Source organism: Falco rusticolus, chromosome 9, assembly GCF_015220075.1.
Source record: "Falco rusticolus isolate bFalRus1 chromosome 9, bFalRus1.pri, whole genome shotgun sequence".
NCBI classification, from domain to species: Eukaryota; Metazoa; Chordata; class Aves; order Falconiformes; family Falconidae; genus Falco; species Falco rusticolus.
Window position 1 is genome coordinate 49,662,975 of NC_051195.1, and position 265,575 is coordinate 49,928,549.

Genomic DNA, 265,575 nt, shown 5'->3' on the forward strand with positions numbered 1-265,575 from the left:
CCGTGCCGGGCCGGACCGGTCTCCCTCTAGCGCGCACCGCTCGCCCTGCACAGCGGCTGCGGCTCCGGGGCACGCTCGGGCTCCGCTCCACTGCCACCCCGGGGCGGGTGCGCCCTCGGCATCCCCTGCGCTGCCCCCCCGGGCACTGCCGTGGGCAGTGATGAAGCACAAGCGCTTGCCAGTCGGTGTCGGCTGAGCACGAACCGCCGGCAAAAGGGACAGGCGTGACCGGTGCTTGTCCTGGCCAGGATCTCGTGTGGGCGGTTGCACTCAGCTCCCTCCAACCCCCTTGCAAGCTCAGCTAGACACCTTTTTTAAAAAGCCTGAACTAAAGCGGGTTTTAGCAGAGTTGTCAGGCGGTTTCCCCACACCACCCCAGAGCCAGCTGCCCTTAACCGCGGGTGCAGCTGCCTCTGATCTTTGAGAAAGCAGGAAGCGCAGCCACAGCGTGTGCCCCTCCTGCTGCCGCACACTCGGGCGGATGGGCAGCTAGGTATTGTATTAAGAATTTTTAATGGATACAGCTCTAGGCAGGTGTCACCAGCTAAAAAAACACAGAGCTCCAGGGAGAGCAGGGAGGAGGATGAACCACATCTTCAGCAGCAAGCACAGGGCAGAGGCTTGACATTTCTGGAACAACAGCAAATTTGTGTGTTGATTGGAGACATGTAATTGTCTTCCCAGGGAGACTTTAAGTGGCTGTGGCTCCCTGCCTCTTGGCCCAGCCAAATCACTCTGTGCTTTCACTGCTACATGGTTTTGCTTTTGAAGTGTCCTCGGGCAGTGAGAGGGGAGCCCCTGCCATCACCCTCCTGCAGCACGGCAGCTCTGGAACCCCACTCCTTCGGCAGCTTTTGTGCAGAATTAGGAGGGAGATGGGTTTGTTCACAGTAGGAAAATCCTGTGTCCCTTCCAGACCCCTGGACCCACCAGAGGCAACGTTGGGGGAATCCGATGTCTATGGCAGCAGTTTTACATACAGCATTACAAAAGACTTCGGCAAACCTGACTTCCAGCACTGTGAGCAGAACACCACAGATAAAACAGGTTAAAAAATGAAGTGGGCACCAGCCTGGGGACTTGTTCCTGGTCTTCTGGGAATGACTTCAACCGCTACCTGGCATCACGTACAGCCAGTACAGGGTGGCCTGAGCAAGGATGTGGCTCTGCTGCCTGCATGGCCCCATGGAGCAGCCCAGCCGTATGGGAGCGCGGGGTGAATGCACATGCCTTTCCTTTAAAGGCGATACAGCCGCTGACCTCTGCCACCCACTGGGAGTGACACTGGCAGGAGCTGGCCCTGTCCAGCTGCTCCCTGTCCAGCCCTGGTGCCACCAGCCAGCTCCTCTCCAGTGGGGAGGGTGTGTGGGTGCTGATGCGGGGCTGTGGGTGATGCAGCTGCAAGTGTCAGCTCTCCCACCTCCCTGCCCGCTGCAGTGCTATGCCACCCAGCCCCTAGGTCTGCTGGCAATTGGGCTGGTTTATAGCCAGACCTGGTGACATCCAGTGAGCCAAGCAGAGCTGGGACAGGACACAAAGGCCAGAGCTGTGGGCAGGAGCAACCTTGCGCTACCCTGGAGCAGGCTCTTACCCTGCAGCAGGCAGAGGGTGCCCCCACCTGCGTGCCAGCAGCTGATTAAAGGTACAGCTTTGCTCTTGCTTGGCCCCAAATTTAGCCCTCTCTGCTACAAACTCCCTTCCCCTGGGAAGCAGGCAAGCTCCATGCCCTCCAGTGAGCAGCTCTGTGCCTGGCTTCACCAGGATTCATCTCTGCACCTCTGTAACCACAGCACATGAGCATCACACTGCAGGGCACTGTGCAGCAGGACCACCTTCCAGCATGTGTGCAACAACCCCTCTCATCTCCTGGGGCAGGAGGGACTGCTGGGTGTCACAGCTTTGGGACGCTACATGATAAGCTGTCCCTCCCCGGCATGCTGTGCTGTGGTGGGGAAGGAGGGATGGAGGGATGTGTCTAGCATGGAGGAAATCTGTGATGGTTCTTCATTCACTCCATGGTGAGAGACCAACCCTGTGACGGCTCCATATCCTGCACAGAAACATCGGTGGTCCCTTGTAGCTGGTTGTCCCATCACCATGAGGACAGAGCTGGTGGCTGAAGTCATGCCGCAGAGTGCTCGGGACACTGAGCCTGAATCGGTGCAGATGCAGACCTGGGGTGTGATACTGTGTGGAACGCAGCGTGAAGAGCAATGAGGGGGATTGATGCTGGTGAATGCAGGGTGTCCTTCGCTCTGCTGTCCCATGTGCAGGGAGGCACAGAGGTGATGGAGCAGCGGCCAGGGACTTATCACTGCCACTTTGAGCAGCCCTCAGGGAGGCTCCGCAAAATGTCCTCCAGGTTCTGCTTGTCGGCCCGGATCTCAGCCAAGTCACTCTCAAATGCCTGGATCTTCTCCTGCTGCTGTGCTGCTGCCTGCTGCAGCAGGCTGAGCTGGCTGCCCAAGGCACCCGGCGTGGCCAGGCGCGACCACAGCCGCTCCAGCTGCAGCCGCCCGGCGCTCAGCACCGCTTCCACCTGCATGGCCTGCTCCAGGTTGCCTGGGCAAGGGGAGAGAACATGGATGAGAGGCTGAAAGCCAGGCAGGAGGGGTTCTGGACATGCTCCAGGGGCTCAGCCCTTCAGTGCCAGGCAAAGTACAGGGAGTGGGTGCAGTGGGGCATGGAGGCATTGCAGCTTCCCAGTGATCACGGATAAGAGAATAGGACTGTGGCTCCAGGCAGGGCCTGGGCACATCTCTCTCTTACAGATGGGTAATGATTTCCACCCCTTTGCAAAATTTCTCAGATACAAGAGTTCTGGAGCACTCAGAGATGTACCCAGATGATCAAAGCAGAGGAGCTGGAGCAAAACCAATCATCAACAAGGAACGAACCCAGCCCAGAACACCCCTCAGCTCCAAAGCGACTGAACCCCTGGCCCAGCCCTGCTCCTCCTGGAGATGCCAAGGGAGATCAGTGTCCTCACACCGGGCATGAACACATGCATTCAGCAAGCCCCAGTTCATTCTGTACAAGAGCTTTCCTCTAGACATGAGCCCTCAAGAAGCTTTGCTAAGACCCTGAGCAGTCTCAGCCGAAGGGCACCCAGCTCAGCCTAGATGGCCAGCAAGCAGGAGACCCAGCACCAGTGAGCAGAAGAGCCCTGGGTCCCGACATCCTGGTCCTTCCCCAAGAGCCTGCACCCAACTCCCACCCAGGTCTCACCTAGGCTGCTTAACAGGTTGTTCAGGGTCTCGATGTCCGAGATGAGTGAGCCCCGGGCTTCCTGGAGACTTTTTGCCATCTCACTCACTTCTTTTTGAACCTTCCAACACAAACAGACACCCAGATCAGGGACACTGTTGACCCTCGGCTGGATGGGAGAGGGGAGGGGATCCCAGGAACATCCCCAAGGCATTCCCTGTATGGTGGAGCCCAAAAGTCAGGTTCTTCTCTATGCTTTGGGCTATGGGCAAAGCCCCTTCCAGGCTCTAGAGGAGACCCAACACACCTGATGTGCTTCCTCCAGGTCCCCCCTGAGCTTCTCAGCCATATGCTTCTGCCGGGAGAGCTCCTGCTGGGTCTCATTGGCACGTGTGGCGAGCTGGCTGGCATGCTTGCGGGCCTGCTTGCTCTCCTGCAGCATAGCCTGCGCCCTCTGCAAAGGGACAGAGATGGGGACAGTCACTCAGGGACATGCAGAGGCACTGTGACTGGCTCCTAGTTGGGTGCATCCCCCTGGTCTGCAAGCAGACAAGGCTGTGCTGTGCTGGATGGGCAGCAGAAGCTGTATTTGGGAGCTCTGCAGCCCTGCGTGCAACAGGCTGGGCTCTGCCTGTGATGGCTGCAAGCCTGGCTGTGCCCTGCAGCCTGGTGCAGGCTCCCTGCACCCCACAGCCCTCTCCTCAGACCTTGGTGCTCTCCCCAGAGACTTGCTCAGCCTCCCCAGCTGTCCTCTGGGCTGTGGTAGAGATGGACAAGGAGTTTCTCAGTGTCTTCTCTGCCTGTTGAATCTTCCTCTGGGCCTCCATCATTGCCCTGTTGCGCACAAGTGCCATCCTCCTGCTCAGGGCAGCCTGGCCCTTCCGATGCCCAAGCACCTTCTTCATGCCTGTGGGGACACCCCAGCCATCACCGAACTGTCCCTTTCTTCCCTTGGCACCCAGAGCCAGCGTGGTGAGAGCCAAGCTGTGGCTGGAGATGCTCAGGCTGGTGCCTTTTACCTTCCAAGCTGGCCAGGAGGGACTTCGCATCAGAGAGCACAGCTTTTCCATGTGAGACGGCCGAGGTGGCCATGCCGTGGGCAGAACCAGCCCGGTGCCGCAGCTGGGGAGAGGAGAGGAAGAGTGAGGCTGGGGAGGGAGTGAAGAGCTGCACCCAGCTGAGAAATGTGGGTCCCAGCTCTCTCCTGCTTGGCAGGCAAGCTCCTTGGGAGATCCAGGAGATCTGGAAACCCATGTGGAGATGCCTTCCAAAATATCCACTCCCAACCTCCTGGATGCAGGCACGGTCCCTCCGGTCAGTGGAGCAGCAGGGATGGGGCTCACCTACCCTCCCTGTGCCCCGGGTAGGAGGCAGGAAAGGGATGCAGTTGGCATGCCCACAGCTCCAGCTGGAACAGTGTGTCCCCATCACTTACTTTGCAGGGACACCTGGTGCAAGTGAGCTGCAATTACCTGCTCAAAGCCATGGGTCTTTTGCAGCTCCCGGCGCAATCTGGCTGCCAGGGCACGGGATGCTTCAATGGCCTGCTGAGCTGATGGCTCCTGTGCCTCCACTGCCTGCTCCAGCGCTGCCAGGTCCTGTGCCAGGGCTCCAGCCTGCACCGGCAGTGCCTGTTGTGGGGTCAGGGATGGCAAAGGCTCCAAGAGAGCATCTCCCAGCCCGGGAGGTGCTGCTGCCTAACGGGTGAAGCAGGGGGCAGGGATACAAGCAGGAGCCTTAGCTTGGACACTGCTCACCTGCCTCAGTGCAGCCACCTGCGGAAGTTTTTTGGCCATGTCTGCATTTGCCTGCTGCACAGCTGCAAAAGCTCTCCTGGCCTCCACTGCCACCTCTGCCACGCCAGCACCCAGCTCCTCCCGCACCCTCTGGATTTCCTCGTACCTATGTGGACAGGACTCTGCTGTCACCTGGGGTCCTCCGGCCCCTTGAAGGGTGTAGGTGACAGTATACTGAGTCCTGGCTCCAGACATGGATGTAGGGGGAAATACTGGGGGCTTTCCCTGAAACACCCCCAGCATGGAGCACCCTGGCTTTCTGCTTTGCAACACTGTGGTGTAATGAGTTTGACAGGACTCAGCACATTCTTGTTGGGCAGGTGACAAATCACCGTGATAGAGTCCTGTAACAGGGACCTGGCCAGAGGCAAGGGGCTGTGGTGCCCTGCCAGCCCCTCCTTGCTGCCAGCCCCTCACCCGGCCTCCAGCTCACGCTGCACATCTGGCATCGCGTTCCCCTCCAGCAGGCTCTGCAGGAGCTTGGAGCTGGCGTTGGAGGCACGTAGTGCTCTCCTGACCACCGCCTCCACCTGTGCCACGGTGTCCTCATGGCTGCAGGGACAAAAGCACCCGGAGAGATGATATTAGGATTGGTCTCTTGGGAAAGGAGCTGCCATCCCGCACCCCCAGCTGGGCAGGCAGCCTCCTCTGCCCGTGCATGCCGGGATCAGACTTGCAGGTGTACCTCTTGGCCAGCGCCCGCACCTTCAGCGCCCAGTGGCTCCAGTTTGTGGGCTGCTGAGGGATTTCCTGGGGAATCTCCTTGAAATGCAAACAGCAGCAGTGAGACCCTGGTGGGGAGCAGGACCCCCGGACTCCACCAGCCAAGCACAAACAAGAACCCCCCAAAGGGCAGGAGGATGTTTGCAAACAAGAGCGAGCAAGGGAAATAGCTCCTCTTGACTCAGCTGCAAGGTGGGCTATACCCACATGGATCCCAGGCTTCCCCACTCACCCAGTGTGTGTCACATCACACCCCACCAGTCCTGCACATCCCATTGCTCCCCAGGATAGCCACCAGCCCCCCCAGGAGCCCGGGGCCGATGGGAGCCCGCACCATGGCAGCCAGGGTGTCCGCAGTGTGTAGCATCTCCTGCTGCGCTGACTGCAGCACGTCCCCAATCTCTGACAGCAGGATGCAGGTCTTGGGGGGTCCATGGCCGGAGCAGCCAGTGGTGCGGCTGGCATTGCTGAGACGGCCCCGCGCAGTGCCCAGTGTCCCTGCCAGCTGCCCCATCTGCACTAAGAGGGTGGCCCAGGCACCTGCGGGCAGCACAAGCAGCTGCTTGTTGCTCACAGCAGTGCTCGGGGCTCCCCAGTTGCCTATGGGGCTGCCCCATGCCTGAGACCCTCCCCTCCACCTTCTGATGAAAGGGGAAGACAGTCCCTCCTGGGTGCTCAGCACCCAAAGGGCACCCCATGTGCCGATGTTCAGCCCCTGGTAATGCCCATCACCGGCTGCTCCAAACCCTCATGGGTGCAAGCATCCCTGCAGTGCTCTGTCCCACACGAAAAGGCATGGCCCCCCCCGGCTGCCCTCCCATCTCAGTCACCCCATCACCCATCCTGAGCCCAGTGCTGACCTGGGACCTCCTTGCACCCACCAGCATGTCACAGCACCCTGTGGGAGCAGAGAGCTCACAGAGGGGGGCTCCCTCTATGGTGAAGGGGTGTCCCTGGTACCTTGCAGGAGGTGAGGGCTGGGCAGCCCATCTCCACGGGGCGCATCTCCCAGCATGGGGGACTGGCCCAGGCGGATGTCGCAGCCTGGTTTTTGCAGCCATTCCTCCATCTCCTGCAGCCTGGCCTTCAGCCGGTCAGCCTGCGGGCAAGACGTGGGGGGACATGGTGGGACAGTGAGGCAGAGCAGGGGCTGGGGTGCTGCACCTCCCTCGGCAGGGCATGGGCAGTACCTCGTCCTTCACCAGCCCGTAGCAGGCAGGACACTGCTGGCAGCGGGAGCTCGGCGGGTCAGGGAAGAAGTTGGCCTGGCACCGGTCACACTTGTAGCCCACGAAGCCGGGGTGGCAGAGGCAGGTGCTGTTCTCGTGGCACTGCGGGGTGATGGAGCCCAGTGGCGAGCAGTTGCAGGCTGCAACGGCAGCAGAAAGGCATCATGCCGTGGCTGCCCACCCGAGTTTAGGGACAAAGGCGCAGTCCCTGTCCCCATTACCTCGGCAGCCCCTGGCAGAGAAGCCGAAGAAACCGTGGTGGCATCGGTCGCATTGCTTCCCCGTGACACCCGGCTGGCAGGTGCACTGCCCCGTCAGCGTGTGGCACCCGCTGTCCCGTGACCCCATGGGGTGGCACTGGCAGCTGGCACAGAGAGGCAGAGGGTGATGAGTGAGCAACGGGTGCAAAGAGCAGAGACCAGAGCTGGGGACACAGAGCCACTGCTGTCCCTTTGCAGCCCCACATGTGCCCCACATACCTCTTACACCCCACAGCAGGCTGCAGGCCATAGTAGCCGGGCTGGCAGAGCCCACAGGCTCTGCCTGTCACATGAGGGAGGCAGTGACACTGGCCTGTGCTGGGATCGCAGCCCTCCAGCCCTAGGGCTGAGCCGTCAGGGTGGCAATCACAAGCTATGGGAGACAAAACACTGCTCACATGCCAGCATGGGGCTGGCGGATGGGACTGCAGGAATGAGGCACCAGGGCTGCTCTCCCCGCAGCGTGTAGACCCACATCCTCCCCATCAAACAGGGCTCCAGGAGGCTGAGACCCTGCAGACCGGAGTATCTCCAGGCAAGGACAGCAGTGGAGGAAGGGGGCAAAGGACATTCCTGAGCATTTAGGGCCAGCCCAAACCATCCATCAGCCCCTAAACCTTCTGGGCATCCTCCTTCCACCCTCTGCCTCCACTGCTGGGAGAATTTTGGCTGCAGCGGGGCCCCTGGGGCCATACGTACGTGCGCACTTCCCGGCAGGGTCGGGGGCCAGTGCATCTCCATAGAAGCCCAGCAGACACCTCTCGCAGTGGTCACCGGTCGTGTTGTACAGGCAGCGCAGGCACCGGCCAGATACAGGGTCACAGTTCCCCACAGCATTGGGATCCACGTTCCCATGACACTGGCAGGGGACACAGGGATGCACGGGGCCCCTCTGCCCTAGGGGGTCCCCAAAAAACCCGTCGTCGCAGAGCTCACAGCGTTTTCCTGGGGAAGGCAAAAAGGTGGGGAGGGTCCAAGAACACCAGTGCTGCCGGTGGCCCCCTTGCCCACACCTGCCCCCAGGCTCACCTCTCTGCCCCGGGGGGCAGTGGGTGCAGACCACCTCCCCACTGCTGGGCACCTTGCTGCAGGGCGAGTGACCGGGGCAGGGGCATGGCTTGCAGTCATCAAAACGCCCCATGAAGGGGTTGCCATAAAAGCCAGGGCTGCAGCGCTCACAGGAGGGACCTTCTGTATTGTGCAAACACCGGCAGTGCCCTGCAAGGAGGAAAATAGAGCTGAGGGTCTGCAAAAAACCAGCCCCAAATCACAGTGGGGACAGCGGGAGGGGTGGAGAGCCCAGCGCTGAGTGTGGCACGCCACCGGTGCTGAGAGGGTTGCACAGCTCCAGCCAAGTGATCACACCGGGATTGCATGCCCCCAACAAGGACTTGGAAGATTTTCCCTCCCTGCCCCATCATTTCTCCAGGGAGAAAGTTTTGGAGAGGATGCCAGGGCCACAGCAGCAGTCCCGTGGTCCCTGCGCCGGCGCTGGCTCACGCATGCAGCCCCGTCAACGTGCACCCAGTCTGTCGGCGCCTGTGATAATCGACAACACATTTCTCGGTGATGAGGCGCGTAGTTCCCAGCCTGTCATGGAAAACACAAGCAACCAGCCAGCACCCACCAGGAGTGAGTGGCGAGCCGAGCCGGTGAGTCACGGCCTTCTGAAATTGGGAGGAGGAGGAGGATGAAGGATGATCAAGGAACCCCCCCATCTCCAGGCAGATGCTCTGCTTGACTGGAGAGGGAGAAGAAGCCAGGGAGAGGATTTTTCTCCATGGTTTGTGGGGTCGGGTCATACCAGGCAGGTTGTGCAGGAGGGAATGGGTATTTTTCCATTTTCTTCACATCCAGGCAGAGCCGGACGATGGAAAAGAAAGGAAAAGCGGGTGACAGGAAGGGGTGGAAAAATAAACGAAAGGAAGCATGTGGGCTGGCTTGGGCTGGCAGCGCCTGGGCCAAGACATCAAAAGCCTGGCCCTGGGGATCGTGCAGGCAGCGGCGCCAGCCCTGGCTCTGCAAGACGAGGGGCGAGTTTGCAGAGCTGCTGCCACGTTTCCGCTGGCAGGGCAGGGGCACTTGCTGAGCACAGTGCCTCTTCCAGCCCTTTCCATCCTGGTCATAAACTGTTGTTGCTCCTCACTGAGGAGAGCCAGCCAGCGAGGAGCCCCAGGGGCTCTGTCTGGGTACCAAATGCATCATCTTATTTCCAAGCTCTTTTCGGTGCCAATCAGAGCTGTTGCTTTCTGCATGGGTGGATGGGGAGGAAGGCATCATCTCATGAGCCGCTCATGGCTCCGATCTCCCTTTCCCCAGGGCTGAAAGCAGCGAGGCTGGGGCTGGATTCATGCAGCCACCCCAAGGTCCAAGGCAGTGGTTTGCAATCCTACCCCTCTTCCCCAACCAAAGCCATCCAGACGCTTTGCCTGGCAAGAGAGGGGAAAACCAACACGCTGCAAACCACCCCAGACACAGCCACACCTCCCTGAAGACTTTGCTTCTATTTTTTCCTCCCTTCAAGCCACAGTCCCTGCTGCAGTCACGCACCTCTGAGCTGGATCTAGAGGCAGAGCAGAGCTTGGGCTGGCAGCATGAGAGCTGGCTTCTCTGGTGTCTTCCCGCAAGCCTGGCACCACTGTATTTTCCTGCTCTTTTACTTGCTTCTCTGCTCAGGTTCACCCTCAGTTTGCAGGCACCAGGGCTCTGCCCAGTCCTGCTCTGCTCCTTGGGCAGTGATGCTGCCTGCGAGAGTTGTCTTGGCAAAACCCTTTGCCTCCCTCCTGCCCTGACCCCCACCTCCCACTCCTCTGGGGACCAGCACCCTTCCTTTCTTCTCCTTTAAGGCCATGAAGGACCATGAAAGATGCCCCTCTTACAAATTACCCCTGTTACTGCACTTCAGTAATTACCTCTGACTTTGCAGTTATGAACCCCGTCCCTACAACCAGCCAAGCAATTCAACTTGCAAGTTTTGGCTAGTGCAACCTCACAGATGGTTTCCAGCATCCCTCAGAAACAAGAAAAGACAGGGATTTGTCACCTGTGCACGTAGCGATGGGACGAGCAGAGGGGGTGGGGGTGCGCACCTGTGAGGGGGTGACAGTCCCCGTGCTGGTTGCAGGCGCAGGGCACGCAGCTGACAAAGGGGCCACCAAAAGGGTTCTCCCGCTTGAAGCCGGGTGCGCAGGACTGGCAGAACTGCCCCGCATAGCCCAGGGGACATGTGCACTCCTCCACCCAGCCCGCCCGTGCCCCCGGCCCAGGGCGAGCGGAGGTGAGCTGGACATCGCTCAGGTACAGCCTGCCTGCGAGAGGGGAGAGCAGCGTGAGAATGGGTGGCATGTCCTGCAGCCCTGCTCTCCCCATCCTGCCTGGAAATGCTCCAGACAGGCACAGGAGACCCCAGAATCCCTCCTGGAGAGCTCAGCAGTGTTCACAGGGAGGAGCCAGCCCCTGCACCAACACATCCCCTGCAATGCCTCTCGTCCCCAAGAGCCTGATGCTGCTTCAGTGTCCCCAGCCCCATCCCAGCTTGGTGCCTGTGGGGACTTGCATGGAGCCACCCACCTCGCATGGGGCTGCGGCTCACATGGAGGCGAAGGGTGGTCAGGTTGGAGAGCAGGCGCTGGAAGCTGAAGGCTGACAGTGAAGGCTCCACACCCTCCTCTGCCTCATGCAACCTGTTAGAGAAAGAGTGCGGGAGGAAGGACAGGACCAGCCTGACAGCCATGTGCCGCCAGACCGGGGCCGGGCACAGTGATGGGGGCACAGTTGAATGCCCAGGCGGGGCAGTGAGTGGGGCTGAACCCCACAGCATGGGGCAGCCCAGACAAGATCAGACGTGCTGTGTCCCAAACCCAGCCGAGGCTCCCCAAAGCACCATGAGGGGTACCTGAAGGTGACAGCCTGCTTCCCATGCTGGGGCTCGCTCTTGCTGCTGGACATGGTGATCTGCATCCCCTCACCCTCCAGCACCAGCTGGACCTGGAGCAGGGGCACCCCAGTTTCTGTCCCCATCCCATTCCCCTCCACTCCAAGCAGCAGGGACAGGAGCTGCCCGTAACTGAGATGCTGGTTCTGCAGAAACTTCTCTGTGAGGGAAGAGAGGAGCAAAGTCTGTAGGACATGGAGATACCAACTCTTGCCAGGGCTGCCAGTGCAGTCCTGCTCCCACCAGCATCACCAGGAGCCACGGTCACCCTCCTAGAGCAGGGCCAGCTCCAACCTGCCCTCCCAGGGTCCTGATCCACCTCTCCAATCCCCCACACTGCCTTGTATTATTGACACACTCAGCTCTGGGACGGAGCCCAGCGCCTCACACACCAGCACAGCAGTGGAATGTCCCATGAGAGCACCGTGGTGTCCCCACGGCAGAGCAGGACCCCAAGGACCCAGCATACACAATACCTGGTGCAAGAAAATCCACTGGCTCCTCTCCATCCCAGTCGATGACGATGTCCCCATCAGCCCAGCGCAGAGGCCAGTCTGCATTGCCTGGAGCCGCAGCAGCCCAGCCCTCCAGCCCTGCATGACGGCACAGAGCAGCAGTGCATGGGCAAAAGGAGCAGCGAGTCCCCCCCAGCCCAGCACCAGCAAGGTGCTGCTTTCGGGGCCCTGTCCCTCTTCCCAACTCTCCAGGGTCTTGTAAGGGGCCAGTGCTTTGTAACATCCTGCTCCGCTTGGGCTCTGTGCTCTCATGCGCTGGAGAGTGGCCCTAGCCATCCCCCACCATCTGTTTATTTTCTTAGATTTGGAGGAAATTATTATCTTTAAACTTTTGCCCCTCTGCTGTGGTTCCAATGTTACTGTGGGCTGGAGAGCGCAGGAAGGCCAGGGAGAAATGGAGAGTCATTGCATTAAGTTGGTTTCCTTTGGAAACCAGCTAAAGTTGTTGTGGGTTCCCCGACCCCCCCTGGTTAGTTATTTCTTCCAGCCCCCGGTGCCTACAGGACAAACACCAGGAAATCCCTCCCTGGCTCTTGGGTGGGCTGTGCTTGATTATCAAATCATCCTGAATTTGGACCCTTTCACCCAGCACAGGGAATGTCCAGCTGATCCGGTTCAGCTGTGGATTCGGGAGCGCTTTGGGGAGCAGGGCTTGAGGAGGGCAGGTGGCTGCGTCCTCCCTGCACTGCCCGGCCATGCTGAGCCTCTTGCAACCCAGCCCAGGGCTCTGCCAAACCTGTCCCTAAAGGAGCAGCCCCAAACTGGCTGCATGAAGAGTGGAAAAAAGACTCGGTTTAAAGCCTGGCTCTGGTTCAAGGCCATGGAAGACATTACAGCGGTACAGAACTGGCGGCATGGTTTAAAGGCAAGCGGGATAAATCTGCGCCTGGTGTGCTGGCACCCGTGTGCTCGCTGGCGCGCACACCCCATCGGGACACAGGCGAAGCACAGAGCCAGGCTGCCTGAGATGGGTGCCTGTACCTTGCAGGGCGCAGGCAGGGGTCCCAGTGAGCGGGGGCTGCGGTGGGGGCCACGGGGTGGCCGCTGCACGCGTCGAGCTGTGCGGCAGATGGCAGGGTTTCCCCGAGCATCCCGCATGCATCCACCTCAGCCACGCACAGCTCTGCAGCTGGGCAAGAGCACCCCATCCCATTCCTCTGCCTGCCCTGCCACATCCCAGCCAAGGATGTGGAAAAGAGGGAATAAGGGGGAAAGTTCCCACCAAGCTCCGTCCTTCTAGTTTTTATCTTTCTGAACTGATTTTTAGTGCTCCTGCAGCACTTGGTGTAGTGGGATGGCTGTGCCTGGCCCCGCAGCCCACCCTGAGCCGTGCACAGCCCCTGGAGCAGGTTGGCATGGAGGGATGCCATGGGGAGCCAGGGACAGCCTGTGCCCATGGAGCTGGGGGCAAAAGCAGAGGTTTAACAGCAAAAGAGCAGTAAGCCAGAGAAAACCACCTCCAGCCGTCACCACCAGTTAGCCCCAAAGGGGGATGCTCAGCCCCAGCCTTCCGAAACTGCTGGAGTTTTTTGGCTGGAGTTGGTGTAGCTGTGCCCTCTGTTTTGCCTGGGGCTGGGGGGCCGGTACCTTGGCTGAAGTCAGAGTGGACGTGAGTCACCTCGTAGCCATCTGCTGCCGTGCAGACGGTGGAGTGGCCATAGCAGAAGCAGCTGGTGCAGCCAACGGGGTTGTGGGGCTGCAGGTTAAACCAGCCTGGCTGGCATCTGGGCATGGGGAGGAAACAAGAGCAGGTGGCATGGGGCAGGCAGAGCAGCAGGGGACCACAGCAGCATCCTGGGGAGGGACACTGGTGGCGGCTCTGAGTGAGCCCGTGCCAGTGGTGCAGAGGGATGCAGCCCCATTGCCTTGCCAGCCAGCCAGCACCTCTGCAGGGAGTGACCCTGCAGGGTTCCCACCACAAAGCCCCTGTGAGGGCTTGTGTGTAGGGGCTGGGGGAGCAGCAGTGCCCCACGGAGGTGAAGATGCCTGCCCTGCACCAACCACCGAGCTGTGGCACTGATCCCAGCCTAGAAAGGGGCAGCGGTCCCCATCCTGGGGCCACAGTGCTTACCTGTTGCACAAGTGCCCCTCCACCCTCTCTTTGCAGGTGCAATGCCCTGTGTTGGGGTCGCAGGTGCCCACACTGCCTGCTGGGTCGCAGGTGCAGGGTCTGGATGGGGCGAGATGAAGGCAGGAGGTGAGCCCTGGTCCTGTCCTGCTGCTCCTGCCCAGGGCTGCGCTCCTCCTCACCTGCAGCCGCCTTCGCTGAGGCTGTGGTAGCCATTCTTGCAGCGTTCACACTTCCAGCCCGTCACATTGGCTTTGCAGAGACAGGTCCCTGAGCTATCACACTGGGGCTGCAGGGAGCCTGCGGAGACCCCGGCCAGCCCTGAGGCTCAACCCCAGCTGGGGAGAGACACGGGGCAGGGAGAGATGGGGAGACCCCAGGCGAGGCACAGCCCACCAAACCCACCCCTCCCAGCCAACTCCCAGCTAGGGCAGGGGCTTGCAGCCCGAGCCCAGCTTGGCACAGCCCCACGCACCTGCGGGGTGGCAGTGGCAGGGCTGGCAGGCTGCCTGGGGCTCCCAGCGGTAGTGGTTCTGCCGGCAGCGCTCGCAGTGGGGCCCGGCCGTGTTATCACGGCAGTTGCGGCAGTGGCCCCCGTGCCCGCTGCGGCGGTACAGCTCTCGGTCATAGAAGCACTCGTCCGAGCGGCCGCTGCAGTTGCAGGCTGGGGGGGGGAGACAGGAGGTTGGCACCTGCGGGGCACAGGGCTCACCCAGGGGTTAAGGCAACCTCCTGTGGGGCTGGAGGAGCCAGAGGGGCTGCTCGGCTCAGTGGGGCAAGCTTTTGGCAACGCCTCTGGATTGGAAGCAGAGGTGGGGCGGCACCATGCAGACGGCTGCACTCATGGGATAAGGAAATGTCGAGGAATCCTCAGGGTGATGCTGTGAAGGGGGACTCTGGGTTGCAAATCCTCCCTCCCTGCACAGAGCAGCCTTACAAAATGCAGCAGGCGCTTTCTTCCCATGCAGTAAGGGCAGGAGCTGCCAGACTAGCCGATGCAGCACCAGCGCAGCCCCTCAGGGCTGGCCACACACGGTGACCACCGAGCCAGCCCAGGGGATACTCACGGAGACACTCGTTGGCAGCCTCGGCCGTGCCGCGAGCCCAGGGCCGGTCCTGGTAGAAGGGCTGGCAGCTCTCGCAGTCGGTGCCGGCCGTGTTGTGCTGGCACACGCAGACCAGCTGCCCAGCCTCGTCCGGCGCGCACTCGCTGGCGTGGCCATTGCATTTGCACCTGCAGCAAGACCCCAGCGCACAGACAAGCCGCTCTGAGCACTGGCACGGGCAGCAGCCAGCAGTGGATGGCGCTCAGGCTGTGCGGCATGCGGCCCTGCTGCTGAGCTGGCCAGCCGGGGGTGGCCATGGGGTGAGGAGCAGGGCAGAAAGCAGCTCTGGCTGTGCTGGTGTTGAGGCTGCCCGTCATGTCCCCGAGGCAATCCCAGCCCAGCCAGCTGGGAGGCCACAGACTGAGGGTGGCCTGTGCAAGATGCTAACTAGCTCCGGCTGCTGGGGCCGGGGGTGAGAAGACAGTGACAGGGGCTGCCCCAGGGCAGGCAGCTCACACCAGGCTGGAGAGATTTCCCACTCCTCCCAGCCAGGGAAGGGCATGGGCAGCACAGCCCATGGGCAGCACCAAGTGGGTGCCACGGCATCTCCGTCCCACATCATCTCCCTAATCCCACTGGCAGCTGCTCCGGCTCCTCAGACCATGTCTGTACCAATTCCAACCTCCTCCAGCAGCCTTAGGGCATCTCTCTACCAGCACCCCAGGACCTCTCTTTTGCTGTGCCCAGGGACCAAGCAGGGCCACAGGAGGGGCAACACAAGCCCCCATGCCATTAAAAGCCATGGGCTGGGAGGGGGCAAAGAGTTCCAGGTTTCATCATCCATCTCTGCACTGCCAGCTCCTTTTACACATGGAGGAAGTTTACACATGGAGGAAGCCCCATCGGAGCAGTTTGTCCCAAAAAAGCAATTCAAACAAGGCTGAGGTGGGGATCAGCTGCCCCAGCCCCACAGCCCTGGGAAGGTCGCCCCACTCCTGCCCTCACCCCCGCCTGGCTGCCTCTCACCTGCCACCGACAGAGAAGTCAGAGATGGCATAGTAGTATGACTGCAGCACCTTGGGGTCCTTGAAGATGTCATCTCCAAATGTGTTGAGCCGGTTCAAGGAGATGAGCAGGTCGGTGACAGTCACCCACTCCTGCAGGGGACGTGAGGAAGGCACCTTGGTGAGGGGTCTGGGTCCCCAACTCCCCACCCCAACGAAGATGCATCCTGCACCCTTTCTTACAGGGATGCAGGGCATCACAGGTGCTTTTACCCTGAGAGGCTGCATTAATGCACTTGGTCCTGGGGCACCATGCACCCCACCCCCCTCTTGCCCCAGCAGCACCTGCAGTGCCGGGCTTCCATCAAAATTATAGGCGCTGGGCCGTCCCTCGAGGGTGGAGAAGGCTACGTTGCCCCCGCTGAGCGGGGAGATGTCACTGAATTCGTCGGTGCAGAAGGCCACCTGCTCGTCCTCCCCTGGCCGCAGGTACTGCCGCTGCCGCTTCCCGTAGGTCTTCTCGCAAGATGCACTGTAGTACTGGAAGGGTACCCAGGGCCCCTTGGCGTGGCTGCGCTTGTAGATGGCGAAGCTCTCGGGGCGGCTGGTGTGAAACTTCAGCCGCACGTAGGTGATCTCATAGGCTTTGCCTGGGGACAGACCCACCACGCTGTCACCCTCTCCCATCACCCAACAGGCACCACAGCCTGTGCCAGGACTGAAAATATCCCAGTACCCCATCCTGCACAGCTGCCTGCATCCCCCTGCTCCCACCGTGGGCACTGTTTTCCTCTCCTGGCCACAGCTAAAAGAGGAGAATTCACTATCCAGCTCCCCTTAACCAGCTCCTCCTCGCTGCAGCCCAAACTTCATCCAGCTCCAATTCTTGCCCCAGTGCAGCCGCCCACCCATTGAATGGATGCACCGGGCGGGTTGTAGCTGCAAAGCCAGGCTCTAACCAGCAGCCAGAAGGAAGAGTCAGGCCCATGGCGCTGAGCAGCATCTCTGGGGCAGCAGTGCCACAGGGATGGGGAGATGGAAAGGTTCAAGGCCAGTCCCTTTGCAGGGAGCTGCGTGCCGGGACCTGGCATCATTGCTGTCTTTGCTGGGATGAAGGCAAAGAGAAGCCACCAATGCCCAGGGCAGCCAGCGCAGCTCTGGAAGCGCTTGAAAGAATTAGCAAAAAGGGGAAAAGAAAACACCAAAGTGAACATCAGAACCGCTTAATTGCCAGAGATGAAGGACCAGCTCAAAGACTGGATTGCTCCATAGCAGCACCACTCCTGACAGCGCAAAACAATTAGCTGCAAGGTTTTGGCTTTATTTGAAAAGATAATGAGTTGGGAATGTTAGAGGGGTTATTCCGGGACTAGGAAAACAAGCCTTTAATTGGGCCCATATGAATACTGTCGCATATGTGCTGCGACTTTGCTGCGGGGGAGCCAAGGCAGCCCGGCTACCAGAGCTGGGAAAAGCAGCTGCCTCCCATCAGGGACACAGGGAGCACCCGACTGAGCGCCCGGGGGGGTCAGACCCACTCGCAGCCCACCGGGAGGTGACAAGGACCAAGAAGGGACTGCAACTGGGCTGTTCCACCACTGCCATGCTCCCCTGTGCCTCTCCCCAAATTCACCTCCCTTTGGGACCCTTCCAGACTGGCAACAGTGGGGGTGCCCCTGCCTTACACCCCGCACTGGGGGGGACATGCGGTGGGCGCCAGTTCCCAGACAGCACAGTCCCGCGGGGGATGTCTGCTAAAACAGTGAGGTCGGGGCCATCACCTCCCGGAGCAGTTTCCTCTGGGAGAGGAAGGGAGCTCAGCGCTGTGTCAATAAACAGCCCCTGCCCCAAGCAGCCCCACACGAGGGGAGGGGGCGGCTGGGCTGGGGCAGCTCAATTTCAGTGCCTCCAGCTGGGATGGAGGAGACTTGCTGCGCTGGGGAATCATCCCGAGGGAGCGCGTGCTTTTCTCAGACAGGCATTTTAATCAGCCAAATTCTGCTTAGAAAAGGAAAAGAAAAACAAAACAAAACAAAACCAAAAAACACCCCAGAAATTAGCCCAGGCTGATTGTCCCCCCTTTGCTGCTTGGGAAGGTGTGACATGTCCCAACGCCAGGCGTGCTGCAGGGCAGGGATGCTGGGAGGGTGCACAGGCAGCTAAGGGTGACAGCACCGGGACCCCTGGATGCCTTCCCAGCTGTGCTGTCCTCCAAAGTGCTCACCTGCCTCTCGCAGAGCCCAAACTGCAGCTCCTACCGTGCCAGGGGCCCCAGGCCTGAGAGGAGAGGAGCATGCAGGACAGCTGTGTCACCTATGTGTCCCCAGCTACCTCCAGTGCCCTCAGCCTTAGCTCTGGAAGCCCACCACAGGCTCGCATCCCACAGGAAAATCAGTCACAAATGCAGATACCATCATATCAAGACACTCTGAAACAAGCCATTGGCATGCAGAGAGCTACCCAGGGACCCCCGGTGCCTGTTGCCTTTGCAAGCCTGTGGGTATTTTGGGTTCCTCCCTGACGTCTGACAGGGTAAACGCAACAGCCACGGGCGCTCAGTATTATTGATCTGCTCTGAGTCCAATGCACTGTAACAGCGTGGCTGAAACCTCGCAGAGAAGAGAGATTTAAAGCAGAGAAGAGAGATTTAAAGGAGGATAATCTAATTAACTCCAATCAACAGCATGCAGGTAAACACAGGTCTTGTCCAACTCATTCATTATCTTATTTAATAAGCTCCCCAGGTAACCACACTGGAGAACCTACAAGACATCTGACTCAGGACTGAGCCAGACGAGCAGGCTGGCAGGGACACGCTATGTGGGTTAAAAAACTCAGTTACTCAGTGGAGCTCATGAGCAAGGACTCGTCCTGGGTCGCATCCCCAGGGGCTGGTTCTGCTTTTCCTCCCTAACCCAAGTGAAAGCATTAAGGTAGCAATAAAGGTCTGCAGCTGGGACAAGAATGGGTCCCTGTGGCTATGGGAAAGGTCAGACAGCAGTGAGCCAGGCACCAAAATGGCACTTTTTAGCATGGTAAGATATACAAGCCATGCAGGAAAAAGGGATGCTCTGGCTCAGGAAAGGGTGTAGGGACCGAGGCTGAAGATGAGCTCAGTGCAACTTTGTGGCTTTGGATGTGTTAATGGGAGACAGACACAGCAGGGCGGTCACAGGGACTGGACAACTGGAAAGCCAAGTGCAGGGTCCGAGAGGGCGTGCAGAGGAGCCAAGGAAGAGCCAGAGGAAAGCCTGAGAATGGGAAGCAAGCCCCGCGGTTTGGGCAGCTCGGGCTGGAACAAGGGGCTGCTGCATCGGTCGGTGTGCTGGCGCCCGCACGTGTCCCTGTGCTGAGCTGGCACTGGTGCCACGACCGTGTCTTGCCCAGCCATGCAGGTTGCATTTGGGTTGCCTGTGCCCCGGGTCAAACACAACCGGAGCTGGGGCAATCTGACAGCCTGCGTTAGATGGGCAAGAGGCTGGCAGATCCCCTCAAGCGGGGCTGGCAGGAGCAGGAGCAGGGAGTGGGGATGGTACACTCCTCTGGCATCGCTTCTCATGCCTGGTGGGGAGCTCAGCCATGGCCCGAGGACAAGGACCAGATGTCCGCCCGCTCATGGGGGGCTGGGAAAGCGACGACCTCTGCCCAGCCAGGCAGCTCCCGCATCACTGCCGGGGCAGGCACAGGCCCTCCACCATCACCCTGACCCCAGCCGCCGGGTCCCACCAGCACCGCGCTGTGCCACACTGACTGTCCCGTGACTGGCTCTGACCACAGCCCCTCCACTATCCCTTCAGCATGCAGGTGGTAGGAGACTGCAGGGAATGAAGATTTTACAGTGCTGGCCAATAGCCAGGATAGTTTAGATGGCAGGAAAATGTTAAAAAAAAAAATCTTTTTAAAATGCCAGGCATGCCCGTGGGTTTAAGTAGCCTCCAAGCAGGCAGCTTGCACAGTATTTAAAACAGAGGATCGGATCCCAGCTGGGGAAACTTGCTGGGGCTGGACAGTGTGCGCAGAGCTCTGCGCTCCTGGGGCATACTGGGCATCCTCAGCAGCGCACAGGGCGAGATGGCACAGGCTTGTCACCCACAGTGCTCACCCCCAGCAGGCACATCTCCGCTGGTGGGTGGCCAGGGGTAGGGACCCGCCTGCCTCCTGCTCTGCAGACTTGCATAATTGTCAAAAAACCAGCTTCAGGAGGGCAGACACCGCGGGCACGGCAGGCTGGGAAGCAGCACAGGCAGGCACGGCTGCTGGCATCCTCACCCCACAAAGAACCAGGGTTTGGCTGATGGACAGGGCAGACCTTGCCCGGGTCCTTTCAGTGATCTACCCACAGCACTTCACAAAGGGCACCTCCTTCCTTGCACCCCCTAAAAGCCCTGGAGAGGGTCCTCTCTAATGCAAAACCGGCACCAAGAGCTACAGGGTGCAGAGCACCCACCCCCCCAGGCCCTGCACCCAGCTCTCCATGCAGTTTCCCCCACTGGCACCACAGCAGCTCCTTACCCAGGTGGAGGGTGATGTTGACAGAGTTGGGGTGCTGGATGCCGAAGGCCATGGACTGGCTCTGCCACCAGGTGCTCTCCTCCTGGCTGTGGAAGTCGGTGAGGAAGGAGGCGTTGTGGTGGAGCCGGGGGTCAGTGGCATCGCAGCGGTGGCACAGGGCGCTGGCGTGGCGGGCACCCATCTGCAGGCAGTAATCCTCAGGGGGTGAACCGCACGTGTTGGTGGCCTGGGCAGCCCGGCCAAAGGCAGCGTTCTCGAAGACGGGCATGCAGCGGCGAGGCTGGCCCTGGGGGTCCTGGCAGGCGGGCGAGCCCTCTGCCCCCAGCCCCAGCCCCAGCAGGACCAGCAAGCAGAGCTCGGGAGGCCGTGCCATGCTGGGGCTTGCCTGGCCGGACTCTGAGCCTCCTCGGGATGGCATGGCGGGAGCAGGCGGGACGGGATGGGATGGGATGGGACGGGTCCCCCTGCCCGGCACCTCCTCTCGCTCCGAGGTCCATCTTGTGGAAGCTGCTGGGAATGTCGAAAGCTTTGTCTGTGAGCCCGGGTTGTGGAGTTTGGGCTTCCCCCAGGCCACCCTGGTCCCCAGGCCGTGGGGCTGGGCAGGATGGGACCCCTCCAGTGGGATGCACCCTGGCCCTGTTGCTTCTGGGATGGGGGAGTCTGCACCTCTGGCTGCACGAAGGGAGCTGAGCTCCTCCATTTCTCAGCCCTAGGGATGAGCTTGTGGTGATACATGCCCCACCTGAGTTTTTCCTTAAACTGGTGGGGGCCACCGCTTTTCTCATAGCCCCAAAATCATGAGGGGGTGGGAGAAAGGCTTTGGAGCAGAGCCAGCACGCTCTTCTCCCCCCACACTGATTTATGGATACCCCACTGCTCCCCCACTCACATCAGCCTAGCTGGGTCATGGGTCTGTGACACACACCCAAAGCCTCCACACCAACACCCACGAGTGGGGGTCCCATCCCCGCCTGCTGCCGTGGGGCAGCCCAGTCCCCTGGCCCAGCATGAGGGCACATGCCCGTGGAGGCAACTCCTTGGGGCAGCAAAACCAGATTGTCACCAGACCTCATTAGCAGCTTCTCAGGTAATGCTAATTGCAGTTCGTGCCAGAGAGGATCTGTCTTGGGACTGTGGCACCCTCCGGATTTGACCCACAGGGACAGGAGGGTGACAGCAAAGGGGAAGAGAGGTAGGCTGGCACAATGCCATGGGCAGAGCCTGACCCCCACTTGCAGGGGGTATGTTTGCAAAATTGGGGTGCACAGGGGAATGCTGCCTCTGCCCCCTGCCCTGGCTCGCAGGAGCCCTGGAAACTTAGCCCTCATTTATAATTTAAGCTCCCTTCCTCCCCTTCCCTTCTACTCTTATTTATTTTATTCTCCTTCTCCATTCACACTGCAGGGAGAAAGCACTGGAGGGAAGCTGTGAATCAGAGTCTTCGGCAGCGACTCCCGCAGCAGCACCGTTTCAAAGCCCCATTACCATATATTGACCCAGGCTCTGACAGCCGGAGCCAGCTCCACTGGGAAGGGTGAATTTCCCAGCACCGAGGAGCTGTGCGTCAGCTGCCTGGAAGCGGGTGGCTGGTGGCGAACCCAGTCAGCCTCTGGGGAGAAAGAGAAGGGGCTTTCAGCTAAATAATTGCCCCACATATCCCTGCCACCAGTTTCAAGGGATTTGCATCCTGCAGGGATGACGTTTTCCAGGTGTTTTGCTTTCCCCTTGCTACTGAGGCTGCAAGCTCTGAGCAGGAGAGGCGCTCTCGTCATGGGTTTGCCACCTCCTCCTTGGGACCTTACACACACCCAGGAGCTGATTTCCCTACCTGGCCCATCCCTTCCTGCAGAGGGGTCCACATTAAAGAGCGATGAGACCACGCAACCAGGGCTTGATGGCTGCTCGTGGGGTACACAGTGGATTTGAGCAAAGCTGATGAGTATCCTGACCCCCACCTCCTCCTGCAGCACAGCCCACTCAGCGTGAGGGGATGGCCCACGGGGCCAGAGCTTGATGGGAATCAGCAGTGACACCACTGTGCACAGCAGTGGGGATGCTGCAGCTGGTGTGGGAGCTGCACATCCCCAGACTGGTCCAGCTGTGCCCCAGGCTGGCTGAGCCCCTTGCCAGGCACTGGGCACAAACCCTTGACTGCCCAAGGAGATGCCCTACACTTGCTGTGCATGGGCTGGGTGCTTTGGGCAGGATCCAGCCCCAGCTCGTGGTCTGGCACTGCTCTGGGCCTGGCTGCTGGTGGTGGCCCAGACTGAAAAACCCAGCTCAGCAATTCCTTCCAGTCATGCCTCCTTGTGTCATCTCTGAGGGCAAAGTGGGGAGGTGGGAGAGCCCATCCCTGCACAGACCCCTCCAGTCCTGTGACTGGCAGCCACCCTGATATGGCCTGAGGAGGAGTAAGGTCAGCCAGTGGCTTTGGTCCAACCCTGTCCCCTGTGAGTGTCCAGCAAGGGCAAGGGAAAAGCCCACCGCATCTTTCCTGCACTGTGATGCCTACCAGGTTTGCACAGTGGCTTCTCGCAGTGAACCCTTTGTGCACAGACACGTTACCTTACCATGGATGCGCTTCACTCCTGAACAGGATGAAGAACTAAAGCTGGTTACAGGAAACCCCTGTCTCCCAGGGGCATGGACGAGCTTGAAGAAGGGTGTCCATAAGAGGATCAGAGCTGGGATTTTCCCCCAGCCCCACTGGTATAATGGGGCCCAACCTCAGCTGAAGCCCTCTGCACCTGGAGAGACTTCTCCCACTGCCCCAGGACTGTGGTCCAAGCATGTAGAGATGTGGTGACCAAGGCTGTGATGACACCCCCACCTGCTGTCACAGCTTAGGAGCCTTCTCCTGCCCTGGCATAACCTGCAAGGGTTAAGAGCCATGGAGGTGGTGAGGAAAAAAGGTTCTTCTGATTCGCTTAATGAACGTTAATTAAGAAGACAGAAGATAGCAGATTCCTTCAGGGTAGAGATGAAAGGCCTGTTAATTAAATCTAGAGAGAAAGCCAGGGCCGACTGATCCTCCTCCTGATCAGAGCTGACAAGGCAGGCACTGGGGGGGAGCGAGGTGTGCCAGAGCCCACCGCCTGTCTCCCACAGCGTGGCTCAAAGCCGGCAACACCGCCAGCTTTCAACAGGGTGCCTAGGCATGGGGCTGGGTGTCACCACCTGCTTACCTGCCTCCACTGCTCATGAGGTTGAGGGTGCCCCCATCCTGTGGGGCTGGAGTGGTACCCAGTGCTTTACCCCTGACTCCAGCTGCACGGTGGGCTGGTACAGTGAGATGGGCACACGCTTGGTTTCTAGTGAAACCTTCCCTAGAAGGGGTGAGCTGCCCCTGCTGTAGTGCTGGGTAAGACAAGCCTTCCCTCAGCCAGCTCCATCCTGAGGAAGAGGAGAAGGAGGTCTGGTCACCCAGCTTGGCAGTTTGCCCCAGTCCTACTGCCAAAGCCCACAGGAGCTGGGCATGGGTTAAGCGGGAGCAGGTCAGAAAGGCACCAGGTACCACTTTGTGCCAGTGCATCTCCATGCCAGGAGGGGCAAGTCTCCGGAGCCAGCTGCATCCCACCAGGACAGACCCCTCCGTCCTGCTCCCTGGGTTTTGGCACACATGCAAGCCCTCCCAGAGCTTGCAACTCCTGCCACCAGTGATTTGCCAAAAGGGGCTTTTCTGCCTGTAGCCAAGACCCTGGGAGGCTGTTGCATGCCAACAGGATTCTACAAGCAGCCTGCTGCCTCTGCACCCACGTTCCCCACCAGCTTTTAGCCCAGGCTTATTTTTAAAAGCAGAGCAGCTGAGCATCCCAAATTACCCCCTTGAAACCGCAGCAGCCCTACCATCCTGCCCTGCCTGGCCCCTCTGAGGCAGTGGCTGTCCCTGCTCCCACCCCATCCCTCACCCCAGGGCTGGAGCAGGGATTAGAGGCAGGTTCAGCCACACAATGCCAGGAGCATTTCAGTCAGCACAGCCACAGCGCTCTGACGCTCTCCCGGCACGCAGAGGCGTGTGAGAAGCAGACATCTCCAGCACTGAGGGTGATGCGGTGCTCCTCACCTGAGGGAGCAGCCCCTTGGGTGAAGGGGAGCAGCCCAGGAGTTGGCAGCTCCCACTTCAGTTCTGCTCACCACAGGGTGAAGACCCCGTCGAGTGGGAAATGGCACGTGCGGTGTAAATAACGCCTGGAGCATCTCTTCTGTGTGCTGGCTTATTTTGTAAACCTGAACTTTGCAAAATGTCATGAAACAGAGAAATGGGAGGCCTGGGATGAGTAAATCTCTATTAGAAATTCCCCAGGACAGCAGCAGTCATGTTCTCGCTCAGTGATGGCACATTACAGCCCAACCCCGGCTCAGGGAATTGGGTCACGCGTGGCACTGATTGCAGAAAGTATTTAATTAACACTGCTGTAAATACGGCAGTAGCTATGCCAGCCAGACCACGACGGGGCAGGATGCTGCTCAGCTGAGTGAAGTTTTGCCAAGGCAGACAGGAGATGAGGGAGGGCAGAGAAAATCCAGCAGATTTTGCTCCCTGCCTTGCCCTAGCCCATGAGGGCCTTAGTGGGGGGCAAGATGAGGATGGGAACAGGGACATTCCCCCGTGTGAAAACATCCACTGAGCAAGAAGGCTTCACCATCAGCACCTGGACAAGCAGAAAAATCCCATAACTGGGAAACAAGCTCTCTGAGGCCAAGATACTCCCAAAGCAATTGCCAGGACAGCCATCACCATCCTCTTCCCTGACCAACAAATAGCCCGGAAATCACCTTTTCAGAACTAACCATCCCCAAATTTTCTCAGTACCTGGCAGACAGTGAAAATAGGGACATCCCAGCTTTGCTCATGCATGACCACCACCAGCTCATCATCTCAAAGATGAGCTGAAGTACACCAGATGTGACCCAGCCCAAGGACAGGGTGGCAGCCAGGCTATCACTGTCACCAGGACACATACCTCACCCATCCCATCAGGGCTGAGGACATCAAGTGCCACAATAGGAGGAAGAGCCAGGTCAGCGTAGGACCAGCCAGTTCCAAGCACAGCCAAAAAAGCCCTTTCCCCACCTGAGCTCATCAAGTAGCTTAATGATACCCACTAAAAAGCTGCAGAGTCCCTAATTGCTCATCAAATTACGGCTGCCCACAAGCGAGGCCAACCAGTACAAACCTCCTTGAAGCCTTTCTAACTAACAAGCAGGAGCTTAGGCTCTCCCAGCCCAAAAGCAGCATCTCAGACAAAGCCAACAGCCTTCCTGCCAGCCCACAGCCTCCCTTGATAAACCCCTTTAATGGGCTTGTTAGCATCACCTGAGGCCACCTCCATGGCTAAGGAGGCACATCTGTCTGTCTGTCCTCCCCTGCCTCCCTGCTGTGGGTGGGGAGAAGGTGCTTTTGCCAGTGCATCTGTCCATCTGTCCCCACTGTGGCAGGAGCCATGGGATGTGCCTAGCATGCTGCCCCTAACCCTGTGCTGGGTCCCTGGACATGTCCCCTGGGTACCCCATCCACAAGGTCACCTGAGCATCCCCTTCACCAAGAGGGTGGGTGACAGCTGAGCAGCAGCAGATGCCACCAGATGGTCGCTGCAACCAGAGACCTGGCTAAACCAATAACTGGGAGGGTGCTGGAGCCCCCTCATCTGCTAAGTGACCCCCTGTAGTGGTCCCACAGGGAGACAGGAGCGAGCTCAGCATGGTGGCATTGAACTCCTGCCCACAAAGCCCCCAGGACCTTTGTAACACTTGGGCACCTGCATTGTCACTGCCACCGTGGCTCGGTGGTTGCAGTCACTCCCTGGGCTCTCCCCTGAGAGGTGCTGACCACTCGCAACTCATCACAGTGATGGTTTCTTAGGGGGCTTTGGAAAAGCGGGCTCAGAAAGCACTTAACTGTTTAAGTCACCCTGAGAGCCTCTCACGAGCGCTTTCTGAGCCCACTTTTTTTTTCAAAGCCCCACCGAGAGCCCATCCCTGTGATGAGTTGTGAGCATTCAGCCCCTCTGCCGGGTGCTGGCTCTCCACAGCAACAGCCTCCCCCCGCCCTCCTCTCCCTCCCATCAATAAGAGATGGTCCAATATACTCTGTGACAAATAAGACGTTGTTGTGATACCTTTGACTTTAAAGCAGGAGAAATACCCACGCACACCCACCCAATGTGATCTACCATGTCACTATATTCCCAAGCGTGTCACCCCGGATCGGGGCTGGGGCTCTGATTTAATATCCTCATGGAAACCGCTGCCCTCATCCAATTACCACGGGGATTTTGGTGCAGTCAGCAGCTGAGCCGCCAGCAGCCCCCGGCACGGGAGAGAGCCCCACAGGGGACTGGACCCACACTGGTCTGCCCAGCCACCCCCAGAAGTGCTGGCGGGGGTGTCCTAAGTTAATTTGCCACCCTCAGATAGGGGCTGTGCCAAGGACTGGGTTAGACTGGGAAGCACTGGTGGGAACTGGGAGAGCAGCAAAGGCAAAGCATCGCTCCAGGCGGCGGCAGAGAGCTCTGTGGGTAGCATCCCCGGAGATTTCCACTTACAGCAAGACTAAAATCCCTCTGTTTCATACTCAAATGCCTGCTGCTCCGAATCCCCCTCCAGCCACGGAGCCTGGATGCTCGCTGGTAATCCTGCATCATTTATTTTCATTGGCTGACAGAAAGAAGTGCTGTCAGAAAACCAATGTTAGCTATGCTGGCTGGCATATAAAATGTTGCCTTAATTGTATTTTATTTGGCAACAAGAAAATAGAAGCAGAAAAAACCCTCCAGATATTGCCCCCCTCCCCCCCTTTTAAAATTTCAGGGTTTTAATTTTATGACTATATTTATAATAAAGCCCAACAAAGCACATTGAAGTAAGAGAAATGATATATCCTTTTCAGTGGCACATGATCTTTGGATATACTTCCCAGCCTATAAATATTAAGACAATTTAAAAAAAAAAAGGAAAAGACTGGGGGTTTTTTGTTCATGTCAACTGTGATTTTTCAACAAACAAAACCACTGTTTTTTCCAGCCCTTGTTTCCAGCCTTCTGATCTTTAAAAGTGAAAACAGGGAAGTATCATACATCCAAACCAAAATAACAAGCATCACAGAAGAGCTCCACTCCCTCCAGCCCAGGCCCGGGTACCACACCGTGTCCTGCTGGGATTTTACACTTTCAAGGACATTTTCCATTGCAGGGAAGTTAGAAGAGCAACTTCAGCATCTTCATCTGCTTCCCAAAAACCGCTATAATTGATTTAGTATTGAAATTGGAGGAAGAGGCTGGCTTGTGCTCTGCCTCTCCTGACACCAACGGCTGGCCACCGTTTGGGGTTTCCCTGACCTTTTCCCAGCATCTCCACAAGTCAGGAGGATGAAACCTTCCAAACTACCATGACGTTTAGAAACCACATCTCTGCCATCAACACATAAACCTGAGGATTTCTCTGTACCACCTGGAATAAAAAAATCTCGAGTCTTGCCTAACCAGCCTGGCTCAGCTCAGCCACCCAGCCGAGCATCACGAGCATCCTTCAGGTACCACTGCAGATGCATTTGCTGCACAAAGCCACTGCTCACGCCCAGCGTGGCAGCGCTGCCTTCGAAGCGCAGGGTGCTGCGTGTGGCACGGGGGGGGGGGGGCTCCAGGGAAGGGGTTAACGGGTGGGCAGAGGCAGCACTGGGGGGTTGCTAGGAGACTTGGGGCTTTAGGATGCTGGATGTGATGCTCAGCCAACCGAGGAGTCCTCTGAGGAGTAAATCTGCTAATTTGGGCTTCATTGATTGCTGGGGGTTAGGGGTGGATGTGGGTACAGCTGAGCAGGGCTGACCCTCCTCCTCCAGCCCCGGACCGATGTTTTCCCGTCCTGCTCCTGCAGTTTCAATTAAACCGATGAATTAATCTCTCGCAATAAACTCGGCTGCTATTGCTGTTTGTGTTGGGAATTGTAATCATTTTTCTGGCAAACGTAACAATTAAACAAAGAGGTCTTGGTAGCTCAGCAGGGAAAGCTGGGGCTCCCCCAGACTGCCGGCTGGGATCGGGGTTCCCCCCCCCCCCAGTTAGCTTTTACCAGCCAAAAGCCTTTTGCGGGGGGGCTGCTGGTAGCGAGGGAGCTGGGGGAGGCACCGCTGCCTCCCGCTCACCTGCATATGCTCCTCCAGATGGCCTGGGCTGCTACTTTTCATGTGGGAAAAGGTTTTAAATTAAAACCTTGCCTGTGTTTTCTGGAGGTTTTTTGGCTATTTCCCCCCCCCCCCTCCCCTCCCTTTCCAGAGCTCCGGCCCATTTGCCATCATTAAGTATAGATGGAGTGGCAGTGCAGCGGAGGGGGGCTGTGTGGCACAGCAGGGGGCTGCAAGCATAGAGCAGGGCTCGGTGGGGGTCTCTGGCCAGGGCTCTGCCCCACAGAGGCAGCTGTGCACCCCACAAGGAGCCCCTTTCAGGCCCAGGTCAGCACTGACTCTCTGCAGCCCTCCTCTCTGTCGAGCCCCCCACGGACCCCCTCTGCCAGCCCCTCTCATCAGCTCCAATGCCCCCTGTACCACCGTCCCCTGCACCACTGGAGGGGCAGGAGGGCTCCCTTGGATGCCTGGCACTCTGGATATCCATCCCAGCAGGATCAGACCTGGCTCTGCTCCATACCAGAGTCGTCTCCCACCTGGCAGCTGCTCACTCTGTCCCCCCTCACCAAGTGTTTAGCCCCCGGCTTTGCAGGGATGGGGTGGGGGGGACACAACCTTCCCGCTCATCTCCAAGCCCAGCAGAGGAGCAAGACCCACACAGGGGCAGGATCCTGCCCCTCCAGGGACTCCAGGATGCCAACTTTTCACAGAAACAGTGGATTACAGCGCATCAGCTCCAATCAATAGTCTGCCGCGGCAGAAAGCAAAGAGAAAACAGGAACAAAAAGAGGTTTCGCAGTAGCGGAGGATGTGGGGGTTTTGTTGTGTTTGGAAGGGAGGGGGGGGAAAGCCTGAGAAAGGGCTGGGCAGGGGGGGCGGGGGGACACAGCGGGGCTCCCCACTCACTAGGGCACCGCTGCGGGGTGGGACCCTCCAAAACACGCATGGTGCCAGGGAGAGCCCATGGGCATGGATGGGCGCAGGGTGGGCATGGGGTGCTCCAGCTCCATCCAGCACAGCGGGTTTGACTCCTTCTTCCCCAGGTTCAGGCATCCACAGCAAAACGCTCCTGGCTCCAGCCACCCGAGTGGGGTGAAGGGTGAAGAAGGGAGTTTGGCAGAGAGAAGAGAGGTGGAGAGATGCTCAGCTCCTCGTCTGGTCCTGCTGAGACCCTCTCAAAGGGTGACCAGGCTTGGAGATGCTCTGGACGAAAGGAGGACATTAAAAACGTTTTTTTTGGAAACCCAAAGATTTTGCACAGGGATGAGCAGAAGAGACTCCCCGGGAGCTGCTGCCACCAACCCACTTTTGGCTGCAGCCCAAGACCTCTTTGCAGGTAGTTTGTCTCATTGTCTGAGCTATCGATTCCTCCCGGGGAAAAAAGGGGCCCTGGCACAGCGAGCAGTGTCACTAAATGAGGGACAGAGCGCTCTGCCCTTGCAAGAGAGGCTCTTTCCCTGGCAGCCGAAATGGCCTTTCCCCACCGGACCAGGGTGATGGGGAGCCTGCACAGGGGCTGGAGGCACCCAGTGATGCTCCTGTCCCATGCAGGGCCCCCCCGGCAGCCAGACTCACAGCAGGGAGAGCACCCAGCGGGGAGATGGCAGGTTTTGTCACCCCAGGGTGGGCAGCCTGGCAGAGGACCATCCGGGCATCACAGCGCTCTCCCCGTGGCTGCTTGGGATGAGGCTCACGCACCTCCTCTGCATTCTGCGCTCTCGCCGGCGCAGGGGCGAAGAGCTTTGAAGGAGCTGCCCTTTCATTATTAATATGATGATGATGTCTGACACTGTGTGCGCAGAGACGGCTCTCTGCCTCCGGTGGCACCATGCCAAGAAAAGCGCATGCTGTTCCTTGGGGAAGGGTCGGTCCCCCCATCAGCCTTTCCCCGATCCCCATCCCCACTCCACGGCTCAAAAAGTAAATAATGGAGTGGTTCTGGCCTGCACAGCCCCTTGCTGGATTGGACCCATGGGACACCAGTCCTCTCACCAGGTCTGACCCCGTGATATCCTGGGGATGCCAACCAAGCGCTGGCTGAGCACAATGAGGGGGAAAAGGTGCCACCAAGCCTTGTCTGGCGGTGTCCCACTCTGGAGGGACCTGAGCCCAGCCCCTGCCTGTCACCACCACTGCAACTCTGCTCACTGTCTTGGACCACAAAATAGAAGATAGTGTCTGAAATTTTTTTAAAAAGATTCATTTTAGTGCACAGGTCTGATCCCATGTTTCTTCAGTCATTTTCTGCCCCCAGGCCAAGCTGGGACCCCCAGGCAGCGTGGGCAGAGCCGGCTCAGGCAGGGAAAACGCTGCCAGGAGCCGCAGCTCCCAGCAGGGCCCACAGCCGTAGCAGCCTGCCAGCATCCTCACATCAGACCTCGCATCAAACCTCGTGCCCGTTTTTGCCCTCGGGCCGCATGAATCATCCCCTCCCTCTGCCTATCGATCTGGGATGGGCTGCTGGCAGAAACCCCCTCCCCACCCACTGCCAGCCTCCAGGGGGGCCTGTGCCCAGCCCTGCCTGGCCACCGTGTGTGCCCACCTCCTCAAGTGCATGGCTGCACCCTGAGCACCCCATCGCACAGCCCACGCGGCTGGATCTGGGGCTGTGGGGCCACCAGGCGTGGCAGGGCTGGAGCTATGTGGCTTGGCTGGCCTGGGATGCCTCTTCCCGGGTCCCCAGCACCACAACTACAGCCAGACCCCATGACGGGTGACACGGCTCGGTGTGAGTCAGTGCTGAGCCAGGCCAGTGTCCCCTCTGGCCCCTGGCCTGCCTCAGCAGCGAGCACAGGCAGGGCTCACCCTGAGCATCCATCGTGCAGAGCCCCAGCAGCATGGCCCCCTCGGTGACACAGGACCCCCAGTCCCGCTCACTGCTGCAGCCCGGGGAGCTGCGCACCAACCTGGCAACCGGGACCAGCACCAGGACCCACCAAGCCGGACCCTGCACCCGGGTCAGGGTGCAGCGGGGGCACCGCACGCACGGCGGGGGCTGCGAGGGGCCAGCCCCCTTGCACAACCCCACTGGCTGGCTCCCACGCATCCCGTCCCGCACCAGCCTCCACCATTCAGCTGCGGGTTATGTCAAGGTATGTTGGATTGCAAATTAAACGTCAGCTCGCTGCACGGGCCTGACTCCATCTGCAGAAAATGAGTTGCTGGACTTGGAGAGTGTCCAGTTGTGCAGCTCGGCATGCCTAACACCCAGGGCTGACAAGCCACTGAATCACTCCTCCCCATGCTGCCAGGCCACATGAAGCCAAGATACATTTCTTTTTAATGATAAGTTTTTATTGTTTGGAATTCAGCTAAAACAGCCTCCAGGGCACCCACGGCCTCCTGCTTCCAGAACGGCCGTGCGGCATGGGGGATGAGCCCGGCCAGAGCAGGCACACCAAACACCCCACCAGTGAAACCAGCTGGATGGTCTCAGCTCTAAAGGGAAGTCCTTGAAAACTGTTTGCGGGGAAGGAGCTGGGCTGCTGCCATGAGCAGTGCCCGGTAAATCCACACAACATCGCTGCAGCCAAAGGCAGGATTTGCACCTGGCTGGGAGACAACATACACACACGGGTGCCCGGCTGCTGGAGCCAGGGCTGTGCTTCCCTCCCCACCCCAGAGAGCCCTTTGGCTGTTTGCTGGCCTGGCACGCACCCAGCTCTTCCCAAAATGGGGTGTGTGTCCTGGAGGGAAGCTGCTTGGACCCCCGGCCCCCAGCACACACAACCTGCCGCAGGGAGGCAGCCCCCACCCCAGTGAACCACATGGGAGCTGCTGGGGGGTCCCAAATGAGGCTGAGCTGCGGGAACAGAGACCCAGGCGGCTTCAGAGCAACCCCCAGCTATGATGTGCTGCCTGCCCAGGGGGACAGCCCCACGCTGCAGGAGTGTGAGTGTGCAGGGGGGCTGCAGGCCCCCCCCCCCCCAGGAGGTTTCCCAGGGGCTTTTCAGCATTGAGACAGAACCCAGCCCCCCCCCAGCTGGATTAACACAGGGCTGAGCCACCACTGCTTTCACGATGCTCCTCTGAACCTCTTAGCAGCGCTCCTGTCCACAGGTCAGACAAGCAGCCAATACAAGATTTAAGGGGCAGTGCTGCGAAGGCACGGTAAAGAAAACCACATCCACAGCCGGGGGGGGGGGGGGGCGGGATGGGGGGTGGTCAGGCTGGGGAGGGACCACTGCACAGGAGCTGGTGGCACACAGGGCCAGCACCATTGCTTTGGGCTGGCAACGCCAAGCTTTGGGCAAGTGATGCTCCAGCAGGCATCCATGTGAGCCCATGTGCTGGGGGTCCCAGCCGCTGCCTCCCCCCCAGCCAGCACCTGCTTTCCACCAAAGCAGGCATGGCCGGGGCAGGCCGGGCAGTGCGGGCAGTGCAGGGTTTTGCTAAGAGGCCCCTAGCACTTTGGCTACCCTTGGGCACAAAGGTTTTGGGGGGGCAATTCCCCCCCTCTCTCTGCCCAGCACCCTGCCCATCCCTGCCCACTGGTGGGACCCCATCAGCATGGGGTGCTGAACTGGGGACCATGGCTTTGGAAAGGGGGTGAGTGGGTCCCCGGGGTACCCCCTGCCCTTACCTGACCCTGGCCCCCTGTGACACCCCTGGCACCACTGGCACCAACCCCTGCCTTACCTGCTGCCACTCGTCCAGCTGTGCTGCCACATCTGGGCAACTGCGGAGACCCAGGACAGGGTGACAGGGTGGGGGGCTTGGATCCAGGATGGCTCCAGAGCTATGGGGGGCGGGGGGGGGTGGGGGTGGTGGCACACAGGGCAGTGCTGGGGGGCCGGGGGGATCCAGGGCAGTGCTGGGGGGCGGGGGGGATGCAGGGCAGTGCTGAGGGTCGCGGGGCTGTGCTGGGGAGCCGGGGCGAGTCGCCGGGGCATCACCGGGCGCTATCCCCGCGGCGGGGCCGGGGGAGCCCCGGGGGGAGCGGGGCGGGTGGGGAGGGAAGATCCACCCCCGTGTCCGTGCCCGTGTCCTCCCTCCCTCCCTCCCTCCCTCCCTCTCCTCCTCCTCCTCCTCCTCCTCCTCCCTCTCCTCCTCCTCCTCCTCCGCCGCCGCCGCCGCCGCCCGTCCTCCCGCCGCGGCCAGCCGGGCAGCGCGGGCGGGCCGGGGGCTGCGCTGCCACCGAGGGGTCCTGAGGGGGGGTCTGGGCACTTGGGCTGGAAGTTGGTGACACGATGGGGAACGAGCGCTGGAAAACCATGGGAGGAGCCTCGCAACTTGAGGACGGGCAGCAGGAGAAATCGCAGGTACCGGGCGGGGGGCTGCGGGGCAGGGGCCGGCCCGGGGGTCCCACAGACACCGCCACCACCACCCCCGGTCCCTCAGCGAGTTTTTTATCCCCGTGCACCTCGGCTGGGTGGGCTGGTCCCCGGACACCCCCGTGCCGACATCCCCGGACTGCCTCCCCCCGCCCCGATTTATGGACTGTATTTATTCGCAGCCGGTGTCCGCCCCCCCCCCCCCTCCCGAATTAGGGAGTTAATTTCTTTGCAGCCGGAGCCCCCGGCCCGCAGCGGCGGGCAGCCCCCGGCCCGGCAGCAGGCGATGCTCGGGGCTGCCCCCGGCCCTGGACAACCGCTGGAAATAACCCCTGGAAAGGGCTGGGGCACCTCGGCTCCCTGCTGCGGCCAGCGCCGTCCCGCGTGCTTCAGGGACCCCCGGCTGCCCGCCCCCCCCGGACCCCTCCCCCGGGTGCGTTTGGGGGGATGCCGGCGGTGCGGGGTGCGGCGGAGGGGGCAGAGCTGCGGCGGGGGCGGGGGAGCCTGTTCGCACAGCGCCGGGGACCGCTCCGGGGGGCGCGTACGGCCCCCCCAGCACGGCACGGCACGGCACGGCACGGCACGGCACGGCAGCGCGGGCAGGGCAGTGAGGGCAGCGCGGGCAGGGCACGGCAGGGCAGTGTGGGCAGGGCTGCATGGCCGGGGCAGGCAGGGCAGTGCGGGCAGGCAGGGCAGTGCGGGCAGGGCTGCATGGCCGGGGCAGGGCAGGGCAGTGCGGGCAGGGCAGGGCAGGGCAGCACGGTGCAGGCAGGGCAGCACGGTGCAGGCAGGGCAGTGCGGGCAGGGCTGCATGGCCGGAGCAGGCAGGGCAGTGCAGGACGGTGCGGGCAGGCATGGCCGGTGCAGGCAGGGCAGCACGGTGCAGGCAGGGCAGTGCGGGCAGGGCTGCATGGCCGGAGCAGGCAGGGCAGGGCAGGACGGTGCGGGCAGGCATGGCCGGGGCAGGCAGGGCAGTGCGGGCAGTGCAGGACGGTGCGGGCAGGTATGGCAGCCGCCCTGCCCGCCCTCTGGACGGGAAGGGAAGGGGTGCGGAGCGTGGGCAGGCGCGCCTGGGGAGAGCTGGGGCAAGGCGGGTCCTGCTGGAGCCTGTGAGCCCAGGGAAGGAGCCCAGAGCCGGCGGTACCTGCCCTTGCTCCGCGCCCCGGTGCTGGGCGCGGGGGGGGAACAGCAGCCGTGAGACACACTCGCCCCCGGGTCTGCCACCTGCCCCCCCACCTCCCACCCCGGCCGTGCAGGAGAGCACTGCTGCCTGCCCCCCTTCTGCACAGCCCTCCCCCGCCCGAGCAGCCCACCCGCGCCGAGCGGCTCCCTCGCCTCGCTGGAGAGGGGCTGCCCACCCCCAGGGCCACGGGAGACCCTCCGGGTGAGAAACCTCGCTCTCCCCGCAGCCCCCCCCCCCGGCGGCAGGCCCCCGAGCAGGACTCCGAGCGGTGCCGTTCGGCTGGAGCTCCCGGCTGTGGCCCCCCGGCCCCGGGGGGCGCTGGGCAGGATGGACCCAGCCCCACCACGGCCCCGAGCCGGTGGCTCATGCAGGGGGATGCGAAGGAGGCACCGAGTGTGCTGTGCAGCCGGTGCTGGGCTTCCCCCCAGTAAGCTCCAGTGGGACCCATCCCAGCCCGCCTGCGTGTCACCCACGGAGCCGGCTCCGGTTCCCCCGCTCGCCCTCCCCATTCCTCTCCTCGCTCCTCTCCTCGCCCTTCTCCCTCTTCCCCCTCCTCCCTCCCTCCGCAAAGCGCACCGTGCCTAGGAGCAGGAGCAGGCAGGCTTTGGATGACGGAGGAGAGCAGGTAACAGGAGCGGGATTCGGTTCCTCTGCCTCCATCCACGGCGTTGGGCTCTAGGAGGGCGCGGGTAGCAGCAGGGGGGCAGCTGGGGTACAGCCCCTGCCCCAGCCTGAGCAGGGCTGGGGGCTGCAGCCCTGCACAGAGCCGAGCGGCAGCAGAGTGGGCAGGGAGGGTGGCGAGGCTCGGGGGCAGCGGAGCAGCGCAGGGCAAGCAGCTGGGATGCCAAACGTGCTGCCGGAGCCGCTCTGGAGTGAGCAGTGGGCTGGGGAATGGGGGCCTGGCCCTTGCTGCCCTGGGGCTCCTTCGGAGCTGGGTGGACTGTGGCAGTGAGGTGCGAGCACCTGGGCTAAAGTTTGCCCCAGCAGCTGAGCCTGGGCAATGCAAACCAGTGCCCACCTGCCTCAGAAGCAGAGCCGGGGTCCTGGTTTGTGCCTGGCTGAGGGCACAGCTCAGGCGGAGAGCGCCAGGGCTGCCCACCATCGCTGCCTCCCACCCCGCAGCGCAGCAGGCAAGCTGGCAAAGGGCAGCGGTTTTGCCAGGAGCAAAGGGCTCCTCCTCATCAAAGAGTATCTCCCATGGCAGAGCTCAGCCTCTTGCCACCACCGCCCGTCCACGCTCCCCAGGGGCCAGCCCACTGCCAAGCTCTGCGCCAGCTGCCCCAGGGACAAGGCAGCCCGTGTCCTTCCCTCCTTGCAGGCTGCATGTGGTGGAGCTGCTGTCTCCCATCCCCAGCACAGCCGCTTGCCTGTCTGCCTGGCTGGGGAGGCTGGGGGATGCTTGGGAGAGGTGATGGGTGATGGGACTGCGGGAACCTACAGCCCCAGGGTGCAGGGCAGCCTGCAGGGTGCTGATGCGGTGTGGCTGGGACACCAAGGACTTGGCCCCCATGGGTGGCCAAGCACAGAGCTCCTGGCTGAGCCAGCACAGGGCATGGAGAGCCTGGCTCAGCTTTGTACCAGGGGAACCACAGTGCCTTGGTTCCTGCCTTGGGCTCTCTACCAAGCTCCAGCCCCAGCTCCTGAGCAGGTTTGCAAGTGAAGCTCTGCTCATCCCGAGCACCTCCTAGTCTCGCAGCTTCTGCTTTCCTTAGGAAGGAATGATTTGGAGACATTGGGATCTCTAGCCCAATGGATGTTCCCAGGGGACATCAGTAACCGGGGCAGGGGGATGTCCTGCAGCTGCCTGAAAGTCTTGTTGAGAAGATCCAGGAACCAGAGGCCGTGCAACGTGCAGCAGAAACCCCTGGGGTCATGAGGGCTGTGGCCGTGGTGGGGCTGGAGCGTGCAGGAGAGGGGGCTCAGGGCCCTGTGCCGGGAGCTGGGCACGCAGCTGCGGTGCTGAGGTGCTGCGGAGGTTTAGGGGGACCCACACCCCAGTCTGGAGCATTACTGGTGGCGCTAGCTGAGCATTTCCCTCCTCTCCCCAGTGCAGGTTGCCAGGTAACACAACCTGCCAGCATCACACTGTGGGACTCACCAAGCTGCCACTGGCGTGGGTCTGTCGGTCACTTGCAAAGGGGGTTGGCCCCTGGTTCCTGCCCCAGTTCCCAGTGGGAGGGCAGTGATGCTGGGGCTCCAAGGCTGGAAAACAGCTGGATACAGCTGCTGGCCAGAGCTGCAGGATTTTGGTGTGTTAAAGCCCGGTTGGGATTTGTGTGGCTGTGGGAAAGGGAGTGTGGGCCGTGCACGGCTCTGCTCCTGAGACCCTTAATGCTCAGACGGGTCTCTCGGCCATCATTAGCCCATCTGTGTGTCCTGGCAAGCACATTTCGAATTGGGGACATCAGTGTGGTGGGGAGCAGCAGCATGCAGGGTGGGGGGGTGCAGAGCTGTAGAGCTGGAGGTGCTGTGATAGCCAAGATAGCCACAGGGACATGGTCACTGCTCACCCCACAGATCCCAAACCACCTGACGTTGCCCTCCAGTCAGCAGCCATCCCTCCTGTCACTTCTGTGCTTGAAGGGTGCTGAGGGGCTGGGTCGAGCCCTGGTCCCAGGTATTCACTTGAGGGTATCAGGGCTGGGCATCTCTCACCTCCGTCTGCCACCATCCTGCTGCTCCTGGGTGCCCCTCATGCCCCAAGCCAGGGCTCCATGTCTACAAACCCAGGGCAAACTCCTTGACCCTCTGCCTGCCAAAACTCCACTTATTGCCTTTGACATCTCCTTTTAATGCACGCCAAGGGGCTGAGCCTGGGGCTGCTGCTTTACAGAGGTCCCTGCAGGGTGGCTTTCCATTCAGCCCAGAGCTGTCTGCATCTCCAGCTTCACTCCCTGGGCTGGGGGCGGGGGGGAACCCAGAGCATCCCCTGAGGCTGGTGGGGCATCACGGCCACCCAGACCCTGGCTGGCCAGCCCCACCGCAGCCGGGGTCACCTTAATGCAAACGGTTGCAGGAGTGGGAATGAAGCGAAGGGTGGCTTGAAGGAAGGTGTCACTCCAGATAGATGTGCACAGGAGGGGACAGGGCCTGGGAAATCTTTGCAGATGCAGCAATTTTCCCCACGTTTCTGGGGAAAGTAGTCTTTGTCTCTCCGGATCTGCAGTTTTCTGGCAGCCCTGCAATTCCTTATGACAGCCATGGCTGGGGTCAGGGGAAAATCACAGCCTCTGTCCTGCAGGTGTAATGAGAAGGGGAGGTGGCAGGGGGACCAGGGGGCTGATGTGACTGGGTGGCAGCTCACTCCCTCTGCGCTGGCGGCGTGGGCACTGCCCACTTTGCAAGGAGAAAAGGCCCCTGGTGTGCATGGGGCAGCTCCCACGTGCTGGGCCAATGGGCCCCTGCAGCAGCAGAGCTGCGAAGGGGCTCGGGGCGGGTCAGAGACCTTTCCCACAGCAGGTCCCCCTCGCTGGGAGGCTCTGGGACAGGTCCCAGGGCTCTGGAAGCAGCTCTGCTCCCCTCCGGCAGGCAGCGAGCATGCAAGGGTATGCATGCCTTGCCGCAGCTGGGAGATGCCCCATGCAGAGAGGGTCCCTGTGATTCTCAGGGTGACCTGGCCCCAGCATGAACCCACAGCCTCCCCTTGCTGCTGGGCACAGCCCCTGCCTTCCCTCGCCTCCTTGCTTTCCCTGCAGTCCCTGCTCTGGAGGACACAGGTGGCGTTTTCCCTTTTTCTCCCCCTCTCTGTGCCCAGGGCAGCAGGGAGCCCCGCACGCACCTCCCAGGGAGCTGGGGTTGCTCCAGCTGAGTATCGCCACCTTAAATAAAACATGCCAGTGGGAGCCGGTGGCTGCCGTGCATTCACCTTCTTTATTATTTCATACCTCTGGCTCCCAGGTGGGTTTAGCCGCTTTGCTTGATGAGCACTCGCCCGTGACCTGTGCATCCTTGGCAGAACCGCAGGGCTCCCTGGGGTCCCCGTGTTCCCTCCTCTACCACCCCCCCCATTTCCAACGTCACCTCCCTCGTTGCTGGACCCCCCAAACACCCCTGTGAACGCACCTCTTGGATGAAAGCAAGCAGGATGGGTCTGCCTGGGTGGGTCCCGATGGTGTCCGTCTCTCTGTCCACAGAGGATGAGCTGCGGGTATATCCTGTGCACCGTCCTGCTCTCGGTGGCCGTCCTCCTGGCAGTGACAGTCACGGGGGCCATCCTCTTCATGAACCACTACCACACGCCCGTCACCGAGTCACCCCCTGTCATCAGCACCAACCCTGAGGAAGCCAATGCACTGGTCACCATCGAGAAAGCCGACAGCTCCCGCATCAACATCTTCATTGACCCCAACTGCCCTGATGCGGCGGGCACCTTCGGGCGCCTGGAGGGGCTGCAGACCTCCCTGCTGCGCGCCGTCACTGACCACGATGCTGAGGTGAAAGCCACCAAGAGCCAGCAGAAAGCCCTGCTGGTCACGGTGGCGGACGAGGTGGCCAAGCTGCTGACACATGCTGTGCAGCTGCGTGCCGACTGCGATGGCCTCAAGAAGGGGCACAGTGCCATGGGGCAGGAGCTCAGCGCCCTGCAGGGAGAGCAGGGCAGGCTCATCCAGGTGAGCCAGGGCTGGCAGTGCTGCGCGGTGCTCCTCGGGGACAGACCCCCTGTCCCGATGCCCCTGGCGGGATGGCTGCTTGCAGGGGAGACTTCCAGCAGAAGGAGCTGAGGTTTAAGGCGAGTGCTTGGGAACTGCGAGTTAGGAAGCACAGCTCCAGCTCCAGCTCATCAGCTGCCTGCGTCTCACTGCCAAACCACCCCGGTGCCAGCAAGCTGGGTGTGCAGCCTCCCACGTTGCGGGTCTCCCGGCTCTAGGTCCAGTTTGGGGGTTCTGAGCGGAGCTGAGCACAGCACAGGATCATCCCAAGAGCGGTTCATGCAGCAGTCAGCCCCTGCCCCTTATTTATGTCCCCAAAATTTCCCAGCTAAAGAGCTGTGTTGAAATGCTTACCTGGGTATGCCAGGGGTCTGCCGGGTATCATAGCAAGACCCAGGGTGCGGCTGGATGCTCAGCTCGGTGCCTGTCACTCCTGGTGGTCATCTCCCTCTGGCCGGAGCTGCTCCATCCCCGCTGTTTCACTCCCCATCCTGCCGTTCTGCCATGGCCACCCCATGTCACTCGCCTGGCCTGGGTCACCTCAGGGGACGGCAGAGAGCTGGCGGCTGTCTCAGGACACAGCTATTCCTGCCGCCTACGCGATCCTGTCCCGTGCCCAGAGATGCCCTTTATCCCACAGGCTGGTGGCACCAACGCACACCAGTTTGGGGATTTCTCAGCCCTGCTGGCAATAGGCTCTATCTGGACCCTGACACCCAGCCAAAAAGCACCAGAGAAGCTATATGGGATCTGCTGTGGCTTTTATGTCCCCACCAGCCTGTACCCTGGCAGGGAGCATCGCTGCCTGCAGGCACTCAGGGAGCCGTGGGAGCGAGCAGAGCATCCTCATGGCAGGGTGGTCAAGGGGCTGGGGAGTGGAAAGGGTTTAACAACATTTAACCACAATTCCTTGTCTGCCCGTGTGTTGCCTGCCCACAGCTACTCTCGGAGAGCCAGACCAACATGGCTCGGCTGGTGAGCTCCGTCAGTGACATCCTTGACATGCTGCAAAAGGAGCGTGGCAGTGCCCGGCCCCGGCTCAAGGCTGACCTGCAGCGAGCACCAGCCAGGGGAGCGCGGCCCCGGGGCTGCTCCAATGGTGAGGTGGCATCCCCATCGGTCCCCGGGGAGAGGGATGCGCTTGGGGCTGCTCCTGGCAGGCAGAGGGGAGGGAGACAACCACCTGAGATGGGGAAAACCAGGCTGGAGAAGGGGTTTTATACAGCAGTAGGGCTGGCAAGGAGGTGGGGGAAATAAAGCAGGAGGGAGATGGAAAGCTGTGTCCTAGGAGGGGTGTTTCTCACCGCGCAGCCCCCAGCTGCCCATTAACTAGCCTGCAAAGCCATCACAAAAGCCACCTCATGCCCCTGCACACCCCCACGTTCCCCAGGAAGACATAGCTGGGGTGAAAGCGAAGCAAGAAGCAACCATTTGCCTTCATTTGGGTGCAGGGGGCTCACAACAAAGAGTCACATTCATCACAATTTGCTTAAGATGAAGCTGAGTAAGTTTGTCCCAGGGCTGGGAGCGTGTGCCCGCACAGCCTGCAGCTACCTCTGGGCCTCGGCTCCCTCCTCCCCAACTGGGTCCCAGACAGCCCTTGCCGTCACATGGGGACATGGGGTCAGTCCCAGCTGGCTGCTGGGGTCAGGGGGTGCCGTGGTGGCTGTGTCCCCCCGGGCACTGCTCACCCTGAGCATCAGAGGAGAAACAAGGGAAAGAGCAAGGCAGCACCGAGCCGCCAACTAGAGCTGGCAGCAAGGTTAAGAGCCTGAAAGAAATGGCAAGACATTAAATTAGATCATTAATTAACCAGCTTTCCCCTCATCCCACCCCATCCCAACGCCACGCTGCAGGCTCCCGGCCCCGAGACTGCTTTGACATCTATGCGAGTGGACAGCAAGAGGATGGGATTTACTCCATCTTCCCCACGCACTACCCCTCCGGCTTCCAGGTCTACTGCGACATGACGACTGATGGGGGCGGCTGGACGGTGAGCTGCCACCGTGCTGGGGGCCACTGGGTGATGCCACCGCCAGCCACGGGCTGTCCCTGCATCGGGATGCTGGGGGTGGGAGATGTCGCTCTCAGCACTTGGATGTGTCATCGGGGTGGGGACAGCTAACAGGGTCTGGCTGTGCACAGGGTGCCTGGTCCCACGGGCAAGCAGGCTTCGGGCTTGTCCGTGTCACCTCGGCAGAGCCACCTGGTGCCACTGGCTGGAGGCTTGGGGAGCTTGGCTGGGGCTGGCGGGTGGTGTCAGGCAGGGAGCTGGATGCCATGACCGGCGCTCGCTCTTCTCGGCAGCCTGCTGGGGCATGGCGTAGCTGCAGTTGTGCCATGGGGCGAATGGCTGTGCTTTGCCCCATCCTCGTGGTCCTGGGGAGCTCAGGACAGACCTCAAACCCAGCACATTTTGCCTTGCCTAACGCAGGGGTGCCTCTGGTGCCACGCTGATTCACTCGCTCCCCAGCTGCCCTGTAATCACAGTAACGGGGGCAGGGAGCGGGGGGGATGCTCTGGTAGCCCCAAGCCTGGAGACCCCCTTGCCCTACCCAGGAGGGCATCGCCCCAGGTGCTGGCAGGGCAGCAAAGGGGTCCCAGGGAAGGGGCGGTGGGCTCATGGGGAGGGGTGGGCAGGCAGCCTCTCCCCTGAGGACATGGTGGGTGAGCCAAGCCAGCCAGCACCCCTCCAGCTGGGCGTTCTAGGAAACAAATCCCCCACGATCTGATTCCCCTAAGCAGCTTTATGCAGTGCCAGGAGGGAGCTTAGCCCCCCTGCCCTTGGGGGGCCGACGAGCCTTTGACCTCGGTCTGCCAGGAGCCCACCCCAGGCAGGAGCAACCTGTCATGCACAGGCTGGTACCAGCAGCTCTAGGGGGGAAACTGAGGCACAGCACAGCCCTGGGGATGCCAGCTCCCAGGGGGCTCACAGAGGGAAAAGGAGGGGACCCCACCGGCTCCCCAGGGTGGGGAGGGTCCTTGCAAACCCTGTGCACAGTCTGCTGAGCCCAAGCACTGCCTGAAGAGCAGCCCAAGGTGATTAGCGAGATACTCAGAGGCTTATTTAAAGCTGCTGCAGCTCGGAGGGCTCTGGCTGGGCTGGGGAGGGGGTGAAGCAAATGATTTTACACCCAGCAGCACCGTGGGAGCTGGCAGAAGGGCCAGCCTGGCACTGCCGGCAGCATCGCAGCCAGGTAGCACCACCGCTTTGCCCTGCCTTGACCAGGGCTGAAGACCCCAACCCGGTGCCGAATCCTGGCGTTCCCGAGACAGGCGCATCCAGAGTGGGGCCGAGGGTGCTCACCCCAGGCTCCCATTTCTGAGGGCTGCTCTGCAGCAGAGGCTCCCAGACATTCCTCTGGTCCCTTAGGGTGCAGGGGGTATCTCAGCCGTCCCCCATGGGGCTGGAGATGTGGGGGTGTCCTTGGGGCACTGGATCACCCAGGCTCCAGGAAAGCCGTGGCACAGCTGAGCACCATGGTGCAGAGCCTGGGAAATTTCCTTCCCCTCCTCCTCCTCCAAAGCGATTACTCCTGACATTTGGGCTTATTTGCATGTGGGTGGGTGGGTGGAAGCAATGGCAGCAGCTGAATCAATTTTGACTCAGAAACTTGGGAGTTGCTGAGCTAAGCTTTAGCCTGCATGGACGGCTTAGAGACCACATGGAGCGGGGTAGGGGGAAGAGCCATCACTGGGGAGAAACCTGGCCAGGGTCACTCACTGGATGCTGCTCAGCACCTCCCCGTCCCCACAGCGTGATCTGCAGTGTCACCCTGTCCCCTTGCCAGAGGCAGGGTCCCCGGTGGTTACCCATCCCCTTTGTCGGGAAGGCTGAGCGAGGCACAGCCCTTGCCGGACCAACACCTCCCTGCGAGCCTGGGCAGCAGGAGCCCCCGCGCAGCTCTGGGGCTGTTTGCTGCCTGGTTTGCTTAGTAGGAAAGCAGAAATCTGTCAGGGAGGGCAGCCAGCATCAGTGTCCGTGCAGGGCAGGATGACATGAAGGCAAAGAGATGTGGGAGGGAAGAGCCAGGGAGCCACCAGCACAACCCCCCAGTCCGTTTTGTCCCCCCTTCAGTCCTGCCTACCAGCAGCAGGGCCACATTTGCAGCCAGCTGGGGCATGGGTCCAGGTCCGTGCCCACCAGCACCCACGGGAGCATCCGTGTCCCGCACTCAGCACCGACTTTAATTGCAGCAACTCCCCCGGGCTGACCTAAGCTGCATGGCAGCTCCAGGCTGCAGCCAAGTAATTGCCCAGCCCGACCCCAGCTCCCCCCTTTGACACTCACCTCTGGCACTTTATTAAAGCAATAATGGGGTGACAGAGGGCAGAGGAGGCTTAGCATCCCGGGCAGCCTGAAAAGGTTGCTTCTTCACACACTTCTTGTCTTTGGAAGTTTTTGCAAATGCCCCACACTGCTCCCAGTGCCCCTGTGCCTCCATCACTGCCCGGCCGGGGCAAAGCCCCTGGGATCAGCATCTTGTCCCTGTAAGCAACAGTGCTGTGATGGCTCTGGCCGCCTCAGCATCATTGTCCATGTATGGCACGTATTGGGAAGTGGTGGGAAAGCTGAAGGATGCGGGAGAAAAGGTTGTGCCAGCAGGATGAGGGCTGTGGTAATGTTAAGTGACAGCTTCCAGCTTCACAGGCACCGGCTGTGCCAGGGATGCTCACGGGCACGGCTTCGCCCAGCCTGCTCATCACTTGCCAGAGGGGTCCTGGAGCGGGCTGGGGGATCTGAGCAGACACTGATGCATTTACACATGGGCTGGGGGCAGCCGAAGGCAGTGGGTGAGACGAGCCTGGGGAAATGGGTGCTGCTTCCAAAAGATGTGATTTATGTGTCGCCATGCAGGGCAATGAGACACTTGTGCTGGCAGGGACAGGCAGGAGCAGCCGTGTCCCCGGCACGGGCAGCGCTGCCAGCCGTGGTGGCCGCAGGCTGTCACACAGCGTCGGCACTTCCCGGACACTGGCTCCCACTATGCTCCCAGTTTGTCTTCTCCACGGCTGAACCTGCAGCCGGTCTCCCCGTCTCCCCGCTGTGACAGGGGCCAGAGGAACGCCGTGGGGCTGGGGCTGGGGTCTGCGCCGCAGCTGCCAAAAACCTGGCCAGGAGCTTGAGCACTGTGGTGGCAGAAGGGGATGGCCAGGCGCCTGCCCCGGCTGTGGCTGGCTTTTGAGCCTGCTCAGGATTTGGTGGGGGCTGCAGGGAGAGGGAGCACAACACACCTCGCACCAGTGCCATGGCAGGCACAGGCTGGCGCTCCCGCTTTTCTCTGGTTTTAACCCATTTTCCTGGGTTGGTGATTTGCAGGAGCCCAGCCTTGCCCTGCAAGCTCAGCGCGACTGGGGGAGGTAGAGAGCGGGGGAGATAAATATTTCAGCTTTGCCTTTAAAGAAGGGAAGGAAATCCTTTTTGCTTAAGAGGGGGTGATGCATATTTGATGAGGAGGAAAAGAGCAGCCAGGCAGGGCTGGGAGCGTGTGGCGAGCCTGCAGGTCACCGGTACACGCAGCATGCTGGTGCACGCAGCGTCCTGCACAGGGGTGGAGGAGGCTCCCACGTCCCTGTGCACAAGAGATGATGAGGATGGAGCAGGAGGCTCAGGAGGACACAGGACCTTCAGCACCCACTAGCCCTGCCAACCCGGTCTCAAGCCCCCTGGGGCTGAGCCTGGTAGGCAGCAGGGCACCGAGGGCCCCTGCGGTGCCCAGGGCGATTGCCAAGAGGTGCTGAGGCTCAGCCAGCGGCGATGTGCCCTACATGGCTCCCTGGGCACCACTCAGGCAATTGGCCTATTTACAGCCGGGGGTCAAAGCCGATTAAGAGGGGGCATCGGTGCCGCTTCAGCCGCCTTCCCCACGCAGCAGCACTGGAGCCAGTGCCGGCCGGGGAAAATCAGCTTTGGGCCCCCGTCCAGCCGTGCCATCCCCCTTTCCCAGCAAGCCTGAAGAAAGCCCCTTTAAACAGGCTTAACCACAGCTTCTCAAGTGCTCAATGCAGGGATAAAAATTAAGGCTCTAATTCTAGAAGGTAAGTACAGCAGGATCAGAGCTGTGCCATGCCGAGGAGTGTGCCGGAGCTTGCACCGGGCACCCATGGCTCCAGAAATGCCTGTCTGGTGAAGGGCAAACCAGCGTGAAGCTCACAGGCTGGGTCTGCTCCATGTGCCGGGATGAAACCCTGCGTTGGCAGGAGGGCAGGAGCGGCTCGGGGAAGGCAGCAAAGGAGCATCCCTGTGGGGGAGCAAACACGGCAGCTTCCCGGCTGGTGGGGGGCTTGGTGGCAGCTGGGTGGGATGCTGGGAGCAGGAACGGGCTTGGCGGCACAGCCCCCCCCCCCGAAGACGGGGTGCTCTGGCCCCTCGGCTGCCAGGGCATGGGATGGCTCTTCCTAAATCGCCAGGTGCCCTGGCCGCCCCCTCTGCAGCCACGGGAGTGTGGCACTTGGTGGGAATCGGGCAGGCTGGCTCAGCCAATTTTAATGCAATTAATCTAGGGCTGGAGGCTTAATTAAGTTCAAATGGTTAGACACGGAGCAGCATTTTCTGGATCACTGTCAATAAATCAAACCCGAAACTATGGATAAAAGGGGATGAAACACACAAGGCACAACATGTCGATAAGCAGACGGGAGAGAAAAAAGGAAAGGCTCCGAGGAGAAAAGCCTCACTGAGCCCCAGGGATCTGGCTGGGATTTGGGGGCTCTGCAGGAGCCAGGGCAGTCAGTGCCCCACAGTTAATTTCTCTGGGAGACTAACGAGGCTACCACAGGAACGATGCCCGATGATGGGGCGGCTGCCCAGGAGAGCGCGGAGACCCAGGAGGGGGAAATCAGCTGTTCAGTTTTACGCGGTACCGAGCGTCCTGCTCCTCGCGGGATGGCTCGGACTGACCTGGGCAGCACATGCTGCGGGGACAGATCTCAACTCCTGCCATCCATCCATCCGTCCGTCCATCCGTCCGTCTGTCCGTACCCCTGCTCACACAGGCAGCGGCAGAGCCCAGGCTGTTTCTAGCCAGGTGCCCACCCGTCCCGGGGGCACCGGCCACCTTCCCGCAGGGACACACCGCGGGTTTCCCAAGCTCTGCTCCTGCTTCCAGGCGGAGGGAGGATCCAGTGAAGAGTTCTGTCTGAACCGATTCACTCATCCCTGGGAGCCGGCGGATAATGATCCGGCATTTCCCTGGGGACCTGCTCGCCATCATCCCCCGGGTAATTACTGAGTTGAAAGGGTTTAATTTGTGCCCATGTCTAATAAGGTAGCGGTGGGGAGGGCTGGGCAGCATGGTGGGGAGCTGGGGGGCTGCTCGGGGTGCCCGGGCTCAGAGCAGCCCCATGACTGATGCCCCGCGTGTCTCCCCAGGTGTTTCAGCGGCGGGAGGACGGCTCTGTGAACTTCTTCCGTGGCTGGGAAGCTTACCGGGATGGCTTTGGGAAGCTGACGGGAGAGCACTGGTTAGGTGCGTGGGGCTGGCAGCGCTCACTCCTGGGCAGGCTGGCAAAGCCTGTCCACCCTCCCAGCCCCCCTGGGAGGTCCCAGGTTTCTGAAGGGACACCGAGACCCCCCTGGGCAGCACTCATGTCCTCTGTCCCCTGGGCAGGCGGGGAGGGGACCGGGTGGCTGCGCAGAGCCAGGGAAAGCGATGGGGCTGCTTGCCTAGCAAGGGCTGGAGGGTGGGAACCGCTCCCTGTCCCACCCGATGCCCCCTCCCCAGGGACCCCTGGCCACCCCAACCCCACCAGGGTCCCCACACTCACCTCCTCCCTCTGCCACAGGGTTGAAGCGGATCCATGTGCTGACAGTGCAGGGCAGCTACGAGCTCCGCATTGACCTGGAAGACTTTGACAACGGCACCGCCTTTGCCCACTACGGCAGCTTTGGCGTGGGGCTCTTCTCTGTTGACCCCGAGGAGGATGGGTACCCTGTCTCCGTCGCCGACTACTCGGGGACGGCAGGTAGGGTGGTGGGGCGCACTGGTCCCATGGGGCAGGGGGAACCCACAGCCACCAAACCCCCTCGCTAGGGTGTTAGCAGTCTCCTCTGGCACTGGTGCGGGTACCAGCTGCATCCCTGGAGCCAGAGGTGTCACCAGACATCCCTGGAGCCAGGGAGCTGGAGGCAGGAGAGGGGCTGCAGCTGGGCGTTTGCAGGGTGGGTGACCCGCAGTGCCCTGTACCTCACCAAAGGAGCCCCATGGGGGTGCCCAGGGGAGCCCCATGGGGCAGGAGCCAGCCCAAGGGCAGAGTGAGGGGCAGGAAGGGCCCATCACGGCTCCTCTCCCCCGGGGCAGGTGACTCCTTCCTGAAGCACAATGGGATGAAGTTCACCACCAAGGACCTGGACAACGACCACTCGGAGAACAACTGTGCAGCTTTCTACCACGGTGCCTGGTGGTACCGCAACTGCCACACCTCCAACCTCAACGGTCAGTACCTCAAGGGCCACCACAGCTCCTATGCCGACGGCATCGAGTGGTCTTCCTGGACCGGCTGGCAGTACTCCCTCAAGTTCACCGAGATGAAGATCCGGCCTGTCCGGGAGGAGAATTAGCTGGATGTCATGAGCTCCCCCACCCTGTGCCCAGCCCCCTGCCCTTCCCCACCACCCTGCAGCCCCATCCCCCCAGCTGCCATCCTCCCCAAGGGCTGGCCCATCTTCGAGGGGCCCCTGGGGAGCACCTGCCCTCGGTGAGGGTGGCTTTAGCTCCCGAGCACCCGTGGACATCACTGGACCTTTGCTTCCTACTGTCGTGGCTCCCCTGCAGCCAAAACAGGTCTCCCGGCCAGAGCATGACCCACGGCCGGTGCTCACGGCTGGGGCAGAGAGGGCAGTGGGATGCGGGGATTTGGGGAGCGGTGCCCAGTGGGGTCCAGCAGGGATGAGAAAGGGTTACCTGGAGGGAGAGAAGGGAGGGATGGATACAGCAGCCTGGGCAGGCTGGACACCTCTGCTTATCCCTGCTTTGGGCACCTGGCAGTGGCCTCATCAAGCTGGCAAGGGGCTGGGAGACACTGGCTGTGGCGAGCCCTGAGCTCCACAGAGCCCCCAGAACTGGGACAAGGCTGCTGCTCTGTGGTTCCAGCTCACCCCGTGGTGCCACTGGGGACAGGGAGGGCTCGGCTGGGCTGCAGCCCCTGCGGGTGCCTGAGTGTGCCAGTGATTCCTTCTCTGGTCTGCAAAACGCTCACCTCTCCCCCTGCAAGAGCAATGCAGCTGGAAAGGGACAACTACAAACTCCTTAGTCCCCGTTGTCCCTGGCCTGGCTCCTGGAGCCTCCCGGTGGGTCAGGTCACCCTACAGCAAGGCAGCGCGGTGCTGCAAGGATGCACACCCGGAACCGAGCATGGCACGGAGCTGTTTTGGCAGCGCTGGAGAGATGGGGAGCACAGCAAGGAGGAGAAGGAAAGGAAGGCTGGCTTCCCAGCATGGCTCTGCCTGCATTTTGCAGCTTCTCCCTCCCAACCAGACCCACTCAGATTCACATCAGACTTTTGCTATCCAAAAGCCCTGACCTTTTCTGAAACCCTTGGCTTTGGACAGCACAGCCGCCTGCCCCGCGCAAGCCCCCTCTGCTCGCTCCCAGCCGGAGGATCCGCATTCATTTTCACCCAGGATGAGCCGCGCTCTGGCTCGGCACCTGCAGATATTCAAAGCCTTTCATTTCTTCAAATCCCATTAAGGTTTTGCAAAAAGAAGCCCCAAGTGGGGCTTAGCATCTGCAGGGCTCTGATAACCAGGCGGCAGGCGACGCCTCGCACCGGCTGACCCAAGGAGGAGCTGCCATGGGGTGTGGGGCTGACTTCCCCCTCTGGCTCCCTGCAAGGACTCAAATGGGGGATTCTGCCCCCCCCTGCAAAAAAAAACCACAAAACCCCCTGAGTGGGCTGTGTAGGAACAGGCAGGGGAGGGGGACAGCTGGGACCCTGCCACCCTTTACATGATTTTCTGCCTGTGCTACAGCAGCAACGGGGAGCAGAGTCCCCATGCCGGGCCCTGGCCCCGAGAGAGTCAGCCGGACAGGCTGCCCCGGGGGGGAGCACCTGCCACCCCCGTTAAAGGAGGCTTAAGGGGCAGGGAGATCAAAGGCTCATTTTCCCAACTGTGGCAGGTTTGTTCTTCCCTGCGTGCTTCTTAAGTCTTTCCCACCTGGGATCCTGTGCTAGACAAGCCCTTTCGCCTGCCAGGCGGGTCCTGTCTGTCCTGCCAGGGGAGAGGGACAGTGATGTGCTGGGGGTCACTGCACGTTTCCCCCCTGCCAGGGATGTTCATCAGAGCCCTCGGGCGAGGATGAGCTCTGAGCGCAGGCACCAGCTCTGCCCACTCCATCCCTGCCCAGAGCAGCTGGCCAGGCTGGCTTTCTGGGACGGTGGGATCTGGGGGAGCTCAGTGTGGCATTTCCCAGCCAGCACAAGAGCAGATGCCCCCGGCAGATTCCATGGGGCTTCCCGCACCCTGCCAGACCCCTCCAGAAAGGGTTCTGTGCAGGTGGGGAGCACAGCACCCATCTTTACTTTTTGTTCATTCATTTCAGTGGATTAGCTGTAGCTGGGTTTTCTAGTGCTTGCCTTCAGGACAAGAAGGCACAGAGCCACGTGCCCGGGTGGAAAGGCTCGTCCCCTCCCTGGACCCCTCCACCGGTGTTTTTCTGTGCCGGGGAGGGGACGTTGTATGTGCAGTTTGTCATAGCACACCCTTGAGTAACTGCCTGTGTCACCCAGGACTCCCTAACGACTTTGTTTTGACTTGCACGAGAGGTATTTAATCCATGCCGAGACGCAGGATTTCCCAGGATTATTCCCGAGAGCGCACGCATCACTCCGTGGCCCCGGATTAGGCTAAACCCGTCCGTGGTGACACCTCCCTGGAGAGGGGTGGGCAAGGGTGGCTGGGGGGGTCTGGGACCTGGCCACGGACCTTCCCAGCGAAGCTCTGGGCCAGGTCATGGTGTGTAGCAGTGCTGTCAAGTCTAGGTTGTGTGTGAGTGGTGTCCAACGCTGTACATGTGGACTTTCTAAACTCCTTAATAAAAGGAACTCATCGTTAGCTGGCGTGTCGGCAGCCATGCTCACAGCGCAGCGCAGGGACATCGCTGGAGGAACCCACCACAGTGATGGCAAAGGGAGCGGCAGCAATGGCCACGGCTCCTGCCGTGCTGCAGGTGACAGCTGCTTCCCCGTGCTGGGCTTGTGGCATGGCGTTCCTGGGAACCGGCCCATGGCGGGCTTGGCCTGCCAAAACTGCCCTGCAAAACTGCTGGGGAGACCTGGTGGGGCAGGGCTGGGGCAGCGGAGGCTTCCCGGGGCTCCAGGGGCTGCAGCCCAAACCCAGCACTGCGGGACCTCGGGGTGGCCCTGGGGCTGGGGCAGGGGGGGGTGGCAGGGCTTGGCACCAAGGGGACCCGGTCCCCCCCATCTGCACTGATGGGCAGAGCACCGAGCGATGCTCCCGGCCCTTTCCCACTGCCCACCCCGCACCCTGCTCTGCCCCAGGCCAGGCCAGAGCCGGGAGGGGACGGCTGAGTGCCAGGCGTTGGGGACCACACGTTAGCACTGGTGGCTGCCCGCACTGGCCAGTGAGGGTGGGAGCACCTGGTCTTGCCCATGTGCGCCCAGTCCCTCTGCAGGTTTGGGGGTGCGGGGATCTCCACTGGTGCCTGTGCACCCACCACACTTGCACGCGTGGCTGGGACCCCCAACAGCCACACATGAATATGTACCAGCCGAGGGGGCTGGGGACACTCATGCCCCCAGACAAGACCCTCCCTCCCACCAGCATCCCCACCAGCTGCCGGTGACTCAAGGCCAGCTTCAGCCCAGGGTGCACCCAGCCGCTCCTCTAAATGAGGCGGCAAACGAAGGAGGCGCGTTAATCAGCAGTGGTGCCGTGCTCCCATTGTGGTGGCTCGGCCAGCCCCCGTCCCCCCCCGCCAGCCCCCTCCCCGCCAGGATCCCAGGCTGTGCTCTGTGCAGCCACAGCCCTGCGAGCCGGCCACGCGCTCAAGGGGTGACACGGCAATTAGTGCCGGTGGGTATTTAACGGCAGGCAAGGCGGGCTGGCCAGCTCAGTCTGGACACAGGGTGGCACAGAGCCGGGCCAGGGCGGGCAGCGCCGGGGCATCGCCTGAGGCAGAGAGGTGAGTGACTGGCAGCTGTCTGTCTGTCTGTCTTGTCTTCCCCCACGTGCCCACTTTGCACCTTTGCCTCGATGGGCAGCGCAGCCAGCGAGAAGGCAAAGGCGGGTGGGAGGCAGCTGGGGGCAACGGGCAGGGCTGGGCAGGGCACCCCCCGGCACCCCCAGGATGGGACTCGGTGACGATTGCTTGGGCTGGGAAGGTGCTCCCTGCTCTGGTTGCACCCAGCAATTTGTCTCCACGACGGGCAACCAGGTGCAAAAAGGGGGAGCACAGGACAGTGGCAAGGTGCGAATGAGGCAGGGAGCACCCCAAAGTGAAGCCCGTGGGCAGAGGGGCGCTGCGGGGGGCAGGCAAGGGCTTGGGCTCAGCTGGGTCCAGCACAGGAGCGAGGACCACCCACAGCAGCCCACCGCCCTGCAAGCACAGGACAGACAGCCTGGCCCCCATCACCCACAGCGACTTTTAAGGCAACACCTCCAGCAAAAAATAATAATAAAGAAATCCATTCCTCCGTTCTGAGCCTTTGCAGGAGGTGCGAGGGGAGGCAGAGCAGCCCTGCCCGTGCTCAGGGGCACCCCGGCTGCCTGCAGCATCGCTGCATGAGGCCAGGGCTGTGCTCCCTCCTGCCCTGCTGCCAGTGGGGCACCTCTGAGCCCCATAAAGCAGAGGGACGCCGAGTACCTTCCGCTGCTCTCGCATTAGCCAGGCGCTGCAGGTCACAAGCCCACCAGCCTGCCTGGCTAATAGCCCACTCAGCCCCCAGCAGAGCCCAGCTCTCAGCTGGGAACAGGGGAGTAGCTGTAAGGCTCTCACCTGTGAGCAGGAGTTGCTGAAGAGGCAGGGGAGCAGGTCTGAAGGAGGCAGGGGAGAGGCAGAGTGAGCTCAGGCACCTCCCTCAGCACCCCTGCTGCAGCTGGGTGCTGGTGTGGGGGCTGCAGGAGGAGTGGTGGGTGCTGGAGGGGTTTTCTTGCAGGGCGTAGGGATGGCAGGGCTGGTTTGTGGATGCTGCAGCGGGGATGGGGAACTCACGCCAGCCACATACTGCCCTTGCTGCTGCTTCAAGCCGCTGCCTGAGGATGCTCTGTGGTTTGCCGACATGTCTTTCCCTTCCTGTGCCTCCCCCAGATGAGAGCCCCCTACTCACTGTCCTGCCTCTTCCTCCTGAGCCTGGGGGCCTGCTTCCCCCCCAGCGAGCGGCGGGAGCCGGGAGACCCCGGGGAAGGGACCCTGCTCAGCCCCAGCTGGCAGGTGGCAGCAGCCAAGGACGTGGGTGCCGGCCGGAGGGCAGGAGCGAAGCAGAGGCGAAGCGAGGAGCTGAGCGCGCTGCTGGGCATCATCCGGGAGCTGCGGGGCTACGGCAAGGAGGGGGCCAGGCAGCGGCCGGGCAGGCAGGGGGGCTCCGAGCTGCTGCCGGTGGGAGGGGAGAAGCGCAGTGGCACCCTGGGGAACCTGGCCGAGGAGCTCAACGGCTACAACAGGAAAAAAGGGGGCTTCACCTTCCGCTTCGGGAGATGAGGACCCTGAGTCAACCCCCCACCTCCTGTGGGTCACCTCGTCCTGTCCTTCCCTTCCATCTCACCTAGGTTTGCTTGGACAAAAGGATATTATGGGGGTTTGCTGCCGGGATCACCTTGGGGAGGGGGGACAACGCGTTTGCTCCACTTTTAGCCCTGCTCCAGCTCTCAAGTCCCTGTTCCCAGCCGGTGCAATGGAAGAAGAGGAGGGTGCCTTAAAGAGAAGCTACCGCATCGCTTTCCCGCTCACACGCGGCCTTTGCTGGGGCACAGGGAACGGGATCCGCGCTGGCTCTCCAGCCCTGCAGCGCAGGCAGAGCGGGGATGCTGCTCCAGAACAGGCAGAGCTGGCAGGGCCAGGCGGCGGCTGGGGGCAGGTGGGCTGAAGGCTTACAGCGGGATCGTCCTGGTGGCGGACAGTCCCCTGGGGACCTGCCTGTAGCTGCTGTCCAAGGCAGGGCGTCAGGGAGGAGCAGGTCCTTCAGAGCTCTCCACAGAGCTGCAGAGTTGCCACTCTCCTGCCTATTAAGAAAAGTCCCTCCGGCAACAAATTCTGCTTAGTGTCAAGATGCCACTTACAAGAGCCAGCTCCTGTGTGCAAACCAGGGCAGAGCAGCGGAGTTCAAGAAAATCTTGTCCTTAGAAATCCCTGGCATGAGCATAAAAACCTGCCCTGGCATCACCAGCCCTGCTGCAGTCCCACCACCCCGCTCATGCCTTGACACCGAGACCCATCCTGAGGTGCTGTCAGAGTCCTCACCAGGGTGAGATGGTGATGACTGACCTTCAGTGTCCTTGTCACATCGCGCTGGCACTTGCCTGAAACCCTGGCCCTTCCTAACACCTTCCTGGCCTCATCCCCACCTATTCCCAGCTACAGCAGAAACTTGGGTGCAGAGGGGCCGAAACAAGGACCCTGACACCTACCCAGGGCCACCAACGGGTACTCGGTGTCTTCCCACTCTCCAGTCCCCTCCGCTGCCAGTGGGGTAGCTTGGGGAATTGCTGGTCCCCAAAGCCAGCACAGCCACGGCTGCGACGGACAAACCCCACTCCCCAGCACCTGCCTCCTCCTCTGGACAGATTTAGCTCTGCCAATGCCAACGCTGACACTTGCTTTTGTGCCTGCCACTGCAGGCAGAGATATTAGCAATCAGAGGTCTAAGTACCTGGCTTGCAGGCGCTAAGGGCAAGTTAGATGCCCAACGACTGCTAATATTTCATTGCAGGCACAAAAATGAAGCAGGGCAATGATTTGCAAGCACTAAATTGCACCCTCAAAATCAAAGACCGTAGCAGGACTTGGTTAAAAAAAAAAAAAAAAAAAAAATCAGGCTCCTAGAGGTGCATTGTAATACCCATCATGCAGACAGACCACTTAATACAGCGCTGCCAGGGCCGGCACAAGCTGCTCTCGCAGCAGGAGCGGCGTGTAACTGGAGGCTGAACGGAGGCAAGCTGGAACCCGCCAGAACACAGCAGCTCCGGGGCGGCAGGGCTAGGGAGGAGCGATGGAGGCACAGGAGCAGGCTCGCCCAGGGAGCTGTGTGGGGGTCACAGCCCCACGGGTGCAGAACGGGAAGGACCCCAGACTTGCAGGGATACAGATGACGCCAGGATTTGGCCCTCGCGTGAGGACGGCACCGGCTGTGAGGGCAAAGCTGAGGAAGGGCATTTTTCTTCCCTTGCATCTCTGCTGCAGCAACCATCTCGCACTGCTGGGACCAACAAAGCCGGTGGCGCTTGGGGTGGCTGAGCCCGTGCAGCCCCCAACCCTGGGCACCCCCAGACCCACCTCTGATCCCTCTCAACTCCCACCCCACCACAGGCTGCCAGTTTGGGGGACGCAGGCACAGCACTTGCATCACGCAGTGGAGACAGGAGCTTTATCGATGTTTCTATGGCAACAATTTTTTTCTTTCTTTCTTTTCAGTGTTCAAACCATCAATAAATATGCACTGATCAATTTTACCCTGCTCTGGAGTGGAGGGGGAGGGATGGGAGGGAGGAAGGGCAAGGAGTTTTGGAACAACACCGGGTTAAGCGAAGGCTGGTAAATCCTTGGCTTTGCCGTGATGGATCGTTGCAGGGGAAAGCGGCCCTGTCTGCTGTGGGAAGGGAAAGGAAACCTGCTGAGGGAAGCTGAAGCCAGGGGGGGATGCCTGGGCTCCTGCTCTCAAGTCCAGGAGAGGAACAAGGTCAGAGCAGCATGATAAACCCACACATATAACAAGGCTTTGATTGAAGTGCAATAACCCTCTGCAGAACTTATTTAAAAGTAAAAGCCAGTGCTTCCCACAGTGCTTACCTGGCAGGTGGGACGGAGCTGGGCTCAGCCCGCAGGCCCAGGGTCTCCTTGATGGGCAGCTCCGTGCCACAGGGGTGATACCATCACCCTCCTCCCCCGCCGGGAGGGATGGGGCTGCCGGCAGGCTGCAGTGTGGGGCAGATGGGGGGATGTGGGGCAGACGGGGGCCATGACACCCCTGGGCACGCATCAGGATGGCCAACGTGCCTGGGAAGGGGCAGCGCTCCAGGCTCTTCACTATTGCTCCTTTGAGGCTGGAGAGGGGGAAGAGGTAAAAGTGAATGGAAAATAACTGCCTGGAGTCCGGGAGTTGGGAGGAAGGAGGGGGGGAACATGCCAGGAGTGACCCCCAGGAGGCCGGAAAGCCCATCCCTGCGTGCTGGACATGGTGTATCCCATCCAGCTCCCCCGGGAACCTACGTCCCCCTCCCAGTTCCTCCCCTCCCAGGTCCATTTGTGGGGCAGCTCCTAAGGGGATACCCAGATGCCCAACAGTTTGGAGAGCCGGAGAGCTCAGCACCCACCTGCACACCGAGCTGTAAGGAGCGGGATTCATTGCGGCACGGCCATGCAGGCGGCAGGGTGGAGCGTAGACATGGCAGAAGGACTTGCCTGGGGCAAGTTCACCACCACCTGTGGTGCCAGCCAGCCCACAAAGGGACAGCATCAAATAGGTGTTGGATCCTTCTACCTGTGGGCCAGGGGACCCAGCCAGCAAGGACCGACGCAGATGCTTGCTGCCGACATCACCGCTGCTGGGACCCTCTATAAAATACCCCGTTATCCTTCCCTGACCAGAATATAACCCTGGCCCTATCTCTGCCCATCTGCCCCATTCCCATGGGCTGCTCCTCACCTTCCCTCTACCCCAAGCAGACCTGCAGCACTACAAACACACACAACAAAAGCGGCAGATCTCAGAAACCCAAGTGGACCCTTTGTAGAGAAAGAGCCCAATTTAACCACATCCAAGAGACTCATCCATCATAACTGGGTCATTCAGCACTGCGGCTTCAGGAGCACAGGACCTTTATCAGCAGACAGGATGTCAGGACAAACACATAACCTTCAACAGGGGGGCAATTGCTGGGAAAACAGTTCAGCATAGCGCGGTTTGTAAGTAAACTTTCTGCTGAGCTGGATCTACCGTCGAAAAAACACTGAGCAGCATGCTGCTCCCAGGACGGAGAGTTTTGAACCTAGCCTAAACAGTCAAATGACTTGCAGGGCTGTCCCTAAACCAGAGTAAATCTGGTTTAGGGACACCGAGGGCACTGCCAAGGTACCAGGACTGCCTGGAGAAGCAGGTCGATCTGGGAGCATCGTTCCCAGCAACCCGCCCAGGCTGGGCTCCCCTCGGACCAGGAGCCCATCCCATGCTGCTGCCAGCCTGCTCTTAGATGCACATGTGACGGTAGGAACACTCTCTCCAGAGGTGACACGGTGCTTAGGTGTATTTTCCTCTTTTCAATTGTGAAAGGATTAATGCCAAACACAGAAGAGGCTGTCAGCTGGCCCCTGACCATCCCTGCGGGCAGGCAGCACTCCTGCACACCTGAGTGCCACTGCTCCAGCAGCATCTCTGCAAGACAGGCTGCCATGCTATCCTCGCTTTAATACCTTTTTTTTTTTCTTTTTAAGAAAAGGGAGCATAAAATACTGACCACATTTTACATCTTGTGACAAACAACTTCTCAACAAAAGGCAGGATGACATTAAAGGAAAACTTAAAATGAGTGCACATTGTAATTTCAAAGACACAAAAAACAAAACAAAAACACAAACACAGCTATTTCTCCCCCAGAGTGCTCTCAGTTTCAAGCTCAATAGCCTTGAAAATTGGAGCAATCAAACTGTTAAATGCATCGATCTGTTAAATCAACTCCTACTGTACTCAGCTAAATTCAGCCTTTAATCCCCTCTCTCTCACTCCAACACCGCGGCATTCCCCAGCCAGGTCAACCAGCCCCTGCCCTCCTGTGACACCAGGGACTGGTCCCTACACAAGCAGAGATGGAGATCACCAGGACTGACTGTATTTAGGGGCAGGTTAGGCTTCTCCGTCTTCTCTCAGCCCACAGCTATTCACTGTAGTTAAGTCTATGCTAGAGATGTGCACAAAGAGCAGCCTGGACACTGACCTTTGCCAGGCCAAAAACCCACCAGGAACCCCTCGTAGTGCTGCGTGTACATTCACTGGACACCACCGCTTTGATGAAAAGTAGCCTGAGCCTTGCCAAGTAGAGGCCACTAATTGCATTTATACTTGCCAACAGCATCCTGCTGCTCCTCTTTTTACCTTCTTCAGGCTCATTTAGAAGCAGTCCAATGCAACTGCTGTCACAGCAAGACAAGGTTTCCAATGGGCCACATTCCCACGGCCCACGAGCGAGCAGTTCCCTGCGCCAGCACCAGCAGATTTCACCAGGGACTTGTCAAGGGGATTAAAAATTGGGTGAGCTGGGTTATAACCCTAAAACATCACTGAGCAACTGCAGGACCTCGAGCACACCACTCGCTGTCATCCAACCTTGTTTCCTGCTCATCCTTAAAAGACTAAAAAAGTATTTCGCATCTTCATTAATCAAGGCAGCATCTCATTTTAAAGGCTGCTTATTACCTGGATACATCCGTCCCTCAAGATTTGCTGGAAAGGCTGAAGGTAGTCTGAAAACAGGGAAGAAAAAAAAAAAAAAAGGATGGACAATGAGAATTGAGAGAGGAAGCAACTAGAACCACCCTAGGAGGGAAACTCACAGGTCATTTCATAGCACAGGAGGAGGGAAAACCAGCAGCAACTGATTTACAGAATACAAACAATTAACAGGAAGAAAAGGTTAAAGTCAAATCTCTGATTTAAATCTCATTGGAGACAACAGCAAAGTTTTTTATTCAAAAGAGGTGATGACAGTCTTTATGCTGAGCATCTTTTCTTCTCTCCCAACTTTTCAAGAGCCAGATCAAAAGGACACGGAAAGGTGCTGCTACCTAGCCCTGACCTGCCTGCTGTGACCAGGGCCCCGGTGAACCACCCAAACAGGGAACCCCTGGGTTTGGGCATGGAGTCTAGGGGGAGGTAACTGGCTTTGAAAAGCCTTGCTAACAGACAAACACGAGTTTTCCTCAACATTGATTTATTTTTAAATATACTACGCAAGAGACTGGAATAAAAAATAAATCAAGAAAAAAAAAAGGAAAAGAGAGACAGAGAGGAGGAAGAATTGAAAGTCATGTACAGAAACAATCTGTACTGGACCAAATTAAAGGGGAAAAAAACCCCTTAAGTATCACAGAAATGAAGGACAGAGCTATTTACACACTGTAAAAAAGACAAGTCTACAAAAGTGTGTAATAACGAGATACAAATGTATAATATAGTGGCACAATATGTTATCAAAGTAAAAACAGTACCTCCAGGAAAGAGACAGTCCAAGGGTTGGTTGTTTTTGTTGGTTTTTTTTTTTTTCTTACATTTTTAAAGGCAGCCTGTGGCAGAAGTGCGTACTTTCTTTTGAACATTTGTCATGTGTTAAGTCATGGCTGTTTGTGAGGGCGAGAAGTGGCATGAACACACACAAGTAAACTACTAGAAATCATATACAAAACGAACAGTTCCAAAGAGAACAGCGTAAAATACAATTGAAGGCAATTAGTGTTTAAGATACACAAGAGGGGTCACAAGAGTTACAGGGGAACAGGACATGGAAAATGCCTTTTTCTCATGTTTGGAACTGTTAAGAGGAGTTAAATTGCACTGTTAATAGCCCTAAACCCTTGTTCTTTCACTATTGTCACAAGTCACAGTTAGTTCCCAGCCATGTTGCATTAGTTGGGAAGGTCACAGGACCTTGGAAAGGAAGCCCAGGAGTCCTGCTGTCAGCATTTTGTGGCAGTTTCCTCGGGAGATGCACCCAAGAGTCTTCACAGATCCTTGTTTGATGCTGGATGGAATCACACTGGCATGAAGGTAGTGACGGTTTGAACCCCAAAGTACTGGCAGCTGAGCTCTTCATGGGGAGTCAGCACTGGCACGGAAAGGGAGGCGCCGCAGCCCCTCAAAGCACAGGTCTCTATGGGGGGGCAGAAGCCAGGTCCCACCCCCTCTCAGAGAACAAAAAACTGGAAATTCAGTGAGAGAAACGGCAGTTCTTGCCCATCTGCAATGCGCAAGCTCAGCTGAAACAACTGCTGGAGGCACAGTGGTATCTCTGAACTCATCCTAAGCTACCTGGCCCTGCTGCAGCCCTCCTGTCTTGCAGGGAGCGGTGCCTTGCTCAGCACCAGCCTGCTGCTCCCCGGCCTCTGCAGCCCTCCGCCCCAAACGCCAGCCCGATTCACGTTAGATAGCACGAGAGTGTGACAGCGTGTCCTTCTTCAGACCTCCTCCAGTCCTTTTTCCGCACCAAGGGAGATCGCAAACAGGCTCCTGTGCCACTACACTAGCAGGTGCTGTCTGCAGTGTTTTGAACCCAATTTGTTTGAGCTCAACAACATTAAGAAATTACTGGAAACACAGAAATGAAGGGCAGCAGCTGGAACCATAGGAAGAATTTGGGCAAACATCACTTGTAGCATTCTGTCATGAAAAAAAACAACTTACATTAACAATTTTTCCCCCTTCTCTCCCAAGCGCCAAATCTGTTACATTAATGTCAGGTAAATGTCAGACTCAGGCTAGGGACACGTGCTGCAACTCTCCCAAGAAATGCAGTGGGTATATTGCTATTCACTCATCCTTGTGTACAGAGGGAGGAGACAAAAAAGGAGTAGAAAGTCCTCCTGAGGAGGATGGCATCTTAGTGTCCATCAGTCTGGGTTCAGTCTTCATAGTCTGTCCAGAACAATAAAATATCAATAAAAAGGCATAGTGTGACATCAGCATTTAGACTTGTAGTCCACAAGGCAAGAACTCCACAGATAAGACGATTACGAGTATATGAAACACAGGGAATCTGAGTTAAGAGGGTGGAAAGTGCCCCTTGAACACAGCCCTGTCCTTTGGAGCTGGGGCATCCATTCACAGTCTGTGTCTTCTGCACAGCCCTAACCTAAATGCCCCGGTTCTTTGTCAGTCCACACGTTATTCTCTCCACAGTCGGCTTTGGCCCATTGTGATTATTTTTCTTTATTTTTTTTTTTAACCTGGCTTCTGCTACCTCTGAACAATGTCGCTGATTTCTTTCACTGAACTGAGAAGTTTGCTAAAGTCCTGGGTGGCTGCAGGACCGCTGCCAGCTGTTGCGGGGCAGATCTGAAGCTCCCGTAGGTTATTCTCCAGCTTATTGATGGCCTCCCGAAAGGCAAATTTGTTCCTCATCTGCTGAATGGAGTCCACGTAGCTCACACAGAAGGTGTAGAGGTTCTTGCCAGCCTCCAAGACAGCACTGTGGCTTGCCATTTGTTCAGAGTTCTTGCTGATGGCGAGCCGTAGAGCCTCAGTGCTCTCCAACACCACCCCTTTAGTGATGGTGCCACTGGCAATCCTCTCTGGGGGCTGCCGGGTCTTCCGCAGTGAGACCCTGGTAGATATGAGGGGGATGAAGGCTGTAGATGATGGCTGGTCCCCACCTGGGGCAGAGGGTACAGAGGAGGAAGAGGCAGCTGGGGGTGCTGTGCTCATCAGCAGCTTTGTAGAGGACTGTGGCTTTGGTACAGAGGGGATCCCCAGCTTTTTCACACCTTCTCCTGACTGGTTTGGCTTGACAGCATCACTGCTTGCAGCCTCTCCAACCTGAGTCAACTGTTTGGATTTCGGCCCAGACACCACATCTGCTGCTGCTTCGTGGCTGGGACTGTGAGACACCTTCCCAGGCTTGCCAATGGAGGATGAAGACAGTGGAAGCGGAGGGGCTGGTTTCAGCTTTGATAACTTCCCTTTGTCCTTCCCTGCCGACTCGGAGGTCTGCTTGAGCCTCCTTAGTCGTGGCTCCTCAGAGGAAGCCTTGCTGGCACCCACAAACCCAGCAGGGTTAGGTTTGGCAGCAGAACCTTGGTCCATCGTCACAGTGGTACCTAAGGCACTGGATTTGACTCCATCGTCCTTGTGGAGCACACTGGAGGAAGGAGGGGCAGCAGGTTGCCTACGGCCAAGTTTTGGCGTCAGAGTGGGAGGGCTGGAGCCAGGGCTCGACTCTGCATCTTTGAACACATCATCAGTGGTCTCTTCATTTTTCTTAAGCAGCCGTGGAGGAGGGGTCACTGTCCCCCTGACAGCAATGTCAGCCTTGGCCTCGTTTGCCCGCTTCCGAGGCAGTGCTGGCTTTTCACTTTTGTGCCCCCCAAAAGTGGAGGAATCAAACTGGCGTCCCGTGGACTGCAAATCTCGAGGCAGAGTCACAGATTTCCACTCCGTATCCTTTGCTCCGTGGGGCACACAGGAGGCTGAGCAGGACCTTAAGAAACGCTTGCTGGAGTTGGAACTACTCTCCTCCTCACCAGCCACCCCTCGACTGCTGCTCATCGTGCTGGACTTCTTCCGTAGATGGGGAGATAAAAACCCAGAGTTCCCAGAGACAACCCCATTAGTGACACCAGCCCCGTTGCTTGGGCTCTGAAACTTGGAGGGGTCAGCTGCATCTGCGGGGGGGGCAACGAAAGCTCCATTGCCAACATCCCTGCACTCCTCCTCCCCACCCACCCTGCGGTCCGAGTGGCCGTCCATCTCTCTGAAGGAACTGCTCCGTTTCGGAGGGGTAGGGGCAGTCTTCTTCTTCTTCTTGATAAGGGCACTGAAGAGGTTGTGCTTTTTGTCTTTTGGAAGCAGCCTTTCATCTTCATTCAAACTGCTCTCCAGGGCCACCCTTTCCTTCCGTGGGAGCAAGGGAGAAATTGGAGGTTCATGATCCAGAGGGTCTGCAAGGGAAAGAAGAGAGTCTACTAAGCATTGCTTCAACAGCCAGAATAACCTGTTTTCTTTTAGGATCAAACCACTGCAGCACCTCCAAAAGGTGCAGGTTCTGTGAAGAGAGACAGCTTCAGACCAGAAGTAAAGCAAGTACGGCCAAGCCTGGACTGCACGTGGTCCCTAGTCCCGCATACATTCATTTCTGAGGTGGCCTCTACGGGACTCAGCTGCCAAACTGCTTTCCCTGCGGGCTTCTGATTTCAACAGCGACATACAAACACAACATGTTTATGTTCAGATTCCCACCCTCACATCTGCAGACTTGTCTCAACTTCACATTGTGAAGAAGATAAATATTGAGGCCTTTGCTTTAGTCCCTGTGCTGTTGCTGTCTTTTGAATAGCTGACCCCTGAATTAATAAAACATCTCTATAACCCACCTCCACCCCCAGTCTCCTTGTTCATTTAGATTCTGATACTCTTAACCTCTTTTCCTGATGTCATCCTTTGTGGGGAATGGATGTAACTTTTTCACAAGCAGGAATCAAGAAGCCCTTCGACAGCTGAACACTTTGGGTTGTACCACCCAGCTTTGTACAATAATGGAGGGAAGTGGTAGCAACAGCCTCCTTCCACAGCACTGCTCCAGAAGGAAACGATGGGGTCACCCTTTCGCCACTTACAAGAGGTATTTAAAAATGAACAGTGGTTTATTATAAATTTATACGTGACTCCTGAAAGGCCTCTGCATTTGACTGACAGGGGGCCTCATTCCCAGGCCAGGCACTCAGACGACATTCTAATTCAAAGGAGGAATGCCTTCAGGGCAGCATACACATCTACAGCTCGACTAGGCACTAAGAAGAAGCAGAGTCACGAGGAAAAGGAGGATGCTTCTTAGTCACATACTGGTGATCATCATGCTATGGGTAGGATTTTGGTTGAGGAGAGAGAATTTGAAGAAAAATAGTTGTGTACTTTGAGCAGACAGCACGCTTCCACAGGACCACGTGCAATCAAACCATTCCCACACAACAGTTTATGGGGACCTGGACCACCAGAAGAGCTCTCACAGCACTTCGGGAGGCCATGGCCTTGCTGTGCCTAGGCACAGTGGAGCTGTGGAGATCCAGAGAACACCAGCACCTTGCACTGAGGATCAGCTTCCAGCTGCTGGACTTGCTATGGAAACACTGACAATTGAAGGGGAAACTGCAATAAAACTTTTATGTGAAATATTTTATTTCACAATAAAGAGTGAAACAATTCCCAGCCTAATGTTAAAATCATATTATGCCTGCTGCACTTGAATCTCGCAAAGCCCTTAAGTATTTAAATGAAGTTATTTTACTTCAAAGCTTGTAATACTAGGCAATTATATTTCCTATATATGGTAAATAACCTTCCTTCCTAAGTCACTGATACTTCTTTCTTCCAATATTTCACATCCCCTCTTTTTTTCCCCTCTTTGTCTAGATGTACATCTGCTACTGAAACATGTACTACTAGGTGAATTTGACATTATGTCAGTCACATAAAAAAAGGTCAGTCACAAGAATGGTCACAGAAGGCAGCCTCAACAGGAGCTGGAAAAAAACATTCTATTTTCTTTCATCTTATTATTTTTTGAATGAGCTAAATACAAATCTACTGTATACATTCAGCATTTTACCACTGCTTTCATTACCTCAGAATGGAAGATAAGTTCTTGAAGAAACTGATTGAAAAAGCGTTTAATTTCATGGAAGATTCTGTAAATACCTCTTTGTCCCTTGCTGAAATTATATTTGGTACCTGCCAAGAGTAATACTCTTCAGTGCTGCAAGCATAAATCTGGTAGGATGCAACAGGGAAGAAACCTCCCTTACGGGGCTTGCTAAACCTGAGCAATCGTCCTGCTTTAAATTATGCAGTGTGGTAGTGTAAAGTGGCTCGAACACAGCAGATTAGCCAGCACTTAGATGCAGTGGGAGATCCCACTGATAGCTCCTACCAGGGAACGGGAAGAGAATGTGATTAGAGAGCTCCATGCTCAGGCTCTGATCTAAAGGGAGCTGCAGGCAACGGCCATTAAGTTAAAAGAACTCCTAGGGCTTCTCTAAGCAATGGCAGGTATAGTGCCGATCCCTCAGCCAGTTAAGGATTCACACTCCCAGATGCTGTGTGCATCTGGTCCCACGATTAACCACCTACCTTTGCAAAAAATAGTAAAAGGAGTTCTGAAGCCAGGAAAGCACACTCAGCAGCCTGTCACCCAGAAACACAATACTGGTACAGAAAGATGACACCTGTTATTAGACACAGCTTTGCCTAGGTGAAGACCTGGAGCTGGACATGCATTTTGTTTTCCTCTGTTTCCTGAAGGAATAATGACTTTAATTAAAACCTACCGCAATCCCCCTGGCCTCGAGCATGTGCAGTCTCCAAGCCCTCATTGGCATCTTTGCTTTCAGCAGCTCTCCTCGATGTTCGTGTTTTGGTTGGTAACTCTGGGGCTTGGAGGAAATTGCTCACTACGCTCCTCATGCCCTTCTTTCCCAACTCCTTTTCCACCTCTGCAATGCACAGAAGAAAAAAAACAATCACTACAACCAACAGATGATAAAAAACTATTGTACTGTTCAGAGTTAATAGCACAAAAGAAATTCCAACATGACAAAGCAGAAGTTCCTTGAGGTAGTTCAGCCATCTGGCCCTTTAAAATCAGACATATGCCCAGCAAAAAGCCCCTGTGTAAACACAGCTCTGCTTTCTATGCCTTTTATACCAGGCATTATAACATAGGACTGTGTTTCACTGCAAAGCAGCCTGTGAACAACGTGCAGAGTTAAGGATGCAGCTGGCCCTTTTCCCACCCCTGGAACTGCTGGTCCAAGAGGGACCCACACCTACCATCTGATATGCTGGACTCCTGAAACATCGTTTCAAAGGCCTGATGGATCTCAGCAAAAGAGGGTCTATCAGAAGGGCTCCACTGCCAGCCTGAAAAAAACCAACCAACACTCAGAGCTTCCCACCAGCATCAGACATTCAGTACACTGCACCAGAGGAGTAGCTATCACAGTTCCCTTTTTATAAAATGAGTGAAATAAAATACTGACACGGAAATCTGATTTATAGAGTGCTGGGTGTCTACAACTACTTTGGCTTGGTGATGGTTGCAGATACCCAGCACTCTTTAAATCACGTTTCTATGTCAGTATGTAACGGTATGTGCTGAGCATCGCTGAAAAAACCCAAATGTGTCACACTAAGTCACATACCAAAAGGCCACAGTGAAAGAGTAACACTCAGTCCCGTAAGAACCTAATAAAGCTCCTGCTTCATCCTTAGCAGACAAGCTTTTCTTGAAGTTGTCAGGAAAAAGGAGACAAAGAAAACATTGAGCTGAACAACAAATTTCTGCCCCAGGCCTGTGTGCTCCCAGTAGAGAAGAGCAGCTGGTTTCACAGCATGCTCACCCTCTGGGGAAAACATTTTAACCAAACACTTCTACACAGCATTGCACCTCCGCTGGAACTGGCAGGGGGTTTCTCATGCCTGGCTGTGTGGGGCCAGATCCTGACACTTTCACTGCACCTCTGCAGAGCTAAAAAGCAGCATTTTCAGGGCTGAGGAATACTTACATGCTCTCATGAGCTCATAAACTTTCTCAGGACAGCCTTCGGGTCGCTCCATACGGTAGTCTTTCTCCAACAGCTCATAGACTTGAGACAGGTCAATCCCAGGGTAAGGGGACATACCGTAGGTTGCAATTTCCCACAGCAGAACACCAAAGGCTGCAGTGGAGAAAGAAAGGAAAAAAGAAAAAGAGGATAAAACCAATAAGCTTTGTTTTCATCTTAAATTTAAATTTGAGAGGATGTTTAGTGGGAGTAGTCACTAAACAGTGCTGCACACTTAAACCAGCTCTGAGTGGCTCAGATCCCATGTTCAGCAGCAGCTTAAACGTTAAAGAAGCGTAACGAGCCCCTTCGTCAGCACAGACAAGTCTCCTGCAATATGACAGGGCAGAATTAGACAAATTTTTAATGTCTCAGTTGTCTCAAACCTGAACGCCTTGAGATCCTTCAAGTCCTATTAAAGGCACAATTAAGAGACTTCACAGCGGATTAGCTGAAACTGTCTCACTGCTGCACTGCAGTGTCTTCCTCAATTTGACAGATCCTCTCATCTGCAACCTCTCCCTAGAGGACTCGCACATTTTAATAGCTCAGTGGTTTTGGGTGCCCTTGCTTAGCTGTAGCATGGTCTAGAGGGGAAACCTGGGATGCAGCAGTGAGAGGTAGATTTCAGCAGTTGCTACCAACAAGACAGGGTGAGGGTGAGACAATTTGGTTGCAGGGAAAGCTGAACAAGAAAAGGAAGAGCACAAAAAAGGTCTTGAAACAGGTGAGGCATTCAAGTCCCAGAAGTCAGTGGGGATGCAGGTCAGCACCAGGGTCAGGCAGCTAACCCAGGAGTGCGGCACACAGAATCCACTCAACACCAGATCAACAACCTGCATGTAATTAGTTCAGTCACCCTATTCTGTTCTTAACCTGAAGAGAAAGCGATTACAATTCTGCATAAGTAAGGAAATCACATCACATTACATGGTAACACCACCAAGGGCAATTTACATTAGACATTTCTGTGCACAATTTTCTTTTGATTGCTGTTTTGAGGCAGTGAGGTGAAAGCACCTAAACTCTGGCATGCCCAGCAGCAACCGTGGCCTCTGGGGACAGCTGGCTTGCTCTAATCAGATCCCAAAGTCCACTGCCCTGGCCCTCGCTATGCAAGGTTGTGCTAGCCCTAATTAAAGACACCCAATGATCCTTCTGGATCTTTCCTCCCCAAGTACTCTACTATTTAAATGCAACAGGGATCCTGCAGCCACCGAAGTGATAGAGCAGCATCCTCGAGACTGTGGCAGACACCTGGCAGCAGCCAACACCCGCCACATGCAAGTCCAAAGCAGAAGAAACACCTTGGTCAGCCATCACCTACATCTTGGGAGGCAGTTCTGGGTTTTCCTCCCCCGTATATAAAACATTTTGCATCAGCCATCTACCTAAGTTTCTTCAAAATAAAGCCTTTCTCTGCACAGTTTCCCCAGAAGTCCAGAAAACCTCATCGCTGCTTCAATACTATTATTTTATATATAAAAGATGCTCAGGATAAGATTTTTCCAAGTGCCTTTGGGACCACGTCCCATGAACTTCTATCTCATGTCACCGGGCGCTTTTGAGAATTTGACCAGCAGCTACAGCAGAGACATAAAACCCAAAGAAAGACTGATAAAAAAGTACAATGAGATTTTCTGTGGTCAGATTTGATAGAATGTAGCTCCATTTAGCTAAGCTTACTCTTATCGCCAGCACCTCGGGGCTCTTCAATAACCATTTGTCATCAAATTTTCCCTCTGTTTCTCCTCATCTCATTCCAAGGATTATTCTTTTAAAATGCAGAAAGATGAGCTTGGAGCTATCACTAGACAGATACACACATAATTATTTTTTTTAACATAAAATGAACCAGATTCTCACTTTCCTCCTTGAAGTAGTTAGAAAGTTCCCGACTATGTAAAATATATCGCTTCATAGTATTGTGCCAGAACTCTATCAAGGCAGTAGTACCAGTGCCCTCCAGCCCCATTTCATACATTTCTATAAACACTACAGTATCCTTTATTTTCATACTTGCTAACAATACAGACATATATAGAGGCAGTTCGGCATCCTCAATGCTTCGATCAAAGACTGACTTAGCAGAGATTAGTTCCTGCACTCTGACAAGCTCATAGAACAATATGGCTCAAACCAGGGAATGCTCTCCCTCCTGAAATGTTTCACAATGTTCTCATTTCACAGCCCTAGAAAAGACGACTATAATCTGCATTAATTCATACATGCAAATTCTTACCCCAGACGTCAGATTTAATGGAGAACTTGTTGTAGGCCAGGCTTTCTGGTGCGGTCCACTTGATGGGGAATTTTGCTCCAGCGTGGGCAGTGTATGTGTCACCTGTCATTAGCCTGCTCAGGCCAAAGTCTGCCACCTTCACCAAGTGGTTCTCCCCTACAAGGCAGTTTCTGGCAGCAAGGTCCCTAAAAACAAGAACAAAAATGGGCAATGAGAAGTCTTTACCATCTCACTTTTAGCAATAGCAAGGAAACCTGCCGTTCCCAAAGAAATCTGGGCCTGCACGTGATTATTTTGACCAGAGTATTACACAGAAATTATGTAGTTATACGCACACACGTAAGGGGGAAAGTTATTTTCCATTCCAGCTTTGTAAGACTGTCATCCAAACTACTTTTTTTTTTTTCTTTTTAAACTTGAAGTGAAAGCTTCAAGAAGCCCCCTCACTTTCAATAAAAGCTGCCACCCTCAGGATAAAAATAATTTAAAGAAATGTCAGTACTCAAGTTATCGATAGCTGAGGATGAGCACCGAATAAATGAAGTCTCAATGCCTCACTTCTTGCCCACCTCCCTAGCACTTCAGTCACCCCAGCCAACACCAGTCACTCTCCAGAACTCCTTTTTCAGTCCTTGCTGAAGCACCAGGTTTAGATCCCAGCTATTTCCTCCCAAGTGTACCACATTTTGCAACACAACTTTTTCATACCACGTTTTGGCCTTTTCAGACCTGGTGTAGCCTCTGCTACCAGTAGTTACATTTTTAAAGGACTGGGCAATAAGTAAATTAAGCTTTTCCTCCATTTTTTCACCTGCCTCCACCCTGGCAGGTGAGAGATGTGTATGCTGCATTTGCCACTTGCCTGGCTCATACACACCGTTCAGCACCCTCAGAAATGCTTCATGAGTATAAAAATGTAAAAACACGGAAGTGCATTTCTCCTAATATTATGTTTTATTAAAAACCACTTTTCTAAATTATGTCATGTTGAACTACAAATTGATTCTACCAGAAAGCTCAAGTGAGATCTTTGGATACAAGGCAGACACTACTGTTTCTTTTGCTTTTTCTGCTCAATCAAATAAATAATAATAAAAAAAAGTACATCTTACCGGATGTCCATTAAATTTTCACAGTGTTTTTTAATATACCTGCTTATCAATACTGATTACTATAATGTGTGTCTAAATAAGAGCTCCTCTTCATAATCAAATTCCTCCTCCTTCCTGATTCATTAAATGAGGTCACAGCCCAGCATTTGAATCTATGGATGTGAATTGTGACAACACTCTTAAAGTAATTGGGTAGGTGGGTATGGGGGTGGCTGATAAGGAAAAACGCTACGATTTATTTTAGATAAATGGGTCATCAGAAATAAGAGGAAATTAAATGAACGGGCGAGCAGACAAATGGGATTCATACAAAGCAGCATTTAAAGTTGACTTCCTACAGGCTGAAGGAATGAAACACTTTCAACAGAGCAAATCAAAGGCTGGAAATTTTAATTTGCAGCATCACCGTTCACTTTATTGATTGACAGAAGCAGTTAAACAGGCCTTCGAGGCAGCAAAGGCAATGCATGACTTAGAGGAGCACCTAGAACTTTACACATAATCTTCGTATTTGTCTCTATGAAAAAACATGTGCTAATTTCATATTCCAGTTAATTGGGCAAGAAAGGTCACGCTGTGGCACTGACAGCATCTTGTATAAAGCTCAGCGACTCTCAAACCTTCGCACAGGATGTGTCATTATATTGCTAGGAGGCCATTTCTACAGATGAGGAACGCAAAGCTCTAGCCATAATTGCAGCACACTTAAAGGTCAGAGTCTCTGAGACTTCTAAGACTGCAGAGATGCTTATTAAAGTGAATACGCAATCTGGACAATAGTGGGAAACAATCCCTACAGAGGACATAAAAAAAGTGAAACAAACAAGAAAGAACATGGAGTAAGACAGCTCTAAGAAGGTGGCTTTGCTGTGAGCACTTGTACCCAACATCATCACCTTCAGCAGTTTTTAATGGCTGTTAGAATCAAGGAAGAGCAGTAGCTTATCTGGTCCATTAAAAGCCCATTACTTTGGGATTCTTTTACATTTAAGGCCCTTGCCCAAAACATAAAAGTCCTGATACGTCTTTCACCTGCATCCACTTCAAAGGTAAGAGAAAAACACCGAGAGAAAAACAATTAGGAGACCATCCTACAAACAGGTTAATGTACTGTATCAGAACACAACGCGCTAGTGTGTTAAATATAGGACACCAACTGCATCTAAGTCAACACCATGATAATCTGAAAGGCAGGAAGATAAATCAAGGGGTGTTTTGTGCTCAAGGTTCAGAAGTGCTCACTGTCCTTCCTACCTGTGAATGAAGTTTTTCTTCTCCAGGTACTCCATGGCTGAGGAGATCTGAGTTGCCATGTACAGCAGCACCACAGCATTCACCTCCTGCCGGTTACACTCACGCAGATAATCCAACAGATTCCCATATGTCATGAACTCCGTAATGATGTAGAAAGGAGGTTCCCGTGTGCATACCCCTAAGGACCAACATAAAGTGTACAATGAATGTTTGAGAATATCAGGGAATCTTCAGGTTTTGTCCTTTAGGGCAATTTATACCTCTAGAAGGTAGGAACGTGGGGCTCACAGAAAGAATGAGTTCTGCTTGGAATTGGTTAATTGCAGGGTTTAATTTCCTGCTTCAGGCTCTGGCAACTTAAACATCAGGGAGAAGAGATCATTAAAAATCATGTATTAGTGGTACAAATTGTGAATTCTGCCAGACAATAAGTGTCTGTATTCAAAGCCTTGGTATGGTAAGCAGCTTATCTGCTCCTTAACATCCATATCACTGCACAAGGGTTTAGTTCAAATCCCTCTGCTTGGTATTTATCACTTACCTAATAACTGCACCAAGTTCGGATGCTTGATCTCCTTCATTACTGCAGCTTCTTTCAAGAACTCTTCCACCTCCATGGTATCCTCCTGCAGAACAATGGTAAAAAGCTTTGGCAAGGACAGCATGCACAAAGGGGGAACAGATTTTTGTATGAAGACACAAAAAGAACTGCAAACTGACAACATAAGCCACAGTTCGTTCAAGGTAATTTTTCCCTGTGGCTACATCACAATGCCAGAGTGTTAGGAACATTGGGGGGTTTTTTTGTAGAATTTTAAAAATATATATTTTTATCATTCCTATTCTAACAGAGCTTTTGGGGGCAAGAAAATCCATATCCCTTTTGTGAAGGGCCTCTCAGAGGACTGCTCCGAAGCTGAAAAGGAAAATATGCTTGTTCCTAACAGAAAAAAAAGATAACATGAAATAAAAAGTACAGAAAAGAAAAGAAACAAGAATGAACGTAAAAGGAAGGGTATGCCACAATCAAATGCTCGAGATGCTGCTGAAATGCGGGCCCCCAGTTTCACTGGGCAGGAGCAAGAGAATCCTGCTTTCAGACAGGGAGGCATGATCAACGGCAGCCACCCCATAATTGAAAGCCCGAGGTTTCACAGATTTCATTTCTGGCATTTAGAGCCTGACCCGTGACGTAACTGTTCTGGGCAGACATGTCACTACCTATTTGTTGAATGCCATAAAGTTACTTGGCACAACACAAAACCGAGGAAGATACAATCTTGCTCGAAAGACAAATTTTCTGAAGCAAATATGCCCCAAATGGCCAGAAGGTCATTTCAAAGCAGTGCAAAAATACAGATCTATTCCTAAAGCAATGTTTCTTTCTATATCCATATTTTTTTCTCATTGATGGATTAATGTAGACAGGCTACACGGACAAAGTGTTTTAAGGAAGGACTGGAAAGGATTTACTACTGCTGGTGAGAATGATAACAGTGGGCTGCCGCTGTTAAGATCCAGCCAGCTCTCTGCTTCACAGTCAGCAATGAGAACATTTTTCCAGCAGTTTCATTCAATCATTTACTACTCGTTGCCAGTTAGCTTGATTGGCAGCTGTGATGTGCTGAACACACTCTGTCAAAACTAATAGCCCAAAGGTCCTTGTGAGCAGAACCTTAAACTGTTCTCTTTGGCAAGGAAAATGGGTTAATAATCCAGGTTGCAAAATTACCCTAAATACAGATTTATCTTATGCATGCTATACAAATCTGAAAGGTTGCTCCTCTACATAGCTGTTCCAGTGTGTTAAATCTCTTACCTCTCAGTGACCAAATTAATAGGAAGGACATATACAGAGAACTACTGTAACAATGATCTCTCTGAAAACCTGACCTCATGCAAAGGACCGAGCTTAACCAGCTTCCACCCTCCACTGTACAAAACCACAGAAGAAATAATCCAGTTCTGGCTACACGGTACTTTTCCTAGCAGAGCACAGGACCATGCCCCGGCATTAAGGGACACCAGGGTTGCACACTGGCTGATTTAAAACACTGGCCTCTCTGCTGGGGAAAAAATGAAAAAAAAGTGAGGGGGAGCAGGGGGGGAAGAGGCAGCAGCTCTAACGGATGCAGACTCGAGGTGTGCAGTAAGAAATGTGCTGAGATGACCAGCTCGCAACAGTTCAGCCATTAAATGGCCCTCAGGAGGAACAAGCTTTGGCCCCAGTCACAGCAGGCAGTGTTTGGTCCAGTGCTATGCAGGTCACAAATCCCCACCCCCAGTTACAGCAGCCTCTCTGCCTCTCTCGTGCCCCCTCCCATCAACATCAGGTGTAAAAACACGAATTCAGAGCACGTCATGTTATAAAATACCCTTATAAATACTGATGCGTCCTGCGTAACTCACTGAGCTTCCAGTGATGTATTTTAATAGGAAACATCTAAGCACCAAAACGTTGTCTAGCACTTCCCAGTTAAATGCAACCAAGGAACAGCGTGTGCTGCTTTGATTGCCTTCTTGCATGATCTTTTTGTGCCAGCTATGAGCTACCTTTAGACACCCGATAGAAAACTGAACAACAAACGGGTGTTCATAAGCATCGCTATTCAAAAAGATGCTGGAACAATTTTTTTCCCCTTCTTTTAGTTTTCTTTTCCCTTTATCTTTTTTATAGAAGTATCTGGAGTAAATGGGGAAGGAACAAGAAGAGTCATACAAAGTTTTGAAAAACATTCTTTCAGAGGAAAATAAAGTGAGTCATTTGAACATTTGCGCAGAAGCTGCAAAGGGCTTGTTTCCCCCAGTAGAAATAGCATAGAAATGTGATTTTAAAATGTTTCCCAAAACTTTGAAGAAAGCTATAATCCCACCTGTCAGGCAGTAGATGGATAAATTTAAGGAAGGTGGACTATAAATTTGCTTTTAAGGATGGTTTTAGTGTGCATAATTGCAGGTTGAAGTGTTTCTCAGCTCTCCTCTTGGTTATTCTTACAGTCCCCAGTGAATGTGGTGCTCCACACTACATTATGAATCACTTTTAGTCATGTTTCATTAAATATTTATTTGATATATTTGAAACAGCCATGGTCTGTATTAAGGTTTCTCCTTATGCACAAACAGATTTTATGGGATAACACGCTATTTGCCTTTGTTGATGGGGTTTAGAGAGAAGAGAATAAAAGCAACAACTACAGTTTGGAGCAAAATGAGAAATCTGAAGACGCTGGGTATCCTCACGCTGCAACCAGAAGCAGGAAAAGAGATTTTAGAGCAAATCATATCCCAGGAAAGAACTGGTCTCTCCTTCTCACTGCAAACAGGCATTTTGTTCAACCGGTCACATCCCATCTCCACCTGCACTGCAACCCTCCCGAGGCAGCCCTGCGGTCCCCAGCGCGCTGGATCCGAGCAGGGTAACACTAGGTGTCCCTCGCTCCCCGTGCAAGCAGGCACTTGCACTCTCCTCCACTGGGGAGCAGCAACAGGAATCTCCAGAGTACAAAAAAGGCCAAAATGAAAATACTTTCTGCAACCATAGCAACCCAGAAATACTGAGGTAGCCGCTGCTCAGAGTAAGGAAGAAATATTTCCTTCAAATCAAGGAAACGTTCTTCCCCTGACACTAAAGCATCTACGCAGTTCTCTCCACTTCAAAATTTCCATTGCAAAAAACAAAAAGAAACAAACAAAAATCCCTGTTCTGTTTGTTTCTGCAAGTCCAAACCAACCCCATCCCCATTCAAGGAGAGAAAACATGGTGTCAGGTTAGCATAAACTCTTATTAAGCAATCAAATGCAATGTGTGTGGATGGTGCCAGAAGATCTCAAGATATTTTTTATAAACATAAATGAATTAAGCAATGACCTTATGAACTAACAGCATTATTTGCATTTCAAGAGACAAGGAAACCAAGACACAAAAATCAGGGAGCAGAGCCAGAAACAGAACTGATTAAAGTTTATAAGTGCCTTTAATGAAGAACTGGATAATGTATTTTAGCTTGAATACACTTCTTTTCTCCTCTTGTCTCTTTCATAGGAAGCAGCTGTGAACAATTGCTTAAGACTACCAGGTACGCAGGGAGCTTGTCTTTTGGGAAAGATTCCACAGAAGACAGAAGATCAAAAACGTGGTAAAGCGTCCCTGAAGCACAGCCTGTGATAGTTATGTTGACTGATTCACAATCCACAATTTTCCTTAATACACTAGTTGTGTTAGTGTGATCGTCTGTGAACAGCTCACCTTTGCCACACCCTGAATGCGAGACATCACAGCACTATTCACTTTTCTAAGGTTTCATCTGTTCTAAAGTAAAAAACGCTGTTAACATCCTCCTTTGCTTAGATACAAGTGTTTCAGGTATCACCAAAAAAAAGTAAAAGGATTCAAGCTCTTTCAAAAATGCTCTACTCCAAGCCTACAGCACACAAAGGAAGGACCATCACCACCCCAAACTGTCCAACCAGGGCTGCGGGCTGGCAGCCAGCCTGAACGCGCTTCCTGCTGAATGGAGCTAAATGGGAATGCCCAGAGATTTGAGTCCTACCTTGAGAGTCTTCACAGCCACTGTGAGGTTGTACTTCTTCCAGACTCCTTCGTACACTTCTCCATACTGCCCTCCACCAAGCTTGTGTTTCATCGTGATGTCAGTTCGCTCTATCTCCCATTTGTCGTAGTTTGGAGACACGCCGTAAATCGTGGGCTTATTGCGTTTGGGCGCTGGGTAGTGCAAAGTGGTGATGAGCCCATCTGCGACAGTTGAATGATGATGGACCAACTCTGCCAAGGTGTTGAAGCGGCTCTCTGAAGAGACATACAGCTAGGAACCAAAGAGAAAGAGAAAGCTCATTCATGTAACACACATCGGAGCATTCACTGGTAGAAACTGGATTATAAAAACTGTGAAAGCAAAGTGTTGCATTGATTCTACTCGAGCTGCAGTACTATGAGCTCCACAAGCTCTGTAACCATTTCTCAGAGCTCAGAGCTGAGAACATGGGATGTTCTTACAATGTTTACATGAGTAACACATGGATTTAGGAGAAAAAACATGCACTTCACTGAAACAATACGGATATTGTTTGCAATGAATGACTGGAAATAGCATTAGATTGGCATGCTGTTGCTTGAAATGTCTTTTTTCAAAAGGCTTGTCAGCAAAGATTGTGGAACGTGTCCTGCAGAGTAGGGGGTTGTCAACCTCAGTGTCTTGATTCCATTATTACTGCTTGGGTTATGACATTTTCACCTGCCTAAATTCTCCTTGAAGTGTCACTAGCAAACCAGTGGCTTCCCTGCTTTCGGCCTAAGCTTCTGCAGAGTATTTTGCATGAAGTTAGGCAGCTGGTCTGCTCCACTCTTGTGATGGGCACCAATCAATAACACAGAAGTAAAACCATTACCCTTGAACGAAAACCTGCTGTGATGTATGACAACCCATATTTGTTACCTTTTTAACATTTATACAAAAGATCCATTTTAAGCCAAAAAGCCTACCAAAGGTAATAGACAAGTGACTCTCCACCACCAGAGCTCTGTATTTTCAGTTTTCACACTCAAACCCAGCCTCCTGCTAGGCAAGGTGACAAAAGTTAGAAATTTAATTTAAAAAAAAGTGATGCTGGTAACACCTGAAGGAGAGGGAGAAATCTTTGTATCAAAGTGCACTCTGTATCATAGTCCAGCCTATGATGGATGCCGCACACAGAAGATGGAAGAGCTCAGTTTCCCACAAAGGACCAAGGTCTGGCAGGGCACAGCCTCGCAGGAAGAACAGCACCATGTTAGCCACCCAGATTTCTGCCCAGTCCATGCACTGTGAAATGAGTGCAATGCACCGGTCCTACTGTTCGCATTACAATGCCAACAGCTATGATCAAACTTCCCAAATGCTTCTGACTTGCTGGATAGGTACTCAACAGTTTGTACATGTGCACTGGCCATCTGCCTGGGATTTTGGGAGGCCAGGAAGTTGACAGGGCTGCCAGACACCCAAAAATGATGATGGACCAACTCTGCCAAGGTGTTGAAGCGGCTCTCTGAAGAAACATACAGCTAGGAATCAAAGAGAAAGAGAAAGCTCATTCATGTAACACACATCGGAGCATTCACAGGTAGAAACCAGGTATTCTGCTTCTTCCACCTAGACGGAATTTTTGGATGGAAAAAGAAAATGCAACTGTGAAGCTCCAGCAAGTAGCACATATATGTCCAACAGAAAAGGAAGATGCATTTGCAAGAGGAAAAAAGAAAACACATACATATGTTTGCAGGGAGGGACAAAACCACTCTCAAACTTGAGTAAAGTCTTTGGAGGCTGGCAGCTCCCATATGGATGCCCCTCCTTTGCAGTCATCTGTTTACGATACAAACTCAAAATGAGAACAAAAGGCATTGGAGAAGACCAAATATTCTGAAGCATATGACAGTACAAACACTACATATAAGAAAAGGTGAGTGAAAAGGGCAGCCATATCATCCAAGGAAGTCAGAGTGATAGACAAAAGTGCCTCTACCCCTTGGCATCCTGCTTGTCCAAATTCCTACTTAAGTTTATGAGAATAAGCCGCATGCTTACGTACGTACGGTAACTATTGTGGTCAGAGTTGGCAAAATACACCAATTTCTGTATGTCATGGACTTATTTGAAAGAGCTGCAGAAAGGTAAAATGCTCAGCTCAGGCTCACAGAGTAACCCAGAAAGGGGAAAACCCACGGAGATGTGAATAACCCCACAGAGCAGTCACAGACAGGTTAGACTACTGCAAGGTCAGGGTGGCCGCTGGCTTTCAAGCTATGGACATGGTGACAGAATGATGCCCCCTGTCAGGTTTCTGGGAAGCGAACGTAATATAGCCTTTGTCATCCAAAAAAGGCAACTATGCTGCAGAACCTTCCCTTGCAGTGCTGGGAAATCATAACCCCTGGTTAAAATGGCATTTCCTCTGGTGGCAATAGCACCTGGCCTTGGGGGAGTGAGAGAAGATGCACAGTGGCCAACCTATCTGTAAGCCACTTGAGCTAAAAATACACCATAAACTACCCTGGTGACAACATACACACTTTTGGATGCTCAAGGGCGTTCTCACTCATTCATTGCTCACTCATTCAGAGTGGCAGATTTTACACCCTGGACTGCAGAAATCTAATTTCCCTTCACTCTGTTTTTTCTTTTGCTACAGTTGCTGATTAGAAAAACTCTTGTGGAAACTTAATTGGTAGAAAATGAAGGCATCCTCCCAGAGAGGATGTTCTCAACCCTCTACCAAAACGACTCAGATATTCCTTTGGTAAAGTAACTGGACCAAATCTCATTTCAACACTATGATTTAAAAAAAAGAAGAAAAAAAACGAAACCCAACCAAAACCCAAACCACCTTTCATGGTCAAAGAGGTGAAATCACCTTAAAAACAGATGTTCTAAGAACAGAAAAGTGACAACCTAAAAGTGGCTTTTACAGCTGCATGGCTTGGACCACCAAGCATTAGCCAGTACAACTACAATTTAAAACAGGCCATACCTGTTCGGGAACAACTTGTATGAGCAGTGGTACAAGCAGTTCACATGCTACACTGAGGGCCAAAACACAACAGTATGGGTGAAGAAAATTATGCTAAACTCCAGGATCACTTGGAAGGATGGGAAAAGTATGGAGGAGGGAAGCTGCCCATGCTTTTATGATGGCTTATATCTCACACGCTCAAAATTTTGTGGGAATTAGAAATATCTGTATTTTGCGTGACGGATTAAATGATCTTGTTACAGATGGAGAAAGAAGTTAAATAAATGGCCAAATGTTTCACAGCAAACTCACAGCAGGATGGGGAACAGAACAGGATTGCCCCGTCCAGGCCACAAGACAACACTCCATGCCTTAAGAGACATGAAGTTTTCCATTTACATTAAAAACCCACATCCACCCACTGTGTGCTCATTCTGTAGGCAAAGTTTTTCTAACTTCTCACGGATTACAGCTCAGCGCTGACTCCTGAAGGCCTTACTTCCCATCAGCACTACTGGAAATCAGAGTTATGCTGTGTTTAAATCTCCATCTGGAATTTGAAGCATGTATCACAAGAAGATGAAGCAAGGAGCAGCTATGAACGGCATGCTGCTGATGCAGCCCCAGTGAGCCTGACTATTCAGTGCAACCTCTCTTCTCCGCTGACCCCGATTACCAAGCTTTAACTCAAGCTGCTTGCTGCATGATTTCCCCCAAGAAAACCATCTGGTGCTGCTAACCGTACTCATGCAGAGGTAACAGACTCAGCGTTTCTGCAGCGCCTGAGGTTACATAGGGACTCACACAGTTTGCTTCCTGGCTCGCTGTTGACACTTTATTCGGGCAATTTTTGTGCCTCATCAAACCATAGTATTGGTCCTGTTCCAAGGGGCTCTGCTTGTACAAATGGGCTGCTCATCTGCAGCTTCTGCCACCAGACCACATTTCTTTTGCTGGCTGGTGTATTTTACAAGGGTGGTTAAACTGGCCCATTCTAACCTCCAGTGCACCCTTAACACAATGGGACTCCCCCTCCCCAGTCAGCAGACAAAACTGAACATCCACATAAAATATCCATGAAGGTCCATGATAAAGGAGCGAGTCTGCATCCAGTTCAGCCACTGGAGGCTCCAAAAGACTCAAGCAGGACATGCATCCTGCACCCTTAATGCTGAGGATAGCAAGATTTGAAGAACTGGCTGGACAACACTGTTTATTCAGTTGGGTTACTCAATAGGAGGCTTTGCCTCAAGTACTATCAAGTCAGGAAAACCGAGTCCTCTCTACCACGGAAATGGTTTACCAGATGACTAGCTGCACTGTGCCAGCCAAATGAGGAAAGGTCACTTTTAATGCCCACTAAAACCCAAACCAAAACAAATGAACAACAAAGCAAAACATTAAAAGGTGGTCCGGAAGAATATGACACATTTAACTGGGAAATAAAGTAAAAATACCCTGAGGATTTATTGTTTTTTAAAGAAGTTTTTGAACCCCAATGCATTCAAGTATGAATAGTACTAAAATCAAGACAGACATACACACCTCTGATCTCTTCCTAGTCCCTCCAGGAAAAAGCCTGGGTAAGGCTGTGCGATGTACAGCACACCGCTGTGCTGAGCAGCAGCTGCTCCACACATTCCTCTAATACCTCTTTCTCCTGAGAGTACATTCTCTCAGTCGCAGGATACGATCCCACCAAAGCCATTCATCCTTACTGCAGATATTAAATTCCCCGGACAGGCTGACTAATGATACAGCAGGCTGGGAAGGCCCCAGGTGCTCAGAGAGTTGAAGGTAAGAGCTTTCCCTTGGCAAAGCAATGCTCTCTCGACGTGGGTAATAGAGTGCGACACGAGCAGCTCAGAGCAGGCAACCCGCTCCAGCAGTCTCCATTTCACAGAGGGAAAAGCAGGGATGTTAGCCGTTTCTCTTCCTAGCTCCTCAGCTTTGACAGCTGGGGACAGGGTGCTGGAAGGGCACAGTGCCCCCCAGCCCAGCAGCAGAGCAGGCAGCACGTCTGCTGCTAGTGGCCTGCTAAGCTGTTGCAATTTGCTGCCTGGCTCGTTAACACAAATTGAAACTGATGGGGTTTAACACACCAGGCTGCAAACTGCAGCCTGAACACAGCAAACCACCCCTCTGCTAGGATGCTGGCCCTTGGCACGGCAACTGGGAGGACTGTGGCTACCCCTTTGCTCACCCCTGCATGGAAAGCCAAAGCCCCGGAGCCACAGCCCTGTCACTGCTGCTTCTTGAGTTTGTATTTTCAACCACCATCAGTTACAGATCTGTTTTAGTGAACTGTGCTGACCTGCACCTTTTCTCAAAAACACCAATTCAAGCAACTTTGTGGAAAATGAACAGTTAACCTGCCTAATACAGACCTGAACGGATTATTGTAGCTCTGCAGAACTGTTTTTGGGGATAAAACCAGCTCTGCTGGGACGAAAGCCTTCATATGCCAAACGTCTTTACAGCTAAAATGGACAACATGTGCTATCACCTCACAGACATGTGCTTATTTACATCAACTGAAGGGGGCCAGGGTTCAAAATGTTCACATGTGAACGCTGCTCATCTACCAGGATCAATGTAAATAGAAGGCATATCAACTACAGAGACAGAAGGAGGAATAACACTGCAGATTGCCATGTAGTCCTTCAAGTATGCTGCACGTCAGCACTTCGCAGCACCGATTTTGACCACAGAGTGTGTCTACATGGGAGGAAAAGGGAAGAATCAAAGTGCCATAACTTGGAAATATGTTGCCTTAAATAACATGGTCACAATTGTCTCAATTACAATCTGTTTGCTAAAGCAGACAAAAAGCATTTCATTACTGAATAAAATCTGTTTATCTTATTAAAGGTTTCAAAGTGATGAGTCCAATAAGTAGGAAACACTATGTAGCAGTTCCCTATGTTTTCATACTAAAGATTTTGCTGTCAACATTGCTGTAAGGAAAATAAAGCTCTCATAGGATAAAGGAAAATTGGCCATGGTATGCCACTACTATACTTGATTTTTCTTATTTTTTAATTTTTAAGTACTTTAATGGCATAGAATCTGTCATCTACTAGATGCTGGCAAGAAGAGCCTCAGCAGCCATGCTCCAGACCCACACTTCAACTTCTGCACAGGATCTAAAGAGACACTGCTTAAAATGGATTCATTAAAAACCAAGATTTTCCAAAATCCAATGACAGTAGAAATGTTTCCATGAAAGTCAAACAAAAAACTGTGGAAAACTACACTTTTATGCTGATATTTCTCTGCAGCATCCACAAAGCACGGCAATGCAACACTGCTACAGCACACAACGATCTAGGGAAAAAAAAAAACAACCAACCAAAATAGAGACAGGGCCCATATAAAAGTGAAAGTGCCTACCCGTCTCCAATGATCGTGGTGAAATACTGTAGAGAAATCAAAACAGTAGTTAAAAATACTGCAGAACAGCTCAAAAAGCATTCTGTCCCTAATATTTACAGGATTATTAGCAACAGGCACTGACTTTTCTGATGCAGCAAAGAGATTATCTTCTGAACATATGGGATAAGAATTCATCTTCAGAATCTCTTATTAATGACATTATTACATTCAGCTCTGCTGTAACTCTTACTATCTCCCACCTTAAAGTGTTTTGCTGCTGAGCTGTAGTATACCTCACCAGCAGTTTGCTAAAGGAGTAAAAGTGTTTTGTCATAGCCGTGTTGGAATCTCACAGTTTGTTGTAACCACAGATGATGAACATTGTGAGCAGGGTTCAGAACTGCTCGGTTCAATTGTAACTACCTGGCCTTGTGCAGTCAGTGAACAAAGTACACTGGCAAGGTTTTCTTTCATGGTTTGGATAGCCTGCAGCCTACCTTTCCATCAGATGCAGTGTTTATTCTGTAGTGGTACACCCTTCCTTCATACCGCAGTGAAATAGATCTCTGTCCTGGACTGCTCTCACTCTCTCGCACCAGAAAGCTGCCGTTGATACCGCTACTCAGAAGGTACTCAGCAGCGTTACGTGACACTGGTCCATGATACCAGGAATGTTTCTCCAAACTATTCACTGGGGTGATGTAGTTGCTGGGTACCCAGCCTTGTCCATTCTTCGTTTGGGCCTCGCACCATTCCCCATTATGATTGTAGCCCAGGACACGGAGCTTTTCACCTTAACACAAGAAGAAAACACATTTAGACATGGCAAACCTGTGAGTTGAGAGCAAAGATAGGTTCTTTCTGGCTAACAGATCATTAAACAATCTCCTATAAGAATAGGTATCTGACTAAGCAGGGGGCGTATGTGTTTCTTTAAGCTTGAGTGGAACCCTCAAAGCCAAATTGTCAGATGTTTTGCTTCAGGAGTTTGTTAGGCTCTCGTGCAGTTCTGTACCAGCTCTGATACTGCTTGAGCTTAAAAAGTGAATCCAGCAATTTTATTTGAACTGAGTTGGCTTGATGGGGATAGGACAGAACATGAATGGATAAACAATTAAAAAAATCATTTCAATTAGCAAGATAAGCAGCTGTGACTTGGAGTACACATGAGGAACAGAAGGACTAAGTAAGAAAACATCATATCTGTGCAGTCATTTTTCATACAGGGACTGTGTTTTGGAGGCCTATGAAAATGACAGAGGCCAGCCTCTAAAATCAGCTTAGTTTAATTTCTCAGTTCAAATTCTTGCTCCTAATGGAGACCTTAGCTTTAGCAAACAGTTTCTTGCCCAATGCAAAAGCTTCAGACAGTTTTAACCTTTTAAAAGGTTATGACTCTGTGAAATATTTGTATTTGTTTAAGAAGAATTCCCACAGTAAAAAAAAATTCCATAGGGTTTAGTGTATAATTCAGTTATTCCACAGTGACTTTTCTTCCTACGGCTTCTCACACACTCCCAGTACCATTCTGCCCAGCTACCTTACCTTTAGTTATGCTGAGGGTGTTGTCCCCACTTGCCACAAAATCATACAGTGCAACAAAAAGATGGGGATCATTTTCACTAGGACAGGACAGAAGGTTTTCCTTGGAGTTCCAGCGAGCTGCTTCACTCAGACCCTGGGGCTCAAAGTCTGACACTACCGGTCTCTGAAGGGCTTCTGGGGAAGGAAGAGAGAGAGAGAGGAAAAAGCAGGTTCATTTTTGCTGATAAAAGCCATCTGGTTAACCCACGCACTCTGATTTTCTAATTTGCATCGTTGCTTGACACGTGTGCTCCTCATGCATCAGAGGACAGATATGCACAATTCTTTAATGCAGACCTCCTGCCGCATAGGCAGAACACCCTTGCTCCAGAGCTGTCCCCAGCCTGCCCTGAGCCCCCAGCTCCTGAGCCCCCAGCTCCTGCCTCCCATGGCATGCAGGAGAGAGAAAAGCCCCTTTCCCTCCCTCCAGTAAATGCTGCTCACGTAGGCTGTTTGCTGCTTGTAAATCCTTTGGCTCATACCTAACTGCTGGAATGGTTAGATTTGAAAACAAACTCAAGACCTTTAAAGACCTTTAAAAGGTAAATCCCTTAATTATCCTATAAATGAAATCACCAGAACGTGCAGCACAGCCAGCTAGGCAGGGCAAGACTTATAAGACATGATATTTACCAACAAGGGATGCACTTCCATTTTTCACAGCGTTTTTAATAATTTCTCTTCTTATCTGAATACGAGACTATGCCTTTTTTGTTGCCCTCTCTCCTGCCTGTTGCTCTTGAAACCAGAGCACAGTGGCGAGCATACTATGCACAATAACCTTTCTACGTTTTTAGGAACCCTGAGATACCTCCAGGAAAAAACAGATTCCTAAAAATTGAGCTTCACAGGTGAGTAAAAACCAGCCGCCCAAGTTTTCTGTATACTGCAGCACATTAGGCATGTAATATTCACTAAGCATCAGGCAAGTCCAAGTACATCAGGGAGTTTTACTGCAATTGCTCCTGCAACCCCCTCACCCCAGACCACGATTCGAGTGTTTGGGGCAGTGATGCTCTAGGTAGTTGTGCCTCCTCGCTGTAACATGCCACCCCGAGCTATGCTGGGAGCTGCACGATGACTGTGCTGGCACAAACCCAGGGCAATAAGTTGTGAAAATCTTGTTTTTTGAAGGGTTATTTTCCATCTGGATGAGTTCGTTGAGTGAGGTCACAGCACTGCACACAAATCATCGCAGCAGTGCAGCTACGGGGCAGGAAACACGGCACTCATGCCCAGTCCTCGTGCCACGAAATTGTTCATTACTCAGCATCAGCCCCCACCTGCTCCCCCCACTCACTGCTGAATCCCTCTTCTGCACAGGCGAACACAGCAGAGGTCTGGAGGGAGAAATCCCAGGCCAAGTGTTTTCTACATTATCAGGTCACCTGGGAGCACAATCCTCTCTTTATACTTGTAATACTCACTAGCAAGGGCCTGCTATGTAGATGCAATCACACCAAAATATGCTTTTAACACTATTGATTGTTTGGTCTGGAAATCCACTATAAGCTGTACTAGTAAACCAGTGAAGAATTGATACGATTGACACCAGAAAACATATGGAAATCAAGTGTGGATTGGGACAGGTCCAAAATACATTTCCCAATGGGGAAATGCTAAGAAAAAAAAAAAAAACCAAACAACAACACACCCCCAAAACCCCAACCGTACAAAAAATAACTAATCCCATTATTTTCTAAGCTTTGGTGGTGGAAATGCCACTATTCACCCACAGACAATCTGGTGTCCTCGACGTGTTGGTCAGATCACCCCTGGTAAAGGCTCTCTTGGTGGTTATTTATGAACATGAGTCTTACTGTATTCTTTGGAAAAGGTAATACTGTATACGTGGGCAGAGAGCAAAACAGCAAGGACAGACCCTGTTGGGCCTGTTTGCCTAGCCAAACCATATCTACAGGGAGATATATTGTTATAGTGAATCAGAGAAGTCAGGTAATTCTGCTTTCTAAATGATTCCACAGCCAGAGAAGATGGTGTGTTGGGTTGTTTTTTAAAGCAACTTGAAACTTCCCCCTCCTGTTTCCTGAAGAATACAATTTAATAGCCTGGGTTTGCTTCAAGAGGGACAATGAGAAAAGAAACAGAAAATCCACTTTCAGAAAATTAAGCTATAATCATTTTACCATGAAAACGCTTTGATCCTGTCAAGCCCATTAAGTTCCCTTATCAAACACAGGGTGCTGCAGTGACTGGAGATACTCCAAGGAGTTACACCATCAGTAAACACCTGGAACAGACAGACAGCAGAGAGCTGCAAGTAGCAGATATACAACCTCAGCGAGGAGCAACGCTGTGATGCTCTCCCCCAAATATGGCACAAACTAGTACATGCTTCATGGTGGGATGGACCGTAACCTCCGTTAGGAAGGAAAACGCGTCGCCCACGGGGGACTGATTCGACAGGAAGGCAGGAAATCCAAGGCAGGCTCCCCTCCAACTGCAGCGCGATCGCAGCCCAGCACAGGACGGCTCATGCACGGCCACAGATGGGGATGCGGGAGGAAAGCCAAGCACTCCGCAAGAATCCCTCCCTCGTGCCCAGGCCGCGGCGATGCTGGGACCAACTCATTACACATGGATGCCAATGTATGCGCTTTGACTCAGACCATGAGACAACACTGTGTCAAACACCGAAAACACCCACAAGTTGCGGTGCGAAAGTCAAGGAAAGCTGGTGTTGCTCGATGACATTCCTACAAACACTGACTCAGTGATAAATGTCTGCAAACCCGTGGACTGACAAGAGAAAGGGCTGTTAAATAAATTATGAGAATTTGCTAAGCTGGAAAACCACACAAGTCCCCCAGTGAATAGATAGGAGGCTACACATAGATGGGCTGGTGCTCTCTGTACTCTCCAAGCTGACCCCCTGCTCAGCCGTGGGCACTCTGACAGAGACACGCGCTGTGTGTGAACACTGCCGCGCAGGACAGCACGATGGCGAGACCCAACTCCTGGGTTGGGTTAGGGCTGGTGTTCCCAGAAGGTAGGACCCCCAAGTTAAGAACTGAGCTGGAGGTGGTGGTGACTGAATGAAGCTTGAAGGGCAGCCAGAAAGGGAGGATGAAGCCCTGAGTCAACACGGAGAACAGGGTAAAGGAAAGAGCAGAATTGTGGTGACCCGAGTGTGGCAGAAGCTTGATAGACCGTGACAAAACACACTTTTAAAGGTCTGGGCCCCAAGAGGAAGCTGTCAGCAGACTCAGGACACAAACCCATAAAGCGAGAGAAGCGGACAGGACATGTCCATCTGGGAGCCACGTACAGCCGGCTGTCAGCAGTATTTACCCCTCTGAGCAATTCTCTAGTAAACTTGCCCAGACAGTACAGTCTTTCGGAGCAGGAATTGGACATTGCTGTTCATATGTATTAAAGGTCTTTTTCAACACAGTACAGCTTCTTCAGCTCTTGCTGCTGGTTTTAGCCACAATTTTACAGCACTGCTGAGCTCTTCAATGGGACAGATTCCTCCTAATAAATCAGCCCGGCTGCTACACCTACAGGAGGGTATCCTGGCACGGCAATGGGGCAGGAAGCAAGCATAATTCAATCTGTTCCCTCCACACTGTGATTCCTTCCACACGTCCACTTTATCTTCTGCTGCATCCCAGCGAGACTGTAATTTATTACCTTGATCAAACCGTGCTCTGGACGACACCTGGATTCCTGGGAGGAGTCCCGAGGCAGCGCTGTAATTCAATTCTCCACTAACACCAACTAAATGATAACTCTTAATTAAAGCGCAGCAGGCTTCGAAATAAGACAACAGCAGCTTCTATTTTGAGGCATTTGCCATAAGAATGTCTTTGTTTCCGCACTAAATTAAGTTTTTACCAGGAGATATTTATGTTTGCACATTAAAAGGTTTCATAAGCATAACTATCTCCTGCTAATTATTGTTTAGACAGAGTCATGAGTCATTGTTAGGGACTATGTAAGAAGTTCTCAGATATGAACAATTCTGGTCTAGACCAATGCATGCAGATTTCCTTCATAATTTAAGGGAAGGGCTGGAGAACAGGCAGAAGCACAGAATTACAATCGGCTCCTCCACAGCTGAGTGCGGGCAGTCCCGAGGGAAGGAAGAGACCTCCTGTCTCCCTACAAAACAAACATCCTGTGGTCTTACAAACTGTGCTGGCATTTTTTCCACAAGGTTTCTAGAGCGAAGGAGCACAGAATACATCTAGTAATCTCTTCAGAAGTACAACACATGCTATCTAAAGCTTCTCCTTCCCCTACATCCCTGCTACTCTCCTTTCCCCCGGAAGAAATTATGATAAATGGCAGAATAGCTATGCAGATTTACTACATCCAAATGCTCCCAGCTAAGCACATATGATGAGGCAGCTGTCCCTCTGTCCCACTCTTTCCTTAGTGGCCCTCACAGATTCCCTAGGCCTGACAGAATATGAATTAATTAAAAAAAATTTAAAAAATCCATAAACCAGATCTTTCCAAAAAGAAGGAAGGTTTCATTTCATGTTTTATTTCAGACTCATCCCTTTAGTGAGATCACGATCAGCCTTTCCTGCCACCTACTCCACAGCACAGGCCATACAATCTTCTGCAACAAAGGCTATCGCTTCTGCTCTTGGCTGGTATTTGGAAAGCTCATATTCTTACAGCCAGAATGAGGACAAATGATCACTTTTAAAATATCGTGCATTTATATACAGAGATGAAGTACAAAATTAGTTCCAGCCTCTCTCAGCTAGACCTGTTCCCCCTGTGCTGGGCCAGTTTCCCCGCTGTGCCACCCTATTTCCACCCCCAGCAAGGTGCCTTCACCCTGCAGGCAGGCTGCGCTCCTCCTCGAACGGCCGCCAGGAATCTCCAGCACTCTAAACAATGAAAACCACATCTGCTGAATGCAAACACGAGACAACAAGGTCACCCATGGCTCTTGCTGCACTGCTTAAGCACAAACAGGCCCTCACAGTCAACTGCAGTTATTTCATCTCATCCAACACTGAGCACCCCTGATGATGTGGCTTCTCCCACTCCTCCAAGAGATGATTCTGTCACCTTGGGGCTTTTGTTGTTGTTTGTTTGTTGGTTGCGGGCTGTTGGCTGGTTGTTTTTGTTTTGATTTGGTTTGTGTTTTCTTGAAAGTTCCCTCTTACGTTATCCTGCAGGTGCCACTCAAGTGCATTAGCTGAGTTTATTCCATTTATAAGCCCTTAGTGACACGGTAAATACCATCCTTCTGCAGCCAGCTGATCACAGTGTAGACGTGTGGAATGGAATTGTGGTTACAGCAGAAATTTGGATTTTACTCCCAAATCTGCTACTAAGCTGCTGCCCGACTTTGGATTATAACCTCTGGGAGAGGAAGGGGGAAAAGTAACCGATCCAAGCGAGCTTCCATGACACTTGTATATTTCTGAAAACATTACCTTTATAATTTTTATTTTGGTTTCATTACTAAGGGAGCAGTAGTAGTGAAGTTTGCCCTTTTCTGAGCCTTGGGGAGGGAAGACACCAAGCAAGAATCATTGAGATTTACTGTTGTGTTTCCCTGTTTTACTAAGCAGCCCCAGACTATCAGGGAAGTACTAACATGTCTGCGGATGACCAGTTTTAGGTCTGGAGACAGTTACAGCTTTTCCTATGAAATGATAATCCTTTCCTCACCACAACCCAAGAGAAATGGCAACAAGCACGATCAGCCAGATTTTTTAATAAGGATGGGGCAGGCGACAAGAACTGCTGGAACAACCACATAACTAACAAGCCAGAAACATATTTAAAAGCAAGAACTCTACTGAGTGATGGTAGATGAAAGGCCAAGAGGCGAAGAGCTGAAAATAGCCAAGGAAAAGAGGAAACAAACAGAAGGCTCTTCCCTGGGAGGCAGCAACACTCTCTTAATGCACTCATTCTTCCTAACGGATTGACCAAAGACGTGCCTGCTGATCCCACCAACATCAGGGCAGAACAAGTCGCTGGCATTGCAGATTTGTGTCTGGCTCGATATGTGCCCAAATGCATAAAAAGAAACTCTCCAGGAACAGGGCAATGGCTACAGGCTGCTCCTCCTCCTCAGGCTTGTCTACTCCAGCTGTAACAAGACACTCTTAAGGAAAATAGGAAAAAAAAAAGCAAAAAGAAAAAAAAGCAAGAAAGAGACTATCTGACAGCTGGCAGGACTGAAATAATTCCAGTTAGAAAACAAAGGACTTTACTAGCATCCCCAAAACGGTTTTTAAACTTTACAGAGAACACTGACAGGTTTTAAACAAGGCTTCTGCCTTTCAGTGGCAGGGCAAGCCCAAAAAGGCAGCAATACTATTTCAGCCCCTATTTGGGACATGGACACGTTCTGTTTTCCAGATCAGATTGGCAGCAGTACTTGCTGTGCCTCGTCCCTTCTACTCTTTACCCTTTCTTGGTGTGAAGTGGGTAAGGAATTATTCAGTTTGGCAAAGGCAGAAAGGAGAAAGCAGATGACAGAAATTCAGATCTCTCACATTTTGAATAATATTTACTAGTGGGAATAGAAACCAGAGCAAAAAATGGCCAGCCAAACATCAATATGAAATCTCAGTAACCGTTAAAGCCAGTTTAAACTTATTTTTGATCAAGTTAAGTAAAGGTCTCAACTTTTTCAGCAAGCAGGCTGCCTGCACACAGCAAAGTGCACAGCAATAGGATGTAGCACCTGCCATACCTCCGCGCCACCACAAAAGAGACTCTACAAACAAGCCTAACAGAGCATAAAAGCCTTTCAGAAGAGGACCACCATGAAAAAAAACCAACTCCATTCCTGATTACTTGGTCAAAAGACATGTACCTACTACACATGTGCCTGACACTACATCAGCCTTTATCAAACCCAACCTCAATACAGTATTTTCAAGAAGCGTGTTTAAAAATATAACAGATTGATTTTGCTACAGTCCCATGCTAGTCATCAACAAAGCACTGTAGTGTTTTTGTTAACACATGAAAACCAAAGAAAGAAACTGGAATAGGTAAAATTTAATCTATCCTGCTGGCAGCAGCTGGTTTTCCACACAACTAATGGACTTTTCACCCTTTAAGCAGTTATGTTTAAGGTTTCATAGTCTACTATAGCAAAAAAAAGCTTCAGCTTCCCCGTCATGTCCTCAACAGCTTCCCATACAACTAAGATAAGAGCACAGTTAAATCCTCCAGTGATATCACCATCATCTCCCTTAATCCTTTCAAAAGCTTCATCGAGGCTGTGGGATGCGCATGGGAATGGACTGGCCATCCCATGCTGCTCACAGGTATCCAGGAGCAATGGTCCCTAGTTTCTGACCCTTGGCCCCTTCTCACAATCTGCCAAGCTTAAGTCGTTTCTATAAAAATTAACAAATCCATATTTAAAAACTTGTCATGTTCTTAAGAGTAATGCAAGCAAATGGTTTTCACTTGCACCCTTGGAGTACAGGGTGTTGGGGCGAGCCACCACAACTCTTCTTTTGAAGAGTTCTCAACAGCACTTTCAACCTCACAATAATTTTAATAAGAAACCTGCCTAGGAATACCATGTGGGGACCTTCAGCTTTAGAAAGGGATAGCAGAAAATCCTACCCTTTCTAAAAACTTTTTTTCCCTCCCCCAGATGAGTATAGATTCTTGCTTCCCACCCTGCTCTTCAAGAGATCGACAGCTGATTTCGGTAGGTTCTGGGCTGCCTGTGTCCTAACCAACAGTTACAGCATTAAGGATGCAGTTGCCACATTTGTTCACATTTAACAAGCTGCTTGGATGCTGGCTTCGGGTTTGCCCCATGCTGAGCTGAGACACGGGACTGGGCTACTTTGATAGAAGATTGTTTAAAAATTGTTTCAATGCTCATTTCCCATCTCATCACAAAAAGTAAATATGCAACCACAGCCTCTGGGAAGCAGAAGGTGGAATTACTACAATATTTATTGTGTCAACGATTATGTTCTTAACTTGATACTGCCTATACAAGCAAGTCAAACTATGCCCTAATCCTATTATGCAACTGCATTGCAAATTGGGGAGGGGGGAGTGGTTGTAACACACACAAAAGAGAAAACTTGCAAAAACAGTCAGGGTAACACCCTTGTAACATCATCCTTTAGCATTCATTTCTGCAGGGAAGAGAGGCCCCAGATGCTCTCTTCTCCCAGGGCTGTGTTGAAAGATCCAAGGGCGCAGAAAGGAGGCCCAGAATGGCTCAGAGCTCCTCAACAGGCAGCCTGGCCGTGCCTGAGCAGTACCAGAGGCAGGGGACAGACAGAGGTTTTATAGACCTAAAAGATCACAGAAGAATTCAATCACGTAGGAAAGATCAAAATTATGCATATGCACCCACCCACCATTAGGTTTCCTAAACTTTAAATAAATTTAAAAAGTTCTCTGGAAACTGTTCTTTGATTTTAGACAACAGAAAATTCTTCAGTGCCACTAAATGCAACTATAGACTCTTGATCTGAAATTTCCTCAAATGGGTTTGCCACAAGAAGCCATCTGTAGATGTTGAGATTCCTAACCTATGAATTTCCAAGGACCATTTCTCCACTGAATATTTGAGAGTTGAGCAACAGTGACTTGCGATAGGCCCCAGGAAATCAGCTGCTGCCTTTCGTGCCTCTGATTTGATGAGTTAGCATGGTCCTCCTGGCATGCGGATTATTTTTACTGAAGCAATATCAAGCAACACAAAAGAAGTTCAAGAAGCCCAGAGCACCAGAGACGGCCCCGCACAGGGGGCCTGTAACGTTGCTCCACGAGCAGGGGTGAAGCCACGCTGGGGCGAAGAACTTGCTCAAGATCCTGCCAAGCAAGACCTCAGCCCCAAGTCCCCCAGCCCAGCACGATGCCTCTGTCACCCAGGCTTTCAACCTAAACTAGTCATGTCCATATGTTTAACATCTCAGGGTCTACAAATAACCGTGGGTGTGACTCAAAAATCACTTTTTAAAAGCAAACACGCAAGAAAATTCAGTTAAATGAATGCCTGTGGAAAGCAGACTGAACAAGGGCATAACCAAAATGAACTAAGAGATTACGTATTAACACACACTGAAAATATTTTACTGATGGACTCATCTAAATTTTCTTCCCGAGCCTGGAGTTGGTTTTACCATCCTCCTCACACGACCAAAATAAGGGAGATCCTTCCCCTGGCAAAAAAATAAAGCAGAGGCCTTAAGATACGGCTTTGCTTATGGGCTCGGCAATAAGATCCCTTGACATTTTACAACCATAAATGGTAGAGCCGCTCTCCCTTTGTATACTGCAGTTAATGAAAGTCACCTGGGGCCTGGATGCCGCGTACCCCGCTTGGTTCCTTCACCCCCAGCATGCAAAAGCCCAACCTAAAGCTGACCAGGACCAAACGTCTCCCCAAGCCTGGCCCCAGCGTGCAAGCACGGGATAAAACTCTCGTCTGGGACGGCGGCAGGGTCGGCTGTACCCCCCACGAGCACAGCAGCCCCAGCCATCGGTGGGCACAGGCTGACCCTTGGGTACTCACCTTCCAGGTAGCAGCTGGAGGAGGAGGAGAGCCCCTTCTTCGATTTGCAACCCACCAATTTCAAGCAAATCTCCAACATTTTCATTTGTTAGAGTTTGGCTTTGGCTGTCTGGTTTCCCTTCCCCCCGCCTTCAGCTTCTTCTCGCACTGTGGAATTATCCAGTAAAAGTCTACAAAAGTCTAAAAAAATCCAGTAAGAGTCTAAAAAAATCCAGGAAAAGTCTAAAACAAAATATCCAGGGAAAGTCTAAGAAATCCAGCACTCTGAAAACCATTACAAGGGCGAGCCTGAGAGGCGGAAAATCCTGGGGCCCCGCATCTCCTCTCCCGGGGAGTTAACTCCAGCCATCTTCCCTCCTTCCCAACTCTTTTGGCGGGAGAGAGGAGGGGGGAAAAAAAGAACAGGAAAATAAAGCAAGCGGAAAAAAGCAAAGCCAACCAAGTTGGACAGTCACTCGTGCCCGCAGTTGGCGGCAGCTGCCCGCATGCCGCCGGGCGCTGGGTGCAGGCAGGGCTGCTGGGACTCCGCTGCCAACAAAGGGCCCCCTTCAGCCGCTGCCTGCCTCCATGACATCAGGCAGGCGAGCAACGCCCTCGCTCCTTAACCCTCCTCCTGCCTGCCTGCCTGCACCCTGCCTGCCTCCCCTCCCAGCGCCGGAGAGGCGAGGGTGACAATCAACAAGTCCCCCCTGCCTGCGAGAGACCTCCTTGGGTGGGGAAGGGGGGAAAGGCAGGATTACAGAAGAACGCTGCTGCCTTGGTGCTCGTGGCGCTTTGTGCGCGGGTCTGTTAAACCAATGAATCATAAGCAACAGTCAGTCTTAAAAGTGTGTCATTTCACAGCGTATTAAGGGAACTGTTTAAATACGGCGCCTCGTAACAGGGAGAAGCAAACTGGGAGCTGTGCCCATTTGTAAAACCAGCACAGAAATGCAGGGGAGCTGGAGGTCCTTCCCAAAAGATGCTGTCTTAACACCTCTGCGATAACTACAGGCAAATGGATTCAAATCTCAGCTGATGTAATTACACTTCAGGATACTACTCTGCTTGCACAAGAGGCCAAAAGTTTTCACTCTCCCACTATCTACTATTCCTTTCCCCTGCAAACTGTGCCTTTCCTTTGCAGGTTTCTCAAGGCTACACATCCATTACTACTCTCCAGTTTTCCATTTTTTATAATTACTTTCTAGCATGATTGTGGGAATTCATTTTAAAACAACCATCACTTTTGTTTCTGTATTTATATTCTATACGAGTGTATATATAAAATTTTGTGTACATATACATACAGGAGATAGCAAGTTGGACGCATATACAAATACATTTTTTTCCACTCTAAAATCCCCTTTCATTTCCTGAACCTTGGGGTGCTTTTGCTGCTTCGAGCAAGAGGTGCTCAAGGGCGCACAGTTCATCGGGGGTGCAGAATAGAGAGGCTGGAGAAAATGGCCTGGGAAGCCAACCCTATCACAAACTCCACTGCAACATGTGGAGCACTCACTCAGTGTGTCACACACAGGATCAAAAATGCAGCAAATCTTCATTTTTGTCCCTGAAAACTTCCCTCCACATCTGACAGTTTATTTTGGCAAGGTTACTGACTCACTAGTGCTCTTTTACCCTCCAACGTTTTCAAACATTCAATACTTTAGGGGAAACTCTGCATGCTTCCAACATCTGAGGAGCATGCCTCCGAAACAGCAAACATCGCTCAGACTCTTTAAACATTATTTTACAGCACTACTTTGCCTCAGTCTTCTGATCCATGGAGTGTATACGTGAAAGACAGATTGGAAAGAAATCCTTGGTCTCTCAACGCATACTGAACTGCAATAATGTTATTTGCATTTTTTAAAATACCGTAAGTCACACCGTTTCTAGCAGTGAAATAATCATGATAAGGACAGCATGATGTTCAAAATGCTTTCACGCTTTTTCTCACAAAATATGAACATGGATATCCCCATTTAATAAACCAGAAAACAGCAAAAGACCTTAACCCTTTCCTCAATTTACACAGTCCAGCAAAGGGATGAGGCTACAGTTCCAATCCCCCACCTCTGCAGCCTGCACGTGCATTAGAAAGACGATGCAGTTGTCCCCACATTCTGCCCTCCTCTCTCCACTTCTGGAGCAGGATTTCTATTTTATGGAAGCACAAGGGTTTAAAGAGAAACCAATACCTATCTACTTGTTGCCTGTCCACCTAACTTCACATGAGACTGCAACAGAGAACTTGTGCAGAATTGCTCTGGGAGGGGTGGGGGTGGGGAAGATGAGTTAAAAGCAGATTTGGAGGAGAAAGGTTATATAAATCACAGGAGGAGCTCAGCCATTACGTGTTCAGACTCAGTGTCACGTTTAGGGAACTGAGATGAAGTAACATTGGTAAGAGCAAACCAGGCATCTTGCACATAACTTTTTTTCCATGTGAGGAACATCCCCATCCTGCTTCTCCTTCAGCTGCAGGAATGCGGAACCCCCATAGCATTCTCCAGGCTGTACAAAGGCTGCCCCCCACAAACACCACCCACCCACTACAATTAAGGTTAATACAATAAGCGCCGGCAGAGTTAATGTGGGTTACATTCCTGATGAACTCCTGGGGTTCTTATTCCAGAAGAAGAATGTCTCATCTCAGATTAAATTAACCTGCTTGCAGAAGAACCCACTGTAGGAGAAATGCATCCACTCGGGAGTTAAACACAAAGAGCTATCCTGGGATAACTCCCTATGTAGATAAACAAATTAATTCCATTTATGTTTCCATGCAGACAAGCTTGTGTGGTCCCTTTGCTACAAATGTCATCCTTCAATGCTTCCTCCTTTGTGTCATGGCAAACGAAACTGCAAATACTTTAAGCAAACACCCTCTGCTTTTCCTGCATGCCACGAAATTAACTGGTGATACAAAAATAAAAGCCATATTGGTAGTGTCACACAAACTCTGCTACTTTTAACGGCTGACATCTATTAATCCCTTTCATGTTTGTTTGTCATATACACATCTTAGAACAAAATCAGTCATGAAAAGCGTGCAGACTTTTGGACTAAAGAGTGACTGATGCAACCTTCAACTTGGGCTCTCATGTTGCAGAATGGCAAAACAATTTTGGTTGGGAGCAGACTCGGAAGGTCTCCAGTTCAACCTCCTCCTGCTCTGAGGGTGGCTATCTATCTAGATCAGGTTGTTCCAGGCTTTTTGCAGCTAAACTTTAACCCAGTCTGCTGGGCAGCACAGAAGACTTTTTATCCTCTTGTATCTATCCAGCTTTGCCTTGCTGTGAAGTTCTGAGTGTTGCCTCTCCTCCTTTTGCTGTGCACCTCTGAGAAGAGCCTGTCCAGCCACCAGTGGGGTGGTTACAAGAGCACTGGGACCCCCTCTGTCCCCTCTTCCTCCCCACATGAAGGCAGCTCCCGCAGCCCCAGGGGCATCGCCTGTTCCAGCCCCGACCAGACTCCCTCCAGTGTGTCAGCAGCTGCCCCAGGGAAGGAGGGAGCTGGACGCCATACTCCAGATGTGGCTTCACAAGAGCCAAAAAGAGGGAAATAATCACTTCCTTGGACCTGCTGGCTCTGCTCTTGTTAATGCAATCCAGTATCCATTAGTCTTTATTGTTCATGCTCATACAAGAGTATAAACCTATTTAGCCAACAGCCTTCATGTTTGGGGTTCTTCTAGCAGACAGCTATATATTCTTTACTTTTTTAAAGCTACCCAAAATTTGAGGACAGATTTTTCCAAAAGAGAACGATCACACACATACATGACAGCAGCAGCGAAAGGACTGGCCTCCATGAACACAGAAAGTGAGTTTTGGCATGATCCCACAATGTCAGCAGCTGGAGTAAATTTTGTTGCGATATCATTAAAAACAGCTTGAGCGCTTGTCACCCATTTGAAAGCAAAGCTTTAATTTTATTTTAAAATCCTCTTCTGAAACATGGTAAGATAACAGAGTTTGAAGCCCCAACCACTGGGCATTTTTTGATAGGCACATTCAGCTGTTTTGGGATGGAAAAAAGTCACTTGAAACAGAAGCAGCACAAACTAGTGGTTAAAGCAAAGGAGTAAAGGAGCACACCAGAAGAACAGATTCTTCCTTACAGTTGCAAGTTACCTGTGCCTTATCTTGTTCTTCTGTAAATGCAGCTGAGAATTTCCCCACAGGTGTTAAAAGACTAACTCAACACTGGTTGTAAAGCACTTTGTTGTCTCTGGATGCATGGAGCAATGAAATGTAGAATCACATTAATTCCTAACACATTTTTCTTTCTAAGTGATAAGGTTACATGTGATTTTGGGCATTCACTGGCCACTGTCTTTAGGATTAAAAATAGGTCCATGTCAGAAAGCGCTGCCGTACTACACAGCTCTCTTCCGATGGCATCTTTCACATAGTGGACTAACACATTCTAACACCATTACCTGATTAAAAATATATGTGTATATGAAAATGATCAAAGAAGCCTATGTTGAAATCCATGAATGACCGCAGCATGTGCTACAGACACAGCTGTAACAAAGCTGGGCTTTGATCCGACAGCAAACACAGTATTGCCTATTTTCCTGGGGCCTGGTCCAGCTTTGTCTGACAGATTTCAATTTTCCTTCAGGTTTTCAGGTCCTCCACCATTACATGCCTCCATCCACTCTTACATACAATGTAGCAAACTTTTGGGAAGATACTGGTGTGTATTAGATTGAGAGGACTAGCAGCTTTAAAATCCTGGCTACTAAACTCCACCTTCTTGGCACGTGTAGCACAAAACACCGTCTGGTGGAGTCCTGTAAAACTGTTGGCAATTAATACAACTTCAGTGGGTCATGCACATGAAGTCATGAGAGCTTTACCATGGTATGCCAAAGAAAGCACGGCAGAACTCGAGCCCAAGATTGGCAGGGTTAGAGTGGAGCCCACATCCCACACCCAGCCCATAAAAGCCACCTCAAATTTAAACAATTGTCTCAAGTCAGTCGCCCCTTAGTCTTGATGATGGTTTAACTACTCCAAAGACAAGTGAAAACAAGTCTTCCAGGATACTCCAATATTCTCAGCCTACTTGTCAATGACAGCACTACACAAAAAGGTGATGACGTTTGTGATTTGTTTGTAATACCTGCCACATCACAGGTAGAGGGTGAGAAGAATCATGGTATTTGCACATAGAATGACTACATCAGCCCAGTAAAACTTTCCAAGTTTGTTCATGCACCTAAAGAGAAAGCCCAAGCAACCAAGACACAGAAGGATCTCTAACTACCACTTGGTGATCACTAGCAATCAGTAATACCACTGTCATTAGTAATGTATACCCAGACAAACAGGGCTCAAGTGGTTTTACTGCTCTGCCCAGTACCTTGCTCAGATGAACCTCCGTGCCTTCAGCGGTGTGCAATGCCACCCAGACTTTCTCCAGCACTGCCCTACCTCAGAACCACTCCATCAGTGTTGCCATCGTCTGTTTCCTTCCAGCCTTTTACGTATACATCTTTGCCTTTCCTTTTCCAATTCACATACACAACATTTTTAGAGACACAATTATTTACCTTGCCGTTTAAGCTCTTCCCAAAATTCAGCTGACATGTTTACAATACCTAGTTAAAACAGCATGTTAAAAACAAAAGTCTCTCCCTACTATTCCGACCATTCTACAATAGGCATTACTGTAAATAAATAAATAAAAAACCACTAAACAAAAAAGCCCACACATTAATTTGAACAAAGGCTAGTTAACACCTGAGAACAAAGAGTGTTTTCTGTCCTTCAGAAACCATCTAGCACAGTGTGAGCGACCCTGCAAGAGCACAGAGAGATATCCGCACATACAATAAAATATTAACACTCCTGGCACTTGGACTTAGCAAGTACCACTCTCACAGGAAGAAACTTTTTTTAAAAAAAAAAAAGAAAAAGCCAGGTTACAAAAGTCGACTGTACACATCAACAGAAACCCAAAAGATTGTGCAATAAAGCATGTGCATTTGTTGTTTTTTCTCCTGGATTAAACAGATGTTTGTTATTTGCAATTTTCATGAGTGAAGGAGGCGGCTAAGAAGTGGTGATTTCAGAGATGGGATGTTCAACTATTTGAAATTCCTTACAAGCAACAGGGCAGAATCCTACTTTTTAAGGTAGTAACAAGGCAGAGGGTACTATTAAATTCCTGCAGTGGGGGTTTGTCTTCAGCACACTCATGTGAAAAAACAAGGTGGGTTGTGAGCTCCACAGGGAATTGCCTGGGGTATTAGCATTTGAAGCCTGCAAGGTTAAATTCAAGTCCAAAGGGGCTCTTCACAAATCACTGAAAAAGGTTTGGACCTCTTCCATTAAACACTTATTGAAACATCTGCAGACAAAGAAAAAGAAAGAAGCATCTTGGCACTTTTCAGATCTGAAAAAAACAGCTGCTTACCTTAAAGACACAAAAATCACACAAACTCCTGCTTACTATAGTTAATTAACATGCATTGGCTGGGCAGTTTATTAAGGTTGTAAAAGAGGGAGCAGGGACTGACGGTTTCTGTGCAATAGGTACAGTAACATCAGTTTAGGGATCCTAGTGAAGTTCAGCATTTTCTGCCAGACCAGAGCAGAGAGGGCTCACAGAAAGCCAGGACACAATCAGAAAAGATACATACTTGGAAAGTATCAGAAAATAAATTTTAGAGAAGTTTCTTTGCCAAATACTGACTCAGATCTTGAGTGGGAGCATTTCCGTCTTTCTTTTAAATGAAAAGGCAAGGAAATGCAGATGAAAAAGTAAAGTTAAAACAAGAGGTTTAAAGGGGGGAGCTCAAAGCTGATGACTTCACGGGCTATTTTGTGTAATTCTGAGCACGTCCGCAGGAAGAGCCAGGAGGACCAGTAAAACATGTTTTCGTCCTGACAGTAACTAAGTGGTTAATTTCTTCCATCCAAGAGCTGAAAAATCTGCCAAAGCAGAAGACCAGGCCTAAGAGATCAAATTACACATGAGGAGGGGGTAGAAGGGGAGAAGAAGGAAAGAAAACAAGCCTCGCTGATCCAGCGCTGCCTCAGCCCAGCAGGATCGGGAGGGAGATGGAGGGAGGTTCGTCCCGCACCGCCCGCGGCTGCAGGGCGGCCCGCACACGGGGGAGGGGGGGATGCTCTGCAGGGCGGCCCGCACACGGGGGAGGGGGGGATGCTCTGCAGGGCGGCCCGCACACGGGGGAGGGGGGGATGCTCTGCAGGGCGGCCCGCACACGGGGGAGGGGGGGATGCTCTGCAGGGCGGCCCGCACACGGGAGAGGGGGGGGATGTTCCCCACGTCTGGGCAGGCACACTGCGGCAACACCGACCTGTACGGAGCACCCTCGCTCTGCCCAGTATGAACCACCTTTTGTGCATCAGCTATCAAATTCATGTTACTGGAACAGCTGGAACGTCTTTCTCCACCCCAGCGATGCCGTTGTGCTGCGTTTTCTCTCCCAAGCGGAGTTTAACTCGGGGCTCAGCTCTGAGCGTGGCAGCACGCTTGCTGCTGGCACCGCTTCAGGAATCACCAAAGGACTTGGAAAGCAAAGGAAAAAAATCACGCAGAGCACACACAAATAATAATCCATCAATAAACAAATAATCCATCAAACCTAGTAGCAATTCAGCTCCTCTGCCCTGAGGCAGATCACGCAAAGGAGGTCTCACAGCAGTATTTAATGTTTTCACTGCTGTTTCAGGGCTCCCTACCCAGCCATACACCGCACCTTCAGTCCTCCCTCACCTAAGCTGTTTCAGCATTGAATTCAGCACAGATTACAATCATTTTCCAAAATGCAGAAAATTTCAAGTAACACACTGCAACAGGAGACTAGGATAAATTCAATGGCAAAGAGAATTTTTCTCTAGGGATCTAATCCTAAACAGAGTTGTGCTTTTGAACAGCATCAGTATCGACGGACAGAAACCTTTGCAGGAGCACAGTATACACACTTCCTGACACTGTAATGAGTGTACTTTTTTTTTTTCCAATTAAGAAAGAAACAAAAAAAACCCCAAAACCTAAAACAGTGCCTTCTGATCAGGAATTCAAGATTCCACTACTACATCCACAAGGGAGTGCATAATATTTTGGAAAAGTAGAAGCTCTTTATAACTATATAAATAGAAAAGCAACTATATAAGTATAAAAGATGCTATATAAAATCATCTACAATCACTTGATTTTAATTACAGTATTTATCCTCCCTCAGTATCTACTCTCAGCCTCCCTCAGATATGCCAGTGAAGTGCCTTGTGCTCCATAGCACTAATTGCTTATTATTCCCAGTGTAAGAAATTAAATATACACTCCCAGAAAGGAAAAGCTTCCAGTTAATTAGAACTGCCTGCAGCAATGGTTCCCTCCAAACAGTTCAGTATTTTATTTTGTTGTCAGGACACAACATAAGAAGTTTTAAGAGTCCTGCTGGGACTATGACATAAAGGCAGGACCAGTATTTTCTCTTATGAAGACTGGGGCCAACAGGCTGAAACTTCAGACAAAAATAAGCTATTTCACTGTGAAGAAAGGCAAATGTAAAAATGTATATATTGACCTCCATCCTGGTCCAACTGCAGCAAGAAGGCAGAAAAAAGTATCCATTTTAGTCTTGCACTGCTGAGTGTAGACAAAATGCAATTCAAGTGCTAGACCTAGTGCTAAATTTCCATAAGGATTTAAAACAATGCTTTTTGATTCCTAAACATAAAAACACATTGAAAGATCACATTTTAATTTGAACTTTTTTTTTTTTTTTTTTTTTTTTAGAAAACTGGGGAACATTCCCTGTAGGTTGCGCTATTAAGACAAAGCAAATGTCTGATGCTGAATTCATCAGGGGTAAAAGTTCTAAAATTAAACCCTTTCAGGATGAGTTTCCTTGGTATGCTTAGAGTATAATGCTTATCATATCTGCATTTAGATTTATAAAATAGCATGAGATTGTGGAATACCTCCATGCTTTCTGCCTTTCCAGGCAAAAGAGGTAAGATAAAGAAGGGAGGTGTAAAAAAGAAATCAGTGTTACTGATCTCCAGTAACACCAAACTCTGCCCCTATGTCTATTTTGAGAAATCCAGAGTTCCTTTCTATTCATTCCCTCTTTACCCTACCTGCCCATCATTAATCAGAGCCATTTCACAGAGCAGATATATTACATGTGGTCTGAGGTTTACAGCTGTTGGCATGAATAAAGATTGTAGATTCTGTCTGCCCGCATACCAGACAGAAAATAAAGAAAAGTGCAGAAGTATAAATGAATAGCAACAGTCAGCACCCTATAAGCTATCCAACCCTGCTCCACACCAGCCCTATAGCTGCCGCATCTTACATTTCAGGCTCAGCTGAGTCACTTCACTGTTCACAAGAGAAAAACAGATTTTCAAGACCTGCACAGATGATTAAACAAATAAGTAACAAAAAAAAGTAAAATACCTGTGACTGCTCTGAAGATCTGCACAATGGAGCACAAGGCAGCAAGCAGCAGAAGCGCTACAGGCAAACATCTCTGGGAAGAGATCATGCTGACATGGAGTGAGGGACCTCTGCCAGTTGATCCCATCTAAATCCAGAGACCCTTGGTCCCACCTTTCCCATTTCCTTTTCATTGGCACCAGGGCTCACACAACCATGTGGTGACCCACTTCAGGAATGTGAAGACTGTCCCCACTACCTGTTCATACAAGTAACAGCGCTGGCATCACCAAGGGGCCAGGAGAGCTGTTTCTTAATGCAAAATACTGAGAAAGTAACCTGTACTGGCAAGTATTGAGTTGTATGGACAGCTTAATCTTACCAGCCTTTCCCACTGAAAGCCCTACAAACCAATCCAAATGACTTAAATGTGAATGTAGGAGTGGACCAGCTATAGATGTGTTTCATTAATCATTCAGAGACCGTCAAATAGACCACAGGCATTCAGCACTGGGAGACCTGCTTCCACCTGAAATGGAAGTACTTCAGCCAGTCTTGAGTAACCGGCCACGCTCCAGTCTGCATCTAAGGAAGGCAATGCCTCAAATTCCTAGAGAGCTAACAGACACCCAGACAGGCAACAGTGCTGCAATAGAGACACCACTCTCTGAAAACGCAGCTTTGTAAGAAACCATTTTGGAGTAGGAAGTTCCTCTGTAAGCTTCTCCTGATTCAGGGGGTGTTCAACAAAGTTCAGGCAGAAGATAGCACCGCCCTGTAATTTAATTCACAGCTTTTCCCATTTCTGATCAAGCTCCAGTAACTATTGAGGTCTCAGGTCAGCAATACATAAGTCAGGTACATTCCATGTTACTGCTGCAGATTGTGAGCCTCCAGTACAAGCTCTTACTGTTTTATCTTGTTCTTGCTTTCTCCATGAAAGAAGAATCATGCAACAAAAATAAACAATATCCAACACTTTCTGAAATTGTATGTCTCTCCCAGCATCTTGCAAGAGGAACGGAAAATACCACATACTGCCCAGGTAGAACTCTTTTGTTTTGACACTCCTTTGTTTGACTTTACCATAAAAATTTGGGTTTACCTGGAAGACACTTGAAACATAGTGCAGAAGCCCAGACTTAACTTCACTAGTAGTACATGGTGTATTCAAGACTCCCTATGCAAGTTCCACACCTGCCCAACCAAGTTACACAGGTTATATCAAGTTATTAGAAGAACAAAGACTAAAGCCTACAAAACAAAGAGAACTAGCAAAAGCAGTCTAGAACATGAACCACTAGAGGAGGAGGAAGGCTCTGGCTTGAACCAATAAGAGGTAGGAAAACCCAGAGTGAAAGCCAACTGTTTTTTGTTAGGCCACACATCCCCACTTCCTCCCTTCTCCTGGTTCAGGTCAGTCTTTCCAAATCTAGCACCTGGAATGTGGCCAGAGGATTTTCACAGGATAAAAGAGCTGCTGTGTTCCCCTAATCTCTCAAACACGCACTACAGTTAGGGTGCCAGAAGCACCTATTTTAAAATTAATCTCAAAGTAGAGGAAGGTTTGGAGAAAGAAACAGGACTAGAAGTCTCCAGCAGCTCTGGAGTCAAAGGGGGGACGCAGCCAGTGTATCGCTCCATATTGCATGGCTAATAGAAGACCCTGACAAAGTAACACAAAAGGATTTTAACCCATGTAACGTACCATTTATAAGATCAAGGAAGAGCACAGGGGAAAAACCCCACAATGTGATCTCTCATTTTTTAATTGTACCCGAAGTGACTAAAAGATGTCACAAAGTTACTTGCAGCATTAGCAGGTTATTGTTTCAGAAAGAGCTGATAGTAGCTCGGTTCACTTTTGCTTACATTGCCAAACCCTCAAATGGGGTCTGGATTTTAAGATTAAAATAATTTGGGGGAAAAAAAAGTTAAATAAAGGGAAAATTAACCATTCAGTTAAACCATATGCTCTAGGAAAAGATATGCCACAGTTTTATTTCCGACTCTTCTTTAGATTTCTCCTGTAATTGTAGATAAAACACTCACCCAACCTGTGCCTCCATTTTTTCCAAGTGTAAAAGATTTTCATGCCACCTGGCTTCTGGACAAGCTAACTACAAAGTCAAGTCCCTGCCTTGAGATCGATCCACTGCTAGAAGGTACCACACATGTGAAACGTTCAGTAACACACCCAATACACCAGCTTCCAGTTTATAAAACACATGTATTTCATGTACTTCCAGGGCACTCACATTCCTTCCATCAAGTGGAGCTGCCTCACGGCAGCATGGCTACAGCAGAGGGCACGATATAAAGGCTCCTGATGTTGAGCTTGATGCAGACTTTTCACAGCTCGCCCAGGGTGTGTTCAATATCAACACCACATCCTGCACATGCGGAAATTATAAGTGACATGAAAAACAGCTAGATCCAAAGATAACAGGCAAATCCCCCACCCCCTGCCCCGCACAGAAACGCTTTGTTTGTATTCAGGAGAAAGAGGAGCTTTTCGTGTGTTGAAGCACCACGAAGCAAATCCCATGGGGGAAAACCAGGTATCTCAGATGACAAGCTGTTCCATAAAAATGTGCTGGGACCCCCTGAGGTCTCTAATGCAGGAGGGGGAGTAACAGAAATGTAGGGAGCTCTACAGCCTCAGGACAAAAGTGCTCCAAAGCACTGCCGCTTTGAAAGCTACCAGGAGTCAACAAAGTTGCAGTACCTAAACTGGAAAATACAAAAGCTTCCACAAATGCCTGTTAACACTGATTATGGCCCTTTTCTGAATCCACTCTCTTCAAGCTTCTTATAATATCATAAGAAAAAGCAAACATGAACAGCAATGAGGAACAGCCTATTCTGAAACCACTTCCAGGGAACAGGGATTGTTTAAACAAAATACATTAAGTGAAACCATCTGTATTAAGGGTCAAACACCATCTGAGGCTCAATGTGCAAAAATAGCCATTTTACAAAATTTGGGCTGTTATACCTTTGTTGTTTTCCTTTTTAATATGACTAATCAGTGTCACTGAGGTGTTACCAAGGGGGTAAGCTCGAGCAAGGAATTTCACTCCGCAGCTCCTGAGCCTGCGGCACCAAGAAAACATTCCTATTAATCTTGGTGCTACCCTTCTCCAAGCGTGCTCAGAGGAAGGTTTTCTCCATCCCATTCACGAAGCATCCTACTGCTGAGCACCGTGCGGTGAGGCGCGGGGGGTTCGGCAGTCGCCCCTGGCTGGCTGCCCGCAGGAGGGGTCCTCCCTAGCGCCGTGCAGTCCTGCTGCCAGACAGTCAGTTGATCCAAATCACAAGGGATGCTGCTTTCACAAGACTTGCTGGCAAAAGATAGGTGACAGAAGAGGTTCAGGGAGGGAAAAAAGGCAATTTAAAGTTACAGAGCAACCGAAGATGTGTTTTAACGCGTTTCAACAGAAGAAGCTAGGGTTGGAATTTAGTGGGATTCAAAGATGGTTAGCCATTGCTAAGGATAATAAATATTAAGCTAAAATACTCAACATGTATATGAAGCCTGCAAATAAGCACCCTGTGAGAGATTGATATATCGTATGTTTCAAATATATGCTGATCCTTTCCCACCCCAAAGGATTCATACAAGTCTCATTTAACTTATCTGAAACATAACTTTAATCGGAGCAGCATGGAAGCTACAGTGCCTCCAAAGAAGTCAATGGCAGCAGATCCTGGACACAAAACTCCTCAAGTATTTATTTAGACAATGTAAACTGTGAACTAATATCACTATACAAAGGGAGAAAGTGCCATGGAGAGGAATCTGCCCTTAGAGATCCTGCTCACTGCAACAGAGGGAGAACAGCTATGTCTGAGTACAGTCTTAGTCACCTGCTGTGGATTTGATAACATCCAATTAACTGCAGAAATATTTCCGTATGTATCACTAGTGAAGTCAGACTGCAATCAAATATTGCAGCTGCAAAGGCAAAAAAAAATAATCGTTAATCATTTTTTCTGGAAACCAAGCAGAGGGTGACGATAGAAGGGAAAACTACAATTCATTCATTTTCAACAAAACTGCCAGCAAGAAGGCCAAAAGAATACCAATTTTTAATTAATTAACATTTACATGCTAACATGTAAATGCCTGGCAGCTTTTTAAGCAAATATTTAATGGATCCAACATAAATGCAAATGTCAGCTATCAAAAGTCAAATTGCACAGCTATGATGTAATGAAATTGCTTTGCTTTATGGGAATGAGGTCAGAGGTTTGAAATAGGGCCTTAGGTATAAAAAAAATATCCTTCACAGAAGTTGCAAAACTAATGCAATTACTTGCCTAAGTCTAAAAATTAATAGATATTTAAATTCAACTCTAAAGATCGAAATGAATCATCAATTTGCATAAGCATTGCTAGGGACCATACAACTCTTGAGTCAAAATGAAGTAATGAAGCTTTCATGGTCTGAATAATAGCTGCAGCAGCAGGGGAGTTAAAGCTAAACTATAACATTGAAGTGCACGTGCATTACAGTCACAAAACATTTTTATATTCCTGATAAAGCATCAGAATGGCCTATACGCATAGAAGAATACATAGGTCAGTATGCAACCCAATGGAAGCAAACTCCAGGAATGGGTATATTCAGAGTGGATTAGCAAATACAGGGGAAGTCAAGGCCCCTGCAAGGAATCTCCCTGCACTCATTCAAACGCTCGGCAGCGTGAAACGAGCTAACCACAGACAGTGGCAAACCCTGGGAGCTAGAAGGTTTTTGATTTAGCTTTGCAGAGCAGGATGAGGCCAGGCTGGCACTCATTCAATATGCTTCAGCACCCTGTTAAGTAACACAGCTACCAAGCCACCCCAGCAGGACTCTGGAGGGAACCCAGAGTTGGAGCCGCCCCCACTCAAAAACTGGAACAAACAGGAAAAGCCAGTTTTTCTCATTTTCCTTCATTCTTGGCTCTCAGCGAGTGGTTCTTTCACTTTCAGAAAAGTCACTCTGGAGGACCACCTTACCTGTAAGGGACAGCTAGCTTTGATGCATCTTACTCTGTTGTGCTCAGATAAAAATCAAAAGTTCAGCACCCGAAGATGCAGTTACAAGCACTCTGTCCCAGCAGGAGAAAAGCCTATTCAGGGAGAGATTTGTCAGGGTTTTTTGCTGTGTTCTACTACCTCTGCTGGGAAGAATGGCCTCAGTCTGTTGGCCTTGTAAATGAGGAAAACCAGCTCTTAGTTCTGAAGCAAAACCAATTGGGATTCAATGGGGAACATACGAAGCACAAGATGTTACCTTTAACTTCACTGTTATGCCACTGTATGCATATTTTGTCCCTCCAGAAATATATCATAAAGATTAATTCATCTGTGGGTTTGCGGTACCCATATACAACAGTGATTAGCATCAAGAAAGTTTTCAAATAAAACAACAAATGCGTGAACAGTATCGCAACTGACTATGGCTATTTCACATGTGATAGGAACTGAAAGCATTGTAAGAAGAGCACATCTCATCCCTGAAATGATCTCCTGTGAATATCAACACTTGGTTTGAAGGAAGGAGGCATCCCATATCCATTTTGTCTGGCTGCAGGTGGATATGAAGAGAAAGAGCAGCGTCCATTAACAGCAAACGTCCCTATGATGGTGGCACTAGCAAGTGCTTCTAACACCCCTTATGACCCACCTAGGATCTGGGCACATGTTTACAAACCACATGGTGGTTCCTTAACAGGACCTTGTCTTCCCAGGGCAGATGAAATGGCCCAAGAGCAATCCCAACACAGCTGCACTGCAGCAACAGCATAGCTTGTAATGCTGTAGAAACCATCTCAAATCTGAAGGCAACTGAGAACGTTGAGGAAAAGGATGAGCAGGGGCCAAACCAAGAGCCTGCCCTCCCCCCCTTCCTTCCTGTCCCTCCCAATAAGTTATTCATTAACATACCAAAACACACATATCAATGAAGAATTCATGGAGATTCCCTGAATACCAAAATACTGAGTATAATGGCAAGCAGAACTAGCTTAACACCCTCTTCCAGTTCCACACCCTGCCCCGGGTGGATCACTCTTATAAAGCTCCACTTGTATTTACAGCAGCAAAGTCCTCGCTGAACCCCTTCATCACCAACGCCTTTGACAGACGCAGACCATGCCTAAACAGAGCAGCAGCGGCCACAAATGCTGTATCTTTAAATCTGTCCCCATTTCGTTTTCCAAGTTTCTGTTTGAGCCGTTACAGCTCCCTCAGGACTCCACTGACTCACTGCATTTTCTGGATGACGCAAGCACGCTCTTCTGCACAGCTTCAAAACAGGCTCCAAACATTTCCAGTCAGAAACTGGCCACCAAAGAACCATATAAATCAGGTGTTCTTCCTGAGCAGGCATCACCCCCATGAAACAGCATGCAAACTAGTTCCTATCCTTATTGGAAATATATTAATCACTGGCATTTCTGCTCCTTGGGAATACTTCTAGGAAATCTTAAGTTTCCACTCTGAAATCCTGTGGAAAATAGTCTGCTCCTGACCAAACACCTACGAGAGCTGGCCCATCTCCTCTGACCCACCAAGCTCAGCTCCTTCTCCCTGTTGGTTTGTGGTTCCAGTTCTGCCACTGAGCGTTCATTGCAAACTTCTGCTCTCAAGTTGCGCCCTTTCAAAGCACGCTGCACATTAAAAATCCTGAGTTCTCCATACTGGTTCCCAGTTTCTCAATTCTACCTGCCAGCAAAGGCCAGCAGATAAAGAAAATCTGTTCTGGGAGGGGACATTTAGGGAACACTCGGACGGGCCAAGCAGTTCTGCAGGGTGAAGAGACCTGAAGCCACCACGAGGACAGATGCATGCAAAAAAGACTGGATCGGGGAAAGCATCTTCCATGACTCAAGGCTGAACTTTGTATCTCTTCTTTCTGAATCCCTTCACTCAGCTCTTCGTGTTCCCCCAATCACTGCAAGTCAGCAAACAGACCTTTTATGTACATTTTTTCATACAGGAATGGCAACAAAAGCAAAATAAACACTGGGCTTCTGACTTATGTTTGCTGCATGATAGCAAAGGCAGCTGAAAAATTTTGGTTTCTGCTTGTAGCGTTCAGCTTTTATCCACTCTGAAAGATCTCACTGTGATAAGAGAACTGGAAGTGACATAAAAATGTAAAACTGAATAATGAAGTGGAGAAAAAAATTCAGAGAGAAAGACGAGAGTGTCTTGTTTTATCATGTACAGTAACATCGATAACACACATCTTGGGAAAAAGGCATCCTTGCTAGACAGCCTGCTTATTCTCTTCAAGCCAAGTTAAGTAAGATGAATGTCTAAGACAAACCTGTTCACACTTCACTCTCTACAGCATGCAACACACAGACAAAATCTTTTGCTAGCAGAGGGTTCCTGACTGTTGCCTTGCAGGCTCAGCGCAGGCAGTCACAGTGAAGGCAGCATCACCAGACCTGCCCCTCATCACGCAAGGGATGTACAGGCAGCACCAAACATTCATTTTCTCACACTGCGAGTAACACGACCAGTGTTGTCACAGACACTGCAACATTTGTGCCCAGGAATATGGAGCAGACAGGTAGCTTGGAGCCACCAGAAGTGCAGGCAGCAAGCAGGCAGAGGGACTGGAGCATGTACATGCTAAGAAATGCAGGATGGCTTCACAAGGCTGGTTAACCGAGGCTTCAGCCATCAGTGCCCTGGTTCCATTCCTACTGCAAAACGATGACTGGGAGGATATTTGCAAAATTAGCTTATGTGCAGTCATTCAAAGATAAGAGCACACAGCTTAGCATTCTCTGTATAGACACTGGGAGTTTTATACTGAACCATATGTGATAAACCTATCTAGAGTGTATGTATACTCAAACAACTTTATTTAGATTTAGATTTTTTTAAATTGGTATTTACTATATCTTGAAACAACCGAGAATTAAGGATCCTGCCAATTTGTGACAAAAAGAGCAGATCTTCAAAGAGATAATACACTCAGTTTTAAACTGTGAACTGAAAACTACGCACCTGGCATGCTTTTTCTCACAATCAAATTACTGAATATTTATCACACTTCTACACCTAACTAGATTTCTTTTTCTAAATGTTTGTGTCTCCTAGTTCACTCTTAAAGCAACAGAGAAATGAGCCACAAACATAGAACTGATGCAGGATTTAATGTATTGGTATAGGAAATTGGCCAGCTTTTAAACTGCTTGAAAGCTTGCTTCTTCCAATCAGGCTGGATTTGCAGCCCATGAAGCAAGGATGCACTAAGGACAGCGATTAGAAAAGCATCAGGAATTGTGATTCAGAGAGGTGAATCACCACCAGCTCCCCTGGGGTGTGGGATTTGGACAAGCATACCCAACTGGAGCCCTAGCAAGATTACACAACCCCAGGCAGCAAGCACAGCCATCAGGATCCTTTACTTGGAGACAGAACTCAGGTCCTCGTTCCCAGTCCTCTCTCTCCACAGCACAGCACAAGGCGTCTGCTGCTCTTGCTGGGTTGTTTCCACTTGCAGCTTGAGTTTCAGTTGCCCAGAAGCCCACACACCAGCACGGCCCGCTGCCAAGCATGTGATAGAACCCTGGCATGGCAGTCTACTTGATCTTCTCAAGAGCTGTTTGTTATTCAACAGCCACAGATTAGCCAATTTTACTCTAACTTCACACGGGAAGAGCAGCGACGGTGTGCTTTACTCCACTCTTTCCATTTCAGATGTTACCTTTATACTGCACAGACTTTACGCTTGCCCAATAGTTTTAGCTCTAGTAAAAGCACATCCCGAGCTCAGACGTCACACTCAGCCAAATATTCCATAACGCTTTCAGAAAGAGTGTTTTGATCCACAGGAAACTCAAGTGAGATGCATTTTTATTAGGATCCTTTGAATCACAGATGTGCAAACAGGAAGAGAAATTCTACAGCCCAAATTTGAAGACAGCCAATGGCTTTTTGCTCCAGCAGAAACTGTGGGATTTGGCCTGCGGTGCTTTACCCAAGAAGCCCATCGGATCTCATGACTAAGTGCATGCGAAGCAATGGGGGTGGTGGGGAGGAAGAGACACGCAGGAAGATGGAGCCCTTATAGTAAACATCTGAGCTGTCTCGAATAAAGGCTGTGCTATTAAAATGAGGCCGTTGCTGGTTTTCCAGTATCTTTTCCTCTGTTTATCTCAGTTGCCATGGCTCTCACTTGAATCATCTGAACAAATTACATGCACATGTCCCAGGCCACATTATTTCCACTCACTCCACAACTCCAGATTGACTTTCACTCACCTGGCAGCTGCCCGTGCCAAACAATGTCATCACAGCTAGCGACGGAGCACTGCTTCATGGACACTGCTGATTAGAAACCGATGTCAATTACTTCAAAACAGCTTATGAATATTTCAGGAAATGCAAACAAAGAGGAAGAACACAGAAAAAAATGGCATTGTGTTATCCTTCACAACCTGGGTTCCAAGACAGTTGAGTCTCCAGTGTTGACATGACCGAGGGCTCTTTCAGGTCAGCTGGAGCAGACCAGCTTTGAGCTGCAGAAACTGCTCCCCTGCTCCTCCAGTGTATGAGCAAGATTGAAAGGAATGGAGTCAAAACTAATCTCCCTGGCACGTCAAGCCATTTAAATAATCCAATATATTGTTCTCTGGATGTGGTCATGTGCCAGGTGTCCCAAACTTAATTACTGATGCAAGCCAAAGTTAGATACCAGCCTACTGAAAGCAGGCCAGACTCCACAGCTCTCAGAAATACACTTTATTGTGCTGGAAACTCTGAACTCAACAAGGTAACTCTAAAGCATCCTACACCTTCAGCAATAAATCTGACACAGTGTGTCTGTGACAACACTGGTCGTGTTACTCGCAGTGTGAGAAAATGAATGTTTGGTGCTGCCTGTACATCCCTTGCCTGATGAGGGGCAGGTCTGGTGATGCTGCCTTCACTGTGACTGCCTGCCCTGAGCCTGCAAGGCAACAGTCAGGAACCCTCTGCTAGCAAAAGATTTTGTCTGTGTGTTGCATGCTGTAGAGAGTGAAGTGTGAACAGCAAAAAAGCAATCTGTTTTCTGAGTATTACTCTCTGCATCAGAAGATGTACAGAAGGGAACTGTGCCCCACCTTAAACCTACAGCATGAAATCCAACCTGTACCACTGGTGCCATGTCAAAATCAGGAATATGGAGAATTCCTGCCCCTCCTCCCCCTTCTGTCCTCTCCAAACCATTAAGAATCAGAAGCAGAGAGCTGAGGCTGTCTGAAAACAGCAGCTGAAGCAGCACTGCAAACAGTATCCTTTGCCGTCAGGATATACTGCTGCTAGAGACATAAAAGCAGCTTAGAGAGACTGCTGTCCTCCAGTGTCAGAGACCAGCAGACATGCACACCACAAGGAGAGGCTGGTGCATCTCAGATCGCAAAAAAAACCTCACCAAGAAACCCTCAGAGTTTGTGTTGGGAATGACTTCTTGTCTGGACCTGAGCAAGATGGAAACAGAAGGAGATTGCTCTCACCATTTGCAGAAGACCAGATTTCTCCTGCTCACCTGCTGTCCAGCCTTCAGCAAAGGCAGAAATCTTGCTGACCCAGCCAGCTGCATGCAGGCACCTGCACTACCCATCACACTGCTCAGAAATGGAGGTCTTGTGATACTGAAAACGGGAGATCATTTTCTGTAACACCAATGTTCCCACCCTGGAAATTTATGAAACAAGCAAAATCCAAAAAGGAAACTGCCACTATGTTTAAATTGAAAGCTTGAATTAGGTGGGGAACAGGCCCTACATCACAATCTCTCTTGCCTTCAGCAACCCCATTAAGCTGGTTTATTCTAGAGGAAACTCTAGTCTTCACCAGGTATTCTTTCTGTCTGTTTTATGATCTGGGGATACAGCTGCAAATTAAAAAAGCAAACAAAAAACCACTAAAAGCACTAGTGCTTTGACTACTGAGTGGCTCCAGAATTCTGTGCTGAACAGAACACAACACACATTATCTCACTTTGTAGCACACATTTCAGAACCCAAATAAATTGATCCCAGATTCTTGAGATGACTGATTTGCTCCAGGACTGTATCTACTAGAACAGTTCTCCTGGCACCAGCAGCACAAAATCCACTAAAATAGCTCAATACTAGATGGGTTCATGAATGTTTCAACAGCCAAAGTGTTGCCATACAGAAGCACAAAAGGATGAATCCGCTAATTTTTTTATTTTCTTCTACTGCTCTGACATTCTGGGAGAATTTTACCAGAGTTGATTGGAAAGGGAAGCTAAAATACAGTGAAATGAAAGGGTTAAATGTGTGATGAACAGAAGGAAAGCAGAAAATAATGTGCAATTTTGGTGGCCAAAATATATCCCAGCACAGACTTGATGGTGGTAATTTTCTTTTCAAAATACAAGACCCTCAAAGCCAAAGATACATTGCAAGACATCTTTTGGGAGGTTACAGTGATTCATTCAAACACATGTACCAGCTTTTCTTGATCACAGTAGGTAAACTCAAAAAAAGGCCTACAAAGTGGGACCTCAGCACTTCCACAACTCAGACAGCAACTGGTCTTCTGTCACAGTAATTGTACCTACTGTTAGGAACTCTATTTGAGATCTAGATGATGGCCAACATATGATTTTTCGAAGAAAAAAAAAAAACCCATAACTCATCCTTTTTTATTCTTTAGCCTTAGAAAGACAGTACAGAAATTTGTAATTTCTGAGAACTACCAGGAAATTCAAACTAGGCTGTGAAGAGAAGATTTCAAAGTTTAAATAAGGACCTGTGTACCTGGCCCACCAGAAGTGGGGAGAAAGGGAGATGCAGGGGTAGGAGGAGGAACGGGAGGATGGGAAGTTTACAGAACGCCTGACCAGGAGGGCAAGCACCGCCCAAGTCCTGGACTACAGAGACATATCTATACTTCCCCCAAAGTATAATTAACAGCAAATTAACAGCTCCAGATCTGTCTGTCTGCCATGGAAAAAAGCAGCTATATGGGGCTGTGCAACACGCTGCACAAAAGACACGAAAAACAGAGAATGACTACTCTCAGACTCTCCTTGCACCCACCCCTCAGCTCCCTGGCAGGCTCTTCTCTCCGCAGCACAAAGTGCAAAGCTCCCCCAGCACCTATTACTTTTTGGCCTTCTACTTCCACAAGATACACTGCAGTTAATCAGCACGACATATAGACAGATATGCTGGACTGACTAGGTCTTACTGGGCAGAAAGGTTGACAGATGAGTTTTTCCTGGTTCTTCTTCTATTCCTGGGTTAAATTTGGCTGTAAGACACTAGGTATGGACCAGCTACTACAAGGACAAAGAGACACCACCCAGGAAACCTGCCTAAAACATATTTTCTTCACTTGAAAAAAAAAAAAAGGCCAACAGATTCACTGCACCTAGAACAAATTACCAAAAACCTCACTGGCACCCGGATTGTTCCTTTGGATGCATCTATAGAGATAAGCAAGGTGGCCTGAACAGGCTTTAAAGAGGCTGCTCACAAAGCGTGAACATGGGGGTATGTGTCAGCCCCGGTGAGAACCCCTCTGAGCAGCGCTCCAGCGATGGAAACAGTCATTTACCGCATTTGACTGCTCCACAAAAAAGTCCTACCGGCACATGATGTTCCAAGGGGTGATTTAATGAAACCGATAATGTGGCATTTAGAGCAAACTGGCATTGGAGAGCTAGATCTCTACACCTCTAATTCACATGCAAATAAATTCTTACACGCCAGTACTTAGCTCTACCAAGATCTGCCGCAGAGAAGCCCGCACTAGTCAGTTAAGTTCAAACCTTCATTTCAGGGGTGATGGTTTTATTTTGAAAGACTGTCACCAAGTGGCAGAGCTACGAACCGCTGCACTGGGGTCAGCAGACCGCGCCATGGAGTCTGGAAAAGCAGAGGCACAAACACACCATCAGCTGAAGTGACATAATCAAAAACTCCACCATCGTCCTAAGCATACTAATGGCAATGTCGGGATAAACCATGCAACAATCCAAAATAAGCCACGAAAAAAAAATATCTCAGAAGTAAACTTCAAATACCGTGAGGTTTGTTCTTTCAGTACAGAAACTGATAAATTCAGTTTCTGATCCTTTCCTTTGAAGCATAAAAATCATTGACAACAAAGTCTAACGATACTGTTTCATATGAAACAGCCACCTTGGGGGCTAAATAGAGGCACACAGGAGAGGGCAATAAAGGATGCAGCTTGTTCAAAACGAAAAGAAGGAAAGACACAGCCTCCCACTTGAATCTACAGCTTGAGTCAAAATGCAATGTTTTGCTGACACGAAATGATGTAAGTTATTTTTAACTATTAGAGTCAGTGTTTTCCCAAAGCACTATAAGAGGCAATTTTTAAGAATACATACATCTATGCAAAACAAGCATCTGAGGATTCATCTATTAATCGAGCCGGAGCCTGGCTGGCTATGCTGTTAGTGAATGGCACTAACATCATGCCCATGGGGATGGGGCCCCTCAGCTGCATCAGGCACATCACGATCCACATAGGAAGTACAGGATCTGTTGGTTTCATCCAATACCTTTACATCACCACCTGCAATATAACCGTAGCCAGGCTGTGCTTTTTGTTACTCCTCCAAGCAAAATGCCAGAGTTTCTCTTTTAAATTGCTTACAATCTTAATTCATTCCAAGTTGTTGATTTCTCAAGATGTAACTGAAGGTAAGGACAGGCAAGGGCATCTCCAGGAATCAAAGATTTACATCAGCAACAACCAATCTTTGCAGATCATCGCTGGATACAGACTAGCAGAGCACACTGATGGAGCATGTGATACCCAAGTAGCCTCTGCACAACTGGCTGTCAGTGCTTCAGAAAGAGCTCTGATAGACCCGAGTTAAAGCTAAACCAGCTCTCTGGGCCTGAAGTCTCAGCAAGTGAAGCTTGTGGAGATAATTTAGGCTACCTGTGCCCGCTTTCCTCTTAGCTACTTGCCTTCTAATTTGTTTGGGGAGTAAACCAAGTTAGTTTACATGGAACTTTCTTTGCACTCTCTACTCATTACCCAGAAATCCATAACAGAGTTAAAGATCTGGGAAGATTTTCAAGAGTAAATTGGAAATAGTGACTTTCTTGCAAGCCTCCCAGTATGTATCTGATGTTTATTTAGGCCTGCTATAGGGTTTTGTTGTCAGTTTCTCATCTCTGAGAAGTTAATTTCACAGACTTCAATCTCCTGTTGCAGGCTGGAAGACCCAGCTGCAATCAGTCTGGATGGCTGAGGATGAATGGCAAACGCCTGGAGGAGAGGGAACCCTGGCAGTCCACAAAGGATTTGCACTGAACAATACAAAGAGAAGACAGTGACACATTTCTTCTGCAACTGACAGCCTAGTTAGAAATGGTGAGAGAGGGGAAAACATCAAATCTGTAAACTAGAGTCTCTACACTTCTGCAGTAGCTGCACAACACAATCTGAAAAACACAATCTGCTAGACTGAATCACGTTACTTGTTACAGCACCAACATACCTTCATCCCAGCCCAGCTGGGCTGAAAGCAGGCTGACTTAACTCCCCCTCGGCTGCCTCCAGCACCCGAGGTATCCAGCACATCCCTAGGGTACGTATGCAATGTCCTGGCCATGTACCTACACATCGAACCTGCACTCAGGGACACCGACTCAGACTGGGACATCCGTGATTTCAGGAGGCTGTGTGCACCAAGAACCTTGACTCATTCCACACAACCCATGAAACAATGAGATGGCAATAATTTTACTTACTAATTGTTCTACTCTAGATTACAATAATGATGCAAAAGAAACAGCTGCCAGCCACTCCCCAAAATAACCAATCATTTCCACCACCCGTCTTGTCTCAAAAAAAAAAAAAAAAATCCCTTTGCCATAGCAAACTGATCGGGAAGCTTTACAGCTCCTGGAGGAAATCTTGCATCACGCCTGGAGACCTTTAGAAAAGCACTGGCAGCAAAATAAATTATTTATAGCACTATTTCTGACAATACAATCTCCATAAATGATACAAGATTGAAGGGTTTAAAAATGAGTGCTTGTGGCATGGGGCCCAAGCATGTGTCTAATAGAAATATTGATTAACTTGATTTCTACAGACTCTGTAAACAGTCTGATGAAAAGGGAAACTGCAAGTATAATGTTTTTTTCCTTTGCTGTAAAGTAGGACAGAGCAATCCCTTCACCCATTCAAACTAAGCCCAATTAAAGCAGTTTCGGATATTTACAGAATTCTTTTCTCTTTAAAGCCATACAATCTACATGTTGTTTACCTGATTCTAATACATGACTTATTTCCCCAGAATAACTCAGTCAGTAGAGGCTTCTGGCTTCCAGCAAGGTTCCTGCTGTTTACTTAGGTTTTCCAGCTGGGTTGAACGATATGCAAAGAGGTCTGAGGACCTGCTGGAGGTCATAAAGAGAGGAAAGTCACTTGGCTTCATGAGCATAATAGCCCTGCACTTTTACAGTTCCCAGGACTTTGTTCTAAGCACCAGGCTAACCTTCTCATCAAAAGGCACTAAATCTGTTATCAACATTTCAAACATTCCCAGATTCTTAGGAAAAGGCACTTCCCTCTGTAAAGAGTTTGAAGCAACTCCTGTTGAAGGGTGTGACAAAAATCTGAAGGCACTTAATGCACGTGCTCATAATTAGAAAATTCAATGGAAACTGCTAACATGCAGTTTTCCACTTTAAACAGCAGAATTTTAAAACATATTTTGGCACACAATTTAAAAAAAAAAGGAAACTCCAGGGGATGTTTAAATAGAGTCTGCCTAAATATTTCATTTAAGGGAAGTATTTTCATTTTGGCTAGAATTTATAGGGCAAAACATCCTAGGCAGTCCGCAACAGTTGTCAGTCTTCATCTCACCTGGACTACCCGCACAGCCAAAGAAAATGCATTGCACTTCTCAATACCTCAGTTTCTGCAGAGCTACAAGGAAGATAAGGAATGTTCACTCAGGTTTTCCTACCCCAACCAATCCACCAGGACAAACTGGTCTGCTAAGCAGGGTTCAGTAGCATATTTTTTGGATTGACTGCAGGGCTTTTGATTTGTGGGGGTTTGTTTTGTTTTCCCAGAGCAGCACCAGGGACATGTACCACTTGGAAGAGCAATTTACCTCCCTTGTGCCACTGCAAATACTTTTTGACATAAACAAAACCCCCTGAAACTCCAACACAACAAAAGCAAGGGCTGTAAACTTCTATTTAAACACAGCACTGACGTTAAGAGAGATTAACAATGATACTTTGGAGAAAAGGCATTTCTGCTAGTAATTCAACACCCACTCCCATTCATCAGGGCATGAGCATTACCATACATCCTCTGAGAACTGCAGGGCCCTCCAGCAAACCACTTTCCCACTTGTCACTTCATCCCAGTACGCCTTCTCCATTTATACTTCTGTCATCCAAAAACCACTCCTTTTCACTTCCAAGCTCTTCAAATTCATGCCCTGATGTTTCTCAGTTCCTCAGCTCCTCTCCTCTTCCATCCCTGAATAATTCAGGCAATTGTACTTCTGAGATCTGATCCGCCAGCTCAGCTCTTCTGATGCCCTTTGGCTCCAGCATGGCTCCTCAGCCTGTCTTTTGCTCCTCCATTGCACCAGTTTCCATTTCTCAGTTTATTCTTCTTTAAACTTTCTTCTTCTTTTAAACCTTCACAGTTTATTCTCTTGACTTTCTCCCAGTGTTACTCATTCTATCCTCTAAATGGACATCTCCAATTAAACCTTAATGATATCTCATACCAACAGCTGTTCTCAGGCTGATGAGCACACCCTAGGAGAAAACCCAAGTCAAAAGGTCTTGCCTGTTAAGACATTTTGCTATAATGCAAAGGTCACACATAAAGATGCATAACCCATTATCTGGCGTTTACTCCAGCATTATGGATTTCTTTTTCTGTTTAAATTATGTCAGGAGAGGTTACCCTACCCTTAACAAGCATAAGCACCTTGACATGGTGAGGTTGCACAGGTCTAAATCTTGGCAAGCCAACAAAGGTACAGTTGGCTATTTTCTTCCGCATAAACAAAATTTAACATCAGTCACTGCCTTAAGTCAGGCAGTTTACAGGTGTTCTCTGCCTCCCCCTGCTACACGAGCTCTATGTTGACAGCGAAGCTGGCTGGCTGGTTTAGCATACCTGGTACACACCAGTCACAGGACACGAGCCTTTTGTACGTGCCAGCCACTCCTGCCACAGGCCCTGAGCTGATCTCTAGCCTCCAAGCAAACAGTTGAGCATGCCTCACGTCTGGCTCTACCATGAAGCAGTCATGCTGCTGGGGTTACCACGGTTCTCCAGCCTGACCATGAACCAGCCAGGACAGGGGGTGGGGACAGAGAGGCCAAGTTATGCCAGGAATGAGCCTGGGGAATGCAGCGGAGGTCACATTGCAGAGCGGTACCGACACATGCCACTCGTTCCAGCCCGCGGCTTGCTGGAACTCCTGGATGGAGGGCTCTCCCAAAGCCTGGGAAATGCGCAGTGGGCGATGACCTGCACCCACTGTATCTACATCCTGCTTAGCATACACCAAATACAATAAGATGCATTAAGTCAAGACTTTGCTTTACACAGCACATGATGTGATTGGCAGAACTTTTTTTTACACCACCACCACCACCCAATTCTGCTGATAGTATGTAATTCTGTTCATCTGTTCATCCCTTTAGCCTTCGCCAAATATTTACGTCAAGCTGGGGAAAAAATGCCAGGCACAGAGCAGGGGGTGGAGGGAAGGCAATCTAGAAAAGGCCTATAAACCAATTTCAGCACACAAAGCACTTCTTACTCCTGCCCAGTTATACTCAGATTAACAATAAGGTTGCTATGTTGGCCATTCCTTTTTTTTTATTAACCTTCAACAGGTTAAACAGCTGAAGACCAGGCTATTAGATAATCAACAAACCTAGGCACTAATTCCATACCAACAACACAAATGTTCTACTGGGTTAGGATAAAACCTCAGTTGTTTGTTTAAAGCAGCAACTACTTGGTGGGGGGCAGGTGGACCCTGAAGTACTAATGATAGCATGTACTCACAAAAACTGCTGCACATCAGCCAGCATGCCTGAACTGCATTTGATTTTTCAGTCACATTGCTGCTCCCAGGCAGGGATCTAGCACGCACATCACTTCTACCACTTACCCAGTTCTGGTTGAATGGGAAAATTCATTATTCATTTAATTTTAAGTAACAGCCAAAGGGCCCAATCAGCAGCAGAGTGCCCCAGTGCTGCGCTAACTCAGATGAGGAACAGCTTCTCTCTGATACAGAGGTCTTCGTTCTTGGGTTAAGAATATGCCATCATTTTCTTAAGGGATTCGAAAGCAGAAACAAAGCCATAAATTATTTTCTAATTGCTTAGCAGTGAACAAAGGCAGAAAATGACCTGCTGCGTCCCAACTCTTCCAAAGACACACGTGAATAAACAGTACTGCTGGAAGTCTAACAAACTGACAACGCATCCCAGGGAACACAAAGAGGAATGTTTGCCTAAACACTGCCTTTCAGCAAGACTGTAATCAAAGAAAAAAACATGTATGATAAGAAAGATTCCTGGTGGTTCTGGCACAGTGATTATTTTCAATGCAATCGGGAAAGTTTGGAAACATTTGAGTATGCCGTTTTGCTGGCATCCTTTCAAAAAAAGAAAAAAACCAAATGGCTGTAGTTCAAACAGCAAACCAGGCCCCAAAACGGTTAGTAAACCAAAGCATTATGGATCCACAGGAAAAAGCAGCACATTTCTTCACATTTTCTGCACTGTAAATTAAAAGACAATGGAAGCCTGTACTGATAATTGGTATTAGCCTGTCCACAGGCCAGGGGTATAACTATTACAAGTTAAAACAGCGAGCTTGCTCTTACTGAGGAGTCAAACAAAAGAGCCGGAGAGCTCTTTTTTTTTTTTTTTTTTTAATCTTTTTTTGCATAATTCAGCAGGGACGGGACTGGGCAACATGACACGGTCAGATACTGTGTCCCGAACATTAGCCCTCCTGTGATGAATGCTCAGTAGGTCCGTATTCCATGACTTTGAAACTGATCCATGAGCTGTACTAGGTTTGCAGAAAATCACGCCAGCTTGCATTTTCTGAAGTGACTAGAGATTAAACGATGAGGCAGAAAGATCAAGAAAATAGGAAAAATGGGAACGGTGAGAATACCAGTCAAAACAACTGAGTAACAGCAAGAGAGGGAGACGAACTGGCCGCCTTTTTAGAGAAGCATGAAGATCTCGCTTAGAAGCTGCTTAGAACTATGAGAGTATAATTTTTAAATCCTACCAAAAGACAGCATGTGCTGAGCAAAGGAAGCTTTTCTCACAGGAAGATGAGTCCCATAGATTTGCTTCTGAAAACCCAACAAACTTGGGGTGCTTCTGTATTGTACATCAGCTCTCCCTAGAGGCAGCTGCCTGAATGGAAAGGACTTAACCTTGGTACAACTTCACTGTGCGAGGAAAAGGCAGCACAGGCTGTGCATGGTTTGGGGTTTAATGCTGTTTATCTAAACTACACCAACAGAGGTAGCTGTGGAATATAACAAAATTGTGACAGAAAGAAACGCACAGCCTGAACTTCTAAGCCACAAAACAGCATTAACCCAACAATTCATTAGTTATTTCTTCTAAAACTGGGAGGGGGGGAGAAGAAGATATATCTACTGAAATATGAGCTAAATCACTCAGCAGGTATGTCAGACGCATGGAAATAAAATGTTTTGCGAGGCATTATTAATGTTTATTATGTAGGTCTGTTACAACACAGTTTACCACCAGCTGTATTCAACAAGCTCAAAACCCATGCCTATGTTAGCCTGGAGTTTTACAGAACAAAAAACACGGGTGCACAGCCTGAAGGGGATCTCACTGGGCTAAGCTATGCCATTACTCCAGCAGTCAAAGCCTGCAGGCTGGCACAATGCTGATTTACACCAACAAAGCCCCCAAAATGCCTCCATATGCGAGATCGTAGCACTGAAAGGAGACATGATGCATAACCCCTTTCATTAGTCATGTTGACAAATCAGAAATAACTCAAGATATCTTAATTGCAAAGGCCCAAATTCACTTTCACAGATCACCAGGAGTAGTGGGAAGAGAATCAATCCTTCAAGGGAATGAGCTGGTTCAAGTCATTAGCGATGGCAAAGGGGCTGCAAATGCTGGTTTTAATTTGATAAAAACATTTTAACGTGCCATTCTTAAGATTAAGGGGGTTTTCTACATTGTTATTTTATTTTCAAGATACTTGTTATCCCATAACAACTGAAATAAAAAGGTCATCCTGAATTTCCCCACTAGCACCCACAAGTCCTAGAATAGGCATCCCAAACCCATATAACCCAAGTTATTAAACCAACAGTAGCAGCACATTTAAGAGCTCCTTGCATAATAGCCCTATTGAAGGCAGTTCTGCAGGGGGACCCTGTGTGTTGACCCCAGGCAGACGTGGCTACATTCGCCTGAAATGTAGAGGTCTGGCATAAAAAGGTTTTTTGTCCAGAAGGCAGAGAAACACCCCCCTGACACACACCTCCCCACAAAAAGCCCTATGTCAGTCAGCTATATAACATCAGTGCTTTAAAGCCGTCACAAAGTGAAACAGCAGTAGGAAAGCCTGCTCAAGCCTCTCCACAGCTAGCAGGGATTCCACCAGCTGCCCAGGAAAGACCTAATATAAGCCATAAAACTAATTTCAGCTTCAAATAGGGAGGCTGCTCCTCTATATATAATCTCTCTCTAATTGAGAAGGACAGCAAGCTATCAGGGACAGCAGAGGAAATTTGGTCTTCTCTCTCCCAGAGAAATGTAATGACGTGATGGCAAAGTGTTTTTATCAGTTCCCCAGACTGCAAGAGCAGACTCTGCACCATGCATCAGGAGGAGAATGGACCAAGAGAACAATCAGAAATCCATTAGCAAGCTGCCGCTCGCCTCTGCGGCTGCCTGAACTCCCGATCAAATGTCAGAGAGCTGAATGGCTTATATTACCTGAGAAGGAAAGGATCAGGGAATTGTTTCAAACTGATAAAGATATTATTACCATTTTTAGCTTTTATTAGCATGAGGGCAACATTTGCAATTTACACTGTCCCTTTAACTAAGTTTCTCAAATTAGAGACAAAAGCTTCCAGCATAATTAAAATGGAGAGATCTGCCGCAGTACCACCAACTCACAGCACAAGGAAAGTGTTGGGGGGAGAAGGAAAAACTGGAGACGGAGGTAGGGCTGCTCGTTGGTTGTGCTTAATGCTTTTACTGCTTGCGTTCAGAAGCCAGGGCTCAACGGTGAAATCCTGCAAACTTGCAAGAAAATAGCAAGAATTACCAATGCTGCTATTTACTAGAAGGGGAGCAACCCCATAAGAATTCAGTAGCTCATCATCAGTATTTTATCCCACTCTTCTACTAAGCTGCAGGCACATTTCTGCTCTAAGTAACACTTTGTTGTCCATGTATCACAGCAGGAGACAGATCCAAAGCCAATCTCTTCAGTCAAAATCTTCGCCTCTCCCAGTTACTTCTTCCCTTAGATGAAAGGTGATTAGGCCATTTAAAAAGCAACGCAAATAACCAGGTTCATAAATACATTTGTACATTAAAAACAAACGTCCACACCATCTCTCTCCAATGATATTTACAATGTTTCTGAGCTATTATCTGGCACGGAGACTAGAATAAGATATTCCGAGTATATTAGCAGTGTATCGCATATTGAAATGATTTGTGCATATTCGCTCCATTCATATACTGTTGATGCTTAAAAAAATTATGAAGAATTTAAAACAGGAAACTTGCCCATGTACTAGAAAGTAAGGAAAAAATAATAATTAAAAAAAATCTAGGAATTCTCCAGTGCAAGTATTCCCACCTGCAAACTGATTCTCATTATCTTTCACCTGCCAAAAAAACAAATTAAAATATCCATCAAATGTAGTGATCCAGGTAAAAGTCTTAAACTGCATTTTCGGTTCAATAACAGCAATTATTGTGTCATTGTTCTCAACTCATTGAGCTCCTCAAATGAGATCAGAAATGACTACAGCAAAAACACACCCAAACCAAACCTCCACACAAGATCTGTTATCCACAATATCTGAATTACATTTGAATCATGATGGGTTTTACCTCCAAAATAGGTAACAGTGAAATTAAATTAAGGTTGTCAGCATTTCCATTATGAAACATTAGCGATGAAACTACTACTGTTAAGTCTTCACTTTTTTTACTTACTATAATTTTTCTATTTTTCAAGTAAAAGTCAGTCTGAAGCTTTCAAGTGTGCTAAAACAATGTGGCAGCGTTAGACCGTGGAGGACCAAGGGCTGCTGAGCAAGGCTGAGATACACTTACTATGCCACTGGCAGAGCAACAGATGTGCTGTGTTTGTTTTAAGCTGGTGTGCCCAGTTACCACAATTTACACACAGAAGTAGACCAGCGAAACAATAGCTGGTTTCACCTTAAAGCTCTATTTATTTTCCACCAAGACAAGAGTAAACGCATATCCAGCTAAGCACCCTCACAAACTGATGAAAGAACACTTTAATCCATACTTTAGTAATTTTCCCTCCTCCGCACAGATCAGACCATACATATAGATAGGAAAATGCTGTCAAATAGTGGAAGGGACTAGAGCTAGTGGCAAAACCCTTCAGCCACTCCACGTACTGTAACATGCAACTGCAGGTCTATCAGTAGTCCCGGTGCTTTACAAGTTCAAATCTTCTAAGCAAATTGCTTGCAATGATACCTGCCAAATTATCTTTATCTCAGAAAAGCCATTTAGAGATATTTAGACTCCAATCCCTCATGTGCCAAATGTCTGTTGAGAGCGAATCATCTTTAAAACAGAAGTTAAGGACTGAAGGAGGAGGGGGTAATTTGCCTACTAGTAACAGGTCTGTTTTTCGTGTAAACGCAGCCTGGCAGGGATCAGCCACCCCCAGCATCCGAAAACTGTGGTGTGGCTGACACCTGACGAGATAAGCTATTAGTTACAGCCCAGTTCCCACAAGACGTCCTCACTGCAACCTGTAAGCACAGCCATCAGCCTTGGCCTCGCTGACAGCACCAGCAGCTGGGGGAGTGGGCAGGACACGCTGAAATGCCCTTTCCCCAAAAAGCCCACAGCCCTTCCACCAGGCACCACAGCCGAGCTCTGACTGTCACTGCCTGCACATCTTTTGAAATGGGGACTCTTCTGCCAGGGGTCTCACACTGGCACCTTTTACAGTGCTACATTCATGTAAATAAGTCAGTTTGTTTTGGTTTTTTTTTAAGAACAAATTAGTTGAGCATATTCTATGAAGTTATTTCATTTGGTTTTGCTCCTGTTCATTTATTCCAATCTGCTGCACCTTCCCTTGGAGATGTTATTAAACGCTCTGCTAATGGCCGCCAGCACTCATTTAATTCTTCTTAATGAATGTATGAGTGAGTAGCGGAAGCTATTATGTAGGGCTTAATAAAGGGCGGGAAGGAATTTCCTAAAATTTATTGCCACAGGCTGCTGCTTGAAGATAAAATAAATGGTAATTGCTTGGAACAGGAAAGAGGAGGATGATAAAATGTCCCTAGACATGAGGTAAAAAAAAATACCAAGTGCTGTGAACCAAAATTTCAAAGCCTGAAGGATCGCAGAAGCAAGATGGCCTCTTCCCGGCTTGTAGCTTTTCGTAATCCTTAAGCTGTTTCCTTTGAACATGGATGCTGAACAATGAACTCAGTCTCAGCTGGAATGATCATTTTACAACAACAGGAAGACAACTGTTCATATATTAAAAAAAAAAGGCATTAATTCAGACAGCATCTTATGAAAATATTATTTGCAGGAAAGAGACAATGTGGAAGAAATGGAAGGACAATGTTTCTGGACTATTGAGTCCAACAATACAATCTTTCCTAAAGTACAGGGTTTATGGTGGGAAGGAGACACATAACATTTTGCTACAATTACATTTCTTCTTTCCCATTGCTGTTTTGGTCAGGGCTGATGAAAGAAGGGAAATTGCTGAGAAGTGGACCTGTGTGTTGTTTCTTCAATCTCTGCTACTGTTTGTTAAAATAGATAAAAATCAGCAGGCTGAACAAGAAAGAAAGTGTCTGAACTGGAACTCATGAGACTCTGTCCTGCACCAAAGTGCTGCAATCACACCACAGCCTCCCCGCAATTCCCAGGTCAGACCTCAACAACTGGTGAGAACAAAGTGGAAATCAAAGACCCATCCCATGTAATTGCAATCTAGGAGAAAAATACAGGTTTGCAAAACAAAGCTTTTTATTATAACGCACGACAGTCTTCTGTCCACATAATCCTTCAGGCTTCACTCAGACAGTATGATCCAGTCATACAGATGAGTTTGGGTAAAAACTTTGATCAGTCTCATCAAGAAAGCTGAAAAGCAAGTTTCCCAAGAACAGGTCTCATTTTTTTTGTTTCCACTAAGCCGTTGGAGGTAGTATTTTGCACATTAGAGACTGCCAAAGCATTCACTAAAACCAGACTATTCACAAGTTACACAAACATGTATGTTTAATTACAAAAGCAGCAATCTGAGATTGCTATACTCCTGTGATTAGAGCAACAACTTCAGAGTTACAGGCTTTGGTGGGAGAGGAGAGCAGGGAAGTTTGCATGTCAGCTTATCCGAGTGCCACCAACGTTTCAAGTACAGCTGCCCCAAAAAGGACGCTGCCAGTCTCTAAGCATCATCTTCCCAAAATGCAGCAGGAAGGAACAACTACACAGAAGTACAGAAAGATGATGTCAAAATAGCAAATTGAGTGGGCAAGGCACCTGTTTCCCTTTACATAAAGGGGCAGAAAAAAAGGAAATACTATTTTCAATAGCAAGCTAATATATCCGAGAGCTTAAAAATTGACCCAAGGAGAAAAATAAGATTAGGTTTGCTCTTTTTTGCTGCTTAGGGCAGACAAAGCCCCTCTCAGAAAACTGCCATTTTTCATGCCAGCTCTGACTATCTTAAAACGAGGGGGGGGGGAAGAGGATAAAATCCAATTTTTCTTCTATAAATCCTTGGCAGGTCACCTGCAAGTGCAGGCCAACAGCTTTTCTAGCAGGCAGTAAGAAATTTTCTTTTCTAAACAAGGACTTCAGTTCCTTCAGCTCAACAGCAGGATTTCATAGTCTGATGGAATACAAAGCAATCAGCCAACCTGCAAGAGCATCCAATTTGAAGATGGACAGTTGGTTCTCCAAGAGAAAAAGCAACAATTTGGTAGAGACAAAAAGCAAAACCAAACCAAAACAACAACAAAAAAGCAGCTTTAGCACAATGGAAGACAAAAGGTGAGCAGCTACAAGATGAGTGTGAAATGTCAGGGGATATACTACACACATTTGCAAAGGACAGATGGCTGTCGGGTAGGCACCTACTAGAGCGCATTACACAAGGAGAGTTTAATCTTCCCCTACCCCAATAAAAAACCAAAGCAAAACGAATGTGCACAGCATTCTGTGTATTGGCGCTATGACCTGTACAAAAGGCAGCACTTTAAACCAGCAAATGCAAATTATCCCACCCCTGCGTCCCTTCAAGCACTTTGATCCTTTTCTTAACCCTCTTCCACTCCTGTGAATAACTTATTACCTAGTTATATGGGCTTATAGAGCACAAAGTTGCAGCTTTATGATTATAAAGAACTTAAAGAATCTAGTTTCTGACTTACAAACAAACTGAGCAGATACTTGTTAACTACCTGTGATGTGCACTGTTGTTCCCTGCTACAGGGGAGAATGCAGCATTTCATTTGCTTCAGCACTGGCGCATCCTTGGAATCACTACCTACACAAACCTCAATTACCCAGCCTGAAAATATACCTTTTGCTTATCCAAGGACAATCCCTGGACTGTGGGGAAATGATTGAAAAAAAAAAAAAATCATCTCAATTATTTTTTCAAACATAACACTAGTTGATGTCGGGCATAAAGAAAAAGCTGGTTTTTCTTCCAGTTTTATTTGGTTTGCTTTTGGTAGCAAGAGTTTTCATTGCTACTGTGTGCAAAAGCCAGATGCGGGAGGGATAGTGTAGGTGGCATAAAGGAAAGTAGGAACGAAGGTCCCTGTCATGGTTTATCTGTGGTACACTGCGTTTCAAAATAACAGAAGCTCTGTCATCCAGGCTGGTTCATAACCACCCCCGCAGCAGGAAGCGGCAGAAGAGCCCTGGAGAAGCCGTGCACATTTCTGTCATCCTCCTCCCCCCGTCCGCATTATCTGCTTTTACTTGTGCGTCTCATAAGACACCCCCAGGCTGACCCCTGGCGAGGCCAGGTTCTCAAGTCAAACCTTTCACAAAACAGTCAAGGTATGATCCCAGGCTAAAAGCAACTCTCTCACCACAGCAGCAAACCCAGGATGCTAGGACCGATGCGTTAGCCTTCGAAATCAAGAGTCAGGATGGGTGATTTGTACTCAAGAGGAGTCAGAGGTGCTGCACAGGGCAAGGAGATGAATACAGGCAGCTGCCAATGCCAGTGTCCCTGGCTCTGGGGGGAGCTCTGTTTTGAGCAGGACCCGTGTTCAAAAGACTTCGCTAGACAGCTGGCCCCACAATGATACAATGTCAGGGTGTAGGTGCACTGACAGAACTTCTTAGCAAAAGCTCGCCCACAGACCTCATTTCCTTCCTCACCTGCTCCCCATTTTTCATAGTGATTTGAGGGTTGTTTGTTTTTTGTTTTTTTTACAACTTTTTTGATTGGGAGAAAGGGACAAGGGAAAGTCTCCAACCTACTCTCTTCTGATTTGCTGCAATCTAAAGAAAACCTTTTCTTCAGCTTTGTATTCAGCATCATTATGATAGTAATTTTTAATTGTACTGCCTATCTGCATTCATTTTAAATAAAACATTTTTTTTACAAGCTAGGAATGCACCCTACAATAACCTTTTCAATGCACCTCCCCCTCAAGTAAGACCTTACTCTACAAAGGAGGCTGCAAAGCTCTCATGGACTCATCCCTTACACACACTGCACAAATTGAGTACCTACACTGCAGCTAGCTATGGATACCACCATAGTACACATGGAAACAAGGATAAAGAGAAAAACCCAAGTGTGATTGTGTAAGACTATAGGAAAGAGGTCTCTGAGGTACAAGAGAGCACCTTTACTTGCATGGGGTTAGTTTTACTTCTAAAAATTTTAGAAGTAGTACATTTTTAAAATTCAGCTGCTAGCAATTCCAATTTGAGAATCATAAAAGGTACTATATTAATAATTGAAAAGTAAAATGCCTGCTTGATTCACTCCAGTCCTCAGTCCCCCTCCCCAAAGGGCATGATTTGCCTTAGGGGAGCATTTCACAAGCAGCACATCAACTTTCTGCAATACAGCTTCAATAGACGAAAGCCTCATAACCACAGAAGAGCTGCCATCCTTCTAATCATGGAATGTAAAAACGGTGACATCCATGGAGCTATTTAAACTAATTTGAAGGTAGAACAGCCAAATATTTCAGCCCAGCCAAGCACTTCAGATACCACATGGTATAGTTACTTCAGATGCGGCTCACCAGCAATCTCCGTTTCAGCCACAACATCCCCCCTTTATCAACCAGCAGACAACGTTCCGCCATCGCTGCCATGACTCACCGAGACCAGGGTGACGAGGCACCCTCAGCACTGGGTGATTCAAGACTAATGAGCGGCCATAAAATGTGTCTCATACCAGGAGCTCCAGATCATCAGGTTCTGAGGTCCTGTGGAAGCCCACCACTTCCTAATTTGGAAACGTTGCAGATGACAGATGTCCAAGCTGGATCTGCTCTGCTGGAGTCTGCATCTTTCACCTTGATGTTTTTAATGCCTCTGTAGTTATGCAGGACTAAATGATGTGAACATGGCCAATACACTGTAACATTCACTTTTCTGGGGAAAAGTAACCCAAGTTATCACATCAGAACAAAAACACCTCACTGGACTTCTGCTACTTATTCCAGGCAGTGGAATGCAAATATTTCATGGTTCTTTGAATCCTTACCTGATAATAAACGCAGCACTGATCACTATTTTCATTTCATGTTCTTCAAACCCTGTGTTTTTTAACCACAATTACAGAGCCACACTACTGCTCAGTGAAGTTTGCAATTACTCTCAGGAGAGGTCGGCTTATCAACATTGCGGCAGGTCTTCAATGAAATGTCACACAGTACCCTTGCTTTGCAGAGGCAAAACTGTGGCAACCGAGATGATTCTATTAGCATTTAAAGCTAGTATTTGCCTCCAAAAATCTAACCTTTATTGTTCTAATTCATCCTTTTGCTTGGCTCAAAACATTACCTACTTATTTAAGAGGTGTTATTAGCTCTGTGCGTTTTGCTAACCAGTAACAGCCTTTAGGATTTGGCCCTCTCCATAGCCACCGCTGCAGCAGTTTCAGAACTAGAATATGCCTGCAAGTTGCACTTAGTGAGCAATCCAAAACACACAATGCATCTGGTGGCGTACTTGTCATCATACAAAGCCTCACTGTATACCCACTCTCTAGCAAAAGCAACATAAAAAGCACTAGTAATTCTTGCATTGAGGTCTAATTAGACTGAAGTTTTCCCCAACAGATTTTCTTCCTAATGACATGGAATGTGAAAGGTTGAGCAACACTTACACTGTCTTACGTGATCACCTCATAAGAATAATTACTATTTAATGCCTGAAACATGATAGCACCTTGACATCCAAACCTCTGTGTGGGAGGCACTATTTAGACATAACACACAATCCACAGAACCCAAAGAAATTGCAGCTTCTATATGAACATCAACAGTATCAAATGATGGGAACAGCTTCATCTTCCCTCCACTTAGTTTCCTGTAAAGGACATTATTTTGTATTAAATAGCTGCACATTTGGAAAAAATATATATATCAAACACATTTAATGCAATCCATCAATAGTCTTAAAAAGAGTAAAGGTTTCACTGCAGAGAATTTTAAATGCATCTTACCCATCAAGGTAAAATATATTAAGAAGAAAAAACAGCTTGGCATTAATTCAGAATTTTCCATTGGAGCTTTTCTAAGTTATTTGCAAACATTAGGTGTAGCCAGACAACAGTAGCTCTAATAGCTGTTCCAGTAATTCTGGCTAATCTAGAATATACCTTTTAAACAAAACATTATGTGTTGTCAGCTGTACAGAAGATATGAAGAGAACTTACAGCTAATAAAAATAATACAAATAAAAATCCATTCAAGCATACATATTCATAGCTTAAATTATTTTGCTAGATGCACTAAATCTTCTTCATTATTACAAACTTCTCCCACCCAAAAGAGATTTGAGTAAAATGGAGTATTACTAAGATTACAGCTTCACTTTTACTAGCATTGTTACGACTTCATAAAAGTTTAACTCCACGATTAGCTTTGTGATAGCAATTCTGACATTCAGACAACACCAACTGTGTAAACAGCTGTAACATGCTGAATTTGTTTTCAGTTATTCCCTGAGCATCCTTGCCAGGGAAAGCTCACATGTTTAGAAATGCTGGACACAATGCAACAAGAGGATTTACAGAATCAATTTCTATACCGAGAGGACCTCAGAATTTAATATAAAAAAAAAAAGTATGTAATTTAAAAAGTCAGTGTGGCATAACAAAAGAGGTAGGGGAATAAGATCAAATGTAGAAGACAGCAATAAGTGAAAAGGAATACAGCACTGAAAACTACTTCTGTTGTTTTAAAAAATGAAGAAATCAACTGAAATGGAGCTTGAAGAGGTGAGGGAGCAAGATTTTCCCATTAACAGCAAAAGCAAACATCACCTACCAACCTCTTTTTCATCAGCAAGCAAGCTCAGAAAGATTATAGGCTCTAAAAGGAACTAAAAAGACTTGACAGCCACTGTTTCTGAAATTCGTATTTGTTTCTTTTGACCCTGGTTCTTGCCATTAACTTTTGCTCATTTCCAAGACGCTTCTTACTGCAGGGGGGTTGTTTTAAACAGAGCTAGTTATTAAAAAGATTCAAAGAAGACATCTGGTGGCCAGTGCATCAAATGACAGTTTAATTTCCTCACGGTTTATTATAAAGGTATCACAAAAATCCAAGTGAAAACAGTTGAGTTTGGTGCATAACAGCCCTGTAGATAACCCACTACGGTCATGCCAGACACTGAGAAAACTGAGAACCAAGGAACAGCCCTTCACCAGTTACATGAAATGAGACAGCACCTAAAAAGCTGTCTTCGGAATTGGGCGACTTGAACACAAATGAAATAGCAAATGTTTCCTGAAAGCCCAAATGATTTCCTATTTCAAATATCCTTGTTCTTATCCCACTACTATTCACACGTTCAGCCTTGGGAAAAAAACAACATTGTTTATTCTGGGAACACACCAAAAAAAAGGCCATGAAAAAGCCATCAGTTACACCAGGTGTGGATGGGCAGCTGATCAGCTCATTTGGATCACTGCAAAAGCCTGATATTGATGTGTGTGTGTTGGTAGATTCTGGATGCATACAGTAAGTGAAATTTCCTCCTGTACAGCGTCAGTGTGATGGGAAACGCAGGGAACATGCCCAGGCGACTGTACTTCCAATGGTGATGGACACTGGACAGGGAACAAACAGGTCAAAAGGGGAAAGGAATCCTGTCCTTGAGCAAGCTTTGCCATCCCAGAACTCAGGCATTTAACAGGCAGCAGAATACGTAATTCAATATAGTCTTCATTACACATTATTCCCAGCTTCTGAGGCCATCACCCCTCTCTGATGCAAATGTAGTGCAAACCACAGCAGAATAAGGTTCAGCGTTTTACTATGAGCTCTAAGGAGAGCCTGGACCAAACAGGATCTGCTACTGTTCAGAGAGCACTTCAAAGGATGGGTCTCCAGAGGGGCAGACTGGACACAACTGGCCCCAGAAAGACATACAAGTACTGAGTTGATATGGTAGGGATAAGGTAGGAACGGTGCAGTCATCTTTTAGACTGACTTCAAAAATACCTTAGAAAAGTGGCACTAATGGGTAAGAAGTTTCGAGGCAGGCAACGTCTAGCAATACTGGTTTTTTACACACACAATGAAACCAAAGTCTTAATGACTAATAATCTGTAGTGAAATTCTATTCATTAGGTAAAAACAGTGCACAGAGATGACAACATAAATCAAGCAGTCTCCTCACTCATGAAAGAATTATGATCTTGCTTGTATCCATGTAAATTAGCAGCAATCACTCTGTGGAAAAGCAGGCTTATGCTTTTCACAACCTAACCGGTAACAGCAGGGGAAAAGTGCTGGGAAAGAAAGGGAGAGGCGGGAAGTAATTTCAGCACTAACTTCAAAAAGTACTTAAGGCAAAAACTAAAGCAGGCTGGTATTCAGGACACGCTTGCACCATCATTACAACAAGATGTGTGGAAAGGGACTCCTGCTAGAGCATAACACACCTTTTTAGCAAATTTGCATCAAATTCTGCCATCAGGGCAGCGCAACTTCCAGCCATTTCATGAAAAGTTATGCTTAATACCTATGTGCAGAACTGGCATTAAACATGCAAGTTTAAAGAAAGAACAAGATTAAGAACTAAGGAAAGTTCTAACTAAGAACTAATTCAGTTACGAACTAAGGAAAGACATTGCCTTAGGCAGCTTTACTTACTAAAACTGTCTGGATGTTCATTACTGGTTTTGCCCAAGATTCCTCTTTAAACTGATAAAATGGATACTCTGGTAAGCAGGCTAATAACCTCTACAGGTTGTTTAGATTGATCTTCAATCAGCATAGAGCAAGATAAGAGCTGACTGATAAGACAGGTAACAAAAGCAAAGCATCAAGAGTCCCTCTTGCTTCTGCTGAAACTGCTCTGCACGCTCCTACAGTAATGGACTTCTGCGATTCACAAGACCTTTTTATAAGGACACTTACTATTTCTCACAAGAATGGCACAGTACGCCTGAAATGACAGAAGACTGCTGGGTGAAGACACTAGTGCTCTTCATACAGCTATCAACAGGCATTGCAGATAGAAGGCAGCCTTCCCCTGCCAAAAAAACCCCACCCTGAACAGGAAAGCAAAGTCCATCTGCAACAGTAACTCCAAGAGCACAGTAGTATTTTAAACATTTTCTACAGTTGGCACGAATGTGAATCAATTATAGCATTTTACATAGCCGAAAGAGATGACACCTGTAACATCCCAAATTCCAACCCCACGCAGTACCATGGCAATTCATGCTTTAAACCTTATGGCAGGGGTCCTCAAACTTTTTAAACAGGGGGCTGGCGCGCGGATGAAGTGGCAGGCAGTCATCTGCGGCTGCTTGGTTCCCCGCCCCCCGCAACCCCCGGCAGGGGAGGGGGGCAGGGGGGTTCTGTAAATACCAGGGGCCAGATTGAGGACCCTGGGGGGCCGTATCCAGCCCACAGGCCGTAGTTTGAGGACCCCTGCCTTATGGGGTGGATTGAGTACACTAATGGAACTGCAGCCTGGGATGCTCAAATACTCCAAAAGGGGACCAAGACTTAAGGCAGCATGCTGTGAACCTTTAGGGAACACACCACTGGCAGCAGCTGGACGTTAAGAGCTGGACTAACTCCTATGGCCATGCATTCAAGACGGCCCAGTAGCAGTTAACAGCATTCCTTATCTGACACCTTGCCAAGACACTGGTTACAGTTGCATCCACACCAGTAAACACAGCCCAACTGCCCCAGACTGACAATACTCACCCATTTATTTCTTGTCTGCTTTAACAGAGTTCCTATAAGCACAGCTGGAAACACAACTCTGTTGTTCCAAGACATAACATGACAAGCATCCCTACCCTAAAACAGCAATCAATGGGACAAGGCTTTCCAAGGCCACTTTCACCTTTCTGCACCCTCACGATTTGCCACTTGCCACAGAGCACCAGGGATGAAACTCAGGATACCCACCTCTCAGCAATGGGGCTGTGTCAACCCCTCCCTTTCAAGCTTAAGTTTTAAACTCTTCAATTTAAAATAGTGTGAGTTTGTTGGTAAATGTTGAAGGGTGTTGAATGAGGTGATCGCTTAGAAGCGATGATTTCTACCCTAATACCCTGCAGCTTTCTCTTGCCTCTTGATCTTCTCACATAGCCTTTCTATTAAAATTTGTAAATAAGAATGCAGAACCAGCACAATCTATTAATGACAGTCTGGCATATGAACAACTACTACCTATTTGTCATGAAGGAGATGAACTACTTAAACATGGCAAGTTACCAGAGATTAGTCAGTGCACAAAATAGAACTGCTTTTGCCCAGGAAAAGGATTAGCCTTTCCCCATCATCATCTTCCACATCAGCATGTAGAAAAGCTGTTTAGCAAGTCTTAGGTCTCTTTCCTAACGTACTCTAACCCTAGATCAAGTTTTGCAGAGGAACTTCTTAGCAAAACCTACTGGTATTTGATAACTGGAGCAGGAAAAAATATAGCATGAGCTTTGTATGATGAAAAGGGATATAGTCAGAGACAGTAAACAGATCTGCATTTGGTGTGCAGCAGATGTCAGCATTAACCAGCCTAATACTGAAGCACATCAAAGTTGGATACATAAGCAATGATCTCAAAAGCTGCGGATAAGTCTTTCCTAATAGAGTTTGAAATTAAAGTTTGGGAGCTGCCAAATCTCTGACCTAATGATGAAGAAAGTTCTGGCAGTTCAGAATGCAGACCTGAGATACTGACAGCAGTCTCTAAATAATGGACTCCTGTTAGGCCAATGCTAATGCTACAATTTCAGGTGACTGGTCTAAAGCAGAATCAGTAGTAGTAAAACAGTTTCTTTCCAGTCTGAGGTTTTGCAGTTGGTGAAGCAGAGATGAAGTATAAAAATGTCCTGAGGAACAACGGAAAGAGATAAATGCAGGGTTTGTAACTACATGGGTTTAAAGAAAGAGAGTTCTAGTATGGAAGGAATCTCATTTAAATAATTTCCATCTATGGGCAACTGACTATCTAATAAATGTATATTGTATATAAAGAAGATATATTGAGCTCACCTGTAGGATAAAGGATAATGAGTACAAAAATCACATATTATTGCTTGATCACAATATGCTCTGGACCACCCAGCTGATAAAAGTATATTCCAAAGCTTTACAGTTATTAATAGCATTTTACTCACAACAATAAAACATCTTGGAATTATGCGTTTTCCTATATGGTATGAAATCAATCAGCATTTCATAGAAATAATAATCACCAATGCCATTGTAACAGTACATACTGTAGTATATACTCCCATATGCTGGTCAATCACTAAGTCCTAAGGAAGGAACCGATTATAAAATCATTTACCCATTTTCACAATCCAAACACTGGAACATTAAATTTAACAGTTTAAAACAAGGTAACTATCAAACCTAAACACTCTAAAAAATCACTGTTTCATCAATAATATAGGAAAAGATCCTTTTAAATGTTGGGTTTTTTCCTTATAGTGAATTTCATTGGGCATGTCTCCAACTGGCAGCTGTGGCAAGCTTATGCTATGGATCTGTTTTGTCCAATTACTTCCTAATTAAAGCAATAAAACTTTCAACACCCTTATATGAAAAAAATTTCAGATCCAGTATGAAACAGACTGTAGTAGGCTGACTTCAGCTATATTCAGCACTAAAGGTATAAGAAAAATGGATCCAGTTCCTGGAGTTTGTCTCTCTTTACAGCAAAGTAAACAGCTCCTTTAAGGTTCCCTATCACGTATCTGCTGGAAGAGAGACTATCAGGAAGACCACATTTTATCACTATGAAAGACTAAGAAAAGAATGTTCTTTCATGAGTGCTTTATCTACTATATTCTAAAGATACTTAAAATAAAGCTCAAAGCTGAACAACTACCACTACCTGGTAGTGTAAAGGTATAACACAGATTCAAAAAGCAAGCTAATACCTCTTCCTACCAACTTTACAGTTAGCCATGTTTGTATTACTTTGCAGGATGTCTCAAACACAAAACAATGAAAAAGTTATTAGACCAGGTTGATATCTATCAGTGGTCCATTATATGTAACAAGCAGCAGCACGTAAGAAAGTCTTACACTCAAAACCTCTTCACGTTTCCTCTTTCTCCCACATCATTTCTCTGACTGCCAAAGTGAAACCATCACCAATAACAGCAGATACATACACCAATATGCAGCATCACTTGAAAGGCCTATATTTCAAGATACTATTTACCATAATTTTGCATTGTTAAATCCAAAAATCACCCTCGAGTTCCCACCAACATGCCCATGGAAAGATGGTCCCCGTTCCTAGTCACCGTCACAATTTACACAGAAAAGAGTACACATAAAACTCAACCCTTCGGACTTGCACAAGTGGAGACGCTGCTCAGGATTTCACCTCTGAGAACACTGCTCTGCTGCTGACCAAGCAGCATCACAACAATCAGTTGTGCAGCAAAAGGAATTCAAAGCTGCAAACCAAATCCACCACCTTGCTAAGGAGTTATTCCAGCATCTCTACCTCAGCACCACAGGTGTCATGATCACAATTCATTTTTTAAGCCTTCAGGTGCTGCTTTTGCTTGGAGATACTGTTCTACCAAGATGCTCCAGGGAATCTGCTCAGCATTCAAGTACAGCAACACCTAGACACCACACCAAGACAGAGAAGGTGTGGTGTTTGCCTATCACTCCAGTTAACTACTGCCAACTCCAGGATAAGAGCTGAGCCCTGTGGAAATAGTCCCTTCTTTTCAGAATTTGAGTTTTGCTGGGATTAACATTCTGGAAAGGTACACTAGCACACAAACTTTAAAATGCATGGACAAAGTCCTTCCCATTAACCTTCGACTGACCACTGCTTCTCTCAGATATTCCCCAAAAGCAGTAACTACAGACTGATTTCTCAGCCAAGAAAAGCAGAAGGGAAAGAGGCAAACATTGCCTTTATACTTTCTCTCAATTTCAAGTTTGCAAGCAACCTAAGAGATCAAGTAATCTGCATCAAGATGAAATCTGTACAATCCTATCAAGGGCTACTCTGCTGCCCAGGGTAACCACAGCAGCATGAACTCCAGCTTGTAAAACACAGAAAGCAGCAATACAAAGAAAGAAGCCCCAAACTTGCCCATAGATTATTTTTCAGCCCTTGATGCACTCCTCAATTGTCAAGTCATGACAAAATTTAGAGCCTTTCTGCATTATTCTCACAGAACTTTTGACCACCAGCAGAGCCAATTTCTGGCCAGCTGCCTCCTTGCTTTTCAGAACCCTCTTGATGAGTAGCTTGGAGTGCTATGGAGAGTGCCATGACTGAGAAATGGAATTACTTCCCTGAAAGTTATTTTGCCTTACACTAAGTATCTGCTTTCAGCTAAGATTCAACACCACTGAAGCAACTAAGATCTTCAGTGCTCTGAAAATTACTGGTAAGTGTCCGCTGAATGAGCCTCAGTAGAACTTAAGTTTAGTGGTCCCACTGAAACAGGGCCATGAAATAGCTTTACTAAATTGCAGCCATAACAGGAGAGCCACGCTACTACCAACTCCGCTTTTTAAATTTTTTTAAAATCATAGGTTTTAAAATACAAGAGCTTTAAAGTACCTTTAACAGTTTGACTCTCTCTAGGGGTTTGCTTTAAGCAGCCCACCCTGGAATTTCTCCTTAAGCATTTCTTAGTTATGAAAAGCAAGAAACATGATTTCCCTAGGACAAACTAGTTCCCACAGTGTGACAGAGAAACCAGATACACTGTTTGGCATTTAGAAGAAACTGTGTAACAAAAGTACTGAAAGACAAACATGCAAAAATTTAAGCCCTGAAAAAATGCCAATCTATTTTTATGAACTACAGCCCATGGCACCATATCTAAATAGGACTGAAAACACTAAACACTACTCTGTCCATTAAGTACAAAGTATGTCAGACTACATATTTCAAAGACAAATTATCAACTAAAAAAATAGAGGGAAACTTTCCCTCTGTATTTTTCCAAATATTTTAAGATAGCATTTTGCAGGATAGGAGCAGCCCAAACTCAAAACAGAGCTGAACAACAAATAGTGGTACAGCTTTCTACTGTCTGTACTTTGAAGAACCATTGCATATACCCCAAAGGAAGAAACTTTTCCTCATGTGGATAAGCGAGGGTGATCTTTCGCAGTTCTCTTAACAGATGTCCTGGCCTTGATGCCCCCTTTCAAGTTTATTCTCTTCTAAATCAAGACACTGAGTTCTCTTGTGGACATATGGCATATGGACATTATAGATGCTATTTTTCTTTGCAAACGCACTAGGATCTTCTGACCTCAGGTCATACTGGCAAGAAGTTACCATCTGCCTATACCTGTTAGATGATCAAAAAGGAGCATTTCTGGCTCTTCTGCTACGTCAAAACACCAAAGGTAGGTAGAATATTGTACTGCTTGTCATTAGCACTCTTGCTGTATCTCATCTGACCTTGAAACTCTGTTCAAAGTAGTAAAAGCAGCAACTACACTGGGGGTGGAGGAGCAGGTATATCACGGGACTGAAAGCATGGCCTGGAAAAATCCAGCAGCAGGTTTATCACCAGAGGGTCAGTTAGCACTTATATTCTCTAACCTCCCCTTAATTATCTTCAATTTCCTCAGTGCACAAACATTGTACAGGAAATTAAAAGAAATGGCAGTGAGTTAACTCAAAACAGTATTTCACCACAGTACAAGATACACAGGATTTCCATTTGTCTCTTTGCTGAACATTGCATAGGATTTCTTGGGCCCTTCTAGAAACATAGAATGAGAGAAAGTTTGAAAGCAAAGACCAGCTAAAACAAAACCGAATCAAAACTTTAACTAGATTGTGTCCTCAGACACAGCAAATATTTCCAGGTTTCAGTTATATGAAGATTACAGATGCAGTTTTGTTTTCTTCACAGATTAACTTCTTCAAGAGGACTAAACTGTTGAAGAAGCTTTATCAAAATCCCAGTCTCCAGCCAAAGACAGCAGCCAGTAGCATGTCTTCTGAAAGAATATTATAATTTAAAAAGCATTGTGCAAAAGCAATAATTACTCCAAAAACTTTTCAACAAAACAATGCATTTCTGTGCCTCACTTTTGTAGAGATACCTTCAGTTTATAATCTCTTTGGTTGTTTTTGAAACATTCACCTAACCTACCTCTGCATCCTACTGAGCTTTTTCATGTGGCTTCTTTCCCGAGATTCTCAGTCCCCTCTCAAACTGCTGAAGACCAGCAAGTGGCAAGTTCCCTACCTAGGGCACTTTTAGCCTCTAGCACTTAAATCCATCACAGCACAAGATGAAGATTTAACCAGCTATGAGAAACCACTAACCAGAAGTGCTGTAAATGCACTAAGCAAATCAAAAAGAAACTTTTATTCCAGCCAGTTTTCACAACAGCAGTACCCACAAACTTTCTGGAAATTTGTCTGTTGTTTGGGTTGTTGTTGTTGGTTTGGTTTTTTTTTTTCCCAAAGTAGCAGAATCCCTTTTGTAAAGATAATGAAAGAATGCTTGTCACCGACTATAGCATCACCACCAGCTGTGGTTGGTCTGTACCTACGAAAAAACTTGAAAAGGATGAAACGCTTTCCCAGACTGTAAACCTGAACATACTTAAGGCAGAAATGAGAAACTTGCACAATGTTAAAGTTACTTCCTTGAATTTTACATTTAGCTCTACAATAACCTGTCCCCAGGTTTCAAGCAATCTGACCCAAGTTATTTTCTTAATAATCAATCACAGAAGATTTGCATTAAGAAGCAAGGGAAAGAAAACAAAAGACTTCCATAAAGTACAATCTCTGTATCTGCACTGTGCCCTTGAATAAATCCATTCTGCATCTACCTCGGCAAATAAATTTAAACCACAAGAAACACCAACAGAAACCTCTTACCATGTTCAACAAAGACGTTGCAGTGTGGGCCCCCATGCCTCGATGACTCCTTCTTCCCTGCTCCTTTGATAAAGTGCAGGGCAGGCAGACTTGGCCTCCTTTGGTCCCCAAGAACTTTTCCAGGCTGCTGCCCCATAAAGTAAGGATGGGCAGCCTTTCCCAGGACGAGAAGTTTTTGATGAAGTCTGCGATCACTGATCTTCCAGGTTGGGAAGGAGCTTTGAAGGAGAACGTGTTTTAGGCTGGTGCACTGGTTATGCTCACTGCGTGATAAAGTCACTTGAGGCGAAGAATTAAGACAAGCGTAGATTCCTCCAGTGCTTTTAAGACAGCAGCAAGGCTCTTAGCTGACTTTATGCAAAAAAGCAATTAAAAGTTCCAACTGCTTAGAAACGACCAACCGTTACCGAAGGTTCAAGTTGCCATACGTAGCACGTCTTCCACCGAGTAAAGGAGAATTAGTTCATCTCACAAGCAAGAAACCACATGTAGGCTCACCCAGGGCAGGAAACAGCCATTCCCACTGCAACCAGTGTCAAGGTTTCTTTTTTTTTTCTCCTCCTTTTCTTTTGCATAGCATTGAGTTAGCAAAGGCCAAAGAGACACGTATTTGGCTTCAAGTATTGTTGAAGTCTAGCAGGATCAAGGATGCCGAAAGCATGTCAGCTGGCGAGGCGAAGCGGAGGCGGCTCTGGGCCTCGCAGGCCCCACGGGCTCCTTGGGGAGGGGACGGGCCGGGGGTCCCGGGGTCCGGCCTCACAGCGCCTCGCCTTCTTCCATCGCAGGCCTGGCCGCCCGCACCGCCGCTACCTCAGCCGCGGGCCGGCGGGGGCGAGGCGGGCCGGCGGGGCCCGGCGGGCCATGGTGGCGTCGAAGCAGCGCGGGGGCCGCCGGGCCGGCGCAGGTGGCGGCGCTGCCGGCCTGCTGCCGCCTCAGGGCGAGCCGGGGGCCGCGGCCGGGCCGCGGGGCCGGGAACGCGCTCCGGGAGGCCGGTTCCTGCACAGCTGCCAGAGGAGGTCAGGCGGGGGTGACCGGGCCGGCCGCATCCCCGCGGGGGAGGCCGGCGGCGGGCAGGGCCCGGGCGGGCAGCGGGAGCGGGGCCGAGCCCGGGCCGGCCGCGGCGGGACGCACGGAGGGGGCCGGGCGGAGGGCGGCGGGGCCGGGCGGCCGCACGCCCCGGGGGGACCCCGCCAGGCCTGGCAGGGGGAGGGGGACGAAGGGCCGCACGACGGGGCTGGGGGGGGACCCCGGGAGCTGCCGCCGGGGGCACCCGCGGTGCGGAGCGAGACTGGCGGGGGGCGGCTGCAGGCGGCGAGGGAGATCCCGGAACCCCCGGCGCGGCGCAGCCCCGTCCCCGGCCGGCGGGCGGGCGGTCACATCCCCTTCCGGCCCCTCCTCCTCCGCCGCCCCCGCCTCCCGCCGGCCCGGCCGCTGCCCGCTCCCGCGCCCGGCCCGCCGCCATTGCGGGAGCCTGCGGGGCGGGGAGGGGGCGCCGCGGCGGCGGGGGCCGTGAGGGGGAACCCTGAGGGGAGTGAGGGACGGAGCAGGGCCGGGGGGGCCGAGGGGTGAAGGAGAGGGCGAGGGGAGCCATGAGGGGAACGGGGGAGGATGAGGGAACCGGGGGCTGGGGGACACCGAGGTGGCTCCAGGGTGAAGCCATGAGGGAAATGGGGATGGCATGAAGGGGGCTGGGGGAAGGTGACATGGATGGAGAGGGCACAAAGGGGTAGATGAGGGAACTTGAAGGGGGCCAGCAGGGGAGCGGGATGAAGGGGAAGATGGTAGAAATAACAGGTGGAGGAGGGCTTTCCTGGTATAACACACAAGCAAATGCTAGCGGAGGGCTCAGAAAGCTCTTAGCAAAACCCCCCAAGCAAGGGCCACCCAAGGTGTTTTCCCCTAGATCTGGCTACGAGAGCTCACCGGCCCTCAAGCCAGCCAGGAATTCCTCCTGCCCGCAGGCCTCGGGCCCCTGCCCAGCTCTGGACCCTGGATTCCTTGCGGAGATGGACAGGGAAGAAGAGATCTGTGCTGGGTCAGCTGTGCGCACAACCATCAGCTTTTCCACAACCGGGGATCAGCCACCCTGCTTGCACAAAGGACTTTGCTTCCTTATTAATGCTGCCAGAGCATATGCAGAACTTGATGCCAAAAACAGCCATAGAGGCCAATGAATGTAACAATTAAAATATATTATTCATCTACTTTCATGCACAGTTTGGTACAAAAAAGAAGTTCAACCCCTAAGTTCTTCAGCCTGCGCTATAGTGCCCTTAGATGTGCAGCACGAGCGTTCCCTGAGCTAAAGAGCACAGACGGCGATGCTGCAGACCTTCAGTTTCTCCAGTTCACCTTGGGAATAAAGAAGGTTGCGGCAGCCGCTTGAGGTCAGCATGTTTTGGTCAAAGGTCCTTGGTTGCTCCCGCTCAACAACGGGAGAACACACAAATGCAATTTTGTGCAGTAGCCTCCTGCTCAGGGTAACCATCTGGACACAGAGCATCTTGTTTATACCGACTCCTCCCTTGTGACAAATCCAAACATACTCATGTCTCCTACACCATACTCAAGGTCCCAGGCAGGCGTGTATTTTTCATCTTCCAACAATAGCATGTGAAATGTAGTACTTCGTATGGCCCTATGGGATTCTCCACCTCCGCTATGCCAGTCTGTTCCTACATTCCTAATTCTTAGCCAGGAGACTGATCCCAAAACCATTTCTATTGCATTTATCTATCAGTGACTCAAACTGCAGGTACTGAGGCTGGCTGTGCTACATGCATGCAGGAGAAATTCTGGTACAACATGCCGAGACAAATGCAGGGTCACATCTCTTGAACTCTGAGCAGAGTTTCTCCAGGTTTATCTCAGTAATGGAGATCAGCTTCTCACTGCAGTGATCTAACTCCCTGCTCAGTTCTTGTGGATTGAAGGAAACTGAAGAAACAAAGCTGCCTGTCAACCCAGGCCAAGCAGCCTGAGAGAAATCTGTTACAAAAACCAGTACCAACTATCCTTTACTGAAAAAATTATTCCCTTCTGGGTCTGACTAGAGCATCCTGGATAATCTCTCCTACCTCAGCAAGGCTGAAGCAGAGTGAACTCCAGAAGACCACCACAGGTCTGCATTTCTCAGAAGACCTTGACCAAAATACACAAAGGTAATTGCAGGTAAGTAGGACTTGTGTTCTGGACAATACAGGCTGTATTGTATATATGCTTCTCCCTGCCTCACCTGAGATCTATGCAGATGAACATACTTTTTATTTTTTTTTTGGTGTGAATTTATCATTCAGGTCAACAGTCAGTCATTCCTGCTGCTGCTTGGCAATCATAAGCACCAAAGTAGGGCGGGTTCTTTGCCAGCAGCCCCCAACCTCTTTCTACTCAAGAGTTGCTCCAAAAGCGTTTCCCAAAGCAGTGCTGTAGTTAATCTGAGGCTATACACAGGCAGATGGGCCAGCTGGTCACTCCCAAATATCATAGCAAGATTATCGGCACTCTTTTCCTTCCTGAAGGGCATTGTGTTGTGTCCCCTACCCTGCTGCCATTTTTTGTGAACGTGATTGTCTCACATTAACAAACTTGAAGTTGCCCAGTGAATTCAGAAATTTAAATTAGAGAAGTCAGAAAGATTGTGTGAATACAGAATAAATTACAAAATCTACAGACTGCTTCTTTCAATCAAGCTTTGAATGTGGCCTGTGTATGTCCCATATATTTCATACAAGAACTTCCAGTACCTTCTCCGTTTATCTTCCATTAAGTGTGGGTTGTTAAAACAAACAGCTCCGGTGACACTTCCTCCATAACAATATCTTAAAGCTTCAACCTCTTTACCAAATAATAAACCTTAGCATACTAATTAGCGGTTCTCAGGAATCTGAAACAACCATTTCAAGACTGCCTATAATCTCAGTGGGGCTTCAATATCTTCTAGGGTCTGCTCACAGCTTTGTATTTTCACCAGTCACCTCAACAGAACAGCAAAACTGTATGCGGATGATACAGTAACGTAATAAGCAGCAGTCATTGGATTAATAACCCATTAGCACAAATTTTAAATCCCAATGGTTATTACTGGGAGTAAAGGGAAGGGTTGCCATTCTTCATATTAGTACATGCATCAAACACTGGTGCCAAGAAATAGGAAAATTTTTTCTACAGACGAGTGATTTTGTGTTCTCGTTTCTGCAGGCAGCGCTAGCCAACAGCAAGGGAACTGTTTACTAGCTCCACTTGCAAGCTCGTCTGTGCCATGTATTAACCCTGAAGTAAGCAGCACAGGCAGGTGCTGCAGTGGTTTACAAACAGGCTCCACGCTGTCAAGACGCTGGTGACCAAAAAAATCAGATTGGTCTAAGCTGTTCTAATGGCTGCGTGAGCATTTTAGTTCCCCATATAAAAATGAACACTTCCTAAGTTTTTCCCACCCTGCTTTCAATTATGGTTTTATTCTTAAACCAAAGAAGCCACAGTTTCTTCCTTTTCACCTTTTCTGCTTAGAAGCTGCCTAGCAAAATCCCACAGACTATTTCAAGAATTCAAGAGGGCACTGGTTTTGCTGGAGTCCTCCTTTACATCTCAAGCACTTCCCCTCTCAAAGGCATTTTTTTGATTGCCTGCCCATCTTCTTGTGTGGACCTGCCTACGGAAAAAGGGACCCCAGCTTCCCCACCTACCTGAAATGCTGGAGCTTTCCCTGTTTGCTAAGACAGACGCCAGACCCCATCCAACTGCACACCCATCTCTGCTGGGCAGTGGGGAGAAGTCCTTTGCCATATAATGGATCATGACTGAACAGTGATACTTGAAGCCCCTCCATGTGGAAACCATGAGCTCCAGAAGCACACCCAGTTGCTTTTGAGATGGATGAGCACTGGTGGCCCTCGCTATTTGTCAAGAGAGAGAAAAATCACAAGGATTCAGCCAAATCAGCACTAAATGGCCCAGAACCTTTCTTAGACACCTTTAAAACTGCTCAGGAAGCTTCTCCCTCCTCATGCAAGTTTGTCACTGTCATCCCTTGTTACCTGACGGCTTCCAAAGCTGTGCTTGATGGTGTTGCAGGAACTGCCAGCGAAGCCTTGTTACAGACCTCAGGTCTGGGCTTGGCGCAACGCTGGCTGAATTTGCGAAGCACAGCAGAGAGGAAAATACTGGGACTTTTGGGGGGTGTGTCGTCGTCGTCGTCCCCCGCATCCATAACGAAACCTTCCCAGCTGGTGCTCTTGTTCTTAGGCTTAAAAACAAAAGTGCCAGGTATTCAGGAGCATGGGAACTGGATGAGTCACATACTCTCCCCCATTTAAAGTATCCCGAAGACCAAAATATCAGGAATGTTGCAGCATGCAGGAAGAATCTGAAAGCTCAGAGCTGAAGCAGTGCAGATCTTGAGCTCATTGTTTTTCAGGTTGTATACTCATTTATTGAGCATAAATAACCAACAAAGGTTCACAACGGGCAGAGAGGGCTAGAATAAGAAGCCTGGAAATAGACCACAGTTTTAAAGACTGCTATGTAGAGGGGTGGGGGGACCCCACAAACAAATTACAAGAAGAGGAAAAGGGAAAAAAATTATGTAACAACTCAGCTGTGCAGCCCACACAGCCTGCTACAGAGACACCAGCACCCTTTTCCCAAGATCTGTGTTATGAGAACCTGGCACTGTCTCACCTTGCAGGTCTGACAGCTCATGCTTGGTACCCATGAGCACAATCCAACTCTAAATTAACCACCTCCAGAGCATACTTCCCCAACACATTTACACCACATTACCAACAGCACTTTCAAGAGCCTAATATACACCCCCCCAGCCCCCTTCTGACCTGTTAAGATGCGTGCAGAGACATTGCTTGAGGACAGAGAAGCACTTTGCAGTTGTGTACCAGTTCAGCAGAACCATTTCTAGATATCAAGTCTCTCTGGGTGGTAGTGAAGTACAGTCTCTTCACCCCTTTGCCCTTTAACTGACAGAAGAGTTGTTTAAATCCAAGTGGCAGGGATGCAGAGATCTACTGGATTAGCTACAGACTTCTCCATCAGTCTTCAGAAAGTCTTCAGAAATGCTTTAAGAAAAGTGGACATCAGATACTTTTATCTCGTTGTTTATGTCCCCAATCTGTTTATACCTAGAAGGCTTACAGCAGAAATCCCTGAATCTCCCCATATGGTAGTAAGATAAACATCTGCTAAACTACAGCAATTGGGTATGGAAAAAAGAGGTACTTTTCTAATCAAAAGCTGCAGAGGCTGCTAAAGCTTTTAGCCTTTTTGCACTGCTCCTGTCCACACAGATTTGGATAATGCTGCTACCAGCCTCACGCACACACCTGAAGTGTCACCATCAAGCGTTCACTTTCAGATTTCCCAGGTCATCTTGAGAATGCGATTGTTGCAAGACTTATTAGGGAATCCTCGTAAAACTCCAAAATAACAATTCCCAGGTCTTATGTGGAGAACTCCACCCCTATCCCCAAGAAGTTAAGTACGATTTCGGAGAGGCAGCACAGGCAGAAGTTTGGGTTGCACAGCAGCTGAACAGATTACCCATGTCCTTGCTTGTCCTTAGCCACTGAGCTCCATAATGCTCTAGTATTTAGGTAGCAGCACTGGTGGCAGACATCCAGTCTTTGCTATTTTGCAGGGCAGTGAGGCAGAGCTGCTGGAGAAGGTCACTGCTACAGACACGATCCGAAGCTGCCACCTAGTGCTTACTCCGGCCTCAGGCAGAGCAGTCCGAACTAGGTGAAAAACTACAAAGGGCATTTCTAGTTCCCAGGAAAAATTAAGCAAATAATTTTTCCTTTTCCCTGGGGCAAGCATGAGAATTTTCAACGTTAGAATTAGATTCAGGGACAGTCAGGGTAGACATTTTGTTTTTTCATCCTTTTCAGGAGTTACAGCACTGTGATGCAAGCAGCTCTAACACAACACAAATACAGTATCTATATGCAATACATATGTAACACAAACAGCTCTAATACAGCAACAGAGATCTGAGAGGATGCTCTAAGGGAAGCGTCACATCCATTCTGCACAGAGAAGACAAGTGACTGACGGCCAACACCTGGCTCAGCATGCCCATCTCTAGCTACTGATCTTCACCCAGTGTCATACTGGGCTCCCCGTCATCTCCCAGACACAGCTGCTGCATGATTCACCTCTCTGTGGGATCCTGCAGGAAAGCAATGTTAAGAGAGCCACTGTGAACAATGCCAAGCAATCTACTCACAGAGAAACTCTGCACGGAAGATATACTGAAGAGGAGGGTCAAGTCCTGCTTGAATGGGATGAACAGCAACGGTTGAAACAGGACATTGCAACCATTCTGAGCGTCCCGGCACAAGGAAGCTTGAGCCAACTGTAGCTCTCAAGCTAGACCCAATTAATTCTGGAGAAAGACAAGCTAATGTACACGCTCCCGAATGACTCATCTCTTTCAAAAAATTTATTGAAATGTACAGTATTTCATATAAAATATTGGAGCCTCCTCAGAGGAAGAGCTCACCACATCAGGCATAAAAAAAGCTACCAGCAGGATGCACAGACTAGTAAGACACTGCTTGCCCATGGCTCCCGGCACATGTGGACAGCCACATCATGCCACACACCATCTCATACCCTTGAGATATTAAGCCACAAACAGCCTGACCCAAAACATGGTTAGCCAAGGGTGTGGGTACTCCTGTTCTCTAAAGACTCATACCTGTGATCTGCAGTCTTAAAAACGAGCTCTCCGTGAGAGGACAGTGACAGATCTGTATCATGGTAAAGGGAAATCAAACCCATTTAGAGAGCCTTTGGGGGGGGGGGGGGGGGGGGGGGGGGCGGGGCGGAAGAGAGAAACATAACAAAGCATGTTCCTTCCTCTCTATCATTCTGCATGAAGTTCAGGGGCACAAGACACAGCAACGAGTGCTATCAGGTATGTCCCAGTTGCAGCTGCATCTTCATAAAGGTCAGATATCAATTTTTCAGGCTGCTGCACTAAAAGCCTATTGTACTTAAGTACTATTGTACGAATAGGGCTCAGGAGGTATCCTAGGAGTTAAATGAGGAATCTTCATGGTTTCTGAAGTGTGGAATGAATGTTGGGGACTAGAACACCGGAAAAAAAAAATACTGAGAATCAAGAGCTGCCATGTTGAGACTTCAAATGACTGCTTCTGGCCAGGTGCCCTATCCCTCCAGATCCAGCAGCCTCTGTCGGGTTTCCAGAACGATCTCCTCCTCCACCTCTGGTTTGAGAATGTCCTTGATCTGGAGTGGAAAGGAGAGAAACATTGGCACCAAAAAAGCAACTACTACTGCACACTCCGTGGGGACAAGGATCCCTGACACACAGCAATGAGCAGTGAGTTTAGAGGGCTGTGGTCAAAAAAGACTATGGCAGAGGGTCCAAAGCGAAGTCAACTCTGTCAGAGTTAGCAGTTCTTACAGAGACCATAAGAAATCAAAGGAGGTGCTACTGACAACACCCAGTCTTTCCTGAAGGACACACACCCATATATGGGAAGTGGAGAGATGACTGAAAAAGAAGTACACTTGAAAAGAACATCCCATCTAGCTGAGCAGGCTGCCACTGTGAATGAAAGCAGAAGATAATTCAGATGTTAGCCGTTTCCGAGAAGAGAACTGCCAGCAATGGCACTGGCAGAAATCAGGGAAAAGCTATACAGCAAGAGGTCAAATTGAAGGAGCCTTCCAGCAGTGCAGGATGTGGATACAAACAGAAGACCGGTCTCTATACAATACGTGACACTTGCTTCTTTGTTCTTAAAGTGCACTGTACCCTCACACAATCCCAAATTTAACACTGTTTTCACACGGATCACAGAGGGTCCGTAATCCCAGCAAGGGATACACATCTATCAAAAGATGGACCTATGTCAATACAGGAATAGTTGGACTTTGCCAGAGGCAGAACCCTTCAAACTATCCCTGAAAACGCGCAAGGCAATTTATGTTATGCAGAAGGGGGCAAGTTCATACTGTCACTTACTACAGGATGCTTTGGAAAGCCAAAAGGAAGCCCTACCGCCTAACTTACTGCCTGCAGCAGCAACTGATGCAGCCTTTCCATTCCCTCCCCATGGTGCGGAATAGACTAAATGCTACTGGTTTCTGTACCTGATGAGGAAGGGATGCTTCATAGCAATACAGGATGCTGGTGTCAAAGAGCATCAGTTTCTGATTAACTAGAGCCACGATGCAGTTTCGGAGCCTTGAGATCACCTCCCGGTCAGACAAGGGAACAGGCTGAGGAAAGACAGAGGTAAACGACATGAATACACAGGGAAGTAATGCAAGCCTACTGTAAAAAAGCTTTGCCATGAACCTGACATCTTGAAAGTCTCAGGTTATTCATATACCTCTGACCGTTAGACTGAAAAAAAACATCACTGGGAGAAGGTTCATCTTCCCTGAACCCTCACCTCCAAGTTGGTGGTGAAGCCCCCTGCCTCCTCATCTTTATGCTCCAGCGTTGGGTGGATCCAGATGAAACCATTGTTGCCAAGGATCACAGATGCACCACAGGGCAAGTCATGGAAGTGAGTCTTCTGGCGTTTCACAAGGGAGGGTGAGACCTGAACGAGCACACCCTGGGCAAGCTGAAGAGGAGACCATGACTCATATGTGAGACACACAGATAGAAACAGATAACAAGAAGTCACCGACATGCACTCCATGCCTGGCCTAGGAATGAGTCAATTTAAACACCTTTTCCCCGTGAAACAGTGAATATAAAATCTGCCTGCTTCTGGGAGTGCTGGGAGGATTAGCTAATGCCTGTGCAGTCCTTCGAAGATGAAGAATACCCTAAGTGCTTAGCACAAATGCTAATAATATCTTGATCGTAACTACACATCAACCATCCCTGCAGAAAAATGAGGAGCGAGAGGCCCAATTTAGCAGAACACTTTCCCTCTTAATCCAATCACTGTCCTTCATCCTTTGTGCAATAAGCACACTTCGCTTTCATCTTTTAAGTGCTAATACCCTTGGTCTGGTAATCCCAAACTGCAGCCTACGCTCCAGTGGCCCCTTGGCTTATTTCAATGCACAAAACCAGAGATAAATGCCAACTGTGTAAAGCCTAAAATAGAACCCTGGAGAGAGAAACAAGTCACAGGGGCAATGGCCTGCAAAAGAGGAGTGATGAAGTTTGAGTCAGAGAATTTTTCTCCCCAGGGTTTAATTCCCAAGCGGCTAGTGAGGAAAAGCGGACTCGCAGGTTGTAATTGTGGACAGGGAGAGCAGCAGCACAAAGGGAAAGTCAAGGGCATTTCCTCTGCTCTGGGGAAACTGCTCGGTGCTCCCATGTAGGAGCTAAGATTCTTTCTAACCTGCAGGAATGGGTTACAGCAACATCCTGCTCTACTCCAGTGCTTTTTTCTTAAAAAATCCCTCCAAAAAGCCTTATACAAGGCAACTGGAGCAGAATTAGACCAAGATCGAGTGCTTTTGAACAACCTACCTTCCCATATTTCAGACTGCGGGTGTGCAGTGATACAGCGCCATCAGAAAATACAGACTGGACCTCTGCCTGTCAGTGCCACTTAAGGAAACAAGGTTCCTGGTGTTGCCCAGTGCCAACAGCCGCTGGTGCCCCAGCAGAGCTCTCGCTGCCAGCCAGGCTAGCCGAGGTCCGGCTGCTCTCCCCGTGCTCTTGGCTCTTCTCTTTGAGCACAAGCAATGGAAGGATACACTGATGAGGTCCCCTTCCTGCAGGTAGTCCCTCATCGCAAGCTCATCTTCTGCTGATCTCCTCCTCTGAAAAGCACAGTGCACGAAGAGTTACATGTCGCTCGGAATGAGAAAACAATTTCAATTAACAGCTGCGCTGCGGGGGGTACCTTTGGATGTCACACAAAACACAAGCAGGTCACCGAAGGAAAGTCAAGCCGACTAGCATACCTAAGATTGCTAATGTGTTTATGTCTAAAAACACTGAGAGTTAAAGAAGCACAACAGGCCCACTCACAAAACCCAACACCACCCTTGTGCCAACTGCGGGAAGGGCACCAGAGCTGCCCGGTGCCTCAGCTTCTGCCATGGAAGCAGGAGATGGGGCTCTGGCACCGCTCTGCGTGAACTACGCTCACCAGTTCCCCGCCAGGCAAATTCACAGACGACAGCAGCAGGACCGAATCTAGCCTGGAATTCGTTTCCACCTTCCACCGCTTCTGCTGAACCTGGGGAAGAAAAATAATCTCTTGAGACACACTGAAAAACGGAACGGGAGCTCTTCAGCGCAGCAGGAAGCCCGGCAGCCAGCCGAGCCGCAGGAGGCCGCGCTGTGCCGCTCAAAACCCGCACGCTCACGCCATGTGTGGATTTGATGTGGTCTGGGGAATGGCAGAAGCGCTCGGGACGGGCCCAAGGCCCGCCAGCTGGTGGCCGGCCGCCCAGCGGGCCACCCCTCCACCTCCCCCACGGCACACCGGGAACAACCGAGCTTTACCTCCGTAATCCTCCCGACCACGATGTCGCCGACTTCGCCGTTGTACCTGGGACAGAGCAGCCCGTCAGGCGGCAGCGCCCCCCCGGGAAGGGGCCCGGCCCGGCGCCCGCCCGCCCCCGGAGCTCACCGGGCCTTCAGCGCCCTGACGCACACCAGCTTGTTGACACGCTCCACGGCGCCGGCCACCGAGGCGATGAGCTTCTCCTCCTCCACGTAGGTGCCGTGGCCCCTGCGGAGAGAGCGGCCGCCTGAGGAGAGCCCGAGGCCGGCCCGCGCCCCCCACCCCGCCGCCTCCCCTCCGCCGCCGCCCCCACCTCATGTAGCCCGTGTCCGTGGTGATCGTGTCCCCCGGTGCCACCAGGTGCTTCTCGCCGCCCCGAGGCGCGGTCGGCCCCACCGCCCGCCGGACCACCGGCAGCCGCATGGTGATGGCGGCCATCTTGAGTGCGGGCGGCGCAGCGCCGGCGCCCCCATCCGCACACGCCTTCCGCCCGCCATGTTAACTGCTGGCGAGAAGGAGCCTGAGGCGCCGGCGCCGCCATGTTGAGTGAGGGCGGCCGTGAGGCCTCAGGGTCGCCATTTTGGTTCCTGGCAGTAAGAGCGGTCGTGGGCTTCGCTGCGTTGGGAACCTTAGGGAGAGAGGGGTCATGTTTGGTGAGGGCAGGGCGCCTGCAGCCCCTGGGGCAGGCAGCGGCACCGAGCGGAGAGCCAGCCAGCCAGGCCCCCCCTTGCGCCGCCAGCCGGGGGCTCGCCGGGCCCCAGCACCCCGCCTCGGCCGACACCCCCGGCTGAAGGGCGGCCCCAGGGGGCGGCTGGCCTGGCGGGAAGCAACACCCCCAGTTTCTAGGGGAGCCCCCTGGTTGTGCCCCCCATCTGAAGGTCATCCTTGAACCCCGTTCGGAGGGGGCAGGTGGGCTCGGGGGGTGCCCCCCCCCCCCCCGCACCAGGGGGGCTGCAGGGAGGAGGGCGCCCAGGCCTGGCTGGAACATCTCAGAGGGGCTGGGAATTTACCCCTTTCCTTGGCAAAGCTGTTCCAATGGTAAATAGCACGTTGTGTGGAAGTTTTAGTCGTTTAATTCAAACACCAGTTAGGCTCTTGGAGCTGGTGGGAAAACACCAAGGAAAAGGAAGCTAGGAACGTCCTTCAGCATCCTCAGGACCACAATCAAGCATCACTCTTTCAAACAAGACTTGCACCTGTAGCCCATCACAGCTGAAATATGACCGTTAATTCATGGAAGATACCAAAGGATATCAACAGCTGTTGTTTCAAATAGACTGTGCACATGGAGGCAGGGAGGTACCAGACCGGCTAATACCCCCGGTTCTGTAGTTAGCCAACGCACACCCCTTTTCTTTCAGACCTGTAAAGGAGCTTCTGTGGCCCAGAGCTGACCTTTCCTCTTCCCAGCTGCACTGTTCGGTCCAACAGGCAATGCTACATCTCCTTATTCACCTATTACTGTCCTGCTTTAAAACATCAGTCCTCCCAACCGCTACGTCCTTCCCCTGGCATGGAACAAAATAAAGCTCTCCATGCTATCCGTCTTCTAAATGATAAATGTTCCAAGTAATTTTTATTTAGAATACAAGAGAGGTACAAATGTATTTACACTGTGTACATATACAATCAAATAATATATAATATCAAAGTTTTGTAAATAATGTTTACATAAATATTTACAAAGTTAAAGTGACAGGTTGTTTGTTTTTTTTCTTTCTGGAAGTAAAACAGTTTGTGAGAACTTTATACATCTTAGACTTATAATTAATATTAGAATACCTTCTTTCAAGCTTTATGATACACAGCCCTGCTCTCTCTCGCACGTGGCAGGACTCCAGAGGGCGCTTAGAGTTGTCCTTGGGGACAGAGCTGGCCCGAGGACGGGTTTTCTCTGTCCCCAGAGGACGGTAGAAGTAACAGCTGAAATGTTCCCTCACGGCTACGGGGAGCGCTGCTCCCACGGCTGGAGCAGGCACACACAGCCCGGCAGAGCACAGGGTCCCCCAAAAAACCGGCCTGTGGATGGGTGCTTCCAGCTAGCACGTCGTGCTGGGGGTGTCCCCCGGCAGGGGGCCTGTCCCCCTGCCCACGGCACCGCTCAGAGGGGGCTGCAAACCCCAAAGCACGACTCGGGCTGCAGGAAGGCAGGCGAGGGGGTTCGGGTGGGGGGAAAATGCAACTGTTTGCTAAATCGGGGCTCCCGAGGAGGGAAACGTGTCCCTTGGAAAGGGCCACCAGGCCCAAGGCTGCCCCTGGGGTAACCAGGCATGGATGGGGGGGCTGCAACGGGGCTGTGCCAGCCTGTCAATGGGGCACGTGTCTGCTGGGCACTCGCTGGAGCAGAGGAAGAAGGATAAGAACAGCTTTTCTTTCCATCAAATTATCTGTAAAACCCAGGTGTGACTCATCAAGGCCCAGCTTTTAGGCTGCCCCAGCCCTCCCCCAGCGCACCAGCAAATCCACGCAGGACATCCTGCTGTGTCCTTTTCCCCCTCTCCCCCCTGCCACCCCCAGGGACCAGCAGCCCACCCCACCCCACATCTCCCAGGGGAGGATCCCGCACGGTGCCGCTGCGCCAGCAGCTTGCAGAGCCGGGGGGGGGTCCCCTTGCTCACCGAACAGCCTGCCCCTGCCAAACCCCATGCAAACGGCGATGCTCCAAAAACAGAACGGCACCCCCCCTCAACACACAAGGCAGCCCTGTCTCTGCCCAGCTCTGCCCCCCACCCCGTTCACTGCATGTCTCAGCGCCAGTCTTTGCTGTCCGAAGACCCGCTGCCGCGCCAGGGCTTCACAGCACCATGGTGGGGATGTGATGGGCCAGGGATGCAGGATGGGGCACGGGCAGGGCTGGCGAGTGAGCCTGCAGGGAGGCGTTGGGGGGCCGATGGCGGGCGCTTTTCTGGTGTGCCCGCAGCCCGGCGAGCTGGGAGTAGGCACTTTGGCAAACCTGGCACTTGTAGGGACGCTCGCCGGTGTGCAAGCGGACGTGGTTGCGGAGGGTAGAGGACTGGCTGAAGCGGCGGTTGCAGAAGCGGCACACGAAGGGCTTGTCCAGGGTGTGGATGCGCATGTGGGAGCGCAGGTTGCTGCGGGAGTTGAAGCCGCGGTGGCAGATGACGCAGCGCATGCGCCCGGTCGTGCTGGCCCCTGTCTCCACCGCGTGGAAGTCCTCTGGGGACAGCAGGGGACAGTCAGGCACTGCCCTCCAGCACAGCAGCTCACCCCCTCCCCAAACCCCCAAGGTGCTGGCTGCCCTAAACAGCCGCTCTGTGCCCCCTCGCTGGCTCCATGCCCACCGGGGGTGCCTGCTCGTGGAGACCCCCATCCCAGGCAGGGTGGGGTCACAGGCTGGCACTTAGGGCTTTGGGAAGGGGCTCACCCAAATTTAGGTAAGGGGGAACACTCAAGCCGACCTGCCTCCCCTACAGATGGGCACAAAAAGCACTTTTCCCCTCCCTGGGCTGCCAGCAGACCTGGAGGGGTGAGCACAGCAACCCCCAGCACACAGCCCAGGCTCTTCAGCAGCAGCACGCTGTCCCTGCAGGGGTCCCAATTTCTCCCCTGCTCTGCTGGGCTCCGACCCAGCGCTCTCAGAGCGGGGAGTGGGGCTGGGGAGCACAGACGGAATCCAGCTCCAAACGCAGCATCCCCCCAAAGTGCCCAAGAGCTCCGCTGCCTGCCTGCAGAGGAGCGTCTTGAAACCACCAAGACTAGCAGAAAGCAAAAACCCGAGGAGAGAAAAGCCTCCTGTGATGGTGACTTGGGGAAGATCTGTTAAATGCAGAGAAGGGTTGTAGGCAGCTGCACCCACTCGGCGTTTCACAGTACGCTGGGGCTGCCTTCCTCCTGCTTACACACCTGCCGTGCTCCTCCCTGCCTGGCTGAGTCGGGCAGCAGCTGCTGGCCACCACACTAGCAATAGCCACGGGGAAATCAGCCTGGAGGCAACCCCCCCGGGCCACTGGGGACCTGCTCAAGCTGTAAGGATCTGTCTCACAGTCCCTATGTTTGTCCCCAGGGAGCTGGGGGATCTGACGTATTGCCTGGCATGTCCCTGCCCCATCCCCACCCCATGGCCTCAGACCTGCGGGCAGGGTGAACAGAGAACGGGGGGGGGGGATGCTGCGCTCATGGCTGTTTCCGATGTTACCTACCATGTTTGCTCTTCTTTTGCTCCTCTTCCAGCCCTGGCACACCTGGGATGCCCAGGAAGGTGTTATGGGAGTTCCCGTACCAGACCAGCAGCTCTTGATCCGGAGGAATCATCTAGAAAGAGAGATAGAGAGAGCGGTGTCAAGCGGGGTGATGAATGGCTCCCCATGCATCCTCAGCTGGTTGCTTCACACCTACCCTGGCTATACCCCACGTCCTGCGAGACCCTGCTGCCGTCTGGGACCTGCCAGCTGTCCCCAGCACGCCGCGGGCAGGCATGCCACGGCCCAGGCTGCAGCACTGGAGGCGACGGCACAGCTCAGCACCATCCACCACTGGCACAAACCTGCACCGGGCTCTCCCCAGGCCAGGCCACAAACACCACCACAAACAAATAACCAGCTACAGAGCACAGGGATGGAGCTGGGGTCTCTGGAGTAAAGAACCCAGAGGTTTCTGCAGCTTGGGGAGAGGAGGACATGGTGGCACACAGAGAAATAAGCCATTTGTGGACCCACAGACTACAGCAAGGCACAAGTGACAGAGACCAAAGCAGGGAGCCGTGACATGCCCTGGCTCAGTGCTCCTGCGGAGCCTTTTGGCCCTGGACAGAGCCAGCAGCACCCTCCTGCTGCAGGGCACAGGCAGCATCACCCACTCGACCCTGCTGGGGCTTATTTAAGAAGGGGGAAATGCAGAAGCGCCAGCAAAGGGCTCACCAGCCCAGGGATTGGAGGGAAGCTCGGGGGCTGCTATAGGAGAGTGTGGCTCAGGGGCAAGATGCTGCTTACATCCCACACCAAAGCCGCAACGCCTACAACAGCCCAAGGAGATCTATAGGGCCAGGGAAGGGCTTTTGCACCACCCATGTTCCCATTTTCCTGAAACGATAGCATTTCTCCTTCCCTTGTTATTCCCGTTATGTCCCGACACTGCCAGAGCAGCCCAAGTGAGCAGCCAGGTAACGCCGCTCAAGCCTCCCTGTGGGAAGCAGCCGTGGCCGGGAAGACAGATGTTCTCCAACCAGTTCAGGCAACACCGACAACATCACTGTATTAAGAAACACACATTTTTTCCCCCTTGCAGGTCCCTAAGTGTTAAGAACCTAATTTACAAATGGGAAAGTCCTACATTTCAGAGGATGGCTTTCCATACGCAGGGTAGTCCAAGAAAAGCATCATCCACATGAAACACAGACCATAAGCTAGATCATCCGAGTACTGAAAATGTGCCTAATTTTAAGCAGCTGAAAGCAGTGGAAATTTGACTTCATATGTTTAAGTGTCCAGCTGCATAAAGACCTCACTGGGGCTGTAGAGCAGGAATTTGGGAGGCAAGGGAAGCTGGTGTCATTTTGCGTCCCAAATCAGCTCTGTTTCTTGCTGTCATTTTCTCTTAACAGAAAATGAGTTCTTTTAATACAAGCAAATAGAAAGGATAAAATACATTGCATGCGTGCATACGTGTGTGTGTGCATGTTTTATTCTGCTGGAGCTGGTGTGCCTGTGCCAGCAGTGGGTGAGCACTCATGTGCATACACCGCAAAGCAATTTAAATTGCCCCCCAGGAATCTTGCGGCCTTTAGATCAAAGTCCAAAACTCACTGTCCTCGCTTGATTTTCCAGCAGCAGCAACTTGGAATTGCTGAGGAAGACAGGAAAAACAAACTAGCAAGTAAGGGCAGAAACGGGCAAAACACATGAAAATATGTAAGGCAAATATCGAAAGAGGCACCCAGTAAATCTGATTTTGTGGTGGGTAGGTTGGAAAGGCATCCTAAGAAATACCGTGCTGGGGTTATGGCACAGCAGAGGTAGGCAGAGCGACGGGCCAGGCAGCTCACGGTGCCTGCCGGGGAGGGGGTGCAGCAGGCTGTGTGGAGGGGCCCCCCAGCTGGTAGGGGTGGAGGGTGACGGCAGACTGCTGGTGAGAGCGGGCACCCCTACGTTCAGTTGGTGTTGGCGTACCCTGCCCGAGACAGAGCTGGTCCAGCTGGTCCAGGGCTGGTGCTGCACCCCCAGTCCAGGGTTTGTGGTGAGGGAGGTGACAGGGCAGGAGGGGTGGGTGATGAGGGGGGAGCTCGCTCCAGTGCAGGATGCTGTGTTTGTGTGTCTGTGACTCTGCTCATTAATCCCTAGCGCAGAGAGAGAACCACAAAAGGCAAATCCTCTCTTGCTTTTCCTTTTCTTGTTGGGTGCACAAACTCCAATGAGTCCGAATAAGCAATCGGTTTAGGACTGCATGTGTGTGTGCACGCACGTGTGCCTGCAGGCATGTTACACAGGTGGGAACGGGGAGCCCATGAATGATGCAGATCCTCGACCTGTAGTGCCCAGTTGTGACCCAGCTCCTCGCACACTCCATGTTTCCCTTCCTTGCACCCTCACACTGAAAGCCCTGGCCCCTTCTGCTCCTCCCGGTGCGGAGGGACCCATGTCGACCCGGTGGCGGCAGCAGCAGGAACACTGCCGGGTGCCTGCTGTGCCCGGGGAGCACACTGCAGCATAACAGCAGGCACCCTTCATCCCCACTTTTACCTCCCTGTCACTCGGGATTCAGCGTTCTCAACTTTTCAACTTTGCTGCTTGTGCCAAGGGAACTAAATTCATCCTGCTCCGGTGCTCATTGCTACGGCCCCAGGAGCAAGCCTGCAGATTGACCACGACTATATGGGACCTCTACAGGCACCTCCCCAAATATTGGCTTACCTGCCCCATCGTCCATGCATGCACAAGGTGTGAGAATTCCTAATTCCACCACGGCTACCCGGGATCATTTTACTTATTTGCATAATGTAGGAACAGTAATAAAAAACAATTCAGCTGCTGTCACAACAGGCACAGCTGCCCATAGGAATATCAGATCTTAAAACTGGGTGCAGCTGAAGCCTACAGATGAGCATCCAGGATGGGGAGAGCAGCACAGAGGTGCTCGGGGCTCTTGCTTGCAGCGCTGCACGGGGAAAGGCAGCAGAGCCCCAAGAGGCACATGGGACTCTCCCGCTGCAGAAGAAAATAACCTGCTCTCTTCTTACCCACCCACTTGCCTTTCCCATCCCACTGCGGCAATCCCAAACCCAGCCCTGATGCTGGATCAATGCAGGATTAGGCCACGGTCCTGTGCCATGGAGCATGTGAGCATCTGCCCCTCCGTCAGCCAGCGCAGGGCTCAGGCAGACCTGGGGAGCTGCCCCCACCCATGGAGCAGCCAGCGCTCACCCCTTCCCCAGCTGAGACCCTCTCCCAGCTGCGGGCAGCGCGGGAGCCTGTGCTCCTGAGCGGGTGACACTCGGGCCCCGGTACTGGAGAGGGACAGTCCCACAGTGCTGCTCTGGGGTGGAACTGGACATGGTCCCTCCGTGATTCTAAGCCGAAGCAGCTGCACAGGGAAACCTCCCTGAGCTACCCACCTTCCTCCACCTGCAACAGCATCGGGTTGTGGGGACACTGTACACAAGCAAGGCTGGTCCCCACTGTCACACCTCTGGTACTGTGTGACTTGTACGCACATGGCATCAATAACGCTGGGGATCCAGACACCCACCCCCCCCCCAGCATCTCCCGTGGGGAGCTGTGGGTGCCTCCAGCTTTTACCCCACAGCACTGCAGCCTGTGCCCTGGGACATCCCTGGGACCCAGCGCCTGCCCCCGCTGCCCCACCAGGCCAGCACCCACCAGCACTTCATACAGCAGCACATGGGCAGGATGAGTCCCTTCCCCACAGCCCCACTGCAGAGAGCCCGAGGCACGGCTGTACCGACCTGCATCCCGCCCGCTCTGCAGCTCCCTGCCTGGCTCCTGCAGCCCCCATCCTCCTCTCATGCTCCGTTTACAGCCGGAGCTGCTTGCGACCCCCAGATAAAAGCAGTGCAGGGTCAGGCGCAGCACCTGCACTCAGCACCCGCGTTTCATGGAAACCCCCAAACCTCCCTCTGCTACAGAGAAGCAGGTTGTGCACAAAACCCCATTTTTCAAGAGACCACCAAACCCCTGCTCCTACCCGAAGCCCTGCCTGGGCCAGGATTGCAGCTCTTATGCTTTACATCCCAAAACCATCTTGGACAGCGTTTGCTCTCCCTCTGCTCAGCACACATCACCCCATGATCCCACGGAAAGGGGACAGAGAAGAGAAGGGCCCTTTGCTGCTCCCTGAAGCCCGTGCAATAGCCATTCCTCATGGTGCCTACCTGTCTGGGGAGGGGGTCTGGTGCCAGGGATGGCAGAGCTGCCCTGTGCTCCCACATATGCCCCAGCAACAGCCCAAAGAACAAGGAAGGGTCTGCGGGGTCGGGGGTCCCAGCACCCTGCTCCCCTCCTGCGGCCACCCCAGATGCCTTCTGGCCCTGCTTACCTCAATGGCCTTGTAGAAGATGCTGTTCCCAATCTGGACCACCTCCAGGTTCTGCTCCTGCTCATTCCGTGCACATTTGATGTAGGTCATCCAGCTGCGGTGGTCCTCCTGACTGGCATCAATGAAGTACCGCACCGTGCCATCTTCATTGAAGACCTGGGAGGCGGGGAGAGCAGTTGGTAGCGATGCTGCCCACAGCGGACTGAGCCCCTCCACCTCCTGGGTGAAGTCCCCAGCCAGGGCCGAGCTCAAGGCCAGCGCGGTTTCGGGGCTGAGACCCTACCAGCAGCTGGAAGGTGCCCGAACCCTTCATGGTGCCGGAGCATCCGCAGCGGGGCTGAAGGGTGCCCTGTGCTTGCTGGGCGGGCATGGCTGGCCCCATCAGCCTGTGCCCACCCGGATAACCCAGCTCCCGGCCTCAGTCTCCCTCTCAGCAGAGCCCCACAGGCAGTTCACCCCGAAGGGGCTACTCAGCACCCCGCAGCTTCTCGCAGGAGCACCCCTGGGTGGAGGGGAAAGCGCCTGCCAGACCCAGCCCTTGGAGGAAGACGCTTTGCAGGGTGGCAAGAAAAATGAGGCAAGTTTCTATTAGGCGTAAAATTATAATAATAATTAAGAAGTGCAAGTCTGACACTCAGTGAAACAAAAAAAAAATATAAGAAAAGGGGGGGAAAACCCCTCTACTAGCTGGGCATTAATGCGCGATGTCGTGGCAGCTCAGATCCCCCCAACCCCACGGCTTCCCTCGGGGTTAACTGCGCCAGGGCTGGGACAAAGCGGGGGACAGGGCAGAGCTGGTTCCTGCCGCTGTGCCCGGCGCGGGCAGCTGCCAGCCAGCTGTTTGACCACGACGGGGAAGGAAGGGCAGGACCGGGTGTGATCCTGCTGCCTTGGACACAAGCGGCAGCGTTCCAGGGCTCTTCCGAGAGCTGGCTGCACCCCGAAAGGCTGAAGAAGCCTGGCCCTTGTCCTGCCCCAAGGGTCTCCCAACCCCGCCTGCCCTGGAGGAAGCCAGATCTTTGCATGAACGGGGAAACTGAGGCACGGGGAGGCTGGACAAAGGCCCCAGGCCCCAGCACCCCATCTCTACCTCTCCCCAGGCCAGTCGGGGCTGGGGGTACGGGGGAATGGGTCGTTACCTCCCACATGAGGTTGTTGTTCTTGCACAGGTCCACATGCTCGGGCGAGATGACCCTGCCCGTGAAGGGTCCCATCTCGGTGCCAGCCTTGATCCAGGTCTTGGAGAAGATGCCGAGCCCTTCCCCGGGGATGGAGCTCTGGGCGATGATCACTTCCGACGGCAGCACCAGGCTGGACAGCTTCTGCACCTCTGCGGGCGGGGGACAGGGCTCGGAAAAGGGACCAGCCGCGGGGGTGCCGGGGAGGGGGGCAGCGGGGACCCCTCCCCGCTCCCAGCCCAGATCCCGGGTCTGAGCCTTTTAAACGCCCACCCGGGCTCCTACAGAGCGGTACAAGGTCCCCCCCGGGCACTGAGGAGGTACCTGGGAAAAGCAGCCCGGGCTGGGCGAGGGAGCGGGGCTGAGAAAGGAGGTTAAATGGTGTCTATTTCGGCCCATCCAGCAATTTGTCATGCTGTTAAAGTGATCTGCATTCATTAAACTCAACTAGAAAGAAATTGCTAATTCTAAATTCATTAGTCCTTTAGGAATGCTGTAGCGGTACATTGTGCCTGAATGGCGCAAGGGCTTGTTTAAAAGGGCCCAGGAATTCCTCTTACAAAATGGGGAGATGAGATGGTTGACATATCGTGAATGGAAATGGAATTAGCCTTCATGGTAAATTAAGAGAGGAACAGAAATCCGAGAGGGGGAAAAGGGAGCCGGGACGCCCCGGCGATGCCGGGGCGAGAGAAAAGACATTGTCCCGGGCGGCTGAATGCGGGGCGCCCCCGGCCCCCCCGGCCCCCGCCCAGCCCGCGGTTTAAGTGGGAACTTTCTCAGGTCAAGCCCAAGTTAACCAAATGAATTTAAAGCCCTTCTTAGACCCCAGTCAACTGCTATTACACGCTTGGGGAGCGCGGGCCGCCGGGAGCCGGTCCCGGGGCCGGGGGGGGGGTGTCCGGGGAGGGGGGGGGCACTCACCTCCGGAGAAGGACTGAGCCAGGACCTCGGCCGTGAAGGCGGTCTTGGGGCTGCTCTTCTCCTCGAAGAGCTGCTCGCCCAGGACGTTCCGCCAGCGGCCGTAGAGGAAGCTGTGCAGGATGTCGGAGGTGATCACCTCGGCCAGCGAGAGCCCCTGCGGCTTCAGCCCGGGCTTGAGCACCAGCGCCTCGGCGGGCAGCACCGAGCCCATCATGGGGGCGGGCGGGCCGGGCGCGGCGGGGCGCGGGCGGCGGGCCGGGCTCCGTGCCGCTCGGCGGCTCCCGCCCGGCTATATATGAGCTTCATTGACCCTCCTAATTGGTTATTAATGACCTCCCTGACGTTGGCGGAGAGACTGGGGCTGCCGGAGCGAGGCGAGCCGTCGGAGCCCCCCCCCTCCCCTCCTTCCCTCCCCTCCCCGGGGGTGGGGTGGCTGGAGGGAGGGACACGGCGAGCACACATGCACACGCATGCACACACACACACACACACACACACATATACACACACACACATACACATACACACACATACACGCATCGGTTCAGCCCCCCGCAGTCCCCTGCCCTGGCAAACCCAAACCCGGGCACCTGCCCCCGGGAAGGACGAAAAAGCAGCGAAACGGGCAGAAATACCCTTGCCGATGCCCGCGGACGGGACGCACCCTCGGGCCCGGGCCCGCTCCCTTCCCGGCCCCCGCGCTCGTTTTGGGGGTGAAACGCGGCGCTTCGGGGCCGCTGGGCACCACAACGAAATCGGCGGCCCCGACGGCTCCAGCCCCCGCCGCTGGGCAGCGTTCGGCCCCCGCCGCCCCCCGGGAACGGGCCGGGGCTCCCTCGACGGGTCCGAGCCGCCGCGGCTCCCCGCTCTCCCCTGCAGCCCCGGCCCGGCTGCTCGGTACCGGCGGCCCCGGGAGGCGCCGGCGCTGCGGTCCCCCAGATCCCGAGGAGGGTCTCCAGGCACGGGGAAGGGGGTTCGCGCCCCCAGAGCTCGCCCGGCTGCAGCCTCCAGCCCGGTCCCCAAACCCGCATCCCCCTCGCGTGTCCCAGAGGAGGGTGAGAAGGGCTGGGAATCGTGCCCACGGGTGGAAGGGGCCGGGGTGGATCTCCCACCTCCCCGCAACGGCAACCGTGTCCTGCCGCGTCCCCCCAGGGCGGGACCCCCCCCGGGGGCAGGCTGCAGCATCCCCGGGGCTCCGCCGCCGCAGCGCTCCCGCCTGCCGCCCCAACCCGGCCGGGTTCCCCCCGAGCCCCGCCGCCGCCCCCGGCCCAGCAAGGTGCCACCGCAGCGGTCCCCGCACATTCCGGGCTCCCCTCCCTCGGGGCCCGCAGCTTTGCCCGCTCGGCAAAGGGTTAATCTTCCCTGGATTTAAACCCAGTCCCGCTGTGCCGGAGCTTAGAGCCCTCTCCTTCGCCTTGTTCTTTTGATTTTCATGGGGACGAGGGGCTGTAAAGGGCTGGGGGGAGAAGGATGGGCCCCCAAATTCCTCAAGAGCTCAATGGCCAGTTCCAGCCCCCGGGCAGCCCCGCCGGGGCCAAAACCGTGCCCGGGGCAGGAGCTGGGCACGGCCAGACCCCCCGGGCCGCGGGCCGGTGCTTTACGGGGTGAAGCTGTGGGGCGGCTTTTCCCCTTGACGCAAATGCTGTTACAATCCAGGTGCAATTATTTCTATTAACTCAATCAAGAAGAGGCGCAAATGGCAGGAATAGACCCAAACCCGCCGTTCGGAGAGGTGTTTGCCCGGAGAGAGGCAGCGCTGCCCGGGAAAGGGGAGGTGTATAACCTGCCAGGGTCCGGTTTGGGTTTTAATACGCGTAAAAATGAGTTTAGTTTGTTTTTCTGGACTTTGGCTACAGGAGCCGTCCGCCGACGTGGCGGGTGTATTTCAGCTTTGCTAAATATAACGCATCAGGTGGAAAGCTTGCACGACACACGTCTTCCCCCGGCTGCCGAGGCAAGCGATCCCCTCGGATTGCTTTTTTTTTTTTCCTTTTTCCCCCAGGAAACACATCAACCCTCAAGTTATCTCGGGATAAAAAAAAAAAAAAAAAAAAAAAAAAAAAGATGTTCTTAAAACCTCTGCGGCTCCCGTGCGGGCTGCGCTGCAGCCCCGGTCCCGGCTGCGGGGGGCTCGGGGGTGCGGGGGGCTCAGAGGGGGGTGATGGAATAAAGGTAAAAAGAAAAAAAAAATCCTTCCATTTTCTGCGTGGTTTTAAATATCCCCAGCTGTTTCCCAAAGCTTCTTCCCGGTCCTAGGAAGGTGCTTTGGTGTGTGTGTCGCGTCGTCCCCCCGTCCCCCCCCCCCCCCCCCCCCCCCCCCCCGCCTCGTTTCTCTTTTTTTAATATCGCAGTTATCCCTCCTTTTTAACATTTAAGAGGAAACAAGTTTAATATTCATGGCTGTTAATAGAGAAGGGCCATTATCGCCGCCCCATTGTTCTGAGCCCCTCACAATGCTGCTTGTATTTTCATGTGTATATTCCCAAAGTTCCTTCTGAGCGTTTAGTGAGCACTTTAATATTCATGGGTGTTAATAGAGAAGCCCTCAGTATATTGGCATATTGTTGGGAGGTGTACATATTGGTCTGACTTTGAATAGCCACAGTCCTCTTTTCTTTTGCTCTGTTTTGCAGGGTTGATGGGCCAGGAGTAAATGGGCATTTTTCCCCCCCGTCTCCCCCTTACAGAGAGAACATCTTTATTCCAGTCCCAGACTTTCTGGTTTCCCATTCAGGACCCTCAGAAATAATGTCAGGCAGAAGAAAAGTGGAGCAAATCAATCTTTCATGGTCTTTTTGAGACCAATTTGACATCCATGGACTCTTCTTTTCTTTCACAGCCTACAAGGGGATGGTCAGGATCTGGACAAGGTTGGGGTCTGATGAGGGGAGACATGGGATCATAATGCAGCAAAGAGAGAAAAGAAAAGCAAAACAAGAAAAGATTGCAGGGATGGGGTGATGGAGGAAAAATGAGGGTGAATGACAGTGCAAGAAAGGAGATTAGAGCCCAGCAGCTGCTTTTTGGGGGGCGGGGGGGAGGGGGGAGCTCTCTCCCCTCTTCCAGCCCTCCGCATGAATAGGATTTGAACAGAGCGGAGATTGATTTATAGTTATTGCAGTTGAACATTTATTGCTCTTAAAGAGTGGCGGGGAGAAAAGAGAGAAAAGGGGCTTGAAAAGCTCCTTTCTGTATTAAAGAGGTATCAAATGAAGACTGCTGAGATAATATACAGTGGCCAATGGGAATTTGATTTGCTTTAAAATTTAACTCTTGTGGGGCCGCCGCGGCCGGGCGCGCCGGGGCTGGAGCCGGCCCGGGCGCTGCCTCCGCGGACGCGCAGGGGCGCGGAGCCGCCGCTGCCCCGGGCCGCTGCCCCCGGTTCTATCCTCTGCCCCCCGGTTCTATCCTCTGCCCCCCCGGTTCCACCCTCTGTGCTGCCCCCCCCGGTTCCGTCCTCTGCCCCCCCGTTCCGTCCTCTGCCCCCCGCTCCACCCTCGGAGCCTCCCACCGCCCGGCTTTACCGGGGGAATCTCCGGGCGGCTCCCGGGCGCGGCAGGCAACGGCTGCAGCCGCGAAATTAGGGTTATTTCTTCTTTACTACGATTTTTTCCCTTTTATTTATATTTATTTTTATATTTATATTTATTTTTATTTTTATTTTTATTTTTATTTTTATTTTTATTTTTATTTTTATTTTTATTTTTATTTTTATTTTTATTTTTATTTTTATTTTTATTTATTTTTATTTTTATCTGTAGGGGTGTGAGGGCAGACGGGATGCGGAGCTACGGTGTAACCGGCTGAGGGAAGAGCCCTTCCCGGAGCGGAGTTTTCCTGCCCTAAAAGCGAAGAGGTTTCTCCTCCCCGGCAGTCGAAATGCGATCGCAGCCGAGTCCCCCTGGGCGCAGAAAGGAGCCCATTGTTCGATGGGCAGAAATACATTTTTAGCGGTGATTGAAAGGTCCCCGCTCGTTTGAACTCTAGAAGAAAGTCCCTGGCAGGGAAGGGCATCCCCCTCCCTCTGCCCCAACATCTGCTTGGAGCAATCCAGGCTCTAGGGCAGAGCCCGGCTCTGCCCCCTCCCAAAAGTCATTAAAAAGATATTAGTCGAGCTGAGAAAAGTCCCGCGCAGCCCCCGACCCGGGGTGGGGTGGCGGTGTGTGGCATTAAAGACGATTTGGGATTTGCCGGCGCTAATAGGAGACCGAGCGAAGGGTCCGGTGCAAAAGCTCGGCGGCGCCGGGCGCCCCGCTGCGCCCCGCCGTTGCCCGGCGCCCTGGTCCCGTGGGCCGGCGCGGCGCGGCTCGGCCGAGCCCATCACCTGCCCCGGGCGCCGCGGGGCCGGCGGTCGGGCCAGGAGCCCGGCCGCTCCGCTGCTTTGGCTTCATCCCCCGCACCGCCGCGGGTTGCAAACGTCCCGGGAGCCGGAGGGAACGGGGGGGGCAGGAGGGATCCCCGCAGCCCTGCGGGCCCCGGGGCGGGAGGTATCCCCGCACCCCTGCGGCTGCCGCAGGAGCCAGGCGCCGCCGAAGTTGCTAGATGTGTCATTTATTAAAGCGTTCAGGGGGCTTTTCTTTGGCGTTTGCTTGCAAACTCACAAAGGCCGAGCTGCTGTTTGGGGGTCTTTTCTGATGGAAAAAGGGCTCGGAGACCCCCGGCACAAAAGAAATCCTGGCAGGGCTTTCAATGGGCAGGACTCAATGCGGGGGACCCCGCGCACAGCGGGCGGGGGCGAGGGGCCGCCCGGTGCTGCCTGAAAGGCAGGCCTGAATGTAAGGGGGAGATCTGCGTTTATTTGTTGGGATCACATTTAATTAGCTTAGTACAACCCTTGAAAGACAAAGGGACCTCAATCTGGATCCAATCTGAAGCTCGTTTGGAGACTGAGGGCTCCTGGAAAAGTCAAAAGAGAGAAAGGAGAAAGAAAGGGGAGGCTGGGAAAGAAAGGGGCTGGGGGCCCAGCCAGGTGACTGGCACGCGTGAAACAAGGGGGCCTTTTGGGCACAAGGCAGGGCTCAAAAGGGAGGGAGGAAAATAGCCTCTTCCTCAGGTTTTACCTACTTAAACCCCCTGAAGGGGCCGGAGCTGAAAAGCCTCAATAGGAGCTGAGGAGGCTGCAAAGCAAACAGCGGCGCTGGAGGGGGGCTCGGGCCCTGCACAGTTGACGGCACTTGGTTATGGGAATGTCCCCAAATGTTACCTGCGCCCGGGAGCACTCCCACCGCCTGCCCCCCGAGCGAGGGCTGAGGGCATGGGGTGATGCCTGGAGTAAGCCTGGGCTGGGAGGTCCAGGGGGCTGGCCGGCCCCCACCCCAGCACGGGGTCCCTCGCTGGTCCCCATGTCCCCCCCCTAGGGTGAGACCCATCCCATACCCCCACCCACCCCTCCAGGGCCCATGGACACCCCTGCCCCATCGCTTGGGGTGCTTCATCGCGTGTCGATGGGGCTGCGTCTGGCTTGGGGCAGCAAGGGGGGACCCATGGGTGCACCCCTCACCCCAAGGCAGCCCCCAGCATCCTCCCTCCCTGTGCCAACACAGGGCACACGTAGACGGGCGGCACAGAGGATGCGCTGCCACCTCCCCACAGGCAAAAAGGAAAGTGGCCGTCCCCAGGGTGCCACATCCACGGGATGGAGCTGATGGACCCTTGTCCCCTTCCAAATCACGTGCTGCCTGTCTGTTCCTGCTCTCCTCCAAGGGGGCCAGAGGCAGCAGGGAGGTTCGGGGTGCCCCTGAGCGCCGGCAGCCCCACGGCAGGTGCCCAGCAGGGAGGGCTTTGCTGCGGTGCAGCCGTGACCCTCCGGGTGCGGAGAGCTGCGGCCCCTCCGAACCAGGCGGGCTGATTGTGCCGCTCGGAAAAGGAGCTTTAGGGCTTTATTTGCCTCCATTTCACTCTGCGGGAGGCCATGGAGCCGAGCAGAGATGCTGAGTGCTCTCCCCTCCGCTCTCGTTTGCTTGCTTGCCTTTTTCCCCCCCTCTTCTTTTCTTTTAAGTAGTATTTCCAGGATTATTTTGGCGAGGGGGCCATGGCACACAAAAGCAAACAGAGGAGGAAAAAATCACTTTCCTGGCTGCGTCCAACTGCTTCACAGGGCTCAGGCAGCCTCAAAATGAAACATAATTGTGGCAAATTGTGGTAGTAACTCCTCGGCTGCCTCCGTGGTGCTGTGGCTCGGCGAGGGGTGGCTGGTGGCAGAGGGCGGCTGGATGCCAGTGCCCACCGAGGTGACCCCAGCACCGCGGGGCCCTCGCTGAGCTGCTGGGAGGCACCGAGTGTACAATGGCCTCGCGATGGCTTTTCTGCCCATGACCAGATGTGTTGGGGTAGACGAGGCACCAGGGGGTTCAACCTCTTCAAAGTAGCTGGTTGCTGCCGGAGGTCCTGGCGAGGCCGGGGCCAGGCTGTGGGGCCAGGCACAACCTCCACTTGCTTGTCCTTATCTCCGTGGACTCTGCACCCTGACTGGATGCCAAAGGTGCTTCCCAACATTAGAGGCTCCTCCCGGACAGCACAGAGCAGGAGGGAGCAAGGCAGGATTTGGGCTGCAGAAGCAGGAAAACCTCTGCACTTTTCCTCCCCTCTGGCAGTGACCTGGGGATGGGACCCCAGCTGCATCCCACCACCATCTCTCCCACATCCCAGTACCATCTCTCCTGCACCCCACCACTGTCTCTCCTGCATCCCACCGCCGTCTCTCCCACATCCCAGTACCATCTCTCCTGCATCCCACCCTCACCTCTCCCACATCCCACTGCCATCACTCAATGATCCCATCACTTATCTCTCCTGCAGCAGCAGCTCCAGCTGCCAGACTGGTGACTGCACCAAGACACCAGCCTGGAGAGGGCCAGCACCCAGGGCAGGGCGAGCTGCCCGAGGGGAGAGGGCACGTGTGTGTGTGTGTGAGCCCCCTTGCTCCGCCGGTCCTGCTCTCTCCTCCCCACGAGTGCTAGGGCCACGCTGGCCGTGCCACTCCAGCGGCTGCCGTACCCACGGGCTGGCTGCGATGGGGGACTGCAGGAGATGGCCGCGGGAGATGGCAGCTAAGGCTGGGCAGGACTGGGATTGAAGCATCCAGCCACAGCCTCCCTGGACCACGGCTGGGCAGCATCCCCAGGGCCAAGGGACGAGGCAGGGGACAAGCCCCGGCACACTGGAGGAGGCAGCGTGGGCCATGCCCTGCCAAGGTGGAGGGCAGGGGTGGGTGCTGGGAGGGGGGCTGCCATGCAGGCAGGAGACCTGGCCCGTGAGGCTGAGGAGGCAGGCGGGGGAGACGAGCCCTCCCGCGGCTCCTGCCCTTTGCCAGCCCTATTCTCTCCAAAACAAACAGAGCAGTGGCCCTTGCCTCCCCGTGTAATGACTCCATGGCAGTGAAGTTTAATATTCCCCCATGAATGGCCCAAACAAGGAGCCCCGCCGGTCGGTGCGGCTCACCGGGGCACGGCCGCAGTGAGTGACGGCTCGCACAAAGGGAAGGGACTGTCTAATCCCTCGGGACCACGGCACCTGCACCCCGGCCCAGCCGGGATTAAAGGGGAGCGAGCTGGCCTCTGCAAAGATCAGAGGCTTCTTTAGAGCGGCCTTGAAATAGGATTTCCTCCAGTGATAAGGGGCAGGGTGGGAAGATAATCTGGGGGGGGGCTGTTGGTACCTGGCCCCAAATCAACCCCAGGGATGCTCTTTTGAGTCACCTGCCTTGAACCTGCTGCTCCATACCTGAAGGGAGGTGGCAGGGGGACCTGGGCACCTGCTGCCCTGTCCCCCACATCCCAGGGGTGGCTGGTCCCTCCCTGCCATCCCCCTCCACCCCCAGCACCCGCTGAGGTGCCACCAAGACAAGGACAGGGGTCAGCGCCCACTCGCTCGCTGCCCTTGGCTCCGGGGGGTGATGTCCTCCCTTGCCAATAGAGCAGGGAGCTGTGGCTATTTCACCTCATCTTCAATCCCATAACTCCAGTTTCTGCTGATTTCCAGTGTGAGAAGTTGTGGGAAATTCCCCTTGTGTCTTTTCCAGCCCTAAGAGGGCAGGGAAATGCCCCATCTGCCATGGGTTGACCCTGCACCACTGCTACTCACAGCAAATCCAGGGAAAAAAAACTCCAAACGAGCTAAACGAAGGCTGAATAAGTCCTTACATGGAATAAAACACCCATGTGCTGATTGACAGGATGCATGGACACCTTTACTCTACATAAACAACATGTCACAGCAAGATCCTGATTCCTCACCCTGTGACACAACCCTACAAGAACCATCAGCCCCAAAAATTCCCCTGGGAGTGAGATGAACCAAGCGGGTGTGCAGGAGAAGCAGCCGTGCAGGTGGGACCTCGCTAACATCCACACTGTGTCAAAAAGCTTCATGTTAAATACTAGGAGCTCTCCCTGCGACCACGCTGCCCGTCACCCGCCCACCTTACTGTAAATACACTGTTGCTCTAATGCAATTAAATATTTAATACCTGTGGAAGGAAAAACAGAAGTCCCGTGCCTGCTTGTCTCTTTTGATAACCATTTTGGTTTAACTCGCAGTGTCCATAAAGTTGTTTGTTCTCAAATCATGCAAAATTAAAGAAAGTATTTTAGACTATCTTAAAGTGTCTTGTCTGTTCCCAAAAGAGCCTCTGCCTGTTCAGGCACAGCGAGTATAGAGCACAGGAGAGCACCAGGGTCATCGTGAACCCGACGAGATGCTTTTGTGACATGCTTTTTCGGGCTGCTGCTCAGGAACGGTTTGCAGAAGGACCGCAATAAATTTCTACTTAGAGAGAAGTCTGGGTGCCTCACGGTGGGGCGGGTGCCGCGCAGCCCCGATGGTCCCACGGGACACGGGCCGAGGTGCCCACCCTCTCCCGCTAAAGATGCGCCACTGGATATAGCGGCGATGGATTCATGCCAGGGGGGAGCGAAGCCATCGTGTGCCTGAGCTGAGGCCCCACGAAAAGGATCGTGCTTGAAGGAAAGTGCGATTTGTAAAAGACTGGAAGAAGCAGAAGCCCACGAGCCGGGCTGGGGACCTCCCGCCGGGGCACTCACCTGGGATGGCCTCTAACTCTGGTTCCTCCGTCCCCAGATGTGGTGCTCCGGAGGCAGAGCGTTCCCAAACTGATGGTCCCCTCATGGGAGCTCCTCGCTGTGCCCCGGCATCAACACTCGGGCACGGCCGCGGGCTGGGCGCTGGTCCCCTGCCAGGAGAAGGCTGTGCTGTCCCTGTCACCCTTCACAGACCCCAAAGCCCCCAACATGGCCCACGTGCCAGCTCCTACATGGCACCCTGGGGACCTGCCTTGCTCCTCGCAGCGTCCAGATTGTGCCCAAGGGGCAGACAAACCCGCCCTGCCACAAAAAATAACGCGGTTGATGCTTAATCCGCTTTATTTGGGGATGAAATTTGCCCATGGCTAGCTAAGCGGGAGACTCGGTTCCTCTCTTGGAGACCACAGAATTGGCTTGAAGGCACCACAGCAGCTTCTGGGCCGCACACCAGGAGACATGAGGAGCTGCCTACGGACCTCCAGCCAAAGGTGAGGTGCCCTGGCCAGCCGTGGGGGGGGACTGACCATCACCCCAACCCCCAGCACCCCTGGAGCCCAGGCTGGCAGCAGGGCTGGGGTGGGGCCTGGAGGAACTTGGAGGTCACCAGCCCCTCGTGAGGCACCAAGGGCATCCCCTTGCCTCCTGCCGGCCCCTCTCCAGCCGTTGTGGGCTCAGAACAGAAAGAAGTTTAATGGCTGCAGCCCCTCCGCCCCGAGCAGGCAGCAATAATGGAGAACAAATTGCTGAACTTGGGAACGTTTCAAGCACTTTAGCCTTCCAGGACACCAGACTGCTGATGAAACCCCAGCTTTGCAGGCACCATCTTAATGACAGGCCAAATTTCAAAGGCTTGCAAACTATTTCTTTTGCTGCCCCACCCCCTCAATAAAAGGTTGCATCAGAAAGAGATATTTCCATAATTTATAGTATGGGTATTTCACTGGGGAGACTCACTAATCTGTACTTACAGATACATTTAAGAAAATGCATCCTCCCACAATCCTGTGCCATTTACGACTATTGGCACAATCTGTAATACTCAGTCTTCAATTAAGGGACACCTTAGGGTTCATTATCACACAATTGCTCCCTGTGAACCATGCCAAATGCTGTTTTGGCACAGAGCTTGGAAGATGAATTAGAAGGAAGTCTTCTCGGTAATGCCCGCTCCCAATTCCCATCAGCAGCCTTTATGCCCTCCTCTAGCCATTTTTTCCCCCCTCTCCCCTCTTTCCAAGTGGCTTTTACTATCCCATCTTTCAATGTCTCTCTTGATTCTCTGGAGGTATATTTAGAGATGCTACATCTCCTTTTCTTCCGGCTCTCAACATGCCTCCCGCTCCCTGCTTTGCAGATGGGATCTTCTTTCCTCCCTCCCTTCCCCCGTCTGTAAACCCCTACAGCTGGCAGGGAGCAGTGGACAGAGCTATTTTCGGTCGGAGGAGCACAGAACTCCCGTTTTACAAGAAAGGGATGTCTGAAACTTGCCCAACTTGGCCTGGATACAACTAGAAGTTTCTGCTCCTTAACATATCTAATAGATGAGGGGCGAGAGCCACGTCCCCCTCCAGCCCCAGGCCACGCTGCTCCAGCGATCCCATCTGCAGGGAGGGAGAGTCCTGGGTGGACTCGGCCGCAAAAACAAAAGTTGTGGAAGATGAACAAGTTCAGAGTATTAAAACCAGGGGCTGCCACCTCCTCGACAAGCAATAAAATGTTTAAAGGGCTGTAGATCCGTGCCCCTCTGGCATATAGGAAACCTCCCCTGATTAAAACAGATCCCACCGGCCCAAAGAGCTACAAGTACAGCACCATGTTGTGGAAATCCTCCGTGTCACGGTGCTGAGAGACACCGATGTGACGTTAACAGAATTTCCCTAGAAGTAAGGCTCAGGCTGAATTTACCAGTCACCCTAAACTACTCTGTTGACACGGCACAAGCACGACCCGATGCGAGAGGACCCGAGGGTCCGGGGGCTGATGCACAGGGACTTCAGCAAGCGGAGAGGGAGAAAACGGAGCAAAACAGACTGGCAATACTTCACCCACAAGACATCTTGTGGAAATTTTATTATATAGAGTGTAAAATGCAACTGTCAGTCAAATAAAAAGAACACTTTTTTTTTTTTAAACACCATGCTCAACATTATCCAATTGCGTTTCTTTATAGTTAGACATTTCAAGCATAAGGAAAAATAAGGAAAGAACCCAAGAACAGTAACTTCAGTACATTTCAAAACGGAATGTCCCGCAGGGCAATTAAAAATGCAAGAAAAAATAGCTTCAATTCCGTTTTTCCTTTAAAAATACACTGTTATCTGTACAAGAAACACTACAGTAAACATTGGAAATCATATTATCCCTTTTATTAAATCAAAATTATTTAGCGCATACTGTGGTTAATACTAGATTCATTTATTTCTCTAGGTAATTTGACAAATATTAGATAAGAAAATATTTAAAAGAAATGAAAAAGCAAAAAACACCTTGGAATTAAAAAATAGTTACTACCTTTTATATGGTTTTATGTTCCACAGTGTTTGTTAAAGGTACTAATAGCAGATTCATTTTAATATTAAAAATAACAGTATTTATATTTCTGAGAGCATAGATGAAAGTTTTTTTTTTTTTTTTAAACAAGCTTGGAGGTCTTAGATACATAAATGCAACTAGCAATGGAGACATGAAAAAATGTATTGCTAAAAAAATTAACACGTTTTTATATTACCCCTTTAGACTCTAGAAATTATACAAACCCTACAAAATGCCCCCCCACCCATAACTTGCCTGACAGCAAAACAGTAACTGTCTCAATACAGAATTCACATAATTAATTACAATACATATCATAGTTCAGTTTTAAAAAAATGCAATAAAATCAGACAGCCAAGATACAAGAAATTAGAAGTAAAACATTTAATGAATTTACATATTTAAGAATATTTAAATACTGTTTAAAATTTTTTTTTCTTTTTAGGATTTGTTACATACCACCTAAGACTTCCAAGCCACTCTTTCTGTTGCAACAGAAAAGATTGAAAATTAAAAGGAAAAAACACACAAAAAACCACATGTTGAAATGTCACAGCTCTGGGGTGCGTTTTGGTGCCTGCAAATTCTCTGGCTTCTCTCCAAAAAGAATCCCGGAGTTTGTTTTTTTTTGTTGTTTTTTTTTTTTTTACAAATTTGGAAACAAAATTACCAGCATGTCCATAAGTTTAGTACATACTAATTGTTCCTGATTCTTAGAAAAGTTCAGTATAGATTATCCTACAACTAGTGTTTCACAAACAGAAAAGTCTTCATCAAAATGCTGCAAATCTAGAAACCTCTGTTACAAAAAGGTTTTCTTCCACAATGATTCCAAGAAAAAAAAAAAATTGCCACGAGGACCTTGTTCTACTGCTCCTAGAGAGAGAGCGGGGGGGAAAAGGAAAAGTTACTCAGCGGCAGCAAATTCTTAAAGCTGTTGAACCCTCCTCCCCCGACACAGACAGGTCTCTCATTCCCCGTTCCAGCCGAGCAGGATATATACCTCCAGCGATGCGTCAAGCCGCTACCGAAGAGATCTCTGCCCTAACGCCTGCTCTCCCTGAGCTCTCCTTCCAGGAGTTCATGCCTCTTTCCGAACAAGATCTCTCTTCTCTAGAGGGCCAGACTTTGAGAGAGAGGAATGAAGAGAACTCCCTTTTATCACTGCTTCTAGGTCACACTTGGCCAGCGCCCGCGGCAAGCGCCGACGCCTGCACCCGGCTCGCCCCGCTCGACCTCGGTGGTGCTGAGCAGCAGCGGGGAGGCTGCAGCTGCTGGAGGACGGTGCTGGCTGCCCATGCCGCCTGCATCCACACCTGCTTCTGCCCCGAGGAGCCAGCGTAAAAATGGGATTCAGTGGGGAGAAGCGCCTGATCACAACTAGGGCGAATGTGTGCTCTGCACATATTTTTTGCCAAATACAAGATGTTCGCTCTGCAAACCTGGCACTCAAGAAAGCCCTGTAGGTATGATCAGGATAAATCCCGTACAACCCTCCAGTGGCGTGCGTGTGACTGGTGAGGTGAGATTTTACTTGGCAGCTGGTTAATCCAAATTATTTTTCAACATTTTTCTGCTCCATTTCGGGACAGGGTGCTCCCTGCCCAGGCAAGTGCACAGCTCCTATCCTAGCACAAAGCTTCCAAGAGGAAAGGCAAAGGCTGCACACATGGTGCCAGACTGCACCATGTGCCCACGCTGTGCTGCCTCCCCAACCTTGCTCCATCATTCCTTTTACTTTAATTCCCCAAAGCCACAAAAGAGCCTGGGGGTTATAGGGAAAGGCCCCAGGAGACATGAGCAATCTTCCAGTCCTCTCCCAAAACCCCCCTCGTCCTGTACAGGGAAATAAGACTCCGATGTTAAGACAACTGGCCGGTGATTGCTTCCTCAGCCACCACCCCTGCTTCACCATGTGAACCCAAAGCAGAGTCCCTACACCGGGGCAAGGCCAATGTACCCAAATCCCCAAGGGAAAGAGCAGTGGGGCTCAGGGAACGTGAATACAGACCTGGCTGTGGGCCTGAGCCTGCCCTAGTGTCTGCCCGTAGTAGGCAGCCTGCTGTCTGTAATACTCTGCCCAAGCCATTGTGTAGTCCGGCTGGGAACTTGCCTGAGAAGCAGCACTGGCAGCATGACCTGGAGGAAGAAAAGGGAAAAGGGAGAGGAGATGAGCAATTCAGTAAGACCAAACCCAGGCTTAGGATCTCCTTTTGTAAAGCTTAAAGAGCCAGCCCCCTTCTGACAGCTACGGACACCTGGAAGAATGACACTGGCTATCTGCCGTTTGGATAATATGACAGGACAGGCTTTGAGCTGGCTTGCAAGTGACAAGCCAACAGCAGCCAGAAAGCGCTAAGAGACCGTTTGCGTGGCTGCAGGGACGCAGCCTGACAGCCCGCACCCTCATCCTCACAGCAGCACGGTGTCAAAAGCAAATCCAGAACTCAGCATCGTGCACTTCTTCACGGAGTGGAGAAAGCGGGACCCATGTTTTTCCACGTGCGCAGAGCTCTCCTACCCTCTCAAGAATCCAGCTTCAGCTTTCTGGTTTTTGTTAGCATCGGTTCTTGTTGTGGGCTACGTTTCCCCCAGGCAGGCCAACTGCAAGCATGGACAGGTCTGCTGTGGACCGCGGTTCAATGGGAACCCCTCTCCCAAGGCATGGCAGCAGACAGCACAGCAGAGAGCTTTCCGTGGGAGAACTACATGCACCATCACCAAACAGGAGAGGACCAAAGGGGTTTTGTAGAGGACTGGAAGCTAACAATGGCAGGGGATGGAGACGCAAGTCATCGGATTAGAGTGAACTCTGAACAAGAGCCGATTCACCTCCAATAACCCTTTTTCACTCACTCTGTTTTTTGAAATACTCCTCCCATGCTTTGCTGTAATCGGGATGGCTGTTCTGCTGCTGGCTCTGTTGGCCTGTGCAAAGATGACAACAAGGGGCATGTCAGTATGGAACAGGTGACAGTTTCCAGCCAGTGACAACTACCTTTCTGCTAGACAGGCCCTGGATTCTACCTCAGTTGCCCAGACATCACACTTCAGCTTTCTACCTTCCTACACTGTTGGGCCACTTCAGGGAAAGCCAAGGGAAAGCTCAAGTTCCTGATTTCACCTCACCTGTGCCCTGTTAAAGAGCAGGAAGCCAAACGTCCCCCCTGCTGGGACCTGCTCAAGCCAAAGCACGCTGGCCGGGAGCCGCTCGGTTTGCACATCAACCACCCTAGGCTGCCGGGCCGCTCACGTCCAGCACAGAGACGGAGGGCTTAAATGCCTGACAGAACTGAGACCTGTCACCTCAACCTCCAGCCACAGATCTGGCAAGGGAATGCCCATGTTTTGAGTCAACTCACTTGATTTTCAGGGGTCTTCAACCTTCACCGCCAATCTCATCAGTGGAGCACCATCTGAAGGAGCCCCAGTGGGCGCTGCCCTATCTGCAACATGCCCACACAGGAGCCTCCCGGTACGATCTGCCCCAGCACACAGCTCCGGGGTAGCCAAACTGCCACCGGCTGCAGAGTCCTCAGGGCCAAAGGGAGCCGTGAGTCCTGCACAAAGCCCAGCCAGCTCCAGCTGCCCTCCGCGCTGCACCCCACGCGTCATCCGGGCAGGCATCCCCGACGCCCTCCTAACAGCCACGGCTGGCTCTGCAGCACCGTCTCCACGTCCTGCGCTGCGCCAAGATCTGCGGTGCCAATGCTTGCACTGAGAGGGACCCTGCAGACCCCAAAACCTTGGTCTTCACCTAGCACAGACTCCCCCTTTGAAGCATAAGACACCTTCCCTCCAGCATGTCTAAACCAGCTGGGTGCAGAGGTGGGATGCCCACACCTCCCTTCATCACAGTTAGAGCAAAGAGCCCTCAGCGAGACACACGGCAAACGAAAAACCAGCCCTGAACAGAAAACGCAGCAATTAGAGAACTGCAGAGAGACGCAGGCACAGCAAGAGCGCGAGTGCTGAACACGAGCCACTACACACACGGAGAGCAGGCAAGGACAGGGGACACGCGTGGAGGAGAGCTCTTCCCAGCCCATCCAACCGCCTGTGCTCCATGGAGAGCCCTGCCCTGCGACGCCGGCCAAAGGGGCGCTTTGAAGTGGGGGAAGGGGAGAAAATAATACACTGCAAGTGTGAAGTGGGTGGAGGGAACAGGGCAGCAGCGTCCTGTCCAGGGGCATAAAAGCGGGTTAAAAGACTTGACCAACGCTACAAGTCAGGACCTTTTCTGGCAGAGGTCAAGGCTGCCTCAACTGTCCACCTGCTAATGCCAACAAAGGACCTCCTTCAATGCCTTTTCTTCTAGGAGAATTACAGTCCGCAGCAGGCTGAAAGGACACGCAGCTAAATGCATTTCACAGCAAAACGTTTCCCCAGCCAGTTAATTTATTTAAGATGGGGGAAGTAATTAAAATCTAAATACATGTGTAGGGGGTGGGGGTCTGCCCCTCCTCCCACAAGGAGGGCACTCTCGAGCCTGTCCCTAGGAAGCCTGCTCAGAGAACGACTCAGCCGGCTCTTTGACAGGGCTGTGAACAAACAGGCTGCAGCACTTGGGGAAGGGACCCTTCACAAGTCTGTTTTCAAATCAAAACTGGAAGTGCAAAAGCGGGTATTTACCTAGCTTCTTACAATAATCCTCCCACGCCTTGGTGAACTCCACCTGGCCTGACTGGGTACCATTGTGATCTGCAGCAGAAGAAAGCGGTGAAGGCTGCTTAAAGCACACCATTATCTTGTCTGTCCCCTCTCCTTACCAAGGCTGCCTTCAGTATGCCTGGCTATACACGGGAACACAGAGGGATCCTAAGTAGACATGGAACTAGAGAGCCAACATTTTCCATCAGGTTCAACAGCAGAAATAACACATCTGCTGCCAAAACATGGCACTGCAGTACTAAACCCATACAGGGGAAGGATAACGGCAAGGCAGGATGCTTCGCTGGTCCTGGGAGCCACCAGCCACCGGAAAAACTCCTTGCAAAGTAGTGATACAAGCTTGGGACACCAGCTGCACTATCGGTAACCGGGGGATTCAAACGGTCCGTGCTTTTGATACCAGGCTCCAAAGCCTGGAGGTGTGAGCTTGAGACACGACCGTGTGTTGGGGGAAGGCAGATTTTCTTTCCTCAGTGGCTGGGGGGCAGGGTAAGAGGATGTTTCAGGGTTGTGAGAAAGAAGATAAGTTACCAAGGTGAGTTTCTAAAGGCATCTTGCCAGGCAAATAGCAATGCACATTTCATAAGCGTTTATTCAAAGACTTTATGGGAAGATAAACCCCACATTTTTTGTGGAGCTTTCCCTGCTGCACTGACTGCTCTGATTCCCAAAGCTCAGGGAAGTCCAGTGCTCTTGTGAGTGCACAGAAAAGGACTGGAATGACAATTTTCCCTGTAAAACAATCTAATGGGAAAATACTCTTCTTCAGTACCATGCTGTTCCACTCCTGTACAAAAAAAAACAACTAAAAACCAAAACAAGTCCTTTCAAGCCCACCATTGCATTTTGCTGTCCTGAAAAACAGAACTACTGACATTCTGCAAGCCCCTAAAGCTCAAAGGAAAAATAATGATTTTTAGACTGTAATTGCTATGGAGGATGATTCTTCCAGAGGTGCGCTTTTTTTTTTTTTTTGAGTTTTACATACATTTTCCATGCAGAGCTCCTACGTCGTACAGTAGCACACATTTAAGGAGTGCACTAAAATAATACAGCATTGAGGATTTCTACATTTCATATATGCACAATTTCATAAACATTAAAATTTGATTAGTGTAACAGGGAATCACAAGTGCAGTCGCAGGCGTTGCTCCTCCAATGTTTCCTCTACCTCAGGCACCTCAAAGGGCAGGAATACATGCTTAAGTTAATAATCTATTTCATTGCTAAATCAGCCTAAACATTGAAAAGCAAATGTCATTAAACCCCTTAAAAACTACTCCCCTGACACACTTTTTGGTGCTTAGCTTTAAGTTTTCACAAGACCAAACCATTAAAAAAAGTTGTGTTTCCTGCAAGACTGTGACTGAAAAGTGTCTGTTGGACATCACTGCCCACCACACAAGCTTTGAGATTACCAAGCAGACTATGAATCTGCTCTGGCAGACTGGCTCAACTCTGGCTGCTGAAGACACAGGATGATGCAGTTACCAACAGCACCACTGGCATTTACTACTTCCATTATTCTGAAAAGGCGGACTCCCCATTCCAATCCGCTGAATTTTGACTAAACAGGCTTTTAGGAATAAATGACTCTTCAAACCTTGAAGAGTAACAGCCAGGCTGACTCAGTGCTGACAGCCTGAAGTGGAAAGTCCAGCAGCAGAGGTGATCTGGATTCAGTTTTTGAACTCATGGCTAAGGACATGTATGCATTGTTAAGTGTTTTCTAAATTTATTTGAAAGCTGGTTATCCTGCTGGCCTCATTCTGAGCATTTAGCACTGTGGAGGCTGAGCAGTTCTCATCAACTCCCAAAAGGGGACAAGGGGACGCTACTATGGCCAGTGTGGATGAACAGGAATAGGAGCCTTGCCTATCATTTCTTCCACTTTCTGCATCTCCATTCCCAGTCTTTCCATCAGACTGGGAATTGAAGTGGGAAGAGACCATACGGAATATTTCAAAAAGAAAATAAGCAAGAACTGATAAGGTCAAGAACAAAGAGACATGAGGGCTCACCACCAGACACAGTGTGCCTGTAGGGGGAAGTAGGGTTGGCAAGTGCTTGCCTGGAGAATCCGGGCAGAAGAGAGCTTAAGGCAGAAACGTTTTTGTTAGAGGAACAGACTTGCAGGACCAAGTTTCTACACAAAGAGAGCAGAAACAGGCAGCAAGCAGTTAAGTGCACAAAAAGCATTAGTTCTCAATGGACTTCAGCTTATTCTAAGCTCAAATACCACAGCACACCGCCACACACCTCTCCTGCTCAGGAAATTATTTTGCTGTTTCCACACAAGTGGTCTCAAGGATGAACCTGTTCTGCAGGCACACAGCGGCAACTGCAAAGGGAACACAGCCCTGCTCCAGCCCAGTTCCTAGACACTTACTTGGGACTTGCTGTCCAGGCTGCTGCCACGTCTGGTAGGTACTGCCCCAACCCTGCGTCATGAACGCCTGAGGACCACTGCAGAGAACAAAAAAGCACACTGAAGCAGACAATAAAATACTGAACAGGCCATATACGTGACACGTTGCCCACAGAAGCGAAGTTGTTATAGTCAGCAACTGTTGAGCAAACAGGTGAACACAGGAAAAAAAGGAAACACTTGTGTAGGTGTAACTGCTGTCTCAATACTGGCCTGTTCACGAGGCCAAGATGAAGATACATCAGACTCAACAGCATTCCTTGTGCTGTATGCAGTTCGGGCTTCCTTCTGTGCTCTCAGTGCACTGGACAGGAATTTTGGAGATGCCAATACCTACACCTTGTTATAACTTCAGAGATAAAATCCTTCCTATAGTCAAGCTTAAAGGATTACTCTCACTTGTTTCTTGCTTCTGAACGCTCAGTCTTTAAAAGGTTCCGCTTATATATCACCCCTTCAGGGCCCTCCACCCTTCCCCCGGTGCTTTCATAGCCATTCCCCACAGCCCGTCCATGATTAGATGGAGAAGCTTACTTTTGATGAGGTGTAGCGGGTGCTTGGCTGAACGGACTTTGACCAAATCCTCCAGGTCCACCCATGCTGGTACCCTGTCACAGAATCCACAAATATTTAATGCCAGCTCTAAGCACAGGGTGGAGGCAGCTAGTATGAGCAGTAAGAAAGGGGAGAAGACAGCCTGGGACACGTTCCACTAAACCCCAGCACCTGAAAGCAGCGACTGATTCTCCAAGGATGAAGTTCTCAGGACTGTCAGCACACTCCAGGAGTCCAGCTTCAAAAGCAACTCTGGCCAGCCCACAAAGGGGGTAACGGGACTATGACACAGCTGGAAGTTTTCCTTTGAATAGCTTGGATCCTGAGGTTGTTATCAAGCCTTCTCCTCTCAGGCAATTCAGCATAAAGGTTGCTTTTCAGCTTTACCATGCCTCAGGTCAGTATTTTTCCATACTTTCTTTTACCCAAGTCTCCCCCTTCAGTAGTACTCCAGCCTGACATTATTAAGCTTCAATACCACAGCACTGCATTAAGTGGGAGATAAGTCATCCTGGATTTACTGGAGGCAAGGAGTTGTGTTACTTTCAGGATGATGATGTCAGGATTGTGTCATCCTCACGCAGTGACACTAGTGTCTTCCCTTCAAAAAAATCTCCTTTGACAGCCTTCTGATACTTTATTATTGCTGTTCTTCCCTCACATACAGCTGCACGCTACCCACGATTGTGTCAGCACACAGTCAGATCCTTCTGGGACCACAGCAAAAAATAGTCCAATGGATGCTGGAGGGCCATGAAAGTTCAAGACAGCTGCTAACAGGCAAATGGTTTTGAAGCTGAATAACGTAAGCGTGTGTATTCTGTGCCATCCTGTAAGTCCAGGCCTACATGTACCTAAGAATGAAAGCACCACATCTGAAAGAGAAAAACCAAGATCAACAGAGATGGAACTTACACCAACTTTCTCATCTATGAGATGTCTAGCGAGCTCAATTTGCTGGGGAACTCCTCTGATTGTGAATATTCGTACACCAGGGTCTGTGTTTGGAGGTGGGTTTCTCTGGAGCTCCACATGGGCTCCTGACTGCTGATTTATGCTCTTGATGTTCTCACCACCTGAAGGAGAGAAACCCAAGACATAAGGAGGGATATTCAGCATCTCTTTCCATAAAAGCATATCAAAGCCAGGTTCTGGTAATGGAATACAGTTTCAGCTACCTTCTGTGTGCCTCAAAGGAGGTGTGATGAGGATGGCAACAGCATAAGAAACCACAATACCTGAGCTCACATTGCCCCTTTAAACTGTCTCATAAGTATGACCTGAAATTGTGAGCTACTGCAACTGTTTTTGGGGTCACAGATCGTGCTGGCTTAAGAATACACACGGTCCTCCTGTGCACACACTGCTAGGCTCCCAACGAAATGCAGCATGGCTGAGATACACTTTGACAAAACAGATGAAAAAACTGTAATGACTGAATTCCAGTGGTTTTGCACAGCTGTTCACAATCCTCAAGAAAAGAAGGTCACCTGCAACTGAAACACGCTTTTTCTTTCTTCCATGAGGCTATTTTTCCATCACTAGACATTTCATTCTATCAAGTCAAAAAGCCACCAGCCACAGACCGTGTAGCTCAAAAACAAAGCTTAAGCTTTCTCACATTCACGTGCTGTTCAACAGGTTGTTGCCTTAAAAAAGCCTCCGCTTACCGTGCTTCCCATCCACACTGCAGCGTACACATCCCTCCACGCAACTGCAGCAGTGCAGGATTCAAGGCTGTCTTCTGCTATTTCAGAGTTAGTTGTGTGTGCAGCGAACATATCTGGGTAGTTTGCCACCTGGATACACTACAGCACAGGAGCGCTTCGAGCAGGATGCATCACAGCCAAAGTAGATCTGATTTCCTGAAGACCTGCTAGGTCCCAGTCTCTTAATAAAATTTGCTTAACAAAAGCCTCAGCCCACGTTACAATGGTTCAATTCTTCTTTTGGAAGCTCACACAACTTACAGACCAGCTCCACTCAACTGAAGAAATTAAAGGGTGAGGGGAAGGAAGGGGTTTTACAACTTTTAAATCACAAACAAAAACATCACTAGCCAAAAGGACATGCAGCAAGCAGGAAAGAGATTTTTGTTTTGTTTTAATTAAAAAAAAGTCTCCAAAGATGATAATCTCAATTTTGCTTGCATTTCCATCTCTATACATCCAGCACAACTTCAAAACAAACTGTGGATGTTGCAGACACTTGTTCATTTCATTGTAACAGACCCATGACCTTTTTACCATTTTAAAGCCTTCTTGGGGAAGGGAGGAGGAAAAGTTGCCAAAGGGCAATTAACTCTTTCTAAATGAATTTTTGAAGATGCATTTAACAAAAGATAATCGTGTCACATCCCTGGGCAGACAACAGGGATTGTACTGTGCAGCCAAAAGCCAACCCACTTATTTTCAGTCAAGCATGGGAAAGTGGCAACATGAAGTTTCAAAACCAGGAAGGTTTTTTTTATGTAACGGCTTTGTCTGATGCAGACTTGTTCGAAGCTCTGGTTTTTACATACTGAGGTGAGATGTGAATCGATAGCCATTTCACCTACTTAACAAAAAACAGAGGACCTTTTCAGCCAACACAATTTGGATCACAAAGGAGTGGGAGAACTTTACTGGGAAAGACAAGCATAACCACAGGTAGCTACTAGCACAGCAGACTAGGTTTCTCCTTCCAAAAGGGGATTGAAAATTGAAGCATTCTCAAACTGGAAGCAAGGAGAACACAGAGTCAAAATAATTTCCCCATTTAGCATTCAGCACCACGTCTGTAGTAGTTGTGACTGTTCCCACATCAGGTCCCTCCTAGACCATACTGCAGGGTAAAGTCCGCTGGCTCTCCAGGTCTGGTCAGAGGCTGCAAGCTCCTACACCTGTAGCAGGGCTTGGTGCCCTTCTCCTCCTTACCCTCCTGTCTGGTACATGCCAAAGTGCTCCCTCCCACCCAAGTTATCCCAAATCAGCTTCCAGAGCATGCAAATGAAGTGACGCAGTCAACATGATGCTGCATGGTGCCGGAAGAAGTTCATCTTCCCCCATAATGAGGTGACCCATTCGGCACATGGTGGCTGTCTATAGATGCATTCAGCAGCCCGCTCCATTCTTCTACCTGATGGGGGGCAGAAGTGATCCAAGAGTGGCCCCCCAGCTGGACGTGAAATCGTAAAGCAATTAATCAAACCTGCTAAAAGGCAGAGCTGACAAGAGCCAGGCCAGCCACGTTATCTGTCAATATTGCTGTATTTATCATGGAAATCCAGCGGGGGCCCAGAGAGGCTGCGGTTTGTTTCCAAGCTCCACCAAACAGAGAAAGCACTTGACATGTGTATGGCACTCGTCTCCACCCTTCCTCGAGTCTTTCAGAAAAGAAAAACTGCACCTACCCACCCTCTAGAGGAAAAAACTACGCACATGATTTGCAGGGAGCCCAGCACTTCTTATCAGCTCATAAAGGCTCATGCTCCCAAGCTGAGAAGTGATGCCCATGAGAAAAGGGCCTTAGATCTTCTATCATACACACGGCAGAAACTGAGCAGAGACATTTCCTCACCTCCCTCTTTTTCCCCCTTCTCAAGTGGTGACGTGGAACTGGAAGCACAGCAGCAGTTACCTGGCCACACTGCATGCACTACCCTGGGAGCTCAAGATACCTATTGCTTGGTGCTAACCTCAGAGGCCAACGATGTGTGCCCAGAGGACTTGGCCAGATTTTAGAGAAATCTAACAGCTAAGTCCTGTGTCACAGAGAGGAGGGGTGGCAGTGCCGGGGGAAAGCTGGAAACTGCTCAGAAACTAAAAGGGGAGAGCAAAGGTTTTACAAGTGGTGACTCTTCAGAACAGCCCAGTGATGTCCCCTATCCCCTACACTGCCCCGCAGACAGCAGGAGAAGAAATAAGGAGGACTGGGTATATAGCAACAACATACAGAAAGTGTAGTACACCCATCCTGGTCCCGGCCCCAAAAGGCAATGCCACAGCCATCACTCACTTGACAGAAATGAAGGCTGCAACAGACTAAGAGCATAGGCACTGTAAGAACACCGATTACAAGGTAGCATTACAAAGCTGCAAGCACTCAAATCACCATACAACTAGTAATTAGTCACTCCAGAAAGCTTCTGATCTGGCTGCGTAAGAATCCCTATTTTGCTGTTGTGGAAACAAAGGTAAAAAGCTACCCCTTCACCCCCACAGTGAGCCTGTGCCAGGCCTTGCACTTGAATGCTAGGACATCCAGCTCCGCTACCTACATTTATCTTTTCAGCACACAGTGCTCTCTGTAGTTACAAATCCTCCACTTCAGTGCACTGCTGCACAACAAGTGACCTTTTCCGATTCTTTATTAAGGATGACTAATGGATACAGCAATAAAGTTTCATTATAATTTGATTTTCCATATATATAGCTCACTTGTGGGCTTAAAATTTGCTTTGCTTGATTTTTTTGCCCAACTGGACTGTTCAGTGAGATGAAGCACAATTGCTCTGCAATTTTGGCATAATGGGGAGAGCAGGTGTTTTTTCACATTGAAAAAAGTTTTCAGGCTTGTGAACAGGTTTATGGTCAAGAACAACATCTAAAAATGATTGCAGACGCTGTGCCGACATGCCTGTGTTCCATATCTGCATCCCTCATCATCCAATAAGGCAGGAGTTCAGGATGCCGTAGGGGCCAGACACACGGCAGGGAACAGCAGGGTCGTACAGCCAGGGAAAGAGGCCACAACACGTTTCACCACAAGCTCAGTCCTGCCCAACGCGACAGCAGGACACTAAATACCGCTGAAACATGGCACCATGCCCTCTAGTCTGCCTCCTTTACTGCTGTAGCTAATCTGTTCCTAGTCTCTTCACCTCACCTCTGCTGAGGCTAAAAGCCAACTGTGATTACTTAAATACTAGTTAAGGCATACGTCATTCTTTCTGAAATAAGCAGATAGAAAAATTAAATACAACTCCTTTGATACATTGGTGTATTAATTCAGACCAACAGAGCGCTTCTATTCCTGGCTCTCATCTAAGTAATGCCACGACCCAATGTGTAGCTCTTGCTCTATGACAAACCAAGACTGCTGCTGACGCTCTCATTTCGTAACTGTCCTGGGCTTGTACTGCTTCTTGAGGAGGGCCAGATGACTCCTTGTCCATCTCCTTAGCCGGGAGAGACGCAACAGCTAAGGCAGCCAAGGGGCTTCCATGGCAGTGAATGTGTTTTTGTGAGCAAGACAAGGTGCAACAACCTGCTCTGTGACAGACTCAGATACAGACAAATCCTGTTACTTCACTTTCATCAGACACTTCAGGTACGTAGCTGGAAGCAGCGACTGTTATTACCACATTCAGAGACCTTCCATTTTATCACATGGCACTCACAGAAATTCAGCATGACGAAATGACTGCTCTGCTCGTCCCTGATAGAGTGTCCTTTAAATGAATTCTCTATAGAAAGAATCCACAAATGAACCTGCCTTTTTTCAGCCAGTTGCTTGTTATAACAAGCTTACTTGACAGCTCTGCATGAAGAGCCTCTCTTACAGATTGTGAACAAGGGCCTGGAGAGTACAATTATGAGTGAGATCACCACAAAGAAAACAACTACAAGCGCTTATAGCTTATTCCTACGCTGCATTCACCAGCCACTAAATACCTGCAATTACAGAAAACTCCAAAGCTTCACTCTCAGGCAGCAAGAACTCAACCATCCTGAGAGAGAAAGATGGCAAGGTCTAGTATTTAGTGTCACTGGACCTACCTTTGCCTATAACGAGGCCACACTTATCAGCTGGCACGGTGTAGGTTATCTCCTGCATGCCCCCAGGTGTTCCAACACTCCAGTCCCCACGGCCACGACCTCTTCCTCGGGTGACAGCCAAGCTTCCAAAGCCATCTCGTTCCTTGGAAGGCAAAAAATCTGTATCAGTGGTTTTTTTTTTGCTGGCCCCAATGGACATTAAAAACAAAATAAAGCAAGGTAAGTTAAACTGCCTTATAATCAATGGCATTGAATTAAGGTATTCTTGGACTTCGGTATCGTATTCAAGATTTTGAAGCACTTTAAAGAAATGCCAAGTAACACAGGTTACAGTTGCCTTCCTGACTCAGGAAGATATTTATATATTTTAAATGCATGCCTTTATCTGCTGAAATAAACCTATAAACAAGCATCAACAACTAAAGGACTTTCAGGTTTTGATGGGGGCTTTCCTTAAAGCAACCAATAGATCTTGGCACTGACACACACAGAAGTTGCTTCCAAACCCTTTCAAGTGTCATTCTTTAAAGAATTTCTGGAATTACTCAGCTGAAATGCACATTTTCCAAAACTTCCAAAGGAAGCTTTTAAGTTCAAAGACACTTAAAGGACATACCTATTTTGAGCAACCGACCTCCACAAACAAAGGCCATGGGCAGTCAGAGGCTATCGTGACTGCTTCAAAACTTCAGTGGATTATTAAAAAAATTATGAAATCAAGTATTCAAACCAGATCTCAGGGCAGAAAATATATCAAGATCTACCCTTTGATGGACAAATTATGTTCAGGTATCTGGTCTGAAATGGCCCAGCATCTTTACTTCTCATAACAGAAAGGGAATATACAACCTCCTTTGTGAGTCTGCCTTACTACTTCACCCATCTTTGTACTTCTTGCTCCTGGGCAATGCAATACGTTGGTGTCTTTTGGTTACTGGAGCACAGTGACTGCATACACGACCATTCCTTGCCTTCCCCTGCCTCCCACAGCCACTAGAGCAGAGGACTGCAGTCTGAAGAGGAGGCATCACAGAGCACTTAATGCTCTGCTGTCTGAGTTACGCAGCCCTACTGTGCAGGGCCTCCAGCCACTGTCTCACACTACTGCTGGACTCCATTCCACCAGGTCACCACTTCCGAATAAGACCAACTAAACGTGGGGGGCTACCAGGCCTCATAATACTGTCAGAGAACAGGAGACCTTCCCATAGCTCAATGAGCCCATATTACATTAAAAAACCCCAACAAATAAACAAACCCCAAACCTAGCAGCTCTGTCTTGGGCAGCAACACATGTGTGTTCCCTACCAGAGGGAAAATGTAACACTGCTGTACTTCAGCTGGTGGCATCCATTCACACAGCTGCACGCATACAGACTAAATTCCTATATAAGCACTTTCCTCCCAAGAGCCTCCAGAACCCACCTGTGCCGTGAGAATGAGCTCACTGATGATGTGTGCTGCATGTTGACACCTATCGGGAAGCCCCATGACCTGTGCGACTCTCTCAGAACTAATCCCATCATCTGTGGAGAGAGGTGGCAAAGACTAAATTAAAAGCAGAAAACATCTACCCACCAACAAAAACTTCCTTCTGTCATCACCATTGCTAGCAGCATTTTCACATAACTACCCCAAGAACTACCTCTTCCCTCCACCTTCAGCCCCTCTTCCACGACAACAAAACCCAACCCACATTGCAGAGGGAACAACATTCAAAAGGCAACACTTTCAAATGTCAAAAAGCCATGAAAAAGATTGACATAATTTTAAGAGGACAAAGGCAGCTTTGATAGGTGATCAGACAGCCAAGGACCCAGAGAAAGTTACTTAGAATTAATCAACTCCTGATCCCCAAAGGCTTTAATGTCCTGAAGGAGAATTTTTTAAGAGGAAATAAAAGGGGTTTTGTTATTTTGTTTATCCATATAATTACCACTCAAGACAGGACTGTTGTGACATCTAATGTTTGCAAATGAGCTGTATATAATCTTACTCTCTGAAAACCAGAAAGTGCACAAGGAAGCAGCACATATTTAAGTGGGTTTCAGAAAGAGACACGACGTGCCTTTAAATTAGGAAAGCCTAGCTGCTGTAACCTCAGATCAGTCACTTTCAGCAATCCCAAACTGGAACACTGGTCAGAAAGTAGTGGCTCTCCATCCTCACACAAACCTGGTTTAAATTGAATCCTAACTCCAGCATCATTCTGAATCTTTTTGATCATTTCTCCATTTCTTCCTATCACAATTCCAACAGCAAACCTGGGCACAGAGACCTGATGGGAAAGGCAAAGCAGTATGAAAGCTCAGAGAACTAGACTGAATTACTCTGATTTTACAAGGAGATGCTCGTAACTATGAAGGCAGGCCATGTTAGGCAGCTCCGGGCTACAGAACCATGTTGCTGAAGAAAAACAAACACGTGGCCACAAATTCCTTCCCCACTAAATGAACTCTGCACTACAAGAATGCAGCTTAAAAAGACAATTAGAAAAGCGCCACCTGGGAGTCCACAAGAACTCCTCTTCTTTGCAGCCAGACTCATTCTTCTGGCAAAAGAACACAACGCATTTAAAAATGAGCTTTACAAGTTACATGTGCAATTTGATGACTTCCACCCACTGCCCATCCCACAGGGAGGTTAGCAGAGTACTCGTGAAGAAGACATACCTCTATGCTGCCTCCTCCCATTCTAGAACTGAAATCATTGCGTACGCCTCGGAAGTCTGCCTGATCTTTCTCTCGGATGATCTCCAGTACCATTTCCCTTGCTTGCTACATGGGGAAAGAAGTTACAGTTAGCTTAAAATTATTCTGCTTGCCATCTTGGTGTCAGGGCCTCAACAGTGGCTAATGGTCAGGCTTCAGACAAAGCGATCTCCATCTGCTTAATGGGAGCAGCATGCTGATTTAGCATTTCTTCTACCACAGTCAATGGAGATCTGTTCTTGATGACATCTTCCATGTCTGACAAAACCTGCCAAGTGCACAAGGTGGCAGCTTCTTGTGTGCAATTGCTTCCTTCAGTCTTTCAAAAGGGCCCTTTTAGCTTTTAAAATATCTTTGATTTTTTGGGGTTTGCTTTTAAAATTAAAGGAAGCAAAGGCCCTTTCCTACTGGATAGAACTGAAACCAGTATAGTAAGGTAGAAGCTGTGGTAGCATAACAGAGATCATATCCACGAACAGCTACAGAACACGTACAAAGGAGGCAGGCGGGCACTAGTGAGTTTTCTGACACTCAAAAACTGTTAAGCCCAAGTCTGCAGCAATCCAGCAAGACATTTTCTGAGATAAATGAATATTCTTTCTACCTACTTGCAGCCCTCAAGGCCATTCACAAGCTTGCATGTAGCCCAGCTAGTAAAAAGTGTACCTTGAAAATAAGCCAACAATAGTCACCATTAAAAAAAGTCTACGTGTCAAAACCAAAGCCTTTGCTTCTATACATTTCCAGCCAAGCTTTTGATATTTTGGTTCTATTACCAAGTTTGAGGGACACTAGCGAGTCTGACTCCTTTCACATTTTTCCATATTTTCCATAAGGAAACAAGACATTTCAGAGATGCCAAGACAAAAATAAGGGTAATGGAGAGAATTCATAGGGATCTGAGAGAGTTAAGAAAGCCTGCTGCAGCATCCAGAGAATCCCGCTGGGCTGCTTTTGGCTGGGAGAGTTAATTTTCTTTACAGTAGCTGGTATGGGGCTACATTTTGGATTTGTGCTGAAAACACCATTGATAACAGAAACATTTTTGTTATTGATGAGCAGTGCTTACATACCGTCAAGGCCTTTTCTGCTTCTGCCACCACTCCACCAGCGAGTAGGCTGGGGGTGCACAAGAAACTGGAAAGGGACACAGCCAGACAGCTGACCCCAGCTGACCAGAGGGATATTCCATAACATTAGATATCATGCTCAGCATACAAGGCTGGTGGAAGAAGGAGGAAGGGGGGGACGTTTGGAGTTAGGGCATTTGTATTCCCAAGTAACAGTTACACATGATGAAGCCCTGCTTTGCCAGGGACAGCTGAACACCTGCCTGCCGATGGGAAGCAGTGAGTTTGAATTCCTTGCTTTGCTTGTGCACACAGCAGACCATGTATCTACTAAATAATCTTTATCTCAACCCACAAGTTTTCTCACTTTTACTCTTCCGATTCTCCCCCCCCATCTCACCGGGACAGGGAGTGAGCGAGCGGCTGCGTGGGGCATAGCTGCCAGCTGGGGTTAAACCATGACATCCACCAAACCCAAGGATTCATCAAGCTTCTTAAGTGCTTTCTAAGCATGCTCAAAAATTTTAAGTGCCTCAAAGATCTTCCAGCCTATGCACTCTCCACGATTGCTTGGCATGATTTATATGGCATGGAAGATGTGACAACAGCAAATCCTGCAAGGCAGAAGAAGCCACCTGGGGAAGTAGCAGCACTTAAAAGTAGCAAGACTGCTGTTAAGACTCCTTTTTGCATGTATCTGTACCTCCACAGTAAATATAAGAATTTGGAGAAAAAAAATCGAATCTAAAAACTCAGCTGCAATAAAAGGTTTAAAAAATACAACCCAAACATACTGTCCTTGAGCAACATTAACTGTAGCAGCAATTTATGATTAGGGAGATCCTGTGAAACAGAACTATTTTTATTAGAGACAGGAATGCTAAGCTAGATTTAAGTACTCAGCAAGATATGAAAAGCACTTGCTGAGAAGTGGAACATGCCACAGCTAAACTTTAATTAATTCAAGCACTCCCATCACGCTGCAATCTTCCAGTCTCCGGCTGATCATGGGTTTTTTGTTTTGAACCGCAGGTATAATCATATCTGTAGAACTCTGACACAAGGAGACTGAGGCACCAATGTTAAGCAAGCCCCTTGGTTTCAGGAGTTGTTGTGGGATTTTTTTTTTTTTTTTTTAATTACCTGCGTCAATTGGCTGTCTGAGATAGTGACCTTTCCACAAAACTTTCTCAAAGGTGTGATTTAGTCACTAAGAACTCATTTGTTCAAGTAACATAGAGCTTTGATTTTTTGCTACACAGACTGGAAAGCGTTTCAAAGCTACTTTCTCCAACCCTCCTCTCCCTCAGCTCTTCTACCCATGTCTAATATTTATGTGGAGTGAGAGCTTGATGATCTTAAAGGTCTTTCCCAACTTAAGGGATTCTATGATTCTAGGTTACCTTGTAAACAAGCCAACACTTGCTAGCATGGTGTTTTAACTGGCTCTACTCAAACTTCATCAACCTTAGAGTACAAACAAAACCTGCAAGGATCATTACGTTTAGACTTGGATTTGACTCCATTAGATGCTCAGAAATACACTAAAGTTTGAATTTCTCCTCAGTTCTTGGGCCAACTGCTTACTTTTATTACATACCTGCACTTTAAATGCATCTCCAGTAATACGGAGAGGTTTATCTGCTCCAGTAGGCAATGGACCGTCTTGGATCATAATCATTTTCACACCTGTTCGCTCCTGAAGAAAAAGCACAGAGCACTTTGCTAAGCAGAGTCCCTGAGACAAGGGACTATACTTTGGTTACTAAACATTACGTAGGTCAAATCAGCAGCTTTACAGAATGCTACTTTGGCTCTTCACGGTAGTTATAGCACAAATTCAGTAACAGTCCTACAGTGTAAAGGACTGCCAGAAGTATGCTGCTCCTGAAGTTCTCAAATAGCTGAATCCCTTGCAAAGCGAACCCCTCCATCTCAACTACTGATTTTTCATCCCTTTCCAAAATCTGTAGCTGTCTGCGTATAAAAGTTAAGTGACCAGCCTTAAAACTACTGGATGACAGAGGCCTAATCAGGGCACTCAAAAACCCAGTATTTTTGACCTAGGTGGTTTTCTGAAACTCTCTATCCTTTAAAAAACTTTTACCAGATGGAGGAATAAAGAATATCTAGGAACACAAGATTTACACATGACACAACACTTTCAATTGGAAAGGGGTGGGATGAGGAAAAAAAAAAGATGACACACGCCAGCTTTATCACAGACCAGCAACAGAAGGGAAGCACAGCACTCTACAACAGCATGGCTGGCATTAAAAACTATTGCAGCAGCGGACTAGACATAGCCTTTTCCTGGGTACGAGGATCCCCTCCTAAACAGCACGCACCAAATGTTATCTAAAGCACATGAGTTTCTTTCACAGTTCTGGCAAAACTCCACTACATGTGTAGCTGGGGCCAAACTGGTTTTGTTTGTAACACAAGATTAGATTTGAGTCCAGCTCTCCGAAGGCAGAAGAATAGTCCCTGCTGTAGAAGGTTAGAGCATTTAAGGCTCTCCATTTCAGCACGCTCTCGTTGATCTAGAGAAGCTGTAGTAGGGAAGAGAGCCCTAAAGTAAATGCATCTTGCGCACCTGCAACTGTTTTATTGTTTCACCTCCTTTGCCGATGACTAGACCCACTTTGGATGCCGGGATCAAAATCTCCTGAATCGTACTGTTGCCATCAACATCGTTGTGAAAACCAGGTCCGTTCCGACAGCGATCTACAATCTGCCCCAGTAGCCGTTTTGCTTGTCTTTGGAAAAGAATTGAGGGAAACAACCATTAGACAACATTGTTCCATGTGACCAGGAACCATCGGAATGGGAAGCGATCGGGGATAGGAGAAGTAGTGAAAAGATGGAGGAAATCATAGTTAGCACAATGTTTGCTTTTTTTTTTTTTTAACTCTGTGATGCATGTTTTCCCCTATCATGACTATTTATAAGCAGTATGATTTTGAAAGGGGAAGAGAAAAGGAAGAGCAGCAGCATGCTCTGACTTTTTTGGAAGTTAAGGATTATAATTGAGCTAAAGCATTTAGGGTGTTTATTTCAAATGAAGATGCTCTAAGTTCTAAACTTTTCTAAAACATACATACATTTGTTAAAACTCAAGCTCTGTTCTCCTTCTTGGTCAAGACAAAAACCACACACTGCTCTGATACTAACACAGCACACTGGTTAATCCCTCTCTGATCAGTCATAGGCAGCTGCCTTGCTCTTCTCTGCCTGCTCTTCCCAGCAGCACCAGAACACTGTTCTAACACAGCCTCTGCCCCAAGCAGTAGGTGCTGAAGCTACACCGTGAAGTGAGGCAAGGATACTGCAGCAGCAACCAGTGAAAGACTGGGTTCTTCTACTCCTGGTGAGAAGAGATACACAAAGAAGCATTTGGGAAATTAAAAATCCCTTCTCCGAAATCTTTAGCATGTCAGAGGTAACTGACACAGTTTCCCTTCATCTTTGAAGACTCCTAGTACCAACACATCCACTTCCTGTCCTTCTCCCACAACCCTTCTAAAGCTAGGTAGAAGAAAGTCACGGGTTCCCCATTTGGTCTAAAGCAGCATCTTCCCCTCTTCTCCACTTCGTAACAAGCCATACCAGGCACCCTAGGATGACTGTCTTCTCTCTGGCAACTTGAAGAAAATGGTACAAAGTCATCCCTCGCAAGCAGACATTCACCCAAGACAGCTCAGGGGGTGGTGAATCTGAGGCTGCACACAGATCACAGCACTGCTTTCTCTTGACTTTCTCACAAAACAAGGCAAAAGGTGGAATTTCTGGAAGCCCACTTCAAATATTCTGGAAGAGTCTTCAGAGGTTTTTTTCATCTACCTTCATATTTTGCATAAAGTTCTTTTAGTGACAATATAGAGACTACGACAGTTAATACACAGCGCATGTCAGGTGAGAAGGGATCATATGGAAATTAACCCCATTAGTTTGCCACTGAATAGAAATAATGGAAACGCTCCTCACAAAACCCTTCACAAAGAAGCCTGATGTCTAGATTAGTTTCCTTACTTTATTTTCTTTTTCTACAAGTAGCCTGAAGAAGTAGTTCAACTAACCAATTTGGCAAGAATTTTAGCACAGAAGTAAATTAAATTTTGCCTAATTCTATGTCCTCAACACCTTGTTCTGCTTCACAAACTGAGTACTCTCACTTTTCCTTTAATTTATTTATGTGTTATTTAAAGACAGCCTTGGACACAGCTACATTTAACTGCTTATTTCAAAACCATGAAATCTTAGCTATACCTCTCCCCAATTTTCCCCCAACTACACCTCATCAGGCATCCCAGCTTTTTAGTCTTTTGGTCTTGTTCTGAAATACCCTTTGCTAAAGGGGGAAAAGCACTTCAATATCAGCAAGAATACACTGCCTGCCCTATAATGTGAGCTTGCCAATTATATTTATTCTGGCTCACTGCTTGCAGCATTATGGTAGAATACGGAGATTTAAGTAACCTTAGATCTCTTAGGAATGGAAGAATGATGAGTGCCTTCTCTTTAGAGAGACAGTCTTTGCGCCCATGTATTTTCACTATCAAATGCAACTCAAAGATTTCCAGATGGATTTTAAAAAACCCACCTACCCAAAGGCTGGGGAGAGAAAGAGCAGCTCCATATGTTAAGTGTGTTCCTGTAAGCCTGAGGATCCTGGATCCAGTTCCAGCAGGAGGTCCTCAACTGGTTTGTGAGAGTCTCAAACTCAGCTCCTGGGAAGGGGGAGGGAGGAAACACTGTCCCTAAAGTTTCTATAGGTCTAAAGAGTAGAAACCCTGCTGGCTGGCCACGTGTCTGTACCATGCAGGGATCAGAATTCAAGACTTTGGTTCAGTCCTTTGCTTCTTGTTGGCAGCGATGCAGAGGCAACCACACCTATGGCCCTCATGCTGCTCTGCAACAACACCAACACCTCCAGATTATTCTGGAGTGGCACCAACAGGCTTTGGAGGCCTCATGCAGCCCTTCTTCAGCTGGAAGGATGGTCATCTCAATAGTAGGGAAGCAAAGGGGAGAAGAGAAGTGCCCTTCAGCAGCTTAGCTCAGTATCCTGGAAAGCTGCAGTTAGAAAACTGCACCCTAGGTGCCCTAAGAGCAACCTTGCCCTGCGGAGGGGAATTCCATGGAAATTTCTGCAGAGGGTTCAAACTGCAACTGGAAAAAAGCCTTTGAGGTGCACAGTTTAAAGCATCAGACCAAGAGGTTCTATGCTCCAGAGACCCTCAAGTTTCTCTAGGCCAACATTTGCTAGTGTGGCTAACCAAGTAGCACCACTGACAGAGCACAGCATTAGGGAGAAGAAAGAGAAGGAGAAAGGAGAGAAATGGAATTGGAACTCACTCAATGCTCTCTGGTGTCCCAGTGAGTACACAGGGCCTCTCGGGCATCCCACCGCTGTCTACAAAGGAAACAAGAAGGAAACTTTTAACACATGGAATTAAAAAAATAGCAGCTGTTTCAGTAATTACCAGGCACTATTAATGAAGCACCACCCTCCCTTGCACACACAGCATGCTAATGAATTCAAATACATCCAGGGCCAATGTATTTTAAATTATTTGCTGGCTATCTGCGTTCTTTTAAAGTCTTTCCCACCAGTCAAAGGGAAGGGTAAGAACTTAGATTACAATTTCCTGTAGTAGTCCTCCCCAAAGCAAACAGGTATCAGCACAGAACAAATAGATGGTCCCATTTTTTCAATGCAAGGCAAGCTGTATGTACAAATAGCTGCTGCCACCCTCCCGAAATGTCTCCTGCCAGGAGCTGCAACTGACCAGACTAATCTGAGGCAAACCACAGAGCTGAGCAAAGTGGTACCACCAGGAGACAACTCCACAGCTGCGATTTCAGGTCTAAGTATGACATGGATTGCCCGCTGTACCCATCCACTGGTTAAAGACAGTTCCTTAAATGTTTCACTCCCCAAACCACCTGACAAACCTGTTTTCTGTGCTAGTCGGGAGGTCAGTCCCACAGAGTCTCTCCCATGCATGTTAGCCTAGTACATACCAGTTCTTAATGGTGATAACATGCCATGAGCATGGCAAGGCACCAGATCTAATGGACGCAACATCCTTCAAGATTAAAACCTGTTCGTCTGCCACACAAAGTGGCTCTTACCTGGAGCAATTTGAATTTTGCAGCCAGACTCTGCCTGAATCCGTGAGATCTGTTCTCCTCCCCTGCCGATTACTGAAATGAATTCAACAAGCATCAGAACATACCATTTTTCCAAGCAACTGCAGAGCACCTTCCCCCTTTCACTCTGCTGCAGCTATCTATAAAGGGACAGTTTGACTCCAGGACTGCAGAAGAGGCGTCCACAGCATGACCAAATCTATCATAGCAGAAGAACATTAAAATCCTGCTGAAAATTATTCTTTTTGCCTTTTTTTTTTTTTTTTTTTTGCTTTCACAAAACAAAACAAAAAAGCCTGTCTTGCACTGGAATGGAAATACACAGTATGCAAGAAATAAGGCACCAGTTTGAGTGCTGCTGGAAGAGTCATTAAAGTCTATCTTATTCAGCCTGAACCGATAAACCAGTTATTTGGGGTACTAAAAAAGGCAAAGACTTTTATTTCTTTAAAATTCATATTTTACTGCCTCTTCTCAATGGACATGCTATTTGGCTGGCCTGTACTCAGACAGAACTGCTACATACTGTTCAACCTTCAGTGAAAACAAATACCCATCTCCTTTAACTCTTGGAGTCGGCACATTGCTGTTTCACAATGAGACATACAGAGGAGAGAATGTGCCAATCAGACTGCAAAAGAGCAAAACGGTCAAGTCAAACAGGAATGCCTGGCTCAGGATGCTCCCACAGAAGCATCTCTCAGCTGTGGGTTTGCCACCCTCCTGCACCTGTCTGTCCCTGAACCAGGATTTGATTTAACACTGAGATGATGCACCAACAGAGCACGCAAGCTGTCCTCTCCCAGAACTCCCACATCCCTCCAGTGTTCCCTCACAGTACCAGGACTGATAAATGAAGAGGTCTGGCAGAAGTGTGAGCATTTCCTTTACAGGAATTTGTGTTACAGTTTTATAGTTGAGTACATTCTTATATACAGGACAAAACTTCACGTGCCATTGTGAAAACATTCACAGGTAATTATCATGGCCTGTTACGTCCCTTTTTACTCTCTCTATATCAAATTGGAAGAGCTACACTGACATCTAACAGTGGAAGGGTCTATGCAACCACTGTAGTAACACATCAGCAGGAGATGCCGTTGAAAGGAAGGGTAATGATCGTCAAGAGGAAGACAGAAATTAGGATCAAGCTTGAAAGCGAACAGTATTCGGAATGCAAATCTAGGAAAAATTCTCATCTGAGCAATGCATGCTGGTTGCATTTCCCTGCAGCAAACATATGAGAAATTTAACATTCTGTTTAACTTGCCTTCAGTCAACTCATTTTAACATTTAAATATTGTTTTCCTCCCTCGACTCTCACAGTTTTGCATACTCAAAGGAAGTAACATGTTTCAGTGAGGGGGAAATAAACAAGTCAGAAGTGAATTTATGTACTATGCTAGTTGGAATGTAAAGAAGTGAATCACTAAAACTCAGAAACTTGTACCACACAGTCTTGTTCTTATTATTGGGACACCAAGCTTTTCCATGCAGTTTGCACCTGGATTTTAAACACAGATCATCTGGTCCCCATGAAGACAGCATTAGACAAGGCTTATCCAAGGCCAGTAAGTACAAAAACTTGCAAGCACGTCAGAATAAACTGCACTCCTGCACAGAAAACACATCAAGAAACATCAAAAGCATCCAAAGTACTTACTAAATCCAACCATTTTATCAGGCACTTTGAACTCTTCTGTTATTACAGCCCTAAAAAAAAAAAAAAAAAAAAAAAGAAGAAAAAAAATATTGAATAGTCATCACAAAGAACAACTTGGAAGACAAGTATGTCTGTGCCGTGGAAACCAGGCACAGCATAAGGCTTTTGCACACACAAGTAAACTCCACATCACAGTCCAAGTCATTTGTTTTGGAAGGGACCTCTCGTGGTCACCTAATCTCTCCTGTGCCAGATACATTTCCAATCTACTCTCCACTATCTTCAGTGGAGCTGATGGAAGAACCTCTTTGTCATTCTTGCTCCAGACAGATTTAACAGAATAACAGCAATGTTTCTGTAACGTTTAGCCTAGGTCTTCCAAGCCAGTCTCTGCCTACTACTTTTGGATATGCTCTTGCCAAGAGACACTAACCAAAGCCAAACCTGACAGGAATGCTCCCTCCAATATTTGCAAATTTTTTTTTTTTGCCTCCTTGTCCTTACCATTCTTTTCCTTGGAATTTATAAAAGCTGTCTTCAATTATGCTTTGAATTCATATTATCTTGAGAATTCTGTATCTACTGCTCTTCAGACTTTTTCAGTGTGTGTCTGCCTTGAAATGCAGCACCCAAAGCAATTTCCTAAGACCTGACCATAGTCAAGTAGAAAGGAATTAACTTTGGTTGGTTTTTTGCTTACCCATTTCTGTATTGAGAACAACACAATGAATACGGAATTTGCATATATGCATTATATACAATTTGTTCAGCAATCTCAAAAGCAACAAAATGCCTGTACAGGAAGTTCAATGCAGGTTTTGTGGTGAGATACTAAAATTTTTCCATTTTTTGCTTTAGATCACTTAGGGAAGGTGTAAAATACACACTAGACTTCCACCAGCTAAGCTGCACATGAAGCACTCTCCACTGTCCTGAGCCTCACTAGTGATGCAAAACCAAACAGTGCCACCCATACCTGCAACAGAACAGACTCACTTGCTACAGGGAGGTTCAGAATTACAGTTGTTTTAACCTGCAATAAACCCAGCCTGTTGCCAAAACGTCCTATCTTGCACCATTTGTTAACCACCTTGGGTTGGACAAACTGTTGCAGCTGGACAATGAAGCTAACCTAGCAGAAAATCAACCACCAAAACCCAAGAGAAACCAATTCAGGCTTTTCAGCCTAACCAAACTCCCTGCATGATCATCACTCCTGGCACAAGAGAGGTGGCAGGCAGCTGCAGAGGAGACAAGTCTGCTCACCCCTTTCTGTGCTGCCCTAGCTGGATATTAGCTCTAACCCAACCATTAAAACCTGAAGGTTCTACAGTCTTCATGTATATTGCTTGTCCTTTGCCGAGGCCCCCAACGGACAGCTGGTTATGATGGAAATGCACTACTATTAGCCTGAAGGTGAATCCAGCTTTAGAAATGCTCTCCCCTTCCTACTCAAAACAAGACAGACAACTCCTTAAGACTGGGTTTCAAGAAAACCTGAGACTTTTACTTCTATATTAATGCTAAGACATGCTGTATGACAACTCATACTTGCTTCAGTCTCCCAAAACCACCTTTGACAAAGGAGTCCTCCCAGGTCATATTACACCAACAGAACTAAATAATAATCATCATCATCTACTTTCCCATTCAATACTTCTTTTTTCAAAATGCCAGAGCTTCTTTTACTTTTTCTTTCTTCCTCTCTACCAGGGCAGCGGAAGGGAGATGAGAGAGAATTTATTCTTCTCGGTCCTGCAGATTTACAATGAAATCCAAATTTCAAATCAACTCTTCTTTCTTCATCACAACAAACAACCTTAAAGGCTTAGCAGAAACACCAGCCTGGAGAAAATCCAAGCCGACAGTTTCTCCACATTCTCAACCTCTGACTTCCTAACACTACTACAGATGGTGGATCAATAAACAATTAGAATTGATCAATAAATAATAAAACATAACCCACTGCTTACCTTTGATGTACCAGGGCCCCTAACTGGTTACCTACTGTGGCAGAGAGAGAAAAAAGGGAAAAAAATCAAAGCATTAGCACGGATAAACTAACTTCATCCCTACAGAAAAAGAGTTCTTACCATTTCATCAAAAAAGAAAGAAAAGCAAAACAGTAATTTAGGTTCAGTGGCTGAAATGAATGCATTATGTGGTACAAAACAGGAGGGGATTTCTTGATCAACACACACCATAACCCAGTGTCCAGCTGAACACAGGATAGGGAATTGATCTGCGTCTCCCCATGCTGAGAGTTATGGGAGAAAATCCTGCCTGCCCAAATCCAAATCCCTGCAACTAACCTCCCCTCCTCCCAAATTAATCCCAAAGTAGTAAAAAAAAAGAAATAATAAAAAGAAGAGGGCGGGGGGGGGGGGGAGAGAGAGAGAAATTTTAAGCAGACTGGTATGTATTAAAAAAACCCAAAATAAAAGCTGAGCATACTCAGATTTAGTCTAGGCAAAAAGCATTAAAGACCGCTTGCACATACTTCTCTCTGTCTCTCTTATCTGTGCTCCATGGAGCCCACTTACACGGAGACCTGTTAAAGGAATAGGTCTGTTAAGTAACCTTGTGGCACCCAAACAGTATTTTTTAAAAAAACGCAACACATTTTACTGAATGCACACATTCCAGGCATATCTGTGATGTTAGCTGGTGGTCCATTTATGATTAGCAGCAGTTATCGCCCCATCTGACAACTCTCAAACAGATTTCTCCCCCCTCCCTCCCACCACCAACAGATTAGATCTTTCTTCAAAACGTTAATGGGGAAAATATCATTAGACCAACTCATGCAAAGTGGGAACACATGCCCTGCTGGGCTTCCTACTGGACTTTGCCTGCAGCAAACCAGCTAAAAACCAGACCATTTGGTCCTAACAACCAGTTGAAAGATTATATTGCATGCCTGGAGGGCGCAAGTAGCAAAACAAATGAAACCAGCCAACATGTGAGCTGTGATAATAAAGATGCTGTTTCAAACTACCTTGCAGCAACCTGCACATTCTTTGACCTGAAAAAATTGGCAATCAGCTGGCAGGGTTAGAAAGCGGATGCATCCCACACTCTCTAGATCCGGTAGAAAAATGCATAAAGTTTGTGGCCAAACACTTTACTCAAATAAAATAGACTAAGAGAGTCAATACTGTATTTCTGCTGCGGGTCAATACCTTCATAACAGTTTGGGACCAAAATATTGACAGCGTATGTATTTTATTACTCTCCCCAGCTCAGTGGGAAGACAACTGCTGCGTTATTGACTCCATTAGATTTGTCTTTGCATATTCTCACGATGAATATAAAAAGATCTAATTTGATAACTATCAATACTGCAGCTGAAAAAGTTGGGTGATGTAATGGGGAGTATTTGCTTTACCTGATAAGCTACTACTGCAGAGCTGAGCTAATACCACCAAATTCAGGATCTCGCCATCTTGCCCCAAACTGTGTTCTAAATATTTTTACTATATGAAACAGGTCTGGTGGCTATTGCTGGTAGTATGGGATTGCCCTTGCCACAGACCAGGCCACTCATTATCCCAAGATGCCAGAAAGAGTGGCCTTAACACTACAAGGCTGTATTTAAATATCCACTTTGCATTTCAATTCACCGTAACAGCTCTCTTAGCAGTCTGTTCCACTGCAGCCGCTGCCCACAAATTATGAGACAGATACACATCCTATAATCAACTCCTGAAGTTCATGCAAGGAACAGAAGAGCTTTCATTTTGTAACACAATCCTACACTTGAAAAAGACAACTTCTTAGGGAAAAACTGCACGAGCATAACAAGTTAAATCAGTCAGGGAAATGCTGCTTCAGACGTAAGTAACATAACTTCTCCAACCCATTCCAAGTACTATTCATGGTAAGCCATTCACCACGCCAGCAGATAGCAGCCTTACTGTATATTTACTGATACTTAATTTTTTTTTAAATTAATTTGTACAGTAACTTATGTGCGAGATCATTCCTTCCACATTTCACAGTTAACCTCTCCAAGAGCTGAGCTATAACGCAGATGGAGAGAACTGGGAGTGATTTACTTGAAGCCAGTTATGACTCCTCTGTTTTGGGGGGGTGGAGGTGGGGGGAGGTGAAAAGAAACAACTTCAAGGTCCATTTCTTCTCCAACATGCCCATTTTGCTCGGAAAGGCAGGGACTAATAGAGAGGCAGGGCTGGGGCAGACGATGCTCACTGCAGTACTGAAAGCTGATGTACTGTTCCACGATCTCCCTCTTCACGCCGGGGAGGGGGCTGAACTCTGACAAGCCACGTACATATTTCCCCCTTTTACATCTATTGAGTACAATTTAACTGTAACTGCAGTCATTTCACTGCAAATAAGGAAAAATACTGAATAAAATCAGCACAATTTCCTATTAATGGCACCTGCTGGTTGGTAACACTTCACTCTGCTTTAGGCTTCACCTTAACTGAATTCTACCTAACAGACACTCAAAACAAATGCAGATATTTTTTTTCCACCCCATAAAACAGAGCAGTGCCTCCCACTAAATTAATGTGCATGATGGGAATATACAATCTCATCGAGAATATATCCATGGCTAGAATAAAATCAGAATGATGTATCTCCTGGAGAGCAGTGGAACATGGATGCATTTCATACTTCTGAACAAAACTGAGATCATCATCAATTTTAGAAAGCTACAAGGAAGACATTAGTTAGCCTAATTCTTCATCATTAAATATCGCTAGGTTTTGCTTTCATTAAATGGTCAAAACCTAATAATTTTAATGTCTGCCTTCACTGCAAATCTTTATAGGCTTCCCCCCCCAAATGCCTTATTTAAAAAATGGTGATCTATAAAGTTGTGATTTTGAAAAACACTGGCATTTTGTGTATTCCACTAAACCTTTTGCCAAGAAATATAGACTTTTGCCCTGGTCCTACCGCTGCTACAGATGTGTCAAGGAGCATCACTACCAACTTTTTTCTGCAGTAAGACAGGGATAAGATTTCCTTCTGCCTTCACATTGAAAACAGGTTTGAGCAGAAGACTGAAGTATTCCATACAACAGGATCACACTGTGCTTGAGCCCCTTGGCTCTACTACAATCAAGTTTTATTGCACCAAAACGGGCCATCTTCCTATCTGGATGCACCACAGAAGCAGAAGCCTGGGGAAGGCAGGGGGTGGAGAGAGGGGTGTGTGAGGCTTCTCCAATGTCTCTCATCTTTGTTTCCCCAGACTGAAAGGATGTCCCAGCCTTCAGCTGTAACACTGCTGCTTAACCCCTACACCTATCACTGGAAACTTCTTCAAAGCAATACAAAACAGGGCAAAGACTGTCGTTCTGGGGATCAGTCTCTTTTCAGCAGACTAGATCCCTCCTTCCTTTGAACAAAAGATTGTTTCTTTAAGGATTATTTAGCATTAAATAAACTTATTAAATTGTGCTGGTAATTAGAGGGCCCCATTAATTAGAATGGAGGCCAAGAGCAGCTGTTGGCCATTAACAAGAGGGCTGGGATCTATCCTCAGCAGCAAGCCACAAGCAAGATGCCACCAGGTCTCCCTGCAGCTCAGACCAACACCATCTCCAGTGCTCACCTTTGCTGAGAAACACCAACCGCTGCAACTGGTCATATCAATGCAGACTAAGACTTCCTATGAGCTGTACAAATAAACCTGATCTCCTCCCTGCACTATAGCTATTTGCAGAATTACTTTAATGTTGTTTCCAGAATGGGGAAATAAAGAAGCCAGGGAAAAGAGAAATAATCAGTCTCAAGCTCCATCTAAAACCAACAGGCCAGGTCACCAAGGCCAATCCTAACAGCTCTTCATTTCAGATGAAGGTTGCATTAAGTGCAAAAGGCACTCACACATTCTGGTTTCCAATACTATGACAAATCTATTTTTCCTGGAAATGCTCTAAAAGCAGCTGAATTTGTTTTGACCAGTGCACTGTCACCCTGTCTTAAGACCACTTCCTAAGCCGGCATCAATCAGCCACACACGCCAGCAGATGTTTACAAAAATGGACAGGCAGAATTATATTTTCCTGACAAGACAGATGGTTCTCCTGTCACCTTAAATACTTCCTCTGGACCCATTTTCTTCAGGAGTATTAGGAACAGAAGTAATTTTCTAACAGCTACATGGGGATAAGGAAGCAGTGAGACCTGCACCCACCCGTGAACACACACTATACAGAGGTAAACAATCAAAAGATTTACCACCAGATTTGTTTCCAAGCTATCCAGAGCAGCAGAATGTATCCAAACCCCCGCACTATAAAATTTCTAGAGCATGCGAAACATAAAATCACTTCTTGACAACGTCTCCAAACTGTGGTTCACAGACAAGCAGAAAATGGAGGAAAGTGTGGGCATGCAATTCCAACACCCCTTGTTTGCAGCTAACAAAATGAAAAGATCATCCAAATGGGGAGCGCTTTCCTAATTTAAGCGTCCTATTAAAAGCAACATGCCATCTTCCAGATGCTTAAAGCTCAAGCTGCATTATAGTCTTTTAATGCCATGGCAGCAAGAGCAGATAGCCTGAGATGACTAAGATATGGATCATAACACAAACACACACAAAACAAAAAAGCACTTGCAGCTCCAGGATTTCCTTTGTCAGACTGCAGTTCTGGGCATGCAGTTAAAGAGCAGCACAGGAGGATTATGCGGTTAGGTGGGAAACGCATCACACAATTGTATTTCAGTACAGGACTTAGTAATGCCACTATAAATAAAACCCAAGATGACCAAAGCTGAAAGTAGTGATACAAGCCTTGCTCCTACCCTGACAATTCCCGCTTCCTTGTGTAATTCCAGTCCTTTAAAATATTACTTCCATCATTTCTCTTCTCCTCTAAGATCTCACAGATCAGATTTTTGGGAAAGGCATTGGACCGAGTTACAAAACCTACAGATGCGTACAAACAACCCAAGGGCAAATACAGCATTGGAGCTACTTTAAAAACAGTTACAGACAAGGCTCAGTGCTGAACTACAGGTGAGCAAACACCTGTAGGTCTTTACATCAGCAGAACTGCCCATACAAAAGTCAGGAGTTCAGCCACTCTGGAAGACTTTCCCAGGAACGATACCTGCTCCATGGAGCTATCTAGCACAAGACAAGAAACCAGCAGTAATGTACATTTATAACCCAGGCTGCAACTGTATTGACATGGTTTGTGTCGACACAAACAAGGCTCAGCAAGAAATAGGGCTCACCAGTAAAAGTTTAAGTACAAAGTCTAACTTGTGCTGTCATTAAGTGCTACAACCATTTCACATGTTAAAAGTTCACAAAAACACATCTTGTCACAAGGTCAGATTTCTCAGTTCAATCTGATGAATCAACGAAAGAAATAGGCAGGACTAATGTTATGAGTGACGAGTTCTCAGAAGTCTGCTTTCATTCTTTTTCATGTATAGCCACTTATCTAAACTATTCAGACGCAGCTCAAAATTGTTCAGCGTTCTCCAACACTGAACAGCCTGCACGACAGCCGAACATCTTTCCATAGAGAAACCAACACACCCCTGTAATGCCAGGCCTCTGGCTTCTCACAGAGTAATGCTCCAGCCTGAGATATAAGGCACAGGGGCTCACCCAGATAAACCCATTCTTTCCTAAAACATCAAACCAAAGGAGCAGCAACCTCTCACTCAAATAGAGCCAACACCAGAGAACAGTGGGTTGTGGCATGTGTTCAGAAAACAGTAATGTTAGCAAGCCAGAGGCTCCACATGAAAGAAACTTCACCCTGTGCTCCAGCACATTTTTTCAGAATGAGAAGCAGACCTGCAGTATTTTCAGCCTTCGTATCAGACAGAAAAAGTTAGTTTCAACACGAAGTGCTAGGCAGCAGCTTTGCTTATCTCCTCAGTACTGCTGAGCATATCTGTGGGGGAGAGAATCACCCTGCAGGGCCACCTGTGGCAGTCAAAATACAAGAGGAAATAGGAAGACAGAGCCATGGGTGTTTTTCTTTTTTTAATAACCAACTACAGGAAAAGGTAAGCTCTGTGCATCTATACAGCAGCAGATAATACAGTTTAAACACTTCTTGTAACAGTGCACATTATATTTGTAAAAAAGAAAACACCTGGTCTAACATTTTTGTGGTTCCCACCAAATATAAGAAACTAGTAACTTATTTTAAAATTGTAATGCTTCATACAATATTAACTCATTACAGTTACCAGATATGGTCCACCCAGTAGATTATTCTTTGGCTGTGGCCAATGTTAAATGCTTCAGAAATTTAAAAATTCTCTAAGAATAATTATGAAAAAAAGCTAAGCCCTATACAGGAAGTTTCCGTCCAACTTGTATCAAAACCTTTTCTCCTTAAAATTCATGTACAATGCAATCAGAACTCTTGACAGCAACTCAACTACTGTGCTGTGACCACTGCTACGCATGGAAAAGAGCACATGTAATACTGTCCCTATACACTGCCCACTATCAGAAAATAAGGGTCAGGGAAGAACAGCTTTACTATGTGTATCTGGTACTCTACACACGGGCTCCAGCGTGGCTCCAACAAGCACATCCTCCTCCCTCCCTTCCCCAGCTACCATAGAACAAGATTTAAATTAACAGAGTTCATTTGCTAATTCCAAAGGTTCATGAGCTAAGACAGAATTGCTTCACATTAATAATACTAATGCCTAGGAGCCCTGTGCTATCTAGATAAAACAGCACCAGGAATCTTGTATAAAACTTCTAACCACAGAAAGATGCGTTGATTTCTGTCCTTAAAGCAGACAACTGTCTCCATAGATGAATTTCAGGAGCGGAATTCACAAGACTAATTATAGCCAGCTTACCTCCATCATCCAGGGGCCGTTTCTGCACTCCATAACCGTAGACGGATGGGTCCACAAGTGTTGTAGAATTATTCAAGTGAGGAATATCTCCAATTTTAGCAGCAATCTGTAAAAACAGGGGATAAAAGTATGATTAGCATACCTGAAGTTTCATCCACCACAGCCAAATACTCTTTATTCCAGTAAGGCATTTACTCCAGTCCAGTCTTCTCTCAGCTACTTACTATATAGGTGGCTTTACAACAGTTCCAAGACAGCAGTGCTTCATTTGTAAAGGAAACAATTTTCTGCTTGCTTTTAATATTGGTTTATTTAGGATCATATTCACCCAGTTCTTCCAGATCATAAGTAGGTATTTACTCCCTGGAATGCTATATCCAGGTTTGTTCACTCAATGGACAGCTGACATGCTAAATCTTGCAAAGGAGAGCTCAAACCAGCTCATCAACTTTGTCCTGGAGAAGCTGACACCACCATAGCCATATAGGGGAACACGTGCTGCCTCCTGCATCCGTGCATATCCAGATACACAGAAATGCATACTTGCCCATCAGTGGGGGAGCAGAGGGAGAAGAATGTGAAAATACACAGCACAAGGGCAGGTTTGGGAACTCCTTGTCAAAAGAGACTGGATCACTCTGCATTTACTGTATGAAGAATAAACCAGCGGGCAAACTATTCGTCCCGATTTAGTTTTGATTTCCTGCAGCGGTCAATACAGCACGAACGTGATTAACACTGCCTGTGTCTCTGCTTCTATCCCTTACGGAAGGGTAAGTGCCATTCCCTGCCAAGCCAGGATGCAAGGAGGATACTTACAGAAAAGAGGAGACAGTCAGGTATCACAGTAAGGTAAGCAAAGAAACTAGGTGAGACACCCCTAAACATCACTTAATCAAATCGAAAAGTTAAGCTCGTCTCGAATGACACTTGGGAGACATCTATACAGATGGATGCCAGAGGCAAGCTTTTCACCCGCTCTCCAAGCCAACTGATGTAAGGCCACTCTAGGAACACAGAGGTGCATTACTTCGGTGCTGCACCTGAGTTAAAACACACTCAGGGACAGGCAAACTGCAGTCTCACAGCACCCCTTGCCTACATGAAGTATTTTGCTGTAATAAGCAAGTGCAGAACAAAGTAGTTACAGAACAAATATAAAGCACAGTGAATACTACAGCGTTTTGCTTCCTTTTCCAGGAAAAAGAAAATCATTAAATAGGATCTTTACTAGTAGTCTGATGTCGCTCTATTGTAGCTGGGATTTCACCAGAAAATAAGCAACAAGAACAGATGAAAAAGCATTTTACACAGATATGTTTTAAATGAAGACAAGGGCAAATGACAAATGTAACTAAAACTGTTTCTAAAATTTGAGTTTTACTGCAACAGAAAGACACCTACCGTAACTCTGGCTGTTGACACTATCGGCTGCTGCAGTAGAATAAACAACTGCCCAAGATTCAGAACCACAGGGTACTGAAAAAAAGCTATTTGAAATAATCTTGAAAGATTGAGGGCACTGCTTTTAGGAAGAGAATAGAAAACATTCTCTTCAATGCCTTGCTCCAAGCTCCATGGGCTCCAAGTTTTGACCATTTTCTTCTCATAGTCCGTTCTGTCCTGTCCTCTTTTAGAAAGTCAACAACTTCATTGTGCCAGAAATGCCAGGAAAGTATTAATAAAGTCTTCCTGCAGGACCAGCACAGTGACCATGTAGCAAAGCTTTGATGACAAGCACCTTGTACATCAGCATCTCCAAAAACTAATAAGCCCATAGAAGTCTGATTCTGAAAGCTTTAACACACCTTGTCCACTCCACGCTAGGGAGTGCCAGGCGATGCCCTGCTTTTCTGTTGAATGCTGTACTGCATCCGTGGCTCCCGCTCTTCGCCCACACGCTTTCCCCTTACGTTTGGGATGCAGAGGATCTTAATGAAGGTACAAAGACCATAGATATTTCCTGACTACTTCAAAGCTGAAAAATACATTTTTGAACAATCTATTAGCTGTCACATAACGTACAACACACGCTGAAAGGAACAGTATCAGGTATAACATACCCTGGCATGCTTTGTTGGAACGTTTGATTTTAACATGCCCTTCATGAACTCTCTTTCTGTTAGTAGTTATTTACCTGAAAAAAAAATATCTCTAAGTTGTAGAAACTGCTAGCTGATAGTCTGGAGCTGAAATCACACACCACACACTCAAGGGAAAGAAAAAAAATCGTCTGTAGATAGCAGAAGCTGGCCTACAAAAGGAAGCTAGCATAAAGTACAAAGGTGTGCACGAACAGATCGCTGGCACTAAGGCTGTTCGCTCCTAGAGTGGGAGAGCTTTGCAAACCCCTACTTGTGCTTAGCACAATTATTGCCCTTTGGTGGCAATTTTCCATTTATTATGGCACAGAGCCCTCCAAGTAAAGGGCAAAATAAGAATGTCAAAGCAATTTTTACATTATCAGCTTTTGGGATATTTTCTTTTTTTCCCCCCCCTTTTATTTAAACTTGCACCCTTATCTCTAAAGCCTCCCAGCTGCCACTGGATTATAGGCAGACCAAACGCCACCTCACAACAGCAGGAAAAAATACTCTGTAAAATTAAGAGTTCAGCTTTAAAAGTACATTTAGCAGTTAGAATACATTTTAACTTATGTTCAACTTAAAATGTGAACCTCAGGTTTTACTACAGGTTCAGCAGGGAGATAAGCATAAATGTTAGAACATAGCAAAAGTAAGCAGACCTAGTCCTTATCTGACTAAATGACCTTGAATAATGTACTGCTAGCCACTGCTTTTGTCCCGCTGTATGTCAGTTACTTTTTTTTTCCCCTCCTAAACCAAACACATCCATTTTACTAAGCTCTGAAATATACTGGAAAAAAGCATCACTACCACAGAACTGTTTATGCACCTAATCTCCCTAAAATAAAGCTCTCCCAACAAATACTTTAAATGATACAGCACAAACCTGAACTATAAATAGTAATGGTAAAGCCAAGAAAAACAAAATTGTATAGGTATATTTTCCTATACCTTGCACTTCTGCCCTCCTGTACCTTTAACATTCTTCAAAAATGGTGTAATACAAACCCATTTTTAAACATGAAGCTTCTTTGCTAGGCACAGCAAGATTCAAACACCAATATCCCCAGAATTCAGCTTTCAAGAGAAAGGGCCTAGCTTCTGTGAAGAATCTCCATGCTGTCTGGCAAAAGAACAGCAACTGGTAAAATCACCAGTTCTAGATATTAGCAGGATAGAAAACAGCAAGCTGCTGTCACCTGACCCTTCAGACAATTCTAGGGCTTCTGCTATTCTTCCCATTTGTGGAGCAGAATACTCCAGAGCTGGCGTGACAAACATTTCCCCGGAGCTCTGCAGGAAGGAGCAAAACCATTCACAACTCCATGCCACAGGTGGTCTTCCTAAATACTAGAGTAACTGCAAAGCCCTAAATCTATTTGAGGATGATCTGAAAAAGTACTCTGCAAGGGGATAAAGATAAGTTAGTCTAAGACCCCTCCATCCTCATGGAAATTAGAAGTTAGCACCAGATAATAGAAAGGGATTTTAAACATACAGCCTGTTGACTCTGAGTAAGTCTCAGGATATTCATCCACTTTCAAGGTACCCAAGATGGCATGCTACAGGCTTACCAAGCCACAGCCTTTCCTCTTTGTAGCGTTTCCAGAAATCCAGATTCAGACAGCACATATGGCAGGTTACAAGAATAGCCGCACATGTAAGGAAAAGGAACCACTAAGTGCTGCAGAGTTGTACTGAAAGCGAGCCTGCCAAGGAGAGCAGGAGAGGGTAAGGACCAAGCAAGACACTGTTTTGTCAGTAAGACTCAAGGACAGTCTGACAGAAACCCACTTTTGTCCAAAGTACAGGCAGCTCTGCTTATTTTCTGATCCCATTGCTCAGAAGGGGAGCTAACATCCTCTTTCACTCACCACCATCCAAAACGCCAAAGAAAAAAAGCCATGCAGCCTAGAAGCAGCCAGCCAGCCAGATCAGTCACCACCTACGACCCGTAAACTAATCCACTCGCTTGAGGTATGATGCAGAAGAGGCAGGACAGACCATCTCAAAGCCACAGCATTTACGTGAAAAAGTAATTTTTCCTCCATCTCAAATATTTAAGAGTCCACAAAAGACCCAAGCAAGTCCAGCACAAGCATTGAAATCAATGTACAAGTAATTTCTTTCCAAGGTATTCCAGATTTCTTACTCACATCCCAGTGACTTTGAGGAATGCAGTTACTTTGGTCAGAAAAGTCTTCCCTGTCCTCAATTATTTAGTTACTAATAACTAAGCATTGGATTCCACAGCACAATTTTAGTATTATGGCTCTCATGAGAACTAAACTTAAGACTAGTAATCAAATTTACTAAGCATAAGATTAAGTTTTGAAAGAGTTCAAGCATCAAGCCAGGGATGCCATACCAACCCACGAAGCAAGAACCATGAATTTTTTTTCCTCCGCTCCCTCATACCCTTAAAGCAAAAGTAATACTCAGAAAAGACTACAACATTGGCCAGAAACAGTACAAAAGCTGACATCTACGTACCAGATCCATACAGGCCAGGCAAACACAACATTACACACACTCGGTGAAAGCTCTGCCATCACCTGCAGTGAAGTGTTTGGTGTAACTGCGTTTACATCCCATCTGATTCTCAGTCAGGAAGTTCCATCACAGATTGCTCGGGTGGTGAGGTAAATATCCATCCCCTGAGCAATTAAGACCACCTTCATTCACATTTGGCAACGTCATTAGTGACAATTTAGTCCTGCCATTTTGTGCAGGAGAAGACTACCTAGTCTCTTACAAAGCCTCTACGGAACTAGATTAAATCAAGCACTTTTGCGGGGAGGGGGGGAGGGGAATGTTTTAGCACTTGCCAACAATTCTTTTCATCCCACAAACATTAATGGAAAAAAAATAATCACATTTTCAACAGGCAGCATACAACTCATTGCACAAAAATGTAGGCCACTGCGCTCCCATGAACATGTGCACAGCACGTATTTCTTGTATCCAGTGTAAAAAGATAGCAGGAAGGTTGCTACGCTGCAGCGCTTGACATAAAGTTGGCAACTTGAAAGATTTTGAAATCTTCCAGTTTAGACTAACTCAAGCCATAGGTTCACAGAAATCAAACATATTCTTTCAAGTATAATGAACATAAGGGCAGCAAAACTGGAGCACAGCTAGGTTACAGAATTACTTAATATTCCATCTCCTTTACACACAGGTTAGGGGGCTTCACAGATTCATCCTACAAACATGATGACAGCAACCACACAACACTGACTCTGATCCATTTGCAGTTAGCACTATGTTTTAGCCTAATGCCACCCAAGGCACCCCACTTTCACATTTAACCTGTTACACCAAGCAGATGAGTGGTATACACCATTGCACTTCCAACACACTCACAAATAATTTCAACAAGCCTAACTTAGCAACAAATAATTATCTTCTTCTACATAAACAGGTTATTCCAAGATTGTTCAACTACTAGCAAGTGATATTATCAGATATTCAACAAGACATTTTTGCAATGCGAGGCCTTCAGTAACAGAGGACCAGGTCAAGACAAACACAGCTGCAACATCTCTCAATTTAACTGCATCAAGTAGATAACCCTGGGCTAACAGCAAAGCTTTCAGACATCACATACTGCCAAGGCCACAGTGCTTTGTTAGCCGCTGAAAAAAGTGACGCATAGCCCCATTCAGGAGGCAGCTAACACGCAACCTGCCTGCTGCAATACTTATGGTGAGAAAGAAATCAATGACAGAAGAGTAGGCTAGCTTGTGATCTCCTCTGGAAAGGTGCTGGGTGTTCATCTAGAACATTGAGCACCTCTGTACGGGTCGCTGAAGACTGTACAGAAGGTGGACTTGCTGCCGTACTGATTCACAAGTGAGCCATGAGCGATGGTAAGCCACTTAAGATCCATTAGAGCAATTGCTTGAAAGGCCTTAGGGTCCAGCTTAGTTTCTTCAGAAGTTTCTCAGTGAAATGAGAAAAGGGAGTCTGGGCAACAGAAGGAGATTCCTCCCACCTGGCCTGTAACATTGGAAAGAATACAGTCAGGGTCTCTAAGTGCCATTTGGGCAGTGGTCCTGGTATTTAGCTGTATCACGTCTTGTTAAGGTGCAGTTACTAACCATGAGTAACGTGCAATCTGTTCAGAGATGGAATAAACACCTGCAACAGACACGTAATGAGAGGTGTGATGAACAGTCACAAAACCTGCACCGTGAGCAGCAGCTTCTTGTTTCTGGAGCCACTTTCCACTAAACCGAGGAGCGCACAGACACTTGCGATATCCTGTACTGAAGAGAGGGGTGTCGATTTCTGCAGGTGTGGGCACCTTCACCACAAGTTTCCATTTTAGCATTGTGCAAGCACTGAGATTCCCTTGGGAAGCACTCCCCTCTCTCTCCCCTTCCCAGGGGGGAATGCAAAGCTCTCCCTCTGCCAGGGCTTCTATTGATTAGCCTAAAGCGCAATTAAGGCCTCATTTAAAAAAAACGAATATTGGCTCGCACCCACCCACTGCAAAGTGCAAGACGACAGCTTGGCGGCCGAGAAGCCCCCACAGGCTGCAGACCGCCCCCTTCCCCGCAGCGCAGCGCTTCTGCCGTGTCACAGGCCCCGGCCGCGACCCGCGCCGGCGGGGGCTGTCAGAGGGCCCCGCAGCCCCCCGCCCCGCCCCTCTCCCCGCCGGGGACTGCCCCGGGGCTCCTCAGAGAGGCCCGCCGGCTCCGGCCTCCCGAGAGAGGGGCCGCCAGGCCGCGGCCCAGCCCCTCACGGCGGCTCCGCGCCCCGCCTCAGCCCCGCGGCCTAGCGGCGCCCCGCGGCCTCCGCCCGCCCCCGACCCGTCAGCCGGCGCCTACCTGCCGGACCCGGTGCAGAGCGTCGACGAACCCCTCGGGCTTGATCCCCACGGGCGCTGCGCTCTGCCCCTGCGCCAGCTCCGCCATGACACGCGCCCCGCGCCCGCCCGCCGCCGCGCCGTCCCGCCGCTCCGCCCGGGGACCCGCACCCGGAAAGGGAAAGAGCCCCCCGCTTCCGCCGGAAGTGGGGTGGGGGGGCGGGGGCGCCGCGGCGGGGCGGGGCGGGGCCGGGGGGCTCGCGCCGGACGTCACGGCCGCTCGCGTGCCGGCGGGGGAGCCCCTGCCCCGCCCCGCGGGAGCCCCCGGCCCGCTGCCCCCCGCAGCGCCCCACGGGGCTCAGCTCCTTGTCCCCCCCGGCCCCCATCAGCCCCACCCCTGTGCCCCACCGCTGCCCCCCGGACCCCGCCTGACCCTGCCAGGTTGTCCCCTCGGGGCTGGGCCACCCTGTTCCCTGCCCGTGCCGTCCCATCCCTGCCTATGCCACACTGTCCCTTGCCCGTGCCATGCTGTCCCTGCCCACGCCACCCTGTCCCTTGCCTGTGCAACCCCATCCCTTGCCCGTGCCATCCCATCCCTGCCTGTGCCATGCTGTCCCTGCGCGTGCCACTTGTCTCTTGCCTGTGCCATGCCGTCCCTGCCCATGCCTTCCCATCCCTGCCCGTGCCATCCCATCTCTTGCCCGTGCCACCCTGTCCCTTGCCCGTGCCATCCCATCCCTGCCCGTGCCACTCTGTCCCTTGCCCATGCCATCCCATCCCATCCCTGCCCGCACCATCCCATCCCTCCCTGTGCCATCCCATCCCTGCTGTGCCACCCCGTGCCACCCTGTCCCTTGCCCCTGCTGTGGTGGTGGCTGCAGCAGTGCCCTGCCAGTGGCCCCATTTGGCACCCCCTGCGGATGCCCCCTGCGCCCACCCCCTGCCCGTCCCCCCACCTGCACTGGTGCACCCGAATGGGCCCCACGGCCGTGCTGCACCCGCGCAGTGCTTGTGACACTTTGCGGGAGCTGCGGGCCATGGGGTGCCAGCACGTCCCGAGGAGCTCTGCCCCGCCGCTCAGAGCCGTGCTCCGCAGAGAGCTGGAGGTGCCGGGGCACCCCCGATCCCCGGGTCGGACCCCCGAGGCCACAGCGCTGCCACCGGGAGGCTGGGGCTGACGCCAGGACCAGTTAGTCGAGGATCGATGCTAAGCACATGCAAAAGCCCGGGATGTCTGGGCACTGGCGGTCTTTTTGGGGGTGTCCCAGGAGGGCTGCCACCCCCTCGCTGCCCTAGCCCAGCCCCTCTCATGTGGGGGTGCCCAGCTGCACAGGCTGGAGCATGCGTGAATCCTCCAGGGTCGATGGGGCACGGCTTATGGCACGGGGCAGGGACACAGGGCAGTGGGTGTCAGCTCTGCCGGCTGCTGGGTCCCCAGAGCAAGGAGGGGGGCAGTGGTGGGACCCCAGGTCTGGCAAACAACCCCCACAGCCTGGCCACACAGGGGGGCTTGACTTAACCCCCCGATGCAACGCAGGTGCATGAAGGGGTGGGAGATGCTGCCTCCGGCATGGCTGGCTTTGAGCGCCAGCCTGGAACTGGCAATGTTCCACCGAGCCCAGACCCCGTTTCCCAAAGCCACTGAGTATTAAATTTGGAATTCAAACTGTGGCCCAAGCTGCGCTGTGCTCCTCCTCAGCTGCTCTTGCTCTTTCCAGTTTTATGCATCTCATTCGCGCCTACGTGAGTAGGCAGGAATCGCTGAGGCCGACGGAATTGTCTGGTGGCTTTCCAAGAGCAGGGAGCGCGCGGCTTCACCCGGGTGCTCAGTCCGCTGCCCATCACCTGCGGTGTGCCCGGGGGCTTGCTGATCACCAGCCTCTCCTCTTTCAGAAGTCGGGATCATTTCCTTAAGCGAAAGGCCCGTTTACTTTAGGAGACAGAACACAGCCCGTGGGGAAGGGTTTGGGATGACCTGTATCACCGCAGCCACCCCATTATCTTCCGACCACGGTGGGGGCAACTCCCCTAGCCGTGCCCAGGGCTCTGCTGCTTCCTCTTGGAAACAGCCCGGAGACTTGGCTGCCTTCGGGGACTTTTTCCCCTCTGGGAAGACCAACAGGCTCAGCACCAGCCTTTCCCCAGGCAGGTGCTGGTGGGGGGATCACCCCGACAGTCCCCCCCCCGCTCTCATGGGTGCCCTGCCCTGGGTGGCACTCGCCCTGCAACCCCCTGGCTAATGCCAGCATGAACACAAAGGTGACCAAACCTGAACCCTAAGAGCCCTGGCGCTGGGATGCCGTAGCCTCTGCTGCCAGACCCAGCGTGACGCTGGGGGCTACGAGAGCCAAGTTTTGGAGGTCTCAAGCCCTGGCAAGAGATGGAGGAGCCTCCTCAGCACCCCCTCAGGATGGGGGCCGAGGGACCAGGCTGCTGGGAGGGTGACGGCAAGCCCCGGCGCTGGCCAGGCAGGGATGGCCAGGAGGGAGCCGAGCGAGAAGAAGACATCAGGCAGCAATTGAAAAGATGGAAATTACAGGCCTTAAACACTTCCAGAAACAAATTTCTGATGTAAATCTTCCCTTTGAGGGGAAAAAAAAAAAAAGGAGTGATTCTACGCCTCCATCACCCGCCTCCCCCCCGCCCGAGACACACACACCTTCACACACACACACGCTGAAATTAGTTGTGACAGCTGAAATTCTCCTCTTGTCGGACGCCGTTTGACAGGGTACTTAAAAAAGGAGGAGGGAAAAAAAAAAAAAAAGAAGAAGAAAAGGGAAAGTGGTTTGGTGTTGCATGGGGGAGGCGGAGGGGGGTGATAGGGTGGGGGGTTTCAAGTGATACAAGGCGCATAATTCAGGCTTCTTGGATTGCAAAAGCTTCTCTTACCTAAAGGGCCTGCTGCCTTTATTTTTATCCAAATGGCTCAATTACTGCAAAGCCCCACAGAGAAAATTATGGATGTTTGCCTCTATTTTTCTCCCCTTGTCTCGACAACTGTAGATATTTTGTTTTCCTTCTTTCCATCTCCTTTTTTTTTTTTCCTCTTCCCCCCCCCCTCCCCCGCCTTTGGTGGGGGTGGGGGGTGGGGGGTGGAAGGTGGCCAGGAACCAGGGTGGGGGATGGATGGGGAGATGTGGGGAACCTGGGGCGAGGGACGGGGTGCTGGCACACAGTGGCCCTGCCACTGTCACACAACTTGGACCTCCCTCTGTCTCCCCCCGTCACCTTGCACCTTTGGCTCCTCACATCCCCCTCATCCCTGCATCTCCCACCCTTCTTCCTTCCTCCAGCCCTCTGTCCCTCTCTTCTCCCCCACCTCCCTCCTCTCCTTCCCCCTGCTCTCCTCCCCATCACCCCCTCCCTGTGCCTCTCAAAGCCACCATAATAGCAGCTTGTTTGGCACTTCACTTGGTCTCTATGAGAAAATTCCCCCCTCTCCCTCTTTTTGCCTTCGTTATTTCCAAACCCTGCAATAGCTCCTTTGCTCAGGGCTGCGGGAAGTGCCCATTTTTCAACATTTTTCTTTGGCTTATGTTTGTCATCCTCTGAATTACCGCACCGGGGAGTCCAGTCAGCCCAACACTGGGCCCTGCTATTCATGCCTCTCCTGCTCCTTGAGATCATGTAGGGAGAAATTAGTTATTTATTTCAAGCACCACTGCAATGTACTTCCCCACAGAAGTGTTTGTTTTGATCCCCCGCTGGAAAAGAAGGCTCCGCAGGGAGCACTGGCACAGCAGCAGTGCTGGGGGTGAGCATGGGGACCCCCAGTGAACATGTGGCTCAGGAGAGGGGTCCCCACCATGCCGAGATGCTTCCCCGAGGCTCCTCCTGGAGCAGGTGGTCTCTGCAGATCCTGAGAGTTTCCAGATGATGTTGTCCCTTCAGGAAGCCTGGCTGTCCATGGTTTCATCCCTAGGTCAGACACCATGGTGAGATGGATCCCAAGACCGCGTGGTGCCGGGGGAGCATCCCACCCCAAGGTGGCCATGACTGCACCAGGAGTGCAACCCAAGCAAAGTGCTGAAACTTTGGGCAGATTTGGTGGCTGAAGGAAGAAACTCTGCTGCGGCACAGTCCATGGTCACCAGCCCCGGCCCCCAGCCCCGCTCACCGGCTGCTGCCCTGCCCACCCTGTCTCCCTTTGCCAGCCGCTCCTTTGGGCAAGGGCAGCGCAGACTGGGAAACACTCGCCAGCTCAGGGCTCATCCCAGATGGTGGGAGATGGGAAAGATGTTGCCTGTCCTTGGAGGTCATAACCCACCTCCCTGTGCCAACATCAGGGGTCAGCGAGTCCCATTGCCAAGCCCACTGGTGCCGCTGCAGAGCAGCTGGCATTGCTGCAGCTCCACGAGCCCTTCTTGCGGAGACACCACGGGCGGCACCGGCTGCGGCAGGCTGCTGGGGAAGGGGCCCAGGGAGCCACAGCTTTAAAGAAAGAAGAGGAGCAGTGGGAGGAAGAAAACGCAAGATTGGCCCAGTGGGTAGACCTGCTATTTAAGTGCAGTTCAGAAGCAAGCGAGAGGAATTACAGGAGAAATGATAGTACCCTGACAGCTGCCATTTCCCACCGCCAGTCTCCCCTAATGGAGTCCTAATGTAGTGGTGGGCTCTTCGCTGACAGCCCAGCCCGAGACAGGGCTCGTCTTTGTGCTTGTGACAGATGGGACAGTCCGGCAACAAACCTGTAATCCTCTGATTTCTGCCGGTGCTGGCTCAGCTTAACCCCTTCTTCCCCTGGCTCCTACTTGCCACCCAGGCGTGTGGCCAGCCTGGGGTCTGACCTGCCCGTGGGGTCCCCCATTGACCTGCTGCGGAGTGCTGGGTCTGGCAGCAAAGCCAGGGACTGGGAAGAGGAGGCAGTTGCCTGCAGCTCCCTCTGCATTGCTGGCCTGCTGCTGGCTAGGGCAGCACAGCAGAGGCTCAGCCCAGCCACCAAGCCCGGGCAGGCAAGAGCACATCTGCTTGCGGGAAGGGCAAAAAGCCGGACCCTGCTCTGGCCAGGTTCCCCGTGCTGCTCTGCCCCATGACATTTGAGCAGGCAGGTGAGCACAGGCAGGTGAGCGTGGGCAGGTGTGCTCTGCGGCACGGTGCTCGCCAGGATGGCTCTGGGCTGCCTGCCCAGCACAGCGCCCACTGGGAACCTCCTGCTACCGCTGGCTGCTGCCTCTGGCACTCATCCTCCTTGCCTGCCTCAAATTAGCCCCAAACCAGGGTAAGATTAGGCAGTTCCGAGCTAAAAGGTGTGACAGTTCCTCCTCAAAACCAGGCTGCCTCGTCTACATGCAGCTCCGGTCCTGCTCCCCAGGATGTCGGGGGTGGCAGCAGGAAAAGCTGCCAGAGTTTTTCTGCAGAAAAATAAATGCAGCTACTCCATGCACTTGCCTGTCTGCTGGGGGGAAGCCAGGCGTGCTGGGGGACCCTCTGCAGCAGAGGGATGCTCTTTGCCCCTGGGATGCAAAAGGGGAGATTAACCACATGCTGATCTCCCCCATCCCAAAGGGACCAAAATATCCCTGGGGAGGGATTTTTGGATGCCTCTTTGTTAGGCAAAGGTCCAAGCCCCTGTGCCTCCTTCCCAGCATAGAGCATCTCTCATTTCCACGCTGTCTGCCCTCTGACACACATCTGGGTCTCCATCCCCTCCTGTGAAACCCACCGGCATCCTTCCAACTGCAAGGGACCTCTCTCCCACCAGCATGGGGCAGCCAGCTCTTCTCAGCCTTCAGACACAGAGCCATCACCCCAGGGTCACAGGCACTGAGCAGAGTCTGGCCTGCTGGGGTCCCAGCACCCTCCTCGTCTCTCCCTTGAGCTCCTATCCCACTGGCAGCGTGCCTGCCTGCTTTCCTCCTGGGCAGGAGTGAGCAGGTAGGGCAGAGAGCTCCAGGCAGCTCTGCTGGGTCCATCTGCTCATCCATCCCGCTGCAAAGTGGGTCCTGAGCCGAGCCCGGCTCCCAGCTTTGCAACCAGCTGGATCCAGACCTACCCAAGGCCACGAGGAACAGAAACACCTCCATCCCACATCCCTGTCCCACCAAACCCTGGGGAGCAGCTGAGACCCCAGGGCTGATCCTGGTGGATGCTGAGGGTCCCCATCACCCTCTGCTCAGTGGGGAGCCCCAGCCCCCGGCAGCATTAGAACCTCCTCGGCAGGAAAGCGCAATGCGGCGCGCGCAGGTCCTCGGCACAATTAGCCAACAAGTGGCTGTTTTGTGAGGGATTGTTGCTGATGTGTTTTAAGTGGCTTTCTGAGTGGAAAATGTGAGGCGCTGGAGAGGCCGGCAGACAAAGAGGGGGATCCATTAGGTTTTATTGGTCTGCTTCACACACATCTGACATCACTCCACAGAGCAAGTTCTGCCCGGCTTTGGGGAAAATGAAAAATAAAGCAAGAAAAAGGGGCCGAGGGTACAGGGGCGGGGGGAGCACAAGTGATTCAAGCAGGCAAGTGGGGGCTTAATAGCAGGAGACACTGGAGCAAACTGTGTCAACCAGATGGGACCCGGGTGCCGCAGGAGGAGAGGGGAATTAGCCAACCCGCGCTTTGTTCCAGCAGAAAGTGCGGCCCTCTCCCCCCAGGAGCTGCCTACATGTGATATAATACAGCCCCTTTCAGCCGCTAAGCTGGCCAAGGACAAAAGTCACCGATAAATAGTGAGAGGGTGAGGCTGAAAGCAAAAGGCAGAGTTGCCAAGAGCCCCCGCTCTCTCCTTGGGCTGCCCACACCGCCACGCATCTGCCTTGGCCACCGGTGTGGGGACCCGTGGGCACGGCCGTGGTGGGGCTGGGGGCGATGCTGTGGGACAGGGCTGGGGGCAGGAGGGGTTTTGGAGGACGGTGCCTTCAGCAGGGGTGGCTGCAGCCTGTGTGGCATTCAGGGGTTCTTTGTGTTTTCTCTGCCTGGATTCCCTCAGCCAGGCAAGAGCCCCCGCGCCTCGGGCATCCTCCAGCGTGCACCAGGAAGGGCTGGAGGCTGCTGTCCCGGCCACATCTCCCGGCAGCCCACTGCTTGGGCTTATTAAGCCAACGTGCATCCTTTACCTTCACTTCCAGGCTCCTATAAAAACACCCCCAGCACCAAATAACATAGTTCAAAAGTCTCTCCCCCAGCCTCAAACGCTGGGGAGCCAGAAGCAGACCCCACTGAGCGCTCTCCCTGCAGCTGCCTGCTTGCATCCATCAGCATCCCTTGGTTCTTCTGCAGCTCACCCAGAGCCCGGTGAGCACCTTGTGCCCCCACCCACTGCCACCCCCTTCCCGTGGCAGCCCCACGCCTGCTGGGTAGGGGGCTTGAGGGCTGAAGCCACCCCAGCCCCTCGAGCTTTGGACCCGAAGGCATCCCAGCTGCTCTGCCCCGGCACAGAGCTCAAGACCCATAAACTGGAAGGAGAAGACTCCAGACATCCCCGGTTTGAGCTGGCATCCCTGGTCTGTGGTGGCCCTCCCCTCCCAGCCCCTGGCAGGGACCCAGCCTGACCAAGCACTAAACCAGCCACAGAGCTGTGCAAACAAGCACGACCCCCCCTCCTCCCCCCTACCCCCCCGGAGGGGTTTTCCTTGCTCTTGCAGAAATATTGATCCAGATAAACCAGGGAGACACATTAGGTGCCCCTGGGGGGTCAGGAGATCAGCGGCTCAGCTGGCCGCCCACCGCCCCATGCCTACTGGGTCCGGCTATGCAGGACCAGGATGGGCAGAGTGAGCACCAAGGGCCTTGGGAAGCCCCTTACGCCACCGAGGAGGCTGGGGCCAAAGTGCTTTTGCCAAGGGGAGGTAAAACAAATCGATGAAGGTCCGCCGTGACACGCTGACCCTGGCACTGAGCTGTGGGTTTAATGCGTGACAGTAAATCTGGGCGGGGGGCTCGGAGGCAGATGGCTGGAGGGGGGAGGTGAGACAGAGCACTTTCTGGTGGGACGAGGGAAGGGCAAGAGCTCCCAAACCGAGGGGAGGCTGGCAGAGCCCCTGGGGAAGGTAGAGGAGGTGGGAGAGGGCAGTTCAGACGCTGACATGGGGATGGGCGATGCCTCTGCCATGAGCAGGATGCCCCTGGTAGCCAAGCATCACTCCCAAGTGGTCCCTCCTGCTGCTGAACATGCCCTAGTTCGGCTGGGAGGGCTGCGGCTGCCAGAGCAGAGACCCCTAGGCTTTCTCCAAACCCGTTCCCATCCAGTTGAGGGGAAGCATCCCCTCCGAGTGGAGGTCTCGGTTTCCAGCCCTCTCCTCACTCCCACCTCCCATCTCTCACCGCCCGCTGAAGCCAGAGGAGAGGGCAGGAAGGCACCAACGGCTGCGGATCCAGTTACCTGTGGCCAACAAAACCTACCTGTCCCTTCCCGGCCGCTCCCCCTGCCCCCTCTCCGGGGGAACAAACCAGCAGGACCCCCCTGGCCCTCCCTGAGCATCAGCAGGTTGCTGCTGCCACAATCGAGTGACCAGATGGACGGCGGGCTCGCGCCACAGCCTCCTCTGTGGGTCCCTTGTCCCCCCGTGTCCCCCTCCCCAGCCGGCTGAGCTTTGACGCTCTGTCCCCCCGGGGCAGCCTTTTGTCAGGGCCATGCAGAAGGGCCCCTGTGTCCCTCTGATCCCCGCCGGCCCCACGGCAGCCCGTCCCTGGCTGGAGCATAAAGCTGGCTTTCAGGGACCCGGCGTTGGGAAACTCCTGGGGAAGAAGCAAGGGAGCTTCTTATTAAACGGGGAGACAAAGCCACCTTGTTAAGGGGTTTACAAAGGCAGCCATCTCCTCCTTGCCTGGGAAGCTCACGACCGGCGACTCCCAACCTCACCGGGGGGATGGCTTTCCCCTGGAAAGATAGAAACACGTCATAGCTGTGCTGTGCTGCAGTCCTGGGACCCATGTGCAGGCCCCAGCATGCCTCCCCTGCTCCCGTGAACCACTCGGAGCAATTTCCAAAGGGAAACGGGAGCCAAACGCACATCATGGGGTATCCCAGGGTTTTCCCCTGAGTGTACCATCGCTACTCATCACTACGCCATCCCCTGCCAAGGGATGCCATCCTCAACACTGTGGCCCAGGGACCACTGCCTGCACGAAATTACATGATATTGGGTAGCGCAAGAGGATTTTCTGTCCCTTCTTTGAGAGAGGTAGGCAGGGGTCCCCTCCCACGTGCCCCACAGATGGGGAAATGGAGTCCTAGGATAGGATGTGATGGGGAGACAGCCCCACAGGGCACAGCCATGAGACCTCCCTGCTTCCCTCCCGCAAAACATCATCCCTTTTGCTGGAACAGACCTGATGATCCTTTTCCCTGCCCAATAAAATAGAGTTTAAGCAAAAGCCCAGCAGTCCCACAGCTGTTCTGTCCCTCTGGGAATTTTCTCTTAACACTCATCTATTCTCACTGTATTTTGCAGGAATAAATCACTGCCTTGAACAAGGTCAGCATGGTCTTTGGGACAACCTTTGTGGGATCTGATGGCAGCTCAGCCTCTGATGGGCACCCCTAAGCCCCTGGACCCCCCATTTTGCAGCCCGCGCCTGGGAGCTCCACATACTATGGCCACATCTGAGCTCCCAGGATGTGTTGTCCAGACCTGTGCATTGTTCCAAGTTGTTCTTGGCAACGCTCGTGCTAAAATCCACATGCATATTAAACCTTCAACCCAGTAATTACCTCTACCTCCAGAGAAACGGGAAAATTGATTTTGCCATAGTGATGCAGCAGCCTGCGGTAGCCAGCGCTGGCTGGTCAGCTGATAAAAACTGGGACCCCCTGGGCACCTACAAAGGCCCCCTGGGCATGACAGCCAGCCGGGCAGGGGGAGGGGAGAGCTGAGTCTGCTGGCAATCCCTTGGGATGGGCAGAACAGGCCAAACCTCATACGCTGAGCCCAGCTGGGCAGCCAGCGTGTTGCCAAAAAAGCCAAATAACCAGCAAGGCGCTTTCACCCCTGCTTTTCCCTGTGGCACTCACTTTCCTCCCACCTACGCTTTCAGATGGTAGATACCCAATATCACACTTTCAGACTCTGGGGGGGGGATCCACATCCCTCCTGGCATCATCCCCCTCCTCCTGCCCCTGGGGAAATGCCATCCCTGGGTGAGTGAGGCTGGAGGACACGTCACCTTCACTGCTTTGAGCCAGCAAATGCACTGCTGCAGCCGCCCATGCCTAGGTGCCACCCTGGGTGCCAGCCTCTTGCTGGGAAGGACTGGCCACAGCTCTGCACCCCCCAGGGCTGGGCTGGAGGCAGCTCTCCCTCGCCGGGACCAGCAATAAATTGGACTGCTGCAGCTTTAAAGAAGCTTGTCTACTCCTTGGCTGGCTGCAGGGCTGGTGGCAGCCGGGAGAGCTGGAGGACACCTGCGGAGATCCTGTACAGCTGGGGAAGATTAGCCTTTTCCACTAGACAAGACCCATTACCATGTTCCAATATACCATCACTTCCGCTAGGAGAGCCTGCAGATGAGATATCGATTGCAGTGACCCCGGACAAGCCCTTCCCTGGAGCCTGGGAGGGCGGCAGATCAGCCCTACGGCACGGCCTGCGGTGCAAAGAGGGGGTGCGGCTTCCCTAGGACATCCCCAGGGACCCCCAGCCCCAGGGCGGCAAGGGGCTGCCTTGGAGCAGGCTGGAGCTTGAGCAATGGCCAGTGTCACAGAGGGATGCGCAGAAGAGCTTTGAAGCCCAGCAGTGACCCGGGTCCCTTCCTGGGGTCCCTCTGGGCTCTTCCCAGCCGCAGCTCTGCCCTGGGGACAGGGAGCCCCCAGCCCACATTTGCTGCCCTTACAGCCAGGTGGGCGTTGCAGAAATGGGCCTGCCACCTTGAAAGCTCAAAATGTTATCCCCGAAATGCCTCTGCCGAGGAGTTATCAGGTGGTTCAGGAGCTGCTCACATCGTGCCACTCACCCACTGCTTTTCCCTCTTGCTGCGACCTGAGGCTGGCAGGCCCCGGCCCTGAAACACCTCCCTAAGGCACACCAGCGGTGCTGGGAAACTGCAAGGAGAGCAGTGAGAAACCACCGAATCATGGGAACTGGAAGGGCTGATGGTAATTAAAGTAGTAAAGTAATTGAACACGTGGTGTTTGACTCACGGCATGCTACTGCTGCAGCCCCCGGTAGCTGCACCAAGAGGAAAGGGCAGGCACTTGCTGGGTCTCCCCTACCCTGCAACCCCACAATTTTCAGGAGTTTTATTTCCTCCTGCAAGACTCACACTGGGTTTGACTTGGCTTTTTGAGTACACCGAGCTCTGCTTTGCCAGCATGATGTGCTTTCAGCCTGGCTGGAAGCAGCAGCTGGAAGCTGACACATGCTGCTCCTCCATGGCAGACCACAGCCGTGTCCACCGCCGCCTCCGGGAGCAACCCTGTGCTGCCTGAGGAGCGGGAGCTGCCATGGTCCGAGCAGACCCTGTCCTCAGCCCAAAACCTCATTGCACATCGCAGCAGGCATGGCACGGCACAGGCAACCGGGACATGCTCAGGTCCGGGGTCCGAAGGGCGGCAGCGTGAGTGCTGGAGAGGTGAGGCCCCGGAGTTAAACGGCTTTTTCCAGCTGATGATTTAAACAACCCAGGGGAGAGATGGCCCGATGAGCCCATCCAGAGCCCATCCAACGCTTCTTAAGCATTGCGGCACAAGAAGCTTCTGCTGTGACACATTTTATTTGGTTTCCACACACACAAGACAGCAGCTTCTCATTGCACCAAGTTCTTTCCAACTCCCCTTTGCCACGGAGAGCCCTGCACGGCCAAGCCCTGCCACTGCCGAAGATGGACAGGGGAGCAACGCTCGGAGCTCAGGGGGCCGCCCGCTGCAGCACAGCATCCTTCCCCAGCACGCGGGAGGGCAGCAGCTCTGCTCCCATCTTGCTTTTTGGATGATCCCCCCAGGAGATGGCTCCTGATGATGTTTCAAGCCCTTTCCCCCACCTGGGAGGGGGCGGCTGTGGGAGGAACAGGGCTCAATGCCAGGCACACATGCCGAACAGCACCCCACCGCTGACCACCACCACTGCTGCCGGGCTGGGGGATGCTGCTCGTGTGGGACCCCCACCTGACGCTGCACTTCCAGCACAGGCTTGCTGCTGAAAGCAATGGGATGTAGGGAACGGGGTGGCCTTGTGCAGCATCCCCCCGCCTCACACCCCACGGGGGTCAGACAGGCCCCACCAGCCCAGAAAACCATTTCTCTCCCCTCGCCTGACAGCCCTCCGCTGCTTTCTCCTCCCAAGATGGTCGCTGCCAGTAATAGCAGGGAAAGTCACATCCAAGCTGGGAAAATAACATGTTATTTTCCTAGCTGTGATGTCAGAGCTTGTCACACTCGCCGACTCAGCAGCAGGGCAGGCAGGGCATGCCTGGCTGTCCCCAAATGGCCACCCGGCCCAGCTGTCCACCCGGGGACTGCAAAAACCTCCCCTTTTTTGGTGGCAGCTCTGCTTTTGCTCCTCAAACACACTGGAAAGCAGCACATCCCTGCCGCTGGGATGCGGCTGCCCGGTGCCCTGCAGCCGTGCCAGGCACTGCGGGGTGCAGCACGGTGGGTGCATCGCTTCCAGCCCTGGAGAGCACCGCTGCCCCCAGCCTGGGGACACGCACCATGGGGACACCCCAAACCAGATCCTTCCCCATCCTCAGTGTTACAGAGCAGCAGCACATCCTGAGCGTTTGCATGGGTCAGGAAGTGTTTTCTTTCTTCCCTCCTGCTTCCACGGCAGTTTTGGAGCGGGTCTCCCTTGCCAAGCCATCCCTGCATCCCAGCCCAGCGCTGCAGCCTCAGCCCTGAGGGACAGAGGGACCCGCAACCTGCCCAGACATGATGGGAGAGAGACCCACTGCCCAGCCCGGAGGGAGCGTTCCTCTCCTCCTTGCCTCCCGCAACACCACTGGAGGATATTTCCCATTTTTTCCTTTTCAGCAATCCCCATGCCTGCTCTTAAAACACACTAAAATAAAGACAAAAGAGATCAAATCCTCTTAACCCATCCCCGCCACTCAGCTAACCCCTCCGGTCCGGCACTGCGTGGGTGATGTCCCCCACTCCCCACCTTCACAAGAAGGTACCAACAAACCCCCCCACGTCCTTCAGAGACACTTAATCCATTACAAATTTCACAAAGCCTGGCTCGGGGAAGCGCTGGGCCAGAAGAGCAAACAAACAAGGCAGGAATAAAGCCCGACTCTCAATGAGCAGACCCAGCGCGTGGCTGGGGTTTTATTTCTTTCCCCACTTCTCCTCTGGCCAACCACCTTTTTTTTAATGATTGCATTTCACTTGCCACCCCATAACAAAGCCATCACCTCCACCGTGACTCTGGGAGACAAGTTACAATTACAAATTACCACCACAATTAGTGCTAGTTCTTAGAGAAATTAGAAAGGGGAGCGGGAGGCTCGCATGCGATTGATTGCTATTCATCCTGCTTTACGGTGACCTTGCTCTGGAGACGATGATATTCCTTCAGCCTAGAAACCAGATTAAAAAAAAATTAATTGTAAATTAACAGTAATAACACACTTTTCCTTTCAATTAATTTAAGCAGAATGAGGGGGCGTGAAGAGCAGGCGTTTGTTAAGGCCTGTACAATTTAATTATATTTTTTTTTCCACGAGATAATGTAATTAATTTATCTTAGAGGGGTGGGGGGACATGGCGGATCGAGAAGAACAAAGCAGTTAACAGGCAACGGAAAAATTAAGAGCCCATTATGTAAATGAGGCGTGTTTTACAGCCCTGGAGCTGGGGGGCGGGGGAGTATGGTGGGGTCTGAGAAATAAGTAAAAGAATGAGACCGGCTGTGCTGGGGAAGGCTGTAATTAGTCAGGGCTGGAGCTGGGGGGGCTGACTGCACCCCAGCATCAGTGGGGGCTTGGGGGGAGGCCCAGCTGCAGCCCCAGAGCCCGAGCTGGGATGGGGAAGAGCCCTGGAGGTGCTGGGGGCTTTGCTCTCCACTTGGGGAGGGTCTCATCTCGGCCCCACAAACCTCAGTGAGTTGATGTTGATGAAGCCGGTGGCGTCGGCGGGCTCGTAGTCCCCTTGCACGTTCATGCTGTGGAGAGAAAGGCACCGTCACTGGGACCGGGGGTCCCAGAGGGGCTGGGGGCTGCCTCTTGGGAAGGGAGAGGACACAGGCGACCCTGGAGCCGGCCGCTCCCCCCGGTCAGTGCCCACAACTGCCCCCTCATCTATTGCTGGTGGGTGTGGGGGGCTCGGGACAGGGTCCCTGCCAGCCCCCAGGGAAGCCACATCGCCTCAGGAGCAGTGGAGCTGCAAGGCCACCCTGATGGTGGTCCCTGGGCTCCCCCAGGCCCTGCTAGAGACATAGCCCCGAATCTCCCTCCGTGGTCCCACATGTGCAGCATCACCCTTCCTTCCTGTGCTCCTGCACCGAGCAGGGATGCTCGCCCTGTCCCAGAGGCACCCCCTGGGTATGGCTGTCCCACGCCAGGCTGGGACAGCTTGCCCTGGGCAGGGAGCAGAGCTCTGGGCAGGGAACACTGCCTGGGCAGGGGACATTGCTCCGGGCAGGGCCCTGGTGCTGGAGGACACCCCAGCATCACTGGGGTTTGTGGTGGTGGCAGCCAGTGCCTCAGTGCAGCACCAAGCGCATCCCCCTCCCCAAAGGCAGCAGCCACCCACCAAATCCCAACTCCAATAGTTTTCTACATCCCCAAACCACACAGCTCATTTCCCAGAAACCGCAAACCTTAACGGAGGAAGTGGAGGGAAATAAAGAAAAAAAAAAAAAAAAGAAGAAGAAAGAGTTTACAACAATTTTACCTCCCCTGACGGGCTACAGAAAAACCTCTGTGCTTTTATTTTTGCTCATTCGAGTGGTTCTGACCTGCTCTATAATTACGTTACTTTCTACCTACTGTGCAGAGGCATTTCCACACAGCTCTGCCTCTCACAGCTTTCTCCCGGGTTCCTGTGACGCCGTCACTCAAAGGCTTTCAAACCAGCGATGTAGAAATCAAAAAGAAAAGGAAAATGGTTGGAGACGCAGGGAGAATAAGTGCCCCTGCTTTTCTCTCCTTCTCTCTTTTTCCTCTGTCCCACCCCCCTCCATCCTCTTTTTTTTTTTTCTTCCTTCTTGTGTTGTTTTTTTTTTTTTTTAAATACTTTATTCATTTAATCTCTCCAAGTGAGAGTGCAAAGCATAATGAAGGGTTGGGACGGATTATTAGGAGCTGTTGATTTTAAGGGGGAGGGAAGGGGGGGAAAAAAGCCAGAGAAGAGAAAGAGAGAAGATAATTTGACATTTACTCCGACTGATCTAAACTCATTCGGGTGTATTTATGGCTTATAAAGTGTTTAGAGAGATTGGAAGGGGTTGAGGGAGGGCTGGGGGGAAGCGGGCGAGCGAGCGAGCAAACAACGTGAAGAAAAGGGAAAAGCCAGAGGGAAAAAAATAATATTGATTTGAAAACACGGCTTGTGCTTTGACTGGGCGCTTGGCTGGGATGATGGCATCACCAGTGTCACCAGATGGGACAGGATGAGGTGGGATGGAGCGGGATGGGAGGGGATGGCGTGGGACAGAGTGGGATGCAACAAGATGGGGTGGGATGCCACAAATGGGGTGGGATGCTCACTGCCAGCACCCCACCCCACCCTGGCCCCCCGAACCCCACTCACCTCACCAGCTCCTCGTTGTACAGCGACTGCGGGGACTCCCTGCCCAGGATGTAGACCTGACCCTTGAAGACAGAGAGGCGCACGGTGCCCGCCACCGCCTCCTGCGAGCGCGCGATGCAGTGCCGGAGGAACTCGCACTCGGGGCTGTGCCAGAAGCCTGTGGGTGGGAGGCAGGGGCAGCAGGGGCACGGGGGAGCCCGGGGTGCCCATGCAGGGCGGTCCCCCAGGCTAAGCCCTCCAAGGCAGACCCTGGGCAGTTTTCAAGGGAAGGAATGCAGTCACGGGATGGGGAGAGGGAAATGAGGTGCTGGGACAGCCAGCTTCAGCTCTGAGGGGTGGAGACCTCACGTGTGTCTCTTCCCCTTGGTGGCCCGTGGGTTCCCACCCGGGAGAGGAGGCTGGAACCGGTTGGTGGAGAAGAGGCAGTGGGGCCATTCTCCTTCCAGCTCCACCAGGAGGGGATGAGCATGGAAATTAAAAGCTTCGTTCAATAAGTACAAAACTGCCACTCAACAAACCCCATCTCAGGAGGGTCAAGTGGAGACAGACAGATGGACACAGAACTGGGGAGGATCAGCTCCCAGCTCCCAGCCCCCTGCGAAAGGCACAAATCCTCCCCTGGGATGGGCAGGGATCAGCCCTGAATGGCCAACCCCAACCGTGGGCTCTGCTCGGGGGGACGCAGCCCCCACAGCAACCCTTTGTCCCTGGGCAGCCCTGGCAAGGGTACCTCACGCAGGAATGGGGGTCCCAGCAGTGCAGCCCCCCAGCCCATCCCGGCAGGATGCAGAGCAGAGCGCTGCTCCCAGGTAACACAGCCCAGGGCAGATGTCTCAGCAGCCCTGGGTGGGCTCCCCTGCCTGGCCCTTCCCAGGGGAGCGGGGCTCAGCTTTCCCCTGCCACCACTTGTTGGGAAGTCCAGCTTGTTCCCCCTGTAATCCCAGAGCAAGAGGCTGGCAGGACACTGGGAACCATTGCCAGCACCCAAGGAAAGCTCTTTCTAACCATGATATGGCAAGTGCCTCCTCCTCCTGAGGCAGCCCCCTGGCACAGCAGCCCCAGGCACCTCGAGACCCCCAGGAGCCCAGACAGCAAGAGCTGGGCTGAAGCCCAGGCTGGGTGTTGGGGTGATGTGTGGCCACACCACAGCCCCCCAAAACACAGCCTGTGGGAACAGTCGCCGGCATCGCCATCCAACAAGGCCACCACGGGCGCACAGAGGGGCCCTAGCCCTGCCTGCTGCCTCCATGCCCCCTCCTGTCCCTAAGCGGGGTAATTAGCAGGGGAGCCCTTGGAGACCTGGAATAAAGCCTGGGAGATGGAGAGGGAGATAGAGGTGGAGAGAGAAAGAGCCCATTCACCACCCTCCGGTCATCCCCAGGTTTTATCTCTCCCATCGCCCTCCCGCTCCCGGTCGCACACCGGTGCCCTCTCACCTTTCCCTTCCCAGCTGGGCTCCGGGGCCAAAGCCATTAAAGAAACAAACAATTTCTTTTGTTCTTTGGCCTCGCCAGCCCCTAGAGCAGGGCCGGATCCTGCAGCCCTGTCCCCGGGATCCGTGTAGCCCTGCTCTGAGGCACAGCATCAAAGCCCTGCAACCCCTCACCATTAAACCACCTCTCTAACCCTGATCCCCTCGGCCACCCCACCACAGCAGGTGGTTGGGGGTGGGGTGGGGGTTGGGGACCCCTTCCCCACAATCAGCACCTCCATGCAGGCAGGGACCCCGGCTCCAGGCAAATACACCCCTCTTTTTGGTAATCACCCTTCAGGTACAGCTCTTCAAACATCAGGATTGATGTAGGGCTGTTGCATCCCCATAAAAAATAAACCTGAGACACATTAAAATAATAACCAGCTACTTACATCCTAGCTCTGACAGCTCCAGGTGCAAGGAAGCATCCCCCCCCTCCTTGCCCCCCACCACAGACACATTCCCCACTGGAAGCGATCCCCCTTAATGACCTTCCTGCCTGGTAACCACCATCCTGCCCTAATCACAGCCTGGGCAGGGGGACAATGGCATTTCTGCACCTGGCCCTACCTGCTTGGACGGGAACTGGCTTCAAAGCCACCCCTCCACAATGGGATCAATGGGGGTGAGGGAAGATAAACACTAATTCTCCTAAAATCAGGGTCTAGTTGCAATAATGAGGTGTTAAAGGAAGGTGAGCTTGAAAGCCTGGCCTCTGGCATGGGGACCCACGGGTGTTGTTTGCACCCCAGTGGGGTTGTTCCTCAGATTCTGGCTTAGCTGCTAGGGAAGTCTAGGACCATGCTGAAAATCCCCAGGGATTCAGCATCTGGAGCCAGGGAAACAGCAGCCTTCACCTGGCAGAGGTGGGAAGGGAGAAGCAAAATCATGATTCCCCAAGTGGCTCTTCAATCTGGTGGCTTTGCAAGCAAGTGGTTAGAAATAAACAAACAGGTTTATGCTTAAACTAAAAAAAACCCCCACAACAAACCGACAAACCCCAACTTCAAATAAAGGCAGCCCAGGACAAAGTCTAATAAAAATAGCCAGCAGCAGGAGCAGCAGCAGAGAGTGAATTAAGGCGAGGGCTGTGATTCAAGGGGAAGGTAACAAGAGACTTCTGCAGCCCCAGGAGCCTCGCGCTGCCTAAACCGTGGTTTAAGCAGCAAAGGGGCCTGGGCATTAAATGCCAGTTGCTGAGGAAGATGCAGGAGGGAATGTCCATGGAGGAGAAGGTGCCAAAGACGAGCACAGGCATCAGAAACTGCAGGGGAGAAGACAGCCTGACCCAGTCCAGCTGGATCTGCTGCTGCCCAAAGCCCGAGCTCCTGGAGTCGGGTTATTTCCAGGGGAGCTTCTCCTGGAAGATCCCACGGGAATTATCACAGCCTTTGCAGTTGGAGAGAAATGCCTGAAAAGTGACAGGAGGAGGAACCAAGAGGCTGAGAAATCAGGACGTGAAAAATAAGAGTGTTGTTTGGCCGAGGGGCAGCAAATGTCTCCGGTGTGGGGTGTCCAGGGATGTCAGCTCTGGAGTGGGCAGGGGACGGGGGAAGAGCCGGGGCATGGGGACACCCCGCTGTGCTGGGAGCCCTGCAGCAGCCCCCCCGGTGTGGGCAGCAGGGTTTGAGCTCACCTACGGCATTTCAGGCTAACCCTGCTTCCTTCAGCTTAGCACCAGCGGCCGAGTCGGGGTTGACCCACAGAGCAGATCCCAGGACAGGGCTGCTGTCCCCTCGGTGCCATTCCAGGTCCCCCCGGGTCCGGCAGCCTCCTGGCCCAGCAGGTTGTCCCCTGTGGCAGCTCCCCCCCCCTCAGCAGTGCAGGGGGACTGAGCTGAGACCCCTCAAACAGCCCCCGCAGGTGGCTGAGCAGACCTGAGCTGGAGCTGCTGGGTGCACCACGGGAGGAAGGGCAAGGGGCCCCATTTCTGTCCCTAACTGTGCCTGCCAGCCAGCACCCCCTTGTCCCTTACGACTGCCAGCCCACCACAGTGCTGAACTCCCCCAGGCCCGGCTGTGCCGGGAGCAGCTGGAAGCCCCTCCGGCAGCCCCCGGCAAAGCCACAACGCGCAGTGCCCCTGTGTGGGCTGCTCACCGCATAGCACGGCCAGGACCCTCCGTCCTGCAGCCCTCAGACCCCAGCCACAGCACCTTGAGGACCCCCTGTGCTGCACACCCCTGCGCTTCTCTCTGCCAGGGCATGGGAGAGGTCTCTGGCTTCAAATCCCACCGTGGGGATGGCTGTGCCGGGAGCCTGGGTGCTCCAGGGCCCCAAATCCTGGTGGGATCCCCTCCCCATGGGGCGAGGGCAGGTGGAGAGATGGAGGGGGCTGGAGGGGAGAGCTGGGGAAAGGTGATGTGGGGGGACAATGGGACGGTGAATTACAGCCTGTGAGACATCCCAATGTGTCGGATGGGACAAAGTGGTGGCACCAGGCTGGGAGAGATGTTGGGAGCATCCCCCACCAGCAAGCCCTCACGGAAGGCAGCATCGCCTCCCAAAGGCAGGTGTGGAGCCCCCCCCCTCGGCATGAAAGCAGGCAGGGTGTGGGGCTAAGCTCAGCCCCCAGCACAAGCAAACCCATCCTTTCCCCCTTGAGTCGCTTCAAAATCCACACTGGAATTTTACAGCCCTGAGTGCATGAACCAGCGGGACCTGCAGCCTCCGGTAGCAACAAGGGAGGAGGAGGAGGAAGGCTGCGAGGATGCTGTGGTGGCAGGGCCAGGCCGAAGGACCGTACGTACCGTTGTACACCAGCTCGGAGAATTTCAAGGCAAGCCCCTGCTTGATTTTCCGTACTTCCCGGTCCATGGTGAAGGCCTCGATATCTAAATGCGCATGGTATAGGATCGTTCCCGCTGGGGTCTCATAGATACCTAGCCATTTTTCCAGGCAGGGGGAAAAGCAGAAAAAGAGAGAGAAACGAATGAGACCAAAACTGTCAGCAAATGACAAAAAATAATGACTTGGCTGACAGAAGGAGCTGTGGTCGAGCGCATTCAGTCCCAGCTCGCTGTAAAATGCATCTGTCATTATGTTCATGCTGGGGCCGAGACAGTCCACTCCGCACCTTGTGGAGAAAATTTCTAGATTCCCCTCTTTGAAGAGGCACTCTGACGAGGCTAAATGACAGGGTTTGGGAACCGATCCCCCCGCCGATCCGTGCCCAACGGTCTGCAGCTGAAAACCTGTAATTAAAGGAACGACGCGGGGCACAGGCGCGGGGAGCGGAGGCCTGAAATACCCTCCTCTCCCCTCAGCTGCGAGGAACAGCCCCGCGCGGCCACTGTGAAGCAATGAGGCTACCTGGGGGCTGGGAGGGCAACCTCATTTGGGGCTGGCGGGGCCCCCCCCAGTCCCTTCCCACCTGCCCCCCCATTGCACAAGGCCTGGGGATGGAGGGATGCTTATTATTTTGGCGATGGTGGCTGATGCTGTGGGTGAGCTGCTGCCTTTGTTACAGCCACTCGGGGCTTATTTTCTGCATAACGTGTTTACTTGGTGGTTAAATATGAGTGCAGTGCTCCGCTCCAGGTTGGATGTGTGTAGATAGGTGGGGGGGCGGAAACGTTGAGCTAGTCCGGCAATGAACATGGGGTGGGCATGGCTGTAACCTGCCCATGGCCAGGGCTGCTCCACCAGCACGTTCCTGTCCCCTGCCTGTCCACGGGGATGGTCCCCTCCCAGTGCCAGGCACCTGTGCTATGGCATGGCCATGGGAAGGGCAAAGGGCACCCACCCGCTGGGTTTTGCTGGCATGCAAAGAAACCCCATGGGAAAGCATCCCCACCGAAAGGGGATGTGTCCCCAGCCCCGAGATGGGGTGAGGGGAGCCCACGGGGCTGTCATGGAGGCTCAAACGCACACCAGGTTCTGCCCACTCAGTGCCCTGGAGAGTGGCATAGGCTCAAGCATGTCCTGGGGTGGCCACAGTCCCACAGACATGGCAGGAGCCCTGCCTACTGTGGCAGCCCAAGCTCCTTCCACCAGCCCTCATCCCTACCAGGGTCCATGACCTCAGCACCCTACAGGCAGGGGACAGGATGCAGCTGTCCCAGAGGAGAGCCACCCCCTCCTCTGAGGCCACCCCAGCGATGCGTGCTGTTGCAGCCCGGTCCTGGGGGACAGCTCAGCACCCATCCTCACGGGGCTGCGGGAGGAGACAACCAAGTTAACACCAAAAACCAGCCGTCGTGGCACACGGGCACAGAGGGCTGCTCTGTGCCCCTCCAGCCACGACCATGAAGCTGAGCCCACCACTAACACCATTAATATTCCCTCTCTTTCCCCTTAGGAGGTGTTAAAGCCAATTTTGGTTGACCAAAGGTTTGAGTTTGTGTCGTCTGTGAGGTCTTGACGCTCACCTCCTGCCTGTTTGCCTGCACCCCTACCTGATGCTAGAGAACTGGGGACTGGAACATGACAGCCAGGGTGGAGGGAGCTGACAGCCGCACTCCCAGCCTCGCTGCCGAGGAGGCAAGAGACACCTTCAAAGTGACACTTGCAGTGTCTCCAAGTGTCTATTTTCACCTCCCCGTGTTTACAGGAAAAAGACAGAGGTGTCAGCACTGCAGCCTGGTGAAGCTTCAATCACCCCGTAATTACTGCTGGGGAAGGGGGGGACCGGGGCCGGGGGGGCACATGGAGGGGGAGCAGCCAAGGAGACAGCTGCCACTGCTTAAAATTTTCTAATTTGTAACCTCGGCTGTCAGTTCACCTCCATCCGAGCAATTTTGCTGTGCTGAGTGCAGGCTGTCACTCCCGACGTCATCCCTGGGATGGGATGCATTGGCTTCCTGAGGGGAAGAGGAGGGTGATGTTGCCCATGGGAAGATGCTGCCCAAATTTCGACCACTGGTCCAGGGTTGAGGCCCAGCGTGCCCGGTACGGGTTCATCACAGGGAAGGGGTTTTCCGCTTTCCTCCTCCATCTGCTCAATGCACGGAGGGGAGGAAAAGGGAAAAGGAAGGAGAGAGCCAAGGGGAGGAAAAGCCCCAGCCAAAGGCAGCGCTCAGCTCTTTTGGCAGTGGCCATCCCCTCCTTCCTGCTTCCTCCCCACTGATTTCATTTACTTCACTTAATTAGCCCCCCTTCAGAGTTAAAAAGATAATTTGATAATGAGGATGTGAAAAGGCAGGAGAGGCAGGGCCACGCTCCCGCTTGCAGCCAAGAGCCCCCAGCTGAGCCATGGCCCCCCCAGCCGGCTGCAGAGCCGCTCCCTGGCACCCCATAATTAGCCACCCTCCTCCCACTAAAACAAATATGGCAAAATTGAATTAATAGGGCTTAAAAGGCTGGCGCGGGCACGCTCAGCTCACCCCTCGCCCATTAGGCCTTAACGAAGTTCAATTAGGAGCTTAGTAAAAATCAATGCAAATGAATTTTTCTCTTCGACTCCCCAGGTCCGGGAGGTGAGGGAGGGGAGGCACCTGGCAGGAGCCTTCGCTGGCACCGCCGTGGCCCCGGAGGGCTCTTGCTGTGCTGTGACTGCCTGTGCCTCAGTGTCCCTGCAGCGCGGGGGTCCCTGTGCCGCCCCAAGGAAGTGTCAGAACCCGGAGCCAGTGGGGCCACCGCATCCACTGGGATTTAAGGGACCATCTCCTCCCACCTGCAAGCCCAGGTCCCATCTCCTGCCCCTTTGACCCAAACCCCGTTGGGGGTCCAAGATGCTCCCTGAACTGCCCTGCACCCCAAAACCCCCAGGGGGAGGTGGGTACCGGCAGCACCCTCCTGCTCTGGCCTCCTCCCATCCCAGCTCTCCATCTCTCCCATAGAAGCAGATTCCTGGGAGGTTTCAGTTAATCCCAAAGAGCAAAACCAGGGGCAGGATCCTGCTCAAAGCAAGGAGGAAAACCTGCCACCAAGGTCTTGTCCCGGAGGTGCGTGCACCCCCACTGTCCCCAGAACACCCAGTCCTCCTGCGTCTGCGGTGCACAAACACGGCAGCGATCGCTTGGCAATGTCATGCAGGAGACAGACATGACAGTTAAATGGGGTTTAGAGAAATTATTAAATGCTGGAAGGGTCACTAGAGCGTGTCAGTGGCTCTTAAAAAAATAAAATAGGTTTTGACAAATTACTCAGCATCTTGCATGCAAATGCGCAGGCTGGTGTGTGCAGTTTGGCGTTTTTTTCCTTCCTTCTTTTGGTTTTAATTTGATTATTCAAACTAGGATCAAATGATTTGGGGTTTTGTTTTGTTTTTGCCTTTTGTGGCTGACACTCTTGCAAAGGGGCTGGTGCCCTGCGGTGGGGTGGGGGACCACAGGCTGAGTCTAACCGAAATATTTGCTGATGCCCTGCACAGAGGGCAAGTTTAAAGAAAGGGGGCATCTAATCATGTGTTAGTGAGGTTTAAAACAAAAGCGTGGGGGCAAGGAGGTGGGAAATGATGATAAGCCACCTCATTACTTAGTTCTGCACGGGGCAGCTCGCTGCCTCCAGAGATTTCCAATGAAGCTCATCCTAATGGATGATCAATACTAAGAGTCGCAGCCTCAAAAACACATAGATAAATCAAAGAATTGGCTTAAAAAAACCCTCAGTGATTTGCATTTGCCTCCTGCGCTTTGTACCTGTACTATAGAGCCTTGCACCCTCCAGGACCTCCCATCAGCATCTTCCCACATAAGCCCACAGCTCGGTGTTTTTACCACTGCAGACAGGTCTCACCCAGGACGTGGGGTCTCTGGTGGCACAGGGACCCCAGGCTGGTGTGAACAGTGGCAGTGGCAGTGAGCAGGCAGCTGCCTTCATTAGAGAGCAGTGAGAAGTCCCTGTCACAGGGAAATCTCGGTCAAAAGCTGATGGGGAGGGAGCAACTGAGGGCTGCTGGTGTGACCTGAGCCAGAGCACCCCAGTGATGCTCAGCACCTGACATGTCCCGCCAGGGTTTTCCCTTTTTTTGCTGTTATTAGGACAGGGACGGCACCACTGGTGGGTGACTGCTCACCTCTGGACTTCATCCCAACGAAGCGGTTCTCCACTATGTCGATGCGCCCCACTCCGTGCTTGCCCCTGCCAAGGAGAAGGAAAGTTGCAGCCTCCCCAGCCCCACAGTGGGACATGTGGGGGACAAACCCCAAATGACAGTGTGGCCAGCCCCTGAGTAGCACTGGTGACCATTGGTAGCGACCCATGGTGGGTTCTTGCCATGGTGTGTGACAAGGAGGTGGATTTTCTCTCCTTTTCCCCTCCTTTTTGCTGTGCCAGCAGCCTCTCCATCCTCCCTCGCTGCTGGGTCTGGCAGCACCACAAGGACCCATGGTACCTGGGCCACTGGAAAACAAACTGGGCAAGGAGACAGGACATGCTGCAGCTGTATTCCCAATGACCAAAGTAACTTTAAAACCACTTAATTAATATTTAAAAAGCAAACTACATGGAAAAGTTCATTCCCATTCAGCGCCAGGGGGATACAGGCAGAGGCACAAAGGAGGGTGGCCAGGGACTGCGTGGCACTTGGTGTAAGGTGGGAGGAGTGGGTCCCCTCGTGGGTGCTGCTGTATTTTTGGGCAAGCCCCTGGTGATGGCTCTGCCCCAGCGGCAGCAGAAGCTGGGAATGGGCTGGCACAGGGCAGAAAACCCTGAAGGAGCTGCTGCTGTGCAGGCAGGGGGAGGACGGGGCGATGGACCGGGCCAGCACATCTCTACGCCCCCAGAAATCCAAGTCTCTGTCCAAAAGGGACACTGAGCCCCCTCGGGCAGGCAGGGTGAGGCGATGACCCCAGGATGCAGGAGCTGGGGGTCTGGGGCTGGACGGGGACCAGGGGCAAAGGATGCCCCACAGGCTGGGGGTGCCCCAGGGGCTGAGCCCCCCACTGCAGGCAGGGCAGCCCCTGCCCAGCTGTGCAGCTGGGGCACATGGTAAATGCAGAGGGTGGTAGTAAGTCTTTTTAGCCCTCCTGATGCACATGGAGCAAAACCCTAAATACCCCTGTGCTCCTGGCCTGGGTGCCCAGCTCCACTCGCTGGCACAAATGGCTCAACTGGGACCTAACTGGAACCCAGCTGGGACCATCCCAACCTCGTGCTGCTGACCACCGTCCCCGGCCTCATCCGGACATGCCTGCTGTGAGCATCCCGCATCCATCCCGCCCTGGGGACCTGGGGATGCTACCCCCATCCCCGCTGCCAGCTGGCGGGCAGGTGGCAGGGGACAGCGTGGCACTCACGCGATCTCATTCAGGTACACGAAGAGCTCCAGGGCTGAGCAACGAGTGGCTCCATCCCCCGTGTTGGTGACCTTCACAGGGACACCTGCGGAGGCAGGGAGGCAGGATGGGCAGGATCAGCCAGTGTCAGGATCCCCCCAGAACATCACCCCGCGGGCGTTAAATAGATGTGACAGATATGAACTCTAAATAACTTCTTAAAAAGGCATATCCAAGCTGGTGCGGGGGGGAGGCGAGGGGAGGGGGACCCACCTCGAGAGAGAAGTGAAATAAATAAATAAAAAAGGCCATAAAAACGTCCCCCCCTTCTTTTCCCCTCTCCTCTCCCTCTCTCTTTTTAGGGCCTGTGAAATTGCAACCAGGCCCTTAACTAATTGAATTTCACGCTCGGCAATTGTCTTACAGCACAGCACCTTCTGTCCCACCAGCCCCTGGCCGGGGGGGCTGACAAATGTGTGTGTCCCCCCCTCCCCTGCTAGCATGGGGGGCGTCTGGGGGGGGACCCCCACACCAGGGCACGACTGCTCGCACACGCACGCACACGCACCCCGCGGCGGGGTGCTCCCCACCATGAATTAATTATTGCACTTTTTTTTTTTTTTTTTTTTTTAGCCCCCTCTTTTTTGCTTAAAATTTTTTTAAGGGCGCTGGGCAGGAGCAAGGCGGGGGGATGCTGAATAGAAAGAGGCATTTTTCTTTAGCGGTGTGAAATGAGCAATAAATGTATTAGGAAGCTGACAAGGGGGCTGCGGGGCCCACAAAGAAAAGCGGTGCGGAGTTGGAGGCTAATCCCCCCTCCATCTGCCCTCCTCATTACCATTTAACGCACTATCAGTTGCCAATCAGCCTCAATGCCTCCCTTTCTAGTCTTTATTATGGAGGCGCCCGCTAGAGCCCTGGCTAGTGATGGGGGCTGTCAGCTCCCCCCCACTAAACCCCCTATTTTTCCAGGGGTTTATAAACTCAGTTGTAAATTGCTATTAAATGTAACTCGCGGCAATAATGAACCTTAAGCTGCTTCTCGGCGCGGGTCCCCCCACTCCGCGCCCTCCCCTCGCCCCGGCTCTTTCTATTCGCATCCTCCGCCGGGGTATTGGCCGGGGTCGGCTCGGCGGAGAGCCGACGTTGTCGGTGCCGTTGTTAGTGAAAGCTGCTTAGCCTTTAAAATAGTTAATAATTAGATTAAAACTTCAAATAAATTAACTAGGGGCTGAATGGGCTGCTGGGAGGGGGGCTGCTCCTTGCAGGGGGATCATTATAATGGCGCAGGGATGCTGGCAGCGGGGGGGTGGTGGGGAGGCAGGGGGTGCCCCCTCTGAGCGGGGGCTCCCCCCAGCCTGGGCTGGGCTTGCCACTGCTGCCAGCAGGGGTGGTGGCACAGTGATGCCCATGACTGGTGGAGGTGGGAGATGATGCCCTGTGCCCCCTCTCGGGGTGACAGCTCTGGGGCTGGGCCCTGTCCTGTGCCCCCAGGGATGGGACGGGGTGCCCTTGTCTCCTTTGGGCAACGCTGATAGTGCCACCGGCCAAATCCTGCTGGAGCATCTCTCCAGCTGTGACAGTGGCCAGGGCCACCTGTATGTCCCCATGGCCACCCACCTGTATGCCACCCTGCTTGAGAGAGACCTGTTCCCACTCTGCCTCAATGGTTGGCATGGGAGCTCAGACCCCTCTCCACTCTCAGGGGGTCCCAGCCAGCCCCCTGAGAAGTACCCAGACCCTCTGCGCACCTTGAAGAGCCCCAGCGTGCTGCAAGCACCATCCCACGCCCTGATGCCACGAGTTGGGGTTCGCCCCACCTGCCCCCACCCTGGGGATGCTCCCAGCAGCCCTCGGTCCTGTCTGGGGAGCAGGGTTCAGCTTCGGGGGGCAGAGAGATGTGGGGGGTCTGCCCGGAGGCGCTTACCCCGCTCAAACTCCATCTCCAGCACGTCCGGGGTGTTGGGAGAGGTGGCGGGATCACAGGTCTTCGTGTAGAGCCCAGGGGGGGCCTGATTCTGCAGGGTGGGGAGAGAGAAGAGAGTCAGTGGCATTGGCAAGGCCAATGCTGCCAGCAGCCCCGACCCCAGCGTGCATCCCCCATCCCTGGTGAGCATCCCCCATCCCCGGTGCACAGCCCCCATCCCCAAGGCACCGGGGCTGGCACCGCACAGCACCAGTGCTTACCGGGGCCCTAGGAACAAAGGGGTTGGAAGAATCAGTCAATTTTTCCCCTCAACTTGATCTCATCTTTTCCTCCGACGCCCCCACAGCTGGAGGCGGGATGGCTGTGGAGAAGCAAGTCAGGCAGGGAAAAGCTGGACGATGGCAGCGAGAGGCAGGGCGGGCACCCGCACGTCCCCACGGCACAGCCGGGCTTATTCGGCGCTGACCGAAAAAACTAATGAGGAGGCCTGACCCCAGCAGGTGCTCCAGGCACACCGGCTCTTTCATGGTGTCCCCGGGGTTAATACACATGGGGGAAAATAGAGGAACAAAGCAAAAACCCATTTCAGAGCACATCAACCTTTATGTATATTTTTTTTCCTAGATTTATAGGAAAGAGGCATCTTATCTCCGTTGGAGCCAGGCCACTGGAGGCTTGGGTGCTGACAAAGAATTGCTGCAATTGAAGCGCATGCCAGAAAAGGGGGGGAAATATAATAAAAAAGCTTTCCGTCCCGGAGAGCAAATGCTTTGCAATTTCACATGCCCCCTCGACACTTGATGCACGACGCGACTGCACACGCTGACCCCAAACCACTTCCAGACTGGCGTTTGAAAACTCCTGTCTCTGGAAGGATGCCTCCACCCAGCCGCAGCTCAGGGAGGGGAAACTGAGGCACGGAGCACCCAGGGCATGTGCAACGTGGGGGAAAGGCAGGCAGGGCTGAGCAAACGAACCACTGAGCAGGGCTGGGGCAAAGCTGGGCTTGGCCGGCATCAGGGGGGGATGCTGCCAAGGACCCTCCTCCAGATGAGGAGTCCCAGTCACCTAAAGCCCCCTGTGCCAGCAGCTCGGGTGGAGTTTCTCCAAACTCGGCTGCTCCTACAAATGTTTTAAATGGTGGTAAACTGGTATTTCCACACCAAACCTGGCTGGTGAGAGCTGGAGCTCTGGGCATCCCTGGGCGGCAAAGCCCTGCCTGCACCCACCCACCGCCCTGCTCGTGCTCCCTCTCCTGTTAAAGCACAACTCTTCTCCTGCTTACTTTTCCTCCCTTCTCCTTTCCAGTGTGGGAAAAAAGGACAAATTAGAAAGCAAGTTAGAAAACGAACAAACAAAAAAGACCGAAAGCAATTGCTTTAAAAAAATGTTAAGCTTCTTAAAGGGAAAATTAATTTCTCTGCAGAAGAAGCTTTCATTTCAAATTTTTAAAGATGCGCAATGATCTTTTTTAGTGAGAACTTCCAACGATCTTTTTTAGTCAGAACTTCCTCTTTTTTTTTTTTTCCCTCCAATAAATAGCAACACCCGATCACTGTCAGTGCCTGAGGGTGGCCTGCCCGGCTGCCAGCATCCCTGCCACCCTCTCCACACCAGGGCTCCCCCCTTGTCTCACCCCAAACCGTGGGGCCACAGCCGAATCCCAGGAATACAGACATAAGTACCCCAGCACACGCTCCAGCAAAACTACCTCAGGTTCCCATTTTTTCTCATTTTTGCCCCTTTCCCTTGTTTTAAACAAGAGGCGCTGGCAGGCGTGCCTGCCCCTTTCCCCCCGTGCGCACACATGCACAAATTACACGGGCTGCGGATTTCAATTTTACATCGTCTGGCCTTTCCTAGCCCTGATCACACTTATTAACTAGACGAACCTGCAAGAGATGATGAAAAACTTTGAGTTCAAAAGGAAAGATGTGGGGGGGCGGGAGGGGAAAAATACTGGAAAGTATTAAAAACTCTTTACTAAACATTGGAAGTCAAAGTCAGGTAGTTTCCAATTTTCCGAGCCAACTATGAAAACCCCTATTAAATAAAATAACTAAATAGAAATAAAAGTGACATTTGGCTTGCATTCCATCATTACGGTGCGAGTCTGTCCTCTTTTTATTCTCTCTCCTAAAAGCACAGTTCAAATGACAAATAGTTTGTTGCAGTGTATCAATGCCTTCTATTTATCCCTCCCCGCAGGGGGGCTAGTCCTGCAATGTCATCTTTAAAGGGGAGAGAGGGAAAAAAAAAGGGGAGGAAAAAAAAAAGGGAAAAAAAAAAAAAGGAAGAGTGTGTGGAAAGGGAGAGAGGGAGGGGGAAAGAAAGAAGCAAGAAAAACTGGGCAAGAAGAGAAGAAATTGGAAGCAAATGGTCCATGAAGTAAACCATGATGCAGAGCTATCGATGCCGCAAATGGTTTATTCATCCGGCTGATATTGTTGTGCCCGGGACTGAATGAACTCTTTCAGAGTGCCATATGAAGTTAAAGCAAGTAAATTTCTATCTTTCTCCGCATTAGCTGCCTCATTGCCCTTCAATCGGGCCTCACAGAGGCAGAAAATAGCTCAACCATCTGCTTTCAAATCCCTGCGTTTGGCAGGTCCCGGGGGTTTGGGGAGGGGAGCCCGCCGTGCCTGGCACCCCGGATCCTGCCGTGGCCACCCTGGTGCCCAGCACTGCTTTCAGCGCCGGGAAAAGGGACGGTGGTGACACCACACTGTGGGAAGCCACCTCCCGGCGCTGGCAGAGGGAGAGGTGCCAGAGCAGAGGATGCTCGGGGATGGGGTCAGGGCACTGCTTGGCCCCATTCTCCGAGCTGGCTTTGGGAAGGAAGCGGGCTTGGCAGAGCCTCAGGACCAGGGGTCTTCCCCAGGAGGAGAGGCACTGGGCGCGGCAGGGTGGGTCAGGATGGGTGCACCGGGAAGGGTCAGCCCCTCGCTAGCTCCAGTTCGAGGCATGAAAACCCATCCCTGTGCCAACTGCTCTTCTGGAGGAGAAGACCCCCTGAGGGCCTGGCTTTGCAAAGCCCAACCTGCAGACAGCCCTCCTGGGGACTCCGATGGGGGAGCGGGACCTCCTCTCCACCTTCCTCTTCCTCACGCCCCTGCCCGAGGCACGCGCCAGCCCAGCCGCGGTGAGCCGGCTGCGGGCGCTGAGCTCCAGCCCGCTCCTCTCCCTCTCCGCCTGCCTCCCCCTCCTCTCCCCGGATTGTCTAATTAGCGCTGATGGATAGTTTAAGTAGCCGCCGTCGTGACCCGCTGGAGCATGAACAGTGCAGGCAGGGGCCAGCGGGCACCGGACCACGAGCGCTATCGAGGGCAAGCAGGGCCGGCCCCACACCTCCCCGAGCGAGGTGCCACGTCCAGCAGTAGCACGTGGCCACAGCACCCACCACACTGGGCTCCTGACCCCATCAGCAGGGAGCTGAGGGTCCCGTGGGTGCACTCAGGGTCTCCAAACAAGGGGAGGTTTTACCCCGTTTCCCCCCCCCGAGAGTGGGAATGGGAAAGCGAGGAGGGTTGGCCGAGCTGCAGGCATGGCCAGGAGACCCGAGCTGCAGGGGCCAGCCCAGACCCCTGCCACCCACCACCAGCCCCCGCTCTCCCACCCGCGCCTCATCGTCTAATTGCTCCTTTATTGAAGCTCCATGACATTGGCCCCTCCAGTGTCACCCTGAAACGGTCCCTTCCCCTATTCACGCTGGCAGCAATTAACGTGCCAGGAGAGGCGGAGGAGCCGGGGCCTGCCCGACACACACGGCCCGCCGTGAAATTTCCAATTAGGCTGCAAATACACGAGACGGCCTCAGCCCTGTGGCTGCCATGCTGGCCGGGTGGCTGTGATTGATTACCTTGGGGTTCTCCAGGATCCCGGCTTCGTAGCTACAGCAGGCAGGGAAGGAGAGAGAAGTCACTGCAGCACCTGCAACCCCAAAACCCACCAGGACAACCCACCGCCCTCCACCCCCCAAGGATGGGCGTAAATGCACGTTATGGATCGCCAGGGGCTTTTAGCAGCAGCCCTGCAAGGAATGCCAGGCTTAGGAGAGTCCAGGAGGCGAGTGCTGCCATGTGTGACGTGGGTGACTGGGCAGAAAGGGAGGCTGGAGGTTTTGGGGTCACCTTTGGCCAGTGCATGGTACGGCAGCCTGGGACTCTGGAGGCGAGAAGGGCTGTCCTGGCCACGCAGAATGGGGGGATAGGGGCCCCAGGCGCTGGGTCCTCCCCCCACAGGAGCTCCCCCCCTGCCCAGCCTCTCACCTGATGTGCATGAGGTTTTCATCCATGCTCCAGGGTGTCTGAGGCGTCACGGGTACCGGGATCCCATGTTTCTGCCGAGAGAAGGGGAACGAGGGTGAGCCAGCCTGCAGGGAGAGCCAGCCTCCGCCAGCACCGGCTTCTGCCGGGATCAGCCCCAAAAGCACAAAGGCACAACCCCCGGCCACCGGCAATGCAGCATGGAGCAAGGTGCACATCGGTGTCCCTGACCCTGGGCAACACCAGCTCCCACCGCAAGGGCCACCTCGATGAGGACATCAAGGACACGGTGTGGCTGGGAGAATGACCGCCCCAGCTGAGAAGGAGCCCCAGAGCACCCACCAACCCAAGCGATGGAGACCACCAGCACGGACATTGTGTGCTTTTTCTAGGTCCAGGTCCAGGATGGTGCATTCCCCAAGCTGGGCTCCTCAGCAGGGGGAGGTGACACAGAAGTCCCCAAAGCCACAGGATGCTCTGCAGCCTAGACAGGACTGATGCTCTGCCATCGGGGGACAGCACACGGGTCCCCACAGCCTCGTGCAAACGCGTGGTGATGCAGGCACCCAGCACACAGGTGCCAGGCGTTCCCCCCAGCCCAGCACCCCGAGCGCGCCATGACCGGGGACACACGGCCCCATGCCGGCTGCCTCCCCAGCACAGCGCACAGCACCAAGCCCAGCTCCCTAACAAGGTCATCGGCGTGCTCAATTATCCGCTGACATTTCAATGGGGGAAATTGCCTGTGAAGATGAGGTGAATACGGGGGGGAATTAGCGGGAGAGGCGACGCTGGGTGAGCTAAGAACTGGAGCCAGCAGGGACGTCACCCACCCTGCCAGCATGCTGAGCCACGATGTCCCAGCTGCGGGATGGCCACGGTGAGCCAGGAGTGGAGGTGGTGGTGGCAGCTCTGGGTTCCTGCTGTGCCTTGGCATGTCCGTACAGCTCGTAGGTCAACAGGCAGCTCTGGCATTTCAGTGTCACCACGGCAGGGACATCAGCCAAGGGCTCAGACAGGAACTGAGGGGCAGGGCCTGAGCAGAGGTTCCTTGTTTGCAGGGAAGGAAATGCTTGTAGTTGTAAAATCATGGCCATCAACCCATCACCTGAGATGGGAGCAAGGTTCTGAGATACCTCCTATGGCTGCAGAGGGACTATCTCAGCTCTGTCCCCGTGGGGACATTGCCCCAGGCTCGTGGGTCCTGGTTTGCTGGTCCCACGTCATACTCCCAGTGTGGGACCCCCCAGGACCCCCATCCCAGGCTTTGGAGGTGGGTGCTGGGCAGCCTTCGTCTCCTCAACCCAGGCCCCTCTGCGGGGGTGCTGTCCTGCCCACAGCCCCTGCCCACGGGGGAGAGCAGGCAGAGCACATCAACGCTTCACAGGGGGCTTCAAAACACACTCTTGGGTTTGCTGGGAGGGCAAAACACTGCCGGCTGGGTGCAAGTGCTGGGGAGTGCCTGGCTTCTCTGGAAAAGAGTGAGAAGATGCCTCTCCCTGTCCCACCCCTCAGACAGATGAAGCTGCAGGTGCCCCACAACCCCCCAAAGCCCCCCCCCAAATAACACCAGGGGAGACTGAGGGCTGGGGGATAGACTTCAGCCCTGCCTGGGGTCAGACCACGCTCCCATTGGCACCTGCCCCCTCGTCCTCATCCCAGTGCCCTCGTGGATGTTGACAGAGGACATTTCACCTTAGTTAATTAAAGCCAAGCAATTAATGCTGAGGGCTGTTTATCCAAGGAGCTGCACTCAGCCGCGAGGGGCTGCGGGAGGCTATGCCCTACGATGGGCTCTCCCTGTGCCATCTCACCTGCCACCTATAAACGCATCTTTCACAGCCAAACACCCGCTGATCCTGAGCCACGAGCCCCAGCTGATTTATTTCTGCAGCCAGCCCTCTCTTCCCTCTGCCTCCTCTGGCACCTCGGGAAGCCCATGCTCCCCAGCCCACCCTTGCCCCATGCAACCGATTCCAAGGGGATCCTCCAAGTCTGGACCCACATACCAACATATGCCAAGCCCAGGCAGCTTTGGCCAGGGCCAAACATGCCGAGACCAAAGAGAAACCTTTTGAGGGCACAGCCCTGACAAGCTCTGTCCCACCTGGCTCTGCCTGCGGTGATGCTTCATCCTAGAGCAGCATCCAGGAGAGTTCCACCTTGCTCATTAAGGTTTTTCAGCCCCGGCTGGTTGCGGGGATAAAGCGGCTGCTGGAGCAGGGCTGCTGGAGCAAGGCTGGCTCCAGCCCTGGGCAGCAAATTTGTGGCAAGGGCTATGCCATGTGCTGCAGTGACATGGATTCCCAGCTTCCCTGGCACCAACGGAGCCCCAGATATCATCGTGTTATAACTCCCCAAGTGCTGAGGCAAGCACATCCAGGCACTGAAAAGACCTGGCCACACATCTCCCTCTTCTGAGCGTGAAAATGAAGGGAAAACCCCCTTTTTTTTCAAACATTGAACATAACCAGAGACCTAGAGCTACTACAAACCCTCAACCCCCAACCCTTCCTCTTCGAATGGGGCCCCAGTCCATTTCATTTCCCTTTCCCCCTCCTTCCAAACAAACAAAAAAAGAAAACCCCAAACAAAAACCCCAAACCCGAAACACATGTTCCATTTTCCATATAATAAAACCGCGGCGCTCTTAATAACTGCCCTATTTGACAATTTGTTTGGCAACATATGGAAAGCTCTCGTAAACTCGCCCCTTCATAATACAACAGCAGATGGCAAACACAATCCTCAACACGCTGCTCTCCACAGCCCTAATGGGCTCGGAGGGCTCCTCACCCCACGCTGCATCCCTCCGGCTCGGCACCTCGCCTTCCCAGAGATTACCCAGGCAGCCTCGACGGCAGCTATTTAAAAACTGAAGCAATTTTCTGGTTTATGCACAGAGCTGCCTTTTCCCTTTTGATTGATTGAGCCGAGTTGTCTAGCATTTCCATGAAGTCGCTAAAAAAGAAAGGTACCCTGGTGGGCATGTAAAAGCCTGATGCAAAACTTCTAATATGTTTTATTGCAACTTGTACTTCAAAAAGGAAGGGACAACAAAGGCAAACGTATTTGCTTTGTCTGTTACGTGAGTCAGGAAGCTGGGACCCATTTCCTTGGAAAGCGGGTTACCATTAATAGCCAGGTAATTATGGGGCTTTTAGAAAGGAAGGAAAAAAAAATATAGAGGGGGGGAAAACCGACCAGAAGGCTCCAGCGTGGTGCTGGAGGGATGCTGTGCAGGGCTTGCTACTGTCACCTGCCAAGCCACGTTGAGCATCCCGCAGCCACCCCGAGCATCCCGTGGCTACCCCATGCCGGCTCCTACCTTGGCATAGTCCATCAGCTCACGGCGCCCAGGGAAGCGCTGGTAAAACTCGGGCAGCCTCCACGGCGCAATGACCTGGCAGGAGGGCAGGAGCATGAGATGAGAAGCCCCTGGTCCCCTTGCAGCCCCTGGTCCCCTTGCGCCCCTCAGCACCCCTCCGGGCTCCCCATGGGAGAGGGCTTGTGGCAGCCCTGGAGAGCCAGGCCCATGGGGTGTTGGTCCCCCTGGCTGAAATTTAATCTCCCTGCACAAGGGTGGAGTAACCCAAACCCCTGACCCTAACAAGGCGCTGGATGCAAGGGGGAAATAGGCAGCATCGATTATCCAGCACCTGCCTCGGTGCTCTTTCCTCCATGGCCTCGTAGTGTTTGGGGTGAAAATAGGTCAATTAAGTATCATTACAGCCCCCTCAAATGCCAAAACGTCGCTTCGTGCAGCTGGCAGCTTGTTAAAGTGAGACACGGCCACTCGCATCGGTGTTAAAACAAAATTCCCCACCAGCTCGGGAGGGGGCCAGGAGCTCCTGCTGGGGCCCCAGGGGCAGCCCAGGTGCCTTACCTTGATCTTAGGACACAGGGCGTAGCAGGTGAGCTCGAACCGAACCTGATCGTTGCCCTGAAACACGAATGGGAGATGCTGATGGGTCACCCCACACTGGGGTGGACTGGGAGGGGGATGCCCCCCCCCCCCCCGATCCCACTGATGGGGGATGGGGCCTCATCCCTGAACAAGCTCTCCCAGGGCGATGCAGCATCCTTGGGAGAGGAACATGTCCTGGCAGGGCTGCAGGTTTGGATTTGGGGAAAGAAACTGCAAAACTGGTGGGAACTGTTTAAAAAAAAGGAAGGAGCAATAAAAGTGCAGATGACAAAACAGGAGCTCCCAGCTGCACTGCAGCCCCACAGCTTCGTCTGGGGAGCTGGGAGGCTCGGGGACTGCTGGGCACTGGGAGAGCATGTGTGCGGCACTGCACACACGTGTGACCGCACACACATGCAGCTTCTGAGACGCTGCTTGGCCACAGTAGCAACTCCCCTTGCAACACTGGAGATCTCGGGCACAGCAGGCAAGGACCCACTGTTTCCCTGCTCCCAGCTGCTCTCCCTGTGTGGGGACAGGACCAAACCCCCCTCAGCAGAGAGCTAGGGGGCACATGTCCCAGGGTCTCAGCTTCGGCCAACGCAGGACAGCCACTTGTTCTATGTCCACTGGGAAAAGCATCCCAGCCCCTGGCTTGGGAGGCCCTCGGCTGAGCAGGGCGTTTGCAAATCCCTGCGAGAGCCACCAGCCAGGAGCAATGTCCGCCTGGTGCTACCCAGGACTTCATAGACTGAGGGTCTCTGTGCAGGAGAAGAGGATCACACCTGTTCTCCTAGTAATGCCACTGGGATGGGATTGCTGGCCTTTTTCCCTGCAAAAAGCAAGGCCTGAGGCTGAGAACCCATCTCTCTCCTCAATTCCACCAGCACGGAGGGCAGCGGGACGGGGTAACGGATGCCAGGACCTGGGCTGGCTCTGTCCCTTGGGGTCACTCCTGCTCTTTCTCCATGGCTGGTTTGAGCCCAAACCCACCTTTCCTGGTGGTCCTGGCAGCTGGGTGTTCAAAGCCCTGATGCAGCCCGTTCACCTGGCTCCAAGGGAGCCTGGCTGACCCCGGGAGAGCTGTGCTCTCCCCTGGGCTAACACGTCTAAAATCTGAGCAGGCAGAAACCCAGATTGGGGTGGGTTTCCCCCGCAGGCATCAGAAGACACATGGAAGGAGAGGGCAAGGTAGGGGAGGGAAGACCATGGTGTCCAGGAGGATGCAGCAGCTCGTAATTAAATAGCTCTGAACCTCCCTTTATCTTAATTGGCCCATGCTGACAAGGTCCCACTAATGAGGCCAGGTAGTTGCTAAGGGGTGAGGAGTGAGCCTGGGAGTTATTAGCCCTTCCAAGGGAATAGTGCTAACCAAAGCCTATTTTCCACCAGCATCGCGGGGTGTAAATACCCCCCTCCCCTCCTCTCGGCCCGGCCCGGAGGATACATTTACGCCTGGGCTGGGAAATCCCCAAGGACTATTACACACAGGCAAGTACATCCACCAAAGCACTCATTTCCCTTACAGGCCCAAAACAAGCCCATCTGCTCGGGCAGGGGGGCACCGCAGATGGCCGCATCTGGGATGCTGTGGCCTCAGCCGGGGATGGGGCTCGAGTTACGTGCAGTGGGTCCCTGCCCGAGCCCAAGGCTTAATGGCCTGGGGAGCAGGGGAGCAGCCAGGGGTGCCCCCATGGCCTGGGGAGCAGGGGAGCAGCCGAGGGTGTCCCCCCTTGTGGCCCGGGGAGCAGCTGGGGGTGCCCCCATGGCCTGGGGAGCAGCCAAGGGTGTCCCCACTCGTGGCCTGGGGAACAGCCGGGGGTGCTCACACAAGCAGGGAAGGCTGGTGCTGGTGGTACCCAGGAGTGGTGGGGACATCATCGCATTGGGGGTGCATGACTCCAGGGCACCCTTGAGGGGGGGCTTTCAAGAGGGGATGGGTGAGATGGACAGCGAAGCGGTGTGGGGAGCACAGCACAGCAGGAACAGGAGTTATTTTGGCCATGAAGTCCCCCCCCGGCTGCTGGCATGCCCCTTGGCTGTCTCCCGGCTGCATTCAGCACCCGGCTTCTAGCAGGGTCCTCGACCATAGCTGTGGGCACCCAAACCCAGCGCCCCCCCAGCCCCTTGCGCTGAGACCCCTCCAGGGGGGACCTGGCTTCTGCCCCTAGGCCAGGAGGGGCACCTGTGGGATGGGGAGGAGGGGGCACCCGGCGGGTCCTGGGCGCAGGCACAGCACCCAGGGCCCCCGAAGGGTGACAGTACCCCCCGCCCCAGGGGTCCCCGCCGCGCCGGGCAGGGCTGCGGGTGCGGGGGGGGGGGGGCACGGCTCGCAGGCCCCCCGCCCCCAGCCCCCCGGAGGCGCCCCCCGCCCCGGGCAGGGCTGGCCCCAGCGCCCTTCCCGCGGTCTCTGGCTGCCTCTAGCGGCAAAACGGCCGCCCTGCGGCGGGGGGGGACGGGACCGCGGCGGGAGAGGCTGTGATGGGCACAGGGATGGGGACGGGGACAGGGACGGGGCCAGGACAGGGACTGTGGGGGGTACAGGGATGGCGACCAGGACAGGGACTGGGACAAGGATTGTGGCGGGTACAGGGATGAGGCCGGGACACAGGGACTTGTGGTGGGGACAGGGACCAGGACAGGGACTGTGGCCAGTACAGGGATGGGACCAGGACAGGGACTGTGATGGGGACAGGGACTGGGACAGGGATTGTGGCGGGTACAGGGATGGGACCGGGACAGGGACTCTGGTGGGGACAGGGACCAGGACAGGGACTGTGGAGGGGACAGGGATGGGGACAGGAACAGGGATGGGAACCAGGACAGGGATGGGGACCGGAACAGCTGCTCCCTGCCCGGGGTGCCCCACGCCCCAGGCAGTGCTGGCGCAGCCCCAGCCGGCTCCTGGCCCAGGCAGCCCCTGCCCGTTGCAGGTTTTTGAAAGCTGCTGCCAAAAGCAGAGGGTTCAGCTGTGACCTGAGCCTCCCCGACAGGGAGAGGGAACTGAAATTGGGGACAGAAATCCCAGAAGTGAGAAGGAAGTGTTGAAACATGGTTGAGCTTTGCACTGCCCCACAGAACACCCACAGAACAGGCTGTGCACCCCTCCTGGCACCCACAGACTGGCTAGTGGACTGACTGGGTCCCCCCGCCGAGCACCCGGTGCCATCCCTGCCCTGGTGCCCCCATCCTCCCTCACCTTGCCCGTGGCGCCATGGGCAACGTACTGGGCTCCCTCCCGCTGGGCGATCTCCACCAGCTTGCGGGCGATGCAGGGCCGTGCCAGCGCCGTGCCCAGCAGGTACCGGTCCTCGTAGAGAGCGTTGGCCTGCACTGCTGGCCAGATGAACTCCTCCACAAACTCCTTGCTGATATCCTCGAGGCAAACCTGCCGGGATGGAGGGAGCCTTGTGGTGGGAGGGTGACTAGGGGGGATCCCACTCCTCTGGGGCTTGGGGGATGGTGCAGCAAAGGGTCCCTTTGCCTCCCCTTTTTTAGATGCTACTAAAAGGCTTTGGTGCAACACCTCTGGAAAAGGGATTCCTCACTGGCACTGTCCCGTCTCCCTGTGGTGGCCCCAGCCACGGGGTGTGGGAGACCCCAGGGATCAGCCCCATGGCAGGGAGCAGGGGGAGCTCAGACCCCCCAGGCAGCCAGAGGGAGGGATGCTGCTACCTTCTTGGCCCCCAGTGCCAGTGCTTTCTTTTGTGCTGCCTCAAAATCTTCCTTCTGCCCAATGTTGGCCTGGAAGGGGGAAAAAACCAAGACTTGAGTTTGAAAAGAAACCACAGAACTCCAGTGCAAGCTCAGCCCGGCACAGGGCATCATACAAGGCATGGCAGAGCTCATGCTGGCTAGGCTTGAGGCCACACAGGATGGGCCGGGGGGGAGGGTACCCACCCTGGGGCAGCATACCTCGTGCCCATACTGCCTCTGCCAAGCCCCTTAGCTCTGCCCTGATGCACTGCCCTCATTAGTGGAGGGTCATTTGCTGGCAGGGACAGGCTGTGCCTGCAGGGCTGGCAGCTCAGCAGAGCAGCACCCAGGCTGGGAGATGGTTAACCAGTGAAAGCAGGGTCACCACCATGTCTACACACGTGCCAGGACCCCTGTCACCCACCCAGGTTCCCAGACCTCAGTGCCCCCTCCACCCTCAGCGCCCAGGGACAGGGTCCATGCAGCAGGGCTCACGCAGAGCTCACCAGATAGGTGATGACTTCGTAGCCCTGCTCCTTCAGCCACATCAGGATGCAGGAGGTGTCGAGGCCACCACTGTAGGCGAGGACCACTGTTCCCTTGGGCTGAGCCATGGTGCTGGCAAAGCAAAGGGAAAGGGATTCATGACAGGCCCAGCCCCTGCCCTTACTTGGTGCAGGGATGCTGCAGCCATCAGCTGTGAAACCTCCCCACTGTCCCTGAACTGGCCACAGGCCATCCCAGTCCAGCTGGGTGCTGAGGGCAGCCAGGGATGAGGGCTCCCCCAGGGGTGGGATATCCTGGGCAACACAAATATTATCCAGGTGATGAATAACCAGGAGGCAAGAAACACAGACCACGTAAATCAAACACTCAGGGCCAGCAGTGGCCTGAGTACACAGAGGAGCACGTGGTGGGGCTGGCGGTGCGGGACAAGCTCCCGGATTAAAACACAAGCTCCCAGCACTGCTCTCGTTCCCCGGCAGCTGGGCAGCCCACTGAGCCAGGCTGTGCTCTGCCTGGGGCCGGCTGAGCCCCCTCCTTTGCCGGGGGCACCAGGCTGGGGGCAGTGAGCAGCAGGCAGTGCAGGGGGGACTCGCCACAGCATCGGGAGGGATCATCTGGAGCAAGAGCCCTCCCGGGGCTGCAAGGAGCAGGGGGAGGGCTGGAGGCAGGAGGAAAAGCCAGGGCACCACAGCCACGTCCAGGCTGCAGCTCCCAGCCAGGGCGAGAGCCCTGCCCATGTGCCGGCCAGTGCACACAGCGGCACTGGGTGTCGGAGGGGGCCAGGGCAGCCGTCGGGGCAGCTTTGCTCTTACCTTTGCTCCACACGGCTCTTGCCCTGACAAGCCCAGCACAGCCTGCCCCCCCGCCCCCCATGAGCACCCTGCAATGCCAGGGGGCTGGGGCTCAGGTGCAGGTTCCCAGCTGCAGTGGAGATGCAGCCAGGTGCCTTGCTCAGGCACAACCTGGCACGTCACAGCCTGGCACCAAGGCCAGCACAGAGGAGCCGCTGCGGCAGACAGGCACAGCCACCCACCAGCTTGGCCCCCAGTGCCTGCCGGCGCTGCTGGGTGAGCAATCACTGCAGGGCTGGGGTGCTCAGCAGCATCCCCCAGAGCCCGGCCCGGCCCCAAGTCTAATTAATGCTTACTGGGCATTTGTCCTAATTATGCTGCCCTGTGTTTCCTGCCAGCATGAAACACCTACATGGGGATTCGGTGCCGTCAGCCAGTCGAGGATATCGAGGACTCCAGCCAACAACAGGAGGTGGTGAAGGATGTGGCAGCCCAGAGCTCAGAGGCAGGGATGGGAGTCCCGCTGCAGGAGGGGGCTCAGGGCTCCCTGCAGCCCCCGGGCCAGGCTGTGAGCCCCAGGGCCTGACCAAGCGGCAATGCCCGCTGACCCTTGGCCGGGAAGGCGGGCAGCGGAGCCGGCCAGATCCTGTCCCAAGCAACTTCCATGCTGCTGCTGCTGCCAAGTCAGCACAATCCTGCTGCTGCTTTTGCAGGCAGGGAAGGCGCCATGCCGAGCGCCCCCAGACTGGCCCACCCGGCACCTTTCGCAGTGGGGTGCGGCTATGCCGGGGTGTGCCAGCATAGTGTGGGGCCAGCATCCCACGGAGCACGGCTCAGAGCCAGCCCAGGCACAGCATCTGGCTGCAGAGCAAAGGGGTCTGCAGCCCTGTGACCGCCCTTCGGTGCCCTGAGCCTGCCCGTACCCGCTGGGCTGCCCGTGCCAGCAGTGCCGGCAGCACCCAGGGTTGTGCAAGCGGCGCCGAGCTGGGCCCCTGCCTGGGAGGCTCAGCCGTTCCCTTCCTCACCCGGCCGTTTACAGGAAGGCAGCCACAGTTCCCGAAAAGGCCCAGCCCAACCATGACGCTGCACCTGCAGCTCCTTGCTGGGCAATTCCCTCTTTTACCCCCATCCCCATCCCCGCTGCAGCCACCAGCATCGCTGGCACGGCTGCCAGCCCGAGTAAGCACCTCTGAGACCGGGCGCATTCGCTTCACAAATGCTTGGCAGCAGGTCAGAGGAGACGCCTCCAACCTCCCTGCTCAGACATGTCGTGCTGCCCACAGGATGCCCGAGGGACCCAGGGACACCTGGCCCTGGGGATGCATCCTGCAACCTAGCAACAGTGTGGGGCCACCGGCACTTCCAGCTCTGGGAACGGGGCTGGTGCCAAGCCCGCCTGCCCAGGAAGGGAGAGCCCTGAAGTTCTGGCGTTGGGTGGTAATAAATCAGCGCAAACAAAGCTCAGCGAAGGGGAACGTGGTGGGACTTTCTCAGCCCTGATTATTATTCCGTAGCAATTTCCGTGTGAGTTGGGGCAGGGTTCCTTCCAGAGCAACTCTGGCTGCGCTGCCTTGCAGGAACACTGTGTGTTTTGTTTTTAAAACCAAGGGAAAAAAAACCCAAACAGTGGGGTGGGGAATAAAAAACTTGAAACTTTGGGAAGGAAAGGAGCCACCTTTGCCAGCTGGGCTGGAAGAACAGCCTGTGCCCTGGTGAGTGCTGCGTGCGGGCTGGGACGGGGCAGGGTGGGGGCTCCGGCAGCACAGGCATGTGGGGATGTGCTCACTGGTGCTGGGGCTTGCCTCAGCATCGCTCCTCCGTCTCGCGAGGGTCCCATCCTACCTCCAGCATCTCCAGAGCAGAGCGAGGAGGGCAGGGGTGCTGCCAGCCGAGGTCCCAGCTCCCCTCCCTGGGGGTGGCCCAGGGAGATGGGACTCATTTGGAAGCTCCCCACCGCAGACCCGGGGAGAGGGGGTCGACTGCAGCCTGCACCTCCCAGAGCTGGGAGGGGGCTGGGACCCCCCTGCCCTGCTCCTGCAGGGAGCAGCAAGCCCCTCTCCAGCACCCAGGGATGGGGGACACCCACAGGTGGGTTGAGAAGGGCCAGCCGGGGGCAGAGGACAGGACCCCAAGGCAAAGGGTCCCTTCCCCCCTCGCCACCCCCTCCCGTGCCATGCCCGTACTCACCCGCTGTCCCACTGCCCTCAGCACTCTGGTCCGGTGCCTGGAGCATCCTCCTCCTCCTCCTCCCCCCCTTATAGCTGGGCGTGGGCAGGCGGGGCCGGCGCGGGACTGTCCCCTCCGTGGGCACGGTCCCAGCGAGGGCCAGCCCTCCCCATCGGCCCCCCCCGGGACCCCGCGGGGAGCTGAAAGCGGCGGGCAGAGGGGACCCGGTGCCCCCTGCACTGCCACCACCTCCCCCTGGCACAGCAGGAGGAGGTGGAATTTCTGTGGAACTCCCTCAGGAGAAGTGGGAGCGTGGGTAGGCAGGGGGGGATGGGGCAGGGGGCTGTGCATGGGGCAAACCCACTTTCCCCCCCCTCACATGTGCCCAGGGCACCCCAGAGCAGCAGCAGAGGTGGCCCTGGGGGACAGGAACGCCAGCCCAAAGGCCAGGGCCTTGGGGACATCCCAGTGCCACCGCACAGAGCCAGCTCCAGCGATGGGACCTGGCTGTGGCACCTGCACCGGGGGCATGGCCACCACAAGAGACACGGCCTGAACATGGGGATGCGTGGGCTGGGGTCTGCGGGGCCAACGCGCCGGGAAGGATGGAAATGGCTTTCTGGGAACAGCCTTCACCGGCACCATGGGCAGAGAGGCCACAACCTGCTCTTGCTGAGCAAGGGACCTGATGTTGGGGCAGGATTGGACCTTCAGGTGCTGGACATTGGCCCTCTGGCATTGCCACATCCAGACAATCCACCTTCTCTGGTCCAAGGCCACGCAGGGAGGTGCCCAAAGCCCTGGGAATTTGGGGCTGCTGCCGGAGCAGCCCCCTCCCACACACTGAAGGACACCACTTTCTTCAGGTGCGGCTGATATTCAGCCACAAAACACCTTTATTTGGAAAAAACCCATAAATAAGTGTGCACAGAAACCAAGTGGATTAAAATAAAACTAATAATTTAACACAAGGGTATTTCAGTTTAGTACATGGTTAATGCCAGGGTGCCCCCCACCCTCCCCAGCGCCGGGGGGGTCACACACCCTGCACCCTGGCTGGGCCCTCACTGCCTGCTGTCACCTGGCTCCATCCCCCAGCCCCCCGGGGGCTGAATGCGGCCAAGGCCGTCCAGAGCCGTGTTTGCTTCAGGGCTGCTGGTGCAAATTGCAGAGTTGCAACAAAAACTGATTGCAAGAGACTGGCGGGACATCTTGCCCCCACCGCCCTGCTGAGTCAGAGACCGGCCCTGGGTGAAGGGCTGCCGGGGGCAAGGGGGTGTCAGGGAAGGTGGCGGGGGGGTGGGGTGGGGGGGATGGGGAGTGTGGGGAAGGGGGGAGGGTGCAAGCTCAGCTCTCCCTGAGCCACGTGCCCCCAGTGGTGCAGTGGCTGGCGAGGGACAGGAGGAGATGTGACCCTGCGCTCCCTCCTGTCCCTCAGCAATGTCGGTAGGGCCAGGGTGAGACAGAGATGAGGACGAGAAAGATGCTGGGTGCTTGCTGCCCACCTGGGGCCAGCACCTGCACCCTGAGGTGCCAGGGTCCCGCAGCAGGCACAGGGTGGAGATGCCACAGCCCTGCTCGGTGCGGGGGGCAAGGGGCTGCTGGCCTCTAGCAGCACGAAGACGAGGCAGTGGTGGAGGGCAGCGCCCAAGGGCAAGCAAAATGCACCACGATGCTGAGGGGCAGGGTGAGCAGCTGGTACTGCACGAGCTGCAGCTTGGGGTGTGGTGACTGACACACACGCTGCACACGAGAGCTGGGGGGAATGCAGGATGCAGTGGGGTGTCCGGAGCAGCCAGGACACCTGGGTCCACGGTGCCACGAGGAGTGTGGGACAGGCACCCCCAGCCCCCACAGCATGACTCACCCAGGGCTGAAGCCTCTCCAGTACTTGGCTGGGCACAGCACATCCATGCGCTGGACACCTCCATGGGTGTTGAAGCACATCTGGCTCGAACACACTTTCCACGCACTCATCCATGTCTGCAGGCAGAGAGGGGACAGGTCTGAGGGTGCTGGGGTGCCCACGAGCCCCAGGCTGAGACGGGAATTCGAACCCCAGCTCCCACACCCTCCCACCCCTGCCCAGGGTCTCAGGTGCTGGGGCAGCGAGACAAAAGCAGCCAGGCTGGGTAGGATGCTAAGCCATGGAACAATGCTCCCCTGGAAGGAGAAAGACTTGCAGCCCCAAAGGGATGACAACCAGGGCACCATGGGGACTGGGTTCACACCCTGAGGGACACAGGGGACAGGCTGTGCCAGCACGCTCAGCATGTGCAGCTCTGCACCTTTGCCTGTGCTGTTTTGGGCCGGGCAGGTGTATGCCCCTGAGCCAGCCAAGCTCCTTGCAAGAGGTATCAGGCTCTCAAAGTCTCTCTCCGAGGTCTGAGGCCTCACTGTGCACAGCAGAAAAGGGTGCTGAAGTCCTGGGGAGCAGCAGCACAGGCTTTGCAGGATGCAGCCCTTGGTGCTGTGCAGAGGGGATCACTCGGCAGCAAGTTGTTAGCGTGTGGTACAGCTGCGAGTCTGAGCTCACGTCCCACGTGCAGCATCCAGAAGGGTGGATTAGGGGAGCTAGAGCCTGCCATCGAGAGCCAGTGGCTGTGCCAAGTTCCGGGGGCCAGGCTGTCATCCTTGCTCATCCCAACACCCCTGGGGTGGCGGTTCCCTCCTCACCAAGCCACAGGACGTGGTCATCCTTGTACCAGGCGATCTGCACGGGGGGGTGCAACCCGACATCGCACCCCAGTGACGCGCTGCTGCTGCCGCCATCAGCGCTTTCGGGGTTTGTGCCCACAGTCCAGGGAGCTTCTGCTCCGGCACACCCCAAGTGCCAAAGGGGAGCCACCACCACAGAGGTGGAGCTCCCCCGGGCTCCCCGGAGGAAATGTGCACCGAGCATCTCGCCCACTCGGAGCGTGCTGGCACCCTGGCCTCCTTGCACGGGGCGAGTGTGACAAGCACGAGGGGCAGAGGCAGCCATGCGGTTCAGGAGCCATGGGAGACTCCAGCTGGCAGAAGAGGAGGAGGATGAGGAGCGGGGTAAACAGCGACCAGGGAAGGGTTGCTGGAGATGCCTTACCCTCCACAGCCAGGGCAAAGTGCTTCTCAGCTGACCCGGCCAGGCTCTTGGCCGTGCACATGTAGCTGCCAGTGTCAGCTGGCACCTGAGAAGGGGGAGCAGAGCCCCGCTGAGGGCTGTCCTGAGCTGGGGAGCTGCGGGGGCTCCCATGGGGACCTCGGCACCTGGCAAGACTGGGACAGCCTCCCCCTTGGGGAGGGGAGTGCCCCATCCCCTCCACGCAGCGTCTCTGTCCCCCCCGCCAGGCACAGCCACCCTGCCCAGGGGCACACGGACCTCCAGGAGCTGATGCCATGGCTGACCACCATGGGACACCGTTCCACAGCCAGGACACTGTGGGCACCAGGTGCTTGGTGGCTTTGCACTTGAAGCAGACAGTGCCATGGCTGGCAGCCATCAGCTCCTCAGCCAAGTCCACCGTGCCACCGTGGACGGCCGGGGCAGCAGGAGGCAGGTGGTTGCAGGGCTGCCATGGCCTCAGCCCACCCCCTGCCCTGGCCCTGTGCTCATGCTGCACCTCCAGCTCATAGTGCAGGTGATCCCATCCGCGGGTTTGGGGCAGGGGATGGGGAGGGCTCCGTGGTGGATCAGCGGGTCCCCTCCCACCTCACTGTGCATGGACCCCTGCACAGCCCCAGTGGCCCTGCATGTCCCCCTGGGTGCTGTGCATGCTGGCAGGAGTGAGGGGACAGGATCCAACCTCCTCCGTGCTACAGATGCTCTCAACCCACAGAGCTGCTGCAGGAAAGCCCCCCAACCCCTCAGTGAAGGTCCATGCCCATTACCTGGCAGCATCAGCACCCCTGGGCAGGGGGAGAGGGGCGCCCCATCCTTGTACCAGGTGAGCTGGGGTGTGTGTGCGATGGTGCTGGTGTCACAGCGAAGTCTGGTGGGCTGGTTGAAGACAGCCTGCCGGCGCTCTGTCACCTCCCCATCCTGGTCTTCCTCCCAGCTGATGATCTCCAGGGCTTTGTTGGGGCTTGTCTGCTGCTGGAAAAGGGGTGGCAGTGGGGACAGGCTGTGGACAGCTGTGGGGAATGGGGACTGGCACCCCCAGGTGGAACCAGAGCATCTGACCAGGCCCAACTGGGGCCAAGGAGATAAGACAAAAAAAAAAAAAAAAAAGGAAAAGATTTAACATTGGGCACATACTAAAATAAACTGCCAGTCAGTCAATATGCACTAACAGCACACTTAAATGCAGACCAAAAATTTAAGGACTGCATAAGAATTTACCTAACAAAACCAATGGGAAGGCTGAAAAATAACGACTCGTTCATTCCCAAACCATACAAATCTGAATTGTGAAGACATGAACCAAATTAAGAGGAATGCTCAAAAAAGCAGGAATTGGTATTCTCTAATAAGCATCACTCCATATGTTACCTTAAAAATGAGAGCCTTGGGGGAGCTGCCTCAGAAATCTTGCCTGGTAAATGCCCCTCCAGCGCCGCAGGTTGATGGGAGCAGAAATTTCGAGACCGAAGAGAGGGGCTGAAGGAGCCTGAGGGTGAGCAGGCAGCACTGCACACCAAGGGCTGCGATGGCTGGCTCTTCTGAACTTAGAAACAGGTTGCCCTTCTATAGTTCTGGATTTTGTTTTATTGTTTTAAATTTCTCTATTTTCTGTTCCTCGTCTCTATTTCGTACAGGTTTTATTAGTACACATGTTGTTTCTCTGGGCTGCTACTGCATGTTTTGCTCCCAATGCTTTTTAGTATTGCAAGATTTCTTCATGCTGAGGAATTACCTTAAGCATCCCTACTTGTGCTTTTAGATCTGTCTTTTACTGCAAGACTAAAGCTTTTGAGAAACAATGTCACTATCAGCACAGCATTTACAGTCATAAGAAACTTTTGAAGTGAACTGGCCGCAAAATTAAGCCACTGAATAACTTGCTCTGCTGAAGTATCATCAAGGCGTCCGTGCTAAAATCACAAACTCCAAAAAATTTTACAGTGAAAACATCTTTTGTTTCATATAATGTGGTTTAACTCGCAGCTGAAGTGTGACTCACTATACAGTACCAGGTATGTGGTGCACTTGCCAGGAAATGCCCAGGTCAATTCAAGAAAAGGAGGACTCTGTTAGGCTGAACCTCCTTTCCTCTGTGATTTTAAGCTGCATTTAAACTAATTATCTTCGTAAAAGGCAGGGAGCTGCACAGAAGTACATTTCCCATTCTGAATTCTCAAATACCGTATCTCTCCACAGGCAGAAATGGGGTAATTATGCCATTCTTGAGTACTGCGCCCTGCCCCGTCGGTTGTATCGCTGCTTGCAACCCCTCTCATGCTCAGAACTCGTAGATGGATCAGAAAAAACTTTGTATCCTCTGCTAATACTTTATCACACAGCCCTGACTAGGATACCACCTGTAGTAAATCTAACTTTTGTCCAAGAATCCCAGAGATCATGGGGTGGTTACTGTCTTGCAGGTGAAATTATTTGACAAATAATTTGGATGATATGAAGAACAGAATTTTGACAGTAGACATGAAATTAAAATGGCACTACACATGAAAACACGTATTTTTTCCAACCACTAGGAAATGAGTGCAGCATTTTAAACAGCTGAACTTCTGAAAAATGTCTTTTAACAGTTGTTTGGTTCATTGTTGGGTGGTTTTTTTGGGGTGTGTGTAGTAAATTACTAATATATATATATATATATATATGTATGTATAAGACCTATATGAAAATGGTGTTCTTTTGCTCCCTCTGCTGTTTCTGTTGCAGTGGAAAACTGTTTCAAGAGCTGTGAATATCCCTTCATATACAGTAAGAAATACTCATGCCTAAATAAAATGTGCAATAATTTGTCCTGGCGAAAGAACTTTCCAAAACAAAGCAGCATGGTGTAAAAGTTAAGGATCAAAAGCATTATTTGTTTGGAAAGCAAGCTTTCATGCATGAGACAATGCCATTGACATACCTGGGCTTTCTACAAATTAACAAGAAAGTCTGTTCTGTTAAGAATACTAATAAAATATAGTTCCACGTGAGTTCAGAATATTATTGCAAGTTACACTATTTTTATTTATTATCACAATTGTTCAAACAGTTTTTACTAAGACTGCCAGGTTAATATTGGAAATATGGTCTTTCTAAAAATACAAGCAGTGAGAAATACAGTACTAGTTTTAGAATAGTTATCTTCTCTACACAGGTGGATGACATACCAACACTACCAGAAGAAACATCAAATTCAACATCAGAGGTATTTTAAAAACGGTTGAAATATCTCATATAACTAGCAATGCCTGGAAGAGGACTTACCAAACTGGTTAACAACTGAAATTCTTAGCACATCATTAGTGAGGGGAAACACCGATTTAATCTCTCTCAGAGTGGGATTCCCCCATATCACACGTTTGGGTTTTCATTGTAGTAGCGTGACTATCTTCTTTTTAATACTTGGTTTAACACTGTCTTCTTTTAACCTTAGATTAACAACATCTACAGTAGTGTAAGGGGATTTTTCTCATATTACTAAGAGACTGAATCAACTGCAAGAGGGTGTAATTTCTACTTTTGAAATCTAAAAAGCCAAGAAAAGACATTTTCTTGATAATGGCTTTGCAGAGAAATACAAAGGCAGTTCCAGCTTTGTGAACATGCAAATTACAAAATAGTGTACTCTGAATGTTGGTATTAATTAAAAAATAGTTCTTATAAAGCGGAGTTATGTTTTTTTCCATCATAACAGGCCTGATTTGAAGACAACATCAGCAAAACAGTTAGCACTCTTCTATCTAAACAAGGAAGACAAGGTAGCAGACTGGCCAATTTCTTTTAATATACATAAAAGACTTAGCAAAAAAAAAATCTTAAGTAAACTAACACACCCCTTAAGATCTTCCTAAGTTTGAGATGACCAGAAAGCTATTGTGTGACTTTGCATTTGTAAAATATCAAGGTTTCTATGAAAAATATCTTTGCTTTTGCAGCATACCTATGCAGCACGTCAGAAAAAGGCTTTTTGTCTCATCAGAGAAACTGTCATGACATGTCCAAATCATTGTTGGCTCTTCTCAAAAATATTCCTTAGAAAACACAATTAATCCTCTGAATATACTACTGCCCCTTCACAAATGGTAACTGCCTGTGCAGATTCAACAAACCTGTAATCAATGTTTCCTCTTTCATACACAAGCAGGATTTAAAGTGTCTTAGTGAATGTTTTACTTACCTGGAAAACTTCCCATGCCGAAATGCTTTGCAAACGACAGGATCTTCAACACATATAAGCATCAATGCATAATGAAATGGCACCAGGTAAAGGTCTTCCTGACTGTTTTTTAACATCATGGATTCAGCTGGTCTATTTATCAAAAGAGTTAAGTTGCCTATAACAGTTTCAGCCTATGGAATATGAACCATAATTTTCCAGTATGTTTCATTTCCAGTGCAGGGCTGGGGGGTTGCTCGTCCGAGACACATTGCAGTGTTTCGGTACACTGTTAAAGTAAATTTTTGCATTTCAGATACGGACTGGAAGAAACTAATTTATTAAAACTCAGCAAATCTTCAGGACTGTTTAATTTAAAAAATCTATTACTCCAACCATACGTTGAATGAAAAATGTCACTCACCATGTTAAGATAAATGCCTAGATACTAGCTAAGGTAAAAGGAGCAAGGTTTTGTCATCTGCAGGTCTAAGGGAACTAAAGAAGCACAATGAGGTCATCAGGCACGCCTGGCTTCCGTACG

The 265,575-nt window shown here is 51.6% G+C and overlaps 8 protein-coding genes across 15 annotated transcripts; 2 read left to right on the forward strand and 6 right to left on the reverse strand.

Moving 5' to 3' along the window:
• Positions 1 to 941: 941 nt before the first annotated feature.
• On the reverse strand, positions 942 to 20,667 carry LAMC3 (laminin subunit gamma 3). Its single transcript, XM_037400340.1, has 28 exons — positions 20,295 to 20,667; positions 16,128 to 16,432; positions 15,805 to 15,935; positions 14,800 to 14,966; positions 14,208 to 14,396; positions 13,915 to 14,032; positions 13,736 to 13,834; positions 13,252 to 13,388; positions 11,626 to 11,742; positions 11,111 to 11,309; positions 10,786 to 10,898; positions 10,305 to 10,523; positions 8,245 to 8,433; positions 7,915 to 8,160; positions 7,435 to 7,588; positions 7,177 to 7,319; positions 6,917 to 7,095; positions 6,687 to 6,825; positions 6,061 to 6,266; positions 5,689 to 5,765; positions 5,421 to 5,555; positions 4,965 to 5,109; positions 4,680 to 4,838; positions 4,227 to 4,329; positions 3,915 to 4,114; positions 3,515 to 3,661; positions 3,229 to 3,328; positions 942 to 2,562 (listed from the first exon to the last, which is right to left on the reverse strand). The coding sequence occupies exons 1-28, from the start codon at positions 20,665 to 20,667 to the stop codon at positions 2,312 to 2,314; spliced, it is 4,740 nt and encodes a 1,579-aa protein (XP_037256237.1). The 3' UTR covers positions 942 to 2,311.
• Positions 20,668 to 33,493: 12,826 nt separating this feature from the next.
• Positions 33,494 to 48,098, forward strand: FIBCD1 (fibrinogen C domain containing 1). The gene is made up of 7 exons (XM_037401413.1): positions 33,494 to 33,674; positions 39,003 to 39,479; positions 40,458 to 40,617; positions 41,375 to 41,511; positions 46,891 to 46,987; positions 47,304 to 47,483; positions 47,819 to 48,098. The coding sequence occupies exons 1-7, from the start codon at positions 33,603 to 33,605 to the stop codon at positions 48,076 to 48,078; spliced, it is 1,383 nt and encodes a 460-aa protein (XP_037257310.1). The 5' UTR covers positions 33,494 to 33,602; the 3' UTR covers positions 48,079 to 48,098.
• A 3,471-nt stretch (positions 48,099 to 51,569) lies between these two features.
• LOC119153660 (pyroglutamylated RFamide peptide) lies at positions 51,570 to 55,080 on the forward strand. Its single transcript, XM_037400357.1, has 2 exons — positions 51,570 to 51,661; positions 52,787 to 55,080. The coding sequence occupies exon 2, from the start codon at positions 52,787 to 52,789 to the stop codon at positions 53,174 to 53,176; it is 390 nt and encodes a 129-aa protein (XP_037256254.1). The 5' UTR covers positions 51,570 to 51,661; the 3' UTR covers positions 53,177 to 55,080.
• A 3,520-nt stretch (positions 55,081 to 58,600) lies between these two features.
• On the reverse strand, positions 58,601 to 141,981 carry ABL1 (ABL proto-oncogene 1, non-receptor tyrosine kinase). 3 transcript variants are annotated; one of them, XM_037400089.1, is made up of 12 exons: positions 92,571 to 93,116; positions 85,213 to 85,316; positions 83,027 to 83,200; positions 81,979 to 82,274; positions 75,151 to 75,423; positions 71,142 to 71,226; positions 70,601 to 70,778; positions 68,235 to 68,419; positions 65,954 to 66,106; positions 65,220 to 65,309; positions 64,718 to 64,882; positions 58,601 to 62,335 (listed from the first exon to the last, which is right to left on the reverse strand). In XM_037400089.1, the coding sequence occupies exons 2-12, from the start codon at positions 85,241 to 85,243 to the stop codon at positions 60,636 to 60,638; spliced, it is 3,330 nt and encodes a 1,109-aa protein (XP_037255986.1). In that variant the 5' UTR covers positions 85,244 to 85,316; positions 92,571 to 93,116; the 3' UTR covers positions 58,601 to 60,635. The 3 variants fall into 3 exon arrangements, with proteins under 3 accessions (XP_037255986.1, XP_037255984.1, XP_037255985.1); XM_037400087.1 differs by lacking the exons at positions 85,213 to 85,316; positions 92,571 to 93,116 and adding an exon at positions 140,877 to 141,981; XM_037400088.1 differs by lacking the exon at positions 85,213 to 85,316.
• A 6,713-nt stretch (positions 141,982 to 148,694) lies between these two features.
• On the reverse strand, positions 148,695 to 152,989 carry EXOSC2 (exosome component 2). Of its 2 annotated transcripts, none has more exons than XM_037400441.1 (9): positions 152,658 to 152,989; positions 152,471 to 152,572; positions 152,344 to 152,389; positions 151,985 to 152,074; positions 151,587 to 151,652; positions 151,357 to 151,425; positions 150,314 to 150,508; positions 150,009 to 150,137; positions 148,695 to 149,138 (listed from the first exon to the last, which is right to left on the reverse strand). In XM_037400441.1, exons 1-9 carry the CDS (start codon positions 152,780 to 152,782, stop codon positions 149,058 to 149,060), a joined length of 903 nt encoding a protein of 300 aa, XP_037256338.1. In that variant the 5' UTR covers positions 152,783 to 152,989; the 3' UTR covers positions 148,695 to 149,057. The 2 variants fall into 2 exon arrangements, with proteins under 2 accessions (XP_037256338.1, XP_037256339.1); XM_037400442.1 differs by having other exon boundaries at positions 150,314 to 150,490; positions 152,658 to 152,826.
• A 1,895-nt stretch (positions 152,990 to 154,884) lies between these two features.
• Positions 154,885 to 163,212, reverse strand: PRDM12 (PR/SET domain 12). Its single transcript, XM_037400371.1, has 5 exons — positions 162,955 to 163,212; positions 161,992 to 162,182; positions 160,853 to 161,008; positions 156,505 to 156,616; positions 154,885 to 155,521 (listed from the first exon to the last, which is right to left on the reverse strand). Exons 1-5 carry the CDS (start codon positions 163,166 to 163,168, stop codon positions 155,139 to 155,141), a joined length of 1,056 nt encoding a protein of 351 aa, XP_037256268.1. The 5' UTR covers positions 163,169 to 163,212; the 3' UTR covers positions 154,885 to 155,138.
• Positions 163,213 to 174,029: 10,817 nt separating this feature from the next.
• FUBP3 (far upstream element binding protein 3) lies at positions 174,030 to 215,444 on the reverse strand. Of its 4 annotated transcripts, none has more exons than XM_037399481.1 (19): positions 215,292 to 215,429; positions 208,370 to 208,475; positions 202,041 to 202,091; positions 201,514 to 201,544; positions 199,541 to 199,590; positions 197,860 to 197,931; positions 197,080 to 197,137; positions 194,318 to 194,480; positions 193,322 to 193,420; positions 190,613 to 190,717; positions 190,116 to 190,218; positions 189,366 to 189,466; positions 187,941 to 188,082; positions 183,097 to 183,257; positions 182,161 to 182,234; positions 181,588 to 181,664; positions 177,384 to 177,455; positions 176,539 to 176,666; positions 174,030 to 175,403 (listed from the first exon to the last, which is right to left on the reverse strand). In XM_037399481.1, exons 1-19 carry the CDS (start codon positions 215,376 to 215,378, stop codon positions 175,395 to 175,397), a joined length of 1,689 nt encoding a protein of 562 aa, XP_037255378.1. In that variant the 5' UTR covers positions 215,379 to 215,429; the 3' UTR covers positions 174,030 to 175,394. The 4 variants fall into 4 exon arrangements, with proteins under 4 accessions (XP_037255378.1, XP_037255377.1, XP_037255380.1 ...); XM_037399480.1 differs by having other exon boundaries at positions 201,514 to 201,547; XM_037399483.1 differs by lacking the exon at positions 177,384 to 177,455 and having other exon boundaries at positions 201,514 to 201,547; positions 215,292 to 215,444.
• Positions 215,445 to 228,431: 12,987 nt separating this feature from the next.
• Positions 228,432 to 257,930, reverse strand: ASS1 (argininosuccinate synthase 1). 2 transcript variants are annotated; one of them, XM_037400952.1, is made up of 15 exons: positions 257,800 to 257,930; positions 254,821 to 254,932; positions 254,294 to 254,362; positions 253,818 to 254,006; positions 250,598 to 250,654; positions 250,040 to 250,114; positions 246,715 to 246,785; positions 246,306 to 246,336; positions 242,447 to 242,537; positions 240,541 to 240,625; positions 239,319 to 239,383; positions 235,111 to 235,242; positions 230,890 to 231,046; positions 229,235 to 229,300; positions 228,432 to 228,716 (listed from the first exon to the last, which is right to left on the reverse strand). In XM_037400952.1, exons 2-15 carry the CDS (start codon positions 254,926 to 254,928, stop codon positions 228,662 to 228,664), a joined length of 1,251 nt encoding a protein of 416 aa, XP_037256849.1. In that variant the 5' UTR covers positions 254,929 to 254,932; positions 257,800 to 257,930; the 3' UTR covers positions 228,432 to 228,661. The 2 variants fall into 2 exon arrangements, with proteins under 2 accessions (XP_037256849.1, XP_037256850.1); XM_037400953.1 differs by lacking the exon at positions 257,800 to 257,930 and adding an exon at positions 256,025 to 256,210.
• Positions 257,931 to 265,575: the final 7,645 nt, after the last annotated feature.

What these genes read in the sequence shown, in the direction of transcription:
- LOC119153660 (XM_037400357.1), top strand. Translation starts at nt 52,787, where the DNA reads ATGAGAGCCCCCTACTCACTGTCCTGCCTCTTCCTCCTGAGCCTGGGG.
- FUBP3 (XM_037399480.1), bottom strand. Translation starts at nt 215,378, where the DNA reads ATGGCGGAGCTGGCGCAGGGGCAGAGCGCAGCGCCCGTGGGGATCAAG. An exon ending in TGATAAAATGGTTGGATTTA is followed by an intron (nt 197,932 to 199,540) that starts GTAAGTACTTTG and finishes AATTCATTTCAG; the next exon opens with TAATCGGCAGGGGAGGAGAA. An exon ending in TAGGATTCAATTTAAACCAG is followed by an intron (nt 189,467 to 190,115) that starts GTTTGTGTGAGG and finishes CTCTCTCCACAG; the next exon opens with ATGATGGGATTAGTTCTGAG.
- PRDM12 (XM_037400371.1), bottom strand. Translation starts at nt 163,168, where the DNA reads ATGATGGGCTCGGTGCTGCCCGCCGAGGCGCTGGTGCTCAAGCCCGGG. An exon ending in GGCTCAGTCCTTCTCCGGAG is followed by an intron (nt 162,183 to 162,954) that starts GTGAGTGCCCCC and finishes CCCCGCCCGCAG; the next exon opens with AGGTGCAGAAGCTGTCCAGC. An exon ending in ACAACAACCTCATGTGGGAG is followed by an intron (nt 161,009 to 161,991) that starts GTAACGACCCAT and finishes CCCGCCTCCCAG; the next exon opens with GTCTTCAATGAAGATGGCAC.
- ABL1 (XM_037400087.1), bottom strand. Translation starts at nt 141,012, where the DNA reads ATGGGGCAGCAGCCTGGAAAAGTTCTTGGGGACCAAAGGAGGCCAAGT. An exon ending in CAACGTCTTTGTTGAACATG is followed by an intron (nt 83,201 to 140,876) that starts GTAAGAGGTTTC and finishes TTCCTTCCCCAG; the next exon opens with AAGCCCTTCAGAGACCGGTA. An exon ending in GAACTTGGTGCAGTTATTAG is followed by an intron (nt 70,779 to 71,141) that starts GTAAGTGATAAA and finishes GTTGGTCCTTAG; the next exon opens with GGGTATGCACACGGGAACCT.
- ASS1 (XM_037400952.1), bottom strand. Translation starts at nt 254,928, where the DNA reads ATGGCTCAGCCCAAGGGAACAGTGGTCCTCGCCTACAGTGGTGGCCTC. An exon ending in CGTTGGGATGAAGTCCAGAG is followed by an intron (nt 235,243 to 239,318) that starts GTGAGCAGTCAC and finishes AAAAATGGCTAG; the next exon opens with GTATCTATGAGACCCCAGCG. An exon ending in ATCAACATCAACTCACTGAG is followed by an intron (nt 228,717 to 229,234) that starts GTTTGTGGGGCC and finishes TCTGGTTTCTAG; the next exon opens with GCTGAAGGAATATCATCGTC.
- LAMC3 (XM_037400340.1), bottom strand. Translation starts at nt 20,667, where the DNA reads ATGGCACGGCCTCCCGAGCTCTGCTTGCTGGTCCTGCTGGGGCTGGGG. An exon ending in TCTCTGGGGAGAGCACCAAG is followed by an intron (nt 3,662 to 3,914) that starts GTCTGAGGAGAG and finishes GTCCCTTTGCAG; the next exon opens with AGGGCGCAGGCTATGCTGCA. An exon ending in CAACCTGTTAAGCAGCCTAG is followed by an intron (nt 2,563 to 3,228) that starts GTGAGACCTGGG and finishes CCCCTTGCCCAG; the next exon opens with GCAACCTGGAGCAGGCCATG.
- EXOSC2 (XM_037400441.1), bottom strand. Translation starts at nt 152,782, where the DNA reads ATGGCCGCCATCACCATGCGGCTGCCGGTGGTCCGGCGGGCGGTGGGG. An exon ending in TGGTCGGGAGGATTACGGAG is followed by an intron (nt 152,075 to 152,343) that starts GTAAAGCTCGGT and finishes TTTCTTCCCCAG; the next exon opens with GTTCAGCAGAAGCGGTGGAA. An exon ending in GCAGTCTGAAATATGGGAAG is followed by an intron (nt 150,509 to 151,356) that starts GTAGGTTGTTCA and finishes CTCACATATGAG; the next exon opens with TCATGGTCTCCTCTTCAGCT.
- FIBCD1 (XM_037401413.1), top strand. Translation starts at nt 33,603, where the DNA reads ATGGGGAACGAGCGCTGGAAAACCATGGGAGGAGCCTCGCAACTTGAG. An exon ending in GCCCCGGGGCTGCTCCAATG is followed by an intron (nt 40,618 to 41,374) that starts GTGAGGTGGCAT and finishes GCCACGCTGCAG; the next exon opens with GCTCCCGGCCCCGAGACTGC. An exon ending in GACGGGAGAGCACTGGTTAG is followed by an intron (nt 46,988 to 47,303) that starts GTGCGTGGGGCT and finishes CCTCTGCCACAG; the next exon opens with GGTTGAAGCGGATCCATGTG.